At 47.3% G+C, this 288,358-nt stretch overlaps 1 protein-coding gene, 1 long non-coding RNA gene and 1 pseudogene across 2 annotated transcripts; 1 reads left to right on the plus strand and 2 right to left on the minus strand.

The window, feature by feature from the left end:
- Window positions 1-30,505: 30,505 nt before the first annotated feature.
- LOC146174918 (uncharacterized) lies at window positions 30,506-231,556 on the minus strand. The gene is made up of 9 exons (XM_084585487.1): window positions 231,553-231,556; window positions 231,201-231,325; window positions 186,990-187,067; window positions 167,101-167,234; window positions 133,031-133,080; window positions 110,574-110,682; window positions 44,851-44,995; window positions 44,300-44,437; window positions 30,506-30,630 (listed from the first exon to the last, which is right to left on the minus strand). Exons 1-9 carry the CDS (start codon window positions 231,554-231,556, stop codon window positions 30,520-30,522), a joined length of 894 nt encoding a protein of 297 aa, XP_084441613.1. The 3' UTR covers window positions 30,506-30,519.
- Window positions 81,951-82,721, plus strand: LOC146174919 (uncharacterized). Its single transcript, XR_014702018.1, has 2 exons — window positions 81,951-82,140; window positions 82,515-82,721. It is a non-coding gene; the product is annotated as an uncharacterized LOC146174919 (long non-coding RNA).
- On the minus strand, window positions 224,996-227,991 carry LOC146174920 (uncharacterized; annotated as a pseudogene).
- Window positions 231,557-288,358: the final 56,802 nt, after the last annotated feature.

The following is a 288,358-nucleotide window of genomic DNA, read 5'->3' on the forward strand; positions in this document are numbered from 1 at the left end:
TTCGGCTGCTGCTGAATTTCCGACGCGGTCGAATCGCGCTGGTGGCCGATGTGGAGAAGGCATTTCTACAACTTAGAGTGGCTCCTGAAGACAGGGATTCATTGAGGTTTTTGTGGTATGAAAGCAGCCCCTAAGATCGACAAACCGCTCCCCAAAACCGTACTGTTAAGAATGGCACGCGTCCCATGTGGAGTTACGTCTAGTCCCTACCTGCTGGCGGCGACGCTGCGACACCACTCTTACAGTGTCAAAGACCAATACCCCGATACTGATGAGCTTCTCGAGGGAAGCATTTACTTCAACGACTTGCTGTGTGGCGCTGCCAACGATGAAGAAGCCGCAGAAATCTACGAGCAGGCCAGCGGCATTTTTGAAGCAGCCTCAAAGCGTTTGCATAAATGGGGCTCGAACAGCGAAAAGATGAACTCAATTTTCTCGGAAAGTTGCCCGAATGAAAGGCCGGTAGGTCAGCCAGAGAACTTGTTAAAGGTGCTTGGTATCACCTGGAAGGCAAACGAAGGCGTTCTCACGTTTTCCCTGAACCCGATCATTGAAGCCTCCAGGGAAAAGATAAACACCAAGCGCTTCGCACTGCAAACAACTGCACGATTGTACGACCCTCTTGGATTTTTATCCCCGTACACAATGAGGGCGAAGGCGATATTTCAAATGATTTGAAACGAGTGCCTTTCGTGGGACTAACCGTTGCCAGGTCACATATTGGAAAAGTGGATCAAGTGGTGCGAGGACCTTTCGTCACTTAACGATCTCAAGATTCCCCGTACCTACGATGCAAACAACGCAGGAGACCCGGTGCGCAAGACGCTGCATATATTTGCAGACGCAAGCACAAAGGCTTACGGCGCCGTAGCCTACCTTTGCACCGAAAGAAGCACTGCGCAGTGCACATCCACCTTGGTAATGTCGAAATGCCGTGTGGCCCCAGTAAAAACTGTCACACTTGCAAGTCTGGAGCTGATGGCTGGATTGCTGGCGTCCAGACTTTGCCAATTTTTGAAAGCCAATCTCGAAGTCGAGATCGACAACGTGTATCTGTGAACGGACTCCATGATCAGTCTGAGCTGGATCCGTGGAGATGCGGCAAGGTGGAAGGAGTTTGTCAGAAACCGCGTCACCGAAATTCAGCAGAACACGGAAGGCACGACATGGAAGCACTGCCCAGGGAAAACGAACCCTGCTGACCTCATGACCAGGGGATTTACAAGCACACAACTGATATCCAGAGAGCTCTGGTGGAGCGGGTCACCGTGGACTTCAAGCGCAGCTTAAAAATGGCCAGCCGAACCAAAACCGACCGACTTCACGACTAAAGAGCTTGAGCAGAAAAGGGAGGTTGGTGTTTTAAATTCCACCTGCGATCAAGGAGACGACTTGTTGGATCTGAAGAAATTCAGCTCAGCGTCGAGAGCAAACAGAGTAACAGGCTGGATTTTCCGATTTGTGCGAAATGTGCGGACTGCTGACAAAACGTCAGGCCTTTTAACCGAGGAAGAAATTGAACATTCAAAAACATTTTGGTTGAAAAGGGCTCAGAGGTCTGCATTCTCTGAGGAACTCGAGCGCACAAAGAAAGGCAACCGCCTCCCGACCGACAAAGTAGATCAAAACGGGCTGCTGAGAATTCAGTGGCGGATCTGCTCAGTACCCGATTGTGCTTCCCAGGCAGCAACGATGCTCATCTCTGTTGGTGCACCAAGCCCATCGACAGCTGCTGCACGCAGGCGCCAGGGACACACTCTTGCAGCTTACAGAGAAGCACTGGATTGTGCGCGGCCGTCAGCTGGTGAAAAGTGTGGTGAGGTCGTGTGTGGTGTGTAGGCGGCATAGTGCTTCCCATTTCGATGCACCGACCGGCCTCCTTCCACCTGATCGAACGTCCCAAGCAGACCCGTTCCAGGTCGTGGGCTTGCATTTTGCCGGACCCCTCATGGTGAGGGAGAGCAGTCGGACACTGAAGTAATATATTGTGCTGTTTACATATGCTGTGAGGCGGGCCGTGCATCTTGAACTTGTTGTGGACATGCGTACTGAGCGTTTAATCCAGGAGTTCCGACGATTTGTGTCGCGAAGGGGCTTGTGCCGAATCATTTACTTCGACAACGCTCTTCCGTTTAAACGAGCCTCGAAAGATATGGACATTTTGTGGAAGCTCCTGCGACACCCTGACACACAGGACCATTTCGCCAATTCAGGCATAGAATGGAAATTTATCGCTGAGCGGGCGCCGTGGTGGGGCGGGTTCTACGACAGGCTAGTCCGTAGCGTGAAAACAGCGCTGAGGAAAACGAACGGACCTCACTGCCTGGGCGCTATTGAGCTGTCAACCGTTTTGGCTGAAGTAGAGGCAGTGATAAATTCCAGACCTCTCAAGTACACTTACGAGGACCCTAAGGACGGTGCCCCACTGACACCGGCTAGCATATTAACCGGAAGACGCTTAACTGCTCTGCCTTCGCCAGAAACACGAGCCATTGAGACGTCCGCGGCTTCGCTGCGTGCGCTCTGGAAGAAAAGAGGCAAGATCTTGAACTTGTTTTGGCAGGCATGGCAGAGAGAATACTTGGGGCAGCTGCGCTCTGCGTACGCCTCTGAGCGGATCAATTCCGCGAATCCTCGAGTTGGAGAGGTTGTTTTGGTCCGAGAGAACCGGCCGTGACTGCTCTGGAGATCGGGATCATCGCTGCCATATATCCTGGGCGCGACGGAAAAGTTAGCTCTTGTGAAGTCAGGATGTCCCAGGGGAAAACGTTACGACGCCCCGTTCAGCTACTGTACCCATTTGAGCTGTTCGAAAACAGAGAATGAACAAGCTCATTCAGCGGGGCAGTGTTGAAACTTGCGTTTATCTCTTTGGTCCCTCTCTTTGTTTAGATGTGTGCGCCTTTCAGCAATTTATGACCGGCGACAGCTCCTCCCCGGGCCACCTTCTGCGGGAGGCCATGGCAGAGGGGCCAACGCCGGGACAAGCGGACCGCGGACCCCTCCGACCGTGGAGGGAAAAAAAATGCGGGCAGAAAGAACGAACGGGGAGCCCCATCGATAAGCATGCCTCTTTCCGAGCTATTGCTCCCCTCTTAAATATGTTGTATTTGGTTCTTAATTGCTGGTTGTAAATAAACGAAGTTACTTCAAACTACAACAGCCTTAACGCAGTTATTCAGTTAGAACATGAGCAGCCTTTAAATTGAGCGTTGACGAGCATGACCAGCATTCTTGGTTCCACAATCGACAAGCACGTTTGTTGCCATCGCCGCCGCCGAGTTGCTTAATTCTTTTGCGGGCGCAAGTCAGGCCAATAAGGAGTTTCTTCAGTGCAATCACCGACTCATCATTTGTGTCATCGACCTTGTCACCACCACGTGACATCTTGTGGATGTTCTGTCCTTGATTCTTCAAGCGATGACCTCAGCCATTTTCATTCGCCCTGGAAGAGCAGCCTACAGGTCACCGAGCCAGCCGCCGAATCTAAGGCCTACAACCCGAACACGATCTGCTGCCTGAACCCGTTCGAGTCCGGAAGGCATCAACTTTAGAAATAACCCAGTCAATACCACCAGTCGTCTTCGTGCAGCCCAGGGAGCACCCCATCTTCCAAGGAGTGCCCAGTGAAGATGCGGAAGACTGGATGGACCTTTTCAACCGTGTAGCAGAGTTCAACGGCTGTAACGACGCCGTGAAGCTCCGGTAAGTCTACTTTATTCTTCAAGGACATGCCCGAGTTTGGTTCGAAAATCATGAGAAGCTATGAAGGATTGGGTGATTTTCAAGGAAGCGTTTTTGATCGCCTTTGCAAGTTTTGTCCGAAAGGTAAGAGCTCAGGCCCTTCTTCAATCAAGAGTTCAACTCCCTAATGAGCCGGTCCTGGCATACGTTGAGGAGACGAAGCGCCTCTTTCGCCGTGCCGACCCTAACATGACCGAAGGTGAGCGAGTCAAATTTTAATTGCGAGACGTTAAAGAATCGCTTTTTGCAGGTCCTAATTGTCCGACATCTACCAAAACCGTGGCGGAATTTGAAATGGAAGCGTCTACCATGGAGAAGACGTTACACACCCGGATCCGCCACTACTAGAGACCACTTCAGCCGGACTACTCAGACCCTTACTCCCCAGCTAATCTGCAAGCCGAGAGAACCTTCGAGACCTCATCAGGGATATCGTACGAGAGGAGCTCCGCCTATTGATGCCATCATCGCAACAACCCCAGGTGGCGACGCTCGCGGACGTCGTCCGTGAAGAAGTCCGACAGGCGCTGGGCGTTCCTCAAGCGACGGCTGCGAATGTTCCAGCACAGGAGGCAACAGCCATGAGCTACGCTGCTGCATTACGTCGCCCTGCGCCTCGACGTGATGATTTTCCGAGCCCTCGCCGCTACCGTCCTGCTCCTAAAAATCGCCCCTTGCCCTACCCCCCCACTCCCGCCCATCAAGCCTACCGACGACCCCCAAGCCCCAGGAAGTGCGACGCCTCGAGGACAGTAAACAACCGGCCATTATGATTCCTCTGCGGTGTGGCCGGCCACATTCTGCGCCACTGCCCGTACCGACGAATCGGTCTCCGTGGATTTGCTGTCGACGTTCCACGACCACGCCCAGGTGAACGACCGCAAGAAATCGACAACTATCTGCGTAGCGATGAGATTGCGCCACCAAGCCATCGGTTCAGTTCTCCATCGCAATACAGGGCCCGCTTTGCGTCGCTAGGCCGTAACTACGATGAGAGTGTGCTCTGAACGTCTCCAAGTCCGCGCTGGAGAAACTAATTAGAGCTGCCTTTGGAGGTGAGGTTGCTCAACGACGAAAAGGCAAACATCCTCCGCCGCCGACGACCACTAACGACGATACAGCCATTTCACCGCCGCTCCACACGATGACATCGACGACAACACGAAGAGAGTGCAAGCCGACACCGCCGCCCAGAGAAGTGAGAACGGTATGCCACGGTCATGACTTGAAGAAACGACGGAGCCGAGATCGAACACCAAGGCCCACGTGCAATGCGTGGACGCGAACAAGTGACCTTGAAGTTGATGTAGACGGTCGCCGAGTCACTGCCCTAGTAGACACCGGAGCTGGCTATCAGTCATCAGTGGACCGTTAGCCTCCCATCTCAGGAAAGTGATAACCGCTTGGGATGGCCCGCTGATTCGCACCGCAGGTGGCAACCTGATGACTTCATCGGTACAATGTACTGCAAGAATAACCGTAAATGGGCGTTCTTACCCCACCAGCGTTGTGGTCTTGCAGCAGGGCTCCCGCGACGTGATTTTAGGCATGGACTTCCTAAATGAACATAGGGTCATCATCCACCTGCGATCCAAGGTCATCAAGCTCTCTACAGATAAAGCCGTTCCTGCTACGACGCCTTAGACGCAACACATCGCTCTAAACGTCTTCAATGGAGAATTGACCGTGCCGCTCCGATCAAGCGTTGCAGTCTGCATAGGCATCGCTGAGGCATCGTCGAAGGAAATATCCAATTGCTCTTAGAACCAGGTGTTGGCATCGCAAGAGACATCGCGAAATTCCGGAGAGGTCAAGCTGAGGTGCTGGTAACAAGCTTCAGGGAAGAATACCAGCATCTCAACAATGGCAAGAGGATCGCTTTTCTCGACGAATTAGCGGACCTCAAATATGTATTCGCCCTCCACGACCAAAAGCTGGAGGACGTGGCGGACCAATTCCGTCAGCCCACATTTGACATCCACCCGGCATTGAACCACAGCAGGAAATACCAGATTTTCTGTCTTCTTCGAAGCTACGGGGAGTGCTTCTTGTCATCATCGAAGGTACGACAAACAGCACTGGCCAGGCACCGCATTATAACGGACGAACACGTCCGACCTCTTCGCCAAAGCCCCTATCGTGTATTGTCGCGAGAACGCCAGGCCTTACACAATCAAGTTGAGGAAATGCTGCGTGATGACGTAATCCAACCATCGCAGAGCCCCTGGGCGGCACCAGTCGTTTTGGTGAAGACGAAAGACAGTGAAAGACGGCGCACTTCGCTGCTGCGTTGAATACCGCCGCTTGAATAGCATAACTAAGAAGGATGTCTACCCGCTTCCCCGCATCGACGACCCTCTCGTCCGGCTCTGCAATGCGCAAGGTACTTCTCATCGATGGACCTGAAGAGCGGATATTGGCAAATTGAGGTCGACGAAAGAGATCGCGAGAAGAGCGCATTCATCACACGGACAGCATTTTTGAGCTCAAGGTGATGCCATTTGGCCTCTGCACTTCACCAGCCACGTTTTAACGAGTACTGGACACAGCCCTGGCAGGCTTGAAGTGGCAAATTTGTTTGGTATATTTGAACGATGCTGTTGTCTTCTCGTTAAACTTTGAAGACCACCTAAAACGACTGCAGACAGTGCTGGAAGCCTTCAAGTCATCGGGACTAAGGCTAAAAGCAGAGAAGTGTCACTTCACCTACGAAGAACTGCGGTTCCTAGGTCACATCGTTAGCAAGGATGGTATTCGCCCAGACCCGGAGAAAACAGCTGCAATCGCTCAATTCCCACTGCCTGCCGACAATAAAGCTGTGTGCAGATTCCTTGGGCTGTGCGCTTATAATCGACGACTTGTCAGTAACTTTCGCGCATCGCGCAATTGTTGACGCAGCTTACAAAGGCTAACGTATCTTTTAAATAGGTAGCGCCGCTAGGAGAAGCCTTTGACGAACTCAAGCGCCGCCTGCAGTGCCCTCCTGTACTTGGTCACTTTGATGGAAATGCCGAGACCGAAATTCACACCCACACGAGCAGTGTGGGCCTAGGATCCGTTCTCGTCCAGAAGAGTGCCGGACAGGAGAAAGTAATCGCCTACGCTAGCAGGTCCCTCACTAAAGCCGGTCAATTACTCGACGACCGAGAAGGAGTGCCTCGCGATCATCTGGGCCACTTCTAAGTTTCGTCCTTTACCTATACGGCCGACCATTCAAGGTGGTAAGCGACCATCACGCGCTCTGCTGGCTGGCTAATTTGAAAGATCGCTCCGGCCGCCTTGCCAGATGGAGCCTACGACTTCAGGAATTCGACTTGACTGTATTCTATCAGTCGGGCCGGAAGCTTTCCAACGCAGACTGCTTATGACGCGCTCCCGTCGACGCTCCCCCGAAGGACGATGACGGCGACGCCTTTTTGGGACCGGTAAGCGCCAGCAGTTTCTTAGAACAACCGCGATCAGACCCTGAGCTGAAAGCGCTAGCTGATTACTTAGAAGGAAAGACCGCTTCCCCTCTTGGTTGTTCAGGCGACATTTATCTTCGTTCGCGTTAAGCAATGGTCTCCTCGTGAGGAGGAACTTCGCACCCAACAGGACTGCGCAACTACTTGTAGTGCCTAAAAACCTCCGGCAAGAAATTCTGAAGGCGTTTCATGATGAGTCCACATCACGCCATCTCGGATTTCCACTCACGTTCTGTCGAATCCAGGAGAAGTACTACTGGCCGCGACTGCCTGTCGAAGTTGCCCACTACATTAGGACATGTGAGTGTCAACGACGCAAGACGCCGCCTATCAGACGAATAGGACTACTAAACCCAATTCCGCCCCCAGACCTGCCCTTTCAACAAATTAGGATGGATCTTCTCGGCCCCTTTCCAGCTTCGTTTATGGGTAAAAAGTGGATCATCGTGGCCACTGACTACCTAACCCGTTACGCCGAAGCGAAAACACTACCAAAGTACCGCGGCAGAAGTCGCCAAATTTTTTGTCGAACAAATTCTTTTGCGACACGGCGCCACAGAAGTGCTCATCGCGGACAGGGGAACGGAGTTTACGGCAGAGTTGACGCAAGCCATCTTGGAATACAGTCATACAAGCCATCGAAAAACCACTGTGTACCATCCCCAGACCAATAGCCTTACTGAGCGACTGAACAAAACGACCTCGGACGTGATCGCCACGTACGTCGACGCTGAACACAAGACCTGGGACGCCGTCTTGCCGTACGTGATTTTCGCGTATAACACGGCAGTCCAGAACAAGGCAGACCAGAGCGACCCCGTTCAAGCTTGTGTACGGCAGGGAGCCCACGACGACGCTCGACGCAATGCTGCCGCACGTAACCAACGAGGACAACCTTGACGCCGCCGCCTACGTGCAGCGTGCAGAGGAAGCCCGACAAATCGCACGGCTGCGTATTAAAGACCAGCTGTGCACCGATAGCCGACGATACAAAGTACGACGCCATGCAGAGTACAATCCAGGAGACCAAGTGTGGGTTTGGACACCAATTCGCCGTCGAGGGTTAAGTGAAAAGTTGTGTCGATACTTTGGGCCTTACAAAATCATTCCCCGCGTCGGACCGCTGGACTATGAAGTCATTCCCGACGGAACGTCAGCATCACAACGGCGACGCGAACGCCCAGAAATTGTACATGTTGTACGACTGAAGCCGTATTACGCACGTTAACGAATCTGTGGTGTTCAAACTTTGCATTGCTTATGCTTAGGTTGCTTTGTTTCGGAACATCGAGGCGATGGTTCTTTAAGGGGGGAGTAATGGCGCGAAACCTTCAGAACTGTATATGTTGTTTTTTTAATAGCCGCTGGCATACGCCCTTATCACTCTCATTCTGGATCGCGTATCAGTTCTGTATTCTTTGTTTGTTAATGCTCGATGTCGCGAGTCGCACCTTTATCAGTTTCGTTGTAGCCCAAGACGCACCAAGATCTGTCTCGAAGATTCAGGCCACTCGTGTGTCTTTTTACTGTGTTCCAGCTTGTGCTGGTAGCAGTTTGCGACTTTATCTAGATTGTTCTGAGCAGCCTTTAAATTGAGCGTTGACGAGCGTGACCAGTCATCTTTTTTCAACGATCGACGAGCATGTTTGTTGCTATCGAGCCGCCGAGTTGCTTAGTTCTTTTGCGGGCGCAAGTCAGCCCAATAAAGAGTTTCTTCAGTGCAATCACCGACTCTTCATTTGTGTCATCGACCTTGTAACCACCACGTGAGAATATGGCCCCAACCTCCATCGAAGCAGACGAGAAGCAACGGTCGAATTTATTCAGAAAATATGCGCTCCTCAAGACACGACCGTGTATGCAGAAGTGTCCTCGAGGAGACATCAAAAATGCTGTAGCCACGGGGGTCGATCCGCCTCTACGCGAAGTGACCAGCGCGTCTATGCGGCTTGGTAGCAGAGACCCAGGAAGTAGCCGTTACTCTAGAGGTGGCGGATGGCTCTAGAACAGGGCGGTCGCTAACGATACTCACGGAGTCTCAAATAGCGTGTTACAATTACATAAATGGCAAGATAGGTCGTCACGTGCCCCGTTTAATCCTCGAAGCGATCGACAAAGTTAGAAACCATGAAGAAGAAAGCAAGGCCATATACAAAATTATGTGGGTACCAGGGCACATGGCAGTGGCAGGAAACTAAGAGTCCGACAGAATATCTCGAGCATACACTGCTTTCCGAGTATACGACGAGACAACAGAACTTTTGCCAGCACTCAAGGATTACTTGGCCATACTAAAACCTATAGGCGCAGAAGAATGCGATATTCCCCACCGCAACGTTCTCTCAACAAGGAGGAAGCTGTCATATGAAGACAATTACAGACAGGTTCATATCAAAACCTACACATTTTAAATAAAATGCTGTCTACCATATGCTCGGAAAGATGTCCGTGGTGCGATGAAAACCCCGTACTATAATACATCATATGGGCCTATCAATACATAGGCGTGGTCGCCAAAATACGAATCCTGATTGCGGAGGAATGTGAGACTGCTTTCCAGCAACCGCTGAAAAGAACAATATCTTTTACAGCGAGCTCAACGAACGGCAGTGGTCAGCGTAGCCCTGGACTGAGGGTAGCCAACCATTGATGAGAAGTGGACAAGGTTGATGGAAAAGACTGCTTGGGATGCGACAAGGAGACACTTCTGAAGGCTAAATGAAGATTTCCTTCCTGCATTGAATTTGTAGGCTCCAGCAGATGCAGGAGCATGCCCCACGTTTTGGAGAGATTAATGCCTCCCCTTATTTTGTCGCATTTGTTGATATAGCTTTCTTCGCACAGTTCGCGTAGCTTTCACTTTCCTTATTATACTTTGCGATCTGTTACCTAAGAGTCTTGTTCCACTTTGGCTTTTCCAGCCTTCGTTCTATGCTTTGTTTAGCGTCCCACATGCGGAAAAGTTGGCTATTCGCTATACCAGTAGCATCGGCTCCTAGCAGCGTCTTTGTCACCTCCCCAACGTGGCGTTTGAAAGCCTCCGTGAATTCCTCAATGTTTTCAATCTGTTCTAAATGCGTGGTTGCCTTGATTTCTCTTAATGGATCCCATTCCGTCACTGCCGTCTGGCGCGCCCTGCCCATATTGATGCCCTCTTTGAGGACGGAAACGACATTCAAAAGGTCGCTGCCGAACGTTTGCTCAGAATTTTTCCAGTCAAAACCCTTTATGTTTTTTCAAAGTGTCAAGTCTGTTTACATGTCCGCGCATACGCTGTTACCTCACACTTGGTAAGCTTTATTCGCACCGCTTTATTCGTATCTCTGTCAACATAGAATATTTACTGACACAGTGCCACACAGCCGTCCGGTCCCCTGCCTACCCCACCGCCAGAGCTGCCTATCTGGCTCGCCTCCTACGGCCCTCAAGGTGCCCTCGACGCCTTTGTGTCGCCTAGAAACGGCTGTGCTATCCATGAGGTTTGCATGCAGCCCTGACGGAGCTGGCATTGGAAACAGTTTTTGGGCAGCGTTATCTCGACATTCGCGGAAAGCAACGGAGGCATAAACCACAACAAACCATGTCTGACCATGCCTAATTGACCTTCCGCGTTGTGAACTAGTTTATTCATATGAGTTTACCTGCCTTAGCAACACAGCCTAAATACGCATAAAAAATGTCCGCGATTACGTTATTTCCTAATTCGAAATTTGAGCGCCGCTCATCAGCTGCTTCACCTTTTCGATAGACTGAGACAAAGATTTCTAGCGAGACACGTATGTACAATTACAGACACTGTGTTTTATTTTTCACACGTATTCCATCAGGAAACACTCCACTAACAGTTCTTCGCTGTCATGAAAGAAGCTTTGTGGTCGGAGAAATGAAGAGAGCAATTGAGTTATCGGAAGGCAGCGGGAAGCAGCGCGTGGGCCCATAGGAACGTTGCGCGACGAACAGATAGCAGCGACTGACTGATGCTGCTGACGCCGCTAGCGAATGCACGCACCGTGATCTGCTGATAGCGAGCAGGCATTTCGGCAACCGAAGAGCAGCACCCTCGCAGTCACGTAGGAAGAGGGGGGACCCCCTCCCCCTCTTTCTGCATGACGGCGATGGTGTTCTATGACTCACTAGCAGCGGCATCAGTCAGTAGCTGCTAGCGCTGCCTCAGGCGATCCCCCCCCCCCCCTTCCTTTCCTCGTGTTCTCCGGTTGCTGCGCGTGCTCCTGCCCTCATCGTACTCCACACCCCTCTTCCTGCGAGGCTCCGGTTGCCGTAGCGCTGGCTCGAACTTGGGGGATGAAAGGGGAGCGAAGCTGGTTACGAGGCCCACGCGGCCGACGCCGAGGACGCCGACGACGCGAAACCCAGGAACGAGGCGCCAAAGGGCTGTGCTCTAAAATGCTATTGCCTAATCGTACTTCGCCGAGCAGAGCCGCTGCCAGTTTATTTCATTGATGTTAGCTAGGAGTTCTAATTCTACTGGTTTTGCATCTTTCGCTACACGTATCTGCAAACCACTCGCAAACACTAGTACTGGACTCTTAAGACCCTTACTGCGGCAGCAATAGCACTCAAAATATAGCGTGAATAACATGTTATTGCTAATTTTAAAATAATATGTTCATCGCTGCTAACTAGGAGAATTCTTTGGTTCGTCTTTCAACAATACCTCATGAAAGAAATTGCATCAAACTGTGTTACACCAATTGTGATATCTCAGGTTGTGATGCGTAACTTGACTCTATACGAGACAGATGTTTCAGAAAAGCTGTCCTCACCGTTCTACGATGAGGTGCACGGTAAAACAACACTGAATATTTCGCTGCCGTTTTTTTGAAAGACATCGTTTTATGTATTGTTTGTATGGATACCTGACGCTAACGCCTTGCGGCTTCTTGTTCCTGCATGCAAGCTGCCAACTGTTATGCATAAATATTAACGATTATGGACGCACAGTTAACAGTTAGGAATGAAGCGCCAATACGTTCAGGATCTTTATGAGTAAGTTTGTAGGAACCCGTAATCTCGACTTCAAATTTCCGCAAAAAATACCGAAGATTGCTCGGGAACCACAGAGCACAGGGAACCGAAGGTGAGCGTGATTCTAAAGGTGAAGTCGTCTGAAACGACGTTAAAGATTTACACAAAAAATAACTCCTAACAAAATGTACCTAATATTTCGATTGCCTGACCACTGTGTGGGTAGTAAACAAAGTGAATTTGTATTTCCCCATACGCCAAACCTATTGTCTGCTGCAGCATGCTCTCATTGACAGCCGGGAGTGCTGCAGATGCTGAAATTGCCGCCTTGGCCGTCTTTCCTACTGTTTCCTCTTCGCGAATGTGTGTTTGAAATGGGCTGTAACCCAGTTTCGGTTTTATCACTTGAGAAATAAAAAGTAAAATTCACTTAAGCCACAAAAGCAACCGAAATATAAAGAGCCGAACGCATCCCAACATAAAATATCTTAGGTGGTGAACAGAGTTGAAAGAGTCGCAGAGTCGCATGGCGCATTCACTCGCGTCGGCAGGTCTCTATTTCTCTTTGTATTAGGAAAATAAAAGCTCCAATGCACATTATGCCTTACCTTAAGGGTTCGAATGTACAGCATCAAGTGCCTGTTTTGAAATGCATTTTTGCTTTCGATTTGTGCACATTCCAAGGTTGATAAACTATGTTCAGTCGTCGTCTGATTGCAAAGCTTTGCTTTATGGTTTTCCCTAAACGATGAGTGTCTGCCAGTTTTCTTATACTATCTCATCAAGTGTCAGCGTCTTGTGCTTTTTTTAATTTCTGATTTGTGCCCTCTCTTTCAAAATACGTATTCTCAACGAGCAGTTTATGCCAAAATCGTGCCGGTTGGTGTTGCTTGGAATACGCAACAGTGCAAATGATCACATGAAGTATTTTGGCGAAGTGGCTAATGGACCACATTTAAACGCCTTTTCTACATTTTAGCATAAAACGATTTGCATGACTTTTTGTAGTATGCCTTATGGTAATTTATCGAAATTAATAAAGCATTGTGCCGAGCGTCCCATTGGGAATGGGTCTTATACAAAGAAGAGGAAGAAAACGCCTGGGGAAATGGCAGCAGCAGGCGAACAGAGGGAAGCACCTTCGGAATCTACGGGTACTAGCGCGAGGACAAGCTCACGTAAAAGCACTACCGAAATCGTACAAGGTGGGCAATTAGGCACCGAGTCAAGCACAGTGGCTAAACAACTCTCTGGAAACACAGACAAGACAACTACGGCAACTAGTCGACCCGGACACGACAGCAAGGAGCCAGCGCATCGAGCAGCTCCACAAGATGAAAGCTCCGCAGTGAATGGCTTCTACAGTAGTGGAGGTGTCGGCGCCAACAGCAGCGTTCCTGAGCCGTCAGCGGTTGCACACGCTTCACTGCGTGAGCAGGCGCAACCGAAAAAATGTGAGTGTCACAAAATGTATACTACACATTTACCTTGAAGAAGACTTGGGATTTGCGGCATCACCTCGATACGATTGAAGCTTGGAAACTTCAGCTCTGTAAACTTCTTTTGCAAGTTTATAACGTGAGAGTGTTATTAGCTCCCATTTGCCGGCAAACGCTTTTCGGATGCCAGAGCAATTGCATGAACTTTGCTGACCGGCTAATCAGTAACCTTTCACTTCGTACGTATATTATGCAACAGATCGTTATTATTATTTATGGGTCAAGGAGGGTTCCTAGTTATTAAACGTATCATCGCACGTGTGCGAACCTCTGCTACCAATGCGCTTCTGTGACTAAAAAAGCACATGGCATGTGTAGTTGGCTTTAAAACTTTTGCCACTAAGAAAACCGCTAATATTATGGCTTGACCGCCTTCCCCCCACTAACATTAAATGGATCGCTCATCTTATTGCCGATTCTCTCTCTTATATTATTAACCTCATCTTTAAAACGGGACTATTTGCTCCTCAGCTAAAGAAAGCTAAGATTACTCCAGTTTTTCACAAGGGTGACCGTCATTGTATCTCGAATTACCGCACCATTGCCATTTTACCATTTTTTAGCAAGGTAATAGAAAGGTTCATAGCACAGCGCCTGACTAGTTACTTCAAAAAGTTCAATATACTTTCACCTCATCAATTTGAGTTCCGCTCGGGATATTCAACTCACCTAGCATTGGTTGCCTTCACTGAAAAAATTAAATTTGCCATTGATAAGGGACGCTTTGCCGGGGCAGTATTTATTGACTTAACCAAGGCTTTCGATTATATCATCCACTCTATATTACTAAGTAAACTAGAAGCTGCAGGGGTAGTTGGGCCGCCTCTCAATCTCATCAAAAGTTGCTTATTAGACAGAAGACAAGCCGTGTCGATTTCTAATGTGCTCTCTAACTTAAATACAATTAATACAGGTGTGCCTCAAGGTTCTATTCTCGTCCTTCTGCTGTTTTTAATATATATTAATGATATACCTAGTTGTCTTGTTCAATCAGAACCGTTTCTTTATGCCGATGACACTACTATATTAGCTACTGATAAATCAATCCCCTCATTAACATCTATGCTGGCTACTGATCTCAATATTATTTTAAACTAGTTCATCGTAACTACTTGCAGATCAACCCTTCTAAGACAACATTCATGGTATTCGCATCTCTCATAGCCTGAGTTGCTTTGGGACGTTAAACCCCACAAACCAAACCAAACCAAACCATTCATGGTATTTAGCTCCAATCGTAAGGCGCCCGTACACATCCCACCACTTACTTTTAATTCTCATTGCATTGAACTTTCAGAACATTGCACATTTCTTGGCGTTACTTTGGATGCTAACCTTAAATACAATAAGCACATTTCTAACCTGGAACAAAAATGTGGTTTTGGCATCAGAACACTACTAAAAGCGCGTCCCTTTTTCAATCGTGACACTTTAATAGCTCTTTATTACGCATTCATTCATAGTCACTTTAATTACTGCATCACTTCATGCAAAAACACTTACCCAAAACATTTATATCAACTGCAACATCTTCAAAATCAGGCCATACGTATAATAACCTACAGTTCATACAGCAGCGAAGCGCTATCACTTCTTCACGACCACAGCATTTTACCGATCGCTTCAATGATTTCGTCTAGTCTCGCAATCCTACTTTATAAAGCTGTGCACAACACCATACCCTCAATTGTAATCAACAGGGAGGCCCTAACCAATAATAATCAAACAAGATTTGCTAGGGACAACAATTTTCTATTAGCAACCGTTCGAACAAACTACGGCAAGTACACTGCTCTTTTTGCTTCTTTACAAATTTGGAATAACCTCCCTTCTCATGTCAAGCAATCCCCACCTCCGTCCGGTTTTAAACAACAACTGTTATCCATATTATCACAATAGTGTCACATAACTTTCAAACTAGCTTTTATTTATATATATATATATATATATATATATATATATATATATATATATATATATATATATATATATACCGCTTTGTTCACTTCAATTCATGAGTGTTTGCATACGCCCGTTGGGAAGATGTATCACTTTGTATATAATTTTCAAATACTTTATGTTAACAATACCAACCGCACATGAAATTTTCGAGCTTGTATTGAGTTCCTACTTTTTGTTTTTACCATATTGTGTCGCCGGTTTTGCCTCTTTTGACTGCTTTTGCTGTACCGATAATATTTTTCATAAGTTTATACATCCATCCATAGGATGTCCTGATACAGCCGTGAGCTCTGGGAACTCCTTCTGTATTATTTATGTAATACCTGTTTTCATGAATAAACAAACTTTCTTCTTCTAAAAAAAATATATAAATTATGAATGATTACATGAGAAGGTATTTTATTTGTACATATACATTCATTGATGTTTTTTATTTATTTATATTTACATACTGCAGCTTCATCCTCAGCTATAGCAGGATTGGGAGGTGAACATGATATAAATAAAATAATTATACAAAACAGACAGTAGAGCACTAACAAGGCGGAATTTAAGCAGAGCAACAACACTAAGAACGGCTAGAGGTTTCCTAAACGGTGTGGAGTAGTCAGTGTGCAATGGCGTAAATAAAAGTTAATAAAGGAAGGGAGCGAAGTGAGCCAGGAAGCTTATTCCGAGCTGCGATGGTGCGAGGGAAGAAGCTGTTTTTAAATGGATTATGTCGAGCGAAGTAGGGGGCAATATTAGGCTCATGGTACTATCTGGAGGTAATAGGTCAGGCTGGAGTAATGTAACTGTTAGATGAAAGTCGATAATATGCATGAAATATTCAATACAGAAATTTCAACAATTCCAAATACCGGCGACGTGATAGTGTAGTAAGCTGTAACGAAAGGAGGGCAGAGTAGGCGAAAATTCACGGTGATACTGGTGACAAATGAAATGAATGGCTCTCTTTTCAATTCTGTCGATCCTGGTTCTATCAGTTAGTTTTTGAGGGTGCCATGCAACGCATGCATAGTCTGGTACGGAACGGATTAATGGTTTATACATTAGTAACTTCACATCACTCTGAGCTTGAGCTAGAGTACGTCTTAAATATCCTAAATTCATGAGGGCTTTGCTGCAAATGTAATCAATATGCTTGGACCAAGACAAATTGGTAGTGAAGATAACTAGCAAGTATTTATAATTAATGTCCCTTTCCAGTGACATGCTATTACATGAGCAGGCGAAAAAAATGTTCATTTTTTAGGTGTGGTTTGCGATAAGATTTGGGTATGTTTGGTAAGGGCACAGAACCCTGGCTTTTACTTCGCGTTCGTAATTTGTAATTATGATTCATAGCGTTTTACTTGCTTACGTATGCAATACCATCACGATAAAGAGGCTAAGAAAGAAGGCAATTTTGCGAGGCTGCTTTGAGATTAGCAATAACAATCGGTTTATAAGTATTATGAGACTGATATTAGGCTATTTCGCCATACGTTTATTAAACACTCTGTGTTTGTAAAACTAATGAGGTAAACCAGGATGTCATTTCTCTCTGAAAGCCACAATTTAGTACCCTCTGGTTTACACCTGTATTATTCGCTAATATACACAAATTGTGGTGGTAAATTTATGTCTATTCACAGCGCGGGTTATGAAAACTGTGAGGTCTTTCAAATTATGTTGGTAAGTGTTTTCCAGGTGGCAAAAAATCGTATGACAGAAAAATTCATGCGTTTGATAAAGACATGAATGACATCGCTCTCTCCGCAGGGGTCGCATCAAGCACTGGCGCTGCATTCGGCGACGATGTCGCCCGCAGGCGAACCATATTAGGCATGTCCCCGGTCACATTCGCCGTGGTGTCGGCAATTATCATAGTCCTCGTGGCAGCGCTTACTTACGCCCTCGTCGTCTCCAGTGCGGGGCGTCTTCCTCCCGGCTCTAGGATTGGCGCCCTTGTGGCCAACATTACCAAAGGACCAATTCCAGTCTTCAATTTTGTATAGGACCTATATGGGTACTTATGTCCGTGGTAAATTCGTCATAATAAATTGAAGTGAAGCTATATGAAGTTTCTAGTTGAAGCTTCTGAGCCGATCAAGAGAACCGCGCATGCGTATTGAAGTGCATAGCGAAGTGATTAAATCCAGCGAGGCGGAGACCAGCGGTATGAACCGGTAGGAACGAAGCTTCCCAAGAGTGTGAAGATGAAGCTGTTGGGCGATGTAAAAGGAGAAGCTAAGCAGCAAACATGCGAAGAAAAAGCGGGCACTGAACAGGCCATGCGACTCTAGTCACGCGGCTGCAGGTTTAATTTAGGCTATGCGTAACGCGCCGAAGCTAGCCAGTGAGGTTTTTGATTAAAAAACGCGAAACAATTTAAGAATTTTCCCCGTAGCAGTTACTATTTTCCTTGTTATGCACCTAGTGTCTTGTTGGTATGACTTCTGAACAGCAAAATGTTCAAACACTTCGTAACGGGTGAGGCACTTCTATCGGTAACTTGTGAAAGCTTCAAAAATTGTGACGCCATGAAGCTTGTCCAATGAAGCCAAGTGTGCATTTTTCAGCAGTTACTATGCGGACGGCAAAAAATCGAGTCTTCAAAACTGGTCAATTAAAAAGACACTGCGTAGAATAAAAAAAAATGACGCAGTTACAATTATGACAAGTGGGAGGCTTAGCGCGGAGCAGACAAGGACAAGAGAGGCACACAGGACGAGCGCTCGTCCTGTGTGCCTCTCTTGTCCTTGTCTGTTCCGCGCTAAGCCTCCCACTTATCATGTATTACCAACTAGCCCAGAACTCTACTTTGCTCAGTTACAATTGCATGACACGAGATGGTATTATTATGAATATTGTATTCATGCCGCCATTCATATTCTCACTCCTCTGATTACGCGTTACTTCACTATACATTCCTATGTGACGTAAGTATGACCGTACCTCTCAGCGTGGAGTGCCGTTTTGGCAACAGTGACGATACAGGACAGGAACACATGATTCCGTGACTAATATTGTCGACGCACGTGCGCTAATGTTATACACAGCGCACTTTCAAAAAGACCACGTTCGAACAATTTTACCTACACTGCGTAAAGCCTCCCATAGTATGATAACAACAACAAATACTATCTACAAGATGATTTCATCGAGTACACCCGCACATGTTGTGAAGCACTTTGCATGGGTAACGGAAGGGGGCAGTGTGTAGTGAATTGTTAGCAAACTTTACAAGAATGTCATGTAATCATCAAGATGTCGAGGAAAAGCGCCGTAACTCTCCCAGATGACCTACAGTTCCGATCGACTGGTACGGCGAACGAACCTGCGGTGGAATTAAGCAAAACGAGCTTAGAAAATTAGCGGTTGAGGTGCAAAGACGTAACATACATTACAAGTTCAGTAATAAAAATGCAATTTATGAGAAATAGATTTTGTATAGGCCGCTTTACATTTCTAGCAATCATTAAAATGTTGAGCGAAAAGAAAGTCGATCATGGTGCCAACTCCATAGTTTCCAAAAAAATTCCTCACCCAGTTAATCACTTTGAATTCGCATGGCAGACCTAGATCAAATTTTCTACTCCGTTTGGGACTGCCGTATTGTAATGGCAGAATGGTAGCGAGAGCTGTCTGCTCCAATGGTAGATTGGGATCAAGTGGGTATCCCTGATAGCTCCGTGGAGTAGCGATATTTGCTCCGCCTAAATCAGGGGATTTGACCAGAAGCGCGTGTGCCGCAACCTATGTTTCGTCTCTTTCTCCCTGCCACGACCGCCGCATCTTCGCTTCTTTTTTGCTGCATGGTTCTCGAGCAGATGTGGACGACATGAAAGCCACGCTTGGTTGCCGACCTAAAAGGAGTGAACTTGCACTGCGAACTCAACGCGGTGAAAATATTGCACGGCGGAGAGCATCGAAATCGAGCAAGCGGCGGGCGCCGCCGGTAAGCACCGGCGTCATGCCGATCTTAGTGGGCCCCTTGTCTAGCGACGCTGCATAGACGAGCAGTGGCAACCAGTCGCAAAATAAGCTGCTACAAGATAAGATGGAATGACATATCTGTCGTAAGCTTTTCTTTCATGCTAACCTGCTATGCTATATACATGATTCTCGACATCGTTCCTGTACACTTCGGCGGCGGCAAGACGCCGAAACCCCGCAGACAGCCATGGCAACGTAGACATTCAGAGCATTATTTTTCAGATTCGAATCACGTAAATAGTTCTGCATCACAACAGACGTAAGAATAGTGATCATCATCAATATCAACTGCATAACACCAACTGCAGAGCGAAGAACTCTCAAAGATCCCTTCAATTCACCATATCTTGGCTAGCTGCCTCTATCTAACCCCTGCGAACTTAAGATCATCTGCCCAATTAAGTTGTGCCGCCCCTTGCTACGCTTTCCTTCCCCTGGAATTCAATTTGTGACCCTAACATCGGTTATCATCTCTATGCCCTATATGTCCTGCCCATCCTCATTTTGTCATTTTGATTTCCGCTAGAATGTCATTAAATTAAATTATTTACCTAACGTACTCCATGTGCTGTCTATTTCGTAATGCTACCAATGATATTTTTCGTTCCATAGTCTTCTACGTTCTTCTCAACCTAAGTAGAACCTTTTTTCGTTAACCTCCACGTTTTAACACCATAGGGGAGTAAAAGTAAGCGCAACTGTTGTATACTATCCTCTTGAGCGATATCTGGAGTGTGCCAGTCATAATCATCGAGAACTTTCAATGCGCGCTACCCTAGTCTTATTCTTCTAGTTATTTCCCTTTCATTGTCCGCATCTGCGGTTCCTACCTATCCTAAGTAGACATATTCGCCTACGGCTTCCAGTGCTACGCTTGGAAATGTAAATTGCGGTTGCTCAATATTGCCTTAGTCTTCTGTATATTGATTTTCAAGCTTACCTTCCTGTTTTTCATCCCCTTAGTTACATATGCTGAATTCTTCAGCCCACCTCCTCACTGCTAATTCGTTGATGAACCTCTTTCTTACTTGTCTATTTCGTTATCTCTTCAGATTCAAACTAATTTGAGACCTTGCCATCCTCTGGTCCCTGCATCGCACTTTCCAGAGTATGTATACTCACGCATATCGCGAACGGCCTTGTGGTAGAGCATCTGCCTCTCATTCGGTAGGTACCAGGTTAAACCCGTGGTACCGCCGGGTACCCACCTGTTTTTAAATGGGTAAAAGACGTATGGCCCATCGGCGTAACTTTTCTGGTCTAAGCATTCTTACAAAGCGCGTCATGTGAGCTACATGCATGATTCTGAGCGTTGTTCCTGCTCAATTCGGCGGTAGCATGACGACAAAACTCAGCAGCCAGCCATTACAGCACAGAAATTCGAAGTGCATTTTTTCACATTCCAATCTCGTAAATGGCTCCGAATCAAAACTGACGTAAGAGCAGTCTTTCTGAGCATTCTTTATAAGATTTGCATTATAACGATCTAGCTCCTAAAGTACTGCATTAAAGAAGTACTTGCACGTCGCACCGCGCGCAGTCTCAGCAGCTTTTAAACGGCGCCTTTGGGGCTTCAACGATATGTGTTGCTTGATCCAAGATGCTTCATCACAAACGCAAACATTCTTGTCATTAGAGACGCGTCTTTTCACAATAGCTGCAAAATGCGCTCGCAACAGAACGAAGACGACGGCGGCCATTGCCGGGAGCGGAAATATGAAAACCAGCTCTGCGCGCTGATTGGCATACGTCAGCCAAGGAGCAAGATCCCCCGGTAGCGAACGTATTCCCATTGCAAATAGGCAGCAAGAAATCTACGCAGGAGTGATGCGCTCCGCTCGTGACCCCCACCAAGGGCTCGCGAGATGCCATTGGAATTCAACATAATACATCATCATCATCATCATCATCATCATCATCATCAGCTTCACTATACCCACTGTAGGGCGAAGGCCTCCCCCATATTTCTCCACTTAACCCGGTTCTGTGCTAGCTGCATCCATTTGACCCCTGCGAACTTAACCTCATCCACCCACCTAATTTTCTGCCGCCCCCTGCTACACTTTCCTTTTCTTGGAATCCAGTTTGTTACCCTAAGCGATTATCGGTTATCCTCTCTTCGCACTAAATGTCCTGCCCATGCCCAATTCTTAATTTCCACTGAAATGTCGGTAACTTGAGTTATTTCTCTGACCCACTCTGCATGCTTCCCATCTCTTAATGTTACCCCTATCATTTTTCGTTCCATAGCCCTCTGGGTTGTCCTCAACTTAAGTGGAACTCTCTTGGTTCGCCTCCATGTTTCAGCCCCATAGGTGAGTACAGGTAAGATGCAACTGTTATATACTTTCCTCTTTAGCGATACCGGTAAGCTGCTAGACATAATCTGCGAGTGCTTGCCAAATGCGCTCCATCCCAATCTTATTCTTCTTGTTATTTCCTTTTCATGGTCCATAATAAACCCATGCATTATTCTGTTCAACCATTCTCTTGCCTCCGTTCGTCTCTAACTTGCTCCCCCTCTGTTCATATTTCCACTAGCCTGATCGTTCTTCCGTATGTCCACTCCTCCTTCTCGTTTTTACCCACCCTGTTATTTAGATATATTGCCACAATATTCCACCAAAATCCACTTTGAACTAACTTACGTGCGAAATCTCGTAGAGTTAGGCTAGCAGGTGCACGCTAGCATGGTGTAATAGCATTCAGTGAAGGCGATAGCTAGGCATCCCAGTCGTAAGTGCTCTGTATGTGTGATTAATATTTCAATATAAATACTGCAATGTGTTGTAGAACATTTTGATGCTTAAATGCATCTAGCGACTATATTGTAACGTAGCCCCGCCGAGGTGGCGAATTAGTTATGGCGCTTGACTACTGTGCCCAAGGAAGCGGGATCGAATCCCGGCCACGGCGGCTGCGTTTCGATGGGGGCGAAACGGTGTAACGAAGTGTTCGCAAGTTGGACTTCCGTGACGGCACGACGGCTCCGCCGCATTGAAGAAAGGGACCAGGCGATTCCGATTGATGGCATAAGTTAACTTAATTTAAAAAAGATGAGCACGAACAATAAAATAAGCGAATCAAGTGGTACCAATTAAACAACAAATTCAGATTAACAACACACCAGTCAGACATAAGCGGCATTTTCTGAGCAGGGGTCCCGAGAATCAGCTCGAATGGTCGCCGTCCTCCTTCACCGGCCGCCAAAACCCCTCTCACCAACATTTTTCAGGATTCTCCAGGCAGTGTTTTTTACCAGGCGGAAATGCGCTTATCGCAGCCAATGAGAAGACTTCCTTTAAAACTAATGGACCAATATAGGGCGACGGTGCCCACGATGTTGTTTCCTCGCGAGCACCGCGTGAATTTCAAGAAGACGCGGCGCATCTCCGCCTGGCACACAAATACACAAAAGGTCAACCGAAAACACATGGGCAGCAAGGACAAAGACGGTACAGAACACAAGGCTCCATCCACGCTCTCAGCCATCGCCCCCAAGCCCTCGGGTGTCTCATTGTCAACCGGCTGGGACGCGAGCTTCCAACAGCTCGCCTCCCTCGCAGCCCATTACCCATTTTCCGAACGGCGTGGATCGCGAAGAATACCCCTCAAGAAAGGTCAACGGAGCCCGCACCACGCCCCGGCGTGAGCAAGGCCATCCGTACCATGGCACGCACCCCGAAAAAGAAGGAGAAAGAACAGCCACGCCGCACAGGCAAGAAAATGAGCGCTCCCCGGCTGTGCACGGGTCAGGAAAATAGGCGCGCGACATCGATGCGACAACGGAGTGGCGTCCGTGTGCTGTGCGATGTCAGTGCACGTTAAAGAACCCCAGGTGGTCGAAATTTCCGGATTCCTCCACTACGGCGTCTCTCATAGCTTGAGTGCTGTGAGAGACGCAACTCAACCCCACAACTCCGCAAACCCCACAAACCAAAACTGTATTGTCACGTAGCGCTGACAAGGTCGATGATACAAATGAACTGAAAAAGCATTTTATTGGGTTGGCTTGCGCCCGCAAAATAAGTAAGCAATTTAGCGGCGGCGATAGCAACAAACGTGCTCCTCGATCTTCGAACTTAGGATGCCTGTCGCACACATGAACGCTCAACTTAATGGCGCCTCAGAACCAGCTAAATAACGTCGCAAACTGTCGCTAGCCCAACCTGGAACACTAGAAGCATACATGAGTAGCCAGAAATTTCGAGACAGATCTCGGCGCATCTTTCGCGGCAAAGAAACTGATAAAGGTGCCTCTCGCGACATTGAGCATCCACTAACAAAGAATACAGAATTGCTACGCGTGCAAGAATCACAGCGATAAGGCCTCATGCCGGCGGCTGCTAAAAGAACAACAAATAAAGTTTTGAAGGTATCACGGCAATATTCATAAAACTCAAAACAAAACCTTCGGAAATTCTTCTTTCTCTTGCGTAAGGAGAAAAACGTGATTTTGTTTGCATCCCAGCACGCCTAAAGGCATTATGAAGGACGCGGCCACATATCTGACAGGCTTATTTTTATCATTTTCAGACTACTGCCGATAGGACATGTCTGCTACTATATCGTCGTCATTAATGCCTTTAATCGATTCATTCCCATTTATCTGAGTGGCAATGTTCGTGAGTTGCAAAAAGTGCATTTTTCAAAAACAGAAAAAAATACCGAGTCTGTAATCCCTAGCGCGTCTCACGTAGCCGCTGAAAAAGGCGGGAAGGTTGCCAGGACATGCTAACACACCGCCACGATTTACGAAATGTAAGGGATAGTCGCAGGGCACTGTTCAAAAAGACAGACCACTTCTCCGGTCATATATGGTATTTGTAAACTCTGTATGAGGCCTTTGGCGGCATAGTGACGTCTTTGAAGCTCCGAAGAACAGAGAAGCACGCTTAATTAGACGTAACTATGATTGTTCATCCGGTGGCAAAGATTCAAAAGTTTTTTCCCATTAACCTTCTTGTTGTTTCGAAAGTATCACACCTGCGTCTATAGTTTAAAATATTGAAACATAAATTTCATATTCACAAAATATTTTATCACTACACCAGCATGTGTTTCATTCTGCATCGATCATTCACAGAAGGTTCGCGCTAATTGTTGTCGTACAACAGCCAGCATAAGCACTTTTATGCCATTTTTTGGTAGACGGAGCGTAACCACCCACCACGAGATATTGTAGCTATACGCACGCTAATGACTTGAGACAATGAAATCATTTTATTAGTATTTTCTGTAGCCTAAAGTGGTCTAATTGGTTGTGAATATTGTCTCCTAGGAGTGGCGATTCCGGAAACAACGGATAACCAAAAAAGTTGCACTTTAATGAATTCTTTATTGGGCTGACTTGTGCTAGCATAAGAACTAATACGTTTCGCGGTGGCCATAGCAGGAAATGTGCTCAGCGGTCGTCGTACAGCCAAAAGCCCGCTGCTTGCGTTACTGCACAGTTTAAACTCGGCGAAGAGACATGAAGATAATCCTGAAAGAATATTAGAAAAGTCCGGAATAACACGGAAAATGATATGCTTGTCTGGAGCCACAGGGTTAGGCAGACAGGAGCGCCGCCTTGGTTTTTATAAGGGTGAAATAAAAAAGGGTCCAAAACGAGCTACTTAAAATAATTATAAAACCCGCACTAGCAACAGGTATCCTATAAAGTCCAGCTTAGTTTTCCATCATAGAAACGTATCTCAGTTTTCCTTGTTAGCGCCATGTGAACGCGATTCTCATGGCGTCCGCTACCGCGGACATTATGCCTCTCTCTAGGAACAACGTGACGTCGAAGGGAGCTGTGGGGCAAAAAAAAAGAAAAAAAAAAAACCTGGAAAATTCACGCGCGTCACCTCCACAACAGGAGCTCCTGGCTTGTGTCAGAATGTCACGCCAGTCCCAAATTTCAATGAGTACTACAATGAACGAGCGCCACAGAAACGCCACGTGACAGGAGCGACGATGTAACATCCGCTCTTACTGCTCGCATATATTTCTAAAAGTCGCGTTGGTCATTCGCTTAATACAGCTCAATTTCCGCGCCTCACTGACTCCTTCATATGGGAGCTAGCACGAAGCCTGGATATTCCGTCATGTCGTCGTCGCTGCAACAGACCAATCAGAAAGTCTTAAAAAACCCCGAGATGTAGAAGGAATTTTAATCAAGAAGCTGAAGCGTGTTCTTTAGGCGACTGATGCCCAGAAACAATTGAACATCTTCTAATGAACTGTGGCAGTATCCAACCAGATGTCGATGCGGACATATTCACTCCAGCCGAGGCAATATGGAGGTAACAAAGGAAACGTGAACTGCAGTAGAGGTAAGCAATATACGTTTGGAAGATTGGTGGGAATATAGCAGAAGGGGACATGTCGAAGCTAAATCGAAACTAAACAGGGGTATTTAAAGATAACCCCGGACTAAAAGGAAAGTCGTGGAAATAAATATGAGTTAAAAAAAAATTGAGCATGGCAATGAATACACTGTAAGAAAAAAGGACTAAAAAAGGTAGTGCGGTTAGTCCTTTGAGTACTAACTGGTGTGCCATCACCATTAATCCTATTGGGGAGCAACTTCAAGAGGATAAACATTTAGTCTTCAATGATGAACTGTAGGAGGAGGAACGGTTGCTCCTTGCAGATGCTCTCCAAGAGACTATCATTTGATCCTTTAAAATGATCTTTAGGAGAGCACATGTTACTCTCGTAAGGACTAATGTTCATCCTGAGACGCGGCATACTGGCACTCTCCGCACTGGTGGCCCCGACCTCTGACAATTTATGTTTAGACCTAGCCCTAGTCAGTCGCAATTTCGTCCCGTCAATGCGCGTGGATAAAATATTGTTGCTAAATAGGTCGATCTGATCTGCTGTTTTGATTGGTACCCCCCAGAAACAACGGAAGAAGGTGGCAGCTATGTCTTGAAAGAACCTCCCCGCATAGGCCAAGATCAAATATGATATATATATTATACGACTTATCCGAAGCAGAAGCCCTTGTCGTTTTAGCATGACTTTTCATCAAATCGGAAAGAATTCTGCAATGTTTGCAGGATGATGTTTTTACAGAATTATCTGGTTCAGTTAGACCACTTAAAATTTGAGAACTGCAAGTCCAATTTGGGTCCCTGAAAGCACGAACTTTTGTACTCAGCACCAATAGCTGGCTTAGACATTAGGCCGTATGCTATTAACAGCATGCACTTTCTTCACTCTGCATCGCTGGTCGTTTTGAAAATTGGATGCTGCCGGCAATGGTACTTTAGAATGACGGCCTGTGGGAAAGTTGGTTCATGACTTGAAAACCATTACGGCGTAAAGACGACGACACACGCAAAAAGAGAAAATGGACACCACATGCGCGCTCTACCAGCTGTTTATTGGAAGCACAAGGATACATAATTTAAACCCTCGACTACGCATGTGTTCAAGGCTTAATCGCTCTCGAGCCTGCCACTAACAGGAATCAGCAAATGACATGACTAATCACTTAAAACAAAAGTAAGGAATTATAAACAAAATAAAATTTATCTATAGTATTCAGTCATCTATAGCATTCGAAGCAAAAGGAGTCAGAACCTAAAATGTTCAACACTAAATGCGCTTTTAGGGCAAAAAGAGAAAATACAGAATTTTGAGAAAAACATAACTGTAGGAATATACATAGAATTCAGCAAGGCAATTGACCTCGTTAATCATTTAATATTGTTAGAAAACCTAGAGCCCCATGGCTTTCCCGTGTTACACACCAACATATTGGGTCCTATCTAGGAAGTCGGAGTCAGTATGTTGAAATACACCAAGACAAATCACTGTCAAAGAAAACTAAATCCGGTGTTCCTCAATCGAGCATTTTAAGCCGCATTCTTTTCGTTTTTGTAATAATGACATTGTACAAGATTGTCAATATTCAATTTATGCCGATCAGTGTAGTCTTTTTAGCAAGGAAACATTTGGAATAAATACAAGCAGATGGAGTTTTATTTTTTCACAGTTTGCATGAATGGTGTCGGGAAGACACTGACTTACACTAAATGTATCCAAAACAAAGTGTATTCTCTTTCGTGCTCCTGGAATGCTTTCAATAATACCACTTAACATACCTTTCAGCTCGTTCACATTTGGACAAGAAACGTACGTTAAAATTCTTGGTGTTTTTTTTTTTCCGATCACATATCCTGGAATGAGCATGTAAATTTTTGTTGCGAGAATCACGCAAACTCGTAGGATTGCTGAAAGAAACCGTCTCAACCTCCCAGGAATAATGAGGAAGCTTTTATATGATGCCCTTTTCAACTCCCAGCTCGGGTACTTCATGTTGGTGTGGGCCGAACTAAGCCGAACATAAACAGTCTATGATCCAAGAGATCTATCTGCATTGTGGAAAATATTTCGTTTCTTGAACGTGTATGGCCACTTTTCAATAAACGTAAATTACTCAAAGTCGAGAACATGTACAGTGATCATTTTAAGCATTTACAAGAGTGCAGTAAAAGCAAATATTTTTTATAAACTTTTCTGATCTGATAAAAAATACAGATACATACCCATTCAGATGTCAGACAACGTGGCTTATTTCCTTCTCCCGTACAATGTACGGAAAGCAAAGAATAAAGCATATCCTGTCATACAAACTCAATTCGCTAAATCTATATCAAATAGATCTCCTGTCGCTGCCATACAAGAGTGTTTTAGAGATGTTCTTGTAAGTGACACTGTGAATGCGTTGTATCATTGTGATACAAAACCTATATTGTTTGTTCAAACTGAAATAGCATGGTGTAGTAAAAAAAAAATTCCTACTCTTCTCTTGCAACTGCCTACAATGTTCAAGTGTCTACTGTATTGGTGGCTGAAGCCTCGTCAAGCAGCAAACAATATAGATTTTTCTCCCGCCACCTTTCTTACTCAGGCAATATAAACCTGATTTGATTGCTGTGGAAAGAAAACGAAAAACAAGGAGAAACAAAACAACGAATACATAATCACGAAAGACAGATTGCTTGTATAAAATTATTCGCCTATGCATTACTTGTCTGACAATCTTCCTTTTGTGATTCTGTGTATTGAATTTTGTGTTTCACTTTGTTTTTCGTTTTGTTTTTACATTTTAGATTTTGACTGCTTTTGCTTCGAATACTCGACATTGCGTTTGCTACGATTGACGGACTGCTATAAATAAGTTTTGTTTCGTTCGTATTTTGTTACCCTTGTTTTAGGTGTTTAGTAATACGTCTTTGTTCATGCCATTTGCTGATTTCTGATACTGGCAGGGTTGACGGTAATAAGGCTCTGAACACATGCGTGGTCGAGGGTTTAAATTATGTCCCTTTTTCTCTCAATAAACATTTGGTTTGTGTTGTCATCATTGCGCCATAGTGGTTTTGAAGACATGCTGGCAATGGCTTCCTATATCAGTAAATTACCTCGAACGTTTTGAAGGCAAACATAGCCACACTTTCGCATCATCTTCTTTAGACGGAAAATTTAATTTCAGAATTTCTTAGAGCATTTCATTTTCAGCACAGTACGCAGAATATTTTATTGTTATCTGAAAATGGCAGTGGAGAATTTCCACGAAATATAGCGACGAATGTACAGCTGATTTTATCCTGGAGATGTTTGATTTTTGATGATAATATAGATTCGCACATCAAGGCCACCACTTCGCCTGTTTTGTATGTCAAGAGCAGTAGCACACAAGACAGATAGACACATGACACATCTTTATAAAATACCTTTTTGGAACTTGCACGTGCACCGAAAATAAACACGTAAGAGCGCGATTGAAGGAATATTCTGTGAGTGCGACATTTTCAGTAATTCAGGAGTAGTTATTCATAACCTTCCTCCCAAGCGGCTGGTGGTTGTCACTCGGTAATTTCTCTCAATATAGACCTACTCCACCTTAAGGGTTCTCATAAAAAATCAATGAATAATTTATCTCCATCGTCCGATTAGGAGAACATTCCTTTTCTTGGTGCCTACTGTTTATTTTACATATAGTAGGTTCTGCGGGGGTGGGTACCCATTTCTAAAGCACACCCTACCGGCCTGGCAGCGCTAGGAATCTTGCTCTTCCACTCTTGGCTTGCTTTATTTAAGGGTCGAAAAAAGCAAAAAGATTGCAGTATTGAAGTAATGAAACTTAACCCAACTAAACTTCGCACTGAAAAAATTTCTATAGTAGTTTCTTTGACGAATGTAGACGCCCGCAGCCCGCTTTCAGCGAAACTGAAAAAACGGTGTGAAAAACACGCACTGTCACAGCTTCCAAACCTTCATCTGCACCCACAAGCCTCTCTATTACTTCGCTGACGCGTTGAGGATATCGCGGCCATGTTTATCAAAAAAGGTGTGTACGACCTCAAGATTGCTTCAGGTACTTTTGGAATGCAAGATTTTGAGCTGCCAGATTTTTTTTCCTTGAGTATATAATGTTACAATACATTGTAGGGGATTCCATTTTACCCAGGTGTGCGACCGCATAGAATGGCCGCATTTGGCTAGATGGCTCATATGGCTGTCGTTACATCACCCTCATCGCATCGCGTTAGCGCCATGCCTTTCTAGCATAAGGATTTTACAACTAAACCTGACCCTATGCCATAGAGCGTTATAATTATAATCTAATATAGTCGACAATAAACTATTTATTTCTATTTTTTTCTGAATATTCAAACATGTTTACAAATATTTGCAGTTACACAGATCGACCGAGAAGTTACCCCACTTACTGGCGCATCACTGCGCAGTGTAACTCACCTTACTACATTCCTCCCCTTCCTGCAGAGCGGCGACTCGTTTCACGGGTCTTTCACGCTCGAAATCAATTAAGCGCTAATTAAAATGGCAGGACGAAGCGAAGATTTTGACCACACGTTTATTCAGCTCGTCAACATCATAACTTTATAGGGGCTGCTGATGTGTTTCTGCAGACGTTCCCTAATGGTCTTTGGCGTGAGAGGGTGGCTTGTGCACATCTGGTTAATGCATACCTAGAAAGATGAAAATAATTCAGGCAGGATAACAAAGTTTTTCTGTTGGTTGCTGTTTTTTTGTTTTTTACTACAGACCATGGAATACATATATCTTAATAGGAAGGCTTTGTGAGGTTCCGACTATCAAGCTCTGCAGACTATAAATGATACCAATTTCAGGTCGTTTATCACAGCTGCGAAAGCAAAGTAAACAAGAAAGAAACAAGGCCGTACGACTGCACAAGTAAAGGTTTATAACTCTGAATCGCAATTTGATATCAGCTTCGATAACAATAATTTACGATAGCATCTACTCTCAGTACTTAAAGTGGCTGATTTGCAGTGGTTTGATTTGTAGGCTCATGTGCAAAACCTCATTAAATATCATTAATTGAATTATTGCCCTAAAGCCTATTTTAGAATTAAAGACAAAGCGCGGAGGAGTCCTTGAAAAACGGTTTCAACGGACCTGCAAAGACGAGGAGCTTTCACGGCAGCATTCAAACAAATGCATGTAATATATCTTCGTTTGTGCACGTTTTCGTTAGTAGTGCCTGCTAACTATTGCTCCGCCTGCAATACGACCTCCGGCTTTCCCGCTGCGTCTCCTTTTCGGATTGCGGCATTTCTTGCGCCTATATTTCTTGTCGAGCAAAACCAAAAATCAAAGCTTAATTGTAAAACTTTCTTGTACTGCTCGCGGACAGTTTAATAAGTATATTTTGGTTGAAACTTACACCCTGGAAACTCTACACCGAGTGTGGACGATCTAAGTCAAAATGTTCTATTTTTATGCAAAATATGTGTACACAAAGGGTGCGGACTATATAGTCCAGTGATTAATAAAAAAGTTCATGTGCAAAAAGTCTGTAATGATTATTCCTTCGAAGTGATAAAGGTAGACTCCAACCGAAGTATTCAGTGATATAATCCTTGAATTACGCGATGGGAGCTATGCTCATCCAACTATCTCTTATATCTTGTGCTAAAGCATATCTAATCAGCTGAGAGAAGAGCCGGTGCTTCAGACCTCTAGGACGAAGTGTAGACGCCAACACTCCAAAGGCCTAGGCAGGATTGCCGTCCGAGACTCTCAGCGTGACTATCGTTCTTGGCTTCCGGCCATTGAAGACCAGAGCATGCGATGTCTCGTAGCGTATATTAAGATAGGCTTTCATTCGTTGTGGTGGCAATAATTTCATATTCTTTCTTTTCTACTGATAGTCTCCATTTAATCTCTGTTTTTAAATATTCAAAACATTTGTCGGAAGATGTATATGTGGCCACGCTCCCAATGTGAATAAAAAGCTAACAAATTTGGCAGTGGCGCAAACGGAGGTTTCGTGCTATAATCTGTACTCATTAAAATATAATCCTCAATAGAATCATGTAGCTCTGTTTCATTGTGTAGCCGCTGTTTTGGATCGCTAACACTCAATATTGTGATTGCACAGTAGGAAATTATTGAACACATTTCGCTGCGTTAGCCCATGCATATTGCCGCGAAACCTTCAAAACAGTATTTGTTGTTTTTTAACAGCCGCCGGCATACAGACTTATGACTCTGATTCTGGACCGCGTATCAGTTCCGTAATCTTTGTTTGTTAATGCTCGATGTCGCGAGTCACACCTTTATCAGTTTTCTTGTAGCGCAAGATGCACCGAGATCTGTCTCGAAGGTTCCGGCCACTTGGGTGTCTTTCCACAATGTTCCAGCCCGTGCTGGTAGCTGTTTGCGACGTTATCTAGATTGTTCTGTGCAGCCTTTAAATTGAGCGTTGACGAGTGGGAATAGCATTCTTGGTCCGACCACCGACGAGCACGTTTCTTGCTATCGCCGCCGCCGAGTTGCTTAGTTCTTTTGTGGGTGCAAGTCAGCCCAATAAAGATTTTCTTCAGTGCAATCATCGACCCTTCATTTGTGTCGTCGACCTTGTCACCCCTACGTGACGTCTGGTGGAGGTGCTGCCTTTGATCATTCAAGCGAAGACCCAAGCCGTGTTCCTGACGCCCTGGAAGACCAGCCTACAGGTCACCGAGCCAGCCGCCGACTTCAAGGCCTACAAACCGAACACGGTCTGCTGCCTGACCCCATTCGATCTCGCAAGGCATCGACGCTGACAATGGCCCAGCCTACAGCACCGGTTGTTTTCGTCCAACCTCGTGAGCCCCCCTGCTTCCATGGACTACCGGATGAAGATGCGGGAGATTGGATGGACCTTTTCGGCCGTGTAGCAGATTTCAACGGCTGGAACGACGCTGCGAAACTAAGGCAGGTCTACTTTGTTCTTCAAGGACATGCCCGAATTTGGTTTGAAAATCACGAGACTTCTTTCAAGGATTGGGAGACATTCAAAGCACATTTCTTGACGGCCTTTACAAGTTCTGTTCGAAAAGAAAGAGCTCAGACCCTCCTCCAATCAAGAATTCAACTACCAAACGAGCCCGTCCTGGTCTACGTAGAGGAGATGAAACGCCTGTTTCGCCGCGCCGACCCTAACATGACCGAAGGTGAGAGAGTGAAATTCCTAATGCGAGGAGTTAAAGAGTCGCTTTTTGCGGGGCTTGTCCGGAACCCGCCGAAAACTGTGGAAGAATTTGAAAGTGAAGCATCGACCATCGAGAAGACGTTGGACACCCGGATGCACCACTACGAGCGACCACTTCAACCAGACTACTCATGCCACTACCCCAGCGCATCTGCAAGCGGAGAGAACCTTCGGCACCTCATCCGGGAGATCGTGCGAGAGGAGCTCCGCCGAATGCTGCCATCATCGCAACAACCCCAGGGGGCGACGCTCGCGGACGTCGTCCGTGAAGAAGTTCAGCAGGCGCTGGGCATTCCTAAAGCGACGACTCCGACGGCTCCAGTGCATGAATCAGCAGCGATGGACTATGCAGCTGCATTATGTCGTCCTGCACCCCGACGCTACCTCCCAAGCCGACGCGACCTCCCAAGCCCTCGTCGCTACCATCCTGCTTCCGAAAGCCGTCCCTTGGTCCCCGTCCGCCAAGCCTACAAACGACCCTCAAGCCACAGAAAGTGCGATGCCTGGAGGACAGCAAACAACCGACCGCTCTGCTTCCATTGTGGTGAGGCAGGACACATCCTCCGTCACTGCCCGTACAGGCGGATCGGCCTCCGTGGTTTCGCTGTCGACGCCCCACGACCCCGTCCTGGCGAGTGACCACAGGAAATCAACGACTTCCTGCGCAGCGGAGAGCACTTGTCGCCAAGGCGTCTGTCACGCTCCCCATCACCGTACAATGCCCGGTTTGCGTCGCCGGGCCGCGAATACATAAAAGGATGGTCTCCTAGCCCCCGATAGGTGAAACTAAAGGCAGCAACCTTTGGAGGCGATGTTGCTCAACGGCGAAAAGACGAAGATCCTCCGCTGACGACGACCACTAACGACGACACAGCTATTTCATTGCCGCTCCACACGACGACATCGACGACAACACGACCAGAGTGCAAGCCGACACCGCCACCCAGCAAAAAATACGGTATGCCCCGGCCATGATCTGAAGAAACGACGGAGCCGAGATCGGACACCAAAGTCGACGATACAACTCACGACGAGGCCACGTAGAGTACAACCCAGGAGACCAAGTGTGGATTTGGATACCAATTCTTCGTCGCGGACTAAGTGAAAAGCTGTTGCGTCGACACTTTGGGACATACAAAATCCTTCGCTTCGTCGGACCACTGGACAATGAAGTCATTCCCGACGGATTGTCAGCATCACAACGGCGACGCGCACGCCCAGAAATTGTATGTACATGTTGTGCGACTGAAGCCATAATACGTGCGTTAAAGAATCTGTGGTGTTTAAACTTTGCAGTGTTTATGTTTAAGTTTCTTTGTTTTTGAACATCGAGGCGATGTTCTTTTAAGGGGGGACACTCCTCTTAAAACTTTTTTCCTTATTTATGGGTGGATCTGACTGAAACTTGCACCATTAATGTACTTTTGCATGCTGATTTCAAATATCTGGTTAGTTTTCTTGTAGATGAAATAGCTTTCAAAATATTGCCTAATTCATGTTCTTCGTTTGGAGGTGAGTTAATTACTAAACACTTTATGGCATGATGAGAATAGCCCTGCCAGAGTGATCTAGAAGGATCATAGAGTGCCGCTAGTCATGAATTAACGTGGTAGAAGAATTTGAACCAAAGTTACAATAAGTCAAACTTTTATGAATAAAAGCCCAGGTTGGCACCTAAGATTGATAATTAATTCTGTAAATGTTGCCGCATAACAACTGTACATATTTTTGTCCTACGGCACTGTCGAAGGTTTTCTCTTTCTAACAAGACAAGAATGAGAGCTATAGCACAAATAGACTAAGAGATATCTCTCCTCCAAAATTGCAGCACCCTCAAAATTGCAGTTTTGAGAAAACGAGGAAAAACACTTCACAGCATGTAGGTGTAAATTATGTCAATGATTGATATGTCAACAAGATCAGAAACAGGTGGAAAGTGATCTGAAGCGAAAATTAATGGCCTATGCCAATTTGAGCCAAAGTTACGCAATAGGAAACGTTTGAAAGTAAAATTCCATTTGGGTACCGAAGACAACATAACCTTCTCAGCAAATTTTCTTTTGTGGTCACTGCATTTACCTTGGTTTCATGAGACTCGCAGGATTCCCTTTCTAGAAAAAAAATTTTTAAAGCAATAGCAAGAACAGGATCAGAGATATTGATCTTTAAAAAATGCAACACTACCAAAATTGGGGGATTGTCGGAAGCACTCAAGCCTCACGGCATTTAATCAGGAAGGGCAACCCCAAAGACCTCATGCTATTAAAATGCACCAGGAGCATAGTCGGGGTGCATGCTGTCGCGGTGTTTTCTTTTTTCTGTTTTAGCAACGCCAAGCGAAGCCGCCCGCTTCTTTGCAGAACGTGCGCTACTGTGCAAGTCCTTTTCTTCAGCTCTCCTGGACCCAGTTGCTGTCACATTTGTACTGCATTCTTGCAGAATTGCTGCTGCTGTATGCTTGCAGCCGGCATTGAAGCGCAGCACAGCTTCTGCTGTGGCTGCTTCCACAGCAAACAGTGATGAGTGCCGCTCTTTGTGGATCAAGGTCCAGATGACCGAGTGGAAGCTTTCGTTCGAGTTCTGGGTCTTCCCCCGAATGCACCTCTGCAGCAGGCTCTTCTCTGATAAACGACTATAAACAGGCAAAAGAGCATCAGCCACATCTCTTGGCAGACTGTAATTGTGCTTTGGTGCAGGCTCCTCTTTTGCCTTTGCAGCGTTGTGGCGGCACCATGACTTCTCACTGGTAGGACACAAACTGTGTTTGGGGCAGTCATCAGTAGATGTGATGTGGTAATATGTCGCCATCACAGCTCGCTGCATGGCATCCACATCACCTACATTTGATCGAAGCGCTCGGCCATAATATATTGCCAGCTTGTCAACTAGATCAGCTGTCAGCCTTCCTCTGCCGCCAAGACTTTGCTTCCCTGCACCCTTGTGTCTCTGCAAGAGGTTGCGCAAAGCTGCTCCCATACGCTTGTGCACGTGATTTATGCAGTCCTCTTTGACTATTTCAATGTAGCCATAGATTGCAGCATCTTTAAGAGCACTGAACGTGCGACTGTCCCCATCGCATAGCATGGTTGTGTAGCGCATGTTGTGGCGCTGCAGAGATCTTTCAAACAGAATTTTGCCAGCCTCTACCTCCATTTGACCAGCCTTGGAGTTGGTGTTTTTTTGGCACTGGTGGCGTGATTTCCAAAGTTCGTAGCCGTCAGTGTTTGGCTTGGGACCAATTTCGCAGCCCAGACAAAAGTTTGACAACACCACATAATCAAGCACGTAACCAGTGAAGAGTTCCACCACGGCACCGACGCCTATATGTGATGAGTGTCCGCGCGTCATCCATGTGCCGTCGTAGCACACGGCAATGTTCCCCCTATGCCCAAAACACAAGTCATCGTAGACCTTCGCCACTGCCTGCGCGGCTTGTGCCATAACGGTCGTGGCGGCTCGGGTAGCAGCGGGTTGCAGTGTGTTCTTCCGTTGAAAAGTGCCGTTGAAAAGTCTTGTTGTGCATCCCGCGCCGCGACAACCCCATCGCCGAAAAGATATCGTTCATTGCTGTCTGGCCGTTACCGGTCGACAGCATTGCTCGACTAGCCAGAATATTCAGCTCAAAAGGATTGCACCTTTTCTCGCCGTCAACCCTCCGCGAGTTCCACTCGGCCGCAATCTCACCGCAGTTGTCGCACAGCACGATCAGTTTTACTGCGAGGCCATAGCTCCGGTCGCTGGTCTTTCGTGCCGTCGCCGGCGTCGATACCAGTCTATCAAGCGTAGCCTGCTCACGGGCACTCACTTGAGTTATGTCACTGTTAGTGACAGGCGCGGTATCAATACGTACACGACTGCAGTCGGCACGAAGAACGGCGCCGTTGTCCAGCGGAATCGGAGAAGCGTCGCCGCCCGCAACGTGATCGTCACACAATCCCGCAGCACTGGCACTTGCTTCTTGCACAGTATGCAACGAAGTCGCATTCTTAACGCGTTTCTTTGGTTGCTTTCGCCCGAACTTGTGCAAAGAGCGGTACTTCTTCGCGCCTGGCATGACTCTCGCGTTGCACTAGCGTGGTCGGCAGAAAGACAAAATGGCGTCACTGGGAGTCCGCATTTCAGGGCTAGCTTGCCGGAACCAACCAAACGACGCCATTTTGATCACGTGCCTTAACCGGCCAATAGTAGCGCGCGCTGCATGCTATCTTTTTGTTTGTTTTTTATGGGGAAGGCGGAGCGCACAGGGTTGCTTTCCGAAAGAAAAAATAAGCCGAAAGCGCGCGCTTTCGAACGAGACCAAAATCGCCGCGGTGGAGCGCGTAGTTCTCATGCGCCGGGCGATCGAAATTGGGTGTCGTTTGTCCACAATTTAAAGGGCAGTGGGTGTGGTACTGCATTTTTTAATCGCTATAACTTCATAAATACGCGGGGTATAAGGATGAAAATTTGCGTGCAGATGCGGAATGGTGCGAGGAATACGAAAATGAAAAAATTGAAAATCCGATTTTCAGGCCGATTTTTGGTGCCAAAGAGCCGTGTCCCCCCTTAAGGTGGGAGTAATGCCGCGAAACCTTCAAAACAGTATTTGTTGTTTTTCAACGGCCGCCGGCATACAGACTTATGACTCTGATTCTGGACCGCGTATCAGTTCCGTAATCTTTGTTTGTTAATGCTCGATGTCGTGAGTCACACCTTTATCAGTTTTGTTGTAGCGCAAGATACACCGAGATCTGTCTCGAAGGTTCCGGCCACTTGGGTGTCTTTCCACAATGTTCCAGCCCGTGCTGGTAGCTGTTTGCGATGTTATCTAGATTGTTCTGTGCAGTCTTTAAATTGAGCGTTGACGAGTGGGAATAGCATTCTTGGTCCGACCACCGACGAGCATGTTTGTTGCTATCGCCGCCGCCGAGTTGCTTAGTTCTTTTGTGGGTGCAAGTCAGCCCAATAAAGATTTTCTTCAGTGCAATCATCGACCCTTCATTTGTGTCGTCGACCTTGTCACCCCCACGTGACAATATATTTTCAGCGTATCCACCAAGAGGCCATGGTGAAAAAAGATAATGTACTCGACTACCTGACTTCGCCGCGCTCCAAGCCTATGACTGGTGACCCTGTTCCTCACCACGAGGTTGTGTGACGTTTGGTTTAGACATTAGGTCATGCATCGCGACGAAAATGACGATGGCCATTCGCCATTGCAGTGATATGGCCAGCAGAGCTCACCTGATGCATGAGTGCCTTTCCGGAGGGCAATGGATTAAGGTGAGCTAAATTTAGGGGTTTTCAATGCTTTAAATATGTAATATTGGAGCATGGTGCCTGTGGCTCGATAAGAGGTTCAACACCTTGTTACATTGTCCTTTAACGTATTACAAAAGAGTAAAGTATGTTATAACATGTCTGGCACGTTTACAGCACTCCGTTCATACATCCCCAAACATAAACACTGTCGTGGTGTCCTCACTTGCGACACCACCATACCAAGGTAATTAAAAAAACGTGACAGTATGCAAAGCCTTCCGTATCTGCAGTTCGAAAGCAAGCAACTGGGAATATGAGGGCCTCGCTATAAGACACATATAAATGAACCTAAAGGCAGCTAACACCAAAGAAGCGCTACGGCATTTTATTCCAATTGATCGATGTGAGAGCAAAACGGGATCATTTATTACATATAAGATAAAACAGCCTCGCTGCCGCTGGGATTTCAACATACTTCCTCCAAAAATTCGCATCCGGTTCTCTAACACTTTGCTACAGCCACTGCTTTCCAGAGTTTTGCACTGTTATGTATTTATATTGTGTTTCGTTGTATTTATATTGCGTTATACTATCATCTAGAGTGTTGGCCAGCGCCACCCACGTCCGTAACGGCTGCGTACGATTATGCTAGGGTTACATACATATCTTGTCACTGCAGTGCTTTGCCGCGCCATACGAGTATCCACAAATTATAGAAGGTAGTGAATGCTCCATGTTGGTTTTAAATCGTTTATTCAGAAGTTCGTTCCACATGTAATCACAATATTTGGCAGTGTTACCACTTGTAGCTTGTTTCTGCCACTAGACGCCTTTCATACTATGCGGGTAATTGACTGCCCTAGGCTTAATATTTAGCGCAAATATCAAGTGCATGCAACCCTAAACTTGGTTTTGCACTTATGAGGCCTCGCGGTGGGTTTAATTAAATGGATCATCAGGTGGCGCAGATTGTTCCCTGTGGACGTCTTTATTTAGGCCAGTCACGTTTGATAGTTTCGCCCATTTACAGATAAAATTGATGTCTTGCGCTTTCTGTGTTTTCTGTCTGCTCAGATCCACCTTTGAAACAGATTTATAACAAAAGTTGTGCTTTGCTATGAGCGTTTTCGCAGCCTGTTTATAAATTTCTATTTTACTGGAAATTTTACAAAGTACATTGAACTAATTCTTTTTTCAATACTTTGCCTTGCACCTAAATGCGTTTCACGTATTTCAGAAGCCCCGCACATTAACCATTTTCGTAATACAATGAAATATTTGTTTCAGCAGCCCTAAAAGAATATTTTGCAAGTTCAGGAAATCAAGCATGGTTTTAAATTCGTTGCTCAAAAAAAAATGAAATGTGTCTTCTAGCAATATCATTGTATGCGACTTAAAATTGTTTCCCATTAACTCCTTTGCCTCTAAAGAAGTAAGCGGTGGTGTTCTTCGATGTGCTAATGAGGGTACTGATGATTGAATCTGATTTAAACTCTAATTATCAACGCCGCTTCTGTTTTCTAATATCTCGAAACTAAAAGTAATAATGTCTAACTGGATTGGACAGCAGAGCATGTAAAATAACTGATTGCTAATCTGAATATATGATTGAGTTGGGTCTTCGAAACTAGAAATAAAATAAACGATACTTCTCCTGTAATAATCGTATGTTGAGACGGACTAGAGAGCTGCGGTACAACTGGGTAGCATCCTCATTAGTGCCATTCTTCTTGAGACCGATGCCTTGAAATGTTCGGTATTGAATTATTTCTACCGCTGACTAAGAATTTTAATTAGATAATGTAAACAAAACACTGTTTGACTGCATTAAATTGTATGCTTTAAAAAACTGACATCATGGCCTTGGTGGTAGTGCGCATGTCTTGATATAATTGTGAACGTCTGCGGCTAAAACCCGAGCTGAAGCTGAAATTAATCGTTTGTAATTTGTCCAAATCTATATACAAGTTAATCTCCTATAATCTAGAGCAATTCTTTATTTTAAATGCTTTATTCCTCACACCCCTGTGCCACCTGGGTTTTTGGTGCGGGACCGACGGATGTTTTCGATTCAATTGTAGCGTAGTTCCGTCACCTCTGCCACTGAACGGAACAAAAAAGCTATCACCGAACTCTTAGAATAATAATGACATTATTTTGGTGCTTAAAACCCTGTAAACCACAAAAACAAAAACATATCGGTGGGAGCCACGGGAAGCGAGGTCCCGGATAAGAAGATGTGCAACTTTCTAAATGTAGCCAGTTTCCTCGCTTTCCCGAAAGCCTGTCAAGGATTGGCGCTGGAAACATATTACACCCTTTTCGATTTTAGTTAGATCCAGGAACTCATCAATGCTTGTAATAATAATTTCAAAGGATCATTTTCATTCGAAGGAAAAATCGTGATAAAAAATATCAACATTTCGGTTGACACACTGAGTAGCGTGATAAAAAGAACATATTCCAATAACCTTCACCGCTCTAGAACGAGATGAAGAAGATGGTTTGCACGGAATGAAGGAGCACTGAACAAGGGTAAATGGGGTACGCCTTAGTTCGCTGGTCGAGCCAACGTTTCTACAAGTGGACTTGTCTTCTTTCGGGCAAAGCGATCATCACCGATTATAACTGACGACCGGTAAAAATGGGCAATAGCGTCCCCTGGCCTGGCACGCGGCTTTTCTAGGGGTGTGCGCTTGGGAAAAGCTCCACGAACCCAGCTGCGCCCCCCCCCCCGCCTCCCTGCGTGGTGGGCCGAGACTCAGTTTCACACCTCGCAGCCTGCAAAGGTGGTCCATATTTGTCTTTCAAAAGTACTTCCTTTGAGCCTCACCTGCAGTGCTCCCTTTGAGCCTCAGCTGTAGCAGTTCTAACCGATGGTCAGCAATGATCGCTTTGCCCAGACGAAGGCAAGCTCACTTGTCGAAACGTTGTCCCGACCTGCGAACTGAAGCGCACCCCCTTTAACCTTGTTCAGTGGTATTTCATTCACCACTCTAAACACTCAGTTAATCCACACTTTTCTGGCGTGTTGCCCAACATTTTGTATAAAGAGCTTTCAATTTATACATTAAATAGGAAGAGCATTCGCAATATAATGGCGCCAGCTCAGTATCACAAACTGATTTTCAAACAGCTGTTGACGTGATGCACTTTTTCCCCTGTCTAGATTTTCTTTAAGTGTGTTTGTTATTAGTGATATCACAAAGTATATTGTAGCGTGTGCAACAGCAGCCGCTAGGCGGCTGCTCATCGAGAGTCTCGTGCGCGGACTCGAAGAAGTGGCATAAGAAGAAGCTGAAGTCGACTCCTGACACTCAGTGCTCTGGACCTGCTCTTCTGTGCCTGCTAGGTCAACCCCCTATTAAAACACCAACCTTCTGATTACGGGCCTAAACGGCTACGTGACACTGGTGGAGGTGCTCGGTGGGAAGGCTGGTAGAACGGTAACTGCAGAGTGGGCGGCGTCTGTGCTTCGAAACGAAGCTGTTGCGCAGGAGGCACTGCAGGCCGACGAAGAGCCGCTGCGTAGTTCATAGAACGTGGCTCCAAAAGTGACTCAGGCGGTGAAAATGTTTGACGGATTTCTTCACGCACGGCTTCGGTGACACCCGCGGCAGTCGGGTTAGGCGATCCAAGATTGAACTTGAGGAGCTCCTCGCGAACTACCTCGCGGATCAGCTCACGCAGAGAGTGATCTTCAGTGGACCCGTTCAATGTGGCCACAAGGCTGAAGGGTTGACCACAGGCAGACTCCGTGCGCCGGTAGCGTTGCTGCAGGGCTCGCTCAATAAGGGTAGCTTCATTGATGAAGTCCGCGACGGTTTGAGGTGGACTGCGAACCAGACCAGCGAAGAGGGGTTCTTTTACGCCCTGCATCAGGTGGCGCAACTTCGCTGATTCCGTCATGTCGGGATCCGCCCGTCGGCCAAGGCGGGTCACGTCCTCGGCGAACATGGCCACGCTTTCGTTAGGTAGTTACACACGGGCTTCAAGGAGGCGACGTGCGCGATCACGGCGGTCGTGGCTGGTAAAGGTTTCCCGCAGCTGCTGGCGAAAGGAATCCCAGTTTTGAAGACTGGCCTCCCTATTCTCATACCACGTTTTAGCACAGTCCTCAAGCGCGAAATATACATTGCGGGGTTTCTGAGCCGGGCTTCACTGATTAAATTGCGCCACTCGCTCGAACTGGTCGATCCAGTCGTCGACTTCTTCCTCAGTACGCCGCCGTGGAAACTGGGGAGCGGACGATGCTGCTGACGCAGAAACTGATGCTGACTTGCCTGGGCTATTGCAGAAGTCTCGAACTGCTGGTCAGCTGGCGTCGGTTCAGGTAGAGGAGCGAATTCCGGCGCCAGACCCCAGAGTCGACGCCTGCAGCGATGAACGAGTGTCGACACAAACGGAAGCCGCTTCAGACTCGATGAACGGCTGCGAGAGGCCTGTGACATGTAGTTCAAGACCTCACCTCCACCAGGCCTCTGTTGGGTCCTTTTCCAATTTCTGATTCGGGCAAGAGGTGGATAATTGTCGCTACAGATTACCTTACGCGTTACGCTGAAACGAAGGCTCTCCAGCGCGGTACAGCAATCGAGGCAGCGAAATTTTTCATCGAACGCATCGTCCTGAGGCACGGCGCCCCGACAGTTATAATAACGGACCGAGGCACTTCTTTCACTGCCAAGCTTCTGGAATCTGTCATGCAGCTAAGCGGCACTACCCATCGCAGGTCAACGGCCTACCATCCACAAACTAATTGCTTGACAGAACGTCTGAAGAAAACTCTCGTCGACATGATGTCCATGTACATAGATGTTGAACATTGGTCTTGAGATCACGTCCTGCCATACGTCGCGTTTGCGTACAACATGGCCCAGCAGGAAATAAAGCAAATGACGCCCATCTCCTTATTGTATGGCCGCGAAGTTTCGACAATGCTAGAAGCCATGTTGCCCCACGACGGCCGTGACCTCGAAGCTGGCGCCGAGGAGTTCACTCAACGCGCAGAAGAATCGTGACAGCTGGCGAGGGCACGCATCCGGAACCAGCTAAGTCGAGACGCCCAGCGTTACGATCACCGCCACCGTGTAGTGACTTTCGAACCGGGCGACAGAGTGTGGCTCTGGACTCCGATTCGACGTCGAGGACTATCCGAAAAACTTCTGAAGCAGTACTTTGGCCCATACAAAGTGCTCCGTCAGTTGAGCGACGTCACGTACGAAGTGCTTCCGGACGGCTTTTCTTCTACTCGTTGCGAGCAGAAATCCGAGGTTCTCCATGTCGTGCGCATGAAGTCGTACTTTTCGCGAGAAAGTAGTGCACCGCCTACCGCATGTTTCTTGCTTTATTTTTGCTTCTCTCTGCTTTCGAATTCATCAAGTTGACATTTATTTTTTTAGAGAGGGGGGTAATGTAGCGTGTGCAACAGCAGCCGCTAGGCGGCTGCTCATCGAGAGTCTCGTGCGCGGACTCGAAGAAGTTGCCCCATGGCGTTCGAGAAGAAGCTGAAGTCGACTCCTGACACTCGGTGCTCTGGACCTGCTTTTCTGTGCCTACTAGGTCAACCCCCTATTAAAACCAAACCTTCTGGTGACGGGCCTAAACGGCTACATGACAATATTATGATATCAGTGCCCTAACCAGTGGTTAATTCATTTAAATGCCGTGTTAGTTTGCAGGCGCATCTCCAACATTTGGTTTCCTACTAGCATAACATACGTTAACCGCTCTGTCGTAATGCCCTTGGACACCTTATGTACTTACTTGTATAAAATAAATAAAAGGGATGCATGAAGAGAGTAGAAAGATGCTATGTGGTTTCTTACTAACCTTCTAAACTTCATATTTCTCTTCTTACATTTTTAAGTCTAGATGTCATTAGGATCTCAGTAGCTCACCTTTGTTTTCTTATCTTCGGGAACACCACATGGAGTATAGTCCGGTGCAGGAAGAACATTGTGCTCTTTTTCACCGTCAGCGTTAATGGTCGCACAAACCAAATAGCAGCTCTGAATATTGTGAACTTCGCTATAGTTCTGAAAAATAATGTTAAGAAGAATCTTCCCTTAACATTACTTAATGGTTCAACGCACTAAAATGGCGTAATAAGCATATAAAACTCGATTTAAGTGAAATAATTAATATATTTGACCTGTTGCAGGCTTTGGTTTAGTGAAGGAAACCGGAGTGCTATGTTGAGGCCCACATGTCCTGACTTGCTTTTGCAACAGCAGCTACGTGCGTCGGTTGGTCAAGGTAAATGTGTACAATTACTGCATCGTATTTCGTCTAGCTGAATTTCTTTAATTGTACAGGTCCCCGATTTGCCATGTTGCAAATTGAAGGGATTAATTGTAATGAATTTCTTGCGTAATGACTGTAAAAATCTGAACGTAATGACTGTATATATATTTTCCAGTCACACGGAATTAGGTGTAAAAAAAGTTACCTGAATATATTGCACACTAGGGTGCTCCTTGTAGAGAAGCCTGCAATGCCTACTGGGATCTATGAGAACATTTCTTAAATTGGCTTCCGAAAGTGGCGGATATTTTCGGGGTTCAATGTTTAAAAGACATGTTCCGTTTTCGGATCTGAAAAAGAAAAACAGCCATTATTAAACTACAAATCGAGCATGGCAAGCTTTGGAGACGGAGGAAAGAAAGCATTGTAATAAAATTACCCATTGCGCAAAATTTATGCTAAGTATTTCAAAGCATTCATCACTCTAGTGCGCAGAGCAAGAGGAGATGTTACATTCTAGTTTCAGGAGAAGCGGAAATGGGTCTTAAGGTGAAAGCCTTTCTTGGCTGAGAGATATATGTGTAGACAGGGAAGGATTGCAGGAAACTGCTGCAGCAATTATCCGCATGACCTAACACCTAAAGAAAAAATCTCGCTCCACCGCGAATCAAACAACTGTCCCTCCGATCCTCAACCGAGCGCGTAAACAGCTATTCCACGCAAGGCGCTTCAGAAGGAGATCGTAATTCGCCTTGATCAGATGAGGATGATAACAGCCGTGATAATGACGACATAGTTTTTGATAATAATAACGATAGCAGCAATTATAATGATGCTACAGTTAATGATAACAATATGATGGTATCAGCGATGACAAAGGCTGTAGCTGGTGAAGGCAGTCCTGTAGAGTGCCTTCCGCCATTTCCACTTTTATGCCAACTTAAGGGTAGTGCTGTAATGTTTTAAATTTAAAGCTACAATCTACTGTGTGAGCAGTAACCGGCAATAATTTGGCAATACATTTCAAGAATACCACAAAGCTTTGAACATAAACTAACAGAGTTTTAATGAGTAAAAAAAACATCGATCTGAAGTTGGCGCCAAGAGCTGTTACCGTGACAATAGTGCCCGACAGACATGGACGAGGAAGAAAACAACATGTCTTTCTCTTGCTGTTTTACCACGATGAATGACCAAAAAGTCATTCTATCCGGTCAAATAGTTAACAGAGCCGAGTGAAAGTATTTATCTTTTTCCTCTATTCATTACACATAAACCACTTGGAGCGAAAGCGCTGCGGAATAGGTTTCTGTTTCATAAGATAACAAAAACCTCCTTTTTAAATATGTGCATTTCGAAGAGGAACTCAAAAGAAAAACTTCACCGCTAGTGCGTGATCAATGTGATTATTACACAAGAGATACTCTGCTCGAAAAACGCTGTTTAAAAACTCGTGTATCATTTTATGTGCTATGCTAATTGACGAAGAGACAAGTCTATGGTCACGAAGGTGAGAATTTTGTTGTGGCAGTGCCCCAGAAGATTTCTTACGTAGAGAGACTGAGTGACTGCTAATATTTACTTCAGCTTTGTGTGATTTGTCACATATTTTGTTGCGTTTGATTCGTCTTTTACATTACTTTAGAAACAATACGGTGTCTGCGGAGCTGACTGGAAATCATGGTATTGATCACATAGTGGATGGCTGGTTACACGCATTGTAATAGCGTAAATATAGAAATAGTGAAAACATCGTGACAATGCAGACATAGAAATGTCTAATAATCATAATAATTACATCAGTAGTAGTGACGGCACTTTTGTTACATAAATTTGGTTTTCCTTCTTAGATGTCGATTAAGTTCATTCTAGAAAAGGTTTGTGGATTTCTATTCAAGCATAGGATTAGTTTTAAGTGTTGTAATTTTGATGGCATAATAAACTACTTTGATTTCTTGAAGGCGTTGCCTTGTAGACGGATTCCAGCCGTGAACCATCTTTACCTACGGTCGCCTCAACATAAGCTTTGCGCTAGCGATAACTTGGTAGGTTCAGCTGCGCGTATTCTAAAGTTTATGAGACAGGGTTACCTTCTAGGAGCGGATGAATACTTATGAACAGCAGGCTCAAAATGAAACACACGTTATGTGCTTGAGACGTAAATCGTGCTTGCCACCCATCAGGTAGGAAGCTGATCTTAGAGCAATCGCTCCGTGGTTACATGGAGTTGTCTTGTGAGTGCAACAGTAGTTATATTAAAGCGATTTAGGAAACGGCAATGTCGATGCTGTGCAGCTTGCACACACACCTAAGGATATCTGTTTTTGCAGTCACCGCCGATTCCTGTACCAGCCTTCACTGACAGGAACGGCACCGCTCGGAAAGGTGGAAGTAGCAACTATCGGGTCAGCGCCAAGCCATATCGGATCAGGTCTCCAATACGACGACTTGTCTCGACAGCTGTCGTAATAATAATAATAATAATAATAATTGGTTCACAGGAAGGGAAAGGCGCTGTATCTGTCACACTTGCTCTGTGGACACCTGAACCGCGCCGTAAGGGAAGGGATGAAAATGGGAATGAAAGTAAAAAGAGAGAAAGGGGAGCCATAGTGGAGGGCTGCGGAGTAATTTCGGCCACCTGGGGATATTTAACGTGCGCTGACATCGCACAGCACACGGACGCCTCTTCGTTTTACCGCCATCGAAACGCAGCCACCGTGGTCGGGTTCGAACCCGGGAACTCCGGCACAATAGTCGGGCGTCTTACCACTGCACCACCCCGTCGGGGCAACAGCTGTCAGCCTGCTACGAATTCCACTTCCACGTGTGGGCAGTTCAGGCAATCCGGCTGGCTTCATAAAGGACGGCACACCGGGTGGAACCTGCATTATAGCAGCAGTGCCGCTGGTACACACACCTAAGCATATCTACTTTGGAAGGTGAGAATAGTCATATGTTGTTTTATTCGTGCTTTGCATTCGTGCACTGCTGTCGAGCGAGAGTATCATTTCTGTGCTTCTGTGCTTGATATTACGGAGTTTAGTCTACAGTACGTGCATCTTAGCTCGCGATAAAAGTTTGTTATCTTCGCGTATGTGTGCGGCGCCTCGACAGGCGCATACGGTCCCGATAGATCTGCCGTCTCCGGGTTGATTAAGCCTCGGGCTAGACGGTCGACCCCTTCGTTTCCGGAGTTACCCGCGTGAGCCGGAACCCATACGAGATTGATGTGATTGAGAGATCGGTTGCGCAGAATTCGCGCCGCGAGTGCGCTTACAGAATGTTTGGCGATATTTTGAACGGCGCTTTTTGAGTCGCTTAGAATAGTTTTGGTGCGGGAATTCGCGATGGCCAGTGCGATAGCTACTTCCTCTGCCTCGCATATGGAGCTAGCATGAAATGTTATGGCGTTAATTAAGGTTGACTTTGGAGTGGCCATACATGCCTCGAATGCTTCGTTTTTGATGTGTTGAGCTGCATCCACGTGCACTGCTTGTGGATCGTCCTCGTACCGTTCCTCAAGGGTCTCTGCCCTTGTCTTCCTGCGGGCTTCATGTCTGCCTGGTAGCATGGTTTTGGCCATTGATTTAACAACTAGTCTACTAGTTATGTGAGCCGATAAATGGGATGTGGCGCACACCTCCTCAGTGGGGTGTATTTGGAGCTTGTCGAGAATTACGTTTCCCGCAAGGCTGCGTGACAAGCGGGTCACTTGTGCTGTCTTATGGGCTTCAATTAGTTCAGATAGCGTGTTAAAAATTCCCAACTGTAGTAGTCGATCTGAGTTAGCGTATACTGGCAAGCCAAGGGCCGCTTTGTATGCTGTTCTAATTATGCTATTAAGTGCATCTTCGTCCCTACGACGCAGATTATAGTACGGGCAAGCGTACATGATTCTGCTTGTCATAAAGGCTTGAATGATCTTGCACAGGTCGGCTTCTCTCATACCCCTGCGACGTGTGGCAATGCGTCTCACCAGCCCACCTATCTGGTGCACCGTGACGCGTAGCCGGCGTATAGCTTCTGTGTTCTGCGTATTATTCTGAATCAACATTGCGAGAACTCTGATCGTGGCTACCGGGGGTATTCGATGGTTGTCAATGTGTAACTGGATAGGTTTTCGAGAATGTGGTTCTGCCTGTGAAGCTTGTTTGTTCCTTATAACTAATAGTTCTGATTAAGCCGGTGAACAGGTAAGGCCGTTTTCCTGCACATAGGACTGTACCGTGTCGATAGCTCGTTGTAATGACTCTGTAATATCTCCATCGCAGCCGGAATTGGTCCATATGGTGATGTCGTCGGCGTATATGGAAGGATGTATGTGTGGGATATCATCTGACAGACGCGGGAGGCCGCTCATAGCGATGTTGAAGAGAAAATGTGAAAGTACGGCGCCTTGCGATGTTCCTCTCGTCCCTTGTGTAATTTTGTCGCTATCTTTGTCAACGGAATGGAGCGTAGCCGTACACGCATTCAGAAAGGCAGCGATGTAGTCGTATGTCCGTTTGCCTACGTTTAACTGTGAGAGGTGAGTGAGGATGAAAGCGTATGACATATTGTCGAAGGCCCTACTCACATCGAGTCCCAGGATGGTTCGCGTGGCTCTTATGCGATTTGTATCTAGAATGTCTTGTTGAATTTGCCACATAATGTCCTGAGTCAAAAGACCTGCTCGAAACCCAATCATGGATGGGGAAACATGCCTTCCTCGTCGGTGTGTATAAGGAGCCTGTTTAAGACAACGTGTTTCATTACCTTCCCGAGACATGACATTAACGGGATTGGGCAGAGGTTCCCCATCTCGAATCTTTTGCCCGGTTTAGGTATGAAAATAATTTTAGCGTGCTTCCATTCCTCAGGGACGCTGCCCTCTGTCCAGTACCTGTTGAAGAAGTCCGTCAGAGCCTCTACTGACTGGTCCTCTGAATTGCGCAACATCTTATTGGTGATGCAATCTTCCCCCTGTGCCAAGGTGGTGTTAATTTGGTTAAGAGCAGCTCTGATCTCTGCTACGGTAAAGGCGCTATCCATGCGAGGATTATCCAATCCTGAGTACCCATCTGGCGTGGGTATATCCTGGGAGGTGTTAATGTATTTATCTTTTAATGTGGTCATGAGCTCTTCGTCGGTGCCTTGGAAAGATTGCGAGATCCTATGTAGGTTCTTGTGGGATTCGGCCATAGTTCTCGTAGAATCCAGTAAATGTCTAAGTAAAAACCACGTGTTCTTGTTGCCCAGTTCTACCGCCTGTTCAAGAATGATCATGTTTAGAACGTGAACGGTGTAGTATGAGTAGTAGTAGTTAGAAACATTTATTTTAACAGAGGAGTTTGGGGAGCGCAGGCATCTGGGCCACCGCAAGGCCCCACTACATTCAAACATTCATGTTCCTACGGTTCATGACGTCGGCAGCTCGGTCTGTGGCGGTGTTTTGCGGGACCGGATCATCAGAGTGTAGCAGGGTGTCCCATTTCTCACAGGTGGTGGAAATGCTCCAGACCGCGCGGGCATCGGAATTGAATGTGGGCGGAGGTGGCAGTGGGGTGATTGCAAAGGATGCAGGTGGGATCGGTGAGAGTGGGGGGTAACGGGACCTAATGTAAGGGGATAGGAGAGTTCGCATCTGGAGGCAGCGCCATAGTGTTTGGTGGTGAATGCTGAGGGAGGAGTGAGGTGAGGGGTAGACCTGTCTTTCGACCCGGTAGGCCTGAGTCATTTCTTTAAACGTGTGCATGCGCTCCCGGGAGACCTCCGACGTGGGGACCGCCTGTGCCTGGCGTATTAGACCTCGGGCTAAGCTTTTGGCGGCCTCGTTGCCAGGGTTCCCCGAGTGCGCAGGCACCCTGATAAGCTTCACGTGGCGGGGCGGGTTAGCAGTGGGCGAGGTCAGTATGCAAAAAGCAGAAACATGAACTCGCCCACGTGCGAAATTTAGTACTGCAGTTTTTGAGCCTGTATATATCTAGCTTCCATGTGGGCAATTGCAACGGCGATCGCTGCCTCCTCGGCCACTTCTGAGGAGGTAACAGAGGGGAGGGGGAGAGTTGCAATGGACTGAAGAATATTGTTCACCGCGGCTGCCGCCGCCTCATCGCCCGAGCATGCGGCGTCCACCCATGCGGCATCCGTCTCGGAGCCGTAATATTTGTGGAGCGCCTTTGCCCGGGCTCGGCGGCGGGGCTCGTTGTGTTGTGGATGGGAGTTGCGGGGAAGGGGTCGTTTAGGGTAACAAACTGGATTTTAACGGAAGAAAATTGTAGCAGGGGCGGCAGAAAATTAGGCAGGCGGATGAAGTTAATTAGTTTGCAGGGGTCAAGTGGATGCAGCTAGCACAGAACCGGGTTAATTGGAGAAATATGGGAGAGGCCTTCGCCCTGCAGTGGGTATATTAGGGCTGCTGATGATGATAATCTATGACCCCTGTCTTCTTTCATCCTTCCAGGGAACAAGCCTTCCGCCACACAGCCCTTCTATGCGACCATTGTGGCATATTGAAGAGTACATCGCTCGTTACTGCCGCATTTGCCCACTAAACCACCACTACGGCCCCGTCAACCAAGCTAAGCCACGTAACCGTTTCTACGGTTGATCTTGGCAATTACCATCATCTATATAAGATTTTCCGCAGACCGATCGACCACGCAGTCAATCTTTTTTTTTTTTTCAAACCGCAGCTTCTCACCACCACTAGCATCTTCTGCGCGCCGCTTCTCTTTTCCATGGCCTCGGCGGTGGTCTTTATCACCTTTGCCGGAAAACTAGCCAGCGCTGCCGCTGGAGGTCAGACCACTGGAGACTGCGCTGCCTGTAGATTCCTCCATCTGTTATAATGTTATACCCACTCTGTTATAACCTATTGTTAATCTGTCATAAGAACACCGTTTATGTGCTCGTTGACCATGTGGCGACAACGGCGTTAGTGGATATGGGGGCATGCATTTCAATTATGAGTTTATTGCTTAAGAAGTGCTTAGGCCGCAAAGATATGTTTCGATAGAACAGAAATGTGAATTTCTATGGTGAAGGAAGTGCGTTGTTGCGCCCTTTGGGAATGTGCAGTGGTGAAACTGTATTCACAGAGAAATTTGCAGTGCTTTCGCGATGCAGCATAGCGTGATTCTTGTATTGATTTTTTGCGAATGTGTGGTGCTATGGTGTAGTCTCCCCGGAGAGCTCTGCATTGGCAGTTCCCTTCCGTCAGGTCTCAGATAAGTCCCAGAGCAGGAAAATGTTTATGTATCCAAGGATACCAATCAAGAAGCCCTTTATATGGTGTTCGTCGCAGGTTTGTGCCCCAGCCGTGCTTCCGACACCTTCGATGCTATGGTGGCGCGCTTCATTACAACTGTGCCGGAAACATATTGTCGTTCGTCACTGTGCTGTCGGTAGTCAAGTGTGGCTCATGCCTGTGGGTCATCAATTGCCCTGCGCAACTGGTGGTTTTGCCCGTAAATATGAAGATTGCCACACGTAGCCAAAATAATGCTGCTCCGTCAGTGCTTTTATAAAAGACGCGCCTAAAGGAGTTACTTCTGCTCTAGCGCCTGAATAACAAATCCTCCGAATGATCAGCAAATCTCTACTAGCGAACAGCGTGAAACACTGGAAACGTTATTCTTCAAATGCTCGTCCATTTTTCATTTTTCGGAGACACGTGGTTCACGGGGTATTCTCCTGACACGTACCCGAGATCGTATTGATACAGGTTACTCACACACATAGCGCATTTCGTTGTGGTGACGAGAGACGAGGCGCGGAGCAGTAAGAGCAGTACAGAAGCATTCCGAGCGAGGGTGTAACTGTCCTCCCACGAAAAGACTGAGTGTAGAGAGAAGCGCGCCACAATCATCTGACAGCACTTCTCTCCCCAGAATTCTCCTACTGCCCGCAGTGGCGGCAGTTGCAAACCGAGGAGAGGCCCACGATCGTGTAGAACCGCTTGTTTTGTATGCCTTTGTTTTCTAATGCCGATTTCTGCCTCCTTTGGACCTTTTCACGACTGCAGCGACTCTCAAACATGCATACAGCACCTTAGCAGTGCCTTCTTCTCGCAGAGCGCCTACTCTTTGCAGCCGCCATTTTGAGCGGTGCTGACTAAAGAACAAATACGACGCGGATATGACGCTTATGCCATGTGACGTCCTCTACTCGCTTTAGACGACGGAGCAGCCGGGAGTGCACTTGGGTGCCCTCAGAGGGGAAAACGCTCTCCTCTATAATTGGAAGCAAGTGATTCTACTCCTGTTCTCCCACTGGAGGGCGGCCACTTGTCTGAGAGCACTTTCGAGGTGCTCTCGAGTGCACCTGCTCTCCCAATCGAATTCGCCAACAGTTTGACAGAAGCCGTATGGAGTGTTACCGACAGAATTTCACGTGATCAGTAAACAGATTCGGGAGATGCAGGACAAACGTATTATTCAAGTCATGCGGTACTTCGGCGGCTCCTGTCGTTCTGGTCACGAAAAAAGGTGGTACATGGCGCTTTTGCGTGTCCTATCACCGTCAGAAAGCTGTAACAAAGACAAGTTTATCCACTTCCCTGGATCGATGACGCTACATTTGCCCGTACACCATGTCATACTTTTCATCTCTTGACCTGCGGTCGGGTTATTGGCAGATACCCATGCATCTCAGGACAAGAAAAAGGCCACTTTTATCGCGCCCGAAGGCCTGTTTGAATTTAATGTAATGCCGCTCGGGCTGTGCAATGCTGCTGAAACCTTCAAGATATTTATGCATCACATCCTACATGGCTTAAAATGGCATAAATGTATGTGTTACCTGGATGATGTCGTCCTTTTTGGCCGGACATCCATGAGCACAATGATCGCCTTGGGCTTGTACTAGACTACCTGAAAAACGCTGGTCTAGTATTGAAGGCGAAGAATTGGCTCTTCTGTGAGCGGCAGACACTGCTTCGTGGCTACCGCATTGATCCTGAGGGCATCAGAGCTGACCCTCAGAGACCGCGGCAGTTGTGTTATTTTCAACACCTCAGAATGTAAAGGAGGTTCGAAGTTTTCTAGGAGTGCTCGTACTTTCGCCGCTTCATTCCTCGCTTCGCTGACATTGCTCAGCCGCTCACCTAACTTCTCCACAAAAACGCTCCTTACGAGTGGACGCGCGATTGTGACTCTTCGCTAACTAAACTTTCTACTCCGATCGCATCCAGTTCATTCATCCCTTCTGACCCCCCCCCCCCCCCCTTAAGTGCATACTGGCGCCAGTGGTGTTGGCAGCAGCGGTGCTATGTTTATTCAGCGTTATTGCGACAAGGAACATGTTATAGCTTGCGCCAGTCGCTCCTTAAGTAAACCTGAGCATAATTACACAATTACTGAACAAGAGTGCCTGGCCGTAGTTTTCGCAGTTCAGCGGTTTCGGTGCTGTTTGCACGGACGCACATTCCCAGGGGTTGCTGACCGTCATCCCTTGGATTAATAAACTCCGCGAATTGTCTAGCCGCCTTGCGTGGTGGGCAGCACGGCTTCAAGAACTGGATTACCCGCTGTGATACAAGAGCGGACGCCGGCGCCTTGATGCGGACTGCGTTTCACTTTTGCCGGTTGCGACGGCAGAACGTGACGCCGATAATTTGAACGATTAAATTGCCGCAGTATTACCTCCGTTCCCTGACGCCCGCACATTCCGCACTGAGCAGAAGTAGGAGACGAAATTGAAGCCATGCTTTACCGCTGCACAGGGCTCCACAGCTTCCCGGCCTTTTTTGCGTACCTGATGGTCTTTTGTACAAGAAAGATTATTGTGGCACTGGCCTCCGCTACCTTGTGGGGGTACCTCACAGCCTATTCTCCTCTGTTTTGGCGCAATACATGATGATCCCACTTTGGGACACAACAAGGGATCAGCGAGGACACTCCATCGCATCCAAGAATGTTTCTATTGGCCTCGGATTCGGGAAACCACTGAGAAGTATGTGGCGAGCTGTACTCAGTGTGCCAGTTACAAACGTCCCACTGGTGTTCTTTCTGATATCCTACACCTTGTGAAGCCGTCAAGATCTCCTTATCGTATCAGGAACTCAACGTATCAGGAACTCAGTGTGTCAGAAACTCAGCGCGTAGAAAATCTGTGACGAATAATTCGCTCCTGTGTATATGACCGCTAATTTTCGACGCAGACACACAATTGACTAGATACAATATTGGGCCAAATTTGAAAAACCGTAGGTGATTCACAAATGTCACAGGATCTTTAGACCAGCTTTGTGCCCTGAGCCTTGCGCAAGTGGCTTACTGAAGCGGCCGTCTTCACTAGTGCAACAATAATTTGTAATCTGTTTTTATTAGTTTTGAAACTGAAGTAGAGGAGAATAGGTGGGCAAAGTTAAAAAGTAATAAGAATGGCTTTTTTTAATTCTTTTCAAAACCTTACTCTGCTCGTTGTATTTTTGAAATCAGCGTGGTCACGTCAATGCATTGAAATCTTGCATAAATTGAAGCATGGCAAAGTTTGATAGGTAAGTGTGGTGAGAATAGAGTGCGGATTTATTACCGCTCTATCGCAAACATTTATTGAGATAAAGGCATGCAATATAAGTAAACTTTCGTCTCCTGGACCGATTTTGAGGCATCTTATAAACTCGTCTGCACTACTTATATGCTTATGTTCAGTCAAATACTTTTTAGCTTCCTAATTTTATTATATTTGTGTAATTTGTAACCAAAGTTGGCCGCAACGGCAGAGAAGACAAGCGCGGCACTCCACCTCTTCATCATTGATAATTCCCTGTTCGTTAAAAAAAAAAATTAGCAGTAAAAACAAATGGAGATGTCTTCTTTCCGGTCACTAGGAAAAAAATATATGAAATTTGAAAATAAATCTAAAAGGTCGACCGACCGTAATTTGTTAGATCTCATATAGAATCACCCGACTGTTTGTTTGGTTTCCTTTTGCTGCATTTGAAACCCTTAATCAACGAAAGCTGTCTTGCTTTTAACCCTGTCTACTAAGAGAAGTGTGTACCTCCAAAGATAGAGAGGGAGAATTACTTCTTTCCCTCTTTTAACAGCAGCCCAAATATGCGAAATCATTCTAAATTTTACTCCAAAGGACAGTGCATCGTAAGAAACTTGGTAGAATACAATAGGCTAATCGGGAAAGTTTGTAGCGTCCTTGCTGAATTTCCCTGGCCCAATAGTAAAAAGCAAAGTATGTATATATATGTGTGTGTGTGTGTGTGTGTGTGTGTGTGTGTGTGTGTGTGTGTGTGTGTGTGTGTGTGTGTGTGTGTGTGTGTGTGTGTGTGTGTGTGTGTGTGTGTGTGTGTGTGTGTGTGTGTGAGTGTGTAGGGGAAATCAGGGTGCTCGTTAGAATACATAAAGGAAAGAAGCCAACAGTCGGCGAGGCCAAGAAAAGCATTGGGGATTGTATTTGTCTTTTTTTTATTTTTACTTAGATAATCATATAAATTAGTAATGTAATCTGTTTAGGAGAAAGATAATTAGGCACAAAGTACAAGGAAAAACAACGTGCCGATGGTGGGAACCGAACCCACGACCTCGGAATATCTACATCGGCCGCTGTCCCACCTGCTACTTTCTAAGGTCTTAATTTGTGTCTGTGTACGAACCTTGAGAGTGTTTACCAGCGCCGCCCTCAACCATAGTAATGGACGTGGAACGTCCTGTGTAAACGCCAGCGTCACGTAGAACGTGATCAAGAGCGAGGGCAAATGCTGTGCTAGAACCTTCTTAAGCTACATATGGCTTCAAGACTGCCAGAACCGAGACCCCTGTAAGCTACAAGCAGATAAATGAAGGGGAAATGAGGGTGCTCGTTACAATACATGAAGGAAAGAAGCCAGCAGTCGGCGAGGCCAAGAAGAGCATTGGTGATTGTACTTTTTCTTTTTTTTAATTTTGTTTCTATATTCACATAAATTAGTAACGTAATCTCTTTAAGGTAAAGATAATTAAACACAAAGTAGAAGGCAAAACAACGTGCCGATAGTAGGAACCGAACCCACGACCTCCGAATATTGCGTCCGGTGCTCTTCCAGCTGAGGTACATCAGCCGCTCTCCTACCTGCTACTTCTTGGGCATTAGTGTTGCCTGTATCCGAACCTTGAGTGTGTGTATATATATATATATATATATATATATATATATATATATATATATATATATATATATATATATATATATATAGATATATATATGTTGTAGTGTGGTAACATTTGTCATCATAGCCACTGGCATGCATCGCGGGCAGACGCATTCGAGGACGAAGAAGTTGGTCGCTGTCTTGGTGATTCGCTACGCCTGACGCTCGTGTTCTTGCTGCGCGGCTGGTTCGATCTGTGTCGACTGAATAGACACACCCCTGCAATTGGTGCAGGTGCTTCGGGGTACGTTCCCATCCACCCTGGAACTATGAAGCCGCACATTGCCCTCTGTTTCCACCATGCCGGACGAGACCACATCGTCATCGCAGCCCATCACAACCACGGTCCTGTGTTCTGGAGTTCCACGGCAGCATAATACATGGCCCTTCAGTGGCACCGCCGACCAAGACGTGGACGATTGTTTGTCGGCTTATGAGCGTGTCAGTAGTTAAAACGATTGGGACGACACTATCAAGCTAAGTAAAGTAACTTTTTACCTGACGTACCTGGCGAACCTCTGGTTTCGCAACGATGAGGCAGACCTGCCATCTTGGTCTGCATTTAGGAAGAATTTTGCAGAGGTGTTCGGCCGTCCTGCAGTTCGCAAGCTCCGAGAAGAACAACGCTTGCGTGAGTGCGTTCAGTATGCCGAACAGTCATTCACCAGTTATATAGAAGACATCGTTGACCCGTGCAAACGTGTCGACCCACTATGTCCTAAGCGGCTAAGATTTGAACATCCTGAGGAGACCTGTCAGCTGCTCTGGGCGAAAAATCCTACCACTGCCAGTGACGTGATTGAACTTTGCCAGAGCTACGACGAGCGTCGTGAGCTGCGCGCTTCTACTCGGCGGTCCGGTGTTATAGACGACACCATTTCTACACAAGCACTGGGTGGTTCTACTCCATCAAAGAACATTCCTTTGATTCAACAAATCAAATCCTTCTTTCAAAACGACTTCGCCCGCCAGCTATCCCCGGTCCCTGAATTACAGGATACTGGTCGCCTTGTTCGTGACAGGGCTCCATCTCTGCCCTCTACCATACGGCGTGTCGTGCAAGACCACATTGCTGATGTTCTTCCGCCCAGCCCCTTGCTCCCACCCAGCCCTGTGCTGCCACCCAGCACTGTGTAGGCACAGGTCACCCGCATTTGTTTCCTACCAGGCTGCCACTCCCAACCATCTTTCGCCTTTGCATGGTTCTGCATTTGATGTCCTTGTTTCAAGGGTATGTCAACACCCTATGGACCCTTAGCATACCGCGGGCAACCACCCAATCTGCTACTCTTGCAGGCTGCCGGGCCATGTTGCACGCCTTTGCCGCCTTTGCCGCCAATGCCTTCCACCTTATCTGCCTAACCTCTGGAACTACTCGTACGATGCCGGCTAGCCCTCGCCGAGAATTGCACCCGGTTCGACTTTGTATCTCGCACCAATCAAACGTATACCAGTTGCCGATCATCTTCCCCTCGTCGCCGTGCAACGTCCCAAGCGGCCACCAATCCCGATCTCACAACCAGCATTCCTGTCCCAGCGACTAACGGCGCGAGACTTAAGTACCTACGCTAACAACGTAGGATTTATCCCCCTCCACACAAGCGTCTAAATGCACAAGAAATGCGGGAATGGTGACAGCTCCAAACCAGCACTTACCCCAACCTACATCCATACAACATAATGTTCCCAGAACACTACACAGACATATGGCCTTGGTGCAACGACCAGCCCACCGCCTACCACGTCACATGGGGGTGCACAGGCCCCAAACCTTCACACATAAACATTCACCATTCGGAGGCGCAGAGGGAGGCCACTCTGCAATGCTATTATCTAGAGACCCAGCGTAGGCTGGTAACTCAGGCAAGAGCCGCAGCCCAGGCCACTGGGGTCATGAAATGAAGACTCCACTCACTGCCCCCTTTTTTCTTTTTTCCTTTCTCTTTTCTCTTTCTTTTTGAAATAAAGTTTTCTCTCTCTCTCTCTCTCTCTCTACAACCTTTTACCGGCGCTAGTGAGGGAAACTAGCAGTCGCAGTTCCTGGGTCAAGAACTGTGCTTGGTTCGAACTCTTCAAGTTCTCTGTATTCTCCCGCTAACGTAATACAAGTTTTTAGTGTCTTCGCAACGCTCGGTCTTGTCGACACAGGCGCTGCCGTATCAGTCATCAGTTAACCTCTTTGCCGTCGTCTTCTTAAGGTGACCACCGCGTTGTCCGACTTACCGCTTCGCCCCGCCTCATCACAGCGCATGCATCCCTCAGCGCCTTGCACAGCCCGTGTTCACATCGAAGTCTTGTACGCCATCGAGTTTATTGCACTGTCTCACTGGTCACACGGCATCATGCTGGGCTACGATTTCCTTTCCACTCATCGTGCCGTTATTGACTGTGCCCGCGCATAAGTTGCCTTTTTCCCTTTTTGAGATACCGTCTTGTGTGACGTCCCTACCTGGTCTGTAAAACTTCTTGCTGCCAATGACACAGACATTCCTCCATTTTCTGCTGTCCTCGTTCCACTCTCCTGTGCAAGCTTTACTACTTCAACTGTCTTCTTCACACCTTCCGATGCCGCTTCACGCTATCCCTGCCTCCTGCTTACATTTGCTGTTCTCAATTTCGACGATGAACTTAGTGCCATGTACGTCGCGAATACATTTTCCTGCCCCGTCGGTCCTGCTAGGCAGCGAGTGTCTCGGTCGTATTGAAGAACTTGATCCCACGCATGTACATACTCTTCCTGCTACGCCTATTTTGTTCGACTTTAATGTTCTCAGCTCTTTTTAACAAGCTATTGACGCAGATCTCCCACCCGCTCAACGCGATCGACTCGCGGCCCTCCTACAGATCCCTTCTGCCTTCGACCTTCCTCACACTGCTCTGGGTCACACGTCTGCAGTTACCCGCTCAATCGACACTGGTACAAACCCATCTTTGCAACACCGTCCTTATCGTGTGTCGGCCTCTGAGTGCCAAGTCATTGCTGATAATGTGGACGGTATGCTTCGCCGGGCGTCATACAGCCACCTAACAGTCCATGGGCTTCTCCGGTTGTTTTGGTCACTAAGAAATATGGTTCGGCATGGTTCCATTCGGTTTTGCGTCGATTACCGCTTGCTAAACAAGATCACGTGCAAAGACGTCTATCCTATGCCACGAAACGACGACGCCTTGGACTGTTTATAGGGAGCCGAGTGTTTTTTATTTGATTTGTGCTCTAGCTACTGGCCGGTGCAGATGACTGATGATGACTGCTCGAAAACTTCTGTTATAACACTGGACGGCTTATACAAGTTCAACGTTATGCCCTTTGGCCTTAGCGATCCCCTGGCTACATTCCAGCGCCTGATGGACACTATTCTTCATGGCGTCATGTGGCAGACCTGTCTTTGTTATCTGAATGACGTCGTAGTTTTTTCTACCGGCTTTTCCTCTCACCTTCTCCGCCTGAACACGGCCTCACGTGTCTCGCCGACGCTGGGATTCAGTTGAATTTGAAGAAGGGCGACTTTGCCGCTCGAAAACTCGCAATTTTAGGCCACGTAGTCTCTAAGGACGGCATCCTTCCCGACCCCACCAAGCTTCAGGCAGTTGCAGAGTTCTCGAAGCCAATCTTCCTGAAGCAGCTCCGAAGCTTTATCGGCCTCTGCTTCTACTTTTGACATTTCATCTTGAACTTTCGCCTCTATGATCGCTTCTCTGACCCAGCTCCTTGCCGGCAGCTCCGACCGTTCGGCCTGGACTCCAGCCTGCGATAAAGCCGTCGACATTGTACGTCACCTTTTGGTTTCGCCTCCCATTCCCCGCCTCTTTCAACCGACTGCGCCTACGTAGGTTGACACTGACGCCAGCAGTATCGGGCTCGGTGCCTTCTGTACCCATCGTAAGCCTGGGTTCAGCGAGTATGTTGTGGCATATGTCAGCCGAACATTGACGAAAGCAGAGTCTAATTAATATGTAACAGAAAGAGAATGTTTGGCGAATGTTTGGGTCTTCCAAAAATTTCGTTCCTATGTGTATGACCGGCCGTTGTATGTCGTGACCGATCACCACGCTTTGTGCTTTCTGGCCTCTCTGCCAAAGACTCATTCGGTGGCCTTGCTCGCTGGTCTGTTCGTCTTGAGAAGTATGAGAGTCGTGTCATTTATCGATCAGGTCTGAAGTATAAGAACAGGGACGTTCTTTCCCGCACGCCATTGCCTAGCGATTCCTCGTATGACCACGTCTGTGCTTACGATTTGTCGACTCTTGCCACTGCCGACATGGCCACCGAGCAGCGCATATGACCCCTTGATCAGTGCACTTTTCGACTTTATTTCAAGTCCTACTCCCGGTCATTCATCCCGAGCACTCGTACGGCAGGCCGACCCCTTCTCCACTCTTGACGGTCTTCTCTATTGCCGGAATTATTTGCTTTACGGACGGAAATGGTTTCTAGTCACCCCATGTCATCTCAGCGCCGACATTTGCGCTGCGTTCCAGGATGACTGACAGCGTGCCCACGGTAGTGTATTCAAAACCAACACGCGCCTACGTCTGCGATTTTACTGGCGTGGAATGTACCGTTTTTTACGACATTTCGTGCTCGCTTGCGAATCTTGTGAGCGCCAACCAACTCTTCCGAAGTGCCCTGTTCCGTTGCAGCCGTTATTCTGTCCTCGTTCATTTGAACGTGTTGGCTTAGATCTTTATGGCCCTCTTCCTACTACTCTCGCTGGAAACCGGTGGATTATACGTCAGTAGACAATCTTACTCGCTACACTGAAATATCACCGGTACCCTCTGCCTCCGCACGAAACGTTGCTTTCATCATCATCATCAGCCTGACTATACCCACTGCAGGGCGAAGGCCTCCCATATTTCTCCACTTAACCCGGTTCTGTGCTAGCTGCATCCACTTGGCCCTTGCGAACTTCTGAACCTCATCCGCCCACCTAACTTTCTACCGCCCCCTGCTACACCTTCCTTCTCTTGGAATTCAGTTTTGTTACCCTAAGTGACCATCGGTTATCCTCTCTTCGCACTACATGTCCTGCCCATGCCCCTTTCTTTTTAATTTCCACTAGAATGTCGGTAACTTGAGTTATTTCTCTGATCCACTCTGCACGCTTCCTATCTCTTAATGTTACCCCTACCATTTTTCGTTCCATAGCCCTCTGGGTGTCCTTAACTTAAGCTAACTCTCTTGGTTAGCCTCCACGTTTCAGCCCCATAGGTGAGTAGAGGTAAGATGCAACTGTTGTGTACTTTCCTCTTGAGCGATACTGGTAAGCTGCTAGTCATAATCTGCGAGTGCTTGCCAAATGCGCTCCATCCCAATCTTATTCTTCTTGTTATTTCCTTTTCATGGTCGGGATCTGCGGTTACTACCTCTCCTAAGTAGACATAATCGCCTACTACTTCCAATACTTCGCTACCTAATGTGAACTGCTGTTCCTTCCCGAGGCTGTTGAACATTACCTTATTTTTCTGCATATTGATTTTCAAGCCTATCTTTCTACTTTTACTGTCTAGGTCATCAATCATTATTTGCAGTTCATCCCCCGAGTTGCTTAGCAAGGCAATCTCATCAGCAAATCGCAGATTACTGAGGTATTCTTCATCTACTCTTATCCCTTGCTTTGTTGACATTGCTTTATTTCTACTAGAGAACTTTATTCTTCGCCACGCGAGTCCCAAATTAACTACTCTGCGACAGCGGACGCGTTTTGTTGTCCGACACTATTGAGGCCTTACCAAAAGAATGGCGCATCATTCACCGTACCTCTATTTTTTACCACCCTCAAAGGAATGGCCTGACAAAAACAAAACGCTTCGACGGTAGTCTGAATGACATGAAGGCCATGTACGTCAACGACACTCATTCTAACTGGGGCCAGGTTCTTCCCTTCGTAACCTACGCGTACAACACTGCGACACAGACCACCACTGGATTCTCTATTTTCTTCTTTATTGACACCAGCCAACCATCACAATGGGCGCGCTTTTCTTCTACCGCCCTGATGTTTCGGAAACGACACCACTCGCGGACGCCGCCCAGTACGCAGAAGAATTCCGTAAGCTAACTCGTTCGTTTATAATGGAAAACCAATGGCAACAAAAACACTAACGTGACTCCTGCGAGGCTTCCTCATATGTACCCAACTCCCTGGTGTGTCTCTGGGTCTCTCCCACAATCGCCGGCCTTTCAAAGAAGCTTCCTAGTCTGTATCACAGTCCATACCGAGTCCTCCAGTAAACATCTGTCAACTACGTAGTTGAGCCCGTTGCGCCCTCGGCGGACTTGCGTCACCGTGGACGTGAAAAAGTTTATGTGGACCGAATCAAGCCCTACTACGATCCGTCTGTCCTCTCGGCTCCATAAGTCGCCTGGATGGCTCCTTCTCTACCCGTGGAGAAACTGCAGTGTGGTAATTTGCGTCATCATGGCCACTAGCATGCATCGTGTGCTGGCACACTCCAGAACGAAGAAGTTGGTCGCTGTCTTGGTGCTTCGGTTCGTCTGATGCTCCGCTTAGAAGTCACCCTGAGCGGCTGGATCCCACCCCGACAATATATATATCTAGTGGGCGCGGTGCTAGAAATTTCACCTGTACATACGCAGCATCGTCATCGTTCACCGATGTTCGAAAGATCAGGAGCAGCTTTTCAGACTGAGGCTGGAAAAAAGACATTTGTTTGAGCGTTGGCTCACAAGTGGCGGGGGTGCTCTTAGTATCCCAAGCTTCTCGCTTTCGACCTGTGTACTGTTCCCACTGGAGCTCCGTTCCGACCTTCGCGTGCCTTCACACCCCTTCTGTGTGAACGAGGGCAACCGAACCCACCCGCTTCCGCCATCTGCCCCTGCTGTTTTGGCTACCCCTACCTGGACCATCACCAGCCGCCAGCGCGATTCCCGGCTCTTTGCTGGCGTTGGCGGCGACGATATCGAAGAGTGGCTTGATAATTACACCAGAGTGAGTTCCTTCAACCGCTGCAATGACTCCCACAAGCTACTGAACGTTGTCTTCCACTTATTTGACATGGCAAAAACGTGGTTCCTCAATCACGAAGACCACATCCCTCATTGGTCAACATTCACCCAGCAGCTGAGGAAAATTTGCGGCACGCCATCTGGTCGTTCTGAGCTGGCTAAAAGGAATCTCAAAGCCGTGTTCAGCAGCCTGGTGAGTCCTACACATCATATATCGAGGACGTTTTAGCCCTTTGCCGCCGCGATCATGCTGCTATGACGGAAGCTGGATGCGTTCGCCATATTGTTAAGGGCATCAGAATCATCGCATTCAACGCCTTGCTGGTTCAGAAGCCCTCCACTGTGTCGGACGTAACCACCACCTGCCAACGCCTGGACGAACTTCAGTCGTGTCGCCTGCAGCAAGACAACATCAACGACGGCGTTCTTGTTGACAGCAACCTGCGCACGAGAGGAGCTCGCCAATCAAGCAAGCTTAGTTCCTGAAAGCTACAACCTCTCGCCTGCCACATCAGATTTGCGCAGCTTCGTCAAGTACGAACTGGCCGCCTTCACCTGTGCCGTGGCACCAGCCACGTCGACTACCACCTGCTGCATCTCCACGTACGCTGAAATGGTTCGAAGCCACTTGCCCGAGTCCATTCTCCTGGCCCTGCTCCTGTATGTGGCCTTGTAGCTCCAGTAGCCCCATGCTCTCAACCTCCCCGTTATCGACAATCCTAGCGCCCTTTCCGACCAGTCTGCTATTACTGCGGAATCCGCGGTCGCATATCCCGCGTCTGCCGCCGGCGCCAGCAAGACGAACAGCGTGCTTATGCTCCATTCGAGAATGCCCGCCTGCGCCAGCGTGAAGCCTCTACGATACTGTACGCCGATTCCTTCCGGCCACCTCCTTCGCAGCAGGGCTCTCAGGATAATTTTCGACCCTCTAATTCTATCCGACGCCGCTCCCAATCGCCTTTTCGCCGCCTGTTCCCACTTCTACTGCTCTTCCCCAATCGTTCCTTTCTAGCGCGGAAAACGAACAGAAGCAGTTTTTGGAGGGTAAGCTGTGTCGCTAACGAACTCTGGAATTCCTCCCGGACACCCGACTAACATACTGGAAGTACTGATCGAAGGAGTATACGTTGAAGCGCTTGTCGATACGGGTGCCGCTTATTTCGTCATTAATAGCAACTTGTGTTATTGTCTCCGCAAAGTAATGACTCCGTACATCGGGCCTTCTCTCCGTGGAGCCAACAGTACCGCCATCACACCCATAGGGCAAAGCACAGCACGCGTTCTGATCGATGACCAGAAGCATCATATTGAGTTTGTAATGAATCCGTCATGCGTTCATGAATTAATTTTAGGCTGGTACTTTTTATCGTCGGCGCCTGCCCTTATCTCCTGCAGTGACCGCTTCATTCACATTGCGGACACTGAGTTCGAACCAGAATCTCCCTCCTCCCCACTACGTGTGCTCGCAGTTCTTGAGTACGTTTTGAGCCCTGGCCGTCAGCGCCTCATCATTGTTTACCGGGATTATGCACTTGACGGCGATGCTTTAGTGATGCCAGCACCACGGTGGTCCTCCGATGGCATAGCGCTTGCCTCCTGCCCCACTTGTGTCAACCGCATTTGCGCGGTTGTAGCTGCGACGAACACTTGTACACAGCCTTTATTTTTACCGAAGGGAGGAACTGTTGGCTTTGTTTTAGAAGGAGATCCTGTTTCCCTCGCCATGCTTTCCTGTGGTTCTACACCGTATGATGCTCCACCTCAGTGACCTTCCTCGGCACTTGCGGCCACCATCAGCACTGACCTAACTTCTGAACAGTATGCGGCATTGCTCGCTGTCCTTTTGAAACAACAAGACTTTTTTTATGTGTGTACGTCAAATTTAGGCCAAACATGTGTCACCTCCCACCGCACAGAGACTGAGGGATCAACCATTGTTCGTCGCCGCTCATATCGCGTCTCCTCATCAGAATGCAAAATCATTGAGGACCAAGTTGCTGACATGCTCGCGAGAAACATCATCCGGCCATCCAGCAGCCACTGGTCGTTTCCTGTTGCTCTCGTCAGAAAAAAGCATGGTTCTAAACGGTTTTGTGTGGACTACCGGACCCTTAATAAGATAACCCGCAAAGATATTTACCCGCTACCACGCATCGATGGCGCACTGGACTGCCTCCAGGGAGCATAGTATTTCTCTAGTCTCAACTTGTGCTCGGGATATTGGCAAATTCGCACGCATGAATCCAACAAGCACAAGACTGCATTTGCTATTCCTGATGGTATTTACGAACTCAATGTGATGCCTTTCGGCTTATGTAATGCTCCAGCCACCTTCGAGCGCACGATTGACACAGTGCTTCGAAGAATGAAATGGAAGACGTGCTTGTGTTACCTAGACGATATTATCATCTTTTCGTCGGACTTGGCCCAGCACTTGCACCTTCTCACAGAAGTTATCACATGTGTGGCACGAGCCGGTCTCCAGCTCAACACTGAAAAATGCCACTTCGCTAGCAAAACAATCAAAGTCCTCTGCCATGTCGTTAGAAAGGCGGGCAAATAGCCCGATCCCGACAAAACTGCCGCTGTAAATAATTTTCCTCGGCCCTAACGCCAGAAAGAATTGCCCAGCTTCCTCGGGTTGGCGTCGTACTTCCGACGTTTCATCAGAAACTTTGCTTCTATTGCAGCCCCTCTACACAACCTCCTGAAGTCTGACCGCACTTCTTAAGGTCCAATGAATGTGAACATGTCTTCCAATCTCTCAAGCAAGCACTCACTTCAACTCCAGTGCTTCGACATTTCGATGAGACAGCTCCCACCTTTCTTCATATTGACGCCAGTGGACAATGCATCGGTGCCGTTCTTTTGCAACGCAACGCTGCGTCCGAAGAGCAGGTTGTAGCATACACTAGCTATTCTCTCACAGCAGCTGAGCGTAACTACAATATTACGGTACAATCATGCCTTGCCGTTTTTTGTTCTGTCCAAAAATGTCGACCCTATTTGTATGGCCGCCAATTCACAGTCGTCACCGGCCATCATGCGCTCTGTTGGCTGTCGTCGTTAAAGAACTTATCAGGTCGGCTCGGCCGCTCGGTGCTACCTTTACAAGGGTATACCTTTACCATCACGTAAAGTCCGGCAGAAAACACCTCAATGATGACGCCCTCTCTCGTTGCCCGCTCTCTTCTACTCCAGCCAACTCCCACGCGGCAAGTACACTCTGCCCCTCACGTCAGCCCTCCCCTGATCATCTAGATGTGGCACCCATCATGGCCTTTCAACTGGACATAAGCAGTAACTTCCCGGCATTGCACCAGGATGATCCTCACTGCAGCTCAATTATCGCTCGCCTCCGCGGTCAATCACTGGCACCCAACAGTGGCCTGCGTCGTCAGCGTCGCCTTTTCCGGCTTGAATACGGAACTCTTTACCGCTCTGCATAGCACCCGACTTGTCACCGGTGTGTTCCCGTTCTTCCTCGCTCTCTCCATCATCCAGTGGTGGAGGCCTACCATGAAAATGCCACACACGGTCATTTAGGACACCACAAGACGTACGGCTGTATAATAAGCCGCTACGTTGGCCGGGCTTTCTACCAGCGTCGGCAAATATATATCATCATGTGCGCCTTGCCAACATCGTAAACGGTCAACATCTCTTCCTGCCGGTCCTCTGCAACCTCTTCCATGCCCATCCGTGCCTTTCGATTCTGTCGCCATTGGCCTATTCGCTACCCTACCTCTCACGGCCGCGGGTCATCGATAGGTTTTAACCGCCATGGACCATGTGTGACCTCTTGACCATATCTGACCATTGACCTCCTTGCTCCGGTGCCGCTTCTCAAGTCGCCGAGTTTTTCCTGCGAGCGATCGTCTTGCGTCATAGTGCTCCCCTTATCTTGATTAGCGACCGTGGGAAGGCATTTCTTTCCCAAGTCGTGGCGGAAGTATTCCACGCTGCCAGCACCGTCCACAAGACATATTCTAGTTATCATCCTCAGACCAACGGACTCATTGAATGCTTTGACCGCACCTTGCCCGACATGATATGCATGCACGTCAGTCCTTACCATAAGAACTAGGACACCATTTTGCCTTTCGTTACCGATGTTGCAAGGAGATATATCACATAGCAACATGGAATGTAAGATCTATGACGCAAGGTAAACTGAATGTCGTCAAGCGCGAAATGGACAGATTGCAAATTGATATCTTGGGTATCAGCGAGCTCAAGTGGACCGGAATGGGAGAAGTTAACTCCGACGACCATTGTCTTTTATTGTGGACACGAATCCAAGAGAACGCTCTCTTAGTAAACAGAAGAATGGGCAAAGCAGTGCTAGGGTACAACCCCAAAAACGACCGAATGATTTCACTTCGGATCCAAGGTCACCCTTTCAACATAACAGTTATCCAAGCCTATGCACCGGCTACTACTGCTGAAGAAGCTGATGTTAAGAGATTTTATGCGGACCTACAATGCCTTTTAGACCGCACCCCATCATCAGACATCGTTTTTCTCATAGGAGACTGGAATGCTAAGGTCGGGAGTGAAGAAATATCCGGAATTATAGGCAAGCTCGGTCTTGGCGAGCCAAATAAAGATGGGCAGAGGCTAGTAGAGTTTTGTCAAGAAGACAACCTGACCGTAGCGAATACTCATTTTCAAGAGCACAAGACGCGCCTGTACACATGGACTTCACCGGACGGTCTGTACAGGAATCAGATCGATTATATTCTTTGCCGGCAGAGATGGAGAAGTGATATACAAGCAGTAAAAACAAGGCCTGGGGCCGATTGTGGCACCGATCATCAGCTTCTTGTTGCCAAAATTAAGCTTCGATTGAGGAAAACGCAGAAAACTAGAAGGCCTTTCAGGTATGATCTGGATCAAATTTCATTACAATATGCTGTGGAAGTGAGGAATCGAATTCAAGAATTAGATCTAGAAGACAGAGAGCCCGAAGAGATGTGGACTGATGTTCGTGATATAATACAAGAAGTTGCTACTAAGGTAGTTCCAAAGCCAAAGAAATGCAAGAAAGCAAACTGGTTATCTGAAGAGGCTTTGCAAATAGCTGAGGAAAGGAGGATGGCAAAAGTTATAGGGGAAAAAGAAAGATACAAAGTTCTCAATGTGGATTTTCACTAAATAGCAAGGAGAGATAAGAACACCTTCCTGAACATACAGTGCCAAACAGTTCAGGACGACAGCCAATTAAGGACCACAGAGCTCTGTATAAGACAATCAAAGATATCAAAGGAAGCTTCTGTGCTAAGCTGGGCGTGACAAAGGGCAAACGAGTCAAGGACCTCACTGAAGCCTCAGAGATAAAGAAGAGGTGGCAGGAATACACAAAAGAACTGTACAAGAAGGACGCCAATGTGCAAACCCAACATAAGACGGTTGTCATTACTGATGTCGAGCCGGGCATCCTGAAGAGTGAAGTTGAATGGGCCTTAGCCAGCCTTGCTAAGAACAAAGCTAGCGGAATTGATGGCATTCCAGCTGAGTTGCTTCAAAACCTGAACCATGACGCTGTTAACATTCTGCATACTTTATGTCAGAAGATTTGGTCAACCCTGCAGTGGCCACAGGATTGGAGGAGGTCAGTTTACCTCCCTATTCCAAAGAAAGGCAGTGCCAAAGATTGTTCCAACTACCGCACGATCGCGCTTATTTCACATGCTAGCAAGGTGATGTTGAAAATCCTCCAAGGTAGGCTGCAGCCGTATGTGGATCGGGAGCTTCCGGACGTGCAAGCTGGGTTTCGCAAGGGCAGAGGAACTAGACACCAAATTGCCAACCTTCGCTGAATAATGGAAAAAAGAAGAGAGTTCCAGAAACCGATCTACTTCTACTTTATTGATTACGCGAAAGCGTTTGACTGCGTAGATCACAGCAGATTGTGGCAAGCTCTCCAAGAGATGGGAGTTCCAATTCACCTCATCTGTCTCCTGAGTAACCTGTATGAAGGGCAAGAGGCCACAGTCAGAACTGGGCACGGTCTTACTGATTGGTTTCCGATCGAGAAAGGAGTGAGACAAGGCTGCATACTGTCGCCCTGTCTATTTACCCTTATATGCAGAGTGCCTCATGAGGAAGACCGGTCTGGGCGAGTCTTCAGCTGGAGTGAAGATTGCTGGAAAACGTATCTACAACCTTAGATATGCGGATGATACCACTTTAATGGCAGAAAGTGAAGTGGAACTTAAGAGACTTCTAATGCGTGTACAAGAGTGAGAAGTTTGGGCTTAAACTGAACATTAAAAAGACAAAGATCATGACGTCTTGCCATATCAAGTCCTGGAGCATCAATGCACAAGAAGTCGAAGCTGTGACAGATTTTCTGTTCTTGGGCTCCGAGATTACCTCAGAGGGAGACTGCAGCCATGAAATTCGGAGACGCCTGCTTCTGGGAAAGAGAGCAATGGCTAGCCTTGACCGCCTTGTAAAGGGCAGAGACATTAGTCTGCCAACCAAGATCGGTATAACTCGTGCTATGGTCTTTCCAGTTGTGATGTATGGATGCGAGAGTTGGACTGTGAAGAAGGCTGACCGCCGAAGAATTGACGCGTTTGAATTGTGGTGCTGGCGAAGACTCTTGAGAGTTCCTTGGACTGCCAGAAGATCATATCAGTCGATATTGTCGACCTTAAACCCTGACTGCTATTTGGAGGGTCGAATTCTAAATTTAAAGCTCAGCTACTTTGGTCATCTGATGAGAAGAGAGGAGTCGGTGGAGAAAGATTTGATGTTGGAAAAGGTTGGGGGTCTCCGGAGAAGGGGTAGGCAGCGAATGCGATGCTTAGATCCTCGAGGCACTGCAGATGAAGTTATATGATGTTAGCAAGATAGTGAGAGACCGGAAAGCGTGGCGTGTCATGGTCCATAAGGTCACGAAGAGTCGGACATGGCTGAACGACTGAACTGAACTGAACCTATGCCTAAAATTCCGCCGTTCAACACACCACTGATTACAGCCCATTCTTCTTAGTTCATGGCCGCCAACCAACAACTCTATTGAACACCACCTTCTTCGCTGCTCCTGCCTCCCAATCTGCATCGTTGGGTGACCAGTTTTCTACACGTATGGCCCATTACCGGCAAATCGCTCGCCGCAACACTGAAGCCACCGAGCAAGAACGGAAGCACCGCTATGACCAGGTCCAGCGCACTGCCTCCTTCAAAACCGGTGATGAAGTGCAACTCTGGACGCCGATCCGCACGCCTGGATTGTGCGAGAAGTTCCTCCATCGCTACATCGGTCCTTTCATTGTGCTTCAGTAAACATCTCGAGCGAACTGCCGTGTTGTCCCATCGCATACCGCCTCCGATCGGAGTCGGCGCTCAGAAGAAATTATTCATGTTTCGCACATGAAGCCGTACAGCCGCTGGCCCGCTTCCATCTAAACAGCGACTAGGGTGGACGCTCCTTTGCCGGGGGGATTTATGTGACCGCGGTGCGAGAACTTTTACCTCTTTCACCTGTACATACGCAGCATCGTCATAATTCACCGGTGTTCACATGATCACGCGCTGCGTACCTTGACTGCAGCTGGAAAAAAGACGTTTGTTAGAGCGGTGGCTCACAATAAAAAAAAATATATATATATATATATATATATATATATATATATATATATATATGGGGAAATGAGGGTGCTCGTTATAATACATGAAGGAAAGAAGAAGCCAACAGTCGGCGAGGCCGAGGAAAGCATAAGGGATGTTACATTATGTCCTTTTTTTAATGTTTACTTGGATAACCACATAATTTAGTAATGTAATCTGTTCAGGGGAAAGATAATTAAACCCAAAGTAGAAGAAAAAACAACGTGCCGATGGTGGGATCCGAACCCACGACCTCCGAATATCGCGTCCGGTGCTCTTCCAACTGAGCTACATCGGCCGCTGTCCCCCCTGCTACTTGCTTGGGTATTTATGTTGTCTGTATACGAACCTTGAGAGTGTTCACCAGCGCCACCCTCAACCATAGCGGCGGACGTATAACGTCCTCTGTTACCGCCAGCGTCACGTAGAACGTGATCAAGAGCGAGGGCGAAAGCTGTGCTAGAACCCTCTTATGCTACCTATGGCTTCAAGACTGCCAGAACCGAGACCCCCGTAAGCTACAAGCAGATAAATTAAGGGGAAATGAGGGTGCTCTTTATAATACATGAAGGAAAGAAGCCAACAGTCGGCGAGGCCAAGGAAAGCATATGGGGATGTTACTTTATGTCCTTTTTTTTAATGTTTACTTGGATAATCACATAATTTAGTAATGTAATCTGTTCAGGGGAAAGATAATTAAACGCAAAGTAGAAGAAAAAACAACGTGGCGATGGTGGGATCCGAACCCACGACCTCCGAATATCGCGTGCGGTGCTCTTCCAACTGAGCTACATCGGCCGCTGTCCCCCCTGCTACTTGCTTGGGTATTTATGTTGTCTGTATACGAACCTTGAGAGTCTTGAAGCCATAGGTAGCGTAAGAGGGTTCTAGCACAGCTTTCGCCCTCGCTCTTGAGCACGTTCTACGTGACACTGGCGGTAACAAAGGACGTTATACGTCCGCCGCTATGGTTGAGGGTGGCGCTGGTGAACACTCTCAAGGTTCGTATACAGACAACATAAATACCCACGCAAGTAGCAGGGGAGACATCGGCCGATGTAGCTCAGTTGAAAGAGCACCGGACGCGATATTCGGAGGTCGTGGGTTCGGATCCCACCATCGGCACGTTGTTTTTTCTTCTACTTTGCGTTTAATTATCTTTCCCCTGAACAGATTACATTACTAAATTATGTGATTATCCAAGTAAACATTTCAAAAAAGGACATAAAGTAACATCCCCTACGCTTTCCTTGGCCTCGCCGACTGTTGGCTTCTTTCCCTCATGTATTATAACGAGCACCCTCATTTCCCCTTAATTTATCTGCTTGTAGCTTACGGGGGTCTCGGTTCTGGCAGTCTTGAAGCCATAGGTAGCATAAGAGGGTTCTAGCACAGGTTTCGCCCCCGCTCTTGATCACGTTCTATGTGACGCTGGCGGTAACAAAGGACGTTTACGTCCACCGCTATGGTTGAGGGTGGCGCTGGTGAACACTCTCAAGGTTCGTATACAGACAACATAAATACCCAAGCAAGTAGCAGGGGGGACAGCGGCCGATGTAGCTCAGTTTGAAGAGCACCGGACGCGATATTCGGAGGTCGTGGGTTCGGATCCCACCATCGGCACGTTGTTTTTTCTTCTACTTTGCGTTTAATTATGTTTCCCCTGAACAGATTACATTACTAAATTATGTGATTATCCAAGTAAACATTAAAAAAAAGGACAAAGTAACATCCCCTACGCTTTCCTTGGCCTCGCCGACTGTTGGCTTCTTTCCTTCATGTATTATAACGAGCACCCTCATTTCCCCTAATTTATCTGCTTGTAGCTTACGGGGGTCTCGGTTCTGGCAGTCTTGAAGCCATAGGTAGCATAAGAGGGTTCTAGCACAGGTTTCGTCCTCGCTCTTGATCACGTTCTATGTGACGCTGGCGGTAACAAAGGACGTTATACGTCCACCGCTATGGTTGAGGGTGGCGCTGGTGAACACTCTCAAGGTTCGTATACAGACAACATAAATACCCAAGCAAGTAGCAGGGGGGACAGCGGCCGATTAGCTCAGTTGGAACAGCACCGGACGCGATATTCGGAGGTCGTGGGTTCGGATCCCACCATCGGCACGTTTTTTTTCTTCTACTTTGCGTTTAATTATCTTTCCCCTGAACAGATTACATTACTAAATTATGTGATTATCCAAGTAAAAATTAAAAAAAAGGACATAAAGTAACATTCCCTACGCTTTCCTTGGCCTCGCCGACTGTTGGCTTCTTTCCTTCATGTATTATAACGAGCACCCTCATTTCCCCTTAATTTATCTGCTTGTAGCTTACGGGGGTCTCGGTTCTGGCCGTCTTGAAGCCATAGGTAGCGTAAGAGGGTTCTAGCACTCCTTTCGCCCTCGCTCTTGATCACGTTCTACGTGACGCTGGCGGTAACAAAGGACGTTATACGTCAGCTGCTATGGTTGAGGGTGGCGCTAGTGAACACTCTCAAGGTTCGTATACAGACGACATAATTACCCTAGCAAGTAGCAGGGGGGACAGCGGCCGATGTAGCTCAGTTGGAAGAGCACCGGACGCGATATTCGGAGGTCGTGGGTTCGGATCCCACCATCGGCACGTTGTTTTTTCTTCTACTTTGCGTTTAATTATCTTTCGCCTGAACAGATTACATTACTAAATTATGTGATTATCCAAGTAAACATTAAAAAAAGGACATAAAGTAACATCCCCTACACTTTCCTTGGCCTCGCCGACTGCTGGCTTCTTTCCTTCATGTATTATAACGAGCACCCTCATTTCCCCTTAATTTATCTGCTTGTAGCTTACGGGGGTCTCGGTTCTGGCATTCTTGAAGCCATAGGTAGCGTAAGAGGGTTCTAGCACAGCTTTCGCCATCGCTCTTGATCACGTTCTACGTGACGCTGGCGGTAACAAAGGACGGTATACGTCCGCCGCTATGGTTGAGGGTGGCGCTGGTGAACACTCTCAAGGTTCGTATACAGACAACATAAATACTCAAGCATGTAGCAGGGGGGACAGCGGCCGATCTAGCTCAGTTGGAAGAGCACCGGACGCGATATTCGGAGGTCGTGAATTCGGATCCCACCATCGGCACGTTGTTTTTTCTTCTACTTTGCGTTTATCTTTCCCCTGAACAGCTTACATTACTAAATTATGTGATTATCCAAGTAAACATTACAAAAAGGACATAAAGTAACACCCCCTACAGTTTCCTTGGCCTCGCCGACTGTTGGCTTCTTTCCTTCATGTATTATAACGAGCACCCTCATTTCCCCTTAATTTATCTGCTTGTAGCTTACGGGGGTCTCGGTTCTGGCATTCTTGAAGCCATAGGTAGCGTAAGAGGGTTCTAGCACAGCTTTCGCCCTCGCTCTTGATCCCGTTCTACGTGACGCTGGCGGTAAAAAGGACGTTATACGTCCGCCGCTATGGTTGAGGGTGGCGCTGGTGAACACTCTCAAGGTTCGTATACAGACAACATAAATACCCAAGCAAGTAGCAGGGGGGACAGCGGCCGATGTAGCTCAGTTGGAAGAGCACCGGACGCGATATTCGGAGGTCGTGGGTTCGGATTCCACTATCGGCACATTGTTTTTTCTTCTACTTTGCGTTTATTTATCTTTCCCCTGAACCGATTACATTACTAAATTATGTGATTATCCAAGTAAACATTAAAAAAAGGACATAATGTAACATCCCCTACGCTTTCCTCGGCCTCGCCGACTGCTGGGTTCTTTCCTTCATGTATTATAACGAGCACCCTCATTTCCCCTAATTTATCTGCTTGTAGCTTACGGGGGTCTCGGTTCTGGCAGTCTTGAAGCCATAGGTAGCGTAAGAGGGTTCTAGCACAGCTTTCGCCCTCGCTCTTGATCACGTTCTACGTGACGCTGGCGGTAACAAAGGACGTTATACGTCCGCCGCTATGGTTGAGGGTGGCGCTGGTGAACACTCTCAAGGTTCGCATACAGACAACATAAATACCCAAGCAAGTAGCAGGGGGACAGCGGCCGATGTAGCTCAGTTGGAAGAGCACCGGACGCGATATTCGGAGGTCGTGGGTTCGGATCCCACGATCGGCACGTTGTTTTTTCTTCTACTTTGCGTTTAATTATCTTTCCCCTGAACAGATTACATTACTAAATTATGTGATTATCCAAGTTAACATTAAAAAAAGGACATAAAGTAACATCCCCTACGCTTTCCTTGGCCTCGCCGACTGTTGGCTTTGTTCCTTCATGTATTATAACGAGCACCCTCATTTCCCCTTAATTTATCTGCTTGTAGCTTACGGGGGTCTCGGTTCTGGCATTCTTGAAGCCATAGGTAGCGTAAGAGGGTTCTAGCACAGCTTTCGCCTTCGCTCTTGATCACGTTCTACCTGACGCTGGCGGTAACAAAGGACGTTATACGTCCGCCGCTATGGTTGAGGGTGGCGCTGGTGAACACTCTCAAGGTTCGTATACAGACAACATAAATACCCAAGCAAGTAGCAGGGGGGACAGCGGCCGATGTAGCTCAGTAGGAAGAGCACCGGACGCGATATTCGGAGGTCGTGGGTTCGGATCCCACCATCGGCACGTTGTTTTTTCTTCCACTTTGCGTTTAATTACTTTTCCCCTGAACAGATTACATTACTAAATTATGTGACTATCCAAGTAAACATAAAAAAAAGGACATAAAGTAACATCCCCTACGCTTTCCTTGGCCTCGCCGACTGTTGGCTCCTTTCCTTCATATATATATATATATATATATATATATATATATATATATATATATATATATATATATATACGTTCTCTACCTTGAAGAAGTACGGTCCACCGTCCGAAACTGTTGGAATAAAATAGATAATCGGTAAAGTTGTGCGACATCCAGTCATATATTTATATATATATATATATATATATATACATATATATATATATATATATATATATATATATATATATATATATATATATATATATATATATATATATATATATATATACATATACATACAGGGTGTGCAAACTAACGTTAGTTGTTAAAACATGTCATTTGAGATAAGCCAGACAAATCACATGTGTACGGATGCCATCCACTTGGCGTACCATAGGCAATTGTTTATTTTGTTATTTGTTGTTTAATGATTAACATAATATTTTATTTACTGATTACTGCATTTATACAATAAATGTGATGTGCACAGTTGGAGAGAACCTTCGAGAACCTCCATTTCATTTATTTTTGATAAAGAGAGCCTCTGGTGTATAGTTTTTCTGAGCTGTAAAAAATCCCGCGAAATACGACACATATCACGCTACAAAGCTTTCGCGCGGCACGATTTTGCTGCTCTCAGTAGTGGCTTGAGAGAACAAAGTCATATTTGGCGGTGACTCGACAGCTCATCCCCAGCGGTAGGCTATGTTGGCGATGGTTGCAGCCAGCGCGCTGAGCTCGCTGCGACTTGCCGCGACTTCAGGCCGAATGCCTGAAGGGGACGAAGAAACCACCGTAGATATCTCGGCCTGCCCCTGCAAAGTTGCCGTTGGACCAAGGCACACAATTGTGGCATACGAATGCAGCAGTCACGTGATTATTTTGTATTTTTGCGGGCTTTCCTTAGAGCTTGGAAAAACGATACACGTTAGGCTTTCATTATCGGAAACAAAATGGAAGGGGTTGTTTTATAAGCTGCTCTCCAACTTTGAAGTTCGCATTCATTACTACATGCAATAAGTAGGAAATTAAAAATTATAATTTAGTTACAAAATAGTGCGCTGCAAAATATATATATATATATATATATATGTATATATATATATATATATATATATATATATATATATATATATATATATATATATATATATATATATATATATATATATATATATATATATATATATATATATATATATATATGTATATGTGTGTGTGTGTGTGTGTGTGTACAGGTCGCGACTTATAAAATTTGGTGACAACAAATGTCTCGGAGGAAGGTGATACAGCTTAAAGCAGCGCGAAAACACAAGACTAAAAGGAACAGGAGACGACACAAGCGCTTGTGTGCAGTCTAGTGTTTTCGCGCTGCTTTAAGATGAATCCAATTCAACTCGCCCAGTTTTCTATACTTGTGAAGATGATATGCTGCAATAGAAAGTTATTGTACACGCTTAACACCACCAGGGACGTGGCAGTTATGTAATGAGAGACACAATATTCTCAGTCACACATTCGACCCAACTGTAAAAATAGTAACATACGGCAGTGGCGTCGATTTGAATTCATGGTCGCATCATGAGGCATTGCGTTCTGTTCATAAGAAATTGACATTTATAATTTATTTGAATAGTATGTATAAGTGGCTTTCAAGCGCTAAGCCGTCTTTAAAATTATAATTAAAGAGCGCAAGCTTAGTTTCACGAAATGTTTGCTGAAGTCGTTTTCAGTGATTTATAACAATACTGCTTAAATTGCCATTTTCAAAGGTAATGCATTAAGGCCCCCAAACTATTTTTCTGCTTAGTGGGACACGAGGCGCACAGCTTCTCTATGTTGAAGCTTATCCGCAATTGTGCATTTTGACGAACCGTTGGAAGACGGTTGAGAAAATATTTTTCGAACTTCATTCGCAGGAGTGGATATGAACAATCATAATGCTATTATAAAAACTACATCACATACTTCAAAAAATCGACCACTTGATCTCGGGTACATGTGGACAACGGAGGCATGGTTTCGTTCGTCGTCGTTGAGAGGATATGTTGTTTATCATCGGGACAATCCATTGCACCTCTGTGGTTTGGAAGATGTGGGTACGGTTCTGTTCCGTCATGCGTTGCTCCAACTCTGCAATTCAAATTACAAAAACAAACGTCGGTTATATATCATCTGTGGTTGCCTGCTTACGCTTAAATGAAAACAACGCAAAGCTGGATGATCCACAGCTACCCTCCTGCGGAGCTGCCACATTGCGGACATGTTTAGTGCTCAATAAGAGATGTGATGAGCAAAACATGTGTTAAGCCAAAAATTGCTTTACCGGATGGCACACACTGAATTTGTACTCATCTGAATTGTTCTTCCGGCTTTGTGTGATTCTCGCCCGTACTGAAGACAGGTTTACCAGTACTTCGCCTATCTTGATATACGTTGAGAATAATCCAGCGAGTGAAGTAGGAGGCATTGAGATGTGGCTAGATTTCCAGACTGCAGTCGCGCCAGGCGCAGTAAAGTCCTGGTTAGTGTTGTGAGTGGCGTTGCTGCGTTGGCATCTGGCAAGCATTAAATACTCTGGAATTCCCGGCCGATATTTGTACAGAAATGATTAGTTTCTCTTATTCATGCTTTTAAGCTTATTAAGGGCAACTCCGTTGGCATGCCTTTATCATCTCCGCAGCCTGGTTCGTGTATTGCTGAAATGAACATTTACAGAGTAATTCGCTGCAGCGGTCCTGATTAAAGAAACTTGACATCAGCGGTGTTCTAGGGTATGCAGTGCGAGACTGAGCACAGACCTTTACCTAATAAAAATTGTTTTCGGCATCTTACCTTTTGCACTCATTGACGATTTACATCTACATAATAAGAATAACAAATTCCCAGAACATAACAGATGACACATCCACATAAATTTGACCTCAGGGCAACTGCAATCCTAAGTCACAAAGTCAGCGAAAGATGTCCACAATAGACTTTTTTTTTGCATGATTTCGTCTACAAAATTACATAGACATATATGTTGACATCAATGTTAATGGATATCTTAGAATAATTAAATACCTAACGCTATACTCCGCGCTGATATTAAAGGTGGCTAAGGAGGGCTATGACTGGCCACCAAAATAAACTCATTGATGTTTCCTGGACCTGGAATATTTCCCAAGATCTGATCGCAGATATAGTGCTCTAGATATTTCGCCAATACTCTTCCAGCATAACATGGCACGGACACTAGAATCTCAGCATCAGGAAGGCACCTGACCATGCTGCCCAAAAAAGCGATAGCAGGCGCTTCATTTGTCAAGTTAATTCCCCGCCCGCCCCCCCCCCCCCGATTTTCCGACACCCCCCCCCCCCCCGGCACAACTGCTTTCAATTTGGGTGGAGTTTGCTCTGCTCCGAGCTGCAGACATTTTTAGAATATGTCGAGGCTGTGGAACGCCCCCGCCAGAGTTCCTTGCCTTTCCGAACTTTACTTCTTAGTCCTTTTGATTTTTCTTCTACTTGCTCATATTTCTGAGTCCTTGAGGTTCAAGGAACTGGTACTCATACTTGGCAATTTCTTCTAAGGAACTCTAATTTCGTTTTGCAGGAATACTGTTACACTGCACTGAAAAATGCAAACTGTTTTGACCCCAACTTGTCACGTACACCTTCAAAACTCTTTTTTGTGCTTAACATACCAAACCACCTGTTGAAAAACTTTGACCAGGCGGTAAAGATACTACTTACCTGTAAAAAATATTATTTAGCGATGTGAAATTTCTTGCGAAAACTCTTCCGTGTGCCCGAGTATTTGGAGGAGTGAATTTTGCCTTCGTAGTAATCCATGGAAAAATCATTCAATATACAGCGCGAACAAACGCGGATGAAAGGAAGAAACCACAGGAACAGGAACTCGCCTGCTTAACTATCTATGGAAAAAGAAGCAAGCTTCCTAAAAACACATTAAGCCCTTCCTGATTGGAATATATGCTCAAGACGTTTGCCACTCAGAGCAATCCCTACCTCGCCCTATGCTATCTATTCATATCGCTGCAGGCACGCGTCCAGGTCGTCGCTTTTGACTTCAAAATAACCCATCTGCTTTTCAGGATGGATGAATGGAATAACTATTTTTTCCATCAACGAATCAAAGAACAATGAAGAGTTGAGTTCTTGTCGCAGTCACCTTCCTCCCATTTATGCACGTTAGAATCAGTTGAAAGTCGGACAAACATCTCGTCAACCCACAGCCCTGAAAACGTTAAAGTCCACCTGCGAACAAATTAGTAAGATGATTGGCAGTATATCCGGCAACCACAGTGGACTTCTTGAAAGAAAAAACCATTCACCTTGTTCAGGCGTTCGTCGTTAGTCATGTGGTGTACGTGGCGCCCTACCTCAAGCTGAGGAAGAGCGACCATGGGATGCTCGATGCGATGATTTGGGCGACGGTTAAAAATGGTCTAGCACTCCCGGCCAGAGTGTCTACGGAGCGCCTGCTCCAACTTAAGATCCATATTACAATAAGGGAGCTGATTGAGGCCCACAGAACAAGCCCAAATGCTAGGCTGTCGGTGACCAGCACAAGGATGCAAGTCCTCCGAGACCTCAATCTAGGGCTTCTCCCGACCACAGAAAACAGAGCGGACATCCCGGAAGTGTGAAAAAATACTTTTGTGTTTAAGCCTCTCCCCAAAAAATGAATTTGGAGTATAATCAGGAGAGATGTGAAGCCCGGGCAAAATTTATACAAATAACTATGGCAGTAAGACAGGCGCATATTACGTGGATGCAGCGGGTCCCACCGAGGATGGCATCTGCACCATTGCTGTTATGCATGAAGGAATGCATGTGAAGCGCTCTTAGTGAAAACTAACGACACGCTAATGTTGGAGGAAGCGGCAATTACACTGGCCGCCACCCACTGCGACGCAGCCTACATAATGTCGGACTCGCAACAGGCCTGCCGAAATTACCTGCTGGGTAGGGTAGCGCCACTCGCACGCAGAATAATATTGACACATACGAAAAGTTCAGATTCGGCTACTAGTAAAAAACAGGTTATATGAGTGCTCGGCTACCTTGGGGTGTAGGGGAACGAGACCCCTCACGCGGCTGCCCGAGCGTTCCTCCTCTGGGGTTCCGCTCAATACTCCGGTTCTACCGAGGCAACCATTTCAATCCGATTCACTACTTATGCGGACATTCCCTAGTAGCACAATATGTTTCTGTAACATTGCAGCAACATTGTCAATGTTGTACAATGTTGCGATAACATTGCACTACATTTATCCAACATAATGTGAAAACTTTCAACATTCGATAACGTTGCTGCAATGTTAACAAGTAACATGCTGGCAATGTTGCTCTAAAGTTGTCTTTCCACATTGCAGCAATATTGTCAAATGATGTATAAATGTTGAACCACATACGATGACATTGCTATAACGTTTACTTTATTGGCTAACTGTCGTTCTTTCAGACTATTTCTATTTCTGCAGCCCAAACAGAGAAGCCGATATTAGGTCACTCCATTGAACTTGTCACTTCCCCGCATGACAATATTTATTTATTTTTTAGTTTGAGTGCAACCTTGCATGTAATGTGTGTAATGTACATGCGATGAACAGTACAAGTGTACTGAACTTTGTTACACTGAAATAGAAATATATATATTTATATGCAATATATTTAGACTGCTGAGATTGCATTATCTTTCAATTAAACATGCAGATTAAAGTTGTAACTGCTGAAGAAATTTAGTTCTGTTTTCTCTAATTCCCGCAGCCTAATGGTCATGAAGATCATCGCGAATCCAAATCGAGTCGAAATCGCGGCCTCGCCGAGAGCCATTCCTGCCAAACCGCGTGTAAGGGGCGATCGCGGCAAATTCTTCACGTGCATGGAGCATTTTCCTTCTTCCATGGCTCACTTGTGTTTCCCTTATTCTAGCATAGTTTTCTTGTGGTCGCCGTGTTCTTGCTGCTGTGTTGCATTGCGTCTTCATAAGAATTCAGCTGAAATGACGGAGGCCTGCACAGAGGATAACATCAGTGGTGAGTGATTTCTAACCTACGTTGTTGAGCTGTGACACGTGTTGCCTGGCACAAAGCCAGTAGTGCATATATGCATGTGTTACTCATGCCCTTCGTGATAGTTTGGTAAAGTGCTACATTCATTGTATCATGAAGAGAGTGAAGTGTTCGCTAAGCGAAGTGTCGATCCGGCAACGACGAAGAATAGCAGAGGCTGTTAACGACCAACTAGAAAACTGTTCGGCAGATGTCAGTCCTGATAATGGTCGTGACAGCAGATAATGGTCGCGACAGCTGTCCATGTCTGTGTTCATAGAGCAGCGTAAAAATTTTGTAATTAGAGATGTGCCCACCAAGATGCTTAGTTGAGCAATTCGACTTTTTTTTTTTTTCAGGGATGCAGCTTCACTTGTGACAACATCATGATTTGGAAGAGACCCTCATCGTGACCAGCTGGAGGCTACCAGGGCACAAGCATTTTTAGACATGCTAAATTGTTCAGTCAAATGCTGACAATACTTGTTTGTAGTTTTCCAGTGCAATGGCGCATGTCCAAAGAAGGAAGGATTAAACTAGTCGTAATGACTCTACTGTTCATAATACGTCTGCTTGTTTCTGAATACCGAACTAGGTTCTACTCCTACTTTGTATATTTGTGTCAAGTTTCTGCACAAAATAGTGCTACACTGTGCTATAGTGTTTGCATAAATAGTTTACTGAAGTGATTTATATTTGTAAATGCAAGTTGAGGGGTGGTAGGTGCATTTTCATGCTATGCTATTGTGCCCAGTAACTGTTCAAAACATTATCTCTGGTTCTTGTTCCTGAGTAGCCGGTGTGTTGTTTTGTAGCTTTGTTGCAAGTTACTTCATAAAGTAATTAAATAAAATAAATCTTGTCTGTGAAATGTAGGCCCATGTAGCACATTTCTCAATCTATGCCAATGTGCCTGTGTAAATGTTCAGTATGTTATATATCTGCTTCCGTTTTCTGAATAGGCAGTACTGCTGTTTTATATTTTGTTGCAAGTTTCTGCAATTAATTTACTAAAGTGTCATGTTTGTAAAACTCAAGTTGAGGGACATGCACATTTTAAAGCTATGCTGCTGTGCTTAGTAACTGTTGACATTATTTGTGCTTCCTGTTTTTGAGTAGCCAAATCGGCTGTGTGCTATGTATGATTGTTGCAAGTTTCTGCATAAAACGATTGTCTTGAAGTAAATGTCTTACATTTGTGAAACTAGCTGCTGTATGTCAAGCTAATGAGTATACTAGAATCAAGCTTGCTGTTAGGCTAATTGAATAAATTCTTGACAAATAAAATAGTGCTAGAAAACAAATGATGGTTATTTGTAATGCACATGTATATATACAAATCATTCTAATTGCCAGAATAATCACTTTCAGTGTCATTTTCAGGTCACAGCAGCTTATAGCATCTAAATGAGCACTGGTACAGAGCTGATGAATATTACATTTAAGGTCTCATTCAGAGCAAGCAGCTTGAAAAGTGGGGAAGAGCTGTGTTGTCCAGTGCAGCCTTTTAGGTATTCGTACTCCTCTGCACCGCACTGCCGTGTGGCTACGAGTAATGTTTAGTTGCTCATTCTTGCGACCTTAAGCTACCATAACCACTGTGGTATGACGATACCATTGCACATGGTTTAGCCTTTTACAAGATATATTTATTGAACAGCAAGCATCGATAGCTAGTGGCCATCAATGCGGCGGAATATTTCAGTAGCTTGGAATGCTGCCTGAAAGTTTCTGAAACATTACAATAGCTTTGCAGCAATATTGCGCTAACGTTGTCATGGGAATGTTGCATGTGTGCAAATAAAAAGTTGTACCAATATTAAGAAAATGTTGCAGCTACGTTGCATTAATATAGTCTTCAGAACTGGCTTAAACATTGACTAAAGGTTGTTGTAACATTGGTGCAATGTTGCTTCAATGTTGTCTTATGTATGTTGCATCAACGTGGCAAAAAGAGGACACTAGCCACGTTAAGGCAATGTTGAAAGCAAACATTGCGGCCACATTGAGGCAACAAAGTGTGCTACTAGGGTTACAAATTAATTGCGCCTCTGCAGGAGGGCACTCCCGGGACTCACTAAAGGTTGACAGATCTGAGAGTACCACCTTATATGGCTCCAAGCCGGGTTTTTTTTTAAATCTCGCCATACTAAAACATGTGGACACGACATTCACAGGTAGGTGAAAATTCTGCGGGCAGTACATGCTGACCTATACCATATGGTGGGGGCCTGCCAACAAAATACAAAAATAAAAGCTATAAAACAGCCAACTAGGGAGGGCTGGCAGGCGGCCCTGTCCAGCTCGGGCCTGGAGGCCCAGCGCGTCCTGGTCCAGAGAGCTCGGGCAGCGGCGTCCCGGAATAGGGTCTGCCACTCAGCTCCACAATCAAACGCACCTCCATTCCCAAATCATATAATCGTATATAATCATATAACGACCTCTGTCAAAGCTACGACAAGCTCCGGAAGGAGCGTGTTTTGATTCACCAGCCTGATGCACCACTCGCTGGACTAGCCGCGGAGAGGGAGTCATCTAGCCTCTCTGAAGACATCAAGGCCTTCGTACGCCAGGAGGTCGCGCGACAACTGTCCCTGCAGCCATATGTTAAGGAGTCATCAACAACTGGCCTTGTTCCGGAGCTTCGCCGTGCAATCCAGCAGCATGTATCTGAAGTCTTCCCTAATCCTGTTCCTCAATCAGCTCCAGTCGCACCCTCAATGCCGTTCCCCACGCTCACAATTTCATCGTCCCTCGTTCCGCCACTGAGCTACGCTCCAGCATTCGCGCCGGCTCCTCATCAAGTATTGCGTCGCACGTATGCCGAAGTCCCTTCAAGTCCACCGCCTGGGCCAGCATATGCCTATGCTCGCCCCCCACGCGGTCGGCACCAACAGCTTTTGCTCCCCCCTCGATTCCGACACGATCTCCATGGCGCACTTCAGACAACAGGCCTATATGCTACCACTGCGGAATCCCTGGGCACACCACACGCTACTGCCGGCGCCGAATAAATATGGCCTTTGCTGCACGGCCTGCGCCACCTTATTTGACACCCAAGATCCCAGTCCCAGAGGGTCCTCCAACTGCACCCCCTGATCCTCCGGACTTCCTCCCTCGTCATTCGCCATCATCACGTCGCCGCTCCATCTCACCAATGCGCCGACGACCCGCTACCCAGCCGGAAAACTAACCGCCGCAGTTCGCGAGGCACGAACTGCGTTTTCGACAGGATTTCAAAGTCCTCGTCTTAATCTTGCGAACGTTATTCCTGTCATCATTGAAGATGTTCATACTCTTGCGCTCGTCGACACCGGTGTCGCTGTATCAGTTATCAGCCAAAAACTCTGCCGCTCCATCCGAAAGGTGACTACGCCCCTCGAGGGACCATCGCTTCGTACCGCATCCGCTCACAGTATACAGCCGACAGCTATCTGCACTGCTCGCGTCGTCATTGCTGCAACCTTGTACATCATCGAATTCGTCGTTCTCCCCAAATGTTCTCATGACGTCATTCTCGGCTGGGCATTCCTGTCCCAGCATCATGCTATCATTGACTGCGCCAGTCCTCAAATAGAGCTCATTGAATCGGGTGATGCACCGTCTGATGTCGCAGCGTTTTCCGTTCTTTGTCTTCTTTACAATAATAATTTATTTATTTATCTATTCAATAATAATATAGTAATTGGATCACACGAAAGGAAAGGCACAGTATCTGTCACGCTTGTTCTGTGGACACCTGCACCGCGTCGTAAGAGAAGGGAGGAAGATGGAAGTGGAAGAAGAAAGTGAGAAAGGGGTGCCGTAGTGAAGGGCTATTGAAGTCATTTCAACCACCTGGGGATCTTTAAAGTGCACTGAAATCGGACGCGCACATGGACACCTCTTCGTCTCGCCTCCATCGAAACGCAGCCGCCGGCGGTTGGGCTTCTTCTGAAGTTCAATTTCCTTCTCGCGTTCTTCTGCATCCTCCGCTGCTTCCTTCTCACGCTCTGCTATTACTCCCTGAGCTTTACGCGCCCCCTGCTCTTTGTGCACATCGTTATGCGCCTGCGCTCTTTCATCCCTAAGCCTTTTCATTTCTTGCGCAAATGGACTCGACTATTTCTTGCTTAGACCTAGGTTGAGAATCATCTCTAAGTCCACACTCTCCGCCTCAAAGTTTCGAAAGAATTCGAGATTAAAATAAAGCTTCAGCATTGCAGCATCAAACACAGCTGTATGCTGACCAATCTTTTTTCCTTTGCACTTCAGGATCTCCTCGGAGCTACGTTGCCGCGGCAATAATTATGTTAAGCCACACTCGCGGACCATCTTCAACGATTTATAGCCGTATAAGCCACAGCGCTCTCAAATGCCGTAACAACAAAACCGGATTGGCCTTGGCAACCAGCGACCATAACCTTACGACACTAGTTCTAGCGGCTCTGCAGTAGATGACACAATGGATCCCCAGCATTAACGTTTGGAAAAATCTCAAGGACGCCTCAATTTTTCAATAGAATGCCCGTAGGCTTCAGTCCCGAATTGCAGATATTCGACAATATGTTCATGAAAATCGCATCCCCATCCTTGGTATTGTGAGCCGAATGTACCAAAGTTCTTGCGACTGTCAGGCTACGAGACATTTGCATGTCCAACACACCAGGGAAACCGCAAGGGCATCATTTATATTCGACGAGAACTCACATATGTAATCCATCAGTTTTCTCCCAGCAATGATAACCAGTACGTTTGCCTGACAGTGAAGAAGCGCAATCTCACGTTTACACTTGTGGGTGCGTATATGTCGCCATCAAGTTGTTGTGATGCCACATGATGGCGCGACTTGATGGAGATTACACCTGACTCTTGGATCATCCTAGCAGACTTTAACGCTCACCACAACATGTGGAGAAGTGTTCGAATGAGCCTCAAGGGAAGAAAGCTTGTGTCCTTCGCCTCTGATAATGACCTGCAGTGTCTTAATGACGGTACACTGACTTTTATTCGAATGGCAACTTACACCAGCTGTCTTGATTTAGCTTCCATATCTCGATGCCTTACCAGCAACGTCCAATGGTTTGCAGATATAGAAACACAAGGAAGTGACCACATTCCTACATATGTGATCATTAATGGCCTTTTCCCATACACGACTGTCCCACGAATGCACCGCATCGATTGGTCGGAATTTTAAGCAATTATGGAAGACACTTGCACAACAGGCCTCTCTGCAGGTATTAAGAAGAAAAGTAAGGAGCCCATGATAAACGCGATGTCTTTCTTACCCCAAATGCCTACCAGAGTTTGATATGCAATTGCAGCGTCTGCGAACATTGCGACGGATGGCAGAGCGTAGATACCGTCTCACGAAGTTACGCCTCGACCTCAGAGAAGCGAGGCGCATGCAAAAGAAATTTCAGCGCAGAATTCACGCCCTCCAGGCAAAACGTTGGCGGTCATTCTGTGAAACGCGTTATCCCCGCAAGCGTTTATCACACATCTGGAATGTCGTTTGTAGTCTCCGAACATCCCCTAAACAGCCCTGCCCATTCAAATCACTCGCACTCTATCAAAGACGAAGTGAGTTCGAGGTTGCAGAAGATTTCTGCGCTAGGGTAGCAGGCCAATCGACTCTAATGGCAACGCTACATTTCAACGATGTTCCAGCTTCACGGCATTCACGAATGTACCTTTCCTTCTCCGTGGAAGAACTTGACGCTGCGCTCGCTTCTTGCAGACGGTTATCATCGCCGGGTCCCGAAGGTGTAACATACACTGTGCTTGGAAATCTTGGACAAGAATCTAGGTATGCTCTCTTGGATTATTACAACAAATCCTGGAGTGAGGGTACAGTTCCAGAAGAGTGGAAGTGCAGTCGTTTAGTTCCGCTCCTGAACCCTGGCAAATCGCCTCTGGACTTGAAATCATTCCATCCAATTGCACTAGCTAGTTGGGTTGGTAAAGTACTGGAAAGAATACTGCTTACACGTATTGAGTGGCAGCTGGAGCGCTACCGCATATATTCGGATAAAATGTCAGTTTCGACGTGGACACTCTTCAATTGACAACGTGGTGAACCTGGTATCATCTGTACAACGCCAAAAAATTTTGAAGCGCTTGCCCGCGGCGTTGTTCCTGGATATCAAGAGCGCATATGACAATGTCACTCACCAGACCATTTTGGACACTCTGGAAGCTGCTGCGCTTGGCGGTCGTGTCTTTTATCTGGATAAGCTTTTATTTATCCAACATATCTCACGTTATGCAGACTGAGGAAGGCCCAACATCTCATTTCACTTCCCGTGAAGTCCCACAGGGCGGAGTACTAAGCCCAATGCTTTTCAACATTACTCTTTTATTTTTATTTATTTATTGAACCCTCAGGGCCGAAGGCATTAAAGAGGGGAGTGGTTACAAACTATAACATAGAAAAATACAGAAACAAGAACAGGCATTGGGCTTGTCGACTTAATACCACAGTCGGCGCAACTTTCAATATATGCAGATCACACCTGTATCTGGGCATCAGGAGTTACGCATCCACAGGTTAGAGCAAGGCTTGAAAAGGCGGCAAGTGTTGTCGTGGCCTACCTCCACCTGCAAGGTCTACATTTATCGACTGAAAAGTGCTCGCTAGTTGCATTTGCATTCAAGAACATGTCACCTTACATCGTACGCATTGATGGTAAAGCAATACCCTGTGAAAGCAGCCATCGCTTTCTGGGAGTGATAATCGACCGAAATCTTTCGTGGACTCCCTATATTTCATTCATGAAAAAGCGGCTGACAGCAATTGCTCACGTACTTGCCTCTATTGGGGAAAAGTCACGAGGAGCTTACGTGCGGTCGATGCTCCAACTATACCGTTCATTATTTATAGGATTTCTTCCGTACAGCATGCCTGCACTTGTAAATATTAGAAAAAAACAACTAAGGAATTCTACAGAACGCTCAAGCGCAAGCTCAGAAAACCTGCCTGGGATTGCCGAAATGTGCCTCTATGGCTGCTACCATTTTAATTCCACAGGAGCATCATATATCTACCTACCTAACAGTTGACGCCCTGAGGGCACATTTCCGACACATCTCTCGGGTTCCGTGTCATTATTTGGCCAGTCTTCCCATTACCAGGCCGCGTACATCGTTTACAGAGACCGTTGATGCGCACCGGACTATTTTGTCGTCCCAGTTTACACCCGCACCTAGACTTCACTCTCCACTATGGAGCCTGAATAAAGCACACGTGCTTCTTTTGAATGCCCGGCATAAGGAAGAAGGTCGAGCTATCGCCGACAGAACTAAAGCAAATCACTCTTGAATACTTTCATGAGTACCATGCAAATCGTATGCACGTCTACACCGACGGTTCAGTGAATGCCGTGAGTTCTTCAGGCTCCATGGTCGTACTCCTAATTAATATAGAAATAAAAGCTAGGAAAATTCACCAGACTTCTTCAACAGCTGCAGAGCTAACCACTCTTCGTGTCGCAATTAGGCATATCAGTCAGCAGAGCGCTCAGCGGTGGTCTATTTTCACAGATTCAAAAGCAGCCCTGCAACCCCTGAAAGCGACTGTTCGCCGTGGGGCCCATGAACAACTCGTTGCCGTAATACGACAATTCATCGCTATGCAATTAATAAAGGATATGACATCATCTTACAATGGCTTCTAGGACACAGCGGCATAGGGTGCAATATCCAGTCGGGCGAGGTCGCACGAACAGCCTACCAAGACGGCGATGGGGTATTGATTGCGGGCAGGCTTCGCGCACTTGCGCGGGAACACACGCTCTCCTTATGGACTTCTGGCCAGTTTGCGAACAGCCGCTTAAAATCCCTGGACCCTGACCTGAAGCTCCGGCTTCTACCTGGCCTACCCCGACGTGAACAAACTTTGCTGTGCCGCCTGTGGGTTGGTGTAGCATTCACAAACTCGTATTCTTTTATGATAGGCATGACAAACAGCCCAGCATGTACAAACTGTGGGTGCGATGAGTCTATAAGCCACATTCTTTTTGAGTGACCCATATACACTGAGGAAATGCAGTGTCTATGCCGTGCGCTGGAGCATCTAGATGGACACCCATTAACTGAAATTAAGATTTTAGGTCCCTGGCCACGGCGATTGTCTGCGGTGAAGGTGAAGCAGGTACTGCTCCGCTTTATGAAAAGCACAGGCCTAATCGAAAGACTGATTTTTCTGTTATGTTATGTTATATGACTGTTACATGATGTGATGTGACATGTCTGTGATGTGACTGTACTAGCTTCACCTATCCCTCTCTCACAACTTTTATACCCACTCACCCCTTTCCCCCAGTACAGGGTAGCAAACCGGTTTCTTTCACGGATTAACCTCCCTGCCTTTCCTCCTAATCTTCCTCATCCTCGGCCTTAGAAGCTTTGTTTTTTTCCGACATTTAGAAAGTGCGCATAAGTGCTTTATGCAACAAGATTCTTGACAGCGGCTTCTCCGTGAGTAACCGCAGTGACTCCAAATGCTGATGGGAATTTCAGGCCACCGCGAGCAACCTGAGCTGTTAATGAACGGGCATCATTTGCCGAGCTTTCAACTCTACCAGCAACCAGGCTATCTGGGCAGCTTTCGAATTACACGAGCATGCGCACAATAGCCGCCAACATAAGGAATTACTCGCATATGCAACTTCAGAGCATAAAGGTCAGCGTCAGTAACTGTTACCTGGAAACTGTTATCGCTCTCGATGCTGGAGTCACCAATGTCTTTGAGATCTTCGGTAATCGTCACGGGGAGGGAGTTTTGGAGACGGATCCTTCCTTCAGTTTCGTACAGCTGACGCACTGAAATGTGATACTGGCCTACTGCCATCTGCGTGTATTGCCCAAAGCGGATTTCTAGAGAGTCAGTTTGAATTTTCCTAAAAGTACATACATTTGTCCAAGTTTGATAATACAATACTTTGCAAACTCCCTCAGAGAATATGATGAAAGCCGTAAATCGCTTAATGTTTCCTTCGTCAGCATTCCTCTTGATGTAAACCTCATAATGACAGGCACTGATTTGTAAAGTATCAAGAACTGTGACTGACGCTTTCAGCCGTGGTGTGCTTTTGTTAAAGATGTGAAAACAACATTGTGCACATTGTCTGACATGACTGTTCACATTTTAGAAACTTATGCAGTTTTGAGCCGCAATCTCAGCTCTTCAAGAGTTGAGAAGCAACGTTGTTGCTATTCTTCCTCATATGTCGTGATAGATTCTTCGGGAGCCCCAGCTAGTTCTGAAGCTTCCTGTCGAGTTCGTTTCACGTCAGGCGCCTCTCTAGTGTGGGAACCAGCCCTTGATGGGTAGGGCGGACACCCAAGGAACCAATTTGGCACTGATCTACGGCGTAAACGAGACACCAGCAAGTTCACTTCAAGCACCCTCCCTGTCCTCGGATCGGTGTATATTGATTTCTACTCGAGACAGGAAGGATGAAAATCATCAGCGCCTACCTGCGCAAACACGAATTACATGGTTAGTTAACTGGCAGCCACTTTACAAGCGTGATGTGAACGATGTGGAGTTGATGAAACGACTGAGCCCCTCCTTGGTGATTGTCCTGTTTTTGCAACTGAACGACATACGCTGCGTACTGCACTGGATCGTCTCGACGTTCAATCCTTAATGGAATGGAAGGTCGTGGGACCATGGCTACAGAAGTCATCTGCGCTCAAAGCCAACAAGGCGCTTCTTTGCTTTTTAAGAGACTAACCTGATTGACAGACTGTGACTTTCTCACCTCCTCTCCTCTTCTACTCTCCCCCTTTAATCCCAATATCCCCTTCCCCAGTGCAGGGTAGCCAACTGGAATTCATTCTTTCTGGTTAACATCGCTGCCTTCCGCTCTCCTTCTCTCCTCCCTCCCCCTCCTCTAATTTACAAGCATTACCGTTACTGATTATGCTGCCCCTTCGTTACATTCAAAATTACCGCTTTCGTTAATTGAAGATGTATTGTCACGATAAAAGCTATAAGCATGCAATAATAATCTCACCTTGGTGTACGAAGTTGGAACAAAACGCTTCTGGAGAAGAGCACGTATCCATTTATTCAGGCTGTCTTCGTCTTTCGGAAATAAAAACACCTGAACCTTTTTACCTTTTAGGTAAATGCCAGAACAGCCTGGCAGACGGCACTTATTTGGCATCGCACCTTCAAACTCTTGCAGGACTCCGATCGATGCTATATGAGGAATGTAGCGCAAGTAGCAAGCACTGACACGCTGACCGCAGTGGCACACAGAAATTCCAGCCGTTCAGACGAGGTCGGTCACCGCGGCCGCTGTCGCGGCTTCCGTCATGGCGCAAATTTAACCACATTCGTGACAGAAAGAAGGGAGGCCTGGAATGAAGGCCCTCGGGCAGTTACGTCAAAACTTTGGGCGTAGGCCTGAAAACCTGTCTAGGGGGTGTTAGTCGGATAGGCATAAATAAGGAAAAAAGGTCCTTTATCAGTATTTTTATGCCTTACTGTGTTATAGGCCTATGTAATGAGGGAAAGCTCGTCATCCCAGTTCTTATGATGAGAGTCGCCATACATTGCAAGCATGTTCGCCAGTGTCTGCTTTGTACGTTCAACGAGGCCGTTTGAATGGGATTTTACGGTGTAGACTGGCGAAATTGGCAAGCACAAAGGCGCAGAAGCTGTTCCACAGCGTCTGTCGTAAACTGTAGGCCACGGTTACTAATAATGACATGGCTCATGACAGAGGGCGACAGCGTCAAGAAGAAAGAGACGTCAGCGGTGGTAGCGGAAAGGATGGCTTACCAAGATACTTTGTTGGCGAGTTTGTACTTATTCATTATTAATATAAACAGCTCGAACACGAAGACAAGGGACAAGAAACAAGAAAGCCACAGTACATGCGCTGACTCACAACTAAGCCGTTTACTCCAAGGCCCACACAAAAAACAAACACGAAGAAAATGAAACAGTCACGTGAAACAACCCCTGGGTTCACCTGCTGCATAAAAAATTACTTTAAAAAATCACTTAAAAAAGACACCTCTTTGCTAGAAAGAGCAAGAGACGTCTTGCTGACACACTTATTGTCCGTTGAAATAAAATACGATTCCACTATCTCTCTCGTTATCTTCTCTTTGTGGCGATATAAAATCTTAACACTGTCAAACTTAGGAGTGCACTTCTTCTTGTCCTTCTTCATTATTTCACATGACTGGCAATGGGATACCAGAAACGTTTTGTCCTTTCCAATTTCCAAGTTGTTACAGTGTTCCTGTAGTCTCTTATTAATACACCGTCCGGTTTGTCCTATAAAACTGGCTCCACACGAGAGTGGAAGCCTATACACAACACCTGTCTTGCATCCAACATATGGGTTTCTATGTTTCACCCCACATTCTTGCTTCTTCGCTTCTCTTTCCCTTTGAACAGCCGGGCAGATCCTGTTCATCTTGAGCGGGGCGGTCAGTGCGACGTCCACATTATACCTCTTGCCTACATTTTTGAGGCCATGCGAAATCCTGTGCACATAAGAAGCAAGAATGTGGGGTGAAACATAGAAACCCATATGTTGGATGCAAGGCAGGTGTTGTGTATAGGCTTCCACTCTCGTGTGGAGCCAGTTATATAGGACAAATCGGACGGTGTATTAATAAGAGACTACAGGAACACTGTAACAACTTGGAAATTGGAAAGGACGAAACGTTTCTGGTATCCTATTGCCAGTCATGTGAAATAATGAAGAAGGAGAAGAAGAAGTGCACTCCTAAGTTTGACAGTGTTAAGATTTTATATCGCCACAAAGAGAAGATAACGATAGAGATAGTGGAATCGTATTTTATTTCAACGGACAATAAGTGTGTCAGCAAGACGTCTCTTGCTCTTTCTAGCAAAGAGGTGTCTTTTTTAGGTGATTTTTTAAAGTAATTTGTTATGCAGCAGGTGAACCCAGGGGTTGTTTCACGTGACTGTTTCGTTTTCTTCATGTTTGTTTTTTTGTGGGCCTTGGAGTAAACGGCTTAGACTTAGCTGTGAGTCAGCGCATGTACTGTGGCTTTCCTGTTTCTTGTCCCTTGTCTTCGTGTTCGCGCTGTTTATATTAATAAGGAAATGATGGCGGCAGCTTCATACTAACGCGTGAGATGATCAACACGTACAACACCCAGCGATTTGAATTGTTTTTTGACGAGCGGGGAAAAGGACCTATGAGGTCAACACACACTTACTCATATGGTGTGGTCGGTGGTTCCACCGGATGTAGGCGGCCCGGCGGAGAAGTCGTGGGAAGTTTGAACCGCTGGCACTGCACACAGAAGTTCACGTAACGCTGAGTCGGTGGTTGCATCTTTGGCCAGGTTTTCTTAATGCGGGTAAAGGTCCTGGCTGTTCTGTCGTGGCCAAAGAAAGACAAGAATGCAAGCAGCCAGGAACGGAAGTGAAACTTTATTAACGGACGCCTAGGCTTATATATAGTCCTTCTCTTGTTTTGTCTTTTCATGGCTTGTTAGGCATCACATTCGCCCCTTCTTGGTGAAAACAAATGCCATTTTTTTTTCACTGCTTCTTCCTGTAATCTTCAGTAGTGTATCTGTCGGGGGGGGGGGGGGGGGTTCTTCGCACACGAGTGCTTCGTCGGAGTAATGGTGCTGGTGACTGGTTGCCTGTACAAATACGCTTCTCTACTTCGAAGTTGGACCCGGTCGTGTTGAGCTTCGGATCGCCTCCTCCTGCAACTGCTGGTAGGTTGGGTGGCGGTCTCGGTGACGGCTCATCATCAGACTGGCTCGGCTCTGGTGCAGTTTGAGAGGACAAATCCAGCACACAAAATACTTCACCACTAGCTAGCATCGAGTACAGATCTTCAGGTAGCGGTAGCGGGTAAGGATTCGTCTTGAGTACTTGATTGATTGTTACTTTGTAGTCTCCGCAAATTCGTATTCCACCACAGCGTTTTCGGACCGGTACAATGTGAGTAGCCCACTTGCTCGTTGCTACTTTCTTTAGAATGCCTTGACTTTCCAGCTTTAGAAGTTCCTCGGCGACTGCGTCTTTCGTAGCGGAAGGAATAGATCTGGCTCTGCATGCAATAGGCATGCGGCCTTCTACTAAAGATTTTAACAAAAGATTGGGGTCTATGGCTATTTTGGCTTCAAAGTGGCGGACCATTCCCGGTGTAGCGCGAAAACCTTCCGGTCATTTCTGCAGTAGGGACTTTTGGTCAGCGTTTTCTACAACGCTGCTTGCGGTTTTCCAAACAAGCTGCAACCTGTCAAGCCAATCCCGATCTAGAAGAATAGGCGTCTCTCTGCTTTGGTCCTCTACTATATGAAGTGGAAGCTCAGTTGCGTATCCGTTATGGTCCACGTTCACCATTGCTTTTCATCATCATCATTTATTAACCCTTAAATGTCCCGTTCGGGACATTACATAAGGGGAGGGGTGCTACAGGGCTGTTCAGCCGTCATACATTAACATACATATAAAAGTCATACAGAAATATAGAAACAATATAGAAAATAACAAGATAAAAACAGAAAATAGAAACAGCACCAGGTAAAACAAGGTGAAAAAAGACAAGAGTAACAAGATCAAGTCATGGCAGAGTGCCAAAAATATAAAACAAAATCAGATCCTCTCAGCTTTACAGGCTCTATGTATATGTTTTCAAAGCAGTTATTGTTTGGTTACATTTAATCTGCGAAAAACATTGCTTATAAAGGCTTCGCGGCATCAATGTGGCAGCTGCCCCCGCATCCAGGGTGGGCCCTCCTTCAATCTGCACAGAAACTTTGTGGCCGCGCGTTCCGTCCCCCGTGAATAGCACCACATGGTAGATATGCAAATCGTCAGATTCTTGTCTGTCGCTTCCGCGTAGCTCATGGAACGGATTTTGTTTTCCTTGCCACGTCGATTGCAATTGCCCAGTCTTCGCACATGCATGGCAGTTCGCACTTCGATACCAACACTTGTCGGAATCATGACCTTTTCTGCAGCGATAGAAAGCGTTTTTCCGCGCATTTCCTTTCTTGCTCTATAACGGCCTGGCTTTTGTGGCCAGCGTTCCTCGAACCACATTTACGTCAGGAAAGCGTTCTGCTTGGAAATGTAGCTCCTTAGTTTGTATTGCGTCAAGTTCTTTCTCGAACGCTATTTTGAATGTTTTTTCAAAGGTTAACTCTTGCCTTGCGAATAATATCCTTTGAGTCTCCGGGCCGCGCAATCCTGCCACAAACTGATCCCTCAAGGCATCATTAAGGAACGCTTTATACTCGCAGTTGCGTGCCAGATCTTTAAGTTCCGTCACGAAGTCCTTAATCCACCTTCTTCCTGCGTTCGCTTGTTAAACTTGCAACGCTCGGCGATTATGGAATACTCGGAACTGTAGTGCTTTTCTAGTACCTACTGTATTTCTTAGAAGGTCTTGTCAGCACGACTGTCAGGAAATAAAACTTTCTGGAGCTCCTCATAAACTGTCTGCCTACTACGTTCAACAACATCGTCAATTTCTTTGTCCCCGGTACGTCGTTAAGAGCCACAAAATTTTCAAACCTCTCAAAGTACGACTTGATATCGTCGCTACTTGGGTTTAACTCTGGTATGCTTCCGAATTGTTGCGGAGCCCCTGGCATTGCCATAATGAAATGTTTGCCTTCTGTTCGAGGTCTGGTTGCGCATTTCGATTCCGTCGCTGTGCCGGTGGTTACCTCAAAATTGTGGCATCGAATTCCATCCTCGTCGCCAGTTCTGTCGTGGCTGAAGAAAGACCCGAACGCAAGTAGCCAGGAACGGAAGTGAAACTTCATTAACGGACGCCTCGGCTTATAACAGCCCTTGTCCTCTCTTGTCTTGTCAGATATCACATTGGCAGACCCCAAGTGCCCCGCTGCAAGGTCATCGTGCATAGCGTATAGAACAGAGTAGTAGAGGATAGCCGGAATGACGAGCAGAAAACGCGCACCGCCAGACGAGTACATTGTTTTGGGTAGAGCAAACCATTCCAAATGCAGAAAATGTTCGTAGATGCCTGGTCACGATCATTTTTCATGCAATGCAACAATTAGCCTAACAACGTGTTTTACTTTAGCATAACGAAAGGTAGATGGAATTGGTAACATCTATGACCTTACGACCGTACCTACATCGGCCGGATGCGCTAGTTTCTCGATGGCGACGAGAAACGGCGGAGAAAGGGCGAACGTCGGGAGGGGCGACCATGGAGAGTCAGGCTCCGGTCAGAAGCTTGAGAATCGTTTGGTAGTGGTGCGCAGTGGTAGGAGCCAGAACGGGGAGGAAAGGTCGGGTCACCAACTTCTGGACTCACATGAGGTCGACGTTTGGACCATTGGCGCTCGTAGCATGAAATCTGATTCCAGGTGGCGGCAAAATCGAGACAAGTGGCCGAACATACTAAACCGGCAGCAAACTGGTGGTACACGAGCACGGTCAGGATAATATTCTTCGGAAACAGGATCGAAGCGATGAGTAAATTGCAGCCGCTGTTCATGCTGCGTTGGAGGTGGCGCGCTGTAGTAGAAGCGAGTGAAAGGAACAGGGCCATGGAGTCGTTCCAGAGTTCCTGGACAGCATACGTGTGAGCGGTAGCCCACAAGAAGAGGATCGCTGTGCAGGAGCTGCCTTCAGGAGCAGCAATTACAAGAGATGGCACTGTGGCTCACATTTTGATGGCGGGTGATTTGATCATCTTGTAGGCGCGCTGAACTTTAACTTGAGACAATTCCCTAACACAAGACAAGACTGGTACGTGCGCGAATTTTCAATTGTTTATTCCAAGTACTTCTTTCCTTATATACAAACATACAAAAAAACATGTACGAACACGTGCCAGAAACAAGTTTATAACTGCAATTCATCAACCCGTAACACCTGAAGCACCGAATTATATCACTCTGCCTGTTAACAATTGGATCTCTTTGCTCGTCAGCGCTATCGACGAATCGCTTACGCATTCCGTGGAACCAGCCCGTGCTATTTCATATGCTTCAAAGATTATTCTTTCGCACCGGTCTGTGAAATGTCCGATTACAGCAGTTTCTTCGAATATGGGACGCATCTTTTACAGCTATTAACGTGCTTGGCGAAGTTGCTTGGGTCGTTATTTTTCCCGCAGTTCCTTCGATGCTAACCCAATCTTATGTTTATGCATCTTCCAGTCTGGCCCACGTATCTCTTGCAGCAAGACAGAGGAATGCTGTACACAACACACTTATCATAGTTTATGATCTTCTTTTTGTGGTCGATTCCGCATGTTGTGCTAACTCTCTTTTTCCTACCCCGGAAATTAACTCTTCTGCACATTGATGTTAGTTTTTTTTTTTTTGGGGGGGGGGGCTGGAAAGACAACGGGGGTTTTTCAGGTTTTGCTGCAGTGTTCTTACGTCGGTGCGATACCTTGTGTACGTACGTTACCACGACTGGCCTCACCCTTTTTTTTCCTTGGCTTTCCCAGTATCTCGTCCGGTTACCTCTTTAATCAACTTCTCTGCTATTGCACCAATCAAATGTTCGGGAAAACGACTTGCGGCCAGCCTGTCAACTTGCACTTGTACACTTCTTCCCATTTCGTGATCACATGATTTCTTAACGCACTGTCGGAGGGATTAGTATGCTACACTTATTTCTACAAACTTAGATTGGCATGTGTAATATGTCATTATTGGTTTTTTGCTTTAAGTTCTGTACATCCAGCATGTATGACCCGGGTACAAGTGTATTTCAATGTCGAGGAACCTGATAACAGAGATTTCCGGCATTTCATGCGTAAATTCTAGACCTGCGTTCTAAATTACTGTAATACAGGACCAATATCAAGAGACTTATGATACGGTAGGGCAAACAAAGTAGAATGTCATTTACATACCGGAAACATGCCAGAACCCCAAAGGCCTCTAGCTAGTTTCTCAGCGTACGGTCACCTTTCGCCATGTACAGATTAGAAATCAAAGCCGCTATGCATGAGCCTATGCAGATCCCGTCTCGTTGGCCGTACTTTATGCCATCATGCTCGACAAACAACGAAGTCATGTACACACGCAGTAATTCCGAAAAAACCACATATACTAGTTCTACACTGCTTCTCAAATTTTATAACCCCATATTAGTCTACGCAGTCCTCCACTGCTGTGAGTGCGGCTTTCTGCGGAATGTTATAAAACATGTATTTAACATCGACGGATAGGCATCCTACAGGTTCCTTTTGCTTGAAAATGCAATAATTTTTCTTATCCTGGCACCATGAACAGGCCATTGATGGGGAGCGCGGTTAGGTGTGTCTGAAGATACTTGGCTACATGCCTTTTCCATGTGCCCCGGTCCTTGACGATCATTCGGAACGGCGACCCTTCCTTGCGAGTCTTCACAGTAAATAATGGTCTCCGTTAAAGCTCACTACTTCTTTTCACCTCAATCCTTAGCTTATCAAGACCCATACGTCCACACCTCTTCGCCACCCCCAAGCGTACCTGGTTAAGGTGCTCCTCACAGATGTCCGTTGCCTCGAAATTACTGTTGATGGCTTCCAGAGCTTTCCGGTCGTAGTCATCCTTGTTCATGACCACGAATCTTGCTGTATTGTCTGATAGCAACAGTCAAAGGTTCCTCTGTTTCAAGAAAGACACCGTTTTTCCCTCGGAGCACCCTCTATTCTTCGGTCTTGAGTATTTTTGATACGCTGCAGTCCTTCAGACACACGAGAGTCCTTCTGGTTAGCTGGCGCCCGGTCCACAACTGCGTGCACCACGCTGATCAGCTGCAGAGGCTTCATGTATGGCTACGGTGCGAACTTGGGGCCTTTATCCAGAGTCATGGTCACTATGCCTGGTAGCTGGTAATCTGAAAGGTTGATATGTCCAATCGCATCGTTGCCGTTTCCTTTTCTCTTGCGTGGTAGCTTTCCTAGGGTTATATTCCATCGTTGCTCTCCGATTTGCTCGGCCAAGTTCAGGACGTACCTCGTCATGAGATGGGCCGCGTTCTTTTCCAACGTTGACGCGCAGATAACCTGGATGTGTTGGCGGTAGAATCGCACGTGTCTCCATCTCTCCACATGAAGTATCTTGCAGAGGCGCCTTGCTATTTTTAGCTAGGTGCCATCCTGCCGAGCATAGTCGTCAGCAGCGGTGTAGAGGGTCCTTGTAGACAGGGCATAGGTCAGGGTTCGGGTTCGGGTTCTTTCTTCTGCAATTAGGTTGACGAAAAAGTAAACACGCGGTTACGGCCGCTGGTCGGGGACAATAAAGCCACATGAACTTGAAATTATCGCAAGCAATGGTGTAATGGCGGCTAGTTGGTTTTCCATCATCTTGTAGGGGCACAGTACTCGAGACAATACACTAACACAAAACAAGACTGGTACGTGCGCGAACTTTCAACTGTTTATTACAAGTACTTCTCCCCTTATATACACACATAAAAAGAAAACATGTACAAACAGGTGTCAGAAACAAGTTTAAAAATGCAATTCATCAACCCGTAACACCTAAAGCACTGCTTTCTATCACACTGCCTGTTAACAATTGGATCTCTCTGCTCGTAAGCGCTATCGACGGATCGCTTACGCATTCCGTAAAAGCGGCCCTTGCCATTGCATGGCTTCAAAGATTATTCTTTCGCGCCGGTCTGTGAAATGTCCGATTACAGCAGTTTCTTCAAATATTGGGACGCATAAGTGCGTTGTGTACAGCATTCCTCTGTCTCGCGACAAGAGATACGTCGGCCAGACAGAAAGATGCAAAACATAAGATTTGGTGACCATTGAAGGAACTGCGGCAAAAATAACGACCCAAGCAACCTCGCCAAGCACGTTAATAGCTGTAAAAAAATGCGTCCCAATATTCGAAGAAACTGCTGTAATCGGGCATTTCACAGACCGGCGCGAAAGAATAATGTTTGAAGCATATGAAATGGCACGGGCCCGTGCCACCGAATCTGTAAGCTATGCGTCGATAGCGCTGATGAGAAGAGAGATCCAATTGTTAACAGGCAGCGTGATAGAAAGCGGTGCTTCAGGTGTTACGGGTTGATGAATTGCACTTATAAACTTGTTTCTGACACGTGTTTGTACGTTTCCTTTGAATGTGTGTATATAAGGAGAGAAGTACTTGTAATAAACAGTTGAAAGTTAGCGGACGTACCAGTCTTGTCTTGTGTTAGTGAATTGTTAAAGTTCAGCGCGCCTACATGATGATGGAAAACCAACTAGCCGCCGTTACAGCATTACTGGAGATTTGATCACAGAAAATTTTAGCAATCATGAGCAAATTCGGTGGCTGATGGGAAACCACGCTTGAGACGTGGTAACACTTGACAAAAGGGCGAAATTCAGAATTATGCGACGCAGCTTTAGAGCTGCGAGCGAGCGAAAGGGCTTGATAGCTGCCGTGGCAAAATCCAAGTTATTTTAGTAATAAAAATTTTCAAACATCCAACACGATTCTCTTAAGAATGTGGCCAACTCTGTCTTCTTCAGACACGTGTCTTGTTTAGTCTAATGGTACACGCGATGGTGCAGCAGTAAGAGCGTTCGGTGTTCAAAGCTCATTGTTGGGCGCAAACGGCGCGTTCCGTGAGTCCAGATATTGTGGCTGCGTCGAGGTGGCGATTGACATGCAAAGGTCTGGCGTCACTGGTCGTGGTGGGCTACTTAGCGAATGAAGTACTGGCAGGACCGACGTTGGTATAGACGGTGGTACTGGGGCACCATCTTGGCGATGCACTTGTCAGGTGATAACAGTGTTGAGTGCTCTGTAGAAGTAGGTGGTAGGATAGTTGGAGAAGATACTGGTAGGCTGTCTAAGGAGACGCCAGTTTTGATTAAGAAAGGTCAGACTATGAAAGCTTCCAATCTAACAGACCAGATAGACCTGGCAGAAATATCAAAGCTATCAATAAGAGCAAAGTGGCCGATTTAAGGAAGTATAACATGGAGAAAATTGAGCATGCTGTAAAGAACGGGGGAAGCCTTAAAGCGGTGAAGACGAAATTAGGCATAGGCGAAAATCAGATGTATGCTCTAAGGGGCAAGGCGGGCAACGTCATCACGAATATGGCAAAGATACTCGAAGTAGCTGAGTAGTTCTATACTGATCTCTACAGTAGCCAAAGTAGTCAGTACCGTAATAAAATTGGCGGTAGAAAAAACAGTCAAACGTTCCACCAGTGACGAAGGACGAGGTTAAGAAAGCAATAGAAACTATGAAAAGGGGGAAAGTAGCTGGAGAGAATCCGATAACCATAGATTTGGTGAAGGACGAGGGGGATATCGTGCTCGAAAAATAGGCCATCCTGTATAGGTAGTGCCTGGTGTTATCGACGGCACCAGAATAATGGAAGAATGCAAACATTATTCTCATTCATAATAAAGGGGACTCTAAGGACCTTAAAATTACAGACCATCAGCCTACTGTCTGTTACGTATAAGGTATTTATTAAGGTGATCGCTAATAGAATCAGGACAACCTTAGATTGCAATCAAGCAAAGGATCAAGCAGGTTTTCGGAAACGGTACTCTACTATCGATCATATCCATATCATCAACCAGGGGATAGAAAAATGCTCGGAATATAACCAGCTTTTATACATAGCACTCATTGATTACGAAAAAGCATTTGACTCAGTTGAAACCTCGGCGGTGATGCAGGCATTGCGGAATTACGGGGTAGATGAGCCGTACATGGAATTGCTGGAAGATATACATATATATAGGTGCTGAACAGGAACCAACGTTCTGCATTAAGAAAGAAACAAACGTTCTATAAAGAAAGTGGTAAGTATGGAGACACGATCTCCCGTGCACTATTCAAAGCTTGGTTAAAAAAGTTATCAGAGACTTGGAAAAGGAGCTGTGAGGGATAAGTGTAGATGGAGAATACATCATTAATCTTGATTTGCTGATGGCATTGCGTTGCTAAGTAACTAAAGGGATGAACTGCAAATAATGATCTATGACCTAGACAGGAAAAGTAGAAAGGTAGGCTTGGAAATCAATATGCAGAAGACTAAGGTAATGTTTAAGGTTATCTTACATTATCTTACAGGATGACATAAACGTTATTTCTGACTGGTGTACAACGTGGCTAATGCAAGTAAATACTGACAAAACTAAAGCTCAAACGTTTACTAAAAGGCGGCGCGTTGTCCTTCATACCTATTTCATTGTAAACGATACCATTGAACATGTATCATCCATTAAATACCTAGGAGTGCATTTATCTTCTCACCTTACTTGGGCCCCGCGATACATTAGTGGTGCGGGCGGAGTCTGACTTTGGACTCCATCTTTTTTTACCTTACTTGGAATACTCACATTGAATACATTATCAACAAGGCCGCTAGAACATTAGGCTTTCTAAAACGCACTCTCTATCAAGCTAATGAAAAAACGAAACTCCTAGCCTATACAACACTTGTCAGGTCTCAACTTGAATATGCATCAATCATTCGGCACCCTCATCAAGCTTACTTAGCAAACTCCATTGAATCTCTACAGAGTAAAGCAGCCAGGTTTATTGCCCACGATTATTCCTACCCAACTAGCGTAAACAGTATCAAGCAAAGATTTAATTTATTGCCCCTTGAGACTAGGTGACGAAATGCACGCCTATCTTTCATGCACAAACTATATCATGGTTCATCAGACTTTCGAAAAACGTTCCTTCGCCCTGCCCACCCCCATATCAGCTCGCGTAGACCATCCATTTAAAATCAACCCCGTACATGCGCGCACAAATCTGTTTAAATATTCACCGCTGCTACTTGACATTTCACACTGGAACAGTTTGCCAGCAGATGTCGCGACCATACCTGACCATAGTTCATTCCTCAATGCTTTGGAGGGAATTGAATGTTAAACTGACTTAACTTTCTTAATATATTTTGCAATTCTCATTACTTTTTTCCTTGATGTGTAGTGCTGTGTTATTTCTTATACATTTCTTCCTACTGCTTGGTATTAGGCGCGCGAATACCTCGTTTTTTCAGAGCATGTTAAATTGCTTAGGTCATATAACTACTGTATAAACAAAAAAGGAAAAATAGCGACCTGAATGACTTGTTTTTTTTTCTTTCTTTTCCTCCTCTCTGATCCTTAGGTGCAATTGTTACCTATGTGCCTGTTATAACCAACTTTGTTCATGTGACTCCTCCCCCCCCCCTATCTAATGCCTGAAAGGGCATTTAGGGTATATAAATAAATAAATCATAGAAGTTTTGTTTGCCTGTTTTTGGTGGCCCAAGGTGCTTATAGTGCTTAAAACATTGAAGAAGGTTTAGGATGTTACATGATTTCTCGGGGTTGGATTTTTTAGTTCTGCTCACTTCTTATTCATTCCATCATGTTACTTTGGCCCTTTACACCACGTGTCATCTTGCTTTTAAAGTTATCTGTGTTTTTATCGGTTTTAGTCCACCCTATGGTACACAGGAATTTATTGTTTATTGTGGAAATTTTTTGTTCTTTGTCCCTTTACGTACCACGTGCCGATTTGTTGTTTTTAAAGAGTAAGGTGTTTTTATCGGGTTTAGATCAACCTAGGTTGAACATTGAATTTTATGGTAGATAATATTTCCTTCTGATGCGTAGGGAGCCGATAGGTGGTGTGACGATGTCCCTATATATTGTATGTCGATTTCAATAAAAGAATCAGTTGCCAGTAGCGCGTTGTCCTGTCTCCTTCTTGTGTTTACCTTTTTTTGCGCTTACTTTCCCCGTACGTAAATAAACAGCCTCGGGAAGGGAAAGCAATTCACGTTAGGTGCAAAGAACTGGAATAGGCGAATTTGTCTACATATGACAGGTACTAACCGTAAATCCGGACTATAAAAGGGAAGTAACTAGGAGAATAAAATTAGTATGAAGTGCATCTGGCAAGCACTCGCAGAATATGAGTAGTACTGGTAACACTCAAGAGGATGTATACAACAGTTGCATCCTACCTATACTCACCTATCGGCTGTAATGTAGAGGATAACAAAGAGGGTTCTAATTAGGTTGAGGGAAACACTGATGGCATTGGAACAGAAAAGGGTAGGGATAACATTATGAGATGGAAAACGAGCAGAGTGGGTCAGAGAAGTAACTGACATTCTAGTGGAAATCAAGAAGAAGAAATAGGCATGGGGGGGATAGAATAATCAATGGTCGCTTTGGGTAAAAAACTGCATTCCAAGGGAAGCAATGCGTAGTAGGGGGCAGAAGAAAGTTAGGTGGTTGGATGAGGTTACAGCTAGCGCAGGACTGGGTTAATTGGAGGAATAGGTTAGAGGCCTTCGCTCTGAGTGGGTATAGTCAGGCTGATGATGTTGAAGTAGAGATGAAGAGGTAAATTATGTATATGCCAGGGCTTTTCAGACAATTGCAGTCCCAAGAGCAGTTGAGATGATCGATGCGTACGGGTCTAAGCTTCTTGCCTCTACCATGGAGACGACATTAGGAACGTACGAGGTGGGTTAAGGCGGGGGGGGCTCCTGGAATTTTGCAACTGCTTGCCTTGCTATTCGATGACCTGCTGCAATGACAGTGTTAGTGGAAATTAGACGTCGTTAAACAAACTACAAAAATAATTTGAGATTTATTCAAGAGAAAACAGCTGAAATGGGTTTCACAGTATATACTGTTGGCGTCGGATGTCCGAATTGCAGGAAGTTCTCATGTGAGTACAGCACCAGTGAGATGCTGTGTATTGCGTGGTTTGTCTTTGCTTTGGTACAAATTGATCGCGTCAACATTGCCGATTATTCCTGGCGGGCAAAATAGGCTGCAACATGGAGATGTCAAATTGATAAAATTTGGTCAACATAGGAGTGATCTAGATGCGTCATCAACAGGCTTCTTTTCTTTTCTTTATATCGTTCTTTATTCAATTCCTTTCTACAATGAAAGTGCAGCAGGGGCTGAAGGCACAAGGCTTGATAAAGGCTTCTGCCCCAGGTAGCAATTTCGGCATTAAATACATCATCGAAGCAATGCTAAAATACAATATGTTTAGTTACAGTAAATGTGTACAAACTTGGATTAGCAATGCTCGTTTTTTTTTTAAATTTGCATGGAGGATGATTCATTAATAACAAATTACAGATTTATGTATATTACTCATACACATTCAAATGTAAATATTGGCGCACACGCAAAACAAATAATACACATGTATATGCTGTGAGACAGGATCCCCCGTGGCCCCTTTAAAGTCGGCTTTCCTTCGCGGCTGTGACTAGCTATCGTGAAATGGCGTCAACATTGGTGGTTACCATTGCCTATCGAGAGATGGCACAAGCGTCGCGGTAGCTAAGTAGTAACGGGAGCCTTCCCCCCGCGCACGCCGGAACGCAAACTCTCTTCGGCATCGGGAACTGGACGCGAGCGGACGTCTCATCGCGGCACTCCGCAGTCGCCAGCGAAGTGAAGCCTCGCGGGACTTTTCCCGCTTGCCCGTCTTGCCCCGCCTCGGAGTTTATTCCCTGCCCTAGCGTGGGCGAACATTCGCCGATAGCCTTGCTGGTGAGTCAGACCACCTTCATTCATTAGCGTGTATTATTGCTAGCTGACATTGTTGTTATTGCAGCAATAAATGCCTGTTTGTTGTCAGCACGTGCTGTTCCTTTGTTCCCAAGAGCACGGTCCGCAGGGGTCAGCGTGCGCTCGGTAGCGCACGCGATCATTGGGTGGAGTCGGCGGTTTGGACTGTGAGCCGCTATTATGCGGGGATATACATTTACCTCTTGGTAAAACCCCACATCTGGCGCCCACCGTGGAGCCTGCTCTTACATTGGACAAATATTTGTTCGTGGCAAGGGCCGTTCTTTGTCCGAACATGACAAGTGCTAGGCCTAGAGTGAATTTCGATTGAATTTCGATGGCTAAGCCGTGCGGCATGCTTTCTTGAAAGCGAGGAGAATTTCGCTGCAGAATGTTTGAACTTTTCGACATGCTCAGCGCATTTTGTTGTGCCCTTTGGAGAAGTTTCTTCAGTTTGAAAACTACGTGGTCCATATCGAGAGAGCACTATGCCTAGCGCCCACATAGTCGCCAAGCCTGTAGTGAGTGAGGAGGGAACCCGCGATGGTGATCCGCGTTTTCTGTACATATTTTCATATCTAGTCTCTTTCGCGACTCCGGGAGTCGCGGGCTCTTGGAACCGAGTGGCCTGGATCCACGGGGGCCACGATGATTTTGCTTGTATTGCAGCTAAGCACCGGGCGTTCCGACACCGTCCGTGAAAGTGGGCGCCGATCGCAAGTCCACTTTGTGCGATGAGCGGAGTAGGACCAACCCATTGTGCTGATGTCTCCTCGCGGCTGTTTGCGCGTAACCCTTTTCCGGGTTCTTTTCGCTTTTTGTTTGAAGGCTGTCTTTGGCATAGTGGTTGTTAGGCCTACGACTCTCGTAGCTGCCTGCACTGCTCCAGAAAAGACAGCCGCCGGGCCCGTGGTGTTGTAGAGCGCGAGCACATTGCTGACCGCTTGCTTCTCGTTCAACTCAAGACGGCTTTGTTCACTTGAACTTTGCGTTTTACAGCTACATGACGCGTTTTGCTAGCGAGTTTTGCACGGAGCTACGAGGCCCGTGCGGATGTCAGTGCTCCCTCCCGTGACTTTCGTTAAAGGCATATGGGGAGCGTTCTATCAGTTATTCTGCTTCCCCGGAATTATCCCGGCTTACTGGCCTCTGCACATCGTCTCGCTGCTGCCTTCCGCGAGAGAGCTGCCTGTATCCTGTTCAGTCCATCCACCCGGAGAAGTCATGGCTAGACCAGTCAGAAGTCACATCTGCCTGCTGCTATCCTGTCCTGCAGCTTTCAGCCGGACTCCCGGGCCCTGTGGACAAGTGGTCAACTTCCTGCAATCCCTAGTGTTGCACTGTAAGCGCACCTGGCTCGGTACTCTCTCTGACGCAGTCTCCATCTGCCTTCCAGACAGCGACGCCACCTCAATGGACTCCGGCCACAGTTTTCGACCGGGCCCCGCTGCGTACCGAGCTGCCGCCACTGTAGCCCACGTGACATGCCAGCCATCCTGCGACCTTCACGCTATCGTAAGCGCACTGCGGAAGTCTGCGAGGACGTTGTCGGTGCTACCTGTGCTGGAAGCTCCTGCCTCAAGTGCAAGTTCATGAAGACATCTCAATAGCATGTACTCACAGACGCGTGGGTCAATTTAAAGTTGGGGCGATGGGGAGAACTATCGTCCCCTTAAAGTCGGCTTTCCCTCGCGGTAGTGGCTCTAGCTCTAGCTAGTGTTAGGAAACCAGACACGATCTCCCCAGTACTATTCACAGCTTGCTTATAGGAAGTATTCAGAGACTTGAAATGGGAGCAGTTATGGATAAGGATAGATGGAGAATACCTCAGTAATCTGCGATTTGCTGATGACTTTGCCGCGCTAAGTGACTCAGGAGAGGAATTGCAAAAGAATGATTGGTGACCTACACAGGAAGAGTTGAAAGGTAGGCTTGAAAATCAGTATGCAGAAAACTAAGGTAATGTTCAACAGCCTCGGGAAGGAACAGCAGTTTACGTTAGGTAGCGAAGCACTGGAAGTAGTAGGCGAATATGTCTACTTAGGACAGGTAGTAACCACAGATCATGACCATGTAAAGGGAATAACATGAAGATTAAGATTGCGATGGAGCGCATTTGGCAAGCACTCGCAGATTATGACTAGCAGCTTACCGGTATCGCTCAAGAGGAAAGTATACAACAGTTGCATCTTACCTGTACTCAACTATGGGGCGGAAACGTGGAGGCTAACCAAGAGGGTTCTACATAAGTTGAAGACAACGCAGAGTGATATGGAATGAAAAATAGCAGAGGTAACCTTAAAATATAAAAAGCATGCAGAGTGGGTTAGAGAAATAACTCAGTTTTTTGACATTCTATTGGAAATCAAGAAGAAATGCGCATGGCAGGACATATAGCGCGAAGAGAGGACAACCGATGGTCGCCTAGGGTAGCAGACGGGATTCCAATGGAAGGAAAGCGTAGCAGGGGGCGGCAGGAAGTTAGGTTGATGGATGAGGTTAAGAAGGTCGCAGTGGTCAAGTGGATGCAGCTAGCACAGAACCGGGTAATTGGAGAAATATGGGCGACGCCTTCACCCTGCAGTGGGTATAGTCAGGCTGATGATGATGAACAGTGTTGAGGTGCTCCTGGGTATAGCAGCTCATTGAGTCAGTCCCTGAATCACTGGGAGATATGCTCAAAGCCAAAAAGGAATAAGTTGCAGTGTCTTAGAACATGATACTACCACAGGCGTAGTTGGCATTCTTTTTCCGAATCGAAGCGTGCATGACTTCCGGAAGCCATGCCCTCCACGTTTCCTCACTGTGCCGCGTCACAACGCCCGTTTATGTAAGCTCGGCGTTGCTGTACGTCAGCCTTGCCATCGTCCATATCGTCTTCTCGTCTCCATCAAACACCTCGTTTCACATGGTTTAATGCTTTTATACATTATCCCTGAATTGATAAACCTGCTCCTTATCCATTCTCCGGCTTCCTTTCCCCCTCAACTGCCTTTACTGCTTTACCTTTACGTATGACACGCATTCTATACGTTCCTATTTTAGCGAGCAATATCCATTGTTTCATAATATTTCACTCAAGCAGGTGTGTTTAAAAATCAAATTAAAAGACAGCACCACTCTCTTCATGTAGTGTCGCTTGCCTTGTGTAGTGGCTTGGCGTCACATAGGAAATGAAAAAAAAAAATGACTGCTTTTCTTTGTTGCTTTCTCAAGCGGGATTGATAGTCCCTCCCACTACAAGATGACAGAGCCGTTCAGATATCGTTGCGAAACACGTTCACATATTTAGGCAGTGCGGCTGCTGGAAATAAAGCTGAAGAATGGTTCAACTGCCCTCTGCAACAGGGCATTTTTGCACAGTTAGAGGATCGCGCGCTCCGCCGCCTGCAAAAGGCGAACGTTGACAGATACCCCAGCCGCTGTGCGGCAGCTATGGAAGCGTAAGAAGCTCTGCCTTACAGTAATTGAGAAGTTGCAGGCGAATGTTTGGGTAGTAAATAATCTACCTGCCCTCAACTACGACGCCGCAAGTGCTCGCGCTGAAATACGACGGCAATGTTAGTTTGAAAACAATTGGGAATCCGATTGGAATATTATTTAGGGTTGCTTGCTCACGCATTCCTAAAGAAATGATATAAGCGCAATGTTTAAAACCTAACTAAAATGTTTAACAAGCCTGAAGCCAGCACGCGGTAACAGCCGGCTGAAGGACATCCCGGCTGAAGATAAGCTTAAACCAAAGGTTTGTTAACAAGCCTTTAAATACTTTTCAAAGACTTAGTTAAAGCGCACTATAAAAACTAATAACAAAAGAGTGAAAAAGCTTGATTTTACGTGTGACCATCATTAAAGTGTGGCGAGAAACGAAGAAAAAATAATTATTGAATAAATAATAGGCTCTTCAGGTGTACTTACAGGTGAAGAAGTTCATGGGCAGCTGTTGTTGCGGTTTTTTCAATATTGAGGTCATCGACTATTATGGCTCCACGATAGTTAGTACACGCTGCACCAACATAAGACGAACCTTTCAAGAAAGCGTATCACAGATATCAGATATCACCATTGCAGAAAACTAGTTAACAGGGAACTAGATATTGCCTTAAACCACAAAATTTTGCATAAGTTCTTTTTCGACGGCCGCCCTCATGCGGCCTTATCGCTCTGATTCTGGCACGCGGATCAGTTCTAAATTCTTTGTTTCTTCATGCGCATTGTCGCGAGATGAAGCTTTATCAGAATATTTGTCGCGCAAGAACCGCCTATGTGTGTCTTGAAGATTCCGGCCACTCGCGTATGTTTCGGCAATGTTCTTGGTTGTGCTAATCACCGTTTGCGGCTTTTTCGATGTTTCTTGGCCGCCTTTAAATTGAACGTTGATATGCCCGATGGGCAATTCCTTGCTCGATGACCAGTGAGCATGTTAGTTGCTGCCGTGATCGAAACGCTCAGTTATTTTGCGGTCGCAGGGCAGCCCAATAAAGAGTTCGCTCCCGCGTTACACCTCCCTGTCTGTCTATTTGTCGCCTACGGCATTTTCACCACCAAGTGACATCTGGTGGAGGTGCAGGCCCGGTCAATGTGTCCAAGTTCCTGAGAATGAAGCCAGCCGAACAGACCCAGCTAGGGTTACGTGAGACCCCTGCTTCCGAGGACGGCAAGATGAGGATGCGCAAGACTGGCTTGACCTGTCCGAACACGAGGCAACGTTCAATGCCTGCAAGGACAAAGCCAAGCTCAGACACATCTAGTTTGCTCTCTAGAATCTGCCCAAATGTAGTTTGAGAGTCGTGAGTCGTATTTGAACGGTTAGGAGGCAATACTATCTGAAATTGTGAAGGCTTTCACAAGTGCAATGAGAAAAGAAAGAGCCAAGTCGTTCCTCTAATCAAGTATTCAGCTCCCTAATGAGTCGGTCTCAGCTTATGTCGAAGAGATGATGCGTCTATTCCACCGTTCCGATCCCAACATGAAAGAGGACACTAAAGTGAACTTGCTCTTGCCTGGTGTGAACGAATTTCCGGGGTGGTGCAGTGGTAAGACGCCCGACTACTGTGCCGGAGTTCCCGGGTTCGAACCCGACCGCGGCGGCTGCGTTTCGATGGAGGCGAAACGAAGTGGCGTCCGTGCGCTGTGCGATGTCAGCGCACGTTAAAGATCCCCAGGTGGTCGAAATTACTCCGTAGCCCTGCACTACGGCTCCTCTTTCTCTCTTTCCACTTTCATTCCCACCTTCCTCCCTTCCCTTACGGCGCGGTTCGGGTGTCCACAGAGCAAGTGTGACAGATACTGCGCCTTTCCCTTCCTGTGAACCAATTTAACTTAACTTACTGGCCTTGCCGGAAATATACCAACAGTGGCCGAGTCCGAAAAAGAAGCGCCGTTCATAGAGAGTACAATAGAACTCACTTGCGCCAATACAGTCGACAGCCTAAAGCGGTGTATGCAAGCCATTACAACGGATAACCTACAAGCCGAGACAGCCTGCGAGACCTTCATGAGGTCGTTCAGGAACACCTGAGTGGACTGCTGTCATCATTTCAACAGCCCCAGGTGGCCATGATCGCGGAAGTCGCCCGTGAAATCGAGCAAGCTCTGGGTGCTCCTCAGGCGACCGCTCCGACGCAACAGCCAAGAGGGATAAGCTACGATGCAGCGTTAAGCCGTCCTGCTCTGTCGCAATACCCTCCAGGCCCCCCTCGATGCGGGCAAGCGCCACACGAACGCAACCCCTTGGTCCCGGCCGCCAAGTCTACGAACGACACCCTAGGCTCAGGAAGTGCGACGCCTGGAGGACTGGGAACAACAGGCAAATAGGCTTCCACTGCGGTGAGGCCAGCCACATATTACCCCACCGCCAGTACCTATGAATTGGCCTCCGCGGATTTGCAGTGGACGTCCCATGACTCCGCCCCGGGGAACAACCGCAAGAAATCTAGAACTGTCTGCGCAGTGGTGAGTTTGCGCCATCAAGCCGTCGATGCACTAGAGTCCGCTTTGGGTTGCCAGGTCACAGCTACGGTGACAGTGCGCTTTGAACATCCCCAAGCCTTTTAAGAGAAACTAATGGCAGCAACCTTTGGAGGTGAGGTTGCTTTATATCGAACTAACAAAGATCCTCCGGCGCCGACGGCAGGTAGCGACGTCGCCGCTATTAGGCCGATGTTCGTGTCAAGATGCCCTTGATGCGCCCAGATTTCAAAGTGACACAACTGCTATGCACAACGGAAGCATCTACGACAACGCGATCAGACTCTATGCGGACACCGCCGCGCAGGCAAGTGACAACGGTGTGTTCCGGCTGCGACCTCAGTACATGTGGGATCCTTGACCGTACGCCAAGGCTCATCCGTAATGCGAGGACACGAACAATTGACTTCAATGTGGATATTGACGGTCGCACGATTACTACCTTAGTGGATGTCGGAGCTGACTATCCTATCAAACGTGAACCGTTAGCCGCCAAGCTTAAGAATGTGACGACCACTTGGGATGGCCCGCTCATTGGCACTGCTGGTGGTAACCGTACTACGCCATCGGTGCGATGTAACGCTAGTATTAAAGAAATCGGCGTACCTGCCCTACCAACTTCGTCGTCCTACAGCAATGCTCCCGCGAAGTGAACTTGGTCCTGGATTTTCTGCTTAAGCAACGAGCAATCACCGACCACCGATCTAAGCTTATCAAGCTCTCGAAGGACAAAGCCCTATTTGCAGATAAATGAAGGGGAAATGAGGGTACTCGTTATATTACATGAAGGAAAGAAGCCGACAGTCGGCGAGGCCAAGGAAAGCATTGGGGATTGTACTTTGTCTTTTTTTTAATTCATAATCACGTAAATTAGTAATGTAATGTGTTTAGGGGAAAGATAAATAACTACAAAGTAGAAAGAAAAAACAACGTGCCGATGGTGGGAACCGAACCCACGACCTCCGAATAACGCGTCCGGTGCTCTTCCAACTGAACTATATCGGCCACTGTCCCCCCTGCTACTTTCTTGGGTATTAATGTTGTCTGTATACGAACCTTGAGAGTGTTCACCAGCGCCACCCCGAACTATATCGGTGGACGTGGAACGTCCTGTGTTACCGCCAGCGTCACGTAGAACGTGATCACTATTGAGGGCGAAAGCTGTGCTAGAACCCTCTTATGCTACCTATGGCTTCAAGACTGCCAGAACCGAGACCCCCGTAAGCTACAAGCAGATAAATGAAGGGGAAATGAGTGTACTCGTTATAGTACGTGAAGGAAAGAAGCCGACAGTCGGCGAGGCCAAGGAAAGCATTGGGGATTGTACTTTGTCTTTTTTTTAATTTTTACTTCATAATCACGTAAATTAGTAATGTAATGTGTTTAGGGGAAAGATAAATAACTACAAAGTAGAAAGAAAAACAACGTGCCGATGGTGGGAGCCGAACCCACGACCTCCGAATAACGCGTCCGGTGCTCACCCAACTGAACTACATCGGCCGCTGTCCCCCCTGCTATTTTCTTGGGTATTAATGTTGTCTGTTTACGAACCTTGAGAGTGTTCAGCAGCGCCATCCTCAACTATATCGGTGGACGTGGAACGCCCTGTGTTACCGTCAGCGTCACGTAGAACGTGATCCCTAGTCAGGGCTAAAGCTGTGCGAGAACCCTCTTACGCCACCTATGGCTTCAAGACTGCCATAACCGAGACCCCCGTAAGCTACAAGCAGATAAATGAAGGGGAAATGAGGGTACTCGTTATAGTACATGAAGGAAAGAAGCCGACAGTCGGCGAGGCCAAGGAAAGCGTTGGGGATGTACTTTGTCTTTTTTTTTTAATTTTTAATTCATAATCACGTAAATTAGTAATTTAATGTGTTTAGGGGAAAGATAAATAACTACAAAGTAGAAAGAAAATTAACGTGCCGATGGTGGGAACCAAACCCACGACCTCCGAATAACGCGTCTGGTGCTCTGCCAACTGAACTACATCGGCCGCTGTCCCCCCTGCTACTTTCTTGGGTATTAATGTTGTCTGTATACGAACCTTGAGAGTGTTCACCAGCGCCACCCTCAACTATATCGGTGGACGTGGAACGTCCTGTGTTACCGCCAGCGTCACGTAGAACACTCTGGTGAACACTCTCAAGGTTCTTATACGGACAACATTAATACCCAAGAAAGTAGCAGGGGGGACAGCGGCCTATGTAGTTCAGTTGGAAGAGCACCGGACGCGTTATTCGCAGGTCGTGGGTTTGGTTCCCACCATCGGCACGTTGTTTTTCTTTCTACTTTGTAGTTATTTATCTTTCCCCTAAACACATTACATTACTAATTTACGTGATTATGAAGTAAAAATTAAAAAAAAGACAAAGTACAATCCCCAATGCTTTCCTTGGCCTCGCCGACTGTCGGCTTCTTTCCTTCATGTACTATAACGAGTACCCTCATTTCCCCTTCATTTATCTGCTTGTAGCTTACGGGGGTCTCGGTTATGGCAGTCTTGAAGCCATAGGTAGCGTAAGAGGGTTCTAGCACAGCTTTCACCCTCACTAGTGATCACGTTCTACGTGACGCTGGCGGTAACACAGGACGTTCCACGTCCACCGATATAGTTGAGGGTGGCGCTGGTGAACACTCTCATGGTTCGTATACAGACAACATTAATACCCAAAAAAGTAGCAGGGGTGACAGCGGCCGATGTAGTTCAGTTGGAAGAGCACTGGACGCGTTATTCGGAGGTCGTGGGTTCGGTTCCCACCATCGGCACGTTGTTTTTCTTTCTACTTTGTAGTTATTTATCTTTCCCCTAAACACATTACATTACTAATTTACGTGATTATGAAGTAAAAATTAAAAAATACAAAGTACAATCCCCAATGCATTCCTTGGCCTCGCCGACTGTCGGCTTCTTTCCTTCAAAGCCCTACCTGCTAATACAACTCCGACGCATCACGTCGCTCTCTACGTTCTCGACGGAGAATTGTCCTACCGGTCCGATCAAGCGTCGCCGTCTATGTGCGTACAGGAGAAACCGACATCGCCGAAGGGAACACCCAGTTAGTTGATAGAAGACTGGCATTGCAAGATGCATCGCTCATTTTCAGACGGGACAAGCTCAAGTGACGTTAACCAACTTCACTGAAGAATACCGGCATCTCAATACGGGAAAACATTCGCCTTCGTTGGCTAGTTAATAGAAATCAGAGGCATCTTCGCCCTCCTAAACGAGCTACTAATGACCAAACTGACCAAGTCTAGCGTCCAGCGTTCGATATCATCATTGCGCTACCCGGAGGAGGCAAACAAAGATTTGCACTCTTCATGAAAGCTACTGTGAGTGCACTTAGTTAGCGTCGAAGGTTTGCAAAGCGCCGCATTATCACATACGAATATGTCTGGCCTTTCCTTCAAAGCTCCTATTGTGTATGGCAACGAGAACGCCAATCCATCCAGGAGCAAATCGAGCAAGTGCTTTTTGATGACGTCATCAGGCCATTTAACATCCCATTCGCAGTGTCCATCATTCTGCGGAAGAAGAAAGACGGAGCACTGCGTTTCTGGTGTTGATTGACGCCTCTTGAACTGCATAATAAAGAGGATGTCTACCCGCTTCCCAGCATCGACCATCCGCTGGATCGGCTCTGCAACGCTAAGTACTTTTCCGTCGGTGGATCTGAAGAGCGGGTATTGGCAAATTGAGGTCAATGAAAGAGAGCGCGAGAAAACCACTTTAGTCAGGCAAGGCGGGCTTTTCGAGTTCAAGGTAATGCTATTCGGCCTCTTCTCTGCACCAGCGACGTTACAGCGAGTAATAGATACTGTTTTCACCGGCTTGAGGTGGAACATTTGTCTAGATTACTTAAAGAAGACATGTCTTCGAAAGCTTTCAACAACAGCTCAAATGCCTTCGGACAGTGCTGGAAGAAATTACATCATCAGGTCTAACACTCAAGCCGGAGAAATGCCATGTTTCCTGCGAGAGGCTGCTGTTTCTGGGCTATACTGTGAGCAAGAAAGGCGTTCCCGCAGACTCGCATAAAACAACGTGCGGCGATTTGGGAATACGTTGTCGTACATCGCCGAGCAGTTGACTCAGCTTACAAAGGCTGACGTCCCTTTTAAATTGGAAGCGCTGCAAGCAGAAGCCAATGGATGAATGGATGGAAGGAATATAGCGGTGTCCCCTTTGAAACGGGGTGGCCGTAGTAGCTCTCATGCTTGTTTTTTTCCTATGTCTTGAATATTCTTTAGATCAGTTAACTGTACCATTATTCTATTTATAAAATACCAACTCCTACCTTACTAACACTGTCACTGTTTTGCTTTTAAGCAACCACTCTTCCAATCGCTTTTTACTAGCTACTACCGCACATTCATTCACCCAACCATAGGCATTTCTGAAACAGAGCATCAGGAAGAGCGATTGCTCCACAGTCGACATACGGACGGATGCCATCACATTTGAGTATATGATGTTCAATTGGTTCTATAAATTTACCACACACTGCACCATGTGTCATCTTCGAAAATTTTGTTTTGTAGCTGCATGCTCTAAGGCACCCTGATAAAGCTTCAAATAGTGGGGCACTGCCTTTTGAGTTATCAAAGAAAACGTCCTTCCTGATCTGCCTTTTAAGTTTTGGCATAATTCTACACTGTTTCTTTTTTCATACAATATATCGAATTTTTACCTCCTGCGTTTTTCATCTGATATTTCAAGATCTTTTTTTCTCCGTCCTTGTGACCAGCATACTTAGTGGTCAGTCTATTTGTTGGTTTGCTCCATTGTGAGTCAACGCTTTTAAGTGTAGGTATTAAATACTTTAGCTTCCACCTCTTATTTTCGAGTTCCCCCAATCCCCCGCCGTTCCTCATATAATATTTTACTCTGAGCTTCCCATGCTTCAGAACTTGTCCAGCCCATATCATATTGTACATCTCATTTGTCGTTTTGCCGAGGGCACCGAGTAATTTCCTTTAGAAATTCTGCTATCTCTTGTCCGATACCTACTTCTTTTATTAATTTCCACAGGAGTTCCCTGTTTAGTACTCCCGGCTTATGTCCAGAAAGGCTAGATACAAAGGTCCGTTTTCTGCTCGAGATATTTCGATGCAATGGGTAAGCACGAAAAGGTTTTCATCTAAGCGCCTATTATTTCTAAACCCGTTCTGAAGTTCTCCGAGTATCTTCTTGCTTTCTGCCCATGGTTAAATTTTTAATTTCAACGCCTACATAGTGAACCTATATATAACAGATGTTATCGTATTCGGCCTGTAGGATTTTGTGTGCTTCCTATATTCTTTCCCTTTATATATCAAATTCATTTACTCTGCCATTGGCTGTCAGGAATTTGATTTCTTGTTATGACTGGTTCCAAACATTTACCAACGTTTATTACTTCTTGGTCCAAATTCGTTAATCTACTTGACAGATATTTCATCAATTGCTGTAGATGTGCTTTTAGGAATATATGTAGCCTCCTTTTTATAATTCAAATTGGTCAGTTCTAAGCTGCTTTGTATCCGGGCATCTTGCGTTTATCTGATTTGCAGAAACTACCCCATAATCACTCCTAAATGATTCTGCTATGACAGATGTACTTCACAGCGTTATTCGTAATAAACAATTTCTATCGTTATCTTGAATCTGCTCATGCTTGCTTTTATTCTTGTTACCTATCTTATATGATTCCAGATTTTCTTTGTCCCCTTTGTGGCTTCTTGTATTTCCGTCATCCAGTGACCGGAGGACTGCTTTATTTTAATTTTGACGAGAGCCTGTAGACTCTTTTTTTATGTTGATTCGATTCTCATTTTTGGTATATTTTCTGCTGAGATACCTGTGCTTTTATTATCTATCGGTTTGCTCTTGAAGCTGAACTTATTGTTCAATCGCTTCTCTGATTTCCTTATTCGACCAGCTCCGAGTCCTTCTCTTTCCATTCCAGCAGTTTGCTACTTTAGCCTCCTTAAGTTTACTCTTTATGAGTAACTGTATTTCATAATAACACCAATCTTTCATCAGGCAATTATCTATTGCTTCCTCTTTGTCCACTGCTCTTTGCGCTATTTGGTCTTTGTTTCTTTTTCGTTTACTTTTTGTCTAAGTTCCAATTGATTTTTCATTATGATCCCCTCCCAGGCTGCCCTCCACTTCGTGTATTTCCATCTTTGCGAGCTTCAGAATACATTGCTGGTGCCATAGGCAGTAGTCAATGGACTTGTGCCTGTTCCCAAATTCCCACGTGATTAGTCCCTCCAATTTTGTTCCCCTATTTACAATAACTAGATTGTGTCACTCACAAAAATCTACCATTAACTTGCCCCGCTGGGGTGGTGCAGTGGTAAGAAGCCCGACTACTGTCCGGAATACCCGGGTTCGAACCCGACCTCGGAGGTTGCTTTTCGATGGAGGCGAAACGAAGTGGCCTCCGTGGGCTGTGGGATGTCAGCGCACGTTAAAGATTCCCAGGTGGTCGAAATTACTCCGTAGACCTCCACTACGGCTCCCGTTTCTCTCTTTCCACTTTAACTCCCACTTTCCTCTCTTCCCTTATGGCGCTGCTAAGGTGTCCACAAACACAAGTGTGACATAAAATGCGCCTTTCCCTTCCTTTGAACCAAATATTATTATTATTATTCCTGTTACAATCCGTGTATCCATCCAGATCGTCGATTTGGCCTTTCATTTCCTCCAATAGAAAAACATTGGCCCCGTCTCAAAATCGTTTACATGACCCGGCGCCTTTCGTTTAGAAGAATGAAAAGAAAATGCACGAGCCTGCTACTGGCTCTGTAGCTGAGCCGTACCTCCGCTGCCTCATGCGGACAGAAGAGTAAATAGGGAAGAAACGCAAAAGCAGAGGGAGAGAAAGCGCCCCGTGAGATATTTAATGAGATCCTTCTTTTCCTGTTTGCATTGGCCTTCTGTCTCTAAATAAACTACCCCTAGCCATGGGTAGTTTATTGCTGGAAGACGTATCAACAACCTTAGATATGCGGATGATACCACTTTAATGGCAGAAAGTGAAGTGGAACTCAAGAGTCTTCTGATGCGCGTACAAGAAGAGAGTGAGAAGTTTGGGCTTGAACTGAACATTAAAAAGACAAAGATCATGGCGTCTTGCCCTGTCAAGTCCTGGATCATCAATGGACAAGAAGTGGAAGCTGTGACAGATTTTTTGTTCTTGGGCTCCAAGATTACCTCGGAAGGAGACTGCAGCCATGAAATTAGGAGACGCCTGCTTCTGGGAAAGAGAGCAATGGTTAGTCTTGACCGCCTAGTAAAGAGCAGAGACATTAGTCTGCCAACCAAGATCCGTATAACTCGTGCTATGGTCTTTCCAGTTTTGATGTATGAATGCGAGAGTTCGACTGTGAAAAAGGCTGACCGCCGAAGAATTGACGCGTTTGAGTTGTGGTGCTGGCGAAGACTCTTTAGAGTTCCTTGGACTGCCAGAAGATCAAATCAGTCGATATTGTCAACCATAAACCCTGACTGCTCATTGGAGAGTCAAATTCTAAAGTTAAAGCTCAGCTACTTTGGTCATCTGCTGAGAAGAGAGGAGTCGCTGGAGAAAGATTTGATGTTGGGAGAAGTTGAGGTTCGCCGGAGAAGGGGTAGGCAGCGAACGCGATGATTAGATGGCATCCTCGAGGCATTGCAGATGAAGTTATGTGATGTTAGGAAGATAGTAAGAGACCGGCAAGCGTGGCGTGACATGGTCCATAGGGTCACGAAAAGTCGAACACGACTGAACGACTGAACTGAACTGAGCCATGTCATTATGGCGGCAATTGTTCTTGATTCCCACACAGGTTCTTTGCACGATGTTGTTTTTTGCCAATTTGTTTTTTTTTTGTTTGTGTGTATCAACATACCCACCCTCCCGCTTTTTTGTTTTAGTACTGTTGCACAATTGCCAAACGTACCTTTCATTAAAAGGTGGATCTTCTAGATCCCTGAGATCTGTTTAGCATAGACCGTACGCACCTATTTCGTCGTCCTTCCACTGCTGTTCTATTGCTAGCTATTTCGCTCACTTTCTACCCTTTGCATGTATATATAGGTGACGCGTTAAATCTCTTTTTTTGTACTGTTCTTTTTGGACCTCTTCTTTGCTATTTTGTTGTGCGTAGTCTCCATTATTACGCTTTCTTCTGCTTCGCATCGAACTACCCCTGCGCCCGGAGCCCTCGCGGAGCTCCTAAGAAAGCTTCAACCCCGCCCACTAGCCGCCAGTCGATCACGGCTCCCACCTTTCTTTAAAAGGGTTGCTATTTATTTGAAACGGTTTGTCAAAACCTGCTGTATGCACATCCCCATTTTACTTCAACTACTTCGAAACGTTTCTCCAGGCTTAATTCGTGTATGTAATGATTAACTGTCACGATGTCGTTTTCAACCCTTCCGTTCGTTCCCAGCACCTCCGTTACTGAGCACACAACGATCTGCGCTTGCTGTACTATCACCCTGATATCGTCAACTCCATGAGCTAACCTTTCCACCAGTCCTGCAGCGTCATCAATGAAGACATTGTTCAGCCCCGCTTCTACTATTACCATATTGCTCCCCGCGTAATATTTTGACTGCCTATTCTTGGTCTCTTTCAGCACAGCTCCATTGTTCTCCCTGGGAAGGCTCAGACTGATACTCGGATATCACCCTTTACACGTTTCATGATAGATCGACTGCACCTGCTTATGTTGATATCCCCGGTGATATGCATATGGGAATTCTCTCTCTCCCTTGTGCGGAATCCTTCTTGGGGTTGTGTGCGTGCTTCTCTGGGAATTTCTTTTTTCGCTACTTCTTCCTTTGAAAGTGAAAGTGTAAGTATATTGGATTGAACATATTTACAAAATGCATAAAAATACAGTCGAGGGTCCCATAGTCATAAAACTGCACCGGGACCCTTCCCGACTTCTTAGCAGCTACTTCTCAACAGCTCTGCCGGTCTGTCCGGCATGACCTACTTTGCCTTCGCTGTCATGCCAGTGCCATGCACAACCATCTGGACCGCACTGGAATGTCTGTCATTGTTGTTTTTGAGGACAGTGCCGGCCATGTTTTCTTCCATTGGAGGAACTTGTCCTAGCGGTTTCTTAGTTTCTGCTCCTTACTAGGCCTTGTTCTTTTTCCAAGTCTTCCAAACGACAAACTAGAGCGGCTCTTTCTTGTTTAGGTATGTCTAAGCGTGCACTCAGCACGCAACACCGCCACAAAAAATCCGTGCCTTCCGCCTCCTCTACTGAGTCGAAACGCGTCTCCTTCAGTTTGAGCTGCGCCTCATACTGCATCCACTTAACCTTCTGTTGATTGCACATATAAGTTTATATCAACTGAACTATTTCTACTACAATGTTGTCAGAATATACAGACTATAAAGGAAAGACACAAGAACGGCTAGCAGACACGCGTTCAAATAAAGAGATTCTGCGAATGCCAATGAACTAGAGAAAAAAGAATAACCATCTAAAATTCTAGCAAGTTGAGAAAAAGCTAAACAAATGAGCGTCAAAAAACCAAGCTTTCGATATGAAAACCAGGCCGCTAGGAGAAAGAGCTTAACTCCATTCCTTAGCTGGCACCTAATCTAACTAGCTCAAAACTAAATAATATAGAAAGAACGTCTCTGTTTGAAGCTTTCAGAAGGTTCCACAATCGCCAGTCTGTGCTTTCTCTTCGCCACGTGCAATACTTCAACGCCCATAAGGGCCACTTACAGCCTACTCCTAGGCCACTTTAATGAAAACGCCGACTGAAATTCACATCGACGCAAGCAGTGTTGGCCTAAGCGCCATTTTCGTTTAGAAATAGCCAGATACGAGAAAGTTATCGCGTACGCCAGCAAGTCCCTCTCAAACGCCGAAGCCAATTACTCGACGACCGATACGAAGTGCTTCGCGATCATGTGAGCCACATCGACGTTCCACCCTTATCTATACTGGAGACCATTCAAGGTTGTAAGTGATCATCCCGCGCACTGTTGGCTCTAAAATTTGAAAGACGCCCCCTGCCGCCATGCACGACGCACCCCTACGTCTCAGGAATTAGACATTTTTGTAGTCTACAATTCCGCCTGCAAGCGTTCCGACGCAGAATGCGTATCCCGAACCCCCGTCGACGTTTCCCCCAGAGAAGACGACGATGATGCCTTCTTGGTACCGGCAAGCGCGAGCAGTTTCGTACAACTGAAGCGATCATACCCTGACCAGAAACCCCAATCCGATTACCAGGGAAGTCAGGACCACTTCCCCTCCTGTTGTGTTCAGGCGTCATTTGTCATCGTTCGCGTTAAGCAATGGCGTCCTCGTGAAGAAATTGGCACCCAACAAGGCCGCGCAGCTTCTTGTTGTACCTAAAAGCCTTGAGCACGAAATTCTGCAGACCATGAACGATGAGCACACAGTTGGGCATCACAGGTTGGCGCGCATATTGCAGCGAATGCAGAGGCATTACCGGCAGCGGTTGCCTGCTGACGTCGCCCATTACGCGTAAACGTACCCTTAGTGTCAGGCAAGCAAGACACACAAGATCAGTCCTGCTGGGGATTTCAACCCTATACCAACCCCGATTAGGCAAACTCAGCAAAACGGGATGCATCTGCGTGGCACCTTTCAAACTTCATCTGCGGGTACCAAGTGGATCATTGTGGCTACTAACTACATTACCCGCTACGCCGAAGTGAAAGCCCTGAATCATGGCCGTAGCTCTAATAAACGAACCGGAATCTGCACCGGCACGCTAAGTTCGAGCACATTTCGTCAGCAGCGAGATAAAAATGAATCCCGGTAACATCAAAAATCAAAACACAAAACACGCTGCTTCCTGCGGCGTAAATGCCTCTACTGCTATCTAAATAAAGCAGCTTAAATGTAGCGCAGGCCAGGCGGGCTCTACTATCAAGGAAATGGTCCGCGCACATTAAATCACTTAAGTGATTTAAATGCCCGCTCGCTTCGAGGAGCGCGACCATCCGATCGCAATTTTTATTATTGCGACAGTGAAGCCGTGACAGTGACAAACGCATGCGAAGCAATCATGCCGACGGTGGGTGTGCAGATGCGCGCCATGATTTCCTGCTTTCGGTCGGCCCGGCTAGGCGGCGCTGAACCTCAATTTTTTCTTCGGATGGCCGCTCCGTTTACTTCTGTCCGCACCTGTACGTAAACGCCGAACGTAAGACCTGGGAAGCCATCCTGCAGTACGCCACCTTTGCGCATAACAATTCCGACCAGGAGACACCCGAGCGACCATGTTCAAGTTTCTGTACCGCAGGGTGCCCACGAAGACACTCGGCACAATGCTGCAGCGCGTAACCAAGGAGAACATCGCCGCCTACCTTCAGCGTGCAGAGGAAGCCCGATGGCTTGCCCGGCTGCGCATAAAAGACCAGCAACACAATGACGCCCGAAAAGATAACTTGCGTCGACGACACGCAGAGGGCGGAGAACAAGTGTGGGTTTGGACGTCGATTCGAAGCCGCGAACTGAGCGAAAAGCTTTTGCGGCGGTACTTCTGTCTATACTGTCACGTAGTGGTGACGAGGTGGACGACACAAATGAAGGGTCGATAATTGCACTAAAGAAACTCTTTATTTGGGCTGACTTGCGCCCGCAAAAGAACTAAGCAACTCGGCGGCGGCGATAGAAACAAACGTGCTCGTCGATCGTCGAACAAAGAATTCCCATCACACTCCTCAACGTCCAATTTAAAGGCTGCACAGAACAATCTAGATAATGCCGCAAACAGCTACCAGCACGGGCTGGAACATTGTGGAATGACACCCGAGTGTCCGGAACCTTCGAGACAGATCTCGGTGCATCTTGCGCTACAACGAAACTAATAAAGGTGCGACTCGCGACATCAAGCATTAACAAACAAAGATTGCGGAATAAATACGCGGTCCAGAATCAGAGTAATAAGCCTGTATGCCGGCGGCTGTTAAAAAACAATAAATACAGTTTTGAAGGTTCCGCGGCATTACTCCCCCCCTTAAAAACAACATCGCCTCGATGTTCCAAAACAAAGAAACTTAAACATAAACACTGCAAAGTTTAAACACCACAGATTCTTTAACGCGCGTAATAAGGTTTCAGTCGTACAACACGTACAATTTCTGGGCGTTCGCGTCGCCGATGTGATGTTGACGGTCCGTCTGGAATGACTTCATAGTCCAGTGGTCCGACGCGGCGAATGATTTTGTACGAGCCCAAAGTATCGACGCAACAGCTTTTCACTTAATCCGCGACGGCGAATTGGTGTCCAAACCCCCGCTTGGTCTCCTGGATTGTACTCAGCGTGGCGTCATCGAAAATTGTATCGGCGGCTGTCGGTGCGCTGTTGGTCTTTAGTACGCAGCCGTGCGAGTCGTCGGGCTTCCTCTGCACGCTGCAGGTAGGCGGCGACGTCAAGGTTGTCCTCGCTGCTTACATGCGGCAGCATCGCGTCGAGCGTCGTCGTGGGCTCCCTGCTGTACACAAGCTTAAACGGGGTCGCTCTGGTCGTCTCCTGGACTGCCGAGATATACGCGAAAATCACGTAGGGCAAGATAGCGTCCCAGGTCTTGTGTTCAGCGTCGACGTACATGGCCGCGATAGTTTTATTCAGGCGCTCCGTAAGGCCATTGGTCTGGGGATGGTACGCAGTTGTTCGACGATGGCTGGTATGACTGTATTCCAGGATGGCTTGCGTCAACTCTGCCGTAAACTCCGTTCATCTGTCCGTGATGAGCACATCTGGGGCGCCATGTCGCAAGAGAATTTGTTCGACAAAAACTTTGGCGACTTCTGCCGCGGTACCATTTCGTAGTGCTCTTGCTTAGGCGTAACGGGTAAGGTAGTCAGTGGCCACGATGATCCACTTGCTACCCATAGAAGAAGATGGAAAGGGGCCGAGGAGATTCATCCCAATTTGTTGAAAGGGCAGGATTGGGGGCGGAATCGGGTTTAGTAGTCCTGCTGGCCTGATCGGCGGCGTCTTGCGTCGTTGGCACTCACGACACGTCTTCACGTAGTGGGCAACTTCGGCGGGCAGTCGCGGCCAGTAATACTTCTCCTGGATTCGACGCAACGTGCGCGCAAATCCGAGATGGCCTGCTGTGGGCTCATCGTGCAACGCCTGCAGAATTTCCTGCCGGAGGTGTTTAGGTACTACAAAAAGCTGCGCGGTCTTGTTGGCTGCAAAGTTCTTCTTCACTAGGAGGCCATTGCTTAACGGGAACGATGATAAATGTCGCCTGAACACACCAGAAGGGGAGGTGGTCTTCCCTTCTAAGTAATCGGCTAGCGCTTTCAGCTCAGGGTCTGATCGCTGTTGTTCTGCGAAACTGCTGACGCTTACCGGTCCCAAAAAGGCGTCGTCGTCATCGTCCTTCGGGGGAGCGTCGACGGGAGCGCGTGATAGGCAGTCCTGTCGGAGTGCTTCCGGCCCGACGTATAGAATACTGTCAAGTCAAATTCTTGAAGTCGTAGGCGCCATCTGGCAAGGCGGCCGGAGGGATCTTTCAAATTAGCCAGCCAGCAGAGCGCATGATGGTCGCTAACAACCTTGAAAGGTCGGCCGTATATGTATGGAAGAAACTTAGAAGTAGCCCAGATGATCGCAAGGCACTCCTTCTCGGTCGTCGAGTAATTGACTTCGGCTTTTGTGAGGGACCTGCTAGGGTAGGCGATTACTTTTTTCCTGTCCGGCACTCTTCTCGACGAGAATGGCTCCTAGGCCCGCACTGCTCGCGTCGGTGTGAATTTCGGTCTCTGCGATTTCATCAAAGTGGCCAAGTACAGGAGGGCATTGCAGGCGGCGCTTAAGGTCGTCGAAGGCTTCTCCTTCCGGCGCTTCCCATTTAAAAGGTACGTCAGCCTTTGTAAGCTGCGTGAACGGTTCGGCGATCCGCGAAACGTTTCTGACAAATCGTCGATAATAAGCGCACAGCCCAAGGCATCGGCGCACAGCATTCTTGTCGGCAGGCGGCGGGAATTGTGCGATTGCAGCTGTTTTCTCCGGGTCTGGGCGAATGCCGTCCTTGCTAACGATGTGACCTAGGAACCGGAGTTCTTCGTAGGCGAAGTGACACTTCTCTGCTTTTAGCGTTAGTCCCGATGACTTGATGGCTTCCAGCACTGTCTGTAGTCGTTTTAGGTGGTCTTCAAAGTTTGACGAGAAAACGAGATGTCGTCCAATTATACTAAACAAATTTGCCACTCCAAGCCTGCCAGCACTTTGTCCATTACTCGTTGAAATGTGGCTGGTGCGGAGCAGAGGCCAAATGGCATCACCTTGAACTCATAAAGGCCGTCCGGTGGGATGAATGCGGTTTTCTCGCGGTCTCTTTCATCGACCTCAATTTGCCAATATTCGCTCTTCAGGTCCATCGATGAGAAGTACCTTGCATTGCAAAGCCGGTCGAGAATGTCGCCGATGCGGGGAAGCGGATAGACATCCTTCTTCGTTATGCTATTCAAGCGGCGGTAATCAACGCAGAAGCGAAGTGTGCCGTCTTTCTTCTTCAGCAAAACGACTGGTGCCGCCCAGGGGCTGTTCGATGGCTAGATGATGTCATCACGCAGCATTTCCTCAACTTGATCGCGAATGTCTTGGCGTTCTCGCGGCGATACACGATACGGGCTTTGGCGCAGAGGTCGGGCGTGTTCATCCGTTATTATGCGGTGCTTGGCCAGTGGTGTTTGTCGTACCTTCGATGACGATGAGAAGCACTCCCCGTAGCTTCGAAGCAGACTGAGAATCTGGTCTTTCCTGTTGTGGGTCAATGCCAGGTGTATGTCAAATGTGGGCTGACGGAATAGGTCCGGTGCGTCTTCCAGCGTTTGGTCGTGGAGGGCGAATACATCTTTGAGGTCCGCTAATTCGTCGAGAAAAGCGATCGCCGTGCCCTTGGTGAGATGCCGGTATTCTTCGGTGGAGTTTGTTACCAGAACCTGAGCTCGACCTTTCCGGAATTTCGTGATGCCTCTTGCGATGCCGACACCTCGTTCTAAGAGCAATTGGATATTTCCTTCGACGATGCCTTCAGCGGTTTCGATGTTCGCGCTACCTACGCAGACTGCGATGCTTAATCAGGGCGGGACGGTCTATTCTTCATCGAGGATGTTTAGAAAGATGTCTTGCATCGACGTTGTCGTAGCAGGAATGGCTTTCTCTGCAGAGAGCTTGATGAGCTTGGATCGCAGGTCGATGATAGCCCTATGTTCATTTAGGAAGTCCATGCCTAAAATCACGTCGCGGGAGCACTGCTGCAAGACCACAAAGCTGGTGGGGTAAGTACGTTCACTTACGGTTATTCTTGCAGTGCATCATCCCGATGGAGTAATCAGGATGCCACCTGCGGGGCGAATCAGCGGGCCATCCCAAGCGGTGGTAACGTTTCTGAGCTGAGAGGCTAACGGTCCACTGATGACTGAATAGTCAGCTCCGGTGTCTACTAGGGCAATGACTCTGCGACCGTCGCTTCAACTTCAAGGTCACTTGTTCGCGTCCTCGCATTGCACGTGGGCCTTAGTGTCCGATCTCGGCTCCATCGTTTCTTCAGGTCATGGCCGGGGCATACTGCTGTTACTTCTCTGGGCGGCGGTGCCTGCTTGCAGTCTGGTCGTGTTGTCATCGATGACGTCGTGTGGAGCGGCGGTGAAATGGCTGCGTCGTCATTAGTGGTCGTCGTCGGCGGAGGATCTTCGTCTTTTCGCCGTTGAGCAACCTCACCTCCAAAGGTTGCTGCCTTTAGTTTCCCCTACGGGGGCTAGGAGACCGTTCTTGCACGTAACTGCGGCCCGGCGACACAAATCGGGCATTGTACGGCCATGAGGAGCGTGATAGACGCCTTGACGACAAGTGCTCTCCGCTGCGCAGGAAGTCGTCGATTTCCTGTGGTCGCTCGCCAGGACGGGGACGTGGGGCGTCGACAGCGAAACCACGGAGGCCGATCCGCCTGTATGGGCAGTGGCGGAGGATGTGTCCTGCCTCACCACAATGGAAGCAGAGCGGTCGGTTGTTTGCTGTCCTTAAGGATCGCACTTTCTGGGGCTTGGGATTCGTTGGTAGGCTTGGTGGGCGGGGGCCAAGGGGCGGTTTTCAGGAACAGGGCGGTAACGGTGAGGGCTCGGAAAGTTATCACGTCGGGGCGCAGGGTGACGTAATGCACCAGCGTAGTTCATCGCTGTTGCCTCTTGTGCTGGAACAGTCGCAGCCGTCGCTGGAGGTACGCCCAGCGCCTGCTGGACTTTTTCACGCACGACGTCCGCAAGCGTCGCCACCTGGGATTGTTGTGAGGATGGCATCAATCGGCGGAGCTCCTCTCGCACAATCTTCTGAATGAGGTCCCGAAGGTTATCTCCACTTGGAGATGCGATGGGGTAGTGGCTTGTGTATTTTGGCTGAAGTGGTCGCTCGTAGTGGCGCATCCGGGTGTACAACGGCTTCTCGATGGCAGACGCTTCCGTTTCAAATTCCGCCACGGTTTTGGCGGATTTCGGACAAGATTTGCAAAAAGCGATTCTTTGACGCCTCGCATTAAAAATTTGACTCTCTCACCTTAGGTCTAGTTAGGGTCGGCGCGGCGAAAAAGGCGCTTTATCTCTTCAACGTACGCCAGGACAGGCTTGTTAGGAAGTTGAAGTCTTGACTGAAGCAGGGCCTGGGCTCTTTCCTTTCGGACGACGCTTGAAAAGGCAGTCAAAAACGCTTCCTTGAAAATGTCCCAATCCTTCATAGCTGCCTAATGATTTTCGAACCAAACTCGGGCTTGTCCTTGAAGAATAAAGTAGAGCTGCCTAAGTTTCGCAGCGTCGTTGCAGCCGTTGAATTCTGCCACACGGTCGAAAAGGTCCATCCAGTCTCCAGGATCTTCATCCGGTCGTCCATGGAAGCAGGGTGGCTCACGGGGTTGCACGAAAAAAAAACCGGTGCTGTAGGCTGGGCCATTGTCAGCGTCGATGCCTTCCGCGATCGAATGGGGTCAGGCAGCAGACCGTGTTCGGGTTGTAGGCCTTGAAGTCGGCGGCTGGCTCGGTGACCTGTAGGCTGGTCTTCCAGGGCGACAGAAACACGGCTTGAGTCTTTGCTTGAAGGATAAAAGGCAGCACCTCCACCAGATGTCACGTAGTGGTGACGAGGTCGACGACACAAATGAAGGGCCGACGAGTGCACTAAAGAAACTCTTTATTTGGGCTGACTTGCGCCCGCAAAAGAACGAAGCAACTCGGCGGCGGCGATAGAAACAAACGTGCTCGTCGATCGTCGAACAAAGAATGCCCATCACACTCGTCAACGCTCAATTTAAAGGCGGCACAGAACAATCTAGATAATATCGCAAACAGCTACCAGCCTTGGCTGGAACATTGTGAAAAGACACACGAGTGGCCGGAATCTTCGAGATAGATGTCGGTGCATCTTGCGCTACAAAGAAACTGATAAAGGTGCGTTGCGCGACATGGAGCATTAACAAGCAAAGATTACGGAACTGATACGCGGTCCAGAATCAGAGTGATAAGCCTGTATGCCGGCGGCTGTTAAAAAACAACAAATACAGTTTTGAAGGTTTCGCGACAATACATAGTCATTCGACGCATCGGACAGCTTGACTACGAGGTCATACCCTATGGCACGACCACTTCTGACGGTGCGAAGCGCACCCAGAAGTGACCTATGTTGTGCGCCTCAAACCGTATTATGCAAGCTAAGTTATATTATTATTATTATTATTCAGTATCAGTATAACTTTCTGTGTTTATTTTTGTAAGCATCGGGTCTTTGCCTTTTTAAGGGGGAAGGAGGGCCGCAAAACATTCAAATCTGCATTTGTTCTTTTTCGACAACCTGCCGGCTTGCAGCCTTACCACTCTCATGGATCAGCTCTGTATTATGGATCAGCTCTGTATTTATTTCCTTCATTACATGTTGTCGCGAGATGCAGCTTTCTCAGATTATTTGTCGTGCAAGATGCGCCGAGATGTGTCTCGAAGATTCCGGCCACCCGCGTATGTTTCTGGAATGTTCTAGATTGTGCCCACCACCATTTCTGGCTTTATCTCAACGAGAATCTCCCTGTTCGACGACCAGTATTTCCGCTGAGTTGTTCAGTGCATTTGCAGCGCGCGTCAGCCCAATAAAGAGTTCATTACAGTACTGCACCTACCTGAATGTTTACTTGCCACCTACAGCATTGTCACCATCACGTGAAAATATATTACCGCGAAACCTTCAAAACTGTATTTGCGTTTTTTTTAGCAGCCGACTGCGTGCGGCCTTCTTACTGTGCGGCACGCATATAAATTCTGCATTCTTTGTTTCTTATTACTTCATGTCACCAGACGCACCTTTGTCAGTTTTTGTCATTTTCCGCCCACTCGTCCATGCTTCTACAATGTTCCTTGTTGTGCTAGTAACAGTCTGCGACTTTAGATGGTTCTGACCCGATGTTAAATTTAGTGTAGACGTGTGCGACAGACTGTGTTTGTTAGACGACCGCCGAGCACGACTGTTTCTTTTGCTGCCACCGAATCGCTGAGTTCTTTTGTGGGCGCAAGTCAGCCAATAAAGAGTTTCTTCTGTGCACCTTCAGACTCTTCATTTGTGTCATCGACCTTATAACCACCACTTGACAATATAAACAAATGATCAAAAACGAAATACACAAGGATATCAACAGTGATCATACCCTTATGCAAAACAGAAATGTTTGCGCAGTCTTTCTTCATACGAACTGCAAGCGACTAGAATGGCCCCTCTCACACCAATGTAACAATTGAAGATTTGACTGCGACTACTTTCGAAGACATGCTGGAAACTATTTACACACCTTAGGTCCCGCTATCTATCTGCTGAAACTTTGTTCTATGTTAAATTGGTTTTAGCTTTTAGTTTTTCATTCTTTTTTTTTCATGCGTGCCCCAAATTTCCATCCACTGTATATTACCTGTTTATCTTTTTCAGCTGTCTCTTTATAACCTTGAATATAGCTGTGGCGAATTTGGCTGTCCATATGGACTTAGCGTTGCATTTCGTTTCATGACCGCGATGCCCAGCAGCGACCGACCAGACTATGGACAGCTACTCTATCACACCTGCATCTACTCCATCACATCACTCTATCACGAAGCCTTCGACTAGGGCTACAGTTGGTAAGGAGGGGATAACAAGCGTTAAATGTTTTTTCTTCGCCCTCTTCTATTGTGTGGATACCTCGACTCTGCACTTTTGCCTCTTTCTGAAAAACTTTACAATTAGCATTTGAGCTCATGTTTCAGCTGCAATTTTGGTAGCCTAGAACCAATTATCACCGGCATTACCGGCCACGATCACTCCTCGTTCGTGCATTCAGTTCTATGTGTACTTTGGTTGAATGTCTACATTGCCTTCGAGTTTCGCCTGGAGCTTCTTAGTCTAGGCCATTATGGAGACTGCGGAGAATCTTTCATATTTCAGCTCAGATTCATCTGATTTCATTTTCATTGTGCGTCTCAAAGTCGACAGCTTAGACTTTAGGTCAGGATGCAAGTGCACTGTTTAGGGCGCTCGGTTACGGGGTCCAAGTATGCGGGATTGAAGCAGCGGCGCTGCAGCCGCTTTTCGATGGAGGTCAAAATCAGATCACCCTAGTGTTGTGTGATCTCAGTGCATGTTAAAAACCCTTGGTGGCAAAAGTTTCGGATCTCTTCTTTTGCAGCGTCTCTCATAGCCTTAGTCGCACTGAAAAGTTAACCGTATAATTAAAAGTTACGAGCCAACCAACCAACCAACCCGCCAAATGCTTTGTTCAGGAAAATACTCTAAATTTCTATTCATTCATAAATATACCTGAGGCACTAATAACCATATCATGGTTATTTTATTTTTCCACTAAAGCTAATTACGTGATGCTCATTGCTTTCATAAATGCCGTACATTAATCTGCAGAAAGCGTATGTGATGCCTCTTGAACAAGTTAGGATGAAATACCGATTTAATGTAGACTAATTCATCGAATATTCTTGCAGGCTGCATGATTGTAAGGATTTATTGGACAACCAAACCAAGCAATTTCTGCAAGCACAAGGAAAAAAAAGAGGCCGGAGAAGAGGTAACTCGATCCCAACAATTGTTATAAAGAGGTGGGCTCAAAACGTGATACATATTCCTTAAACAAATCACACTGCCTTCTTCACTTCACACTCTCACAGAGAGCAGTCGTGCGATGCCAATGCACGTTAAAGAACCGGACTTGATCGAAATGCCCCTGGGGGCATTCGCTTTCAATTTAGAAATCTTCAACTTTATAGAAAATTAAAATAGTGTCATGATTTGCTACAAGTGATTACTCTTATACCTCAGGCAATACCTACAGAGCTCAAAAGTAAGAGATCATCCCACGAGAAACACTTCAGCTGGGAAACAGCATATTCCTTACCTCTGAGTGTCGGGTACCCGCTTCCAAATGAAAATTTTGCGATCTCTGACCTGCAAGATGAAGAGATATATTCAAATCAAAATACAAAACATCCGCTTCTATTCTTTGTCAAATCCCTGCTCGGGTACTACACTTGTAGGAAAGCTGGATTGTAAAATTTGGATTGAAACATTGACTTTGTTCATAAACTCAGTAGCCAATCTGCACTTCGAAATGAGATTACTAGATAAACGAGTCTCTGCAACAAACGCGAATACACATTCTGTTATATGGATGTATTATGAAATGAAGTGCCTTAGATATTTATCAAACCTCCCAATTAAATATATATGTATTTATTAAAAACTACAGCTGCTTAGCTACTGGTCTTTTAATGACCTTCTAGGTGGTTTAAGTGAATCTTTATGGCTGCTTCCACACGCGAAAGAGGGAAAAGGTGGCATTTATGAACCCGACTTAAAAGACACATAATTTATTGTCTCGCTGGGCAGAAACTACAGCTTGGGCCTGACTGAAAATAAATTTCATAAAAGTGGCTCAATATCTTGAACATAGTCACGTCCTTTAAGAAAATAATGCGTTCATGGTCGCAATCAAATTACCCATATTTAAGTGACATGGTACATATTCTGACTCCTGCGTAACTAAGCAAGTTTGCTCGACTGAGTGAAACACAGATCGGCAAGAGGAATAGGCTTGTTAATGTTCGCAAGAGGATCCGCCATGGAACCGCCAGTAGCAGGTCATGGTTGCATTCCACATCCAGTACGGACATACGTTTCATTCGTGAATATTGGCTGGATACTGGTCATGATCGTCCGTCGGCCAGCAAATGGCCGAGCACTCGTTCCCAAACAGGCCGGTGCTCAGTCGGGGTTATGAGCTCCGGCCATGGGCGCTGGTACCCTTCTGCCCAATCTTGCAAGCTGCCGGTCTTGGGCCGCCCAATGGCCGAGCAAACGTGGCTAATTTCGTCGGCGTTCAGTCTGGTGCCCGAGCTTGGGCCTTGGTTGATGGCCAACGTCCACTCAACATGGTACGCGCCCAGCCATGGGCCGACATTCGGCCTAGCACTGTTCAACGGAAGTCGGCGAATGCCGCTTGGGTATATATATATGTATATATATAGCACGGCTGTCGCGCGGCGCTAGGCACGTGGCATTATATATATATATATATATATATATATATATATATATATATATATATATATATACCACGTAGCCAAGGACCCGAGAATGAGGTCGGCTTGTCGTTTCGAACACAGAGTCACAGCGTCCAGCACCAGCGCGCCGCTCGTGCCAACCACCGCTTCGTTGTCGTCGGCACCAAACACGGCTGTCGCGCGGCGCTAGGCACGTGGTATTATATATAATGCCACGTGCCTAGCGCCGCGCCACAGCCGTGCTTGGTGCCGACGACGACGCAGCGGTTGCTGGCACGAGCGGTGCGCTGGTGCTGGACTCTGATCGGAACTGCAAGCCTACCTTATTCTCGGGTCCTCGGCTACGTGTACCTTCACGGCTCCCTGTGACTTGAGTCGTGACACTGGTGGAGGTGCCATCGGTGATCCCTTCTCCTGCGGACGACTCTACGCGGCCGCCTCTCGTGACCACTCCTGTTCATCGTACCAGCCGATGGTTCCGAAGCTTGTCCCCCCAAGGCCTTCTCTCTTGACGAAGAGACCCTAGCTGTGGCAACGATACCACCCGCCCGTACCATGACTGTCCCTTACACCCCATCCTCCTGTCTCATCCTTCAGACCCCACGTACCCCTAAACCATTTACGGTGAGCAGTGTGAAGACGCCAAGGACTGGCTAGCTCACTGCGAAAGGGTCGCGACGTTTAACGGCTGGGACGACGCTGCGAAAATGCGGAACGTGTACTTCAGCCTTGAAGACGCTGCTAAGACATGGTTCGAGAACCGCGAGGCCACATTCTCTACGTGGCCGGCCTTCCGAAGCAAGCTCCTCGGTACGTACGCCAACAGTGACCGCCGAGAGAACGCCGAGCGTGCCCTGACCTCTCGAGTTCAGTGTCAGAACGAAGGGGTCGCAATATACATTGAAGACGTCATGCGCCTTTGCCATCGCGCCGACCCGTCCATGAGTGAGGAGAAGAAGGTGCGGCACCTGATGCATGGCGTCAAAGACCAGCTTTTTTCCGGCCTGGTGTGGAACCCGCCCACCACCGTCGCGGCGTTTCTGGCTGAAGCGGTGATCATGGAGAAACTGCTACGGCAGCGATGCAGCCAGTACGCTCGGCCGCTGAATTCCATCTCCACACTACCGCCATCTGACCGAACTGACTACAATACCGCGGCAGATATGAGCTTCCTTTGCGACCTCATTCGCACCGTGGTTCGCGAGGAGCTCCAGCAACTTCATGATCATTTACTCCTGGAGCGGCTTCCCTGGCCAGCATCATCCGTGAGGAGGTCCAGAACGCACTGACGCCACTGACAAGTACAGTCGCTCCACCACCACCCCAAGGCCTCACCCAGCGGATGACTTATGCTGATGTCACACGCCGCCCAGTCCTGATACCTACCCCTTCGCCTGACACGTCACCTCAGGTCGCTGTGCACGCTGCGGAACCGCTGCCCCTTCGGGCAGATCGGCGCCAGGCGCCCCGGAAGACTGATATCTGGCGCGCTCCAGATAACCGCCCTCTCTGCTACCACTGTGGCGAGGCAGGTCACCTCTACCGGCAGTGCCCTTATCGTCACATGGGCCTTAGAGGATTTTCCCCCAAAAGCCCTCGTCCACGACCTGGTCAGCGGCCTCAGGACATCGCCGATTACGTCACCCACCAGCGTAGTCTCCCACACTCTCCTTGCCGCGAGTCGCGCTCGCCTTTGCCTCGTCGCTGTTCGCCCTCTGGGCCACGGTATACCGCTGGACGCCATGGTTCCTGGAGCCCTCATCGGGAAAACTAGCTCCGGCGACCTTTGGGGGCGAGGTCGCCGCACACCGATTCGCCGCAAAGCTTCCACCGCCGCACCGCTCGATTCGCCCCGACGTCGAACGCCGAAATCCTGTCCAGTTTTAGCCGCACAGACCAGATCGCCCCGACGTCGTCCGCATCGCCGACCAGTTATCACTGCCGTGCCGCTTAAATCCCCCGACTGAGACCACACAACTACCGCCCAGCTTCCGCCGCCACACCGCTCACTTCATTCCAAACCGACGTAGACAGGCCCTGGTCTCGGCCATGTCTCCCTGGACATCCCCGTGATCGTCGACACGAAGGAGGTCAGCGCTTTAGTTGATACGGGAGCTGATTATTCTATCCTTAGTGGGCGGCTTACAAGGACACTAAGGTGATGACGCCATGGAACGGACCAGACATACGGACGGCAGGCGGACATGTGGTTGCACCACTGAGTATGTGTACAGCCCGGGTTACGGTTCGAGACTGCACATTTGTTGCGATTTTTCTTGTTGTCGCGAATGCTCTCGTGATGTTATTCTTGCCATCGACTTCCCTCGTGAGCACGGTGCCACTATATATCTACCGAGCCGCTTGGTAATGTTTTCCGCCAAACTGGCCACTGAAAAGCATGAGTACCGCGGGTCCCACTCCACGCTGCGAGTCGCCGATGGTAGCCTCACAGTGCCACCACGCGCCAGCATCTTCGCCAGACTTGTGACGAGCCACATCACGGCCTCCGGGTTGTTGAGACTAATGTCTCCCTCTCACTCTCCTTGGGAGTTTCTGTGGCAAGAGGTCTTTATTTCCTTCGTGGAAGAGAGACGCAGGTGCTTGTCACCAATCAATGAACATCGACATCTGTTCCGTAGCACTGTCATTGCTTACGTCGACCATCTGCAAGAAGTCGCCGAATGTTTTGCTTCAGAGAAAGCTACGCCTAGCACTGAACCGGATGATGCCGTACAGGCTGTCGACATCAATTCTAGCCTTTCCTCCTTTGTAAAGAGGCAACTCCAAGATCTATTGCTGGAGGTTCGTGTGTGCTTCACGTCTTCATCTGAAGTGCAGCAAACGTCGGTCATTACACACCGGATTATCACGCATGAATGCACTCGACCCATCCATCAGCAGCCCTATCGTGTGTCTTCTTGGGAGAGAGACGTTATCCAATAGCAAGTAAAGGAGATGCTTGCCGTTGGCGTCATTCAACCTTCAAGGAGCCCATTGCCGTCGCCTGTAGTCCTCGTTAAAAAGAAAGACGGAACACTTCGTTTCTGCGCTGACAATCGGAAGCTTAACAGTATGGCAAAGAAGGACGTCTATCCCCTGCCACGGATTGACGACTCTCTTGACCGACTTCGCCGAGCCAAGTATTTCTCCTCCATTGACCTCAGCAGTGGTTATTGGCAAATTGAAGTTGATTAGAGGGACCGTGAAAAAACTTCCTTCGTAACACCAGATGGGCTCAATGAATTCCACGTCCTCCCATTCGGGCTCTGCTGTGCTCCTGCCACCTTCCGGCGGTTGATGGACACTGTGCTCACAGGTCTTAAGTGGCAGACATGCCTTGTTTATCTCGACGACGTGACCATTTTTTCACCTATGTTCACGGAACACCTGCGCCGCCTGAGAACTGTTCTAGAAGCTGTCCGGTCTGCCAACCTTTCTCTCAAGCCTCAAAAGTGCCACTTCGGCTTCACCGAATGGAAGTTTCTTGGGCACATCGTGAGTGCTGATGGCATCCGAGCTGACCCTGAGAAACTTGCTGCCGTTGCTGCCTTTCCCGTCCCCGCCCACAAAAAAGCAGTCCGACAGTTTTTGGGGTCGTGCTCCTGTTATCGTCGCTTTATCAAAAACTTTGCACAGATGGCCAGCCCTCTGACTCTCCTGACACGAGATGACGCATCATTTACCTGGGGCGCCAAGCAGCAGATGGCTTTCGACGAGTTACGATGCCGGCTGCAGTCACCCCCGATCCTGGTCCATTTCGACGATGATGCCGACATAGAGTTACACACGGATGCGAGCAACGTCGGCCTCGGTGCCGTTCTAGTTCAGCACCAAGACGGGGTCGAGAAAGTAATTGCCTACGCCAGCCGTGCACTTTCCCGTGCTGAGTGTAAGCATTCCACCACTGAAAAAGAATGTTTGGCGGTAGTATGGGCAGCTGCCACGTTCCGCCCGTACTTTTATGGCCGACCGTTTCGTGTCATCACTGACCATCACTCGTGTTGGCTGAAAAGCTTAAAGAATCCTTGTGGCCGCTTAGCATGTTGGGCATTGCGCCAGCAGGAGTTCGATTTCGATGTTATTTATAAGTCTGGCCGGAAGCACGCTGATGCTGATAGCCGGTCCCGCGCACCCGTCGGCCCTCCTTCGCCAGATGCCACCGACGACGATAGCTTCCTCGGAGCAGTCACTACATCCGATCTCATTTCCGAACAGCGTGCCGACGACGACCTGCGACTGATTATTGACCATCTTGAAGGTGGGCATCCTACAATACCCCGGTATCTTCCTCTGGCGCTGTCATCGTATTGCCTCCGCAACGGGGTGCTTTACAAGAATTCTACGTCGAGTGCTAAAACATACCTACTGGCATACCGGCTGATCTAAGGCACAAAAACCTCCTGGCCTGCCACGAGGAACCAACTTCAGGGCATCGTGGATTTACACGCACCCTAAACCGAGTCCGGCAGAACTATTACTGGCCACATCTTTCCCCGAGCGCTAGACGTTACGTACAGACTTGTCGACAATGCCAGCGGCGAAAAAACCCACGCTCAAGCCACCCGGTATGTTACAATCTATTGAACCACCCCTCACACCCTTCGAGCAAGTGGGCATGGACCGTTTAGGTCCATTTCCTTTATCCTCGAACGGACACAAGTGGATCGTAGTCGCCACAGACTACTTAACACACTACGCTGAAACGAAGGCCCTTGCCCGAGGTACTGCCGGCGAAGTTGCTCGATTCATTATGAACGACATTGTGCTCAGACACGGTGCACCGTCGACCATCATTACTGACCGAGGAAAGGCGTTTACAGCTCGGCTACTGCGGGACAGCGTAACTCTCAGCCATACCGAGCATCGCACAACAGCGTATCACCCTCAGACAAATAGATTAACGGAACGACTAAACAAAACTTTTTTGGACATGATCTCAATGTACGTCGACGTTGAACATAATATGTGGGACGAGATCCTGCCGTATGTCACCTTTGCTTACAATACGGCGCCGTAGGAAACCACGAAGTTTACGCCGTTCCGTCTCGTATATGGCAGAGAGGCCCGCACGATGTTGGATGCGATGCTCCCGTGCGGGGAAGAAGCGGTCGAACCCGATGCCGCCCATTTCGCAGAACAGGCCGAGCAAGCCCGTCAGCTGGCCCGCTTGCACATCAAGGAGCAGCATGCCACCGACGCTCGACGCTATAACCTTCGGCACAGGGAAGTCCACTACGAACCTGGGGACCAAGTGTGGGTGTGGACCCCCGTGCGCCACAAAGGCTTGAGCGAGAAACTACTCCACGGCTATTTCGGACTATATAAAATCCTGCGCCGCTTAAACAGCGTTAATTACGAAGTCATTCCAGATGGAACTGTGACCGTCAGTGTGCGACGCCAGCGGCCTGAAATTGTGCATGTGGTGCGCTTAAAGCCGTACTTTTCGCGTGACTGAGCGCTTCCTGCAAGTGAAACCTTGCGTTATTGTACAGTTCACCTCCCGCCTAATGTTTTTTGTCCTGTCACCTTGTCATCGGGACGATGTTTTTTTTTCACGGGGAGAGGGGGGGGGGGGATAATGCCACGTGCCTAGCGCCGCGCGACAGCTGTGCTTGGTGCCGACGACGACGAAGCGGTTGTTGGCACGAGCGGCGCGCTGGTGCTTGACTCTGTGATCGGAACTACAAGCCGACCTTATACTCGGGTCCTCGGCTACGGGTACCTTCACGGCTCCCTGTGACTTGCGTCGTGACAATATATACACATATATATTGTGGGCACGAATCCAGGAGAAGGAACGGGGTCGCTCCCATAGTAAACAGAAGAATGTGTAAAGCAGTGCTAGGGTACAACCCCAAATACGACCGAATGATTTTACTTCGTATCCAAGGTCACCCTTTCAACATAACAGCTATCCCAGTTTATGCACCAACCACTACTGCTGAAGAAGCTGACGTTGAGAGATTTTATGCTGACCTGAAATGCCTTTTAGACCGCACTCCACCATCAGACGTCTTTTTTCTCATAGAAGACTGTAAGGCTAAGGTGGGGAGTGAAGACATAATCGGAATTACAATCAAGTTCGGTCTTGGTGAGCCAAATGAAGCTGGGCAGAGGCTAGTAGAGGTTTGTCAAGAAAACAACCTGACCATATCGAATACTCATTTTCAACAACACAAGAGGCACCTGTACACATGGACTTCACCGGACGGTCTGTACAGGAATCAGACTGATTATATTCTTTGCCGGCAGAGACGGAGAAGAGCTATACAAGCAGTAAAAACAAGGCCTGAGGCCGATTGTGGCACCGATCATCAAGGTCTTGTTGCCAAATTTGAACTTCGATTGAGGAAAACGCAGAAAACTAGAAGGCCTTTCAGGTATGATCTGGATCAAATTCCATCAGACTACACAGTGGAAGTGAGGAATCGATTTCAAGAATTCGATCTAGAAGACAGAGAGCCTGAAGAGATGTGGACTGATGTTCGTGATATAATACAAGAAGTTGCTACTAAGGTAGTTCCAAAGCAAAAGCAATGCAAGAAAGCAAACTGGTTATCTGAAGAGGCTTTGCAAATAGCTGAGGAAAGGAGGATGGCAAAAGGTATGGGGGAAAGAGAAAGATACAAGATTCTCAATGTGCATTTTCAGGAAATAGCAAGAAGAGATCAGAATGCCTTTCTGTACAGTGCCAAACAGTTGAGGACAACAGCCAATTGAGGAACACAAGAGGTCTGTATAAGACAATCAAAAATATCAAAGCAAGCTTCTGTGCTAAGCTGGGCGTGTTAAAGGACCTCACTGAAGCATCAGAGATAAAGAAGGGATGGCAGGAATACACAGAAGTGTACAAGAAGGACCCGGATGTGCAAACCGAACATAAGATGGTTGTGATTACTGATCTCGAGCCGGACATCCTGAAGTGTGAAGTTGAATGGGCCTTAGCCAGCCTTGCTAAGAACACAGCTACCGGAATTGATGGTATTCCAGCTGAGTTGCTTCTGCTTAAATTAAATCAATTCTGCTTAAAAAACAGATCCGCCCAGTCCTAATTCTACACTGCACACTTCCAAAGGCTGTAACGATTCACCGCTTACTTCACAGAATGTTGACATAGGAGCACACTGAAACATGACTTTGCGCCTCAACAATTGTCTCAATGCTAAACTCCTTACTGAAATTATAGCACCAGTATCCACAATAGCCGATGTGACTACACTATCCACAGACATGTAAACTTTGATTTTCAGCAATAAAAAAGGCGGAAGTACGTTGGCACAAAGCAGACTTTCAGCGACTTCACCTCCATCGATAATGCTGTCTAGTTTTCCAGATGAAGTGAAAAGGGCCGGCCGTTGCGTTGGAGACCGGCGTGTGCGGAATGCTGAAGTAGTAGCCAAACTGCGATCCAATGCCGGAGAATGGTTCCTCATGCTGGCCTGGGAAAGGTTCGGTGCAGCGGATGAGTGGAAAGGTGGATGGTGGGGAAGGTACTGCTGCTTGTAGCCTGGCTGTGCAGTATAGGTATTGGTGCCGTAACGAGCTGAGAGGCGATACTGCTGCTGGTAGCCTGTGTCTGAAGCACAGCTGGTCGTACCGTAGCAAAGTCAGCGGCGACGATGCCGAAAACGCGAGATGTGATCCAGATTGCCACACCAGTAGCAAAGCAAGGACAGACGAACAGAAGTCCGCCTCGGGAAAACAAAATCGCATTCAGGACCCATATGGACAGCATTATATGTCACATACTTCTCGAAGTTGGCTGGCGGCGACTCGGTAGAGCGCTCATGAGTTTCGTGGTGCGATCGTCGAGTATGACAAGGTAGGCAGTATCTGGACTGCTGGCGCGACTGGTACCCATTATATTCCGCTGCGTTGACTGATAGGAGCTGAGGGGTAGACAGCGGTACATAGATGTCTGTTCAGTGCGACGGCAATTTAGATCTAAACAGCGGGTGAACTCGTCACGCATAATCTGACGAATTAGCGGCAAGGTCACTAGTGTATGTGGAGTCAATGCCTGCCACCGTAGGAACAGTAGCCAAGCGACCAAATTTGGGCGCAATTCACCGCGTCTTAATATTGTCACGTAGTGGTGACGAGGTCGACGACACAAATGAAGTGGTCGATGATTGCACTAAAGAAGCTCTTTATTTGGGCTGACTTGCGCCCGCAAAAGAACTAAGCACCTCGGCGGCGGCGATAGAAACAAACGTGCTCGTCGATCGTCAGACAAAGAATGCCCGTCACACTCGGCAACGCTCAATTTAAAGGCTGCACAGAACAATCTAGATAACGTCGCAAACAGCTACCAGCACGGGCTGGAACACTGTGGAAAGACACCCGAGTGGCCGGAACCTTCGAGACAGATCTCGGTGCATCTTGTGCTACAACAAAACTGATAAAGGTGTGACTCGCGACATCGAGCATTAACAAACAAAGATTACGCAACCGATACGTGGTCCAGAATCAGAGTGATAAGCCTGTATGCCGGCGGCCGCCAAAAAACAAATACTGTTTTTGAAGGTTTCGCGGCATTACTCCGCCCTTAAAAAAAACATCGCCTCGATGTTTCAAAACAAAGAAACTTAAACATAAACACTACCACGGATTTTTTTAACGCGCGTAATATGGCTTCAGTCGTACAACATGTACAATTTCTGGGCGTGCGCGTCGCCTTTGTGATGCTGACGTTCCGTCGGGAATGACTTCATAGTCCAGTGGTCCGACGCGGCGAATGATCTTGTATGGCCCAAAGTATCGACGCAACAACTTTTCACTTAATCCGCGACGGCGAATTGGTGTCCAAACCCACACTTGGTCTCCTGGATTGTACTCTGCGTGGCGTCGTCGTAAATTGTATCGTCGTCTGTCGGTGCGCTGTTGGTCTTTAATACGCAGCCGTGCGAGTCGTCGGGCTTCCTCCGCACGCTGCACGTAGGCGGCGACGTCAAGGTTGTCTTCGCTAGTTACGTGCGGCAGCATTGCGTCGAGCGTCGTCGTGGGCTCCCTGCCGTACACAAGCTTAAACGGGGTCGCTCTGGTCGTCTCCTGGATTGCCGTGTTATACGCGAAGATCACGTACGACAAGATGGCGTCCCAGGTCTTGTGTTCAGCATCGACGTACATAGCGATCATGTCCGCGATCGTTTTCTTCAGGCGCTCCGTAAGGCCATTGGTCTGGGGATGGTACGCAGTTGTTCGTCGATGGCTTGTGTGACTGTATTCCAGGATGGCTTGCGTCAACTCTGCCGTAAACGCCGTTCCCCTGTCCGTGATGAGCCCTTCTGGGGCGCCGTGTCGCAAGAGAATTTGTTCGACAAAAAATTTGGCGACTTCTGCCGCGGTACCATTTGGTAGTGCTCTTGCTTCGGCGTAACGGGTAAGGTAGTCAGTGGCCACGATGATCCACTTGTTACCCATAGACGAAGATGGAAAGGGGCCAAGGAGATCCATCCCAATTTGTTGAAAGGGCATGATTGGGGGCGGAATCGGGTTTAGTAGTCCTGCTGGTCTGATCGGCGGCGCCTTGCGTCGTTGGCACTCACGGCACGTCTTCACGTAGTGGGCAACTTCGGCAGGCAGTCTTGGCCAGTAATACTTCTCTTGGATTCGACGCAACGTGCGCGCAAACCCGAGGTGGCCTGCTGTGGGCTCATCGTGCAACGCCTGCAGAATTTCTTGCCGAAGGGTTTTACGCACTACGAGAAGCTGCGCGGTCTTGTTGGGTGCGAAGTTCTTCACGAGGAGGCCATTGCTTAACGTGAAGGATGATAAATGTCGCCTGAACACACCAGGAGGGGAAGCGGTCTTTCCTTCCAAGTAATCGGCTAGCGCTTTCAGCTCAGGGTCTGATCGCTGTTGTTCTGCGAAACTGCTGGCGCTTACCGGTCCCAAAAAGGCGTCGTCGTCATCGTCCTTCGGGGGAGCATCGACGGGAGCGCGGGATAAGCAGTCTGCGTCAGAATGCTTTCGGCCCGACTTATAGACTACAGTCATGTCAAATTCTTGAAGTCGTAGGCTCCATCTGGCAAGGCGGCCGGAAGGATCTTTCAAATTAGCCAGCCAGCAGAGCGCGTGATGGTCGCTTAACACCTTGAATGGTCGGCCGTATAGGTATGGACGAAACTTAGAAGTGGCCCAGATGATTGCAAGGCACTCCTTCTCGGTCGTCGAGTAATTGACTTCGGCTCTTGTGAGTGACCTGCTTGTGTAGGCGATTACTTTCTCCTGTCCGGCACTCTTCTGGACGAGAATGGCTCCTAGGCCCACACTGCTCGCGTCGGTGTGAATTTCGGTCTCGGCGTTTTCATCAAAGTGGCCAAGTACGGGAGGGCATTGCAGGCGGCGCTTGAGTTCGTCGAAGGCTTCTCCTTGCGGTGCTTCCCATTTAAAAGGTACGTCAGCCTTTGTAAGCTGCGTCAACGGTTCGGCGATCCGCGAAAACTTTCTCACAAATCGTCGATTATAAGCGCACAGCCCAAGGAATCGGCGCACAGCTTTCCTGTCGGCAGGCGGTGGGAATTGTGCGATTGCAGCTGTTTTCTCCGGGTCTGGACGAATACCGTCCTTGCTAACGATGTGACCTAGGAACCGGAGTTCTTCGTAGGCGAAGTGACACTTCTCTGCTTTTAGCGTTAGTCCCGAGGACTTGATGGCTTCGAACACTGTCTGTAGTCGTTTTAGGTGGTCTTCAAAGTTTGACGAAAAGACAACAACGTCGTCCAAATATACCAAACAAATTTGCCACTTCAACCCTGCCAGGACTGTGTCCATTACTCGTTGAAACGTGGCTGGTGCGGAGCAGAGGCCAAATGGCATCACCTTGAACTCATAAAGGCCGTCCAGTGTGATGAATGCGGTCTTCTCGCGATCTCTTTCGTCGACCTCAATTTGCCAATATCCGCTATTCAGGTCCATCGATGAGAAGTACCTTGCATTGCAGAGTCGGTCGAGAGTGTCGTCGATGCGGGGAAGCGGGTAGACATCCTTCTTCGTTATGCTATTCAAGCGGCGGTAATCAACGCGGAAGCGAAGTGTGCTGTCTTTCTTCTTGACCAAAACGACTGGTGCCGCCCAGGGGCTGTTCGATTTCTGGATTACGTCATCACGCAGCATTTCCTCAACTTGATCGCGAATGGCCTGGCGTTCTCGCGGCGATACACGATAAGGGCTTTGGCGCAGAGTTCGGGCGTGTTGGTCCGTTATAATGCGGTGCTTGGCCAGTGGTGTTTGTCGTACCTTCGATGATGACGAGAAGCACTCCCCGTAGCTTCGAAGAAGACTGAGAATCTGGTCTTTCCTGCCGTGGGTCAATGCCGGGTTGATGTCAAATTTGGGCTGACGGAATTGGTCCGGTGCGTCTTCCAGCGTTTGGTCGTAGAGGGCGAATACATCTTTGAGGTCGGCTAATTCGTCGAGAAAAGCGATCGTCGTGCCTTTTTTGAGATGCCGGTATTCTTCGGTGAAGTTTGTTACCAGCATCTGAGCTTGACCTCTCCGGAATTTCGTGATGCCTCTTGCGATGCCGACACCTTGTTCTAAGAGCAATTGGATATTTCCTTCGAAGATGCCTTCAGCGGTTTCGATGTTTGCGCTACCTACGCAGACTGCGATGCTTGATCGGGGCGGGACGGTCAATTCTTCATCGAGGACGTTTAGAGCGATGTGTTGCAACAACGTCGTCGTAGCAGGAATGGCTTTGTCTGCATTGAGCCTGATGAGCTTGGATCGCAAGTCGATGATAGCCCTATCTTCATTTAGGAAGTCCATGCCTAAAATCACGTCGCGGGAGCACTGCTGCAAGACCACAAAGCTGGTGGGGTAAGTACGCCCATTTACGGTTATTCTTGCAGTACACCGTCCCGATGGAGTTATCAAGTTTCCACCTGCGGTGCGAATCAGCGGGCCATCCCAAGCGGTGGTAACTTTTCTGAGCTAGAGGCTAACGGTCCACTAATGACTGAATAGTCAGCTCCGGTGTCGACTAGGGCAGTGACTCTGCGACCGTCGACATCAACTTCAAGGTCACTTGTTCGCGTCCTCGCATTGCACGTGGGCCTTAGTGTCCGATCTCGGCTCCGTCGTTTCTTCAGGTCATGGAGGGGCATACCGTTGTTACTTCGCTGGGCGGCGGTGTCTGCTTGCACTCTCGTCGTGTTGTCGTCGATGTCGTCGTGTGGAGCGGCGATGAAATGGTTGCGTCGTCGCTAGTGGTCGTCGGCGGCGGAGGATCTTCGTCTTTTCGCCGTTGAGCCACCTCACCTCCAAAGGTTGCTGCCTTTAGTTTCCCCTACGGGGGCTAGGAGACCGTCCTTGCACGTAACTGCGGCCCGGCGACGCAAATCGGGCATTGTACGGCGATGGTGATCGTGATAGACGCCTTGGCGATGAGTGCTCTCCGCTGCGCAGGAAGTCGTTGATTTCCTGTGGTCGCTCGCCAGGCCGGGGTCGTGGGGCGTCGGCAGCGAAACCACGGAGGCCGATCCGCCTGTACGGGCAGTGACGGAGGATGTGTCCTGCCTCACCACAATGGAAGCAGAGCGGTCGGTTGTTTGCTGTCCTCCAGGCGTCGCACATTCTAGGGCTTGGGGGTCGTTGGTAGGCTTGGCGGGCGGGGGCCAAGGGGTGGTTTTCAGGAACAGGACGGTAGTGGCGAGGGCTTGGAAAGTCATCACGTCGGGGCGGAGGGCGACGTAATGCACCAGCGTAGTTCATCGCTGTTGCTTCTTGTGCTGGAACAGTCGCAGCCGTCGCTTCAGGAACGCCCAGCGCCTGCTGAACTTCTTCACGGACGACGTCCGTGAGCGTCGCCACCTGGGGTTGTTGCGATGATGGCAGCATTCGGCGGAGCTCCTCTCGCACGATCTCCCGGATTAGGTCCCGAAGGTTCTCTCCGCTTGCAGATGTGCTGGTGTAGTGGAATGAGTAGTCTGGTTGAAGTGGTCGCTCGAAGTGGCGCATCCGGGTGTCCAACGTCTTCTCAATGGTCGATGCTTCACTTTCAAATTCTTCCACAGTTTTCGGCGGGTTCCGGACAAGCCCCGCAAAAAGCGACTCTTTAACTCCTCGCATTAGGAATTTCACTCTCTCACCTTCGGTCATGTTAGGGTCGGCGCGGCGAAACAGGCGTTCCATCTCCTCTACGTAGACCAGGACGGGCTCGTTTGATAGTTGAATTCTTGATTGGAAAAGGGCCTGAGCTCTTTCTTTTCTGACAGAACTTGTAAAGGCCATCAAGAACTGTGCTTTGAATATCTCCCAATCCTTGAAAGAAATCTCGTGATTTTCAAACCGAACTCGGGCATGTCCTTGAAGAACAAAGTAGACCTGCCTGAGTTTCGCAGCATCGTTCCAACCGTTGAATTCTGCCACACGGTCGAAAAGGTCCATCCAGTCACCCGCATCTTCATCCGATCGTCCATGGAAGCAGGGGGGCTCACGGGGTTGGACAAAAACAACCGGTGCTGTAGGCTGGGCCATTGTCAGCGTCGATGCCTTCCGAGATCGACTGGGGTCAAGCAGCAGACCGTGTTCGGGTTGTAGGCCTTGAAGTCGGCGGCTGGCTCGGCGACCTGTAGGCTGGTCTTCCAGGGCGACAGGAACACGGCTTGGGTCTTCGCTTGAAGGATCAAAGGCAGCACCTCCACCAGATGTCACGTAGTGGTGACGAGGTCGACGACACAAATGAAGGGGTCGATGATTCCACTAAAGAAACTCTTTATTTGGGCTGACTTGCGCCCGCAAAAGAACTAAGCACCTCGGCGGCGGCGATAGAAACAAACGTGCTCGTCGATCGTCAGACAAAGAATGCCCGTCACACTCGGCAACGCTCAATTTAAAGGCTGCACAGAACAATCTAGATAACGTCGAAAGCAGCTACCAGCACGGGCTGGAACACTGTGGAAAGACACCCGAGTGGCCGGAACCTTCGAGACAGATCTCGGTGCATCTTGTGCTACAACAAAACTGATAAAGGTGTGACTCGCGACACCGAGCATTAACAAACAAAGATTACGCAACCGATACGCGGTCCAGAATCAGAGTGATAAGCCTGTATGCCGGCGGCCGCCAAAAAACAACAAATACTGTTTTGAAGGTTTCGCGGCAATATTGTCACGGACAACAGGGCTAGACGTGACTAACACGACGGGACGAAGTTGAACCAGCAGGCAAAGTTCCGCGCACAGCACGCGAGGCAACTTCGGCGTCCTTTTCTTCCAAGCGCCACCTAAGAACATCAGGGACACCAGTTGGCATTACTTCCCCTCCTCAAAAAACGAAAGCACAGACTTGGCGCGAGCGATGGGCGATGCAAGTGAGTACAGAAAACAAATATGAAACGGAGACGGTGCCCTACACAACTAAACGAGCGCATAGTACACTGCACATTACCGCGTGAAATACGGTTTCATGCGGGCAACGTGCACCACCTCGGAGCGTGGTTGCCGACGCGAGGTCTGCACAGTACCCGCTGGAAGGACTTCGTATGTCACTTCTGTGAGAGGGCGCAGAACCTTGTAAGGTCCAAAGTATCGCGACATCAGTTTTTCAGACAAGCTGGTCCGGCGCACCGGTGTCCACACCCAAACTTGCTCTCATGGTTGGTATGTGACGTGTCGATGACGGAGGCTGCAGCGACGCGTATCCTTTCCCTGCTGTTGCTGAATATGGATGCGGGCAAGTTTACGTGCTTCCTCGGTGCGCTGAGCAAACTTTTCAGCATCTGGGATGAGAGGATTATCCGTTAAGCACGGAAGCATGGCATCTAACACCGTCTGAACGTCGCGTTCATAGAGCAGGCGAAATGGCGTAAAACGCGTAGTCTCTTGGATGGCAGTGTTGTAGGCATATGTGACGTACAGGAGAATCTCGTCCCAGGTCTTGTGCTAGGAGTCTATGTACATTGCAATCATGTCGGCGATCGTTTTATTGAGTCTCTCCGTGAGGCCATTCGTCTGTGGGTGATAAGCAGGGGATTTGCGATGGCTAGTGCGACTCAGCTCAAATACATCATGCATAAGTTGTGCCGTAAACGCCGTGCCTCGATCGGTGATTACTTGGGACGGTGCGCCATGGCGCAACACGATTTGCGGCATAAAAAACTGTGCGATCTCAGATGACATGCCACGCTTCACCGCCTTGGTTTCAGCATACCGTGTGAGATTGTCGGTCGCGACTATAATCCATTTTTTACCCACCGATGTCAGCGGAAATGGGCCCAGAACATCGATGCCGATTTGGTCAAAGGGTGTTCGGGGAGGCGCAATAGGTAGGAGCAAACCCGCTGGTTTGAGAGGTGGCGCCTTTCGACGTTGCCACTCACGACAGCCACTCACGACAGCCTCTGACGTAGCGATGAACGGCGTCAGCAAGTTTAGGCCAATTATAGGCTTTACGAACTCGGGCGAGTGTGCGTGCAAAGCCCAAGTGGCCAGAGGTGGGCTCATCATGACAAGCAAAAAGGATATCGGCACGGAGGTCGGCTGGCACTACGAGGAGGAACGCTCTGTCAACAGTGCTTGAGTTTTGTTTGTATAGAACGCCATTCCGGACACAGAAAGCAGACAGGTCCCGAGCAAATTGCCGAGGGATATCAGCAGCGCGACCCTGCAGGTGGTCAATGACAGGTCGAAGGTCTGGGTCAGCTCGCTGTCGGGTGAATATGTCTGAAGCACTCACCAGTCCAAGCAAACCGCTCTCATCGTCCGTGCTCTCATCGACTAAATCGACGGGTGCGCGCAACAGCGCGTCAGCATCTTCGTGCTTCTGGCCAGATTTATACACAATGGTGTCTCAAATTCTTGGAGGCGAAGACTCCATCGTGCTAGGCGCTGCGATGGGTCTGGGAGGTTAGCCACCCAGCACAAGGAATGATGATCGGTGACAACTTTAAACTGGCGGCCTTAGAGGTAAGGCCTAAATTTCATGGTTGCCCACACAACCGCAAGGTATTCCTTTTCCGTAGTGCAGTAGTTTGTCTCGGCGCGGGAGAGCGTGCGGCTGGCATACACTATTACCTTTTCGACTCAGCTTGGTGTTGAACGAGTACAGCGCCAAGGCCAATATTTCTGGCGTCGGTGTGGACTTTGGTGTCAGCGTCTTCATGAAAGTGCGCAAGAACAGGACTTGTTTGCAGTCGGCTGCGCAGCTCCGCAAAAGCCGCTTGTTGCTCGGCGCCCAACACGAACTTTGTATCATCGCGCGTGATGCGAGTCAGGGGGGCGGCAACTTTGGAAAAATCGGCGATGCAGCGGCGGTAGTACGTGCAGAGACCCAGGAAGCGTTTCAAACTTCTCTTGTTTGCAGGAACGGGAAATTTGGTGACAGCAGAAGTCTTGTCGGGGTCTGGCCTAACGCCTGCGGCACTCACAAGATGACCGAGAAACTTCAACTCTTTGTAGCCAATGTGGCACTTCTCGGGCTTGAGCGTCAAGTCAGCTGACCGGAGGGCGTCTAATACTGCGCGCAGGCGTTCGAGGTGTTCTTGAAAGGTTTCAGAGAATACGACAACGTCGTCGAGATAGACTAAGCAGATTTGCCATTTGAGGCCGGCGAGAAAGGTGTCCATCATGCGCTGAAAAGTAGCCGGCACCGAACACAGGCCAAAAGGCAGCACTTTGAACTCGTACAGTCCATCTAGGGTGACAAAAGCTGTTTTTTCGCGGTCCCGCTGATCGACCTCAATCTGCCAGTACCCGCTATTCAAGTCAATGGAGGAGAAGTACTGGGCGCGACGAAGCTTTTCGAGCGAATCGTCGATACAGGGCAGCGGGCAGACGTCTTTTTTAGTGATGGCATTCAATTTTCGATAATCGACACAGAAGCGAATGGGTCCCATCTTTTTTCTTTACCAGTACGACAGGGGATGACCACGGGCTGTTGGATGGTTGTATGACACCATCACAAAGCATCTCCTCAACTTGTGTCTGAATCGCTTCACATTCCGTCGTTGTGATACTGTACGGCTGCTGGCGGATAGGGCGGGCGTCGTCAGGAGTAATGATGCGGTGCTTCACGAGAGGCGTTTGCCGTACTTTCGATGAGGACACAAAACAAGTGCTGAACGCTAGTAGGAGTGCAAGTAGCTCACGATTATGTGTGTCCGAGAGATCCGGACTAATATCAAGACGGTGAAGTGGGGGCTGCACAGTGCTAACAGCCCCAAACGTAAAACATTCAGAAACATCCGCTAAGGAGTAAGCAAACGCGATGGCTGTAGCACGAAAAAGATTCCGGGGTTCGTTGGTGAAGTTAGTCACCAGGAGCTCAGACTGGCCGTCGCGGAGGTGGATGAGGCTGCGCGCTGTACAGATGCCGTGGGTGAGCAAAAGTGATTGGTTGCCTTTCGCGACCGCATGCCCGTCCCGCAGTTCTTCGCCAGTAACAGTCACGAAAACACTGGCGCGTGGCGGACTCGAAACGCTCTCCGCGGAAATTCGAAGGGTGGCGTGGCGTTGGCGATTCTTGGCGTCGGTATCAGCTTCTTTCTCGGTTAAAAATGTCACTGTCCGCTTCCAGACATCGATAATAACTCAATACTCCCGGAGCAAAATCAACCCCAAGTATAACGTCACGGGAGCAGTCAGGTATAACGAGGCAGCTTACAATAAACGTGGAGCTGCGAATTTGAACTCCACTAGGAGTTACGACATGTCCGCCAATGATGCGAATCGGCGTGCCCGACCATGGTGTCATTACTTTTTTAAGCAGCGCTGCTAGCTTCCCGCTTATAATCGAAAAATCCGCGCCAGTGTCCACCAATGCGCTAACTTTATGGCCGTCGAGAAGCACGGGTATGTCCAGCGAGAGTCGATGTTCATGCGTAGGAACTGTCGTCGGTGCCGTAAAATTCAGATCGCTCACAGGTCTTGTTGTCAGGGGGTCTTCGTCACGTCGATTGCAAGCGGCCTCACCCCCGGAGGTCGCTGCCTTTAGTTTTCCCGGTGGGGACTTGACGAGCGACGCTGCGCCGTCCAGGATGACCCGGGCTGCGGCGATGGTCGGCGTGGGGACGTGGATCGTGACTGCCGCTGAGAAGTGACTGCCGCGCAATATTTTTAAACGTGCGGCAATGCTCGATCATGCTCGAAAGCATTGTCAGACTTCATTTGTTATCACGTAGGTGTCGATGTCCTCGGCGAAGACTTTCAAGAAGTGACCGACCTTGTCCGCGTCGGACACGCGCGGTGAAGCGACTTTACATAGCTTCAGGACCGCCTCGATGTACTGGGTGCAGGTGTCACCAGAAAGCTGTGCTCGCTGAGCCAGTGTCTGTTTTGCATACTCCTTCTTTGCAATGGTGTCGCCGATGCATTTGCTGAGCTCTTCAACGAAACGTGTCTAAGACTTTAAGGAGTCTTCGTGGTTCTCGTGCCACAAAAAAGTCTTGTCTGTGAAGGCGAACACCACGTTGGCCAGTTGCGCGGTCTCTTTGCACTTGTTATGCGGGCTGACGCTTTGATAGTGCGTCAGCCATTTGTCCACAGCCTCACCGCCAGCGCCCACGAAGGGTCGAGGCTCGCGGTAATACGGCCAGGAGGTGCACATTGCTTACCTGGGCGCGGCGTCTCCGGTCAGGAACATCACAGGGATAGCAGGTGGCAAACCGGCAAGGCTTCCACTGCGGAGAGGGCTGAGTAGTAGAGCTGTTGCTGACGAGGCTGGTCGTACCCAGAGAGCTTCCAGCAAGTTGTTACACTCAAGGCTTTGGCGAAAAATTTGAAGGACGCTTAAGCTTCGCCTTTAAGAATAGGACGCGATAGCGTTATCGCACCCCGTTCGCCCCGTCTACTCATTTGCTCTCATTTGCTCGTCACAATAACACAATAACAACTCATTTATCTAGCGGCCCCAGCGAGAGAACCTTTCGGCTTCAGTTCGCGCCTACAAGCGTTCCTTCGCTTACAATGTGGCTGAGGCGTGCACTGAGAGGGGAAGCTCTGTTTCGAATTCTACATAGAGCAACTTGCTTTACTCATATAAATTTATGAATCCTTCCGGGACGTAGAAGTGCTGCCAGCCACCGTGCCGAAACGCGCGGGCCTCAAGTTGCAGTCGTAGGTCGTCGGCAACATCGTTGCCGATCCGAGCCGGCGCGATGAAGATCTCGGATGCCATGCCCTGTCTATCGTATTCCGTGCGGCACACGCATGATGGCGCTACGTGCACGCTAAGCGAAGAGGAAGTACAGCGGAAACGTAATTTCCCACTCGCTTAACTACGTGTTCTATAATTCTGTAATATACATGCTCATAATTATTATTATACGCCACAATACACTTCTCTAAGGGACATTTCTGAGACAACACCGCAATCAATAGGCACGCCTTTGTCCATTTCAAACCATTTATCTGGCGTGGCGGAGGGATTAGCCTGCTCTTCTCGCACCCCGGAGGCCCACTTTCGATTCCTGAGGTCGGCGATTTTTACTACTGGTTTTTATTTAATAATGCTTCTGGATTTTTCGCTCACGGCCAAAGACGGACGACGTGGGACGGCGACCACCGACGACGACACCGACTTTTCTGCGACACGGGGCCCTGAACGCTATCGCGTTAAAATCCGGTCGTACGGGACGTCAGGGTTACTGTGTCAGCAGTTAGTCATTTGTCGCTCTGCGCGCGTACCACTTTCTCTTTCTTCGCTCTCTACCGCATATTCGTCTTCTTGCCGCCCATTACAATATGTATATCTATATTCTCACTACCCAAACAGCCTCAGGCGAGTGAGTAGGCGCTTTAGGGATGCAGATCGACGTGCAGGCAGGCACACGAGGCGTTCTGCAAATCTTTGAACGAGGTCCGGCCCGAGCGCTCTCTGCGCGCCAACAAACACTTCGTCGCCGTTGTGGCCCAGCGCCGATGTCGTGCGTTGCTGGGCATGTGATATTAGTCTCCCTTAAAAAAATAAGCATCGCCTCAATGCGAAGAGGTGTGTACAAAAAAATGTAAGAGAAAAACAACCACACAATCCCTGCACAAAGCTACACAGTCTGGGCAAGCTGTTGCACGGAGAGCTGGTAAACAATTCGTCGATGACGCTCAGTCCCGCGTAAAGTAAGTCTTCAGCCTCACCACGTGCATGACTTTGGGCCGCTGACGACGATGAGCCACTGTCGTAATTCCGTCAGGCCAACTTCGTACTTCTGGTTGTTTAGATGGTGGAGAACATCAACAAGCCGAAATACTGATGCAGGAGCTATTCACACAGTCCTTTGCGACACACAGGGGTAAACGCCCACACCTGGTCACCCGGTTCGCCGGGCATCGGCAGCTTGTAGTCCCTTGATGTACAAGCAGGCTAGCTGGCGTGCTTGTTGTGCTTGTTCAACGAACAGGCCAGCATCGGAGGTGATGCCATTACCACGTGGTAGCGTGGCATCTAACACCATGCACAGCTCCCTATCTCACATGAGACAGAAAGGCATAAATCGCATTTTTTTCTGCCTCGCAGTATTATAAGCAAAAGTGAGGTGAGACAGTGTTTTGTCCCATGTCTTGTCCTCAACATCGACGTGCATTGATATCATGTCTGCCTTCGTCTTATTCAGCAGTTCTGTTAGGCTATTCGTTTCCTGGTGATAGGGGCCAGTTCTTCAATGTTCAGTATGGCTCAGTGTCAGGATATCCCATAAAAGCTGAGCGGTAAATGCCTTTCCCGATGGTCGATGGTGCGCCATGTCAGAGAACGATGCCGTGCATAAAAAAATCAGTCACTTCAGCAGCAGTACCGAGCGCAAGACCTTCGTCTCGACGCAGCGGGTCAAGTACTGAAGTCAACTTAATCTAAAGCGGTGATATTAGGTTAAGAGGAAGTCAAGTGGCGGGGCGCGTTTTCTGCCCCAGAAGGGAGGATTAATAGTATAGCGCCCGCCGACGCTATAAAGCGGAGGCGCTGCGATCAGCGGTACCAGCCGTGTTAGAGGAAAATAAAGATGTACAGCGCGTGCTTGGAGCGCAAGCTCAGCACGGGCTGTTCAGAAGGAGAAGCCTGCCAGCTGGTCATCTTGCTCTGGTGCTCCGCTGCGACCCTGCAAATTTGCAAGTGTGGTGACTCCGGCCCAAGAAATGACAGACCCCAGCCACCTACCGCCCTCAGGCGACCTTCCGCCGGACGCTACCTTGCGCCAACGGGACGTCGCGGCTCTCCAGCTCCTCCTACCAACATTCCGGCCCAAGTGTCCGCAGATCTGGTTCGCCCAAGTGGAAGCCATCTTCCATCTGCACCACATCTCCTCGGAGACATCTCGGTTTCATCATTTACTTTCCAACCTGCCTCCTGAAGTGGCTCAAGAGGTGGCGGGCATTATCGCTGGACTCTTGGGTGATGCTCCGTACCAGCGACTAAAGCAGGGCCTTCTGGACCGCACCACGGCGTCTCAGACTGCACGTCTCCAGCAGCTGCTCACCTACAAAGAGCTTGGAGGCCTCTGCCTCTCTCAGCTACTCACTAGCATGAGGCAGCTCCTGGGCGAAAGCAACGCCGACTCGAATGGCGCACTGTTGAGGCAGCTCTTCCTTCAACGCTTGCCGCAGTCCACCCACCTCATCTGATCGAGTTCCCGACGCGACGTCTCCTTCTGTCGCTGCCCTCTCTCTTCCTCACCGGTGACCTCCGTCATTTCACGGTTAGAGGCCCGGATCGATCAGCTTCCGCTTCTATCGATGCCCTTCGGACCTGATCTCATGTCCAGCACGGTTTCGCCTCAAACCCTCGCCACCGTTCGTCTTCGCCGAGCGGTCCGCACTCGTCTAGTCCTCGCAGTCCATGTCTCTGCTGGTATCACCGAACTTTCCAGCACTGCGGCCGCCAGTGCTCTCCACCATGCAACTGGTCGGGAAACGCAGAGCGAGATCACTGACGGCGGCTTGCGACCTCGCTCTTCAACCTGCCCTCCTTTTCGTCGGCATGGATCGCATTTCTGGCCTGCGCTTCCTCGTCGACACTGGTTCCGAAGTCAGCGTACTGCCGCTCTCCAAGGCCGACCGTGCTTCCAAGTCACATGGACCTATTCTCCGTGCGGCCAACTCAACCTCCATCGCAAAGTATGGTATCTGATTCCTCACTCTGGACATCTGATCCCTCACTGTGGAAAAATAACCGGGTGACTGGCGTCCGTGCGGCGACGATCTGGCTCTCAACGGTCACACGGTCCACAACAGCTATCCTTTTCCACACATCCAAGACTTTACTGGACACCTGGAAAGCTGCAAGATCTTTAGTAAAGTGGACCTTGCCAAGGTGTACCACTAAATCCCTGTTGAGCCGGCCGATATTTCGAAGACGGTCATCACTACACCCTTCGGATTGTTTGAGTACGTGCGCATGCTATTTGGGCCACGCACCAAAGCTCGAATTTACCAAAGATTCATTGCTGAAGTGGCACGCGGACTCCTCCAGGCGGTATTTGCCTACATTGACTACATCCTAGTCACGATTAGTTCTTCACAGGATCACGAGCGTCACCTGCGGGAACTCTTTCAATGCCTCCAAGAGTTTGGTTTGATCGTCAATGCCCAGAAATGTGTTGTCGGCTCTTCTGAACTCTTGTTCTTGAGCCACCACATCTCGGCCCTGGCAATTCGTTAATCGCCTTCTCACGTCCAGGCTGTTAAGGACTTTCCAGCACCCACTGCCCTGCGCAAGCTCCGTGAGTTCCTATGCCAAGGAAATGTTTTACCGCGCTTATTTCCGGACTGCGCCGAGCTTCTTCACCCCCTGACTGACCTTCTCCTCATCACCAAGTCCTCATCCTCCGCGATTTCCTGGTCTCCCGAAGCTCAGGCCGCTTTCAAGGCTCCAAAAGAAGCCCTCGCCGATTCAGTCGTCCTCATCCATCCTAGGACCTCCACGCCCACTCGCACCATGGTGGATGCTTCTAGCGTGGCCATTGGTGCGATTCTCCAGCAGCTGATCGACTTCGAGTGGCACTCACTGTGTTTCTTCTCTCGGAAGCTTCAGCCTGCCGAGACTCACTGCAGTGTATTTGGCCGTGAGCTGCTTGCCATCTACTCCACCATCCAGCACCATCGCCACTTCTTGCAGCGCCATCGATTTTACGTTCTCACGGACCATAACCGTCTGGTGTATTTGTTCCGTAAGAACACTTTGAAGTACGTCGCCCGTGAACTTTGTCAGCTTGCCTACATATCGGAGTTCACGACTGATATTCGACATATCAAAGGCACCTACAACGAGGCAGCTGACGCACTTTCACGCATTACCACCATCTGCGTGTCTTCACCTGCTGTGGACTGGCGATCTCGGCCCCTAGCGCAGTTTGAAGACACTGAGCTGCAAGGCCTGCGTGCCCACCCCCGAGCCCACCATCTGCAGGTCGTGCCTCATCCGTTTGTACCCGGATCGCTCTGGTGTGACATATCATCGGCCCTACCGCGACCGTTCATCCCGGAGGCCTATCGTCGTGCCATTTTTCATACCCTCCCCGACATTTGCCATCCTAGCATTCGAGCCACGCAGCGCCTCGTAACCCAGCGGCACGTCTGGCCCAACATTAACACCGACGTTCGCCAGTGGGCCCGCTCGTGCCTCGCTTGCCAGTCCGCCAAAGTGACATGCCATACCAAGACTCCCCCTCAGTCTTTACTGCCGCCTGGATCGCACTATTCATCTACACCTCGTTGGACCGCTTCCCCCTCTCAGGGCTACAAGTATATTCTGACAATGGTTGACTGCTTCACACGTTGGCCCGAAGTCGTGGCAATTCCGGACATTACTGCGCAAATAGTTTCCAGAGCTTTCGTTTTAGCGTGGGTTTCCCGCTTCGGCTGCCCCGGCGTTGTTACCACGGATCGCGGCCGCCAGTTCGAATGTGCCCTATTCACTTCGCTCACACAGCTACTCGGCACTAAATACTGCCGCACCACATCATACCATACCTGTGCCAACGGCATGGTCGAGCGGCTTCATCGCCAGCTCAAGGCTGCCCTCTCTGCGCGCCTGGATCGCGAGCACTGGGTCGACAACCTCCCTATGGTGCACCTAGGCCTACGTGCCGCCCTTCGTCGTAACTTTGGCTGTTCGGCGGCCAAACCCGTCTTCAGTACATCCCTGCGTCTTCCCGGAGACTTGTTCGTACCTTCGGCTTCCTCGTCCCAGCCCCTACAATACCTTCATCGCCTACAAGACTGTCTTCAGCACCTGCGCCCAGTGGCGCCTCGCTCATCTGCCCATCAAGTTTTCGTGCACCCAGACTTTGCATCCTCAACGCATGTGATTCTCAGGCGAGACGCTGTAAACGCGTCTCTTACTCCCTCATACGATGGCCCGTACCGCGTCCTCAACAGGACCACAAAGTCAGCGACAATCTTGCTTTTATGGTAATGAAGAGGTCGTCTCTCTAGATCGCCTCAAACCCGCGTACCTCGAGACACCTCCCCAGGAGCTCCCTTCATATGTTTCTGGCTTATCTGCAGACCTGCTTGCCGACGTGGCACACCCATCTATACCACGTCGGCGCGTACATTTCGCCGTTCCGTCTAGGCGGGGGGCCCTATTGCGCCCGCCGACGCTATAAAGCGGAGGCGCTGAGATCAACGTTACCAGCCGTGTTGGAGGAAAATAAAGATGTACAGCGCGTGCTCGGAGCGCAAGCTCGACAGGGGCTGATCAGAATGAGAAGCCTGCCACGCTGGTCATATTGCTCTGGTGCTCCGCTGCGACCCTGCAAATTTGCAACAATGGCACCAACACCAGTGCCACTAGCCAACGAGCCTAAAACGTGGGAATAGGCGCTCTACGGACGCATGTCGACATGCAGGTGTACCCAAGAAGCGTCATATATATATATATATATATATATATATATATATATATATATATATATATATAATGCAACAGATGAAATGGTTTTTATATAGATGAACAGACGTACACGGCTCAGAAAAACCCCGCAACAGTCTGCGCGCGCCTCGCTTCCTCCGCTTCTTCTGCTGCTCCTTCTGCTTCTCGGTGCACCGCTACGCGGCGTAACAATTCACCCCGGGCAAACGGGTTTCGTCAACGAGTAAATTAGGTAGATAGAAGATGGCAGCGTTTCATGCCAGCCACGTGAACAACTTGTGTTTTGCGGGATCGGCGGTTATCCGTCGTGACTTTGGCGATAACGTAATTCCCGCAATTCAGTTGGTCCAACACTACGAAGGGGCCATCGTACATGCAGAGGAACTTCTAAGATAATCCTCGCTTGCGAATAGGCGTCCAAAGCCAGACGTAGTCTCCAGGGTAGTAAGCAACTGCACGATGATGCAGATCGTAGTGTTCTTTTGAACGGTTTTGAGAAGCGAGTGTGCGTAAGCGGGCTATACGACGGGCTTCTTCGGCACGGCATAGTATCTGTGAAACAGACGCATAGTCGTTGGGGGAAAATGGGAGATGGTGTCTAAGAAAACGTGGAGAGTTCTTGCATCGAGTAAATAGAAAAGAGAATAGCCGGTAATTTAATGATTTGCAGTGTTATAAGCGTACGTCACATACGGTAGCACTGAATCCCAGTTGCGATGGTCAGACGAGGCGTACATGGACAGCATGGTTGTCAAGGTGTGGTTGGTGGGCTCGGTGAGACCGTTGGTCTGCGGATGATACGGTATCGAGTGTCGGTAATGTGAACCACAAAGTCGGAGCATCTCTTCCACGACATCAGCAGTGAATTTCCGACCACGTTATATTGTTGCGCCGCTATGCGGCGCAGAAATATATATTTATGTCAAGTACGCTGCTCCTCGCGGTGTTGCGCATGTGAAAGAGAAGGACGAAGTGGGTGGTTACGCATGTGAAAGAGGATGACGAAGTGGTTGCGTTCGGGGACAAACTTTGCTGAGACTGTCGTCATCAATATCAGCCTGACTACACCCACTGCAGGGCGAAGGCCTCTAACATATTTCTCCACTTAACCCGGTTCTGTGCTAGCTGCATCCACTTGACCCCTGCCAACGTCTTAACCTCATCCGCCTACCTAACTTTCTGCCGCCCCTGCTACACTTTCCTTTCCTTGGAATCAGTTTGTTACCTTAATCGACCATCGGTTATCCTCTCTTCACACTACATGTCCTGCCCATGTCCATTTCTTCTTAATTTGCACTAGAATGTCGGTAACCTGAGTTATTTTTCTGACCCACTCTGCACGCTTCCTATCTCTTAATGTTACCCCTACCATTTTTCGTTCCATAGCCCTCTGGGTTGTCCTCAACTTAAGTAGAACTCTCTTGGTTAGCCTCCAAGTTTCAGCCCCATAGGTCAGTACAGGTAAGATGCAACTGTTATATAGTTTCCTCTTTAGCGATACCGGTAAGCTGCTCGTCATAATCTGTGAGTGCTTGCCAAATGGGCTCCATCCAAATCATATTCTTCTTGTTATTTCCTTCTCATGGTCCGGATCTGCGGTTACTACCTGTCCTAAGTATACATATTCGCCTACTACTGAGACTGTGCTTGAGACTTACTGGGCGTAGCTTTCATGCGTTTTGTAAATATTAAGCCCATTTTCCCGTAACAATTTGAGAGTGTGCGGGATAATCCTGGAACCTTTCGAAAATCAACGACCAAGCAGACACTTGGCCGGGCTTCCTCCTGACATCACAGCCATGGCAAGCCACGACCACGACAGAGAAGGTCAGTCTTCCCGCTCAACTGGAGCTGCTTCTAAATCAGGCCTAGAATGCCAAGTACCGTCCAGCTCACGGCTCCATCAGCGGGAACCCAAAACATTTTCTAGTCTGGCCGATGAGGATGTCGAGGACTGGCTGACACACTGCAAACTGTCAGCAAATACAATCGCTGGGACTCGGACATGCAACTCGCGAACGTGGTATTCTTTCTGGCCGGCACGGCGCTGCTGTGGTTTGAGAACCATGAAGACAACCTTTCTACCTGGGACAAGTTTGTGGAAGATATAACCAACAGTCTTGGAGACTCCACATAAAAAAGTCGCAAGGCTGAGCAAACCCTTTCCCAATGAGCAGTTACCTTCAGAGACTTGCACGACATATAATAGAGTAAATCCTGAAGCTCTGGCGCATTGTTAATAGACGCATGCGCCAAGACGACAAGGTTGGCCATCTCTTAAAAGGATTTGCCATAGATGTTTATAATTTCCTTGTCACAAAAGAAGCCCTAGCCAGTACTTCGGATGGTATTCAGTAGTGCCGTACATTTCAAGGTTTAAATAGGCGGCGTATTGTACCCGAATGTGGAAGCCTCTCCAACATCCCAACAGTTGCCAGTGTTGACTACACTGTTTACGACGATCATCCTCTCTGGTCCACAGAGTTGTGAGTAAAGAGCTGGCCAAGCACCTGCAAGGCGCCGACGCGTGACCTGTGTACTCGGAATGCGTAGTTCAGCCACAGCAGGCTGAACATCCAGCCTCGTGGGAGTATCAACCAGAACTTCCGCGCTAGGCCTGTGGCAATGAGCACATTGGCACATGTGCTCATTGCACATGGCACATGGCACAGGAGCAATGGCACATTCACGTATTCACACAAGATCAACACTGGTGATGTGATCCCTATCAGACAGAAGCCCTACCGAGTATCACTGGGCAGCCCCCGTCATCTTGGTAAAGGACAACTCGTGGAGATTTTGTGTTGACTTTCATCGGTTAAACGCAGTTACAAAAAACACGTTTATCCTCTTCCACGTATCGACGATGTCTTAGATTGTCTTCAATCCGCTCCCTATTTTTTTTTTCAGTAGACCTCTGACCAGCCGCTTTCCTCCATATTGAAACGTGCGTCATGTAGCTCCCATCGTCTCTCAACCACCGTTGAATTCCTCCGGATCCAGCGCCTACGCTTTTGGTGACGCGCCCGTTTGTTACAACTGCGGCCGCCGCGGGCCATAGCGCGGTTTTGTCAACGCCGGCGACAGCAGGCCTCACGTTCTTGGACCCGCCCTTGGGCAGGCTTCCGTGACCACGAGAACATTGAGTGGCGTCAACCTCGTCCACCACAGCCTCGCCCAGGCGCTTTCGCAGTGACTTTCCCGCTTCTGACCGCAGCTTCACACCGCCACCCCCGCGCCAAGTACGGTCCCCGTGCCCACGTCGACATTTACCTACGCCACCATCGGGAAACTAGCAGGAACGGCCGATACAGGTGAGGTCGCGACATGGTCATCTTCGCCAATTTATCTACTATGATGCTGAAGAAGAAAGTGCATGTTACTGTAGATGGCGTAAATACGTTAGCTTCTGTGGATACTGGTGCCACAATTTGCGTGATGAGTCTCAGTTTTAAAAATCGCCTTGGACCGACAATAATGTTCGCTTGGGACCGAAGTGCCAGCTTTTGCGGTGTTGGGGGAGAACATTTGGGTCCAGTGGGTCTCTGCTGCGTGTCAGTGGTCATTGCTAGGCAAACGTGTAGAGTTGAATTTGTAGTTTTAGCAAGTCACACATGATGTTATTCTAGGAATTGATTTTTTGAGCCATTGTGGAGCAACGGTCGATTGCGCAGCAGGCGAAATTTCTCTGCGCCGCAACATTCTGTTTGCTTTTGTGGAGGAGGCACCTAGCTATATTGACGGCGCATTTTATTTCTCCAACGATATAGTGTTATCTTTATGGCTACAATGTTTGTGCCGGTTCACAGCTCTGCCGAGCGACCAGGCACCCACTCTGAGTTTGTTGAAGCTGACATGAACAATGCCGTGAAGAAAAATGTACTAGTGCCCCATGCCGTCGTCGACTATGTAGATGGTTGTGGCCTTTTGTGGATGTAAATATTTCGTCAGAACCAGTTTGTTTACCAACTGGCCTCAGGTTGGCTACATTCGATGGCTATGAGGTCCTTTCTATTTGGTCCTTGTCTCCTCATCCGCACCATCGTGTAGATCCTCATTACAGCGCGAATATAACCCGGATGATAAACAAATCGTTTTCGTCATCCGACCAGCAAGAGTAATGTGAAGCTCTGGCACCTTACGCCTCTGTGACTTTGCTCAAGAAGCCAATGTTTCTGTTCCACCACATTCACGTATTCACACAAGATCAACACTGGTGATGTGATCCCTATCAGACAGAAGCCCTACCGAGTATCACTGGGCAGCCCCCGTCATCTTTGTGAAGGACAACTCGTGGAGATTTTGTGTTGACTTTCATTGGTTAAACGCAGTTACAAAAAACGTTTATCCTCTTCCACGTATTGACGATGTCTTAGATTGTCTTCAATCCGCTCCCTATTTTTTTCAGTAGATCTTCTCTCTGGCTATTGACAGATCCTGATGCATCCGTCGAACCGAGAAAAGACAGTCTTTGTGACATCTGACGGACTTTATAAACTTTGTAAAGTTTATACTTGATACCTTTGGACTGTGCAATGCACCAGCGACATTCGAACTATTTGTGGACACAAGTCTGCGTGGTTTAAAATGGGAGATATGCATGTGCTACCTATAGGACGTCATCATTTATGGAAGAACATTTCAGAAGCATAATCAGCGACTTAGTCTTGTGCTGGACTGTATCCGGAATGCCGGACTAATTTTGAACACTAAAATGTGTCACTTCGGTGAACGGCAGAGCTTGGTGCTTGCATTTTTAGAGGATCAAGAAGGTATTCTGCCCGACCCCGAAAATATTGCTGCAGGCGAGACTTTGCAAAACCTCAAAACGTAAAACATTTGAGAAGCTTTCGGAGGCTATGTTCATATTTCCGCCGTCTCATTCAAGGATTCGCGCAAATTGCCTATCCGCTCACTTTCCTCCTGCAAAAAGATGCTCCGTTTGTTTGGTCCTTGGAATGCGAATCATTGTTCCGGCAGCTGAAGTTTCTGCTCGCACCTGGTCCTGTCTTAAGCCATTTCGATCCGGCTGCTACCACCGAGGTTCACACCGATGCGAGTGGCGTGGGCGTTGGTGCGGTTCTCATCCAGCTCCAGAACGGCGCCCAGCATGTCATCGCATATGCAAGCAGCACTTTAACGAAAGGAGAACGCAAATAGAAAGTGACAGAAATACAATGTCTCGCCAGCATCTTCGTCGTTACCAAGTTCCGCCCTTATTTGTATGGCTGTCACTTCAGCGCAATTATCTACCATCACTCCCTGTGTTGGCTTCTTGACCTGCGCGACCCCTCCGGTCGACTAGCTCGGTGGGCATTACGTCTACAGGAATATGAGTCCTATAAGAGTAGTCGCCGGCACGTCGAAGCTGACTGTTCGTCCCGATTTCCTCTTCCATGGACGGCAGTCGGTGAAGATGATCTGGACGACAGCCTGGCGCCTGTGAGCGACACATTACCGGACCTTGTAAATTTCCGGAAAGAGCAATGTTGAGACCATGAACTTACTTCGTTGTTTTATAAGGCGCGCAATTCAAGATATACACCTTTTGCTATTCAAGACCGGTCCACTCCTCAAAAATAACTACTCAATTGATGGCGCCCGTCTTCTGCTTGTTGTCTCGGCTTCTCTCCGCAAAGCTTGCCTATATGCAATGCAGGACGACATCACTTCAGGTCATCTTGGTTTTGCGTGCACGCTCGCGAGGGTCCGAGAACAATTTTACTGGCCAAAGTTGTACAAGACAACGAAGCGCTATGTAGCAAGTTGTATCCCTTGCAAACGTCTCAAACGAAGCACCACGCCACCTGCTGGCCTTCTTCAACCTGTCAAGCCCCCTAGGTCGCCTTTCGAGAAAATTGGGATTGATCTGATTAGTCCTTTCCCCAAATCGTCTGACGGCCGTTGCTGGATTAACGTAGCTATTCACTCGTCCAGCACTGTAAAGGCATGGACGTTGTGTGCGCGAATTAATTCCTTGAAAATGTAGAGAAAAAATAAATGCCTCGCCTATGTTTTCGCTTTTATCTTGGACACCTTTCACCATCGACACCACCGTACTCTCGGCTGTTTAGTTCCAGAATGCTATCTTCGGCAACAATTGTTCGATTTCACCATCACATGCAAAAGTTTTTGCCATAGTGACAGAGACAGTGTTTTCCGCCTGCCCCGTCCTTTTACTGAGTCTGGCGAGAATTTGAATAACTGCGTTGTGTCACTGCCACTAAATTTTCCAGACACCACTACGTTCATGGAAGAGAAAACATAATATTGAAATGTACAGCTTTTACACTGCAGCTCAAGTCCCGTTATGTGGACTGCGCAGTTGTTTCCATGATGACGTTAAGTGGAAGAAAGGTTTCTTCAGGCCCCACATCCTCCATTATGTTCCATAAAACATGTATGTCGGTTTCTTGACGGCCATCGACAATGATTCTACCTCTGTCCATCATAAGTGCGCGAAATTACCACTGCCAAAAAAAACGCTTTTTTGGTCGTAAATACGGGCAATATCTGAAGAGAACTCGCCAGCTGGACCCAATGTCAGCGCTATAGACGTTCCACAAAAGTGGTAGCAGGGCGTCTCCACCGAGTGGTGCACTCCGTGTACAATTTAAAATGGGCATTGATCTTCTGGGTCTGCTTCCACTATCACCTGATGCAAACTTTTGGATAGTCGTTTTGCGTAGACTACCAGAAGCGGTTTGGGAGATGGCCGCACAGATATGTGCTGTTTTTACTCCGAATGAGAGATCTTTGCACACATTTAATATTACCACATACCTGTTATTTTGAGCCACATTGATCATCAATTAAATGCCGACGCTGTAAGCTATTTCTACATTCGTGTGCTAGCCTTTGTGCCTTTCATTGTCTTCCCGCTGACAAACGGCTATAGGTTTTGCATATATGTTGATGCCAACCTCAAGAACTCGGAGAGTGTCTTATCATTTACCGACTACAATTTCCTAAATGTCTGTCATGCGAGAACTGTCTTCAGCCCGTTCTCGTTGGTCTACGCTCGCCCTAGCGACATACACTGGCCACCACTGCCCCGTTTACTGGCGGTATAGAGGAAGGTTCCTTGATAGGGGAGACACTGCTTTGCCGAAAAATCTCGCAGGCTTGATATGCTTCGTTAGCTTACGCGTCAGGATTGCTCAAAACCTTGCTGCTATACCCACCGCCATCAATCTACGTTACCAAATTAGTATTTAGTTTTCCTTTGAGGCCCCTCAGAAAGAGGGGTTTGTCTTAGAAGCTGCTGTGCCACTATGATAAACATCTTGTCGCCCCTGCCCAGTTGAGCAGTCTAAATTACCGCATCGCGTGTCCTTTGAGAAGTGGTGGCGAAAAGTGAAGCCACAATTATTGATCGTTTGCGGCCCTTCTCTCTATATGACTCTAACTCGCCAATTTCGCTAAGGCTGCGTCTAGGCTAAAGTGTGACGCCCGAAAGGTACGCAGACGGTAAAAACGACGATGGTGAGGAAAAATGGGAGTGGAGAATCGTCTCTTGCTTGGGAACTATCATGAAGCCTCAGCTTCCGATTCTCCTCTGGGCTAGGAAACCCCCCAGACTTTCACCAAAGTACCAATTTTAAAGAGACGCGATGTCTTTTCAGGCCTCCCCACTCCAACCTCAACTAAGCACAGGCCAACTTGCTCCGCAGATTACAAACACACTCCACACTCAATTCTTAGTCATTCCAAGCTATCACTAATTACTAACGGGGAATACTATCCCTCATGTCCAAATTGCAACAATGAAGAACCCGCCACACAGGCGCACGTTCTCTGGGGATGCGAAAATAACCCACCTCCAAGGGCTCTCCTGCCAGCTCCCTCTGCGGAAAGCTGGGACCAACTCTTCAGCAAGCCAGACAAGAGCACACAACTTGCACTTCTTTCCTGGGCCCAGGATGTCGCCCCCACTTGGGGCCACAGAGTACCCACCTGACCTAATTCACGAAATCTGGGGCATATAATGTCGTTTCTCCTCTCTCTCGCTTGTAACAATAACATTATCCTTTACTATATCATACGAAGCGTGCTCACACCCGTGTTATTTCCCATGAAGATGAAGAAATAACAAAATTACCTGCTGAGGTACAGAACCACATCCTCATCGTCGAATGTGTCATGATTTGTATCTATGAAAGTGATTAGCTCTCTTGGTGTACTGGCCACGATTCTGTTGTCGCGGCATCGATGCTGATATATTTCAGTCAGCTCCTGAAAAGTAAATAATTAATAAACACTCTTTGAATAGACTATTTGAACAATATATATTAACTCCAAAATGAAACAAAGTTCAAATATTAGTTGCATCAGCGCCAACTACAACCTACAATGATGCGAAAAAAATAGAAGATCACGGATATTTTTATCCCAAGAAGGCCAGCTATCGTTTAGACAAGGTGCTAGCACACCGTCAATTTCCTTGTCTAAACCACCGCTGGGTTTCTTGGATACAAATCATCCGTGATCTCCCATTTTCTGCATCTTTTTTTAATTTCATTTTCTCTGAGTTCAGCATATGCGCTAATTCTGCTCATGTTCCGTTCGACATGGTTGGTTTTGGCTTTCTTCCTCAGTCGGAAGTTAGCGCTGTGCTATTATGTGTGTTCTCTCCCCTTTTGTCCATTGTCCTGGTGTTGCGCTTCTCGTATGGTAATAATCAGTACCGACCTGCCTGAATTTGTACCCTGGTGAATGATATTTCTATTTCTTCGGGCTTCTTTTCACAGGTCTTCCAAAACCCATGTGCGACCGTATCCTTGATTGCCGCCACTACAGTTTGGAGAGCAGGGTCTGTTGCTTTCTGCACCAGCCCCGCTATACTACTTGACGACGTGACACGTCTTTTCATTGGTTTTAGTCCTTCCGCAGGGCACTGCCGAACGGTTTGCAAAATAATCAAGTCATAATGCGACCATTACGCACGCCTTTTGACAGTGATTTTAGCCGTGCAACTGCAATGTACACTGGAACCGTATTCCGCAAAGCGCTTGCTTTGTGAGCATCTGCAATTAGCTGACCGTACAACCGAAGCTGTGTGGCAAGTCCATATGAAGGATCTTCGCTCCCGGTGCCCCTAAGTGCCCTAGCAAGGTGAACAAAGTGCTCATCCCTGATGGTATCACGATTACCCAGGACGTCATGCAGACGTTGTCCCTCGTTCCCAAGTTTGCAAGCGAATCCCGAAGGCGCCGCATGAACTGCTCTCCATGGTGCGAAGTGTATCCCGCCTGGCCGACAAAGAGAACTCTGGTCGCTGCATCGACAATGGTTTTGATGTCCTTTCTCACTGTAAGCCTCGCCCCTCGAACGTCAATGTGAATTGCGTCATGTTCTTTCTACCTGCACTGTCACTTTGTGTCCTCCCCTCTGACAAAAAGGGAGGACTTTCTGTAGTTTTTCATGATGCATTCAATGAGAAATCCCACTGTACTATGTAAGGTTTTTAAGGCGCGCTGAAAGGTCTCCCTTCCCATGCTTAAGGGACAAGCCATGCAGCAATGTGACAAGCTCAATCTTCAAAAAGTGGCAAACTGCATTGGAAATAGCAAGCGTCTCTACCTAGAAGTGTTTTTAGCGCTAAACTCATACATTTGATGTACCCCATAGGGTAATAATTTTTGAACAGGATTCTTAACAGAAGTCAATCGCTCAGTTTTCTCCAATAAGAACTAAACACATTGCTTATCAATGACCCATTTTTTTAAAAGAAATTCAGAAGAAGTTGTTATTGCTGTAAAAGTGTTTTCCGACAAGAGCCTTCTCGGCTTCTCCATTGACGTTAAAGACATATTACTCCTTGCCTCATGACAACCTACTTACCATAGTTGAAGGTTCAATCCTTGATTACGGTGCTGTGGCATTTTAAAATGAATCAGGGCTGTCTGTCGACAGTTCTCTGGAACTGCTGTTGTTTTATCTGCGCTCCACTTTCAAGATTGGCAAGACGCTCCTTACATTCAAAAACAAGGAATATGCATTAGGTCATGCCAGGCCCCGTAATTACTAACCTATACGTTCCGCGCCTTGACAGGATCTTTTAAGAGCGACTTGCAAACTCTTGCGTGGTTAGAATCTTCAGATTTGTGGATTGTAGTGAACTACACGAGGATATACGAAGACGAGGATTAAGTAGGCGAGAATATCACGAAGACGAGGATAAGGACGACGAAGTGCCGCTGCGCTGCTCGTGCTCGCTTGTGGAGACTGAGACTGGCTGTGTTCTTGTGTGGTTCGCCGTGAAACTTCGACAGGGCTATTATCCCTGTTAAAGCACAGTAAAAACCCCCTTTCACTTGGTGGAGGTGAGCATTTCCTGCCGCCCTGGAGCTCCGCAGCCGCACACTCCCGACACAAGCAATGGCCGACGCTACCACCCCCAGTCCAACCGGCCCCTCATCCGCGGTGTTCTGCGCTGGAGCTTTGCGCCAGCGTGATCCTCCTATCTTCAGCGGAACCGGCGACCATGACGTGGAAGACTGGCTGGCCTCATATGAGCGGGTCAGTATTCACAACCACTGGGACGACAACCAAAAACTCAATAACGTCATTTTCTACCTAATGGACGTTGCAAACCTATGGTTCCGCAACCACGAGGCCGATATCACATCGTGGTCTACTTTCAAGTCTAGTTTTGCCGATATTTTCGGCCGGACTGCATTGCGCAAGTTGCGCACTGAGCAACGCCTGCGCGGCCGTGCACAGCTTCCTGGTGAGAATTTTACCAGCTATATTGAAGATGTCGTAGACCTGTGCAAGCGCGTGGACGCTTCAATGTCAGAGAGCACCAAGATTGATCACATTATGCAAGGAATTGATGACGCGTTCCACATGCTTCTGGCTAAAAATCCAGCCACCGTCGTCGACGTTATAAACGCATGCCACAACTTTGATGAATTACGCAAGCGCCGTAACATCACTCGCTCTTCGCTCTCAAACCCCGCGTCGCTTGCAGCTTTAACACCTGAAGAAGACCAGTCCACCTTGCTGCCACAAATACAGCAGTTCGTTCGAGAAGTTGCCCGTCAACTATCCCTCGTTCGCCAACGTCCTGACGCTCCCACTCCTTTAGTGCCAAAGCTGCAGCAAGTCATCCGCCAACAAGTTGCGGAAGCACTCCCCACGCTTCCTGAAGCTCCTTCTGTTGCTCCTTTGACATACGTCGAAGCACCAGTCCAGTATAGTCAACCTGCTGCTCCAGCCCCTTTGACCTACGCGGCTGTGGCTGCGCGGCCACCGCCTGAGCCGTCACAACCCATGCAGCCTGTTCTACGCCCTGCACCGCTTCCTCAAACGGCCCCGCTTCATCCGCCCACTGCGCGCTATTACAACCCTTGGCGTACTTCGGACAATCGTCCTATTTGCTACTACTGTGGTTTCGCTGGACATGTGGCCCGCCGATGTCGTCGTCGCATGGCCGAGCCTTCGTCTTCTGATTACTCGCCACCACTGCTTCGTTCTGCCCACTCTCCGCCTGCGTATGCCCCAGAACAGCGTTCATATACAACCCGTCGTTCTCCTTCTCCGCGTCGCCGGTCACTGTCACCAATGCGCCGGCCCCCACCACCTGCTGACGAGGGAAACTAAGCTCCGCGGTTCCTGAGGCAAGAACTGCGTACTCTGCGAAAAACTCAAGGCCTCATATTCCGCCCATGAACATTATAATGATTTCTATCGATGGTCTGTCCGTATATGCACTGGTCGATACGGGTGCTGCAGTGTCAGTGATTCATGAGCAACTCTGCCGACGATTACGAAAAGTTACGACGTCATTTAACGGTTTGTCGCTCCGCACTGCCAGCGAAGAGAGGATTGCACCTTTAGCAGCATGTAAACGCGTGTCGTCATTGAAGGTATTTTGTACAGTGTCGAGTTCGTAGTTTTGTCATCTTGTTCTCACGACGTGATCCTCGGATGGGACTTCTTGTCTAAAAATAACGCCGTGATCGATTGCGCCCGAGCTGAAGTAGAATTTTCTGCACTGTGCGACGCACTGCCCGGCGACAACCGCTCAGTGTGTCCTCAAAAGCTGACCATCACTGAAGATGTCGACGTAGCACCAGAGGCTTGTGCCCTTGTGCCTCTTTCGTGTCCTGCCGTGTCAGACGTTAGTGTTTTATTTACACCGTCTGCATCCTTCATCCACCGCAAGCACCTGCCGCTGCTATCTGCTGTTCTCGATATTCACGGTGGCTTCACGAAGCTACTCATCTACAATCCGTTCCCACGCCCGATTACTCTGCTACGTGGGGAATCTCCCGGTTCTATTCAACCAGCCCATGTTCTCTCTGACCTGGATGCCTCCGAGGCCTACCGCAGTAACTACATTGATGCTCTGCAGTCCGATCCGACGCCTGATTCGTTTCCAGACGACTTCTTCCGAACCGCCATCGATGACGCTCTTCCTTCCACCTACCGGACTCAGCTCGTGGCCCTTTTACATACATTTCGCTTCGCTTTCGACGCCGCCCACACACCTCTCGGACGCACTTCCACAGTCGCGCATTACATTCAGACCGGCTCTAACTCGCGTTTTCGACAGCGCCCCTATCGTGTGTCAGTGGCAGAGCGTCCCCTGATCAATGAACAAGTTGAGGACATGCTACAACGTGGTGTAATTCGTCCATCACAAAGCCCCTGGTCTTCACCAGTGGTGCTAGTGAAAAAGAAAGATGGCTCGTTTCGCTTTTGTATTGATTACCGGCGCCTCAACAAAATTACCCACAAAGACAATTACCCCCTTCCGCGTATAGACGATGCTCTTGATTGCCTCCAAGGTGCCGAGTACTTTTCATCTCTTGATTTACGTTCAGGTTATTGGCAAGTACCAATGGCCGCCTGTGACAGAGACAAGACCGCATTTGTGACGCCGGATGGCCTCTATGAGTTTAATGTGATGCCCTTCGGTCTGTGCAATGCGCCCGCCACATTCGAGAGGATGATGGATAACATCTTGCGGAAGTTTAAGTGGCACATCTGTCTCTGCTACTTGGACGACATTGTTGTCTTTTCCACCGACTTTGCTACGCACCTAGAGCGCTTGCGGCAAGTTTTGGTTTGCCTTACTGACGCCGGCCTGCAACTGAATCTCAAGAAGTGTCACTTCGGTGCCAGGGAGTTGACTATTTGGGGCACATCGTCTCTAAGAAAGGTGTTCGCCCTGATCCGGCCAAGTTGCGCGCAGTGGCGGAGTTTCCTAAGCCGGTTTCGCTCAAGCAACTTCGAAGCTTCATAGGTCTATGCTCCTATTTTCGGCGCTTCGTGCAGAATTTTGCTTCGATAATTGCACCCCTGACGAAACTACTCGGAGGAAACAGTGACTTAACTGCGTCGAGTGCGACGAAGCGTTCAAAGCATTGCGCTGTCTTTTGACTTCGCCACCAATCCTTCGCCACTACGACCCGACAGCACCCACCGAGGCCCACACTGATGCGAGTGGCGTTGGCCTCGGAGCTGTCTTGGCACAACGGAAAAACGGTTTTCACGAATACGTCGTCGCGTACGCGAGTCGTATCCTCTCTAAAGCTGAACGCAACTACTCAGTTACGGAAAAGGAGTGTTTGGCAATTGTGTGGGCATTAACAAAATTCCGACCCTACCTTTACGGTCGCCAGTTTGACGTCATCACGGACCACCACGCGTTATGTTGGCTGTCGTCTCTTAAAGACCCGTGCAGCCGCCTCGCACGATGGGCTCTCCGCCTACAGGAATTTGACATCCGCGTTATATATCGCTCTGGCCGTAAACACATGGACGCCGACGCACTATCTCGTTCTCCCGTCTCCAACTAACCTGCTTGCTCTACGGTGGCTGCTCCCGTCCTCTCCACTCTAACCATCGCTGACATGCCTGCGGAGCAGCGAAAAGACCCGTGGCTCGCAACTCTTATCGAGATCGTGTCCACTTCTCCTAACGCTGCTGCGCCTTCTCGGGCTTTACGCCGTCAAGCACCACACTTTGCCCTACGAGACGGTCTTCTCTACCGCCGCAATTATATGACTGATGGTCGACGGTTGCTTCTCGTCATTCCCCGCCATTTACGACATGAAATTTGCACCTCTTTCCATGCGGACCCTCAGTGTGCCCATCCTGGTGTAGTGAAGACGTTTCAAAGGATCTCTCAACGCTACTATTGGCGCGGCATGTACGGGTATATTCGCAAATACGTCCGCTCCTGCATCGCCTGTCAGCGCCGGAAGTCATCCACACCTCGTGCTTCTGGCCCCTTACAACCACTTCCATGCCCGGCCCGCCCTTTTGACCGCATTGGCGTTGACCTATACGTGCCACTTCCCTGCACGGTTTCTGGGAACCGGTGGATTATCGTCGGCATCGACCACCTCACCCGGTATGCCGAGACCGCCGCTTTACCCGCCGCTACTGCCCGTGAAGTTGCCCTATTCTTGCTACAACATTTTGTTCTTCGCCATGGCGCGCCGCGAGAGCTGCTGAGTGACCGAGAACGCGTCCTACTTTCCAACGTCGCTGAATCTCTATTGGCCGAATGCCGCATCATACATCGGACCACAACAGCCTACCACCCTCAAACAAACGGGTTGACTGAGCGCTTCAATCGCACTCTCGGAAATATGCTGACGATGCACGTTGCCGCCGATCAGACTAACTGGGACGCTGTCCTTCCTTTCGTGACATACGCTTATAACACCGCCACGCAGTCAACTACTGGATTTAATCCTTTCTTCCTCCTTTATGGGCGTGAGGCGTCGTCCACGATGGACACCATTTTATCATATCGTCCCGACTCCTCCGAGTGTACTCTCCTTTCAGACGTTGCCAAACATGCGGAGGAATGTCGCCAGTTGGCCCGGTGTTTTACATCGGAATCTCAAGGCCGCCAAAAGCATCACCGCGACAAAGATCAGACGCCACACATTTTTCGTGCAGGATCCCTTGTTTGGCTTTGGGTTCCCGACACCCCACCGGGATTGTCATCAAAATTTCGAACCGAGTATCACGGCCCCTACCGCATTGTCCGTCAAACCTCCCCTGTGAATTACATCGTGGAGCCACTCACTACCTCTTGGGACATGCGTCATCGCGGCCGCGAAACTGTGCACGTGAGCCGCCTCAAAACGTACTACGATCCGCTCCTCTTGCCCTCACCATAGGTCGCCAGGATGGCTCCTCCTCGCTCCGGGGGAAATTGTAGTGAACTACACGAGGATATACGAAGACGAGGATTAAGTAGGCGAGAATATCACGAAGACGAGGATAAGGACGACGAAGTGCCGCTGCGCTGCTCGTGCTCGCTTGTGGAGACTGAGACTGGCTGTGTTCTTGTGTGGTTCGCCGTGAAACTTCGACAGGGCTATTATCCCTGTTAAAGCACAGTAAAAACCCCCTTTCAGAATGATTTTTTTCCTTGTTACCTGCACACCATCAAACTTTGAGGCCGTTACATCAGTCATTTTGTACATTCATATTGAACATTGTACAAGGGTGTTTTCACCCGCTGCTATATACTAGAGAAATGCCTAATGACTCAGCGATAAGCTTTCTTGATATTCGGCTAAAATGCATGGACAACTACGTTTGCTAGTGCTATTCACCTCGCGCCAACAAAGCGCTTCTACCATATACGTCAGCACATTCTAATCGCGTGAAACGAGGCATTATTAACCTCTGTGTGAAAAACGGCATTGAAAAGTCATGTCCCACCAATGCACATCTTACTTTCATGAATAAAAACAAGGTTCTTCGAATCAGGGTGCCGTAAGGAATTGGCGGGTTCAGTCTCCGAAAACCGCCTGAAAAAGAAACTCTGGCAAAACGTGACACCACAGAAGAAACAAAGAGGAAGTTGGCTGTCATTTCATACATCAATTTTCTCGCGCACAATCTGAAGAATACAGGAGAAAAGGCAGACGTTACTGTTGTGTTTTCAGCCCCAAATAAACTCACTGTGTTATGCAAAAGATCCCTGCCCTCCGCACATTGCTCCCAATGGCAAAAGTGTACCACCCGCCGCAGGAAAAGATTTGTTAAATATACTGAGGGCATTGTTGTTCAATATTCCGCTCTCTTGTGGCAAGCAGTATATTGGACAATCTGGTAGGTGGCTGAACGAAAGGCTTCAGCAGCACAATTACAACATGAAGACATATACCGGCAGCAATCTAGTTTTATATTGCAAAGATTGCAATTGTGTGCCTTTTTTTGGATAAATTCTCAGTCGTTGCCAAGAGTAGAGATAAGCTAACTCGTGAAATTGCGGAAGCTGCTCAGATTTCTGCCTTGTAAGATAACTGTGGTAGTGCACTGTTCATTTCAATGTCTAAACTAGAGCTGCCTTTTTGGGCTAAAAACATCAATCATCTCCCAATTCTTCGCATCTTTTTTTCAATCCATTTTTCTCTTAGGACAGTGCATGCACTACTTTTGTTCACAGTTCGTCGACACGGTTGTTTTTGCCTTTCTTCGTCAGTCCTGGGGTTGCGCTTCACGTATGGTATAGGTTTACATTTCCCCTGCATCCGGCAGTGAAATGCAGCGTTCAGAACGACTGGCACCCATCTTATCGATATGACCTAATCGCGTAAAATATGAGTGAATGAGCACACACTAAAACGTTACAATAAAAAAAAAAGTTGTAAATATTTTCCTCCTTGATTTTTTAAGCAGTTGACTATAATAATAAGCCCGGATAGAAAGTTAACGTTAATTTTAAAAGCGCAAACCGTGGCTGGCGGCTAGTATGTGAATATCTGATAGATTCAGTTTGGAAATATCATTTTACTTTAGAGGCAGCGTCAATGTCTACACCGCCTCAAATTTACTTTCCTTTATATCTCTCATAGGTACAATGACAAAGAATTATATTTAGGTGCAGATAGGACACACGTTAACAACGCTATCGTTAATGCTCACTGTAACGGCTAAGCAGCGTTTACTCAATGTATATAGTCACATAAGGATATTCATGGGCCAGTGTGCCTCAGAAATATGGCACGCATATTGCGATATCCAAATATTGCCTGAAAATGACATTTCAGGCCTCATCCGTCGGAAATCGAAAATTTATTGATTGGGAATCACTTTACGCCTTTTCAAGATGAATGTGTCAATACTAGACAATTTGGAACACTTGCATGCCTTGAGCACTTTACTTGATGCCTCTTTTTTCAAGTACGACACCACATAACTTGAAGCGTATTTAAACCCCTTCCAATGATGATCGCTTTGCCTTGACGAAGGCAAGTCTAGTTGTCGAAAAGCTGGCTCGACCTGCGAACTGAAGCTTCCCCCCTCTAGCCTTGTTCAGTGCTCCTTCATACCGCGTAAGCCATCTTCTTCCTCTTGTTTTACCTGGAAATATGTGTGAGACTTCTGTGCATTCGCACCTATGCACGTATGTAAGCGCCCAGAGTAATTTAATTTGTTCATTTCGTTGGGTTTTTACTATTTCCGCCATTGCCTGCTGTCACCAGTGCAGGAGCATGACAGTTATTTTCACAGAGAAGCAATTTTGTGATAAGAGGGATTATGGGGGATTTGTTGCAGATTCAGCCCAGCATCTGCAAACAGAACGAAAAGAAGGAAGACGAGGTTTTCGATGTGGGGGCGCGCGAGAGGACCTGAGTGCCATGCTCAGTCTCCTCAGTGGCTCAGTCCAGTGGCACATTCACAATCGTGTGGATAAGCAGGGATTAAAGATAGTCAGAGGCGGCCATGGTGTTTGCCTTTCTTCTATAGACTTATCATTAATCAGTGCGTAAAGAAGATCGAATATGTTGGGTTGGTCGGGTTTAAAGCCCCAAATTGGTGCCGGCTATGAGAGACGGCGTAGGCAGGGCTCTGAGTATTTAGGACCCCAGGGTTATTTCAAGTGCACAGATATCTGACTTTCTTGTATATATACGTATACATTAACTCCTCTTCTAAGAGGCGCCGTGATAAATTGTCTTTTTTTCATTGTGAGAAAAAGTCATTTATAGTAGGAATTTCTACTAATACGTCTGCTGTGACGCCGATGCGAAACAATATAGGCCTAACGAGGACCAGGGAGTGCTCTCGTCCAGAGCGCCGGTCCGCCGCGGTCGCTTCCGGCACCATTCCGGTAAGCTCGCTTCATCCGGCGCAGCAATTCGCGGCTCGCAGTTGTTACACAGCTCACCCCTGTTCTGCTACTTCGACAATTACTAATTAGGTGCAGCAAATGCAATGCATATGATCGGTATAGCACGAAGCTGCATTTGCAATAGTCATTTATAACGTAGTGTCTGGAGTGCCGTGCTGCTAGCGCGGCAACAGCGCGCTCAAGCAGCGTCTGAACGCAGCACTTCCCTAAACAGCGCGGAGCGCCACTCCGCAAAAGCTGCGTATCTGCTGGTTTACCTCAAGATATCTTTGAGCACGTGGAACCTTCAGTACAGAACGATAGAACTAGAGAAAACAAATGGCACCAGCAGCAGATTGCGCTAATGCGTAGATTCCTAAAGCGCGCGACAGAGCGAAGCAAGCGCGCGGCCGGCCTAGCCGGCCAGCCGGCATTCCAAAACTGACGTCACATATCCACCAGTTCCCTAGTTTCGACTCGCGCAATAGCCACGCCCGGCAGCGACGAGGGCGTGACCATGGCACATTTTTAACAAACAATTTCTGTTTTTCTTATCGGTTAAATTAAATACAAAATTGACACACATGATTAACGAAACTCGTTCATTGCAACCACCAAATGTCATACAATTTGAAAACCGTTTCAACTTATTTTAACGCTAAGAAACATTGCAGCTAAATTGGCAACTATTTTTCCATAACGATCGAAGAGACGCAACTTAGCAGTTTTTTATTCGTTCTGAACAATTTTTTTTTGTGTATTTTCTATCAAACAGTTTACAATTCATGATTTCATTTTACACCTAATAATTGTAGTTGTTTGTGCTTGAGAGCAGTAAACGTCAGGTTCTTCTTGTTCTTCAAATCTTCCACACCTCTCCAAGATGCTCCTCGACACGGCAGGCGACGTACAATTCACACACATACACACAATGAGACGTAGGGCGACAAACTTGCAGTAACAAAACGAAAATTAACTTTATATAAAAAGAACGCGGAGCACAGGGTACAGGGTACAGAAAACCTATTCACACGAGGCAGTGAGACATCACTATTTACAAACGAGACTGGGCGAAAGACTAACTGCAAACTGAGCGCATCGCTCTTTTTATGACTTCTAAGTCGGGGCCTGCCTGCTAGGCTGCCTTCTCCGAGCGAGAATCAAACCAAAATCAGAACCGTCGATGGCTGCGCGGCGCGCTCTTAAATATTAGCCAGCGCAGAAGCTTAGAGGCGCGGAGGAGGAGTGAAAAACAGCTTAGCGCTGCCAGAGATATAACTCCCCCCTCTAGGCCCTCTGGAGAGTTCTCGAATTTACTCCAACATGGTCAGCACGCGCGGCCTTCCCGCGCGAAGCGAGGAGGAGGCCCGGGACCATGCGGGGGAATGCACGCGTGACTGCACCCATGACGACGAGGGCGACAAGGCGCAGCGCGGTGGCCGAGATTACGTAGTTGGTCGCGTCGCGTTCTAGAAGTTTGTAGAAATTTCCATCGTCGTTTTCTGCGGCGCGCGCGCTGAAACAATAAAGAAAGGGCCACCGCGGCCTTACACGCCCCACCATAAGATGATTCCTGGGTTTTTGAGTCCAGCCCAAACCGAACAAATACAAAGGGCCGCGACTTCCCGTTCAAAAGAACACGATCTACATGCACAGTTCCTTTTCACCGTCGCTATACGGCATGCATGACGTTCAAAGCTTGTCACAGTTCCTGGCACACAAAGTTCACGCTCACAAAGTTCAAACGCACTTTTCTCGCGCACAGTCACTGCACAGCATGCAATATGTTCACGGCAAGTCCCAGATCCTGGCGTTCCGCAGACATCCCATGCGGTCAGGTCCGGCAAGTGTTCTTTGCATGCTTCGGTTGTCACTGCATGCTCGCGAGCGCACACACTTTCATGCGCAGGCGAGCAGGGCCGCTCCCGCCCGCCGGCGCGACGCTGCTCACGCACATGTGGAGAATTTGTTTCATCTCGAAACTGTACAGCTAAGGAGGGGCGCGGCATCATGCGGCTCATGTAGGTCTGCAAAAAATCCTTTTGTGTGGCGCTCTTTGGCCTAAGATGCCCTTGCGCCAAAAAAAATCAGTTCATCATCATAGGTCTGCAAACATGCAGAATGCTAAACGCTCGCCTTCCAATGGGAGACTCGTCGCTTTACTGAGCGTCTCGGGTTCACGAGTACGAACGGTGGCCAATTTAGTGACTGTTGATGACTTGGATGTTTGCGACAGCTGCTGAGACGTCTGCTGTGGTCAAGGTATTATCACGGATCTCGACGACCGCATCGCTCGCGACCGCTGTCGCTGAATCAACTGTGGCGCCCTGTTCTTGGTAAGCGCTCACGCCCAGCGTCGCTGTTTCACCCGCATCTGCTGCATTTAATTCGTCAGGATCAGTTCGTAAACATGCGACAGCATTACGCTCTTCAATTACCTCGTCTACAGCGGGCTTGAGTTTGATCTCCTGCTGCCACGCGCTTTCCAGTGCACCTGGCGGGACGCTGACGCCCTCGGTAATTTGATCGCACCCGGGCACTTTGGTTGGGAAGACTTTAGCTGATGTTTTGGTGTTTGCTTCGCTGGCTGGCAACGCGCCGCGCACGCCGACAGCATCGCTCGCTCCGGCGAAGGCCGTCTCCGCCGGCTCTGTACTCGCGGCATCGTCCGACGCCGAGGCTACTGCGTCACCAGACACGTTGCCTTCAAATATAGTTCGGGGCTGCTCTTTCAAAGCGTTCCTTCTAGTTTCTAGAAACACCGCTTACCTGAGCAAAGAGCAACGATTGCGCCTTCCTTGCCGCGTCGCTCCTTGCTGTCGGGCACTTCCGATCGTCGCTGCCGCTGACCGTCACTGCGAGGGGTCCCTGGGTCCTTGCACGCGTCGACGAAGCTCCTACCCCGAACGACAGGGATATCTTGCCACCTCGGCAACGATACTCCTTCCTTTGCGCGTCGCTCCACACTGGTGGGCACTCCGACTCGCCGCTGCCTCTGACCCTCTACTATTGGGGTCCCTAGGCCCTTGCACGCGGCGTCTCTCTTCCACCTTGAACGGCCGGCAGATTTCGGTAAGCGCCGATAAATTTTTGACGACCCGAGTAACGGGCTGGGCTTGCGGAGTGCTGCAGTTGCCGAATCATCCTGCCGGCTGCGCCAGTAAAAGCCAGGTTCTTCTTGTTCCTCTAATCTTCCGCACCTCTCCAAGGTGCTCCTCGAAATGTCAGGTTCTATTTATTCTTCTAATTTTCCGCACCTCTTCAATGTGCTCCTCGATTTGGCAGGTGACGTGCATTTCACACACAAACGCACAATGAGACGTAGGACGACGAACTTGCAGTCACAAAACGGAAATTCACTTTATATGACACAAACACAAGATACAGAAAAGTAATTTACACGAGGCAGTGAGAAGACACACTTTACAAAAGAGACCGGGCGAAAGAATAACTGCAAACCGAGCGCATCGCTCTTTTGACGACTTCTCAATCGGGGCCTGCCTGCTACGCTGTCTTCTTCGGGCGGGAATCAAACCACAATCGGAACCAGAACGAGAACCAGAACCGTCGATGGCTGCTCGGCGCGCTCTTAAATAGCCAGCGCAGAAGCTTCTAGGCGTGGAAGAGGAACGGAAAACAGCTTAGCGCTGCCAAAGCTAAGCCTCCCTCCTTCGGCTCTCCGGAGAGGTCTCGAATTTACTCGAACCTGGTCAGCACGCACGGCCCTCCCGCGCGAAGCGAGGAGGAGGGCCAGTACCGTGCGGGGGAATGCACGCGTGACTGCGCCCATGAGGACGAGGGTGTGGAGGCGCAGCGCGGTGACCGTGATTACGTAATCGATAGCGTCGCGTTCTCGAAGCTTGTAGAAATTTCCATCGCCGTTTTCTGCGGCGCGCGCGCCGAAACATTAAAGGGCCACAGCGGCCTTACTATACTGGCCTTTTTTATGCCAACTGTGGATATTGCGAAAGATTTGCCAGTTTAAAAACAACCCGAGATCCATTTTAGAATGGCATGTCTGTCATTAGTTGTGAATTTATTTAACAACTAGAAATGAAAGCTCTATATGTAGTTCAAAATTTGAACAAATAGGAAACATTGCAATGCGAAACGCTATATACAATTTTTGTTATTTTTATTGGGTGTTCATTGAACTCACAGAATTTTTAGTTTCGATTCTTGCTTTCTACGCGATCTTTTACTTGAAAACACTAGTTTCACTGACTTCATACTGAAACGTTTTAGTGATGTGTTTAATGTAAGTATGAAATCATATTTATGTATAGTTAATTTGCATATTTTTGCCATGAGGTGCCAGCCAATACAGAAAGAGAATGATCAAATGGTGGGCACTCCTACTCGCCGCTGCCTCTGACCGTCTCCTCTTGGGGTCCCTAGGTCCTTGCACGCGGCGAAGCTCTTCCACCTTGAACGGCCGGCAGTCTTCGATGTGCGCTGATAGCGTTGCGACATCTCAAATAACGGGCTGGGTTTGCGGAATGCTGCAGTTGCCGAATCGTACTATCGGCTGCGCCAGTAAACGTCAGGTTCTTCTTGTTCTAATCTTCCGCACCTCTCCAAGGTGCTCACCTATATGTAGTTCGAAATTTGGACAAATAGGAAACATTGCACTGCGAAACGCTATATACAATTTTTGTTATTTTTATTGGGAGTTAATTAAAATTACAGAATGTTTACGACTGTATGAAGTTAGTGAAACTCACGAGTTTCACTAACTTCTTACTGAAACTCACGAGTTTCACTAACTTCTTACTGAAACGTTTTAGTGATGTGTTTATGTCTGCAGAAGGTTTATACCCAGCTTCATTTTCCGACTTTTTGCAAGAAGTGGTGCAAAATTCGTCTCAATTATTTGAAAACTCCGCCGAATGGCACAGATTTGCATGCTATTTCTAAGGTCCTGAAAGTTAATTTGCATATTTTTGCCATGAGGTGCCAGCCAATACAGAAGGAAGCCGCATAGCAGGGTTCATTTGTCAGGATGATGTGGCAAATGGGGTCTGTAATTGACTTCAATATAAAGCAGAAATGCGTATTGGAAAGCGTTGCACTGCCCCTAGAGTGTAATTATTATCTGAAGCATAAAAGGGAAGCATTTGGAGCCGGCACGCTTGCCGACATGCGCCTCACGCTACTGTTGCACATGCAGGTCTTTTTTTGCACTCGGAACCTCGGCTGTGCTCAGTCCGGCCGGACAAGCGGTGTGTTGCCTCATCGAGCCTTTTTCGTCGGCCGCGCATGGTTGAGAGGCCACCGTCGTGTAGTCTACCATCGACAAGAGCGGATCATCAACGTTTCCAAGCTTCACTCGGACACTGATTTCCTTGTCGGCGACTCGCCAATCTTCTTCGAGCAACTGGAACCACGTGACTGCAAGCAAGCCTACTTAAACCCGCTGCACTTTGGCTACGTCGGATTTGGAGCCGGCATGCTTGCCGACATGCGCCTCACGCTACTGTGGCACATGCAGGTTAGTTACCGTTACCCTATTGTAATATGAGGACCTCTGTCTGTATTGCCGGCTCCACCCATGCTAAGTGCTTCTGTTTGTCGTAGGAGACGAGTACACAAATTTGTATGTTGCCAGCAGTTTAGCCTGATTGTGAATCGGATGTTATACCTGGTGCTCCTACTGCTACGTTCTAGAGATATTGAGCTCAATCCTGGCCCTCTTAGTGAAAGTCAGGTGGAACTGCTCAAGAGTTTACAAAGCGGTCAGGCAGCTATTATGGCTAAGGTAGATACCATTGACGAGAGGATCGCTAATCATAAATCCACCATAGGGGATATAAGCAGTAAACTCGATAATGCTAGTGGACAGATTGACGCTCTTCACAAACCAGTCACTGAACAGGGAAATGTTATTGAACGCTTAACGCGAGAAGTAAATGATTTGCACAGCTAGAATACCGCAAGAGTGGAAGCGTGGGCGAGTTGGTGATGGTTCGATTGGTGCATAGCGCTAAAAAGACAAGGACACAGCGAGACACACAGGACGTGCGCTGTGTGTCTCGCACGTCCTGTGTGTCTCGCTGTGTCCTTGTCTTTTTAGCTCTATGCACCAATCAAACTAGAATACCGATTTTGAAAATCGAAGTCGTAGGCTAAGCCTTGTCTTCTATGGCGTAAATGACAGCAACCTATCAGATATATGGGAAGATTCAGAGAACCGAATCAAAAGCATCTCTCAGTCAAAGCTAGGGATTGAATTGCAAACTGTGCAAAAGGCGCACCGTATCGGGCATTACGGTGATAAAACTGCGTGACCGAAAATAATGAACTTTGCCTCCTATAAAGAAAACAGGAAGTCATGAGTTTCGCGAGAAAGTTTAAGTGTTCTGACTATAGCGTGGATCAAGGTTACTCAGCAGGGACACGTAATGTGCGGAAGCGACTGTGGAAATATGCAAAAACTAAAGAGGCTGACAAAGCAAGATAAAACTAAAGTATGACAAAATTATTCTGCACGGGAAGGCTTTTATGTTGGACAACAAAGAACAGGTGGTTGTTCCTGCCATAAAACTATGACGCCCCATTCATCCAAGGAAAGGCCTCCAACGGGATTTAATGGCCGTAATTGTGAACTGCAGAAGCATTGTAAATAAAGTTGATGAGTTTGCTAGTCTTCTGGAGTGTGTAAAGGCAGACATAGTATTTAGTACTTAATCCTGGTTAGATGCATCGTTTCGTGATAGCGAGGTGTTTCCGAAAGAATTTATTGCTTACCGCAAAGACAGATCCCGCTCTGACGGAAGCGTCTTTCTGGTGGTGCAGTCTTCTGTAGGTTCATCATTACTAGATGTCAATTACAATGATGTTGACTCAATGTGGTGTACACTTACGTTACACGACAACTCGTTATACGCTGTCGGATAATTTTATCGCCCACCCGGTTCTGATCCGAGCATGTTGCAATTACTTTATGAAATTATTTCCGAGGTTTTCCAAAAAACCGATATTGCTCGGGAAGATTTCAATCTGCCGGATCTGCATTGGGGTGATGGCGTGTGTGTAACCACAACAGGTTGCGCAATCAATACAGAAATGAAGGGTATCATAGATACTTTTGGCCTATAACAGTACGTTCAAGAACCAACTAGGGATAAAAATATTTTAGATCTTTTCTTCTCCAACTCTCCGGATCAGGTTAATGCTGTTAATGTTATTCCAGGCATTAGTGATCGTTATGTGGTCATTGTATGTATAAAAGCATCGCATAATAGACAAAAGAAATGTGAGTCAAGGCGAGTCTTTTTTACGAGTAAGGTGACTATGCTAGAATGTGCAAAAAATAACTAGATCACTTGCCCGTTTTTCAGTGCTTATATGATGAGTGCGATGTTCATGAATTATGGCGCTTATTTTAGGAAAAACGTTTTGAACTGAGGGATGCTCATGTGCCAAATATAGATTCGGCTATATTGAAGAAACGTAGAAAGCCGTGGGTGACTGCTAGTTTGATAAAGGTGATAATGAAAAGAAGGCGTGCGTACCTCAAGTTTAAAAGAAAAAGACGTGAAGATCACCTTGGCAGATTACTTGAGCTAACGCGTGAGCACAAGCAAAAACTTAAAACTGCGAAAGAAGAGTACTTATAATGCTGGATGTTAAAATGAAGGAAAACCCTAAATTCTTTTGGCATTACTTAAGGGAGTGTGGACCAGTTTCAGTCGGTGTATGTGATATTGTTTATAATCAACAGGTGATTTCTAGTGATGTAGAAAAGGCAACGTGTTTTAATACTCACTTCAAATCTGCTTTCCTACCTAAGGATATCCTCAGTCCCCAACAATACACAAGTTATGAGCCAACAATGCAGCTAGTTGACAGTTGAAATAAGAGTAGAGGGATTCAAGCGCTCTCAGAGGATATAGATGAATCAAAGGACTGTGGTCCAGAAGGCATATCACTCAGTTTGCTAAAGAACTGTGCTCATCCTATCTCACAGTATTTACATATTATTTATAAAAAAATCTTTGGGTACAGGTCTTTTACCAGACGACTGGAACATAGCCTATGTAGTCCCAATTCACAAAGGCGGAGCAAGAAAGGATTTGTCAAATTACAGGCCTATTTCTCTAACATCAGTTTCATGCAAAATCTTGGAGCACATCTTATACACAGAAATAATGAACCACCTAGTAAAGAATAATTTGCTAATAAAAGAACGACATGGGTTCCGCAAAGGCTTATCATGTAGTACTCAATTTGTCGAATTTTACCATGAACTTGCATCTGAAGTTGACCGCGGGGGCCAGACTGCATATTTATGGATTTTCGGAAAGCGTTTGACACTGTGTCACACCCACCCCTTCTTTATAAACTAAAAAGTGGTAAATCTGAATTCAGCTGTAATAAAATGGATTCAGAATTATTTGCTCGACCGCCGCCAACGTGTAGTCCTGAACGGTAAATGCTCAGATTATGTTGATGTGACATTGGGGGTCCCACAGGGGTCTGTCCTGGGGCCACTCCTGTTCATAATTTATATAAATGATATTTTACTCAGTTACCGACATTGTAGTGGAAATTAAGAAGAAGAAATGGACATGGGCAGGACATGTAGTGCGAAGAGAGGATAACCGATGGTCGCTGAGGGTAACAAACTGGATTCCAAGGGAAGGAAAGCGTAGCAGGGGGCGGCAGAAAGTTAGGTGGGCGGATGAGATTAAGAAGTTCGCAGGGGTCAAGTGGATGCAGCTAGCACAGAACCGGGTTAACTGGAGAAATATGGGAGAGGCATTCGCCCTGCAGTGGGTATAATCAGGATGATGATGATGATGATGATGATGATGATGATGATGATGATGATAATAATATTTCACTCGGTATCTCCTCAAGTGTATGTCTGTTTGCAGATGACTGTGTTATGTACAGAAAAATTAACAATGCCAATGATGTTGCTCAACTTCAAACTGGCTTAATACTTATCCACGATTGGTGTCTTAAGTGGAAAATGTATTTGAATACAGAGAAAGGGCCTCATTGTTTTTCGCGGAAAAAATCAAAGTCCGAGCTCAGTATCGCATACGCAATGATTTGATCAGCCAGAAATGTACGTATACAGATATTTATGTGTTATACTGACAAATGACTGTTACTGGAATGCTCATGTCGACCATGTGGTTACCAAAGCCGGTAGGGCACTAAATTTTATACAGCGAAGTTTAAGGTGTTCGCAGCCAAGCCTCAAGAAAACTGCTTTTCTCTCTTGTGTTCGACCCATCATGAAATATGCGTGTATTGCATGGGACCCTGCACAACAGGTATTAATTGACAAACTCGAGAAAATTCATAATAGACCAGCAAGGTTCGTCTTGGGGAGGTACGGGCGAAGGGATTGTTGTACAGCAATGAAAGAAGAATTGCAGTGGGAATCACTCGCTTCCCGTAGAAGAAAGTTGAGGCTAAAATTGCTGTACTTAATAATTCACGGAAAAACGGGGATTGATTTTGAAAGTTATTTAAAACAGCCGTTTTACATTTCTAAACGACATGACCACTCTCTCAAAATTAGAGAGAACCGTACCAAGACGAACCTCTTTGCAAATTCATTTTTTGTTAAAACAGTGCAACAGTGGAACCGGCTTTCAGAAATGCAAGTGTGTTCTGCAAGTGAACATTTATTTTTTGCCAATCTCTAACCCCCCCTGATATAACGCCTTCGGACAATGGGGGCTACCTCTTGAATAAAGAATAAAAAAATATGTCTAATACCGTATATTGTAACCATTGTCATAATACATTTCTAACACGAATGCATCATTTTCAACAACATTGCACGCAGAATATGCACAAGCAAAAGTTATTTATTTCATTAAAATTATATTTCTTTGACCACAGTAACGAAATGCATCTCAGAAATTACTTACCTCCAATATGACCAGTTGATTAACAACAATTTTCAGATCTAGAATGCCAAGATCAGTTTTGTTGAATATTTGATTGATCTGTGATAACGACAAGAGCGAGATGCAAATCACAAACCGAATTGTAAAAAAGATGGCTAGAAAATTAGGTTCACGTAAGAAAGTATTAGCATGGTTTTATCGGTCATTATTTATACTCGTTAAATTGATTAGATCGGCTAAATTTAATTATATACTTTAAACTAAACAGTAAAAACTTATGATAGAACAGAAAAAGGGTCAGAAAAAAGATTATTTTCAAAGGTGTGGCTTATGTTCAAAAGTGGGTAGGGATGACGCTTTGACTAATTTGAACAAAGCAGGGCTATATTTATTTTTAGCATAGAAGAAATGACCCAGCATCAAGGTCTCCTGTTTGTCGTCTTAGCGTTGATGCCATATATGTATAATTATATATAGCGATGCCGAGACAACAAAGATGAAATAGAGATCGGAGAAGCATTACAATGGCGCAGTCGACCAACTTCTGGCCCGACCCGGACGTCCCCGACCCGCCCCTCCTTCAAAGTGGCCGGGTAGTCACACGACCGGCTCACTGGGCCTCAGCAACTTCTATTCCGACCGAGAACGGCGTCCATGCCTCCTTGGCGGATTCGGCTCTGGTGGCCCTCCTTCCCAAAGCCATCTTCACCTTGCGGGTGTTATCCGCCTTTTCCACTGCAGCGCTTGGCCATGCCTCTCTGTCCTCTGGCTGCTCAGTACCGCAGGGACCGCTTCTGAAATTCCGCGGTTTTTCAGATGACGCAAAAGCGTTGATTCAAGTTATCGACGCTGCTGCCCGCGTTCCACCTGGTCTCCAGCCACCACACTCGCCGTCGCCGAAGACCATCTCCATGGCGTCCCCAGCGCCTGGCACCAGTACGAAGGCCGCCGCTACACCACTTGGTCGGCCTGGACCTCTTTCCTTCTTGCTGCCTTTACACCCTTGGCCAGTGCGTACGACGTCAAATACACGGCGATGTGATCGCGGCGCCAGGCTCCAGATGAAGACGTCACCCTATACATTTACGGCAAGGCCCGTCTTCTTCAGGCCGGCAGTATCGAGTGACCCGCTCCATGTGCTAAACAGTGCATCGCCGACGGCTTTCACGATGCCACCCACGTATCCTTTATGACTACATTGGACACCCACAGCCTGTCCATCCTTGTCCAACGGGCGGCCGCCTTGCATGACACCGCCAGTCGTCGCGGGGTTCTTGCTGCCGCCGGGATATCAGCAGCACCTCAGCATGCTGCCTGCCCATGCATGGCGGTGTCAATCCAAAACGGCGAAAAGCAGCTCCGCACATGCCGTACTGCCCATAGCCCGCCCGTCAACAAGCATCCTGAAGGTGTTGCAAATCGCATACAACAACAACGGGAAGCGGTGCAGCACGTGAAGGAAACCTGTTTTTCCCGTGGGAGAATGATTGGAGCAGTGAAGTGGTTTAACTTGGTCGGCGGCTACGGCTTCATCAGCGGCACTGACACTGGTGAGCACATTTTTGTTCACCGCACCCTGAATAAACAATACCGTAAAATTATTATACGCATCTAAGGACAGGAAGTTGAATATGAAGTGACACCAGGAACAAAACGCTCGCTACTTCCAATGTCAGTGTGATAGACGTGAAGTCCGCACAGGAAGGTCACCAGTTCGTCGGGAAGGAACGAGCCCACACATACCGGCGTACCCAGTGAAGCTGTGCGCGGTACGGTGCTTCCGGTGGCAGCGGTGGCAGCAGGAACGAGCATTTCGGTGCAGCTTTTTTTATTTCCGTCAGCACTGCGGATGCATGACGAGTGAAGTTCCAGATCAGGGAGCACCATCAGATGCCACGCAAGGAGAGCAAGCCAACATCAAGTGTGGATGCATCATGAGTGCAGTTCCAGATCGAGGAGAACCATCGGACAACAGCCTCAACTTGCAGGAACGTGCAACTTGGAAACACCTATCAACTTCTGGACCCCTGTACCACGACAGGCAGGTTGCCAGCCAGAATAAGCCGGAATGGACTGAATAAGTTGTACTAGCAGTCCTTTCTTTAGAGCAGTGGGAGGCTCTACTGGCCAGCTCAGACCCGTTGACGCAAGTTCAGGCTATAGAGTGGGCTCAAAAGGTAGTCGAGAGCTACGGACTTGAGGCCATCTAAGTGTAGCGCACATAAATCACTCATTGCTGACCATAAATTTTTTCCAATCCCATGTACTGCTTCTTCTTATTATCATGACCACCAGAGGAGAAGAGAAATGTTTCGAATAGTTAGCTTAAACCATTGGTGTTCAACGCAACTTTCATTATGGTCACAGTTGTTTGCAGCGCCTATTTGATACCTGTACGTGGGTTCATGATTGACCTCTGTCGTCTTCGGGTTTCCATAAAAATTCGTAGAATTCATCATCATCCTCATCATGAGCCTGACTATACCCACTGCAGGGCAAAGGCCTCTCCCCTATTTCTCCACATAACCCGGTTCTGTGCTAGCTGCATCCACGTGACCTCGTAGAGTTCTCCCCGTCATAAAGCGCATTATTTGTGAAGCTGTGGTGTCTCTTCCTTTCAGATCCATAGTCGTGGGCGAGAGTGATGCCGAGACAGCAAAGATGAGGTAGAAATCGGAGGAGCGGAGCGAAAGAAGACGAGAAAGATAAAATAAAGCAGGGTGTTCTAGAGAACGACCATGTCAGTGCTTCTTCTCCGTTACTATATATATATATATATATATATATATATATATATATATATATATATATATATATATATATATATATATATATATATATATATATATATGTATATATATATATATAGAGAGAGAGCGAAGTACGCTTCAATCGTTAAAGGTTAAATGCTCTCGCATCCTCACGCTAATGACGACGATTAAGGATGGTGACGGTGGGACAGACGAGGAAGAAGAAGCGTTGGTGCCTGGGGCTAGTAGGCTTCACCTTATCCCCCTGCCATATCACTGTAAATAAACACCCCTTTGCTATTTCATCGTAACAACTTGGTGGAAGGTGCTCCGTTCGATCCCCAAGTACGGCGCAGCAAGAACAACTGGAGTTTCGACGTAGTCGCCGCCTTGCTGGACTGCCACCGCTTTCAAACATCATGGACCACACCGATTCTAACCGTGCCAGCCGCGACGCTGCTAGCCAGGCTGGTGACAGGCCTGCCCCCTCCAGCTCTATTCCCTGCCAGCCTTACTGGGAACCACGACCGTTTGCAGGAGAGGAAGGTGAGGACGTTGAGAAGTGGCTACTTCATTATGAACGAGTTAGTCGGTACAACCAGTGGGACCCTATCACCATGCTCACAAATGTCGTCTTCTTTCTAACTCACACGGCGATGACATGGTGCGAGAATAACGAGGAAAATTTGGCTACTTGGGAACGTTCCGAGATCGAACAGCGTTTTGGTGACTCTGTACCGAGCAAAAAGCGGGCTGAGCAGACCCTTGCCCAAAGAGCTCAATTGCCGGATGAAACTTGTACCACTTATACAGAAGAGATCCTCAGATTGTGCAGATGTGTCAATTCCAACATGCCCGAAGAAGACAGAGTCGGCCACATTTTGAAGGGTATCGCGGCTGACGTGTACAACTTTTTAATCGCCAAAGACAGCCTTGAAACCATCTCCGATGTCATTAAACACATCCGCGCTTTTCAAGCTCTGAAAACGCGTCGTATTGTGCCAAAATTTGGGCGGCTGGCCAACATGCCTACCGTGGCCAGCCTTTATGACCACGCCCAACTAGATATTCCGTCGACGATCCGGCAAATCGTGCGGGAAAAACTCCTGCGGCTCAACCCACTTCCCATGCACGAATCTGCTGAGGTCTCTGTCCAGAGGGTATCTAGAAGGCCGGCTTCGCCACCACAAGCGATTACCGTTCAGCCTTTCCCACAAGCTCCTGAAGTTGCAGCTTCCATTGACTATCCTCCTATGCATTTCGCCAACCGGAATGCGTCGGTGCCTGACGCCCCAAGGTATGACGTCGCCTCAAGTGCACATAGATCTTCCATTCGATCTACCGAGCTTCCTGAGCAGTTTGAGCATTCAGCCAGACCTACGACGCACCCAGCTGTTCCCTGCTCTTATTCGCAACAGCATTTTCTACCTTCCCCGCCGATATGCTACCGCTGCGGCGTCGAAGGTCACATCGCCAGATACTGCCGCAGTAGGTTCCCACCTCGCTATAACCGTCCGGCGCTTCCAACAGTACCCAACAATCGGCAATACAATCCCGTTTTTCAACAATCAAACACTCAGCGTGGGTATTATCGCAACATCCATAACCAGAATATCCGCGACCACTCCCCTGCATCTGACAGAAGTGTTACTCCACCACCCGCCTTCCGTGCGCGTCGTTCTCCATCACCACGACGGCGCTCCATGTCGCCTCAGTATCCTCAGCAGGAAAACTAACCAGCGCGACCAATGGGGGTGAGGCCGCTGGAAATGTGCTGTGTGCCAACATCCCTCCAACTATAATGCTCAAAAACAAAATTCGTGTGTTTATTGATGGTGTGTATACATTAGCTTTGGTGGATATGGGTGCGACTGTGTCTGTGATGAGTAATCAGTTTAGGCGCTTGTTGGAACGCAAAGTGATGTTTGAATATGACCGTGCTTCAACGTTTTGTGGTGTGAGTGGAGAAGCGTTGCGGCCACTGGGTGTGTGTAGTGCCCAAGTGTCTGTGGGTGGTGCAATTTTTCAAGCCGAATTCGTAGTCTTACCCCACTCTACGCAAGATATTTTTAGGAATGGACTTCTTGAAGTTTTGTGGCGCTACCGTGGACTGCCAAAGTCAAGAGGTTCATTTTGATGGCTCGCATCTGCCGACACTTTTTGAAAGTGGCCTGATGAAGAAACAGTTTTTAGTATTACCGAAGACACAGTAGTTCCACCCTTGTCTGCAATGTTCGTCCCCGTGTCCGTTCCACTTCTTGAGAAGGTTTCATTCCATGCCATGGTGCACCCAGTTCACTCAGCATGCCTGAAGAAAAATGTAATTATCCCTCACTGTATGATATCCGTGCATCATGGTAGTGCCTCGTTATGGACCATCAATCCATCGTCCGAGCCCGCAGTTTTACCAACGGGATTGAAGCTTGCCTCCTGTGGACCCGATGCGCCCCACGTCGTTGCTTTGGTCACAGATGCTACGAGTGCCACCGTGCCTCTGCCTGCTAATGAAACTTCGATCTTCCGCATGATCAGCGCCGATCTCAACTCACCTCTACGCCGTACTCTTGTGGATATTCTTCTACCTTTTTCGCCTATGTTTGACTTTTCTGAAACAGATGGACCAACCTCTCGCCCCGCACATCGGACCCATCATAGCATCGACACTGGTTCGGCTCGTCCCATTCGTCAAAAGCCATATCGCGTGTCCCCATCTGAGCGCAAAGTCATTCATGAGCAAGTGGAGGACATGCTACAGAAGAAGGTGATACAAGAGTCATCTAGCCCCTGGGCTGCCCCTGTTATTCTTGTACGCAAGAAAGACGGTTCGTGGCGATTCTGCGTCGACTATCGGCGTCTAAATTCTGTTACGAAAAAGGACGTCTATCCTCTTCCTCGCATAGATGATGCCCTCGACTGCCTCTCTTGTGCGTCCTATTTTTCTTGTCTTGATCTCAGATCTGGCTACTGGCAAATTTCAATGGACCCTGCCGAAAAGAAAAAAACAGCCTTCGTAACGCCAGATGGCCTTTATGAGTTTAATGTTATGCCATTCGGGCTGTGTAATGCGCCAGCAACATTTGAACGCTTTACGGACACAGTTTTGCGCGGCTTAAAATGGGACATTTGTCTTTGCTATCTGGACGATGTCGTCATATTTGGGAAATCCTTCCAAGAACACAATGACCGTCTAGTACGTGTCTTGAATTGTCTGCACAACGCCGCCCTAATTCTGAACTCCAAAAAGTGCCGCTTTGGAGAGCGCCAAGCGCTGGTGCTACGACACCTTGTCAATGGTGATGGTCTAATGCCGGATCCCCAGAAAACTGCCGCTGTTGAGTCTTTTAAACCCCCGCAGACAGTGAAGGACTTGCGCAGTTTTCTAGGGTTGTGCTCGTATTTTAGACGCTTTATACATCGTTTTGCTGACGTTGCTTACCCATTGACGTGCCTTCTCCACAAAAACTACTTTTAACTGGACACCAGACTGCGACGCGTCATTCCGTCAACTGAAGTTTCTTTTAATATCGAAACCTATCCTACGTCACATCGATCCTACTGCAATGACAAAAGTACACACGGACGCTAGTGGAATCGGTCTTGGTGCAGTCCTTGTCCAATGGCACAATGAACGAGAACATGTTATCGCGTACGCAAGTCGTACCCTGAGCAAGCCGGAGCGAAACTACACAGTCACCGAACAGGAATGCCTAGCTGTAGTTTTCGCTGTGCAGCGTTTCCATTCATTATTGTACGGACGTTCGTTTACTATCGTAACTGACCATCATTCACTCTGTAGGCTGCGGAACCTTCGAGACCCATGTCGTCGCCTCGCACGCTGGGCCCTCCGATTACAGGAATATGACTTTGCCGTGGTTTACAAAAGCGGGAGGCGTCATGCAGACGCAGATTGTCTTTCGAGGATGCCAATGGCCACGACTGGACCTGAAAGCGACGATTTCGACAATTATACATCGACCCTCGAGCCAGCGTTCCCCGACACGAATGTTTTCAAAACGGAGCAGCAAAATGATACCAGTCTGTAGCCTCTCTTTGCCCAAGCCAACGTACCTACAAGCCGTTTTTGTGTGCATGATGGCCTCCTATGGAAAAAGAGTTATTCGCCTGTCGGCCAGCGATACCTACTCGCAGTTCCCAAGACGTTGTGCACGGACGTATTACGTGTTATGCATGATGATCCAACTTTTGGGCATTTGGGATCGGTTCGAACACTCCACCGTGCTCAAGAAAGAATTTACTGGCCCAGAATGCGCTCGACGGTCGAACAATACGTTGCCAGTTGCAAGCAATGTCAACGCCACAAACGTCCAGCTGCAACTCAGTCTGGCTTTCTGCACCCTGTGAAGACCCCGACAGCACCGTTTGATCAAGTAGGCATTGACCTCGCAGGTCCGTGTTCGAAGTCCGTGGATGGATATCGCTGGATTGTAATCTTCGTGGACTATCTCACACGTTACTGTGAAACCGCCGCTCTTCCATCTGCTACGGCGCATTAGGTGTCGCTTTTGTTGCTGCATCAGTCATCTTATGAAACGGGCCTCCACGAATTGTCATCCCTGACCGGGGCCGACAATTCACTGCTGATGTTGTTGAAGAGCTCATGCGTTTATGCGCCGTAACTTTCCGACATCCGACGCCATACCATCCCCAGAAAAATGGCTTGACTGAGCGCGTCAACAGAACGCTTATCAACATGCTAGCCATGTATGTGGACGCAGGGCATAAAAACTGGGACACCATACTGCCCTTCATCACGTATGCGTTTAATACCGCCACGCATGAGACGACTGGGCACAGTCCATTTTTTCTGCTCTATGCCAGACCGCCACGCTACTCTCTGGATACTATCCTGCCCTTCACAAACCGTGAAGACCCCTGCCTGGCTGAGACCCTCTGTCTCGCCGAAGAAGCTCGGAGAATCGCCCGATTACGGTCTGGTGCTTCACAAGAACGTTCTAAAGTGCGATACGATGCCAGTACGCGGCGGGTCACGTACTCTGTAGGTGATTTAGTCGGCTATGGCGTCCAATTCGGCGCCCTGGCCTACATCAAAAACTCTTGGCCCATTATGACGGCCCATATGTGGTTATCAAACGCCTTAGTGATTTAACTTATGGAATAGCCCGCCTGACAGCATCGGGTCGCCGGTTAAGTTAAGTTAAATTGGTTCACAGGAAGGGAAAGGCGCAGTAACTGTCACACTTGCTCTGTGGACACCCGAACCGCGCCGTAAGGGAAGGGAGGGAGGTGGGAATGAAAGTGCAAAGAGAGAGAAAGGGAGCCGTAGTGGAGGGCTACGGAGTAATTTCGAACACCTGGGGATCTTTAACGTGCGCTGACATCGCACAGCACACGGACGCCACTTCGTTTCGCCTCCATCGAAACGCAGCCGCCGTGGTCGGGTTCGAACCCGGAAACTCCGGCACAGTAGTCGGGCATCTTACCACTGCACCACCCCGGCGGGGCAGGTCGCCGGTCGCCGGTCTGCCAAAACCGAACTGTGTCATGTTGCCCGCTTGAAGCCGTGTCAGCCTCGCACGACTCACGAACACGCCCAGAGGGCTTCGTCTGAGTAGGGGGGAAATGTCACGGTAATGACGACGATGAAGGATGGTGATGGTGGGACAGAAGAGGAAGAAGGAGCGTTGGTGCCTGGGGCTAGTAGGCTTCATCTTATCCCCCTGCCATATCACTGTAAATAAACACCCCTTTGCTGTTTCATCGTAACAATATATATATATATATATATATATATATATATATATATATATATATATATATATATATATATATTGTCGAAGAAGGGCAGGTCGAGACGGCAAGGCAAGGATGCGTGTCCGGCGTTTATTCCGATGGACAAACCCCAAGCGCGTGCCGGAGCAGGCGCCGCGGGAGGATGGTGATGGTATGTACAAGAGGAAGAAGAAGGTCATGGTATGTACAAATGAAAGAAGATCCGTGGAGGGCTCACACAATCTGCCCGGGGGATCGGAAGCGGCCAGCCTGGCCGCTCCTAACCAACCGATGTACCGCGGCGCACAAACGGCTTCAAGCGAGATACATGAACATTTTGAGTTCCACGGTGGCGTCGGTCGGCTGGGGAATCAACAGGTGTGACTTGGTAGTTAACTGGGGACGTTTGGTTGATGACCTTGTAGGGACCAAGATAGCAGCGCTGAAACTTACCACTTAAGCCAGGGGCATGCAGTGGTGTATAGAGCAGTACTTCGTCACCAGGACGAAAAGAGACCACGCGATGCTTCGAATCGTAGCGACTCTTGCCGTCTTGCTGGCACGCTTTTGTGTTGAGGCGGGCAGGATGTCGGCATCGGGCCACACGGGATAAGAACTGGGCTGGTAATGATGAGGAGTAAGCGGTCGTAGAGAAGAAGGAAGTGTCAAAGATTGTAGTGGGAGGACGGCATAAAACAAGAAAAAATGGGGAGCAACCGGTAGTCCGCTGCACTGCAGTATTATAGGCGAATGTGACGAATGGTAGAACAGTATCCCAATTTCGATGATCTGGTGTGATGTACATGGATATCATATCCCATAGGGTGCGATGAAATCGCTCAGTCGGGATAGTCAGCTTGAGGTTAGTCAGTTAGTCGGAATAGTAGCTTGAGGTTGTATTATGGAGAGTGGATGACGCACGAAGAACTTCGGATACGACTGTCAATAAGAAGGCCTTTTCGCGGTCACTTAGAAGCACACGAGGAGCGCCATGACGCAATACAATTGACCGCAAAAAGAAATTAGGTACTTCTTCAGCGGAACCAGTCAGTACAGTGGCCGTCTCAGCATAGCGTGTAAAATGGTCGACAGCTGTTATAATCCAATGGTTACCCCCATCGGAGAGTCGATGCCGACTACGTCGAATGGCTTGGCGGGACATGGAAGAGGCTGTAGGAGGCCAGCGGGCGAAGAAGTCGGCCGCTTGCGACGTTGGCACAGATGGCAGGAAGCGACGTATTTAGCTACGGTAGAAGATAGATAGGCCAGGCCAAAAGAATCGTTTTTTCACGCGGTCATATGTTTTGCCAAAACTAAGGTGACCTGCAGTAGCGTCATCATGGAAAGCCGCCAGTATACGTGGACGAAGCGCACGCGGCACGACTGGGAGCCAACGAGTTCCATCAGGGCAATACACGTAGCGGCATAGTATGCCATCTTCGAGCTTGAAATTGCGAAGCTGTCGGCGAAGCCTAGCATTGGGCGGGTTCGAAGCGCCGATAAGGCGGTCGATGATGGGCCGGCAGTAGGCATTAGCTAATTGCTGCGAGCAGAGTGCGTGTTTGTGTTCAGAATCGTCAAAAGAAACTGTTGTAATATGCGTCGGAGGAAGAGATGGTCGGCTGTGTTCAGAGGTGGAAATGGGTTGCGAAGAAAAACAGCAGGATGATTCCGTAAGTGGGCAGCGAGAAAGAGCGTCGGCGTCTTGGTGTTGGCGACCCGATTTATAAACGACGTCGAAATTGTATTCTTGCAGGCGTGGAATCCAGCGACCAAGTCGGCCTGTCAGAATTTTAGTCAAGACAACCAGCAAGGAGCATGGTGATCGGTCACAACTGTGAAGTGAAGACCATACAGGTAGGGGCGAAACTTTTGAACAGCCAAGACGACGGCAAGACATTCCTGCTCGGTAATGGCGTAGTTTTTATCAGCTGGAGTCAAGGTCCGACTGGCGAAGGCAATGACTTTCTCACGCGAAGTCGTATCGCACTGCAGAAAAACAGCGCCAAGACCATGACCACAGGCATCAGTGTGCAGGATGGTAGGAGCGCTGTCGTTGAAGTAGCCAAGAAGCGGATCTGATATGAGGGCGTGCTTTAGGTCGGTAAAAGCAGTGTTGCACTGTTCAGTTCACACGAAAGAGCTGCGCGCTTTAAGTAGTTCATAAAGTGGCGCCGCAATAGTTGCAAAATGCTTTTAAAACGCCGGAAATATGACGCCAGGCCGAGGAAACTGCGTCAATCTGCAGTTCGTTGCGGGCGAGGAAAGTTCAAGACCGCGCTGATTTTATCAGGGTCTGGACGAATGCCGTCATGGCTAACCAGATGTCCCAATATTTTAATTTCCTTCTGTGCAAAGTGGCACTTCTTGGTTTTGAGCTGAAGGCCCGCTGAAGAAAGACACGTCAGGACTTCATTCAGGTGCGTGAGATGGTCGTTAAAAGTTGCCGAAAAGATAACAATGTCGTCCAAGTAACATAAACAGGTTCTGCATTTTAGGCCATGAAGTACCATATCAATCATTCTTTCAAATGTCGCTGGTGCGTTACACAGGCCGAAGGGCATAACATTAAACTCGTAAAGTCCATCGGGAGTTGCGAAAGCGGTTTTTTCTTTGTCGCCCTTATGCACAGGCATTTGTCAATAACCTGAGCGGAGATCCAAGGTCGAGAAATATTCGGCGCCTTGGAGAGAGTCAAGGGCGTCATCTATTCGCGCCATCGGGTAGACATCTTTACGGGTAATTTTGTTGAGTGCGCGAAAATCAACACAAAATCGTGCCGATCCGTTCTTTTTTTTTTAACTAATACAACTGGGGAGGACCATGGGCTTGTTGATGGACGAATAACATCGCGACGGAGCATGGCATTCACAATTTCTTCGATTAGTTTTCGTTCCGAGAGAGAAACCCGATAAGGTCGTCGGCGTACGATCGAGTTACCTTCAGTGATGATACGGTGGTGTGCAACACTAGTGCGTCCCAGGGGTGGAGAAGTGGCATCAAAAATGGCTTGATGGGCTTGAAGCAATTCCAGCAATTGTTTTTGTTGGTGCGGCATGAGGTCTGGACTGATTTTCTTCTACAGGATGGGAAGAGAGACGTGCGATGAATCCCGTTGCTCAGGTAGCAGGGCCGTGAGCACCATCGTGGACTTAAGGTGAGCGTCCACTATGCATGGCAGGGAAGTTCTTTTAGTCAGCACGAGGGATTCACGGGATGTGTTCGTGGCAGCAACTATCGCTGAGCCGCTGCGGAATCGTACAAGACTTCATTGGAAGGCAAGATGATGATGAGATGGTGCGATGAGTACGTCTCCGTCAGTGATATGGGCAGAAACAACGGTAAGTAGTTCTTCGCACAGAGGAGGCAAAACAGTTTCAGCTGCGGCAATGAGGGAATAATGTCGCTCAGAAAAGTCAGATGTAAAATCACTCTGTGCCATGTGGATAACACGGTCGCCACAAGAAATTAACGCTGGAGCCCCAGTTGACAAAAAATCCCATCCAAAAACCATCAGATGCGCACAAGGTGAAAGCGCAGCAAACTGCACATGGTGGCGGACGCCGTCAATAACAACTCGCACAGTGCACTTTGCTGAAGAGCGCAGAGGAACGTCCTTGGCTCCACGTAGTTGAGGTCCATCATATGGTGTTGTCACTTTTCGCAAGCGGTAGCCCAAATCAGCGTGAATAACAGAAATTGCAGCCCCTGTATCAATCAAAGGTTCGACCAATAACCCTTCAGCGAAAACATAAATCACTGTACGGGCGATCAGGAGTACTTTTAGTAAGTTCGCAGAGTGCAGTTTGACCTCTGGCAACTGCGTCATTTAGTTTTACGGATGGCGGACAGGACGAGTTGTTGCAGGACGGAGCGGAGAAACTGAGCGGCGGTATGGGGATGGGGAGCGGCGTCGATATACATGGGCTTCACCAGGCTCAGACGAGGACACTGGAGGCGGAGAGAACCGACCAGCTGGGCTTGGAATAAACCGGCATTGATAATATGACGTTGAAGGCATGTCACTTTCGAAGGTATCGTAACCACGGCGCTCGTTCTGAAAGCGGCGACGACAGAAGCGGGATATATGTCCTCTAATGCCACAGTAATAGCAAATTGGTCGGGAGGGGCGCCAAGGTGTCTAATAGGGTGATGCAGGTTGAGCCGTTGCCATTGCATGGATGTGATTGTAGGGCGGTGCCAGTTGGGGTGGCGGAACAAAAAGAGGGGGTGATGCTGCGACGTGCGCAAGTCGATGCTGGGCGGGGTGCAGGGGGGTCAGACGCGATAGGTCGGGTGATTGTTGCCAGCTCATCTTTAATGATGTTGCGGAGACCGGCGTCATTAGAAGGTACGGAAGACAGGCTTGAGGGCTTGGAGCTCTTCCCGGATGATGGCTCGAATCAGTGCCCGCAGATCCAGGTCAGCAGAGGTCGGGCCAGTAGCAATGCCGGGCTGCTATCGGGAGGACTGCAGCTGGTCGATGCGCTGGCAGGTCGCAATAATGACGCCAACAGTAGAAGGATTCTGGGCAATTAGGGCGTTATAAGCCACAGAATTAATTCCTTTCAAGATGTGGTGTACGCTTTCAGGTTCCAGCATGGTGGGACTAATACGCCTGCAAAGTGCAAGTATGGCCTCTATGTAAGACGCGTACGACTCATCGGGACCTTGGAGGCGAGAGGCGAGCTGGTTCTTCGCAACCTGAGTTAGAACTGGTGGGTCCGCGAAATATTGGCGGAACTGCTGCTTGAATGTGGTCCAGTTATCGGTGCGGGGTTCGCGGTTAATAAACCAGGTTCTGGCGATCTTAATGAGGTATAAAGAAACATTCAGAAATTTTACAGCATCGTCCCACCGGCTGTAGTTACTGCAGCGTTCATATGTGTCCAGCCAGCCATTGGCGTCTTCATCGCGACGACCAGAGAACAGCGGCGGGTCGCGTTGTCGCATGAAAGGGGGCGCTTCAGCCGAGGTAGAAGGTGTAGTAGTTGCGCGCCTACTTGTCTTGTCAAGGTCTTGTGCGCCACGCCCCTCAGTCATAACGGCTATATATGCCGCCACCTCGCGTGCTGCTGCGCACTTCGCCCTGGCTTATCACGGACAGCGCCCAGCTCTGCTGGCGCTCGCCAGTAACTTGTTTCCGGGCATAAAGAAATTCCCACCGCGTGCTTCACGGCTGCTGTCTTCGTTTCCTGCCTGCACGGAAAAACACCACATAATGGCGACGAGAATCAACGCATCGACTGCGGGACCCTGGAGCTAAGCCCTGGTGCCGATACTGCAAGATGGCCTCCCAGCTTGGAGTAATGAAACCTTTTGACGACTCGATGATTGACTGGACGTCATACGACGAACGCCTCGCATCGTACTTGAAGGCGAACAAGGTTCCGGACGACCTTCAAGTCGATGTATTCGTGAATCTCATCGGTCCCAAAACTTACCGACTCTTAAAGGCTTTGACTGCTCCTGACAAGCCTACTTCGAAGTCACTAACCGAGTTGAGGGAAATTTTGAGCAAGCATCCGTCACCGAAGCCATCCGTTATTGCTGAGTGAGCGAAGTTTTATCGCGCCGTGCAGCGTGAAACGCAGACGATAGCCCAGTTTGTGGAAGATATACGCAGGCTGCCTCAAACTTGCGAATTCGCCTCTTTTCTGGACGATGCGCTTCGCGACAAATTTGTCTGTGGCTTGCGGCGAATTGACATTCAGAGGCAGCGGTTTGTTGAGGACAAGCACCTAACATTTCACAAGGCAATTGACCGTGCTTTGGCCGCCGAGGCAGCAGTGAGCAATGCAGCGACATCACATGACTTATCGGATAGCGCTGAAAACGTTCACCGAATGCAGGGTGGGAAATAGAAGCCTAAGTACGCTAGCAAAAGTGGCAAATCCCAGCCGTGTTATCGTTGTGGTTCTTTCAAGCATGATGCACAAGCATGCCCGCACGTACGAGCTACTTGCTTCGAATGCAACCGACAAGGGCACATACGAAGAATGTGCAAAGCTAGAACAGAACAGAAAAAACAGAAGCAGTGCATGCGCACGCTTGAGTGCAAGGCTCAGCTCGACCTAACTAAGCTAAATAGTGTCGACGTGTCCAGAACGTCACCCATAATGGTTGGAGTGAATGTAGAAGGAACTAGCATACGAATGGAGCTTGACACAGGAGCACCAGTATCGGTTATGTCGCACCATCAGGCTATAGAGTGCTTTCCCGGTATCCGTTTGCAACGTACAACAATGCAATTGAAAACATACACAAGGGAAACTGTAAAACCTGTTGGCGTAATGGATGTGCTCGTCCGCCACAACAACCAAGAGGCACGTCTGCCGCTGTACATTCTTCCGCAAAACGGGACACCGCTCTTAGGTTGCAACTGGCTACAGCATATCAGACTAGACTGGAGTGGAATTCAAGGTCTTTGTAAGGTGTCCGCTACACCAGGCAGTCCGCCGGCAGCATGGGAAGTGCTGCTACAGAGAAACGCAGACTTGTTCAGTGACGAGCTAGGAACCATACAGGGAGAAAAGGCAAGTCTCCAGTTCAAAGATGACCAAATACCACGTTTTCTGAAAGCACGAAGTGTACCTTTCGCTCTTGTGGAACCGGTAGAGGCAGAGCCAGAAAAGCTCGAAAGGTTGAGAATCATTTCTCGCGTCGCCAGTAGCAGGTACGCTACACCAATTGTTCCTGTGATAAAGCGTGACGGATCAATTAGAATTTGGGGCGATTACAAGCTTACTTTGAATCCGATTCTAGACGTCGAGACATACCCGCTTCCTAAGTTGGATGAGCTTTTGGCAGAATTAGCCGGAGGTCAGAAATTCTCGAAAATTGATCTTAATCGGGCTTATCAACAAGTCGAGATGGACGAGGAGTCAAAAGCCTACCTAACCTTGAACACGCACAAGGGCCTGTATGTTGTTAACCGGTTGCCTTTTGGCATAGCCTCAGCACCGGCGATCTTTCAGAAAATCATGGACAATATATTGAAATGACTTGAAGGCGTTACTTGCTACATCGACGACATAATGGTCACCGGAAATACTGAAGAGGAGCATCTAAGAAATTTAGAGGCAGTATTGAAAAGATTGTCTGAGAGAGGCATCAAAATAAAGAAGGAAAAAGGCGAATTTTTCAAAGACAAGCTGCAGTATTTGGGACATTTCATTAGCGCGCACGGAATTGAGCCGGCTACTGAAAAGCTAGAAGTTATAGCACAGGCTCCGCGTCCTACAGACAAGCAGCAATTGCGTTCGCTGCTGTTCTTGATTGTCAGTTCGGCAGTAAAGCCGAACTGACAATAGCTAAGTCTCCATTGTCGCGGAAGTTTGTGCCGAGTAAGCTGTTTGCTCCCGGCGACGCCGCGTTAGCAGGCTTTACAAGATTCGCAATTCAATTTCATTAGACCCTATTTTGCAACATACCCATGGTACTGTGAAATATTAGCCTATAATTACTTCAGCTATAATATGCTGGCTGTGGTCAACAGACATACCAGCGCATTCTTGATGCTTAGTAATGCGTTGAATAAAGTTATTTCCTAACTGCTGGTCCTACTTTTTGTTCACATTCGTATTTGGCTTTGTGCTTCCTTGATGCAGCATGTCGACAATCCGGCTAGCTGTCCCTGCTTGCACGAATTCCCCTGGCTTATTGTTTCCACAAGGCCATAGAATAAAATACAACTGAAAAACTAGGATTGTATACGTGTAATTGATGTGATCACGTCATCGTGTATTTATATCCATTAGGGAGGATTATATTTTCTCCCATTATTTTCCAAGTGTCACATATCTTTCGTTCGTGCATGGCGCCTTTCCCGTAATCGTGTCCGGCAGCCTAGCACAATGATTTCGTCATCGGGGTGGCATCTTCGTATCAGAAGTCACAATTCGTTGGGTCACATTGCCCATTGCAAAACAAAAACTTCCACAATAGCGAGAACATAGCAGCGAAGGGGCAGGCGAAGGCAAACAGCGCTTAGCGCGCGGTGCCGCGCGCTGCTACATGGATGGGATGGATGGAAGGAATATAGGAGCGTCCCCTTTGAAACGGGGTGGTAGCAGCAGCTATCATGCTCATTTTTCTCCTTATATCTTAATTATTGATTTAGAATGGTTAACTAAACCACCATTGTATTTATTAAATTTTGCTCCTACATTACTAACATTATGTCACTTCTCTGCTTTTAAGCCAGCAATCGTCCAGCCGTTTTTTGCTAGTTTCCACCGCCGGTTTATTCAACCGGGCACTGTTATCTCAAAAGCCCAGAGCTACAGGAACAGTGATTGCGCCTGCATCAACACCGGATGGATACCATTACATTCGAGTATAATATGGTCAATTGTTTCACTGGAGATTCCACATACAGCACATGCATCATCTGCATTGTTAAATTTCTTTTTGTAGCTGCGTGTTCTAAGGCACCCTGATCTAGCTTAAAAACGTAGGGCACTGCCTCTTGAGTTATCAAAGAAATCTTCCTTCCTGATCTGCATTTTCCACTTTCGGTACAATTCCGCACTCTGTTTCTTTTCCATCGAATTTATCCAATCTTTACCTTCTGTGTTTTTCACCTGTTGCTTAAGGCTCTTTATTTCTCCGTCCTTGTTACTAGCATACTTAATAGTTAGTTTCCTAGTTCTTTTCCTCCATTGTGAGTCAACGCTTTTTAGGTACAGTTATTTAAATATTTTAGCTGCCCATCTGTTACTGTCCAATTTCTTCAGGCGTTCCCCATATAATATTTTACTCTGAGCTTCCCATACTTCGAAAGATGCCCAGCCCATATCTCCCTGTACCGCCTCATTTGTAGTTTTGCCGTGGGCACCTAGCGCTAATCGTCCAACGAATCTCTGATTTGTTTCTAATGTCGACTGTACCTCTGATTTTAGGCACAAAACCGCATTTCCGAAAGCAAGTCCGAAAGTAAGTCTCAATAAATAACTGCCACGCCCCTGGTGGCGTTAAGCGTTTACAATAATTTTCCATTGCAGCAGATCATCTTCCTCCGAGACATTTGTTATCAGCAAATTTTAAATTTTATAAAACGCGACCTGAACATATATGGAAGGCGGCGGTGGCGGTCCCCTGCGGAGGCGCGTAGAACTAGAATCTGCTGACATAGGCGGCGTCATCGCAATGTATGGCGCCGGCTGAGGAGTGAGCCCACTACCTAATTCTAGCTTACTTTAGCTATGTGCCTTGAACTAGTCTGTGTTGGTTTTTTTTATTGACTGTATGCACCCTATTCAAATAACACTGGGGGAGTGTAGTAGTTGCACGCCTACTTGTCCTGTGCGCCACGCCCCTCAGTAATAACGGCTATATATGCCGCAGCGCCCCGTGATGCTGCGCACTTCGCCCTGGCTTATCACGGACAGCGCCCAGCTCTGCTGGCGCTCGCCAGTAACTTGTTTCCGGGAATAAAGAAATTCCCACCGCGTGCTCCACGGCTGCTGTCTTCGTTTCCTGCCTGCACGGAAAAACACCACAGAGGGTCCTGCCGATTTGTGGGTACTCTCGGTAGACATAACGATGGTGTCAGGCGGTAAACAGCGACCGGAACGTAGCTCCAGCGAGAGGCAGGGCACAAACCAGCAAGGGGATCAAGTCTCACCTCCACCACTTGCGGAAAAAAGGCCAGGTCGAGACGGCAAGGCAAGGGATACCGTGTCTGGCGTTTATTCCGATGGACAAAACCCAAGCGCTTGCCGGAGCCGGTGCCGCGGGAGGATGATGATGGTATGTACAAGAGGAAGATCATGGTATGTACAAATGAAACAAGATCCGTGGAGGGCTCACTATGTGTGTATGTATGTATGTATGTATGTATGTATGTATGTATGTATGTATGTATGTATGTATGTATGTATGTATGTATGTATGTATGTATGTATGTATGTATGTATGTATGTATGTATGTATGTATGTATGTATGTATGTATGTATGTATGTATGTATGTATGTATGTATGTATGTATGTATGTATGTATGTATGTATGTATGTATGTATGTATGTATGTATGTATGTATGTATGTATGTATGTAGCAAGTAAACAAACTATAGCAAAATGTGAAGAAATTGTATCTATCAATTCAAATATATAGCCGTCACCACATCTGTATTTTATAATTGTTTTTTGAGCATGTGGTGTTGCTACCGCACTAATACTATATAAAAAAGAGAAATTGTTATCGAAGCGCAGTGCTCTTGTAGTAACTCTACCACGAAGAATCTGGTGAATAATTTCCTTTTCTATAGCAAAGAAACGGCTTTGCTTTTTTAATTAGTTTGGGCATGATAGCCGCTGAACAGTTTACAGTAAGAACCCACGGAAGAGTGGCAGCTACCGCCTTTAATGTATTTTAAAGAGCTTCAAATTTACAATTTGAGAAAATAATACTGCCGGTAATATATTTTAACAATGTGCAAGACGCGTTTCTTAGAGTTTCGGGACAATATTATAAAATTAGGCAACCAGAAGCTACTACAAATCATTGCCGTATCATGTTTAAACAGTACATATACAATTCCGACGGAAAGCGCTATACAAGCAGTAAAAACTAGGCCTGGGGCCGATTGTGGCACCGATCATCAGCTTCTTGTTGCCAAAATTAAGCTTCGATTGAGGAAAACGCAGAAAACTAGAAGGCCTTTCAGGTATGATCTGGATCAGATTCCATTAGAATATGCTGTGGAAGTGAGGAATCGATTTCAAGAATTATATCTAGAAGACAAAGAGCCCGAAGAGATGTGGACTGATGTTCGTGATATAATACAAGAAGTTGCTACTAAGGTAGTTCCAAAGCAAAAGAAATGCAAAAAAGCAAACTGGTTATCTGAGGAGGCTTTGCAAATAGCTGAGGAAAGGAGGAATGCAAAAGGTATGGGGGAAAGAGAAAGATACAAGGTTCTCAATGCGGATTTTCAGAAAATAGCAAGGAGAGATAAGAATGCCTTCCTGAACATACAGTGTCAAGCAGTTGAGGACAACAGCCAATTAAGGAACACAAGAGCTCTGTATAAGACAATCAAAGATATCAAAGGAAGCTTCTGTGCTAAGCTGGGCGTGATAAAGGACAAACGAGGCAAGGACCTCACTGAAGCCTCAGAGATAAAGAAGAGGTGGCAGGAATACACAGAAGAACTGTACAAGAAGGACCCGGATGTGCAAACCCAACATAGGACGGTTGTGATTACTGATCTCGAGCCGGGCATCCTGAAGAGTGAAGTTGAATGGGCCTTAGCCAGCCTTGCTAAGAACAAAGCTAGCGGAATTGATGGTATTCCAGCTGAGTTGCTTCAAAACCTCAACCACGACGCTGTTAACACACTGCATACATTATGTCAAAAGATTTGGACAACCCTGCAGTGGCCACAGGATTGGAAGAGGTCAGTTTACATCCCCATTCCAAAGAAAGGCAGTGCCAAAGATTGTTCCAACTACCGCACGATCGCACTTATTTCGCATGCTAGCAAGGTGATGTTAAAAATCCTGCAAGGTAGGCTGCAGCAGTATGTGGATCGGGAGCTTCCGGACGTGCAAGCTGGGTTTCGCAAGGGCAGAGGAACTAGAGACCAAATTGCCAACCTTCGCTGGATCATGGAAAAAGCAAGAGAGTTCCAGAAACCCATTTACTTCTGCTTTATTGATTATGCGAAAGCGTTTGACTGCGTAGATCACAGCAGATTGTGGCAAGCTCTCCAAGAGATGGGAGTTCCAATTCACCTCATCTGTCTCCTCAGGAACCTTTATGAAGGGCAAGAGGCCACAGTCAGAACTGGGCATGGTCTTACTGATTTGTTTCCGATTGAGAAAGGGGTGAGGCAAGGCTGCATACTGTCGCCCTGCCTATTTAACCTATATGCAGAGTGCATCATGAGAAAGGCCGGTCTGGACGAGTCTTCAGCTGGAGTGAAGATTGCTGGAAAACGTTTCAACAACCTTAGATATGCGGATGATACCACTTTAATGGCAGAAAGTGAAGTGGAACTCAAGAGACTTCTGATGCGCGTACAAGAAGAGAGTGAGAAGTTTGGGCTTAAACTGAATATTAAAAAGACGAAGATCATGGCGTCTTGCCCTATCAAGTCCTGGAGCATCAATGGACAAGAAGTGGAAGCTGTGACAGACTTTCTGTTCTTGGGCGCCAAGATTACCTCGGAAGGAGACTGCAGCCATGAAATTAGGAGACGCCTGCTTCTGGGAAAGAGAGCAATGGTTAGCCTTGACCGTCTAGTAAAGAGCAGAGACATTAGTCTGCCAACCAAGATCCGTATAACCCGTGCTATGGTCTTTCCAGTTGTGATGTATGGATGCGAGAGTTGGACTGTGAAAAAGGCTGACCGCCGAAGAATTGACGCGTTTGAATTGTGGTGCTGGCGAAGACTCTTAAGAGTTCCTTGGACTGCCAGAAGATCAAATCAGTCGATATTGTTGACCATAAACCCTGACTGCTCATTGGAGGGTCAAATTCTAAAGTTAAAGCTCAGCTACTTTGGTCATCTGATGAGACGAGAGGAGTCGCTGGAGAAAGATTTGATGTTGGGAAAGGTTGAGGGTCGCCGGAGAAGGGGTAGGCAGCGAACGCGATGGTTAGATGGCATTCTCGAGGCATTGCAGATGAAGCTATGTGATGTTAAGAAGATAGTGAGAGACCGGAAAGCGTGGCGTGACATGATCCATAGGGTCACGAAGAGTCGGACACGACTGAACGCCTGAACTGAACTGAACTGATACAATTCCGACGGAAAGAAAGATGTTAAAGGTTGAAGAGCAGTAGATATTCCACTGTATTCAAAATATTGCTTGTCTGTCGAATGTGAGCCGAGCCTACTGTATGGCGGCAAAAGAATTTGCCGCTGTTCATGTCAAACATCCATTTGAGGAAAACAATACTCTGCTGTCTTCCACTGTATTCAAGTGGGCTCTTGAAAGGTGTATTTCAAAACATCTGTTATAATTTCTCCGTTGTTCTTCAAGAGCCTTGAGTATACACGGAAAAGCTCGAAGTTTTCAACAGCCGAAAGCTTAGCAGAAAGCAGGTTTTCAAGATAGCATTTTACGCGAAACGTGTACGGATCATTCTGCCGGAAAGCCCGTTGCCGTCACTGTTAAACAAAATAAGAAAAACGGCGCGCGAGAAAATTCGCACGCTATTTCGCACATAACTTTTCATACAATCGTATATTGCGAATCGTTGAGGGTGGTATCATAATTTTGCTTCCTATTTATACTCCATTTTTTACTCATGGTCGAGGCTAGTTTGCGATAGAAATCCATTCCGGCGAAATATGCACCTTTGACAAGTGTAGAGAAAGGTGCATATTTCGGAATATCGTGGATGTACATAGAAAAGTGGGAGATTACTACCCCTTTATTTCCTGAAAAACAACCTAAATCAATATGTATGCCTCCGCGAAATGAAAAGCGGGGTGAAAGGGACCTTCAGCTTGCCGTTAGGGTGTTTAGATCAAGAATACCCCGATTTTCTCTTGTTTGTAGTCCCGTATGCCGAGACGCGAATGCTCATCTCATTTCGTTTATTGTTTCTTAATGCAGAGAAGAACAGCTATTTTGCAGTAGACATTCGAATGGCAACCCCTTTCTGCATTTCTCTCCGATATCGAATTTTCAAATTTTGTGTGTAGAGGGTTGACATCATCATCATCATCATCATCATCATCATCATCATCATCATCATCATCATCATCATCATCATCATCGTCATCATCATCAGCCTGATTATACCCACTGCAGGGCGAAGGCCTCTCCCATATTTCTCCACTTAACCCGGTTCTGTGCTAGCTGCATCCACTTGACCCCTGCGAACTTCTTAATCTCATCCGCCCACCTAACTTTCTGCCGCCCCCTGCTACGCTGTCCTTCCCTTGGATAGATAGATAGATGGATTTATTGAAAGCAAAAAGAAGAGAGGTTGGCAGGAATAAATCAAATCTGACCTGCTACTCTGCACTGGGGAAGGAGGAGAGAAGAAGGAATATCATGATGGGTGACGATGTGGGAGACGGAATATGAAATACATATATACAGGCACAGTGGCGTCCGCCGGCGCACAAAAAAATGGCAAACAGCATGCACTGCGTGGACACCCTTCCCCTTGCCTTGCCAAGCACCCAGCATCAGTTCCTCCGACAAAGGTCTTTTGTCCAAACGCTTCAAGGAAGCGGCTAGCACACGTATTTCGCACGCATACGCTGGGCACACCAATAATATATGGTCCACAGTCTCTGGGATGCCACAAGTTGAACATTCCGGCGAGTCCTCCTGTCCAATTAAATGTAAGTACTTGGAATCCAGTTTGTTACCCTCAGCGACCATCGGTTATCCTCTCTTCGCACTACATGTCCTGCCCATGTCCATTTCTTCTTCTTAATTTCCACTAGAATGTCAGTAACTTGAGTTATTTCTCTGACCCACTCTGCACGCTTTCTATCTCTTAATGTTTTCCTATCATTTTTCGTTCCATAGCCCTCTGGGCTGTCCTCAACTTAAGTAGAACTCTCTTGGGTAGCCTCCACGTTTCAGCCCCGTAGGTGAGTACAGGCAAGATGCAACTGTTGTATACTTTCCTCTTGAGCGATACCGGTAAGCTGCTAGTCATAATCTGCGAGTGCTTGCCAAATGCGCTCCATCCCAATCTTATTCTTATTATTATTTTTTTTTTCATGGTCCGGATCTGCGGTTACTACCTGTCCTAAGTAGGCATATTCGCCTACTACTTCCAGTATTTCGCTATCTAATGTAAACTGCTGTTCCTTCACGAGGCTGTTGAAAATTAGCTTAGTCTTCTGCATATTGATTTTCAAGCCTACCTTTCTACTTTTTCTGTCTAGGTCATCAATCATTATTTGCAGTTCATCCCCCGAGTTGCTTAGCAAGGCAATATCATGAGCAAATCGCGGACACTAGAACCTAAAAAATATTGTAGAGGTTCAACTATCCTTGCAGCAAGTTTCACACGTGTTAGCCATCGGTCGCCGCCGCAGTAGCTGCTGCCACTTTTGTCTTCTATCGTTTCCGTGCTTGGTAAGCTTCTCGGCAACTGGCTAGTCTGGCTTTTCTCCATTCGATGATTTCGGCAGCCTGTATGGAAAGGTAGCCGTTTCTGCATTCCGCCGACTGCCTGTGTGTTTTACCTAGGATGCATGAAGGAGGGGCACAGAAGTAGTTTCATCTTTACGACGATGTTCATTTGTTAGCATAAGAGTCTGTTGCTGTGGGCAATTGATGAAGGCGGTGACATTTGCAGCACAGCGCTAGAGTATATATGCTGAAGTTTTAGACGCTGCATGATTAGCTTCGGCGATAGCATATTGAACTTGTGTCTATAAACAAGGATAAAGAAGACTATGTTTGCGTCTCAGTACTAGATATAGACGCCATTTGTTTGCCGTCTATTGACCCTGATGCTCGTGTAAATCTTATTATTTCAATGGTGTAAGAAAACATTCGTCCTGCTGTCCCTAAAAAATTATGTGAAAGTTATTCTGGTGGGCTTGTTGATAGATCGTTTATGTCGCAAGGAATCAGCGGAAATAACTCAAATATCTCTCATGTAGGATCTAAAGTTTTGTGTAATAGGAGCTAAAGTATTCTACAGCGTCAATATAAAATTCCTTTTTATGACATAATTATATGTCAATACCAAACATTTAGCTGATCTGGATAATCGCCGTGAATTAGTGGTATGCAATAACCATTATTGCAACGTGCCTAATAGGTTGGTCAACTGCGATATTTCAAATAAGAAATCGAAAAAGTGCTTCTTTGTGTTTTGTTGACGACAGTTTCGCCACGTTCAGCTTAACATGATCTACAAGTCTCTAGCTGAATCAATGCACTCCTAGAGGTATTTAGTTCAAGTGTGGCTGGTAAACTCAGTCAAGAGCCCTAAGCTATAACAATAATAAGGCATGATTAATGAGCTTTTTTGGGTCTTCGCTTTGATTGGCTACGTTGTTTCGTGAGGCCAGAAATGTGTGGCCTTGTGCATGCCGTTCAAAATTAGTCAGGTATAATAGCTCCAATGCTGAAATCTCCAAGACAGGACTTTCGACATCGCCACTGAGAAGAGGTTGATGCAGTATAACGAAACAAAATTTTTGTTCAGCATGCCTAACATATGTTATAGGGCGTAGCTTGGTTTCTGGACTGTTAATAAAGAGCAACAAGTAGGCAAAAGCATTACATCACTCAATCTGCAGAAAAATACCATGCTTTGGGCTACAAACTCCATTATGAATTCATCCCTGCACTCTGCCAGCGTGCAAAGAATGTACACTAGGATCATGCAGAACACAGAATAGCGGATAGCAGAAGCAGAATAGCGGATAGTTCAATAACACATTCAAAGAGCTGCGTATATACCAAAGATGGTAAGCGGCATTTCACAGGTCGGGCAGGCGATTACAGATAGCGCCGGTCTCCATCTAATCGACGCGACAAGCGTTAACCCCACGTCACCCCACAGAAAAGTGTTTGGTTGTTTACTACCTTGACATTTCACGCCTCCTCCTTTCCACTTCACAGGCTCTTTCCTCGACCAATCCTCAATAAATGCGAGTTGTGCCTAGTGTGAAATGGTAGTGGACGTTATCTCCTCACTTATAAACACTGTTTAGCCTCTGGTATTGCTGTTACTTTGTGTGCGTCTAACAGACTAGAAAGTGTGGAGCCGTATGAGACATAGATATATTAGTAAGAACCTGTCATAAATATTACTACGGCTTAGCTCGGCCAAACTGGCTGTGCAAAACGAAAGATTTGCTATACTTCGTTATTCTGTTTATTGATAAGTAAGGAATAGAATTGCATAGACCATAACCTAGATTACAGAGTAGAGGCTCGTTTAAGCATGCACACGCATGGTTGTTTATGATTTAGTTTCTGCTTTATTTTCTGCAAATGTCAAGATAACGCTGCCAAAGAATATTCCAGCCCACAACTCTTCAATGGCTGTGTGCAAACATGAACCGCACCACATACACTCTGAACGAAAGAAGGTGTCGAGGGCGTTTGAAGGAAGAGATAGCAGGAGTCGAGCCAGATGGGCAGCAGTACGTAGAGAGAAAGGATAGAAGATTGAAAGGCTGCGTGGCATCAACCCTATTGAAAAAACCTATTTGCGATTTTATTAGTACCTTATGAAATTAATGGTAGAATGCCGGAGATGATGTGGGGCATAAAGAGACCGTAAAGAAGCAGGCAGGACTAACAGGAGGACGCAACGGACATGAATGAAGGTCCAGTGTTTTCTTTAACAGGTTTCTGTAAATCCTGTTATCGCATGTGCGAAGTACTTTAGGAGATATCGGAGCTGGGAATAGGTCCTGTATTTTACAGCTTATTCCTATTTAGCTGTCCCTGCTAAACTGGACCATGATTTAAAAAAAGACGTTTTTCAAAGTTGAATGAAGTGAACATTTTGGAAAGAATATTCTGCATTATCGTTTTCTGCATGGGCTCCCGTGAGCGTATGGTTTATTTACGAGCAACATTCGCTGTAGCTGGTCCGACATTGTGTTGAAGGTTCATATCCTCAACCGATGAGCAGCCAGGAATACGAAAATGCAAGGAATCATCATCATTATCAGCCTGACTATACACACTATACCAGCGCGAAGGTCTCTCCCATATTTCTCCAATTAACCCGGCGCTGTGAAAGCTGCATGCACTTGATCTTTGCGAACTTCTTAAAATGATACGCTCACCTAGCTTCCTGCCGCCCCTTACTACGCTTTCCTTCTCTTGGAATGCAGTTTGTTACCCTAAGCGACCACCGGTTCTCCTCTTTTTGGACTACACGTCCTGGATATGCCCATTTCTAATTCTCAATTTCCACTAAAATGTCACTAACTTGAGTTATTTTTCTGACCCACTGTGCACGCTTCATATCTCCTAATGTTACCCCTGCCATTTTTTGTTCCATAGCCCTCTGCGTTGTCCTCAACTAAAGTAGAATCCTCTTCGTTCACCTCAACGTTTCACTCCTATAGGTGAGTGCAGGTAATATTCAACTGTTGTATACCTTTCTCTTGAGCGATACCGGTGCTGCTAGTCATAATCTGCGAGTGCTTGCCAAATGCGCTTCATCCTAATCTTATGCTTCTTATTTCCTTTATATGGTCTCGATATGTGTTTTTCACCTATCCTAAGCAGTGCTTCCAGTGCTTCGCTATTTAAACTCCTTTTCCTTCCCAAAGCTGTTGAACAATACCTTAGTCTTCTGCATATTGATTTTCAAGCCCACCTTTCTACTTTCCTGTCTGGGTCACCAATAATTCTTTGCAGTTCATCCCCCGAGTTGCTTAGCAAGGCAATGTCATCAGCAAATTGCAGGTTACTGATGTATTCTAAATCTACCCGTATCCCTAACTGCTCCCATTCCAAGTCTGAATACTTCCTCTAAGCAAGCTGTGAGGGGTACTGGGAAGATCGTGTCTACTTGCCTAACACCTTTCTGTATAGGAATTTTGTTACTTTCTTCTGCAGAACTACGGTTACTGTGCGGACACTGTATTTATATTTTCCAGCACTTTCACGTACAGCTCGTGTCTTCTGCAGAACTACGGTTACTGTGCGGACACTGTATTTATATCTTCCAGCACTTTCACGTACAGCTCGTGTATAAGGGCTGGTTATATTCAGAGTATTTTTTTTATCCCATGGTTGATGGTATGGGCATGATCGATAACAGAGTACCGTTTCAGAAAACCTGCTTGATCTTTGATGGATAAAATTGAGCATGCTGCAATAAGCGGGGGAGCTCTAAAGCATTGAGGTACAAATTGAGCATAGGCAAAAATCAGGTGTATGCGCTAAGGGACAAGGCGGGCAATGTCATCACAAATGTGGACAAGATAGTCAAAGTAGACGGGGAGTTCTATAATGATCACTAAAGTAACCAAAACAGTCAGGAAACTTATGAGATTGGCGGTACGGAAAAACAGTGTCGAAGGACGAGGTTAAGAAAGCAATAAAGACTATGAAAAGCGGGAAAGCAGTTGGAGAGAATCAGATAACTATAGATTTGTTGAAGGACTTGGGGGGGGGGGGGGGGGCGGATATCTTGATAGAAAAACTGGCCACTCTTTATACGCAGTGCCTGTATTCATCGACGGTACCGTAACCACGGAAGAAGGCAGACATTTTCTTAATTCGTAAGGGGACGCTAAAAACCTGAAAAATTACAGACCAATTATATTAGTCTGTCACGTACAGGGTAATTGCAAAGGTAATCGCTAACAGAATCAGGACACCTTAGGCTGCAATCAAGCAAGAAATAAATCAGCTTTTATCCAAAAACATAGCATGTATGCTTAAGTTTAACTGAAACAATTCACCGCACGCCGAACTGTTCATCGATAGCTGCATATAAACAGCAATGCTTATATAAAAGTTTGCATACGCAAAAGGTGTGTTGGGAATCGAAATATTGCCACCGCTGCTCCGCTGGCAGCATATGAAGTTAAAAGAGGCACTATGACCGCAGCAGTGCCCGAGATATCTTTGTAGTAGAAATAAAAACATACCCCTTAAGATGGAACCGTATGGCGCGCTCTAGGGCGCGACTGCCGCGCGGATGATGGCAGCGCACATCATTCTGACGCGTGCGGAGCACGTATCGCGTCGCCGCGTGGTTCTACGCGTGACGTAAGCCGTGACGTCAGTGGACGCGCCACCGCGTGGTTCTACACGTAGAAAAAGCGCCTCGCGCGGCGCGTCCACTGAAGTTAAGCCGGAACCGCGTGGAGCGTTTTTCGCGAGCGAAAAACGTGACGCGCGGCATACGACCGCGTTGCCGCCGACGCGCGAGCACCCGCACGACAAAAAGTGAGCGGCGGTGTCGCGCCGCGTTTTCCGGGTTGCCAGACCACATAACTCCCAACGAGATGAGTTATCTCTGTTACCGCATATATAATATGCCCTTTAAATTACAGGACACTACAATAAAAACAATCATCATGTAATTATACAGCGAAATTTCCTCCAAAGTGTATTTATCAAACTTAATTTCGAACAGCAACATTGCGTGCAAAACACTACGCGCGAACGAACAAGATACGTGAAGCACGTGGCTCCTTGGACGCGCGCTCCAGCTTTACCTAAAGCTTTACCGAGGCACGGCCGGTATCGAGGGAGAGAGTGCGCGAGAAGAGAAGCGCTCTCTCCCTCGAGACCGGCCGTGACTGAGGAAACAAAGCTCCGCCGAGATGCCCGTAGAGCAGAGCCATCTGTTGGCAAACCAAAAAACCAAAATGACACGTGACTGCACGCTGATTGGTGGACGCCGGCCGTGCAGTCAGTGGACGCGCCGCGGGAGGCGTTTTTTTCTACGAAGCGTAGAACCACGCGGCGGCGCGATTTCATAGTGGGAACTAGTGGGAACGCGTCAGAATGATGCGCGCGTCCCACCATCCGCGCGGCAATCGCGCCCTAAATCGCGCCATGCGGTTCCGGCTTTACGGCTTACGTCCCCCAATCAGCCTGCAGTCACGTATCATTTTGTTTTTTGTTTTTTTTTGGTTTGCCAACAGATAGCTCTCCTCTTCGCGCTTCATTTAAAATAGATGGAATGCCAATCAAGCTGATTACAGAACTTGCTCCAAGAAGTAAGGAAACGTTGTTAAAAGCTTTGGAAACAGTCATAACGAATAAGCCAATTTCGGACAGCTGGCGGCAGAGGAAAATAAATTTAATGTTTAAAGGCAAATGAGAAAGGATGCACATAAAATCATACAGGCCAATTACCATAACATCTATTATGTACATGTTAGCCATGCAGGCGGTGAAATTAAAGATGCAAGCATGGGTTGAAAGTGACAAGATACTCGAAGAACTTTAAAACGGCTTTAGAAATGGTAGGCGCTTAGATGATAGCTTGTTCGTGCTTACACAATACATCGAAATATCTGGCGTAGAAAATATGCCTTTGTATTTGGCCTTCATGAACATAAACGGGGCGTACGACAACGTAAACAGGAAACTCCTGCAGAACATATTAAAAGAAGAAGGTATCGGTTGTGAGATAACAGAGTTCCTACAGGAAATATACGGGGATAACAAAGTAGAATTTACATGGGAAGGAATAAGAAGCACGGAAGCTGTCCAGGTATGCAAAGGATTAAGACGCGGTTGTCCTCTATCACCGCTGCTGTTCATGCTTTATATGATAAACCTGCAGCGGAGGATGCAGGAACGTATCCTGGGTTGTAACCTTTCATATAGATTAGGTGGAAAGACGGTAGTGCAGCGCCTCACAGGTTTGATGTATGCAGGCGATATTGTGCTGCTAGCTGAGAGTCGGGAAGAATTTCAAACTCAAGTATTGCGGAGACGACGGCTTCAGTTTTAGCGCACTTAAATCGGCTGATGATTTTCAACTGCTCTGCTGATCAGGGTCTTAAAATACGAGGCCATGAAATACCCAGAGTAGCAGAATATTAATATCTCGGGGTATGGGTAAATGAAGGATTGGCATACATTGAAAAGTATGAGCAATCACTTAAGGCAAAAGGGCGAAGAAATGTCGGGATGATGAAGTATGGGGCATTTTGGGGACACAACGGGTATGCGTTTTGGAAAGAAATATGGTTCCCGGGCTTACTTTTGGAAATGCGGTTTTGTGCCTAAAATTAGAGGTACAGTCGACATTAGAAATAAATCACAGAGCCGTCGGATCATTAGCACTAGGTGCCCACGGCAAAACCACAAATGAGGTGATACAGGGAGATATGGGCTGGACATCTTTCGAAGTACGGCAAGCGCAGAGTAAAATATTATATGAGGAACGCCTATGGAAATTGGGCAGTAACAGATGGGCAGCTAAAATATTTAAATACCTATACATAAAAAGCGTTGATTCACAATGGAGGAAAAGAACTAGGAAACTAACCAGTAAGCATGCTGGTCACAAGGAGAAGAAATAAAGAGCGTTAAGCAACAGGTGAAAAACACAGAAGGTAAAAATTGCATAAACTCGATGAAAAAGAAACAGTGTGAAATTATACCGGAAGTGGAAAAGACAGATCAGGAAGGAAGTTTTCTTTGATAACTTAAGAGGTAGTGCCCTACTTTTTGAAGCTAGATCAGGGTACCTTAGAACACGCAGCTCCAAAAAGAAATATAACAATGAAGATGACGCATGTGCTTTATGTGGTAACTCCAGTAAAACAATTGACCATATTATACTCGAATGTCATGGTATTCATCCTAAAGTCGACGCAGGCGCAGTCATTCTTTCTGAAGCTCTGGGGTTTAGAGATGCCAGTGGCCGGATTAATTAACCTGCGGTGGAGGCTCGCAAAAAACGATTGGAAGATTGGTGGCGTTAAAGCAGAAAAGTGACTTAATGTTAGTAATGTAGAAATAAAAATTCAATGCCTAGAACGATGGTATAGTTAACCAATCTAAAACAATAATTAAAATATAGAGACAAAAATGAGCATGATAGCAATTGCTATCATCCCGTTTCAAAGGGGAAGCTCCTATATTCCATCCATCCATGTATCCATTCTCGACGGAACCTACCGTGTTCTAGAAGGGGCAGGGGGCTCACTGCCTTAACCCCGCACCACCCGGCCGTGACGCACTCCATGTCAAATTTTGCGGCGAAAGCCAGGGGGTGCTGACACCTGCTTCAAATATAAAACAACTCTCGCATCATGGCTGCTGGGTCGCTGGGCACTGTGGCGGCGGTGTGCACAGCACAGCTTGTCTGGATCGACTTTGTCGGCTATCGACTGCAAATGCCGCCGCAGTTGTATGCGTAGCAGTATCCCTGTCTTCTCATTCAGTACTTAATGATATCAATATATGCACTGTGAGTTAGTATACGACGTCAACGTTAATTTTACTGTTAACACCCGGATTCGACGCGTGTGTTTGGGGACGCCGCAGAAGAGGACTCTGAAAACTGCATTGTACACCGGCGCCGTGCTTTGACTGCTTCCACTTGCGTCGAAAAGTGGCCGCAACTGTCGGAATTTCAATCCAGGTCATTGCGTTCAGTATTTAAGCGGCGTAATCACTTAGCCACCGCGGCGGGATAGGTAGATGCTCTGATTGCTTCGAAGAACCAGTTTAGCGCTGATATGCGATATGCGGTTGTTACGCTTATAGCCCACCGGCCACAGCGTCAATAAACAACCACCGCAGACAGCGTCGCCGAGCGAATGACCGCACGTTTATTCTCGGCTTGCGAATATATAGAAAAGCATTGGAAAGAAAGAAGGGATAAAAAGAGAAGGGGAAAAGGCGCGACGCATGCACCGGTAGTCAGGGGCCGGTTATCAATGCCAGCCTTAGACGAGTCGAACTTGACTATCAGCATTCCTTCCCCCTAGTAACCGTAACGTAGCACTGGTTTCATTACACGGGTGGACCGACGCAGCACGGGCTCCGGGGGTGTGTCATCATCGTGAACTTCCGACTCTGGTGCGCTGTGGCTTGGACCAGGTGACAACCCAGATGTTCCGGCCTCTGTCGCAGCCGGTTCTTCTTTGTAGCGTTTGCGTACTTGGTCAACATGTCGGCGAACCATCTGATGATCTTCAGTCTCGACGGATACTAGTCGTGCGCCTGCAGTGGACTTCACCTTGCCTGGTGTCCATCTATCAACAACACCATAGTTCCTAAAGAAAACGTTATCTCCCGGGGCGAAACTCCAGCCTTCATCCGCAGATCGTTCGTGCTGTGGGGGCTGTTTCCTGGGAGACATGTCAATTCTCGTGCGCAGCTGATATCCTAAAAGCAGCTCTGAAGGAGACAATCCGGACTGCTGTGGAGTATTTCTGTACTTGCACAGTACCCTAGCGAGGACGGTTGCTAGATTTATGCCAGGCATCTTCTTCAGACCATCCTTAATTGTCCTGACTGCGCGTTTTGCAAGCCCATTGCTTTGAGGATGATATGGGGGCGTGAGAATATGAAACTATGCCGTTTCGTTCCATAAATCGAGCAAACTCGGAACTAGTAAATGGTGTGCCATTGTCTGAAACAACCGTACGAGGCAGGCCAAACTGGCTGAATAAAGTACGTAAAGCTCCTACCGTGCTGCTCGACGTGGCTTCAGGGAGAGGAATAGCATCAATCCATTTACTGTGCGAGTCTACAACAATCGGTAACATTTTCCCTTTAACTGTTCCGGCAAAATCGATATGAAGTCGTGACCACCTTTCATTGGTAGCAGGCCAGCTGAGTGGTTCTCGTGCAGCAGGCATTGGCAAAGCCTGGACACAGTTTCGACATTCTGACGCAATCCAGCAGATGTCTTGGTCGATATGCGGCCACCAAAATTTTGACCTCGCAACTTTCTTTATAGTTGCGATACCCTGGTGGGCCTCGTGCAGTAACTTCAGCAATCGGCCCCTTGCCTCTTTCGGCACTAACAATCGATGACCCCACAGCAAAAGTCCCGCCTCAACCGACAGCTCCAGACGCTTTTTGTAGTAATTGTTCATTTCCGAGCCTTCGATGCGAGCGGGTGCTGGCCAACCCTCAATGACATACCTGCAGACACTGGACAGCACGTAGTCTTTTGCAGTGAGCTCCTGCAACTCCTTTTGGGAAACCGCCTGGTCGTCCCATTCGTTGATGGCAGGATAAATTTGGAGGCTCCTTCAGGATCGGCCTCCGTTTGCTGCAACGATTGAGGCAATCGACTTAGGGCATCCGAGTTCAGCATCATTTTGCCGGGCCTACACAGTAGCTTGTATTTGTAGGCGCCCAGAAGGAGTGCCCATCTTTGAATACGTGCGGCGGCCATTACGGGAGTCTGGCGGTCTGGTTTCAGGAGGCCAAGCAAGGGCCGGTTGGTCAGTCACCAACGTGAACTCCCTGCCGAGGAGGTAGTCGCGGAAGCGCGATACACCGTACAGCAGGGCTAAGGCTTCCCGCTCGATCTGCGAGTACCCTCTTTCTGCAGCGGTCAGTGCTCTAGAGCGAAATCCGATGGGTCTGTTTTCACCGTTTATGCAGTGAAAAAGTACGGCGCCGATGCCATGAGGCGAAGCGTCGCATTCCAACAGCAATTCACGCTGCGGATCAAAATAAGTGAGCACAGGTGCAGAGCTCAAACAGCTCTTTGAGCATTCAAATGATACCTCTTCTGCCGCTCCCCACGCCCACTTAGATCCTTTCGACAAGAGCTTATACAAAAGAGTCAGTAACGTGGACATGTTGGGCAAAAACTTGTTGTAGAATTTATTTAGGCCAAGGAATGCACGCAACTCAGTGATATTTTGAGGTGCAGGTGCCAACCTAACTGCATGAATATTTTTTTTTCCAGTGGGTGCAATCCACCTGCATCAATACGGTGACCGAGGTACTGTACCGCTTCCTGGCTTAAGGGACATTTATCGGCGCGCAGCTTGATGCCACTTTCACTGAAACGCCGCAGGACTGCCTGCAAATTAGAGTCATCGTTTTTCTTGTCCGCTATCAGCACATCGTCGAGATATGCTCGAACCCCGCTCAGCCCTTGCAGGACGGACTCGATTTTTCGTTGGAATATGGCTTGCACTGAAGCGATACCAAAAGGTAGCCTATTATAACAGAACAGCCCCTTGTGCGTGTTAATGACTGTCAGCATGCGAGAGTCGTTGTCCAGCGAGACTTCATTATAGGCGGCCCGAAGGTCTAAAATACTAAATTGCTCTCCTCCGGCTAAGCTGGCGGACAAGTCGTCAATGACTGGGAGTGGATACTGTTCGATCTCGCACATCGGGTTTAGCGTGACTTTGAAATCTCCGCAGATGCGCACTGAGCTATCCTTTTCTAAGACCGGAACAATGGGCGTAGCCCATTCCGAGTAAGGTACCGAGGATATTATACCAGCAGCTTAGAGCCTGTCCAGCTCCTGTGAGACTTTTTCGCGAAGAGCAAAAGGAACTTTTCTTGCCTTGAAAAATTTTGGAATCGCTCCACTTCTCAGATATATCCGTGCTGGTGGGCCTTTAATGAGTCCGGTACCTTCTGAGAACAGGGGCGCGTGCTGCTGCAGTAGTGTCGAAGCAGTTGGCGAGACCATTTGGGGCGCCACGCTTTCTATTTCAGCTTGCGCCTTCACGTGTAGGACAGCTCGGCCTCTGTCCTTCAGCTTCTGTAATAAATCTCGGCCACAAAGACTTGGGCCTTTACAGTCCAACACCATCAGGTTACACTGCACTGTCACAGCCTGATAAAAACTTCCATACTGAGGACACCCAGTACCGGCAATGGGCCAAGATAACAAGATAACTTTATCGCTGCCTTCTCAAGAGGGGGCCAGCACTGACGATGCTTTTCAAAGATTGCTTTTGGAATCACGCAGACCGGCGAACCAGTATCAATATCCATCTTTAAGTTCACGCCATTCCACGCGAAGTTATGCTGAATGGGTGGCACAAGCGACAGCGCTGTACTCAAGGACCAAATCTGGGATGCGCTGCTATCGCTGTCTTCGTCGTCCAAGGTTTGAGCCTTTACTGTCAATGTTTTGTGAACCCGGTCTTTTGACAGACACATTTTTGCCGGATGGCCTTGTTGACCACACTGAAAGTACCGCCGCTTTTTAAAGCGGCAAGCTGTGGACTTGTGTCCGTAATTTCCACAACATCGGCATTGTTTCTGTGCGCCAAGGGTCTGCTTATTTATATTAGGCTCACTGCGTTGAACGATCCTGTTTACTTTCCCTTCTTCGGGGTTGCCAGTCATGCATTGGGCGTTGACTTCCGCACTTTCTGCAGCTAACGCGAGAACCTCTGCTTCTTGCAAAGTAAGGTCTTCCTTCGCCAGCAGCTGCTTGTGTACATTGTTCGACCTGACGCCGCATACAATACGGTCTCTGATCATTCTGTCGAACATTGATGAGAAATTGCAATTTGGCGCTATTTATCTTATGGCAATTATAAATTCCTGCGCTGACTCCTCCGCCTTCTGAGACCGGTTGAAGATCTTCAAACTCTCCGAGATTTCATGGGGCGTTGGGTCGTAGTAGCTGTTTAGGGTATTTACTACGTCCTCATAGCTCAGGGAATTTGGCTTCAACGGTGCAACTTTTCCTCATAGCACTGCCACGGTCTTTGTGCCTAGGGATGCGATGAGCAACGCCCTTTTCTGTTTATCGTCACTGATGCTGTTGGCCTCAAAGTAAGCTTCCACTTTGACCAGTAATGTTGCCACTTATCTTTCTCATCGTCGAACTCCGGTAGCTTGTGGCTCACTGTTGGGGCCGGGCTTGTATCCTTCCCGCTGTCATGTGCTGGGTCTTCCTTCAGGTCCGTCCTCGGTTGCCACTGTTACGCGTATAGCCCACCGGCCACAGCGTCAATAAACAACCACCGCAGACAGCGTCGCCCGGCGAATGACCGCACGTTTATTCTCGGCTTGCGAATATATAGAAAAGCATTGGAAAGAAAGAAGGCATAAAACGAGAAGGGGAAAAGGCGCGACGCATGCGCCGGTACCAGGGGCCGGTTATCAATGCCAGCCTTCGACGAGTCGAACTTGACTATCAGCAGCGGTAAATAGCATTATGAAAATTAACTACCGGGAATGCATTCCCGGTAGTTAATTTTCATAATGCTCTGACCGTGTCGTCTGAACTAGATCCGAGTATTGAGTCAATATAACATGACACAGGGACATAGACGAGCTTCTCTTACCGCGGAGCCTGTTTTTTTTTCAAAAATATTTGAAGACATTTGTTTACTGAATGCTTAAGCAAGAAACAACATTCATGTTGATAGCGTATCTTATATTTGCTGAGCTTTGTCAAGGCAAAGTGCATGCTCCAAATTGGGAGCATTTAGCTGAGCTTCTATAATTAAGAACGCATTAATAATGGTGTCGGTTGTATTACCACGTGCCTTTTTTTACGAAATGAGTTGTGAAAAACATAATGAAGAGAAAAGTCATGCATCGGAAGATCGCGAAAGCTTCATGATGAGTGTAACAATTAAGCAGAAAACATTTTTTAACGAAATGCTTCAGGAGGCTATAGGGGCCTTTGCGACGCAAGATAAACGTTGCAGAAGGCCGCCTCTCCATCCGCCCACGTTGTTTTCTACAAGGTATACGTATACCGTGGCTTTCTTGGCCAGCCGATACCGTGGGGTAAAGGTTTGCATTTATACTTCAAAACTTGCATTAGGCTGGAAAGCAGTGTCTGTATGCCAATAGCGTGCAGTTTAGCTGTGCTCTGTTTAAACGTGTGAGTTAGGCTACGGTGATATGCATGATATATCCATGCATCCTTTAGTGGGTTCCGGAATTGTTTGTCTCGCAAAGCGGTCGTGTTAAACTTCTGCTCAGTGATATTATAACGGTGGAAACACAGTTAATTTGATCGTGACAATATCGAAACTATTCTGCACATTCTCAGGGCACCGTTCACGCCGTGTAGGTAGGCTCTGCAGAAACTGATCTGCGCCTGCGTTGGAAAACAGCTCCCGCGCCCTGTAGGTCTCTCAAAATGGTGGCAAAGTTTTTACTACATACACTGAGAGAGAGCAGAACGACTATATAGCGCATCACACATCACCAATACTGCATTCTGTGAGCCAAAGCAGTAATTTCGCAATACCGGCCCCAATTCGCCGCGCTGTCCAGCTTCAGGGGACGCTGAGAACAGCGTCACCTGTTGCGGTCATCATGAAGTGCATCAAGCGCAGCCGCAATGTGAGCGCGTGAGCGACAGGAACGCACTCACGCGGCTGCCTTCAGCACAGGAACGCAAGCACGCCCGGCTGTCTTTGGCACAGGAACGCAGGCACGCGGCTGCCTTCGGCACAACTCAAGAAATACAACATTTCTTCTACCTTAAAATTGAAACCGCTGTACCGGGTTTCCGGGTTTCTTATTCTGATGGATCGTCTGAGCGTGGGCTGCAGGGGTTCAATCAATTCCGACGGAACCAGTGGGCGCTCCGTTGTTGCTGCATATGGTACTTCACTCTGGTCAGCTGCTGACGCTTGAGGGCTTTGTTCTTGCTCCGATTCAGCTGTCCTGGATGTATGCACTGGTGGCACGTATACGCTGCTGCCTGGCGTGATGGTCCAGTCGTGAGCGTCCGCGTCTCTGGGTGGCAGACATGTGTCTAGCCGGGAACGTAGCTGATAGCCGAGAAGCGTCTCGGAAGGTGACCTTCCTTCTCTTTGGGGGGTCCGCCTGTAGTTGAATAAGAAACGTATGAGGTTGTCTTCCGGCTGTCCGTCTCCCATTTTCCGCAACCCATCCTTCACGGTCCGAACCGTTCTTTCTGCTGCTCCGTTAGACTGGGGATGGAAAGGCGCAGTGCGCAGGTGCACGATATTGTTTCTCGATACGAAAGTCGCCAATTCCTAACTTGTGAATTGTGTGCCATTATCGGACACGATTGTGCGTGGCACGCCAAACCGGCAAAACATGCTCCTTAGGCATCGGATTGTACTAGCGGTATTCGCGTGCTTCAAGGGTACTGCTTCAATCCACTTCGTGTGGGCATCAACCACTATCAGTATCATTTTGCCTCCTAACGGCCTGCAAAATCGATGTGAATACGAGACCACCGGTCGGCGGTCTTCGGCCAACTCACTAGTGGGGCTGCCGTAGGAATTGGCGGGTTTTGCGCGCAGTTGCGGCACTGCGCAGACAAGTTTTGAATGTCCCTGTCCAGGCCTGGCCACCAAAACAATGAACACGCGACTGATTTTATTGCCGAGGAGCCCTGATGGGTTTCATGTAGCAGCTGCAACATCCGTTCCTATCCTTTCCGCGGTATCACCACTCTGTTGCCCCAGTAGATAAGACGGTGAGCCCACGATAGCTCCAGCTTACGATCAAAAAACGGCAAGTCCCTCGCCATTCCTTTAGTCGTTTTAGGCCACCATGCAAAATGTAGTGTGTGACACTGTCTAACCTCGAATCTTTGGCCGTCAGCTCTTGCAATTCGCGCGTCGTCACTATACCTTCTTCCAGGGATTCCAATGAAAGGACATACTCCGGTGGTTCACCCTTGGTCCCCGGTTCCGTAGTCGGCGCTGGTAGCCTTCTGAGGGCATCTGATGTCAGCCGCTGTTTCGCTGGCACGTTCTGTAACTTGTACTGGTAGCCACCCAAGAATAGTGCCCACCATTGAACTCGCGCGGCAGCTATCGGCGGCGTCTGACAGTCAGGCCTGAGCAGTCCCAGCAGTGGTTGATGGTCGGTCACCAGCGTAAACTACTGACCTAGAAGATAGTCACGAAAACGAGAAACGCCAAAGATGAGGGCTAGTGCTTCTCGCTCCAGCTGGGAGTAGTTTTGCTCTGCTTTTGTTAGTGTTCTGGAACGGAACCCAATTGGCATGTGCTCATTTCCTATCGAATGAAACAGCACTGCAACCACACCATACGGAGATGTGTCACACTCTAATTTCAGCTCCTTGTTAGGATCAAAATGCACGAGAATTTGTGCATTCTTCAGGCTTTGTTTAGCTCGCTCGAATGCCGACTGCTGCGGCTGTAATCACTCCGAACGGGTTCTTTTTCCCATGAGTCGATATAACGGGCTGAGCACAGTCGACTTATTCGGCAGAAACCGTGCGTAGTACGTGAACATACCAAGGAACGAACGCAGCTCACTCACGTTACTTGGATGCGGGGCTTGCATAATGGCGTCTGCGTTTTTTTCGATAGGGTGTAGGCCTTGCCGATCTATACGATGCCCAAGGTAAGTCACTGAAGTGTGCCGGAACTTGCATTTGTCGGCCCTAAGCTTGACACCATGCTCCCGGAATTGTTCCAACACATTCTTGAGCCGCGTTCCGTTGTCTCCTTTACCTTCGGACACTAACACATCATCAAAGTAGGCTTGGACGCCTGGTGGCCTGCTGACTACAGCTTCCATCTTTCTTTGAAATATAGCTGGGGCAGAAGCTATTCCAAACGGAGGTCTGTTGTAGCGAAAAAGTCCGCGATGCGTGTTAATGACACAAAGTCCACGTGACGCTTCGTCAAGGGGCACTTGATTGTACGCGTCCTTCAAATCCAAGGTGCTGAAGTATTCACATCCATTTAAGTTCGCGAATATGTCCTCGACCACTGGAAGGGGGTAATGTTCTATATCATAAGCCGGGTTAAGCGTGACTTTAATGTCTCCCCATATTCTTACGGTGCCATCTTTTTTCAGGACAACTACGATGGGCGTAGCCCTTTCTGAATGTTGAACGGGTGATAAGACACCAAGGGACAATAACCGATCAATTTCACGAGAGACCTTATCACGGAGGGCGTATGGAAGTGATCTGGCCTTACAGAACTTCGGCGTCGCTGTCTCCTTGAGCTTTAGGCTGGCTGGCGGTCCCTTGATGAGCCCGTGGTCTGTCGGAAAGACATCTTTATACTCAACGTGCAGTCTGTTCACCCTGTGGTCGCTTGGCGCGTTTCTTGTCGAATCCGGTGCAGTGAGTTCTGTAATCGGAACGCCCGTCCTGTCAAGTGCCGCAATCAGATCGCGGCCGCACAGGCTCGGTCCTGAACAGTCAAGCACAATAAGTAGACAGGTTACCGACAAATTTTTGTATCGCCCCGGAAGTTCGAGTTCGTCAAGCACCGGCAGTTGTCCCGCGTAACATGACAACTTCACATGTGGCGTTTTCAAGCGTGGCCACTGCGTTCGGTGTCGTTCGTAAACGTTCCGTGATACGACGCACACCGGGGATCCTGTGTCCACTTCCATTTCCAGATCTATTCCCCCCCCCTCCGAAATGTGCGGTGAAACAGTGGTTCCAACCAGTGTTTCCTTTCCGAAATTAACGTCCAGACGTGTGCCTCATCCGTGCTCTCGTTGCCAGATGCTGTTTCAACTGTCAGTGCCTTCATACTCGCAGTTCGCCTAGCAGCTTTTCCATCTGTTCGGGCCTTGTACCATTTCTTTGCCAAATGACCGCGTTGCCTGCAGCGGAAACATCGTGCGCTAGCCCAGCGGCAGGCGTTCTCACCGTGTGTCGCGCTTCCAGATCGTCCGCACTATTGCACTGCGCCGCTGGTATGATTATTTCGCGGTGAAGAGCGATGACTGGCTTGCATTCTTAGCACCGTTGGTCGTTCTGCATTAATATCGTTTGCATCGTTCTCAGCTGTTCCTGCTGCTATTGCCAGCGTTTCAGCCTCCTCCGGCGTCAAGTCTTTCTTCGCCAGTAACTGCTTGCGTAGGTTAGTTGAGCCTACACCGCAAACAATTCTATCCCTCAGCATTCGGTCTAGCGCAGTCCCAAAGTTGCAGCCGTCTGCTATGCGCCGTATTTCGACCAGAAATGCCTGCATTGCCTCACCCTCTTGTTGACAACGGGTGAAAAATGTGTAGCTTTGCGCTATCTCGTGACGTTTCGGGTCGTAGTAGCTGTTTAAAGCTGCGACTGCTTCGTGATAAGTGAGGGAATTCGGCGTCCGAGGTGCAATTCGTCCCGTTAACACTTGAACAGTCTGCGTGCTGAGCGCTGCCACAAGCAAGGCTCGCTGCCGTCTTGGGTCGTAACTGTATTGGCTTCAAAACATGCTTCAGCTCTTGTAAGGTACGCTTTCCACTTATCTGATGTGTCGTCGAAAGTCGGGAGCTGCAGGCTGGTCATAGCTCTCGTCGGTGCTTCACGTTGCGGCAGGCTGTCGGCTTCAACTTTTACCGCATGGGTAATTTTCGAATTCGTCGCCACTGTAGTAAAGCCCGCCCAAACAGGCGCTGCAACACGAGCGCTGGTCGGCAGTGAACAACCACGTTTATTGCCCAGAGCCGAGATTTTAAACCTCTCGTGCTTAGAGGGTTACAGAAGAGGGAGACAAGCGTGAGCGACAGGAACGCAGTCACGCGGCTGCCTTCAGCACAGGAACGCAGGCACGCGCGGCTGTCTTTGGCACAGGAATGCAGGCACGCGGCTGCCTTCGGCACAGCCCAAGAAATACAACACACGTGTTGATGACGCTCTCGATTGCCTTCAGGGTGCCGAATTCTTTTCATCTCTGGGCCTCCGCTCGGGCTACGGGCAGGTACCCATGGCAGCGGACGATCGACCAAAAACCGCTTTCGTAACATCTGACGCGTCTCTATGAATTTAACGTCATGCCGTTTGGATTGTGCAACTCACCGGCCACCTTCGAGCGCATGATGGACACAATTCTGTGGGGAATGGCATGACTGTCTTTGTTACCTGTACGATGTTGTCGTGTTTTCAAAGGATTTTACGTCACATTTGCACCGTCTCGAGCGTGTGCTGAAGTGTTTGACTGATGCCGGCCTGCAACTAAATTTGAAAAAGTGGTGCTTCGGGGCTCGCCAGCTTCCTATATTGGGACACGTTGTTTCGAAAGACGGTGTTCGTCCGGATCCTGCAAACCTCTGTGCAGTAGCTGAGTGCCCACGTCCAACTTCCCTAAAGGAGCTGCGTAGTTTTATCGGGCTGTGCTCGTATTTTCGTCGCTTCGTCCGCAATTTCGCTTCCATCATCTCGCCGCTGACTGAGCTCCTTGCCGGTGACTCCATTCGTTCGTCTTGGACGTCCGACTGTGATGAGGCCTTTTCGACGCTTCGGCGCTTTCTAGTGTTGCCTCCGATTCTCCGCCATTTTGACCCTGCGGCGCCTACCGAAGTTCATACTGATGGCAGCGGTGTAGGTCTCGGCGTTGTCCTTGCACAACGAAAGCCCGGCTGCCCAGAGCACGTTGTTGCTTATGCTAGCCGCACCTTAACAAAGGCCGAAAAAAATTAATCTGTAACCGAAAAGAAGTGCTTGGCCCTCATTTGGGCCATTGGAAAGTTCCGCCCATATCTCTATGGTCGTCCCTTTTGTGTTGTTACGGGCCATCACACATTTTGCTGGTTGTCCAACCTTAAAGATCCATCCGGCCGTCTTGATTGTTGGGCCCTCCGCTTGCAAGAGTACGACATTCAGGTCACCTACCAGTCTGGCTGTAAGCATTCTGATGCGACGCCCTGTCTAGGTCACCCCTTCAAAGCGACTCTGACTCGACAGCTATAACAATAGGTGACTCATCTTCACTAGAAATTGCCGACATGCCCAAAGAACAAAGGCAAGACCTTTGGATCGCTTCTTCTCACGATTCTATCTACACCTTCTCTGTGCCCAGCTTCTCGAACGTTTTGCCGCCAAGCTCGTCATTTTGCCATCCGCGACGGCGTGCTTTACCGCCAAAATTACCTTTCCGACGGACGCAAGTGGCTCCTTGTCATTCCTCGGCACCTTCGTTCGAAAATATCCGCCGCTTTTCACGCCGATCCTCAGTCTGCCCACGCCGGAGTGTTGAAAACTTACACTCGTCTTTGCCTCCGCTATTACTGGCAGGGTATGTACTCCTTCGTGTGTTATTACGTCCGCGCATGCCAGGAATGCCAACGCCGCAAAAACTCTCCACACCACTCCACCGTTCCGATGCAGCCCTTGCCCTGCCCCAGCCGGCCATGCGACCGGCTCAGTGACCATGGCTGTCTTTTTCTTTCCGAGACCGTTGAAGCCCTTCTGCAGCAGTGCCGCATTGTTTATCGTTCTACCTCGGCAATTACCATCCGCAGACAAATGGCATGAAGGAACGTTTTAATCGCACCTTGAGTGACATGTTGGCCATGTATACCGCGTCCGACCACTCAAACTGGGACCGGAGTCTCCCTTTCGTCACGTACGCTTATTATACTGCCATACAAAGCACGACCGGTTTCTCCTCCTTTTTCATTCTATACGGCCGCGAACCCACCTCAACCATGTACACGGTACTGCCTTATCGCCCTGACACCTCCGAATCGACCACCGTCTCTCAAGTGGCGGCATATTCAGAAGAATGTCGCTAGTTGGCCAGATCGTTTACAACCCAGAACCAGGGTCACCAGCAGTTCCTTCACGCACCGTCTTGTCCAGCTTGTTCGTACAGCACAGACTCCGTGGTGTTTGTCTTTTCTGTCGTTCAATGCGTTAGCGCGGTGAAACCAATATGAATAACCAACTAGGCCCAATTCTCGCCATTTTACCCTCGTGTGGCTTTGGGTTCCTGCCACCCCTTCTGGCCTCTCTACCAAACTTGCTTCCAAATACCATGGCCCATATCGGGTTATTTGCCAGACCTCTCCGGAGAACTACGTTATAGAACCACTTGCACCGACACCGGATATGCGTCGCCGCGGGCGTGAAACAGTGCACGTTGACCGCCTCAAGCCCTGTTATGACCCGCGTGTTGTGTCGATGCCATGAGTCGGCAGGATGTCTCCTTTGTCTCCCGGGGATAATTGTACTGTCACATCAACGCTCGGTGACTGTCGACGGTGACAAAGACGACGACCTTATGTCGAAAAGGCGCGTGATACGAAGAAGACGGCAGACAAAGAAGAAGACGCAAAAGACTGACGCGCTAGTTAAACGTTCGACCAGAACGCCGACCTGACTGAACGTATTCCTACAATATATATATATATATATATATATATATATATATATATATATATATATATATATATATATATATAATACTCAGTAGGGATGTAAGGCAGCGTTGAATATTCGTCGAGATAAGTACGGTAAGCAAAACAGTTCACCGGTGTGTGAAGAAGACGCTGCAGCAGGTTTGCTATGCAGAATAAACAAGATGCAGCAGAAAAATCGAGTGCCACCGGCTCCTGGCACCTCAGCGGAGGTCAGACTTCCGGCGAAAATGACACTGCATCGGCGACCCTAGTAAGACTTGTGCTTCAATACTCACCGCTGCAATCAAAACACGCAAGTGTTCCACGAGACGCTTGTGAGGATGACCCTCCACTTTCTCAAAAGAGGAAGCCAGCTCGTGGCTAACTACGATGCTTGCCTCAATAGTGCCTACAGTGGGACCTGAAAACCGGAGGAAATTTCTTTAAGTTTCATCCATTAAATCACTTTTTCTTAGGTTGCGAGCATAACTCTTTTTTGACGTAGCTCCCTGGTTCGCAATTTTTGTTTCCTCATTATGCTATAGACTTCTGCTGAGCATGAGGTTAAGTGTAGTATCACGTTTTTTTACTCAAGAATGGCCTGCTGGCGGCGCGTATTTGGTTTCGCATACCGATGGCGCTGTAAACCCATGCTGTAACGAAATACTTAATGTATGGTTGCTTTCTCAACAGTATTGATGCGATAGGCCTGCCTTATGGATATGGTGTTTTGTTACGACCATTTGCAATAAACGGTATAATGTCCGAATAAGACCACCGCTTTAAAACACCATAGTAGTGAACTGCAGCAACTGAGGCCATATCGATGCGTTTAAAATTCACTGGCATTGTATAGTATACACACCATGCTTGTCACCTTATTGTAAAAGCGATGTTCGTAAACAGTTGATATATAGATGTTTACCTTAAAAACGGTAAATAATCGAGCAAGAATGGGGCTAAATCGTTATGCTAAATAGCGGTGCTCAATTATTTAGTGGTCTACGTTTAACTACCTGCCGATGTGACAAAATATATGGCCACTTTTACGGTATGAAGAAACTGTGTGTAAACTTTGAAAGCGCTCTTTATTCTCGCAGACGAACAGCGCTTACCCGCTGCCGAAATATCAGCAGTTTAATCTGCATGACCACCCTTTATTGCACTAACTCTAGATCTAACACTTCAGGAAAGCCGTTCTTTCGTTTTCTCTCAGTGCGCCTCGAAGCTTCCCTCTGTCGAGCGCTGATTTCATGTCTTCGCGGAAGTGACAGGAAGTAGACATCTCTTTTTTTTGTTTCATTTACTTTATTCTTTGCTTATTCTCATTACAGAAATTGAACCAATTGCAAAAGGCTAAAAGCTGACAAAGGCCTTCGCTTCGTATAGAATTCTGCCCACAGGGATCTCAGTCTTGTATAACGCAATAGCAAAAACAAATTACCTTTATTGAAGTATACAAATAAATGTATATCTAATGCATGAGGATAAATTGTGAATATTTGTTACCGAAGAAGTCATAAAAACTTAGATGTCAACAAAGTTTCTGTGACAAACCGACGTGCAAATGTGTACGATGTAATATGAATTTAAGTTGGCGACGCAATGAAGACGCGTCTTCACGTATTTGCAGAAACAAAGGTTTGAAGCAACAGAAATGAAAGACGAACTCGATGAACATAGTATACAAACGAAAAAAAAATTTTGAGCTCAGTTATTCTCGTGTATACTTGAGCTGCTTTTAGAAACTCGCCTCTTTAATTTTAATAATTTTAGTGCCACTAAGAAAGCAAGAAATGTGATACCGTATGTGTTAACTTCCATAATTTGTCGTCACTGTGGGTACCTTCCTGTCATTAGTTAAAAAGATATAGTGTGCCGGGTATTTTAGAGTAGTATAAGGATCTTTATTTTGTACATATTGCAAAAGCCTATAAAGGTATATTTGGTTACCTTTTATTACTGAATATTTTTTTTTTTCAATTGTGAACTATTCGCGAAATATCGAGGATGCCCGGGATAGTTCTAATTTATACGCAGGACTTGTTTCTGTAACGCCATCAGCTTATGAAATGTTTTGTGTGGTTAGGGCCCAGGCTAGCGACGTAGAGAATAACCTCGAATAAAATAGCGTATTTTACAACCAGGTTTTCAGCGACAGGGATAATAATGAACTTCGTTTATAAAGACAGTATGCCGCCCTCCTTAATTCTGCTGCCAGGTTTGACACGTGAATGTTTCACCACAAGCTCTCCTGATACCAAACGCCTAAAAAGTTCTGAACGTAAACTCACTCTAAACTATTAACGCAAAAATGAAGGTGAATATCAGATGCCATTGGTGCAATTATTGGAACAAATATCATGTACTCTTTCTTGCTGGTGGTCAGTTGCAAGTTAATAATGTCAGAACAGCTGCAAAAAAGTTTCAAATAATCTTTAACATTAATTTGAAGCTGAATCAGTAAATCACTTCAGGGAAAAAACATTAGTGCCATATACGTCCACGATTATTTTAGGACTGTGGACATTCTGCAAGGATTATTTACAGGGGTTAGGAACAATTGAAGTTCAAGAACTGGGGAACACTTTTCTTTACTTTTGAGAGTAAATAAATTTGTCTGTTTACTTTAGGAGACTGATACGGTTCGGATAAGTGCCTATGTACTAAATATAGTGCAATTCTGTGCACCCCGTACTTATTTAGTTTGTGCAGGAGAACTGTGTAAGACAAAATCAAACTCCTTCATCATCTCAAATGTTAAGCCAAGAGTGTAAATTCTACCCTAGACATAGTTGATTATCACATATGTAATATCTAGTACGGCTACTTCCGTTGATCTTTGTTTTCGAAACCCATATTGCATATAATTTATTGTAATACACTTATTTTTTATTTATTTATTTATTTATTCGATACTGTTAATCCCATCAGGGATCGTAACAGGAAGGGCATAAAAATACAGAGGTACAAAATATAGTAATGGTAATTAATCAAGTACATGAAAGAATATGATACCAAAATTATGCATAACAAATTATACTATAGCAATAAGACAGACTGAGGAGCGTATGACAAGATTTTCGCGGACAAATAATACGACAAGTGAAACACAAACGGAAGGAGAAAAATTCGTAATGACATAAGAACACAGTAATTAGTCAGATGTAAGTAGCTTATGTTTCACACATGTACTAAAAGCATTTAATGATGAATTATTAACAATGGATGCGTGTAAGGTGTTCCATTCGCGTATAGCACGAGGGAAGTATGAATATTTGAAAGTGTCAGTACGGAATGAAAACTCGTTTAGAGTGTGAGCTTGATTATTACGTGTTTGTCTTGTTTGTGATTTTGATATGTATCTTGAAGTGTCGATTTTTAAGTGATTGTGTATTAGCTGGTACATGGTTTTAAGGCGCGCTAGTTTTGCTCTGTTTTGAAGGGTTAGTAGTCCTGCCTGTTTGAGTAGTTCTGTTGGTGAGTCTGTCAACCTGTGTTTGTTATATATACATCTGACCGCCTTCCTCTGTACTGCTTCTATCTGTTTAGTAAGCTTGTTAGTGAAAGGGAACCAGACAACATTGGCATATTCTAGAACTGGCCTGACAAATGTCTTATAGGCGAGTAGCTTTGTTTCCGATGGTGCTTGTTTAAGGCATCTGTTAATGAAAAATAGCTGTTTTAAGGCGGTTGATGTGACAATGTTAACATGAGAATCCCATCTGAAATCAGAGGTCAGTGTTATGCCTAAATATTTATATTCGGAAACCGAGGCAAGGGGAATGTTGTTTAATGTGTACTGAAAAACTGATCGATGTAACTTTCTGGTTATGGATAAAGTAACTGATTTTTTAACATTAATAGTCATTTGCCATTCTTCACACCACTTTGTCACTGCTGTTAGGGCGTTATTTAAAGTTATATGGTCATTGACAGAGTTAATTTCCTGGTAAAGTACACAGTCATCGGCGAAAAGTTTAATATTTTGAGAAACGCTAGTAGGTAAGTCATTTATAAAAATTAAAAATAATACTGGGGCCAGAACACTGCCTTGTGGTACACCGGATGTTACATTGGCTGTTTCGGACCTCGCGTTGTTAATTTCGACGAATTGAGTACGGTCAGTCAGGTAGTCAACAATCCAATCTACTATGGGGCCAGCTCCAAAGGTTGCAGTTAGTTTCATAATAAGTTTAGAGTGTGATACACGGTCGAAAGCTTTAGAAAAGTCTAAGAAAATTAGGTCGATTTGTTTCTGCTGATCAATGGCGAAGGATATGTCATGTGTAAGTTCGATTAGTTGTGTGACTGTAGAAACTCCTTTCCGAAAACCGTGCTGAAGAGGTGTTAAAATTTGATTTTCTTCTAGGTAGGTTGTTATGTGTTTTAAGGTAATGTGTTCTAGTAGTTTGCATACTGTGCTGGTTAGTGAAATTGGTCTGAAATTTGAGGGATCTGATTTGCTTCCTGTTTTATGTATAGGTGTCACTTTAGCTATTTTCCATTCTTTAGGAAGGGTGTGCGCTGACAACGACTTGTTAAAGAGTACCATCAAAAATTTTGCTACCCATTCGGCATATCTACGCAAGAAGATGTTAGAGATTCCATCAGGCCCTGATCCTTTTTTTGTGTCCAAGTTTAGTAAGAGGTTTAAGGCACCTGTTTCTGTTACGGTAAGGGGTTCTAGGTAATTTCCGGAGCAAAAATTAGTACGAGGCGTAGTTCCGTTGTCTGTAGTGAAGATAGAAGTAAAGTAGTTATTCAGCGCGGCTGCAATATTTCGGTTTTCGTCTGGAGAAGCTTGGTTTTCATTTCTTGATTTAGGGCTCAGGTGACGCCAGAACTTTTGGGGAGCATCTTTTAAGAAGCGAGTCAGCGTATTAGTAAAGTAAAATGTTTTAGCTGTTTTTAATTTGGATTTCAAATCAGTGATAGCCAAGGTTAATTTTTCAATTGTTCTCGGTGATGGATGGCGTTTTTGCACTTTTTTCAGTCGTCGAACTTTTCGTTTGGCATGAATTACGGCTCGAGTTATCCATGGATTACGTTTGCGTATTCTCTTAGTCTTGGTAGGCACATAATTAGTGATGCAATATGACACAACGTTTTTAAATCTCTGCCACAATGTTTCTATATCAGTGTGTATGTCATCCGAGAGATGTTGAAATGATGTTAGTTCGTGCGATAAAGTATCAAGTATGGTAGTGTCGTCAGCTCGGTTGTAGTCGGGATACGTTATTGTTGATTGCAAACAAGGTGCATTATAGTGATGCGGGACAGAACACATTACTAGTTTGTGGTCAGACAGGCCATTTAAAATTTCCACATTGGCTTCTTGACAGGGGAAATGACTACTCAGGAAAACTAAATCTAGAATGTTGGAGCTGGTTCCTTGTACACGTGTGGGTTCTGTTACGATTTGCGAAAGGTTAAAAGAAAGCATTATACCAAAAACAACATCGGCGCAAGGTGAATTATGGTGCAGGGTGTTCCAGTTAATATCAGGAAGATTGAAATCACCTAAAAGTATTAGTCTCGCCCCCTTAACATGATGTTGCATATACGTATACAATGATTGGAGTATGATAGGATCAGAACAAGGACTAAGATAGACGCAACCAACAACGACGGTAGAATCAGAAAAGCAGAGTTTGCAAAAGATAGCTTCTACCCCTTCAACTTCAGGTAACGTAAGGAATCTTATATCTTTTCTTATCAATAATGCCACGCCTCCGCCTCGCGTCGGCCTGTCTTTGCGTGATATGGAATAATTTGGGGGAATTACTTCAAAGTCTTTAATTTCTTTTGTTAGCCATGTTTCAGTTATCGCCATGAATTCTGGCTTTAAACCTAATAATAAGGATTCTAGGGGACCGACCTTATTGATAATACTACGCGCATTAATGTTCACGAAGGTTATTTGGGACGCTGTGGACGGCGCGAGCGTAGAGTCCGTGTACCTGTGTTTTGGTTTTTTGTCTCGGTTAGTGAAGGTGTAACTGGAGGAGCTGCAACTGGTAACACTTCACAATTTTCGTTGTCCCAAAAATAAAGTTCACCGTTTATTTTTAGTTTGTCGTAAACCAGCGACACTTTTTCGCCGCGATCTTTTCTTGGTTTCCCGTATTTCCATAGCTTTTTTCTGATTTCGCGGACACGAAGCGAAAAATCTTCACTTATGGTAAACTCGGTGCCCTTTAATTTGTGACAGTTGCGCAAAATGTTCGTTTTTTCCCTGAAATCTAGAAGCTTCAGTATTACAGGCCTTGTTTTGTTTTCCGTTGGTCTACCTAGTCTGTGAATGCGTTCTATTGCAACTTCTTCCATTTTTAGGGATTCTTTCAAAACTTCTTCATTTACAGTTCGCTCCAGGGATTCGCTATTTTCTTCTTCCTTTTCAGGGATGCCATAAATAATAAGATTTGATCTTCTGGAGCGATTCTCAAGATCGTCTAGCTTTAATTCCAGAGATAATACGACCTGTTGAAGATTGGCAATATGATCGGTACATGACGAAAGTTTGTCTTCAAGGAGAGTAAGACGTTCTAGTTTGTTGTCTATTGATGTTAACCTTTCTTCTTTTATTGTCTTTATGTCATCTGCTATATTCTGTAACTGTTGCGAAAGTTCTGCCATGTCAGGCCCAGGATTACTCTCAACGTCACCCGCAAGCAGTAACAATTTCATCACATGCACCACATCGCACACTGTGTCAAGAAGTACCGCACGTTTCAAGGATGCTGTTCAAAACCCTTTCAAAACCGCAGAAAAAAAGCTGTAATATCGATATTGATCTGGAGTTGTTTAATGCTTAGGCATCACAACAAGAGAATATAATCCATAGTGACTCTTAGTGCACTCTGTCCGACATGGTACTCCTAGAGCATGCAGGCATCTTCGTATAAATCAGTCAATTTTGAAGTATTAAAATGTGGAATGGCTATCGTCTTGATATGAGTACATAATCATATGGCACCGGACGTATCCAAATTCAGTCAAGCAAAACTGTGCAAGACCGATATAAGTCATGCAAACCAGGTGCCCCATGCTAATGCACAATTTTGTCTTGGTAGTAACTCTGCTTTTCGTTTTCAGTGGCACTTTGCACTGCTTCTTGGCAGGTGTTTAGCACATTGTAGATCAGATTCCACAGTCGCAAAACTCCCTCTAAAGCTAACGGCTAATTTAGAAATGCCACCTGTCGTTTGACATCGTGCACCTGGTCGAGCGGTCTTTGTTCAGCCATGTCAGAAACCCACTCCCGTAGCAACTGCCAATTCCACTACAAAATTCTGTTAATAGATAGGAGCCTGATGAAATAATTCGTTCACTTGGCCTGACTGAAGCCTTAATTCTCGGCATAGTCAGGCATCATTAAAAAGTTTCACACCTCCAGACCGATCGATTCTTCTTTTGCGCGGGACTGAAAGCAGCACCCTAAATATTTCCTTATGTGCGATTTGATACTACTACAATGATTATAAAAAACGCCTAATAAGACCGACCCTCGAATACCTGAGACCAAGAACTATTAATATGAAGCTACCGATAATAAAATCCTGAAATTCGGATTCCCCCCACAGCTTCAACCCTTTCATGCAGTACCCCGCCGGGGTGGCGCAGTGGTTAGGGCGCTCGACTACTGTTCCCAAGGACGCGGGATCGAATCCCGGCCTCGGCGGCCGCTTTTCGATGGAGGCGAAAAGCAATGCGCCCGTGTGCTGTGCGATGTCAGTGCACGTTAAAGAACCCCAGGTAGTCGAAATTTCCGGAGTCCTCCACTACGGCGTCTCTCATAGCCTGAGTCGCTTTGGGACGTTAAACCCAACCAACCAACCAACCAAACCTTTCATGCAGTAAACTACATTGTTTGCTAGAAGTGTGCTTCTGCAAGACGTCCTTTCTCACTGATGACTTACGTGGCGGCTAATCATGAGCTATCACGTGACTGATACGCAACACGTTTTAGAGAGTTTTCAAATTAGATTTACAATTAAATTGTCGTCCCGAAGTATCGAAGTCTTGATATTATCACCCATTTTTTGTGACTTTCCCCATACTCCTTGCCATTGGATATTTTTGTCTTTTTTGATGTCTACATTTTTTATCATAAAAATAATTACGATCACCACCATACGGGACATAAACGCACCATGTTCCATCAAGCTTGCTAACAACTAAACAGCCCGTACACTACTGAATTCACTACTGGTCACCACTGAAGTTCACTACTTCACTGGCTTCCTTTCACCAATAGATCTCTGCCACATCCTAACGTCTGAGCCCGGTTAGGAATATAAAGGCAACCTTTGAATTTATTGCAGCTTCTCTGGCAAGTAGTCCCCTCACTTGTAGACGTAACGCAGCGGCATGTTCACCTACCTATATGTTTAGACGTATGCCCGTTTGCTCAATGTACATGCTGTCATAGCGGAGAGGGAACTGAATCAGAGGGGAATATGCGACGAGCGGCTTCCTGTATTTTGGACCGCGAGAAGAGTTCCTATCTATTAAGCACTTCCCTTTGCCACCTTGAGTAGTGCGGATTACACGATATAATTCAAAACTTCGTAGAAAATGTACAATTCATTGATTTTGCTTCAAGTCCCTCTAACAGGAAGCACATTGTTTTGCACATCCAGTGTTCGAAAATGTGCTCGAGAAGAGACATCTCCTCACATTTCTTTGGAAGATTTCCTTGCAATAGCTTCCTGCAGGTTGTATAAGAAACCTCTGTAGGGCTGTAGGGTTTTACCAAAGGCCGTATACGTAATAAGATGTTGATTTGTGGCAGTTTTATTTTTTCTAGTTATTTCTTATCTGGAGCTAAATAGTAATGCGCATTAATTTCATATATAAAGCTCCTTGGTTTTTATATGGCGTCACATGTCTTAGTAATATTTCCGACTTCTTATGCATAGTAAGTGCAGTTTAAATGATGTGTTCATAAGTATTGCTTGCTGTGAACTCTCTTCACTACATATCTGATTATTCTTTTCAAATTGTCGTATGATAATTATTATTAAATCTGCTAAAAATTGCAACAAAAAGCTAAAAAACTTTCACTGGTAATTCATTTGATGAAATTGTTCTCTGTGACTTTTCCACATACATATGTTTGGAATATCTCGATGATTACCAAAGATGAGATATCTTATAAACGGTTTCTTCGCCTGAAACAAGCACCATCACAGATATAAACGAAGGGTGTATTTTTGAAAGGTTACGAATCAAAAAACTCTTTTATCAAGGTTTATGGGTTTTCATATCATCCTTTTCAAAGGATACCACATCCGGTGGGAATGCAGCAATAACGATAGCTTGTGTAAAGACCCAAGGGCGGAACAGTGGGAGAACCGGCTCTCCAGCGGCGATTTGGGTTGCCAACAAGGTCTGATCCAAAACGCCCAGCGAACAGCGAAGCTATGTGGAGCCTTGGAATAAGGGAACCGGTCATATGAGAAGAAGGAAGATGGACTTCTTCTTTTTCGTCTGCTACTAGCACAACACCTTTCTAGATCACTTAACGTCTTTCCTATTCTATCCAATCATTTTCAAAGGAACCAGATCTTTATGGATGCCTGGATCAAACAAAGATATGACTCGATAGTAATGAATTATTCAAGACCATTTGCTGCATCCGAAACATACTTGCCTTCCTGTTGTGCCAAAAGATCGGAAAACGTCAAGAACACCATAATCACAATGTAATGATTTATCGACGTCATGAAGAGCGAGGTGAGCACAGTACCACTATACGACGAAATGATTATCGCAAATGCTCCGAATGAAGGCGTTATATATTAGCTGGTTTTCACGTTCTTGAGAATAGACGTAAGGGATCATTACTTGGAATAATGTCACTTAGGCTGCGTCCAATTATAATCTACAGAATACAAAAGAGGCCTTATTTGCCGAAAATAAATTTTATGACAAGAGTATACTTTCACTTTTCCAAGTAAAACATATCTTTTTGTCATCTCAAGCAGGGCCAAAATATGGCAAATATCCCGCAGTTACAGATAATTGAAACATGGCCGGCCATACAGACATATATTGCTTCGCTCATCTAGAGAAAAAATTTAGAATTTATCTGCTAACAAGCCACCCATTTCTGTAGTCAGGTCCTTCTAGTGTGCCGCATACACTTCCAATGTATAAAATATGCGAAAGGAAAGTGGCTTTATATGAGCACCAGACTGCCTGCTGCAGCATTCTTACATATACCCAGGTTTCGAACAAAAAGTGATAACGCAATATGTTATTTGTGTCGCAATAGTCAGCAGTTGTTTTTTCACCTCCAATACACGTGGTAAAAACATGCCCTCTGGCTCGTTTGAAGATTATTTAATGAAGGTTGCAAAAATCGCGTTGTGCCGGCAATTATCTCTCTATGAATGAAAAAATTTCAGATGTGCAAAATTCCCGTGTCTATTTACCGGATGTTGTTTTAGCACTCAAGGCGACTACTTGACTTTCTGACAGACTGAAAATATATTTTCAGTAATGCAATACACGTAGGCTACAGTGATTTAAACATGAACCCGCCGTCGTTTTTCGGACCGTAATCCTGAAAGCTTCCTGCTGCGAAGCCTAAAACATTTACTCTAACTTTTGCTTGCCTTGTTCTTTGTGCAGTTTTTATGCTGTTATCTATGAAATTAGCACATTGTAGACAGTGCTGCCAAGTAGCAGTCTGAAGCACCTGTCACATTCTGACGCATTACTGTGTCTATCAAAAATAGGTATAGGCAAGAATTGGTGTATTTTACCTACACGACGCAGGAAAACGTTTAGGGTATTGAACATCGTATTTATTTTTACAGCTTTATTTGCTTTCTTGTGCAGAGGTGGTCATAACCATAAAGTGTTAAAGTTCAAGTAAACGGTAAAGTATGCCTTGTTTCTCGGGAGGATCGAAAATATAGTAAGGCTACATTTCAACACGCTAAACAGTTTGTTTACGCAGACCAAGGGTTCCTTTACATGAATAACTTGTCCGCTGTTTTAACAGTGCATTACCAAAGTCGACCTTCCTTATTTTCTTTGACGGAGAGCATCAATACAGGGAAATTGTTATTAGCGATCCGAGTCTCATTTCTTTATTTTCGGGGCCATTATACACCATGCCGAAAAGCGTTAGATCAAGCGCTCAAAATAGATGAGAAAACATGAATGGAAGTGGAAAGTAGGGCGTTCGCAGCGGAAAGAACATTGGTACCCAATTCCACAGATATGCTAGAGCCAGCAAAATCAAGTGCAGCAAAAGCCCCAAAAATACATTTTCGACTACAACCAAAATTTGAATCGTCAGGCAAGCCAAGAGTAGAAGCGCGATGCTGAAGATAGTATTATATAAATGAATAGTGGGCTTATGCGAAATATTGAGCAACCAACCTCAACATACAAAAGAGCTCAAGGCACGAAATTTTAAATGCATCATGCCATGATCATCCAATACGTTTACAGTTTTGTAGTCTGAAAAATAATACTGTACCTTATTAGTTTATTTCCAAAATTTCAGCTCGCTATACTCATTCTTTATTCCGAAATAAATGACTGTAGTTGAGGCAGTGAAGCTCCTCCCACCGTTACCGATCACCAATTTCAAATCCTTAGTGACGCCACAGAGAGGGTCACCTCAGGGGTCACCGCGTCATCTGCTGCTGTGACGGCTCTGATAAGTTGCCGATACACTGCATTGCACTCGCGCTTGCTCAAAACATCAGTATTACTCTCAATGATCCTACTGAGCATGTTTCTGAAAACTGAATAGAGATAGTAGTGAAGCGGGATTTATTTCTTGTCCATAGATCCACTTTCGGTGCGAGCGCCGCCAACTGTCCGATGGCAGCAAGCACTGCCCCATGCATTGCCGTAAACACCGCCGCGTTGGCCGCATACGGCCGTGCCTTGGATAAGGCACGATAAGATAAGAAAGTATGCTAAATTTGTTTTTCTCATAACAACGATAGGTAGAGGGAAAAGATTTGAAATGAATGCTTCTAGAGCAATATTTACACATACATTTTCTGCACACAGCAGCATAACGACTTCCGCCGAAGCAGAGCCCGTGTTCTTGTAACGCTAGCGCCGGTGCTAACGTCGCCGAAAAGACTATTGTTTTACTACGAAATAGTGGGGTTGACATTAAGAAAGTTTCATGATCGAGCAGCCCATTAACATAACGCGTCACTAATCAATTAAAAAGTGCTGTCCGCAGTAGTTTCCATGATGAACAATCTAGTCTTAGTGACCATTAGGGAGACGCATACAGACAGAGCGCCGCCTGCCGCGCTCGCAGGCGGCCCATTTGCGGTAAGCTTGCGGCACACGGTGCTGTAAGCCTTATGACCTTATATTTTACTTTCATTATCCAGCTGGGGGAGACTTTGCATTGACAACGATCGAGCAGCGCAAGCGATGCTCCTAAGATTTGGCGAGGTATTCGGTACCTCTATGCAGCGCGCCTCACCTTGTACACACTACTGCGTCGTCGGGCGGTACCCTCAGTTTGTACAAAAGCGCCGTCAGACGGCACTCATGGACTACATTTTATGTGTTGATTTCCAGTGTTTTGAGACGTGTTTCAGTGCATATTGTGTACGTTCTTAGAGCGGGTCAGCTCGTACGCCGTTCGTATTCGGGCTCCAACATACATCTGCATACTGCCAACAGACGCCGCTACTTCCTGCAGTGGTCGAAAAGCTTAGTTTGCGCTAAACGCGGTTAGTAGCATGAATTTGGTTTGGTCCGTCACATTGGCTTACCAAGGCTTCGTGTAATGAACGCTCCTCGTGTACAGAACATGCAGCGCACTAAGCAGCATCGTTATATGTTGTCACCGGCTGTGGCGGTTGCCAGATGAATGGCTCACATACACGATGCCCCAAGAGGAGGACCAAGAAATTTCTGGACCCATATAGGCTGGGTACGTAAAAAAAAATAAAAAAAGCAGGACCGGATTCAAGATAACGATGGAAATTATGTAAAGGTTGACAAAGCTGTTAACTACATTACATCTGTTACATCTGTTATCATCATCATCATCATCATCAGCCTGATTATACCCACTGCAGGGCGAAGGCCTCTTCCATATTTCTCCACTTAACCCGGTTCTGTGCTAGCTGCATCCACTTGACCCCTGCGAACTTCTTAATCTCATCCGCCCACCTAACTTTCTGCCGCCCCCTGCTACGCTTTCCTTCCCTTGGAATCCAGTTTGTTACCCTCAGCGACCATTGGTTATCCTCTCTTCGCACTACATGTCCTGCCAATGTCCATTTCTTCTTCTTAATTTCTACTAGAATGTCGGTAACTTAAGTTATTTCTCTGACCCACCTGTTATAGCCGACAGGCAGATCAATTAAGGGGAAACGAGGATGCTCGTTATAATTCATGAAGGAAAGAAGCCAACAGTCGGCGAGGCCAAGAAAAGCGTTGGGGATGGTACTTTATGTATTTTTTTAATGTTTACTTGGATAATCACAGAAATTAGTAATGTAATCTGCTTAGAGGAAAGATAATTAAACACAAAGTAGAAGAAAGGTTCGTATACAGATAAACATAAATATCCAAGCAAGTAGCAGGGGGGACAGCGGCCGATGTAGCTCAGTTGGAAGAGCACCGGACGCGATTTTCGGAGGTCGTGGGTTCGGTTCCCACCATCGGCACGTTGTTTTTTCTTCTACTTTGTGTTTAACTATCTTTCCCCTAAACAGATTACATTACTAATTTCTTTGATTATCCAAGTAAACATTAAAAAAAATACATAGAGTACCATCCCCAACGCTTTCCTTGGCCTCGCCGACTGTTGGCTTCTTTCCTTCTGTTATAGCCGAGTCATTTAAGAGCGACCATAGAGCAATCTCCGGAAATCAGGAAGCAACTCAAGATAGCCGAATACAAAGCAGCTTATAACTGTCGAATCTTAACTGAAAAAGGGCCGACAAAAATATTCCTAAAAGCACATATACAGGAATCGACGAAATTCTGTTTAAATTGATTAGTGAACTTGGTCCAAGAAATAAGAAAACGTTGGTAAAATCTTTGGAAACATTGATAACGAATAAGCATATTTCGGACAGCTGGCGGCAGAGTAAACTGAATTTGATTTAAAAATGGAAAGGCGATAGGATGCCCATTAAATACTACAGGCCGATTACAATAACATAATTTATGGCAGGTTCGCCATGCAGGCGATGAAATTAAAGGTGCAATCATGGGTAGAAAGTAAAAACATACTCGGAGAACTTCAGAACGGCTTCACAAATGGCAGGCGCTTTCATGATAGCCTGTTCGTGCTTGCACAATGCATCAATATATCTCGAGTGGAAAATAGCGCTTTGTATTTGGCCTTTCTGGACATGAAGGGGCGTACGACAATGTAAACAGGGAACTCCTGCATATAATATAAAAAAAGCTATCGGTCATGAGATAACAGATTTCTTACAGGAAATATACCGGGATAATAAAACAGAAATTACATGGGACAGGATAAGAAGTACGGAAGCTTCAAGGTATGTAAATTATTAACACAAGGTAGGGCTCTATTACCACTGCTATTCATGCATTATATGATAAATACGGTATGGAGGATACAAGAAAGTAGCCTAGGTTTTAACCTGTCATAGATTAGCCGGAAAGGTGGTAGAGCCGCGCCTCCGCGGTTCAGTGTAAGCACATGATATTGTGCTGTTAGCTGATAGAAAAGCAGACTTGAAAACTCGAGTTAAGTATTGCGGAGACGAAGGGGCGCTATAGGCTTCAGTTTTAGCGCAGTTAAGTCGGGTATGGTTATTTTCAACGGCTCAACTGATCAGGGTTTTAAAATGCCAGCCATGAAATAATCAGAGTGACAGAATATAAATATGTCGTGGTATGGGTAAACGAAGGATTACCATACATTGGAAAGCATGCGCAATCACTTAGGGCAAAAGAGCGAAGAAATGTCATGGTAATAGAACATAGGGCATTGTGGGGATAAAACAGGTATCAGGTGTTAATGGGTATTTGCAAAGGAGCTATTGTGCCCGGGCGTACTTTTGGAAATGCGGTTTTGTGTCTGAAAGCAGAAGTAAAGTTGACATTAAAAATAAATCACAGTACGGTCGGACTATTGTCACTGGGTTCCCACGGCAAAACCACGAATGAGAAGGTAAAAGGAAATATGGGCTGGGCATCATTCGAAGTATAGGAAGCTCAGAGAAAAATATTATATGAGGAACGCCTAAGGAAATTGGACAGTAATAGCTGGATAGCTAATTATCTAAATACCTATACCTTAAAAGCGTTGACTCACAATGTAGGAAAAGAACTGCGAAACTAACCAATCCTGAAGAAAGTGGACAGTAATATGTGGATAGCTAAAGTAATAAATACCTATACGTTAAAAGCGTTGACTGGAAATGGAGGAAAAGAACTAGCAAACTAACCTGTAACTATGCCGTTTAAAAGGACGAAGACATAAAGAGCGTTAAGCAATAGCCGAAAAACACGGAAAGTAAAAATTGGTTATATTGTATGGAAAAGAAACAGAATGTAGACCTATACCGAAAGTGAAAAAGGCAGATCAGGAACGCAGCTTTCTTTGATAACTCAAGGCGCAATACCCTAGGTTTTGAAGCTAGGTGAGTGTGCCTTAGAAGACGCAGCTACAAAAAAGAAATTTAACAATGAAGATGACACATGTGCAGTATGTGGTAAAACCACAGAAACAATTAACAATCTTATACTCGAAGGCGATGGCATCCATCCAGAAGTCGACGCAGGTGCAATCACTCGTCCTTAGGCCATCGGGTTTAGATACACCAATGAACGGGTGAATGAACCTGCGGTGGAAGCTAGCAAAAACGATTGGAAGATTGGTGTCTTAAGAGTGGAAAAGTAACATAATGTCGGTAATGTAGAAACAAGAATTCAATAAATATAATATGCAGCTGTGGCGTTGCGGTAGAACATCCGCCTCGCATGCAAGAGGACCGGGGCTGAAATTGCATAAACAGGTTTGGCGTATGACCTGATGCCGGTAAACACCTCCGGCAACGCACACCCTCACCAGAACAGGAGTTGGCCACCCTGGTACCGTAATTGGCCGCAGCCTCTCATGATTAGCTCCATAAAACCCCGGCCCTCAGTCACCAACGGCTGCGGAACAACAGAAATTGGTGGCGGTCAGACCTAGCTGTGACGCAGCAGGGGTTGCTAAGAATTCCTGGCTCCGCTGTACAGGCCGCCATTGGAAACTGACCCCGGAAATGTTTAACACTAGAACCCTAGCTAGTGAAGCTAGTTTAGCAGCACTATTAGACGAACTAGAGGGTATAAAAAGGGATGCCATAGGGTTTAGTGAGGTTAGGAGGCCAAATGAGGCATATACTGTACTAAGGATGGGCATGTACTGTGTTATCGAAGATTACCGGAGAGGCGAGAACTAGGAGTAGGTTTCCTTGTCAATAAGTATATAGCGGGTAATATAATCAATTCTACGGTATTATTGAGAGGTTGGCAGGCATGGCAATTAGGCTTAATAAACGGCATAGACTTAAGGTTGTACAGTCTTATGTACACACATGTAGTTATGATGACGAGGCAGTTCAAAGCTTCTACAAAGATGTACAATCGGCAATGCGAAAAGTAAACACGCAGTATACTGTACTAATGGGCGACTTCAGTGCCAAGGTAGGCAGAAAGCAAGCAGGAGAGAAGGCAGTCGGCGACTATGGCATTGGTTCTAGGAATAGCAGTGGGGAGTTACTAGTTGAGTCTGCTGAGCGTAGTAAGTTAAGAATCATGAATACTTTCTTCAGCAAACGGAAGAACTGGAAATGGACATGGAACAGTCCTAACGGGGAGACTAAAAATGAAATCGACTTAATAATGTGCTCAACCCCCTGTCATTATGCAAGATATAGAGGTAATCGGGAAAGTGCGATGCAGTGACCACAGGACGGTGAGGTCCCGAATTAGCCTAAATCTGAAGAAGGAACGCAACAGATTAGTTAGAAGGAAACCCATCAACGAATTAGTGGTGAGGGGGAAAGCAGAGGAGGTCGTGATCTCGCTACAGAATAGATATTCAGCTCTAACAGAGGATGGCGACATTACCCTAGAAGCAATGAACAATAATTTCAGAGATATCATTACTGAGTGCTCTGTAGAAGTAGGCGGTGGGATAGTTAGAGAGGATACCGGTAAGCTATCTAAGGAGACGAAAGATTTGATTAAGAAACACCGTGTATGAAAGCTTCCAACACAACATGCCAGATGGAATTGGCCGAGATATCAAAGCTAATCAATAAGCGCAAGGTGGCCGATGTAGAACATAGAGAAAATTGAGCATGATGTAAAGAACAGGGGAAGCCTTAAAGCGATGAACAAGAAACTGGGCATAGGCAAAAACCAGATGTATGCACTAAGGGACAAAACGGGCAACGTCATCACGAATATGGACAAGATAGTCAAAGTAGCCGAGGAGTTCTATACAGATCTCTACAGTATCCAAAATAGTCTGGACCGTAATGAGATTGGCGTTCGATAAAAACAATCAGACATTTCACCAGTGATGAAGGACGAGGTCAAGAAAGCAAGAGAAACTATGAAAATGGTGAAATCAGATAACTACAGATCTGATTGAGAGGATCAGATAACTACAGATTTGTTGGAGGACGGGAAGATATCGTGCAAGAAAACCTGGCCACCCTGTATACGCAGTTGCTGGTGTCATCGACGGTACCGGAACCATCCATGAAAAATGCAAACATTGTCCTCATTAATAAGAAAGGGGACGCTAAGGACCTTAAAGGTTACAGAACAATCCGCTTACTGTCCGTTACGTATAAGGTATTTACTAAGGTAATCGCTAATAGAATCAGGACAACATTAGACTGCAATCAAGCAAAGGATAAAGCAGGTTTTCGGAAACGGTACTCTACCATCCATCATATCCATACCATCAACCAGGTGATAGAAAAATGCTCAGAATATAACCAGTCCTTATACTTATCATTCATTGAATACGAAAAAGCGTTTGACTAATTAGAAAACTCGCGGCGATGCAGGCATTGCGAAATCAGGGAATAGACGAGCTGTACGTGAAAGTGCTGGAAGATATAAATAGTGGCTGCACAGCAACCACAGTTCTGCATGAAGAAAGTAACAAAATTCCCATAAAGAAAGGTGTTAGGCAAGGAGACACGATCTCCCCAGTACTATTCACAGCTTGCTTAGAGGAAGTATTCAGAGAATTGGAATGGGAGCAGTTAGGGATAATCGTACATGGAGAATACCTCAGTAATCTGCGATTTGCTGATGACATTGCCTTGCTAAGCAACTCGGGGGATGAACTGCAAATAATGATTGATGACCTAGACAGGGAAAGTAGAAAGGTAGGCTTGAAACTCAATATGCAGAAGACTAAGGTAATGTTCAATAGCCTCGGGAAGGAACAGCAGTTTACGTTAGGTAGCAAAGCACTGGAATTAGTAGGCACATATGTCTACTTAGAACACGTAGTAACCGCAGATCCGGACCGCAGTTTGAATGCTTTGTTAATAAGCTAGCTTCTTTACGATCCCTGTTGTTGCTGGCGAGGGACGTCGAGAATAACCCTGGTACCTTAACCCAAACGCTTGAAGAGCAACTGTAAGCGATCGCGAAAGACAACCAGGAGATAAAACAAGAGCAAACAGTGATCAACCAAAAAGTAGGATCAATTGATAAAAACATCTAGTAAAAATCGTCAAGATAGAAAAACATGTCTTGGAATGTATGGTAAGGGTGCACATACTTGAGAAAATGGTTGTATCCTTCATTAAAACAGCTGATGAGCTAGATAACAGGAGCTACAGGCCCGATCTCATTATTTATGGTGATAAGGAGCAAGATGATGAGACCCCTCCCGCCCTCCTCCCTCCGAGAAGTGCAAGACTCTGTAGAGAAACTTTTCCAAATTAAATTAGAATTCAAAGCAGCAAGCTTCGAAATGATTCATCGTCTTGTTCGAAACTAGGCATCTGCTGATTCAAAGCATCGGCCTATTTTTATGAAATTATTTGACTACAGAGATAAAGCTAACAAACTCGGAAACTGCACAAAGCTTAAACAAACTGGGTACTCAATTGGTGAAGACTTTTCGCGAGGTATACGAGTAGTTACAGATAAGCTTTGGAAGCGAACGAAAGGAAGCCCCGACCAAAAAGACGGCCATAGTCCTCACTAAGTAATGACCTATTGTTACATTTCGCAGCAAATATTCTTTTCAATAACATGTGCAAAAAGAAGAATGACATATGCCAAAAGTACCTCAAAGTTCAAATGCTGAGAAGAGGAAATAAATAGTTTTTTTCCAAAAGATATTGTATTTCCGTAGCGTTCTGTAGTTCTTCGATCTTTATTTATACTTTTTTACTTACGTCCACGGGTATTTTGTTTAATAGCAGTTGTGTATGCTATCACTTAGTATATTTCCTTCCAATTTACTATGCATGCACTTGATCGTATTTTCCGCGTTTATTGCTCGGTTTGGGCTTGCAATTGCATGCGTAGTACAGTGACTTCAAGTGTTTATAGTTCGTTTGTTCGCTACCAATTTGCAACAAATTCTGTAACTGTAAATTGTGTTGGTAGACTGTTCATGATGTACAAAGATGTCAATACCTCAGTCTTTACAGTTTATTACCTTGCGCTAATTATGCATACAAATCACATGTTTCGAGTTTATGAATGCTATATATTGCTTCATTACTTTAAAAGCTGTTCGTTTCAAGTACAGTTCTTTCTCTCGTCACCATTTGTGAGATTCTCGCCAGCTGTACTAACGCTCATGTGTCGAGGTTTATTTTAATTACCTTTATGGGCTGTATTTGAGTTCGGTTCAAACGTGCTGTGGTTATTACTGGCCAAAACTAATTCGCGATTTTCCCGCTTCTTTACGTTTTGTAGTTTTTGAAGCTGTATTTTGTTTGTTCATGGTTATGTTTTCGTTTCGTTTCTTGTCATGGTTATGTTTTCGTGTCGTTGAATGCAGCCTGTATTTTGCATGATGAGCTTGAAGTTACTGTGCTCTTTATTTTGTTGTAATAAATGAACAGGCCACCGATGCAGTGCAGCCAATTTTCCTGCCTGTTCTTGTTGTACTGGTTCGATTTCATGCACATGGGAAAGGCAGCCTTTGAAATCTTCAGTGGCATGTGCTATAAACCTATCACGACGATGAGTCACTGTTGTGGCTTACCTCAATCTTCGTGAATTATTTCACCTGATGCACGCGGGAAGAGCCGAATCCGACGCAGTAGCAGCAAAGCTCTCCCCATGTTTTTTGCAGCGCATTTTTTCACCCGTAGTTCTTTGCAAAATAACAAACTACATCTAACTCAATTTCTCACAGCAGACTACCTGCGCTTCCTTTCATGAAAGAGCGCTGGAGTAGTTTTGGTTTCTCGTATGCGACCGCAGTCTCACGCCGGCACCGAGCACGGCGGCACCGACGGTCTGGCTGGGCGAAGCTGCAGTCCGCCTACCGGACGGGTCGTCACTCCCATAGGGCCCAGACTTGAAGCTTTTGGGAAGCGTTGGCGCACCACAGCAGACACTGATAAGTACCGCTTCGTTGTGGCAGCTTCGTCAGCTTTGTTTCCTTTGTTCCCTCATTGACATGCCTAAAATAATGGCCAAATGCGCGCACACAACGCACAACGTATCGCCGCGCACAGCGGTAACAAAACGAGAACCATGGCGGTGGTGTCGTGCTTCTAATTTATAAAATGAAACCAAATATAATCGCATTGAAAATGGTTCGATTAAACCCACAGCTATTATTTAACGCCGCATATTTTGCGCTCTGAATATTTGGCTTCGAACACATTTATTGATCCGGATCTACTGCGTATAATGTCCAACTTTATAATTGCATGAACGGTCGATACAGCTTCCGTCGAACATATCTTGAAGGCGTGACTGGGCAGGGCCAGAAGTAAAGCGAAACTGTAGTTACAGTGGACAGACTGCATTGCGATAACAATACCGGCTTGAGCTGATCTACTTGGGAAGGAAAGGGTAATATTGTTGTTTTGATTTTCAGTGACAAAAATGTGCCGTCTTTTCAGAGAGGTTTATACACAGAACACGTAAAGCTGAGGATTCTGATCAGAAACATTGGCTAAGAAATCCACCCGTGGGAAAACTCTCAAAGGACAGTGTGCTTTCTTTTTGCGGTAAGAGTATCACCAAATCTGTCTTAGATTGCACTCGATAGAAAGTTTGTTGCTTCCATTCAATGTGCTTCATCAATGAAGAACTGTAAAAAATTGTGCGCCAAGATTCTGTTATACGCATTCACAAAATGCTTTTGACGATTTCTCTACTGCAACGCAATTTCTCGAAATCGTGGTAAGGAGCAAAGACGTCCTAGCTAACAATAACAAAAAATGGCAATCGCTTAGCTCTGTTATGCTAGAATATCTTAGCGACCAATACGTTTCCCTGGCTGAGCTTGTTATGGTCATGTATGTTTAGTAATAGGAGACATAGGGTATACACAAAGTTTTTTCATTTTGCTTGACAGAGACGAAGACAGCCCGATAATCTGTGAAGTAACATGCAGTGGTCTCAATATTTGTTACAGTATTTCAGTTTGGTAAAGTCTCCAAACGGAAAGACATACATCGGATTACTCACCGGTGTCAAGTCTATTTGGTACCACAGTCTCTCGCACAAACTACACGTGTCCAAACGGATCCTTCGCAAAGTCCGCTTCAAATATCTCGGTCGCAGATGCACTTTCGGAAATTCGAATGAAGTGATCCGTCACACGACGTGCATTCACACCATCTGTCTGTTCCCGTTGACTGAACTCTTCATGGGCCCCATATCGGCGGCTATGCGCCGTCTATTACGCTCGGCAGTCTGGCCTTCCAGGTTGGTAACCAGTTCCTCTCTCTGTTCGGACTTCTCCGCTGCTCTCTTAGCCTGCTTATACCCATTCTCCATTTGTTGTTGCCATGCCCCCGCTTTTTACGGTCTGCCGGCAATGAAACGGAGAGGCGTCCCTGCGCTGGGCGAAGTCATAGCACGTTAAATATCTGCAAGGGATCTAAATTACTCCATAGCGCTCCTGCACGCAGTTACCAGTGCAGTCTACGTGGACACCGCAGAATATGCTACTCATCAAGCCTATGCCTTGAGCATGGTGTCCAACAGACTTCACCCTATATTTTCTGCTCCATTAAAGCGGTATCCTCGTTAGAGGCAGAAGAAGCCGCAATTTTCTTAGCAATCTCCTCAACCACTGCCACATTAATCTTAACTCATTCAAAACCAGCAATCAGCAATTTTGCACGAAGCGCGATTCACATGCTGGATTTCAAAATTCACAATTCTATTCCACCCCACATCAGATCAGTTTAACTCCTATGGGTACTTGCTCATACGGGGAACTCCATAACACAACTCCAGCGCACGTTAACTGAGCAGGTCCAGCCACAGACTCAGGTAGCGCACGCACGCAAACGCCTGGTTATCTATAACAAAATTAGTTTCCACTACCAGGAGCAACGACTCCAGTATCCTACCCACACCAATCACTCTATAAAATCGAGCATGTGACCTTCAGTCCCGTACCTTTTATCTCCAGCACACCTTGCCCATTTCCACCCCGGCCTTTTCTCCCCTGTGCACCGTTCACCGCATCGTCTACATTTGCTCTGAACTCCAACCCCCCCCCCCCCCCCTCCCAAATTGGCCACTAAAAGGTATAGATCAATGGCAGATCCAAGTGTCTAGGCTGGGCTTTAAGAGGTGACTGAGAGCCACAAACGCTCGGTCACCATACGCGACATCATGCCTGCCCATCAATATAAACAATAATAAGGCTGAGGAATCAATAAACGGTTTCACCACAAACATCGCCACTAGGTCCGGTGGCACCAGCGACCACACTATATGAGGAAGTGGGTGTCGGCCTTATTGGCCCATTTCCCCGCTATTTAGAAAGCAATCGCTGGGTCATTGTTTCACTTCACACGTTACTTTGAAACTGCCCCTTTCCCTTCCGCCTCCACCACTGACGTCTCCTTCTTCTTCACACTATCGTCCTCCGTCATGGACCTCCACGTGTTTTTGTTAGTTACCGTGGCTCCCAATTTACGGCAGATTTTCTGAAATATTTTCTGCTCCTTTCTTCTTGCAAAATTCGCTACTCTAAACCGCACGATCCCCAGACAAATGGCTTCGTTGAACGGACAAACTGGACATTGAGGTACATGCTTGCGATAAATGTCGACTCTCATAAGACCTAAGGTGACGTGGTTCCCTTCATTGCATATGCCTAAAACAAACACTTCGAGATATGGAACAACTGCTTATAGCCCATTTTTCCTTCATTTTGCCCGACCGTCTTGAAGTCGTCTCGACACCACCTTAACTTTCTCTGCCGACACCGAGCCATCTATTTCCAGCACCCTCTGGCGCACTGAAGATTCTCGTCGGCAGCCCGGTTACGCATATGGGCGACTAGGGCGAGTTGAAGAGATTTACCTTTCTTCGTTTCTTCCTACTTCCAGGCGGCGAGGGTTAACCTTGTGTGGCTAACCACCCTGAGTTACGCCATATTGGGTTATAGTTACGGTGTACAGCTGGCGTGGGCAGGACTTGATTGCCAACTCCTGTCCCGTCCCCTCGTTGGGCTCCATGGTGGGTGGCTGGCACCGCAGCCGAACAATATACTTCTTTTATGGCTTCCTCTTCTTCTTCAACTGATCGCCCTCCTTCGAAACGAGGGCGCACCGACCAAACTGCCCAGTTCTTTTTGAAAACAAAGAGCACCTTCCCACACTTTCATGTAGTTCATAGTGAGCACTCAGAAAAGACAGCAAGACAAGCCTCACCGTTCATTGTTGCAAAGACACTGACTGAAGCTATAGGCAAGGGTTACAAAATCAAGAAGCTTGCAAATGGAGACCTGCTGTTGGAACTTTTATATCATCATCAGTATGAGAAACTCTCAGGAGTCAGCGCTTTTGGTGACATTCCTGTTGTGATTAGCCCACATCGTTCTTTGAATACTGTTCGCGGTGTTCTTTCTGACCAAGATTTAAAGTACATGACAGAGGAGGAGTTGCTGGAAGGGCTGAAAGAGCAACACGTGACAAATGTATACCGAATAAAAATAAGACGTGACAACAAAGAAATCGAGACTAAACACTTTGTCCTTACCTTTGCACTGAGCGTACTCCCCGAGTCTGTGGAGGTGGGGTACACAAAACTCAACCTGAGACCATACATTCCGAACCCACGACGTTGCTTTAACTGCCAGAAGTACGGTCACGGTGCTCAGAGCTGCCGAGGCCGACTCACTTGTGCAAAGTGCGCTGCACATGAGCACCAAACCGATGACTGTCAAGCTCAACCCCATCTCTGTGCAAACTGTCAGGGCAACCATCCTGCTTATTCGCGTAGCTGTCCGGTGTGGAAGACTGAAAAGGACATAATCACTCTAAAGGTAACAGAAAACATCACGTTCACCGAAGCACGCAAACTATATTCAATCCAACACCCTTCCTATTCCTCTGTGGCGCAGCAGGGCGCGGCACCACAGGAGTCTTCAGCACCTACCCAGGCAACGAAAAATGAGTCTGGGGTGGTGCCATCCGCGCCCCTGGTGGAAGTAGCTGGTGCTGCTCCACTACCCCCAAAACAGGCTGCGCTGACCCCCAGGTCAGCGGGCCCGAAGGCCTTGTCCCAAGGGGCAAGGCCTAAAACAAGTGCACCCGTGCCTTCTGCACGAACGTCCAACACATCTGAGGATGTGATGGACACATCTCCCTCCTCGCCGCCGCGTCAGCGGCGGCAAAGCTCTCTCGAGCGAAAACGAAGGGACAAAGTCCCAATAAGAGGTCCAAAGGACCCAACTGCCTAGGTTTTTAAACCATCCTCAACTAATATTTTACTATGGCATTTTTAGTTCACTGGAACTGTCGTGGACTTTTAAACAATTACACTGACATAACAGATATATTAGGTTCTTTTTCCCCAGTCGCATTGTGTCTCCAGGAGACAAACCTTGGACCACAGAATAAAAACATCCTTAAAAAGCATCAAGTCTTTCGTTGCGATCGACAGAACCCAAGCAGACTCTCAGGCGGCACTGCTATTGTGGTCCAAGGTGGTTTTCCAACCCGAAAAATCGACCTTAAAACCACATACGAAGCAGTTGCAGTCACAGTGCTCCATTTTAAAGCCATAACAATATGCTCCATTTACATTGATCCTCATCTAACCGTTACACTTCATGACTTAGAAACTCTTTTAATACAACTACCAGAGCCATATCTTTTAGTTGGGGATTTTAATGCTCACTCCTATTTTTGGGGAAGCAGACAAACCGACGTCAGAGGTCAGGTTTTAGAAAGTTTTATTCTGTGCAACAATATCTGTTTGTTAAATACGGGGAAACACACATACTGCTCTCCAAGCACTGGCAAATTCAGCTGCCTAGATTTGTCTTTTTGTTCACCAAGTGTTTTTACCGATTTTAAATGGGACGTCCTTGACAACCCCTATGGAAGCGATCATTTTCCAGTCATTATCAGCCTAGCATCATCACCATCAATCACCCTAACAAAACCACGGCGCTGGAAGCTAAATTTGGCCGACTGGGCGCTCTTCCGCGAGGAAGCTGCCCTAGAAGAAATCTTTTCGGACAGTTCTGATGTGGATAAATTAAATGAAACTTTCACAGCACGTATTATTGCCGCCGCTTACCTAGCCATTCCACGGACTTCCGGTGTGGTGCGACAAAATCGTAAAGCATGGTATACGCAAGAATGTAGAAAAGCAAAAAAGGAACAAAATAAAGCATGGGGAATTTTACGCCGCTACCCAACACATGAAAACCTGATAAATTTCAAGAAGGCAAAATCTAAAGCTCGGTATATCCGCCGCACAGCTGAAAAGCAATCATGGCAGAGGTATGTATCTTCTATCAACAGCTCAGTTACATCCAAGGACATGTGGGAAAAAGTACATAAACTAGATGGAAAGTACTCCCCCTTCACAGTTCCTTTTTTCACAACCTCTGGTGCACAAACCAGTATAGAAGAACAAGCAGACATATTGGGAGAATATTTTGCTGCAGTTTCAAGCTCTACGCACTATACACAATCTTTTTTAAAGTATAAATCAACAGTTGAAAAACAAAAACTCCCAATGACTGGTAGCATGAATGAACCTTTTAATGCTTTAATTACACTAGAAGAAATACATAGAGTACTGTCGGCTGGCAAACGCACTGCACCAGGACCTGATGATGTGCACTACGAAATGTTGGCCCATTTATCAGAAACCTCTGTAGAAGCATTGTTAAAACTGTTTAACAAAATCTGGATATCCGGAAAAATTCCTGAGTCCTGGAAGAAGGCCATTGTAGCGCCACTTTTGAAGCCTGGAAAGTCTCCAAATTCTCCAGGTAGTTACAGGCCAATAGCCCTGACGAGCTGTCTTGCAAAGTGCTTTGAAAGTATTCTAAATATTAGGTTGATGTTTGTCCTCGAATCCCAAAAACTGCTTGACACTCACCAGTGTGGCTTCAGGAAAACATGTTCCACTACTGACCACCTTGTCCGCCTCGAAAATACAGTTCGAGAAGCGTTTCTACATAAGCAACACTGCCTTGCCGTCTTTTTTGACCTTGAAAAAGCCTACGACACCACATGGAGGTTTGGGATCCTGCGAGATTTGGGAGAGCTTGGAATTCGCGGCAGGATGCTAAAATGTCTAGCTGACTTTCTACATAATCGATCCTTCCAAGTACGTCTTGGTTCCGTACTTTCTAAAAACTTCACACAAGAAACTGGAGTGCCCCAAGGGTGCATTTTAAGTACCACGCTTTTCATAGTAAAAATGAACTCTATAGCTAAAGTAATACCGAAATCCATTATGTATTCAGTTTACGTAGACGATTTGCAAATTGCGTGCACATCATCAAACGTAACTACATGTGAGAGGCAGATTCAGCTAACCGTAAATAAGCTGGCATCATGGGCAGATAAAAATGGTTTCAAGTTTTCCACGCAAAAGTCTGTGGCTGTTCTCTTTTCTCTTAGACGAGGACTGCACACTGACCCCACCATCTACCTAAATGAAATCACACTACCAGTAAAACACGAACACAAATTTCTAGGTTTAACATTTGATAGGAAGCTCTCTTTTCTTCCTCACATAAACGTCCTGAAAAAGAAAGCTTCCAAATCTCTGAATATACTCAAAGTCCTCTCACGCAAACACTGGGGGTCTGACCGGACGTGCCTTTTACACATCTACCGCACAGTCATTCGCTCTTGCCTAGACTATGGCTGCATTGTATACGGATCAGCAAGACCTTCATATTTGAAGCGCTTGGACCCTGTACATAATTCAGGCTTGCGTCTTTCTACTGGTGCTTATAGGACATCACCTATCGCAAGCCTTTATGTAGACACCAACGAACCATCCCTAGAACTTAGAAGGACCATGCTCACATTTTCATATATCCTGAAAATACGCTCCCTACCAAAACATATATGCTACCCCATTGTCACTAAATGTGCCTCCAGAATATTGTCCAAAAATAGGCCTCAGTCAATCAAACCCTTGTTACTTCGATTTGAGGATAAATGCAAAAAATTAGGAATACTAAACGCCCTCCCCAATATTGCATCAAGGCAAAATTCACTGCCACCATGGTACAGCCTTCCTGTTGTGTGCGATTTCACACTAACTCAGTTTTCTAAACATAAAACACCACCTGAACACATCCTGCAAGAATTTCTAGCTCTTAAAGGAAAATATGACAATTGCACACAATTTTACACGGATGGATCCAAGACAACAAAACACGTAGGAAGTGCAATAGTGCATGGAAAATGGGAAAAAACTGTGAGATTACCTCAGTGTGCAAGTATTTTTACAGCTGAATGTTATGCTCTGGCAGTGGCTGTAAGCAAAATAGTAAACGAGAACATTACAAACAGTATTATATACACAGACTCCTTAAGTGTTCTCACAGCCCTTCACCACAAAAATGCAGTTGTACCACTACTCGGAGAAATCATACACAACATATCAACAGCCTCTGCTCGAGGACATAAAATAACGTTTTGTTGGGTCCCGAGTCATGTCGGCATTGGAGGCAATGAGAGAGCAGACTTTTGCGCTGCCCAGGCCCATGGAAAACGAATAAAGAACATAGACATGCCATACAGAGACTGTATGATGCTGGTGCACAACAAGCTAAAGGACGAATGGCAGTCATCATGGAGTAAGGAGGTAAATAATAAACTGCAGTTGGTGAAGCCCACTTTAGGGGAATGGAAATCATGTCGCAATCAAGAACGTTTTATAGAGGTGATTTTATGCCGTCTCCGCATTGGCCACATGCATATGACGCACAATTTTTTGTTGAGAAAAGAAAACAAACCTCTGTGTGAAGAATGCGGACAGCAACTCACCATAAGCCACGTTTTACTTTCATGCACAAGATTTGAAATGCTAAGGAAAAAGTATTTTACTCGATTTTATGATGAACACATTCCTTTCCATCCAGCTTTGATTTTAGGTGAAAGCGGACTTGTCGATCTATCATGTGTTTTTATCTTTTTAAAGGAAGCAAATGTTTTACGGAAACTGTAGAATAAATAGTGTACGCCATTTACAACCTTGTGCTTGGCGCATGATAGCCTGAGCTGCTTATGCGCCATTAAACCCAACACAACAACAACAAGAGATTTAGGAGCCTTATTGAGGTGAGAATGAAGTTCAGAAGTGCAAGATGTGAGAATGGTTTGAATCGAAGATAGCACTGGCATATTCAAGTTGATGTCGCAAAAGTGTTTTGTAGGCTAGTTGTGTTACTCAATAAGGTGTCATTGGAAGGATACGGCGGAGGTATCCAACATTTCGATTAGAGGAATTATTTATAGTTTATGTGGCATTACCATCTTTATTCATTAATGAGGTGAACACCAAGACATTTAAACGAATCGGTTAAAGCAATAGTAATATTGTTAATTTTGTGAGTAGTGGGAGTGTATTTTCGGCTGCGGTGGAAAGAAATCAGGAAAGTTTTAGGAGTATTCAGTGGCATCAGTCACGCAGTGCACCAATGTTATATGCGAATTAGATCGTTCTGGAGCGTAGAGGTTTCGGACTAGTAAGTTACAGAGCGGTATAGTACAGAGTCGTCACCGAAAAAGCAGTTGGTAGCAGTTACTGATTAAGGGAGATCGTTATTGTAAAATACAAAGTATAAGGCGGCAAGGACCCCTAATTGGCGCACACCTGAAAATTATGTGAACATGAAGAGCGCGGGGTATTGACAAAGACAAACATCATGTAGTCAGTTAGAAAGCCTTGTATCCAATTAACAACTACAGGATGAAGTTTTCGTCTACATTATTTAAGAAGATAATTGGAATGAGGTACTTTGTTAAATGCTTTCTCGAAATCTTGAAATATAGAACCAGTAGGGTTGTTGCGATCAAGATTAGAATGAATGTTATCAAGAAAGCGAACGAGTTGTTTTCCACATAAATGTCCTTATGAATGTTCTTTAAGTTCATTACCTGTGTAGACAGAGTATGCTCAAGGTATGCAAACCACCTTCACATTACCCCGACTCCCAAAGCATGCCGGCTGCTGCAGCAGCCTCTCTTGTAATGCGTTCCCATTGGCTGTGCATACTGCTGGAAAAGTTCCACGCTGTCACCTCGTTCGTGATTCCTACTTTCGCTGTTTTCTGAAGATTCCTTGAGGCGACTGAAACCTGGTTCGATATTAAAGCACTCAATGCGGTGAAGGAGCGCAAACAGGTTGAGCGGTAGCATAAACAATAGATGCCACTGTGACCTTTTTCGGTCCCCCGTATATACTCTTGCCGACTCTATACGGAAAATAAGTACACTACCGTCTTTTGTGAAGTGTTTGACTTCAGGACTGCACACGCATCTTTTAAGCGATACCTTATACCGCTTGTTCAGCTAGAACGCTGTCGGCGTCATTGTAATGGCAGTTGGCAACTTGTGTCGGAAACATTCGTGGTTCATCAAAAATTAAGGCAGCGATTTGGTCGAGTTGGTAGTGATTCATAGCGAAAACAGCACGGGAAAACGAGACGAACGAAGAAAGGCACAACGCAAGCGCTGACTATAATTCAATTTTTATTCGAAGAAAACGTTCTTTAAGTGCTTTCCTTACCAGGAAAACACCGAGAGCAAAGGAAGACAACAAGAACTAGAGTTATGCGCATAACAAAAAAAGAACTCTGCATAACGCCGGGGTTTATGGGATATGATAAATTTATAGAATGCAAACAAGTATGTCTCTTTAATACAAAATGCATGGTGCGAACACACAAATTTGTAACAATATCAACAGAACAAAATTGATCTAGTACATATATTTATTTAGGTCTGAAGGTAGGAGATAATGCAGCATTTGAAAGCCGTAGTTTGTAAGCGAGTGTGATATTTTCGAGGTTTCGGAATGTCGGGTAGTACGAATATTTTTTTTAGGTTTCATGTTTCCAATAATAACTAATATGTTATTATTTTCTTTCACACTGGCTTTGTAGCATTTACAAGTTTGCTTTGCACATGTCTGAAAGGGGAAGCAATTTTAGTTCAGTAAAAAGGGGTTTTGTATGACTAAAGAGTGGCATATTCATGATAGCACGAATTGCTTTCTTCTGTAGAATATGAAGTTTATTAATATCTGAAACAGCAGTAAGGCCACATACTAAATGACAGTAGTGCATACTTGGCATAAATAATGAATTGTATGTTAAGAGTTTAACACTTTTTGGTAAATAAAGTTGTAAATTTGAAAGAATGCTAGAGACACGAGAAGCATTTGTTGCCACTGATTCCACTTGTGGGTTCCATGTCATGTGTTCGTCAAACAGTACACCAAGACACTTAACTACAGGCACAACATGAACCACTGAATCGTTTAGTTTTAAAGCAGGTAGTTGGCCCAGACTACCGTTCTTTGACCTAACGAAAATGTCTTTTTGTTTTGTTTATATTAATATTCAAAGTATTAACTGAAATCCAGGATAATAATTGTATGAGTGCCTGGTTGGCGTCTTTAATTATGTCAGCTGTGTTTGAGATAATAAACGTATTGGTGTCATCAGCATAGATTACAAACGTTACTGGTAATGTAATGAGGTCATTAGGGCAAAGATAAAGTAACAGGGCCTCAAGATACTTCTAACGGTACGCCCTCGCAAAATTGCTTCATTCTAAACTTTTTATTATTAATGACGAGCATCTGCTCACGAGATTTTAGGTGCAATTTATTAGCTTTAGAAAATGCCACGAGAGCCATATTGCACTAACTTTACCAGCAGTGTAATGTGATTAATATGGTTAAAGGCTTTCGAATAATCTATGAATATACTTAATGATCATAAATGGCAGTCAAAAAGTATAGAATAATTTCCTTTGTGCTAGAAGAGCAGGTTCAGTTGATACACCTTTCATAAAACCGAACAAGCACAAGTAATATTATTGTTTTTCAATTTAATGTGTTTTTCACGTTATTTGGCGTGCTATTGGATCAGCTACCACAGGATTCTTCATAGTAGAACGAGGAAATGTGCAAGGGCCACGCGGAGTGAACTTTTTTGCAAGAGGCCTTTGTTTTTCGTCGATGTTTTTCTCTTTTTTACGGACCACGTCCTCCAGACAACCCTACAGCGCAAGCATTTCCGAGCGGCGGCAGCTGCTCTGACGCCAATGCCGCATATCTATTGCACACGGTGGAGAACAGGACGATTGGAAGACAATGACATATATGGACATCGTAGACGGAGAGAACATATGTCCCGAGGATATGATACAAGACCCATAGTTTACTGTGTGTAGGCCGAATACATTGCCACTTCAGATCGCGGAGGCGCAGACAGAAAAATAAAAAGACGAAGTGAAGCAAAAATCTGCGAAGAACGAGGGTAGGCACTTGGCACGCCAGTCAATAAAGACGCAGCGTACACTCTTGCCAACGTGTACCTCAATAATTCTGAGGCCGAAACCAGCCTGAAAAAATTTCTACAGCTTGAGAGGTGACTACGATAGACGCGGAGAAGTTGGTGACAGGAATCCTGTCTTTCAAAAACAAGGACGACGTGTTAATACTCAATCACAGACAGACCTCGATTGTGTTTGTCACCAGGCACTTGGAGAAGATGAAAAATTGCTCTAAAATTACCAACATCCCCTGAGGAGATGATCGCGTCGACACATTCGCCTATTAGCGTCTCCTGAAAATTCTGGGAAAGGTGCAATTCATAGGTTAACCTATACAATTTCGTGGAGTAATTCTTGAATATGTCGGATTCCATCAGCAATATTCGAGTACTCGGCATCCGAAGACTCGGAAAGAACACTAAGAAAGTGATTGTACTTTTCGAACAAGCGGAGGTGTCCAGATAGATCTCCTATGGAGGCATGCCTCTTAAGTGCCATATTTATCGCAAGAAATATGAACTTTGTCAATCGTGTGGCAGGCTTGGACAGCGTTCAAGTGTGCGACCCTCGACAACAAAATATGTAGGGGGTGCAGCATGGAGCTCCCACCACATGAGCATCGCTGTGTGCAAAGTGCATGTTCTGGGAAAAAGGCCATATCCTCGCGGACAAAATTTACTAGGCAATGTTTCACACTCCGCACCTGATAAGAAGGTGTGGGACAAGCTAACACAACAGCAAAAGGAGCAACATCACCAGCAGCATGCCCCAGACCAACCCCCGCTGGTTAGGCGCAGAAGAACCAAGAGCAAGTAAGGGCGAGAATTTAAGGCCGGGGATGAATCCTTTCTGAGGCTGGCAGGCAAGAAGAGAGGAGAGCAACTCGTCGGACTGGTGGAATGTTCCAGCTCACGAGACCCGGTGAACACTTGGTGGCGGCGCTGTAGCCTGGAGCAGCAGGGAGTGAGTTCCTCGGACGTGGTTTCCCAAATGCAATTTGCAACTCAGAGATGAAAATAGACATTTTAGAATCATACGGCAAAATCTCAATGGGATGGCAGATTCCCTTCGAAGTCCAATAAAAAAAAGCAACAGCAGGGGCAGTCCAAGTCATGCACACCCACTAATTTCAATACCAGGCCAAATACGCAGATCGCAAAGAAGAGAGCGGATCACTGACACGGCAAGCCCTCCACCCGTAAAACGAAAACTGCGCGAGGATTTCTCTGAGGGTGAGTCGGTAGAAAAAAGGGTGACCCGAACTGAAAAGACACAAAAATCGATGGCTGCCTCACTAATGCAAGTCACCTCTCAACTCCAGATGCTTGTGAGGGTAGTCCAAAGGCAAGCAGAGGAGTATCAGGTGCTCAGACACGAGCTGCTAGGCATCAACGCTTTGCAGCCGAACATCGAGCAGATCCTTGTGTGTAAATATGGCTCGCAAGTAGAACGGTCACAGGTTCTAAAAGAACCTAGCGGTGCTTCAGCAGTTCCTCACTACGGTATTACACGAACCGAATTGGGAACAGTTTCAGTGTCGATACATCCCTCGACCTCACATTAACCAGGCATGTCCTCAGTCCACAGTGAAGCAACGCTCACTTGAACCTTGGTACCGCTCATTACATACGCTGAAACTGGGGGGTGGACACGGCATTAAGTGTCGTCCAAAGCCTCCGAATATGGAAGGGTATCAATTGCGGGACAGCAGGACAAGTTGAAATAAAGACAAAATAACCGACCTCGACGCGCGGGTTTCTGATATAAAGTCTGACGCCCGGGTAGCGAATAATATTCGAGATGAGTCTAATGCTCCGTAGTTAGTGAACAGTCGTCTTCTCCGAATGTGAGAGGCAAAGGAACGAATGAAAGGAATATTTAAAACGCGGCGCTAGAAATGCAACTTCAGGCGTATAATAGGTTGGCATAAAATGGCAATGAACTATACGCTTTGAAGACATGCAAGCAAAACTGGGTGGAGGGGGGGGGGGGGGGCGGGTTGATGCAAACACATGGAGCATGCCTAAGACCCGGGGACTTCCTCACCTTCTCGACCCCGCAAGCTCGAAAGCTCAAGGAATCGCAGGTAAAGCGGCTCCACTTAAAGGCCCGCAGAAACGGTCACCAAGAAGGGGAAACAACGCCATAATACTGATAGATATTGAACCACCTATAAATCTGCCGCGAAAATTTTCGATCTAGCTTCTGCTACACCAGATCAATCAGCAATTAAAAATGACCCGTCTAATTTTTCCTTTCAACTCGAACGCCGAAGGGAGTCAAACAAATAAAGAATACAAGCACGTTTAAAGCTTCGCCCAGAAATACGTCACTTCGACGAACTTCCGGTTGCCACGCGCTCGCTTGCTGGCGTACTCGGGTCAACCCGTGCTCAGTCGCACACTGAGGAGTTTGTCAGTTCACGCAGCGTAACCGCGGTTACGCGAAACCATGGTTAGCCCATGTTACACGGCGGACCAAAGCATGGCTACACCACTACCTCGGTTATCGCAAACAGAGCTTGGCGACCTCGGTTTGCTTCGTTAGCCGAGGTTATAGCGGCGTCGTTGACGGAGGCTACTCGTAGGCGCCCGAGTGTGCGGAACGTACAAGCGGGTCTGCTTCAGAAAGCTATTCAATTTGCCACTGTATAAAGTTTAAAGTTCGATGTATAAAATATGCGGTATCTACTGCGCCGCCCGACGTCTTTGATTACGGCCGACAGCGCAGCGACTACGTACTGAAGCTTTGTCCTGCCTGTAGTATCGTATGAACGGCTTGTTGCTGAGCAGAACTTCAACAAATGCGTGGCCTTAGCCGTAGTGAAACTACACGAATTTTCAACGCTTGCAGCACGAGATGCCGCGAGCAAGCTGAGGTACGTGACACGTTACCGCGGCGGTGGGGCGCGCGAGCGCGGCGAACGACGGCGCCGTGCGTGACCGTCCCTAGTCGTCGCTGGGCCTAAATTGTTTCGTTCGAAACCGCGGCGGTAGGCGCTTTGGAACTGATCAACGCTGTCGTGATTCGTCTACTTATGAAAGTGCCTATCCTGCCATAGTTAAAGAATCATAGGATTAACTCTGGCGAAGCATTATTCGCAAAGCTAGTACGAGCAGATCGGGTGAGCCGAAATGCACCAGCGGCAGCTGGCTTGAGCAGAGACTTCTTGTATCACGGCTATCCTTCTTACTAGCAATTTGCTGCTGGTCAGCGATCTTCACGAAGGCTTCATACTTGATATTCGGTCAGTATTCCAGACGCCAACAAATTTTATCACGCTTTATTTCGAACATCTGCGCTAACGATCCGCCGTGTCGTTCACGTACGGTATTTGGGAGAAGGGCAACAGCGGCGGTATTTACGGCAGTCTGGGAGTTGCTGGCATCGTGCGTTGCTTGACCGCCTGAGGAGGCGCCTGAGGATCTCACGCAGCGCACGAGCAGACGACTTTCGCAGCTACCGCAAGTGTGTCCGTGACGTCATGGCTGCAGTGGCCGCAGCGAATGGCAGCTTCTAGCAAGCCTTGCCAGTCAACTCACCAGTGACGTCACGGTTTAAGGAAATACTTCCATGCGACACCGCCAAGCGACAACCTCTCTGCCAGCGAATTTCAAAAAAACGCTGTTTTTAATTTAATAATAAATCGCTCGATTTGTTCCAAGGCGTTATACTTTTGGTAAATGCTCAAAAGGATTCGTTGTACACACTGAACATGTTTATTAGTGGCTTCTTGGTGACCGTTTCTGTGGACCTTTAACATCCAGGCAAATGCACACTGAAAACAACAGGCATCAACACTGCGAAGGCACCAGCAAAAATATGAAATATACAAAGCTGTACTGGACAGGTTATGGGTACGCCCGCTGCCAAAACATGTCATGCACATAATAAGGAGAGTCAGAAAAGAGAGCTCCAACGTTCAGTAGGAAAATTTAGCCGCCTGCTCAATGAGGAAATGGCCTTGTAGATACTGCCGGAGGAGAAGCACCTTTCTGGTCGAAGCGGTAGCTAACGGGTCGAGTAGCCGATCATCTCGGTCACCCTGAAGACTAGATACCCGGAGACAGCTCAGGAATAAGCTGTAGCTGGGTGTTTCCTAATAATGTTGAACAAAGCATGGCCGGTCGGCGTTATATTTTATTTGAAATTTTTATATACTGTAACGGATGAAATTGTTTTAATACAGGTGAACTTCGTATGAAGGACGGTCGCCCACGGCTCAGAAAAACCCGGAACAGTCTGCGCGCGCCTCGCTTCCTCCGCTTCTTCTTCTGCTGCTCCTGCCACTTCTCAGTGCGCCGCTACGCGGCGTAACAATTCCCCCCGGGCAAACGATTCTCTTCCTCGAGACAATTAGGTAGATCGAAGACGGCAGCGCTTCATGCGAGCCACGTGAACAACTTGTGTCTTGCGGGATCGGCGGTTATCCGTCGTGACTTTGGCGATAACGTAATTCACGTCATTCAGTTGGTCCAACACTACGAAGAGGCCATCGTACTTGCAGAGGAACTTCTCATATAATGCTCACTTACGAATAGGCGTAGAAAGCCAGACGTAGTCTCCAGGGTAGTAAGCAACTGCATGACGATGCAGATCGTAGTGTTCTTTCGAGCGGTTTTGAGAAGGCAGTGTGCGTAAGCGGGCTATACGACTGGCTTCTTCGGTACGGCATAGTATCTGGCAAACACACGCATCGTCGTTGGGGGAAAATGGGAAGATGGTGTCTGAGAAAGCATAGGGAGTTCTCGCATAGAGTAAACAGAAAGGAGAATAGCCGGTAACTTCATGATTTGCAGTGTTATAAGCGTACGTCACATACGGTCGCACTGAATCCCAGTTGCGATGGTCAGACGAGACGTACATGGACAGCATGGTTGTCAAGGTGCGGTTGGTGAGACCGTTGGTCTGCGGATGATACGGTGTCGAGTGTCGGTAGTGTGAACCACTAAGTCGGAGCCTTTCTTCCACGACATCAGCAGTGAATTGCCGACCACGATCACTTATAATAACACGGGGTGCTCCGTGGCGAAGAATAATGCAAAGCAAAAGAAACGACGAAACATCAGCATCTTTTGCGGTAGCGAGAGCAGCGTTCTCCGCGTTTCTGGTAAGATAGTCTACGCAGATGATAACCCAGCGGCAGCCTTCCACAGTCTTTGGAAAAGGACCGAGCAGTTCAGTTCCAATCTTTTCAAAAGGTGAGGTAGGTGGCTTGACGGGTTGTAAAAGTCCGGCAAGCGTGGTGGTGCGTGCCTTAAGTCGTTGGCATTTTTCACATGTCGCAACATATTGCTTGGTGGTGTTATAAATTTGTGGCCTATAAAAACGGTGGCGAATTGGGTTCAGGGTACTACAGAAGCCTAGATGTCCAGAGGTAATATCATCGTGCATGGCATACAAAACTTGTTCACGGAGACTTTTTATGACGACCAAAAGGAGGGCAGCACCATCAACTGAGTAGTTCTTCTTGAACAAAATACCGTCTTCAATAGCAAACTGCGTTGATACTGCTCTTCCTTCTGCCTCTTGTATAAGAGGCTGTAGTGACCGGTCGTTGCGTTGTTCTCGCCTAAAGGTCGCCATACTAGGAAGCGTCGACGCGATTGAGGCTAAACACCCGTCGAAGCCGTCTTCATCGTTACGGAAGTCGGCAATGGGTGCCGTGACAAGCAGTCTGCATCACTGTGATGTCATCTACTCTTGTACGCGACACCAAAGTTGTATTCTTGTAGGCGCAATGCCTAGCGCGCCAGACGACCAGACGGATCGCGAAGTCCGATGAGCCAGCATAGCGAATGATGGTCAGTAACTATGGTGAAGTAGCGTCCATATAGGTATGGTCGGAACTTGTGCACAGCGAACACAACTGCGAGGCACTCCAATTCCGTAACTGTGTAGTTCCGTTCACATTTTGTCAACGTGCCGCTGGCATATGCAACAACGTGTTCAGCACCACCATGCAGCTGCCCAAGCACCGCCCCAAGACCGACGCCACTGGTGTCAGTGTGGACCTCAGTCACAGCGGAAGGGTCGAAGTTGCGCAACAGTGGTGGTGAAGTTAGAGCAGACTTGAGCCGATTGAACGAGGATTCGCACTCTGGGGTCCACACAAATTGCGAATCCTTGTCCAGTAGAGAAGTAAGGGGGTGGGCAAGTTGCGCAAAACCAGCAATGAAGCGACGAAAATAAGAAGAGAGGCCAAGAAAGCTCCGAAGACTTTTCAGGGTGCGTAGAGTTTTGAAGTCGCGTACTGCAGCAATTTTCTGCGGATCCGGCCTGATACCATCATCGCTGACGAGGAACCCAACAACTAAAGTTTGTCGCTCTCCAAAATGGCACTTCTTCGAATTCAAAATGAGGCCCGCTTTGCCAATGCATTGAAGAACTTTATGGAGCCTCTCATTGTGCTCTTGGAAGGTCTTTCCAAAAATAACATCATCCAGGTAACACATGCATATTTCCAATTTGAGGCCACGAAGGATAGTGTCAATAAATCGCTCGAACGTCGCGGGAGCGTCGCATAATCCAAAGGGCATTACATTAAATTCGTATAAACTATCTGGTGTTAATAAAGCAGTCTTCTCACGGTCGGATGGATGTAGAGGAATTTGCCAATAACCAGATCACAAATCAACAGAGGAGAAATATGACGCCGAATGCAGACAGTCGACAGCGACATCAATGCGAGGTAACGGGTATAGGCCTTTCTTTGTTACCGCATTCAAACGACGGTAGTCTACACAAAATCGGCAAGAATTGTCTTTTTTTCGCACCAGTATCACAGGTGCGGCCCACGGACTGGAACATTCTCGGGTGATTCCTTTGTGCAGCATTTCGTCCACCTGTTCTTGAATTATCTTGCACTCTGCCGGGGAAACTCTGTAAGGTGTTTGGCGAATAGGGTGTGCGCTTTCAGTGTTAATTTTGTGCTGTAGCCGAGAAGCTGGGAAACGGCTACCCGATCCATTTGAGGCAAAGCAGAACACTTGGGCATGAGTTGTCAAAATGTCTTGCAGAATACGACGTTCACTAGATGGGAGCGATTTCTTGACCATCCCCTCAATTCAGCACAATATTCAGACTTGTATTTCGCGGCTCCTCTGCAATCGGAAATAATTCCAACGGTATGAGTCACACAATTCTTAAATCTCGCGAGTGTCAAACCAGAAGGAAGACGAACAGGCTCTTCTGAAACGTTCACAGCCAAGATGTATGCGCGACCATCCTCCGCCTCCACGACGGAGCGTGGCACCAAAATATTTTTTTTTCGCTCCATTCGAGACACCTGGCTCGACGACTATTGAATGTTTACCCATTTAGGATTCAGATGACTCCACGGGGAGAAACGTCGCCGTCATCGCCGGCAGCAGCACAACTTCCTTCAAGGCGAGAATTCCTTGATGACTCTGAGACATGTTATCTACTAATGCGGGGATAATGTTGGCTGCAAACAAATTACGCCGGCACTAAACTCTAAAGTCGCACCACACTCGCGCAAAACGTCAACAGCCAAGATAACGTCATGCGTGGCACGTCTCAATACAACGAATTCTGTCCTATAGCACTCGTCACCAATTACAACTGAAACTGAGCACACGCCAACCGGAACTAAAGTTTCACCCCCATCTCCAAAAAAAACGTAGTGTTTTTGTCCCACACAAACATAACTTTCTGTCGAAGGCGGTTCTTAAATGAAAGACTCATAACTGACACAGTGGCGCCAGTGTCAACCAAAGCATCCGGTTTAACATTGTCTACACACACTGACACTTTATTAAAGAACAAAGTGTCAGTGTGTGACGATAGGTAGAGGTATGCGTGAAATTGACCGTCCGGCGACCTTACCTCCATCGGTCGCACCACCTAGTTTCTCAGCGGTGTAGAAACAAAGCGACGACGTGGGAATGGCGAACGGGGTTGTCGCTGCGGTGGGGGAGTGATGCTGCAATCGGACACAGGGGAGTCATTCCGTGCATGGCGTTGAGGGGAAGAGGGCCGATAGAAGGTAGCGGGTGGCTGCTGCTCCCACTGGGCACCATTTGTGAAGCGCGGTGCTCGTTTGACAAGGGGTCGAGTAAATTGACGACGAGGGCAAAAGCGGAAGATATGTCCGCTACCCCACAGCCGTAACATACGGGTGGTTGGCGGCTCTGGTAGTTCACCTCAGGATCCCTTGGAGGCCGAGATGTGGCGACAGAAGGGCGATGAGGAGCACCACGAGGCACTTCATGCGGATGGGCTGGACGCTACTGGAAATAAGGGTGCGATGTTGGTTGCAGGGTCCGCTCCACGCCGTTGTTGTAAGATGGTTGGCCGTTATTTTGTGCAGCCCATGGCGTGCGTTATTCCCATACGGACCTAGATGTCGGGTGGTAGGCTACATCGAAATTCGTACGTTGCCGCTAAATATCCAGCTCCTTGCGTATAATCCTCCTGACCGCAGAAGCGATGTGCTCAGCCTCCGGAATGTCGATACCGGCAAAAGTTGTCACATTTGAAAGACGGCCAAATTTGGGCGCTATGCGACGTGCCTTTAATGCCTGAAATGCCCGGCCCTGCATGATGACATCTGCAACTGTGGCAAGCGTGTCCCGCGAAATAAGGAAGTTGTACACATCCTCAGCAATTCCCTTGAGAAGGTGCCCTACCTTGTCTTCTTCTGATATCTGCCGGTTTACAATGCGACAAAGTTTCAATATTTCTTCGATATAACGTGTGCATGTCTCACCGGGCAGCTGGGCTCTCTGGGAAAGCTGATGCTCAGAGCATTCCTTCTTCGCAAGGGTGCCCCCAAAGGAGTTCGTAATTTCTTCAACGAATCAGTCCCAGGTCGTCAGGATTTCTTCGTGGTTATCAAACCACGTCAGAGCGGCGCCAGCGAGGAAGAAGACAACATTGTACAGACGTGCGATTGAGTTCCATCGGTTGTACTTGCTGCATCTTTCGTAATGTCGGAGCCATTCCTCAACGTCGTCTTCGGGCTCACCGTGGAACGTACGCGTCTCTCGCTGGTGGGAAAAGGCCGTTGTCTCTTCATGTCGCTGTTAATGAGTCTGCGTCGTGCGGGTCGTAGCCATTGAAATGTACTGTTGAGGAGATAAAGGTGGCAAACCTGCTGCATGACGGCTGCGACGAGGTACTGGGGGATCCAGAACGTTAATACCCAGCACCTCCACCAAATGTAACGGATGAAACGGTTTTAATACAGGTGAACTTCGTATGAAGGATGGTCGCATACGGCTCAGAAAAACCTGGAACAGTCTGCGCGCGCCTCGCTCCCTCCGCTTCTTCTTCTGCTGCTCCTGCCGTTTCTCAGTGCGCGGCTACGCGGCGTAACAATATTATTGCCTGATGACTGCTGAAGAGGTATTTATTTAGTGTTTGCTGGGAAAATGTTTTCCAGGCATAGGGAATTAATAATGACTAAGACGTAAAGGGCTGCGCTTACCTTGTTTGCTGTTTTCGCCATCTTTATCAGGTTTACTTCGCTAAAAATTGTCTGACTAAATATAGGTATGTTTATAGATCTATTCAGTCAATTTTCTGTTTTCTCTATACCTGAGACGTTTTTGTTATAAAATTTCTTCAAATCGGTCCAGGAAACAAAAGTTTACCTACATTTGAGGCCTTTATCTGAAACAAATAATTATGCACAGCAGCGCAAATTTCACGCTATGTTCTCAGTATACTTACCTATCAAACTGCTAAATCTCATATTTATATAACGTTTAAATGCAGAGATAACATCAAACTAATTTTAAGAAAGCAGCAAACAGTTAATATTTCTGGGCATATTAGAATAAAAACTCAATTTTGATATTTATATACCTTATCCACTTATTCTTCTGTAAGGCCGGAATACACGTGGCGTTTTTTACATGATTTTCGTGCGTCGAAAACTGCCGCGCTGACGCGACGCCCAGCTCGAGATACATGGAACGACGAATCGGCGCGAGCGCCGCCGCTGATCCCTCTATACGAAAGCAAATGCACCAGCGAGCGGAAATAACAGCACAGCGAGGTACGTCAGAGAAGCGACGTTGTCCCTTGTGTTAAAATCGCGAAAGGGCTCATTCCAACACTACTGTGCTAAAAGTATAAAGCGTACACAGGTCGCACAAGAATTTGGCTCGCAGGAATGAAAGAATATACCACGTAATGCCTGCTCGGATACCAGCGGCACGCTTTTCTTTTTTTTTTTTTACACATTTCGCTTCAGGGAGAGAAAAGATACATTACGATCCGAGCGTAGGTCATATACTCACACAAAAGCGACATTTCGTGCTTTATTAAGCGTTTAATTATACAATAATCACATTTCTGCTGCCAAACTGCAGCACACCTCGTCGGCCATGGCGGTCATATTGATAGCGGTCGCTTAAACCGGAAATGCCAGCTTTCCGCGTTCTTATTGGCTCGCGTCCACAGTAGCGTCCGGTTCTAGAGGACGCCGCGCCACTCGCGCGTCAAATATCTGTCAGGGCCAGTTCGGCGGCGGCGCTTTTTTCCGACGCCGGGTGTCGAGTGCGAGCCGCCGGGCGTAAAACGCCGGCTTGAGGCGGCAAAACGCTCCATATTTTCCGGCCTTTACTTCAGTTTTCAAAATCAATAAAAACATTGCATACCTTGTTTCACAAGTATATAAGGCACCCTCAATAAGGCCCTTGCGCAAGGCACAAAGTTCCACCCAGGTCTAAAAATTTTGCGAAATTCATGAATCGCGTACAATTTTTAAATTGTGGCATAATATTGACACATGCCTTTCATAGACGACGACGACGACGGAGAATTGAACGGACGATTGGGAGAAGACGACGAAGTGAAACTGGGCTCCGTTTCGTGCTGACCGGACTGGTTCTCGGTATTCCTCAGTGCCAGAGTGCCTTCTGCGTAACGCTACGTTACAAATATGGTGGAGGCATTGCGGGTATCGATCCAGTCCTGCATACCCAACCTGTCACTACGAAGCTTATCCCCGTCGAACAACGCCTCGGCCGCCGCCTATGTGGAGAGCCCCCTGAATTCGGACCTCTTCCGGCCAGTATACCAGGATGGCGCAGCCTCAGACGGCCGTAGAACCTGCTGCAATAACATCTGAGAGCAGGCTTCTCACGCACATCCTGTGTCATCAGCCGCGAAGACATCCGTCTTTACATGGCGACGTGTTCGAGGACGCCGAGGACTGGCTTGAGACCTACGAGCCAGTCGGTCGTTACAACGGGTGGACTGACGAGCGTAAGCTTCTCAACGTGTACTTCGCTCTTGAAGAGTCTACACGGACATGATTTGAAAACCATGACGCTACTTTTCCATTTTGGGCAGCCTTCTGTCGTGACTTGGGAGCCACCTTTCCTATTGCCGACTCCCGGGAGCGAGCAGAAGGTGCGCTACACTCGCGCAGCAAGCATCAGAACGAGAGCGTGCGTAAGTTCTTTGAATACATGACATGCCTATTCAAGCGCGCAGACCCGAAAGTGCCAGACGATAAGAAGCTGCGTCTCGTGATGCGGGGCGTTAAGCAAGAACTTTTCGCTGTACTGGTGCGCAGTCGATCGCGCACTGTGACGGAGTTTCTCGGCGAGGCTGCGACCATGGTGACCACGCTGCAACACCGAGCCCGTCAGTACAACCATGACGTGAACATCATTGGGTCCGACGCACATCCTGTGCATGTAGGCAGCGACATGGAGGCATTACGCAATCTAATCCGTCCGGTCGTGCGGGAACTGCAAGCCCTCCGGATGCCTTGCAACACATCTTTTTCTTTACTGGCTGAAGTCGTCCAGGATGATGTGCGTATGGCAGCTGAGGAAGTTGCTGGCGGTATCCACCATCACGTTTCCCATCAGACGTTCGACGCGAGACCTACCTGCGCAGCCGTCCTACGTAAGGCTCCCACGCCGGACCATGGTACCAATGCCGCAGCTTCAGCTATGAAGCCGCAGGGTCCTCGCATGGAGCCGCAGGGAGCCTAATTACTCCCCTCCGCCAATCTACCAGCGACCCCGTAAAAGTCAATTATGGCGGCCCCGGTACCGTCGGCCCCTGTGCTATCATTGCGGTGAAGCCAGTCACCTTTACCGGGTGTGCCCGTACCGCCGTACCACCCCGGACGACCCCTACCCTCGGAATGGTGAACGGCCTACTGCGATCACAAGCGACCCTGCTGCGTGACAGTATCCCGTCGTGCCGGTTACCAAGAGCGCCAGTATACGTCTCCGACGAGCTACAGTTCGCCAAGTCCCAACTATTCCCGACGCCGCTCACCCAGCTCTCGCCGCGAAAACTAATACCAGCGGCCTTCGGAGGCAGGGTCGCTGATGTCGGGGAATGAAGATCATCCTTCATCGTCAGGCCGACCTGACGAGATTTCGCTGATGTCAGGTAGCGACAACACCCGACATACTGCCTCCGATTTGTACGTAACGATTGATGGAGTGGATGCCACCGCGTTACTCGACACCGGTGTCGATTATTCAGTACGGAGGCATAGTCTCGCCCGAGAATTGAAGAAAGTGTTGGCGATTGGTACGGCCCGAAAATTCGCACGGCGGGAAGTCAATTGAATGCCCCGGTGTGCCTTCTGTGTAACGTTACGTTACAATATAGCTAAGGTGATAAATATATTTACGCAAGATGATGAATGATATACACAGCAAGAGACAGTCAATGAGCAGGCAATGAGGGCCCAGCGTTCGCTGCACTCCTTTCTCTTCCCATTCCACGCACGAGCACGCAACATTATTTAATCGTCCTCCACTCGCAACAATATTGTGTATAGTCACGTTGAATCTCGACATTGCAAGTTCGTTCTGAAAGACTGAATTACAGACGAATTGAATGACAGACGTTTTTCGCAACTGATCTTCACCATAACGCTGATTACACAAAGGACGATAAAATTCAACGAGCAAGCAACGTATCCCAAGTGATTTTTAGGGAAATGCGAGAGTTATGAAGGGCATGGAGAACTGCCACAATAAGAAACTATGTTTTTGGGCAGCAATATTTTATTCGAGTGATTTTAAAGCGCACTTTGCCTCCATTCTTGCACACACAATTTTCCTTGCAGTCCCGGCTATGCGTACGTCATGAAGTGTGAACAGCAAAAGCGAAAGCGCCGCGAAAGACCCAGTTCAGGCGGTCTGGCTGCCATCATCTGAGATAGGCGCGCGCTTCGAGTTACCAATAGTTCAGCTCTTTATGGAATTCGAAACCAAACTTTGCCACTGCAACGCCACGCTGATGCCTTCCACCGATCGCATCTGGCACAGTACTTTCATATGCGGCAGCGGCTTTTGCCTGCGCGGTTGAAGCGGGCGCGGAAAGGTCGAAAAACTGGACCCTCACTTCCTGCTTCTTGGCTGTATCTCGCTGTGTATATCTTTAATTTTGTGTATATGTTTCTCCCCGGTACAATATTGTCACGTAGTGGTGACAAGGCCGTACATGCCAAAAGAAAACACAGGCGTGATGGTACTGAAATAACTCTTTATTGGGGCTGACTTGCGCCCGCAAAAGAACTAAGCTACTCAGGGGCGGCGATAGCAGCAAACGTGCTCGTCGGTCGTCAAATAAAGAATTCCCTTCACACTCGTCAACGCTCAATTTAAAGGCTGCTCAGAACAATCTAGATAACGTTGCAAACAGCTACCAGCACAAGCTGGAACATTGTAGAAAGACACACGAGTGGCCGGAATCTTTGGGACAGATCTCGGTGCACCTTGCGCTACAACGAAACTGATAAAGGTGTGACTCGCGACATCGAGAATTGACAAACAAAGAATACAGAACTGATACGCGATGCAGAATCAGAGTGATAAGGCCGTGTGGCGGCGACTGTTAAAAAACAAAAAAATACAGATTTGAAGGTTTCGCGGCATTACTCCCCCCTTCAAAAAAAAACCATCGCCTCGATGTTCCAAAACAAAGCAACTTAAACATAAACACTGCAAAGTTTAAACACCACAGATTCTTTAACGCTCGTAATATGGCTTCATTCGTACAACATGTACAATTTCTGGGCACGCGCGTCGCCGTTTTCATGCTGACGTTCCGTCGGGAATGACTTCGTAGTCCAGTGGTCCACCGCGGCGAATGATTTTGTCTGGCCCAAAGTTTCGACGTAACAACTTTTCACTTAGTCCACGACGGCGAATTGGTGTCCAAATCCGCACTTGGTCTCCTGGGTTGTACTGCGCGTGGCGTAGTCGTAAGTCGTATCCGTCGGCTGTCGGTGCGCTGTTGGTCTTTAATACGCAGACGTGCGAGTCATCGGGCTTCCTCTGCACACTGCAGGTAGGCGGCGACGTCAAGGTTGTCCTCGTTGATTACGTGCGGCAGCATTGTGTTGAGCGTCGTCGTGGGCTCCCTGCCGTACAAAAGCTTGAACGGGGTCGCTCTGGTCGTCTCCTGGACTGCCGTGCTATACGCGAAGATCACGTACGGCAAGATGGCGTCCCAGGTCTTGTGTTCAGTGTCGACGAATGGTGATCATGTCCGCTATCGCTTTGTTCAGGAGCTACGTAAGGCCATTGGTCTGGCATGCTACGCAGTTGTTCGTCGATGGCTTGTATGACTGTATGGCAGGATGGCTTGCGTCAACTCTGCAGTAAACGCAGTTCCCCTGTCCGTGATGAGCCCTTCTGGGGCGCCGTGTCGCAAAAGAATTTGTTCGACAAAAAAAAAATTTGGCAACTTCTGCCGCGGTACCATTTGGTAGTGATGTTGTTCGGCGTAACGGGTAATGTAGTCAGTGGCCACGATGATTCACTTGTTACCCTTTGACGAAGATGGAAAGGGGCCGAGGAGATCCATCCCAATTTGTTGAAAGGGCAGGTCGGGGGCGGAATTGGGTTTAGTATTCCTGCTGGTCTGATATGTGTGTGTGTGTGTGTAAAACCTTTATTCGGAGGAAGCTTGAGGTAGCCGGAGCAACCTCACGCAAACACTAGGTGGGCTCCTCATTACAGGAGCCCATTGGCGACCGCTGTGGGTCGGGCTCGGTGAACCAGGGCTTCTGGCTTGCCAGATCGGAGCAGCCGAGCAGGGCTGCCTCCCAGTCCTCCCGGGTGGGTTTGGGGGTGAGGTTCGGGGTTGACTGACATGCCCACACCATATGGAAGATGTCCGAAGACTTCTCCGCACAGTGCGGGCGCTTTCCTGTACAAGCAGGCGTGTTGCATCGTTGACACTCACGACATGTCTTCACGTAGTGGGCAACTTCGGCAGGCAGTCGCGGCCAGTAGTACTTCTCCTGGACTCGACGCAACGTGCGTGCAAATCCGAGATGGCCTGCTGTGGGCTCATCATGCAATGCCTGCATAATTTCCTTCCAGAGGTTGCTAGGCACTACAAGAAACTGCGCAGTCCTGGTGGGTGCGAAGTTTTTCTTCATGAGGAGGCCATTGCTTACCGCGAACGAAGATAAATGTCGTCTGAACACACCAGGAGGGGAAGCGGTCTTTCCTTCTAAGTAATCGGCTAGCACTTTCAGCTCAGGGTCTGATCGCTGTTGTTCTGCTAAACTGCTGGCGCTTACTGGTCACAAAAAGGCTTCGTCATCATCGTCCTTCGAGGCGGCAACGACGGGAGCGCGTGATAAGCCGTCTGCTTCGGAATGCTTCCAGCCCGACTTATAGACTACAGTCAAGTCGAATTCTTGAAGTCGTAGGCTTCATCTGGCAAGGCGGCTGGAGGTATCTTTCAAATTAGCCAGCCAGCAGAGCGCGTGATGGTAACTTACCACCTTGAAGTCGGCCGTATAGGTATGGACGAAACTTAGGAGTGGCCCAGATGATCGCGAGGCACTCCTTCTCGGTCGTCGAGTAATTGACTTCGGCTTTTGTGAGGGACCTGCTTGCGTAGGCGATTACTTTTTCCTGTCCGGCACTCTTCTGGACGAGGACGGCTCCTAGGCCCACACTGCTTGCGTCGGTGTGAATTTCGGTCTCGGCGTTTTCATCAAAGTGGCCAAGTACAGGAGGCCATTGCAGGCGGCGCTTAAGTTCGTCTAAGGCTTCTCCTTGCGGCGCTTCCCATTTAAAAGGTACGTCAGCCTTTGTAAGCTGCGTCAACGGTTCGAAAAGTGTGCGATGTGCGAAAAGTTTCTGACAAATCGTCGATAATAAGCGCACAACCCAAGGAATCGGCGCACAGCTTCCTTGTCGACAGGCGGTTGGAATTGTGCAATTGCAGCTGTTTTCTCCGGATCTAGGCGAACACCATCCTTACTAACGATGTGACCTAGGAAACGCAGTTCTTCGTAGGCGAAGTGACACTTTCTGCTTTTAGCGTTAGTTCCGATGACTTGATGGCTTCCAGCACTGTTTGCAGTCGTTTTAGGTGATCTTCAAAGTTTGACGAGAAGACAACAACGTTTGTCCAAATATACCAAACAAATCTGACACTTCAAGCCTGCCAGGACTATGTCCATTACTCGTTGAAATGTGGCTAGTGCAGAGCAGAGGACAAATGTCATCACCTTGAACTCAAAAAAACCGTTCGGTGTGACGAATTCGGTCTTCTCGCGATCTCTTTCGTCGACCTCAATTTGCCAATATCCGCTCTTCAGGTCCATCGATGAGAAGCACCTTGCATTGCAGAGTCGGTCTAGAGCGTCGTCGATGCGGGGAAGCGGGTAGACATCCTTCTTAGTAATGCTATTCAAGCGGCGGTAATCAACACAGAAGCGAAGTGTGCCGTCTTTCTTCTTCACCAAAATGACTGGTGCCGCCCAGGGGCTCTTCGATGACTGGATCACTTCATCACACAGCATTTCCTGAACTTGATCGCGTATGTCCTGGAGTTCTCGCAGCGATACACGATAGGGGCTTTGGCGCAGAGTTCGGGCGTGTTCGTCCGTTATAATGCGGTGCTTGGCCAGTCGTATTTGTCGTACCTTCGATAATGACGAGAAGCACTCCCGGTAGCTTCAAAGAAGACTGAGAATCTGATCTTTCCTACTGTGGGTCAATGCCGGGTTTATGTCAAATGTGGGCTGACGGAATTGGTCCCGTGCGTCTTCCAGCGTTTGGTCGTGGAGGGTGAATACATCTTAGAGGTCCGCTAATTCGCCGAGAAAAGCGATCGTCGTGCCCTTGTTGAGATGCCGGTATTCGTCGGTGAAGTTGGTTAACAGCACCTGAGCTTGACCACTCCGGAATTTCGCGATGCCTCTTGCGATGCCGTCACCTCGTTCTAAGAGCAAGTAGATATTTCCTTCGACTATGCATTCAGCGGTTTCGATATTTGCGCTACTACGCATATTGCGACGCTTGATCGGGGCGGCACAGTCAATTCTCTATCGAGGACATTGAGAGCGATGTGTTGCGTTGAAGTCGTCGTAGCAGGAATGGCTTTGTCTGCAGAGAGCTTGATGAGCTTGGATCACAGGTCGATGATAGCCCTATATTCATTTAGGAAATGCATGCCTAAAATCACGTCGCGGGAGCACTGCTCCAAAACCACAAAGCTGGTGGGGTATGTACGTCCATTTACGGTTATTCTTGCAGTGCATCGTCCCGATGGAGTAATCAGGTTGCCACCTGCGGTACGAATCAGCGGGCCATCCCAAGCGGTCGCAACTTTCCTGTGCATAGAGGCTAACCGCCCACTGATGACTGAATAGTCAGCTCCGGTGTCTACTAGGGCAGCGACTCTGCGGCCGTCGACATCAACTTCAAGGTTACTTGTTCGCGTTCTCGCATTGCACGTGGGCCTTGCTGTCCGATCTCGGCTCCGTCGTTTCTTCAGCTCATGGCCGGGGCATACCGTTGTTACTACGCTGGGCGACGGTGGCGGCTTGCACTCTGGTCGTGTTGACGTCGATGTCGTCGTGTGGAGCGGCAGTGAAGTAGCTGCGTCGTCGTAAGTGGTCATCGGGGGCGGAGGATCTTCGTCTTTTCGCCTTTGAGCAAACTCACCTCCAAAGGTAGCTGCCTTTAGTTTCCGCTGAGCTGGCTTGGGGACCTTCCGCGCATACTCTCATCATAGGGACTGGCGACGCAAAGCGGGCCCAGTACGGCGATGGAGATCTGAACCGACGGCTTGGTGGCGCAATCTCATCAATACGCAGATAGTTGTCGATTTCGTGCGGTCGTTCACCTGGGCGTGGTCGTGGAGCGTCGACTGCAAATCCGCGGAGACCGATTCGTCGGTACGGGCAGTGCCGCAGAATGTGACCGGCCTCACCGCAGTGGAAGCATAATGGCTGGTTGTTCGCTGACCTCCATGCGTCGCACTTCCTGCGGCTTAGGGCTCGTCGGTAGGTTTGGCGGCCGGGGGCCAAGGGGCGGTTTTCAGGAGAACGACGGTAGCGGCGAGGGCTTGGAAAGTCATCACGTTCGGGCGATGGGCGACGTAAAGCAGCAGCGTAGTTCATTGCTGTTGCCTCTTGTGCTGGAACTGTCGCAGCCATCGCTTTAGGAACGCCCAGCGCCTGCTGGACTTCTTAACGGACGACGTCCGCGAGCGTCGCCACCTGGGGTTGTTGCGATGATGGAATCAATCGGCGGAGCTCCTCTCGCACGATCTCTCGGATGAGGTCCCGAAGGTTTTCTTCGCTTGCAGATGCGCTGGCGTAGGGGCTTGAGTAGTCTGGGTGAAGTAGTTGCTCGTAGTGGCGCATCCGGGTGTCCAACGTCTTCTCGATGGCAGACGCTTCCGTTTTAAATTCCGCCACGGTTTTGGTGGATTTCGAACAAGATTTGCAAAAGGCGTTTCTTTAACGCCTCGCATTAAAAATTTGACTCTCTCATTTTCAGCCATGTTAGGGTCGGCGCGTCGAAAGAGGCGCTTCATCTCCTCAACTTACGCCAGGACAAGCTCGTTAGGAAGTTGAAGTCTCGACTGAAGGAGGGCCTGGGCTCTTTTTTTTAGGACGACGCTTGAAAAGGCAGTCAAAAACGCTTCCTTGAAAGTCTCCCAATCATTCATAGTTGCCTCATGATTTTCGAACCAAACTCGGGCATGTCCTTGAAGAACAAAGTAGACCCGCCTGAGTTTCGCAGCATCGTTCCAGCCGTTGAATTCTGCCACACGGTCGAAAAGGTCCATCCAGTCTCCAGCATCTTCATTCGGTCGTCCATGGAAGCAGGGGGGCTCACGGGGTTGGACGAAAACAACCGGTGCTGTAGGCTCGGCCATTGTAAGCGTCGATGCCTTCCGAAATCGAATGCGGTCAGGCAGCAGACCGTGTTCGGGTTGTAGGCCTTGAAGTCGGCGGCTGGCTCGGTGACCTGTAGGCTGGTCTTCCAGGGAGACAGGAACACGGCTTGGGTCTTCGCTTGAAGGATCAAAGGCAGCACCTCCACCAGATGTTACGTAGTGGTGACAAGGCCGTACACGCCAAAAGAAAACACAGGCGTGATGTTACTGAAATAACTCTTTATTGGGGCTGACTTGCGCCCGCAAAAGAACTAAGCAACTCGGCGGCGGCGATAGCAACAAACGTGCTCGTCGGTCGTCGAACAAAGAATGCCCGTCACACTCGTCAACGCTCAATTTAACGGCTGCTCAGAACAATCTAGATAACGTCGCGAACAGCTACCAGCACAAGCTGGAACATTGTAGAAAGACACACGAGTGGCCGAAATCTTTGGGACAGATCTCGGTGCATCTTGCGCTACAACGAAACTGATAAAGGTGTGACTCACGACATCGAGCATTAACAAGCACAGAATACAGAACTGATACGCGATCCAGAATCAGTGATAAGGCCGTGTGGCGGCGACTGTTAGAAAACAACAAATACAGTTTTGAAGTTTTCGCGGCAATATTATGGCGAAGTTTTAGAAATGTAGAATATTCAGATATTTTTGGTGCTGTGCCTTGCGCGAGGGCTTTATTGAGGTGGCCGTAATTACTTGTGCAACACAATTTTACAATATGTTTTAATGATTTGGAAAGCTGACCCATACGGCAGTACGCGTAGGTGGACCTAGGTAAAACAATATCACAAATAGAGTTTATTTTCTAAACTGTCCTTACATTTTAACTGTTCGCTCTTTTCATGAAATTAACAGATTTAATCTCTGTTTTGAGACGTTATGTAAACATTATGTTTGTCAGTTTAATAGTTAAGTATGCTGAGAACATAGTGTAGAATTATGCAGCTCTGCGATAAGTATTTTTCGAGAGAAAGGCTTGCAATGTAGATAGAATTTTCTTTTCTGAGCCTAAACTGAGAAACATTATAAAGACATTTGAACTACCCAGAAAAACGGAAGTTGACTGAGTAGAAATAAAAGCATGCATATATTTTATTAGACAACTTCAGCTACGTAACTTTACTATATTGTGCATACATCATAACCAAAGTTGTCCAAAACAATAATGAACATATGAGCGCCACTCCACCTCTTCGTAGTTATCCATTTTGTGGACCTCGAAAAAACAATTCGCCACAAAATAAGTTTAAGATAACTTCTTTTCTGTCGTAAGAGGACAATATATAAACTTCTGACATGAATATAAAATGTCGACCAACCATACTTTGTTCGATCGTTCGTGGAAACAACCAGCTCTAGCCTGCGCCAAGACTAAGGCGCGTTTCGTGGTTTGCGAGAGCAAAACTGCCATACGTAAATACAGTCGTGGTTTGATGGACCCAGGCGAGTCGAATATTACACCAATGTCTAATCCCGAGAACTGAACAGCTGATTTCGACTCCAGCGCATACTGGCGTTCCCTGCAATTAATCCGCTGCCCTTGCTCGAAAGCTCTACCACCAGGCCGCTATCCAGCTGACCTGGGACGTCGCTGCCCAACAATGCTTCCTGCCTGCGTCTGAGGTGGGGCCCCCCACAATCTATTGCTAGTGACTGAGGGCTGCAGCTCCTTCATCCGCTTGTGTCAATAAAAATTTCTACTCTCTCGACGAAAGGCGCGCGATGTACCGTGTATAGAAGAAGGAGGGCAGACACCAGGACGCCTCTGAACTGCGTTTAATCTCCAGCTGTCCCTGGCTATAAAAGTGCAAACATGGCACTCTGTCTCTACCGCGCGTTCTATTCCAAACCTCGTATTCCTTCCCTTCGTTCCTATTGCAGATTCCTATACGAATCTGCAATAAGCTCCGCGCCCTGAGGCAAGCAATGGCTAGAAGCTGGAACAGTGTCACCTCAATGGCCTCTGATGAGCACCATGGCGCGGTGAAGTAGGTGCTAACACCGCGCTCGTCAATAATGACTTGAGATAGTCTACGAAAACCGGTTTCCAACTTCCACAACAGGAGCACCAACAGTACAGAGCAAGGAGGGCATTTCATTGCAGCACATACTAAAATAGTACACTCTAGCCTACACTGGAGTCGATGTTCTTTCGAGCCTTCTACTATACGCGCCGCAACAGACTGGGCTGATTCCCAGTGGTGTTGGCTGACCACAATACATCAATTCCTTGTTTCGTGTCTTAACCCACTAAGTACGGTGTCACCTTGGCAGTCTTCTTGCAGCCTGTAGCACCTCTTATGATGAATATCTGCGGCTGATGGATGGCGTCCAAGATGCCGCAAAAGCTGTAGACTCGAAGTTCATAGTGCTCATCTAGCATCGGCTTCAGTTTCGCGTCGTGGTCCCCTTGGTAGTTTAACAGTTTGAGGTATCATCGGATTCATCACTGATCTGCCTGAGCGCCATTGTTGTCATGAGCTCTTATTAATGCTGCACGATGTCCAGAGTGTCCGGTTCTGTCCGGCGACAAGCAGAGCCCCACCTTTCCAGGTACCGGCTTTGACACCACTTGTACTACTTCCAGGTCAAATTTTACATTGGAGAAAACGTTTCCTCAGCTGCTCCGCGTTTTCTGAAAGAGCGAAAGCCTCGACACCCGAAGCACTGACAGTTTAATCTGGTTAAGCCGGACCTTTCACTCGAGGCACTCTTTTACAGCTTTACGCGTACCAAGATGGAAATGCTGGCGCACCAGCGACAGGGCGCAGGACTGGAAACACACAGCTGCAGCTTGATGTTTTGACTTACACGCTTGACGTCAGCACTGACACACTAACACACGTAATCTGGCACAACACAACACTCTGACAAAACACTGGGCTGCCACCGTGTTCTGTTTCAGCGCACTGGCCTTGCTTTTTTCTGTGCTTGTACAACTGTATCCGCAACGTTTCGAGGCTTCTCGATGACGGTTCGTTGTCTTTCTTCCTCTCCCTTGCGAACTTCATAAGTTCTTGCTCCATTGCTCGACCTCGTTCTTTTGTTTCTTGCAATAACGCTGGAAACAAGCTTTTCGTTTGCCACCTTGGTCCCTTCCGCTAGCTCTACTGAAGTCGGCGTGTCTGCTAGAATCATTGTTGAGGAGTCTCCCTTCTGCAAATTATTTTCAGAAGTTATATTTGTAAATTCTTCCAGGTAGGGTCTCTGCTCTTGGCTTTTTTTCTCTTGCACAGAGTCATTGAATGCACTTCCGTTTTTTATTGTTTGCTTATGAATTCTTTTGGATTCTCGTTCCAAGGGTATGTCATCAGGCACAGGATCAATATGTTGCGCTCGTTCAGTCTTCCTTCGATGGCAGTCCGAAAAGAATCTCGTTCGTGCACAAGACAGAAGCGTCCGCCCGCCGTTCAAAACGTGTAACTGGCCCAATGCTTTCTTTGCTGTTGGAGAGCCCCGCCTTGGTAGGTTCGTGATTGCAATTAGCTTGCCCAAAGGTGTTTCCCTTGCATGGTAGCCGTTCCTCCGTGAATGCTGACATTGCCCTGGGACCACTTAAAATCACTCTTATCAATGAATTTCTGCGATGCTTTGTTGTACGGTGCTTTCTCCGTGGATGCCTTTGAGGTTGACTAGAATAAATGAAAATCGGGCATTGGCGTGAAAAAAGTGGCAATGGCAGAATCAGTGGCTAAGTCGGAAGGCGGTTCGGTGAAAATTTTCGGTAAAGCTGCACTGGTAGACGATGTAGCTGCTGCAGGGAGCTCGTCTGCTGGCTTCGAAAATGGCGGCTGTCGGCAACGGGAGCAGGCGCCTGAATACCCTCGATGGGCCGACTCAGGAGCATCATCGTTTGTCTAGCAATCTAGTCGTACTCTAGTCGTACTCCTGTACAGCTGTGACGTCTTCTGCACAAACGACAACTTTAAAAGTACGCATTTTTTCACTAAAAATGCGCACACCCTCGTTGCAGCTTTTTAGACTGGCGCGAATACGCTTTAGGTCAAGTATAGTCCATTCAAAAGATCTTATTAGATTACTTGCCTCATGGCATAGTCGGGAGTAAAAACGTCGTTGAATAACGCGCTTCCTATGAATGCGGTCCATGGCGTCTTGCTGAAGCCCTCTTCCCTCTCTCAGGTGCGTTCGATGCCGGACCTCCCGGTATCTTCCTGGAGGGTTGTTGTCGTTCCTCTTGCAACCTCCAAGAAGGATCGATGGAGGAGCTCACATCGCCCTCCCGGGTTTTGGCACCAAAATTATCGAAGGGCAGACAACAGGATGCCTCTAAACTGCGTCTAATCTCCGGCTCTCCCTGGCTATCGATATGCCAACATGGCACTCAGTCTCTACCGCGCGCTCCCTCCCAAACCTCGTCTTCCTTCTCCTTGTTCTTATTGCAGATTTGTATGCGAATCTGCAACACCGTGTGCAGCAGCAATGCTCATGCTTTGGCATTTTCGTACTGCAGATTTGACAGAGCTCTCGGAATAATTGAAGCAGCAGTTGGTAGATTAAATCACTTTACACACTGTCTGACGTTTCCAACCCATATGTGCCTGCAAATGACTGCCTTTCCAGCTCGTTTACGTCCAAACATTTCAAATTTCTCGCCCCCTAATGTTAGGCCTACCTGAGTGGAAGTCGAGTACTACGTGACGTCATTTGGACGTCGATAATAACTCTCCCAGCTGTTTCGACGACAGATTGGCATAACTGGTTGTAACTATTTTCCTATGTGACCCATATCAGCCATTTTGTCACTTCTACTGTTTTCCATGATGCTCTATCCGATGGTATCATTGTGTTTACGATAGTTCCTTTTTACAGCTGCTACAATGTCATATACACTCGAAACCAGTCTAATAGCTATACAATGTTTGAGTATTGATATATATGGTGTCCAAAATAATTTTAGCCAACGGTTGAATAATGAAACATTCTAGGTAGGCCAAAGAAACCACTTGTATACTGCTTCCAGCCATCTAGCGCACCCCAAGATTTCTTTTTTTATTTTGCAATTACTAGTTACAATTTAAGATAATTATTTGTAATTTACTAGAAAATAAATGGTTTTGCACAGTTGAAGAACACCTTCTATAAACCCCATTTTATTTATTTCTGACACGGAAAGCCTCATGTGTATCGTTTTTCCAACGTTTAAAGAAAGTGCGCAAAATACAAAACAAATATGACTTGCCTGGTGCATTTGTACGCCAAGATTGTGCGTCTCTCAAACTGGGTTTGGGTTCAAGTGAACGAAATCACCGGCGGCATTGGGTCCATGATCATAGGGAAATGACTGTATAAAGAGCGGACACTCGGCGAAATCTGGCACCAAAAAATTAGGCATGACTGATAAATTTAGCTCAGCATCACGAAATGAATGGCTCCACCAGCCCTGGCCTCGCGCGCGGATGCTGCCGGCGCTGACGAAAGCAGACTGCGGAAGGGCGGAGTTGTCTACGCGGGCTGCTTTTTTGGTTCTTGAAGGCGGACTGCGTACTTTTACAGTTTTCTTGGCCTTCGAAGCGGAACTACTACATTTTGTAAGGAGGATCAAGGTGAGGAACGTTATTTTGCCTACAAACGATACATTTAAAGCAGTTTAAGCTGACCGCGCGGGACGATTTCGTGAATTGCGCAGCTCGTGGACAGGCGTCAGTGCACACGTCATGGGTCGGCCAATTCGTAACACCCCGGCAGGTTCTAGCAAAGGCAAGTTAAGAAATGTTTTCTGTTTCCAAACTACGGTGCATTTCAAGCAGTTTAACTCAGCACTTTGGTTGGCGCGGTTGTTATGGGAAGATCGATGTACTCAGTTATGAGTCACGAGCTCCATGGTTGGTGCGCAGTTGTATAAGAGCGAACCTAAGCCGGACGCTCTTTGCTTGGTTTGCCCAGTGGCTAGTTTCGCGTTTAGGTTTACGTATTTTGATCTTTTTATGACCTTCACCAGTGCACAATCTCTTTTAGACTATATGTGTTGGCAGGGTGAAATCTGAACTTCGAAAGACTAGGCTAATGTGTTAAAAAAGAGCGTGCTCGCGTAGTACGTACGCGACCGTAATTGTTAAGACGGCAGGAACAAAAGATACCATGTAAAATGCTGGGCAACCAGAAACTTGTGTGTGTTGAAGACTGTTATTAGCGGCGAAAACCCGCATTGCACAACCGCAGTCAAGGATTGGGCTTTAAAAAGACCGCAAAAGGCAACGCCGAGGTGTATCTAACAACTTGATACTACATAAGTGGCGCGCCGATGATTCCGTCCTCTCC

Source organism: Amblyomma maculatum, chromosome 11, assembly GCF_055883805.1.
Source record: "Amblyomma maculatum isolate TAMU_Amacu chromosome 11, ASM5588380v1, whole genome shotgun sequence".
NCBI lineage: Eukaryota > Metazoa > Arthropoda > Arachnida > Ixodida > Ixodidae > Amblyomma > Amblyomma maculatum.

Excerpts from the sequence above, each read along its gene's own strand:
- LOC146174918 (XM_084585487.1), bottom strand. Across the intron at positions 44,996-110,573 it reads GCCCATGAACTTCTTCACCT|ATCCGAAAACGGAACATGTC; the intron begins GTAAGTACACCT and ends TTTCTTTTTCAG. Across the intron at positions 30,631-44,299 it reads CCGAAGATAAGAAAACAAAG|GTATGCATTAACCAGATGTG; the intron begins GTGAGCTACTGA and ends TCATCTTTCTAG.